Here is a 213,824-nt window from a genome sequence, read left to right as displayed (position 1 = left end):
TTTTATAGATGAGAAAACTGAGGCAAACAAGCAGGGTTAAGTAACTTGCCCACAGTTACACACCTAGTAAGTGTCTGAGGATGAATTTGAACTCAGATTGTCAGGACTCCAGGTCTGCAGTACCTAGCAACCCCAAAGTTGAATTAATTGTACTTAATTTTAGTTGTTTTTAGTGGTGTAAGGTAGAACTGATCATCATTTGAAAAAAGTTATTGACTAGGATATTCCCATATATTGAAGGCAACATATTTAGTGTGTGTGTGGTAATAAGAAGTTGGAAGAAAAGGGGCATTCGTGTCTTAATTTAAAAAAAGGGTTAAGAGGGCCTAAGAGGGCCAGATCTCAAAGTATTCAATAGCATAGTAATCATCATAATGATTTGGTACCAATTTAAAAAATAGATTAAACAGTAGAGCAAATTAGATACACAAAATCCAAAAACTGATGAACATAATAGTATAGTGATTGTTCAGTCATAGCTATGAATGCACGACCTGAAAAAAATTGGTAAGAAATCTCAAAAACTGTCTGGCAGAAATTAGGTACAGACCAGCATTTCATGCTGTATAACAAGATAAATTCAAAATAGAGAAGTGACTGTGAAGATTGGATTTAGCTCTCTCCTGATTGTAACAATGAAGGTACTTAGCTCTTCCTTGATTGTGAAGATTAAATTGTAATCCCCTGTCTATTTTTATATTTTAATCCCCAAAGTGTAACCACAGTACTTGAAGTTGAGTATGGAGATCTATCCATTTGGGATTTTAACCACAAAAAGGTGTGAATACCCATTTCATACATTGAGTAGGAAGTCTGTGACCCAGGTGTAAAAGAGTGGGCAGTTCTGGAGTGGAGCATCAGCTGTGATTGGTAGACATAAAATTTAGGGGAAGTGACACAAGAGAAAAAGGTCTTTAAAATTGGAAACAAACACAGAGAGAGAGACTTGAAGGGAGTGACTTGGAATGAAGACTCGGACTTGGAGTGAAGAGTCACTTGAAGTGAAGAGAGACTTGGAGTGAAGAAGGACACTTGGAGATGGAAAGAGACACACTTGGAGTGGAGCCTGCTGGAGTTGAGACTGATAAAAGAATCTGCTGATTGAACTGACAACATGGTGAGTGGAAGGAAGGAAGGCTGACTTCCTTCCTTTCCCTTTGTGGAGGCGTGAGCCTCCAGGAAAGGCCCATCATCTTGAGACTCTTTTCCCCTGGCTGGGGCCTTAGAATTTCTACATGGCTCAGAGGAAGCTGGAGTTCGCTCGCTCTCTCTCTCTCTCTCTCTCTCTTTCTCTCGCTCGCTCTCTCTCTCCCCTTTTCTCTCTTCCATAATATCTTCCCTCTATTGCAAAAATCAACTACCATAAATTCCATTTTACTTTAGTAATTCATTTTTAATATTTAGAAATTTAGAAATTAAATCCCTGGTGACCAATTTTAAATATTCAGGCCAACAATTAATTTAACATGACATATATAAAAATAGTATAGGAAGATGAAACAGTGTACATTTTGCAACTCAGGAAAGGGGAAAAGTTCATGATCAAAAAAATAGAGAGGGTCACAGAAGATAAAATAAACAATTTGTATTTCATAAAATTGCAACACTTTTCCACAAAGCCAGTACAATTAAAGCAGGGAAGATAAAACTAAATGTAGGCAGTCATGAGTAGGTGTGGCTACTACCATGTCTACTACATCTAAGGGAAAGAGCATAGAAACTGAAACCAAGTATGACTTCAGTTATTCCCTTGAGGATCCAATGAATTGGTAATTCTTAATCCAGATGATCGATTTCACCTTTCCAGTTGTTATTGTTCATATACTCATGACTTCTGATTAGACATGTTGTTTGAGTTCATGTTCCTAGTCAGGTCTGGGTGCTAAATAGTTACATTCTTCTTTATTTAGATTTTCTTGCAAGCATGTGTTCATCTTCTAAGATAATTAAATTAGTTCACTGCTGGGAGGGACTATGAAATTATATCTTTAACGCTTTCATTTTAAGAATGAGAAAATTCATGCGCATAATATAGCTTTATGTATCTGTGCAGTAATTAATTTTCCCTTGGTTATTTATAACTGTTTTATTGTGCTAGCTGCAGATCATTTATTCATTCAACAAAATTGGATATTTACTGCTTGCAGGATTTTGTGCCAGGAACAATGGGAATGGAAAAATGAATGACATCTCCCTACCCTCTAGAAGTTTTCCTGGGAAAAGAATGAGTTATAAGGCTATACTCTGACAGATGCCCTATTATAGCAGATAATAAAAGACCAAGAAAAATCGCCATTATCAAACTAGTCTGTTCTTTTATTCTTTTCCCAGAGTAAATTGAAAAGAATGAAACAAATGATGACAAGAAGAATGCCATGATGTATATACTCTCTGTCAGGGTTGTCCATGGCTTGAATGGAAATTTGGAATGGAAGAAACAAAAAGGCTTGTCAAGAGATGTGCTTGTATCTGTGCAAGAGGCTGATGAAGATAGTTGATAATAACCTGAAATGCTATTCCCTTTCTTGACCCTCCTCCCCCAAAAGCTCAAGTGTAGAACAAGAAAGAGAAGATTCTGATCTCCTAGATTAGAGCCAAAATATGGAAATGAAGCTAATTTTCAGAAAGTATGAACTGAATGTGGAAACTTGGTAGTTTTCAGATAGTGAGAGACTTTTTATTATTTATTATTTATTTGTCATTTAGCAAGTGTTGGGGGTAGGCTTAATGCCAGCACCATGATAGTTAGGTTAGGGAATGAGGGAAGAAATGAGGAACTCTCAAGGCATTGAACAAGTAATTAAAAAAGTGTACTTTGCCTTAACAAAGATGGGATATGCAATACAGGACATTTAGCTTCTATAAACACAACACATCTGCTCAGTGGTATAGGGTATAGTGGTTTGAGTGGTCTTCAGACATCTGCCAAATGGGAAAGGCACCAAACTCCAGATAGGGAGGACTGTTTCTGGTAAAATGGTGCCTGTCCCAAATCTGGGTTTCACCTCAAAGGCCTCCCACAACATTTGGGTGCCAGAAACCTGGGAGATGTGAGAAAGCTGCTGCCCTTCCCAGGATTCATGAGAGCATCTCTTCCCAGATAGGCCTGGGCCCTTCTTTTTAAGTGCCTGAAAGGCCCCCCTTTGGGTAGTATCTGCATTGGGCTCTCTCCCTCCTGTCTGGGAAAGCCTCAGAGGTTGGAATGGCTGCTGAGCCTGGGCTCAGACTCTGAGTCCTCAAGTGTCATTTCTCTAACACTCAGAAGTCGGTGTAACTTAGAGAAGCATCAATTTTCTCAATAGGGACTGGCCACCCCATCACAAATTCACCCACCATATATTCTCAGTGGGAAGACAGAGGGAAAAGTGTTTCACAGGCCCTCCCTTTGGGACGGGATCAGGCCTAGACAGCCTGAACAACATTTCGAATAGTTTTTTGGTTGTTTTTTTTTTATTCATATTGAATGGTCAAGTAACATCCTGGGGAAAAAAAAAGAAGAAAAGTGGCTTTTTAATTGCACCCTACATTCTAACACCATGTAGCAATTGCATGTATTTTTCAGGGAAGAGGCCACGTGGAACAAAAGTCATTACATGTTGGCTTTGATGCTCCTACGTCAGAACTGGGAGCTGGAGTACTTCGGTTGCAGCTGCCTCATGGAGACACCAACCTGTCTGTTCCCCTGCCTTCCCCCTACATTTCCAGCTCTCTAAATCCTATCCTTTGCCTGAGTCCAGGGCAGGGACTGGCCAAAGCCCAGACTAGAAATAGACAGAGAGTTTAGGAATCAAGCAAGGCAGGGAAGAATTAGGAAACAGGTTGATTGTCAGAGACTGAAAGAGATCATTCAAGACAAAGAGGAGCATCCAGTCCTCTTTATGAACTGTCTACTTAATAATAAATGAATAAATCATTTTTAAAATCCTGAGGAAATGTACCAATTTAGACCCAGGGAATGAACAAGGAATCACTGTTGTACATTTCCATTTTATTAGTCAGTCAAGCCCAGACACAAGGCTAAAACTGCAGAAACTAGATCTTAATCTCCAAACTCCCACTTTCCAATTAACCAGAGCTGCACCTATGGTCTTTTAGGCTAGGAACCTATGGAAAGGTGTATTCCTTTTTATCTCTATTTATTTTTCTCCATATATCTATCAGCTCTAATTTGTCTAACATTTCATTCACTTCCCTTATTTCTTTCTTATTTATTTTTCAGTTTGATTTATCTAATTCTGATAGAGGAAGGTTAAGGTCCCTCACTAGTATGGTTTGCTATCTATTTCCTCCTTAAACTTCTTTAGTTTTTTGAAAGGTGAATAAGGAGGTAGGCTCTTACCTGAGATAAGCTGCTTCCAGCCATCCTCACCTCCCAATCCCAAAGGTGGAAGCCCAATCAATGGCTCTTGTTCTACCTATGGAAGGAGTGGGCACTGGTGGAGAGAAGGTCATTTGAAGGAACAGCAGCCCCTCACTCTGCCTCACCTGTGGGCTACATGGGCATTGGAAACGCACTTGTCCCACGAGGACAAAGCTCCAGAACACAGAGTAATAGAAGTCCTGGAACTGCCCGTCCCAGCTTTATCTTTCATCATGGCGGCAGATAATTGGAGTTGGTGAGAAACCCCTTAGATCCACTGGAATTTTAAATAACTTACGATTTTAAGCCCTAAAACTTTTTATAATCTACTGACCTATTCTCAAACTAAGATAACAATATAGTGAAAGGGAATTAGTCATTTACCCTCTATTTTGGGGGAAACAGAGGCAGATAAGGCTCCCTTCCCTCTCTGCTGGCCAGAAGAAGGAAGTAATGGTTAAATCTATTAGATTTCTTTACTTGTATTTATTTCAGTCAGAACACAAATGCATGTGGGTTTGAAAGAGAACATCTGAATTTTTAAACTATGCTTGTTAGAATCAGTGAAATTGCCATCTGTATGAAAAAGTCATGATTCAGTATTTCAGAAAGGATTTTTTAAGCAGGGAGGCTGCATCTCATTCTGTTCTTATCTATCAGTATAAAGAATGTCTTCAACGTAGAGGTCTAAAGTGAATGAAACCCATTTAAACCATTTATGGGTTTAAGTGTTTAAATTTACCATGAATGGTTTTTATTAGTATATTAAAATTGAGAGTTGAAAGAAAAAAAGAAAATCTGTAAATTTAAATTAGAATATATTCTCCTAAATGCTTTATGAAAAATGTCTTTGTTATATGAATTGCTGCTAAAACATGTATTTTTAAGATAAGAATGATTTCATTATCTGAATGTAAACACATGTTTGATGTAACCTGCCTATACCATATATTTTGTTCAATCCTAAGTGGTTATCTCAGTTTACTAATTTGCACTATGGACTAAAATGAATAACCGACATGAATTGGATAAACAGCGTGCTAAGATATAGTGTTTAAATGGTACAATCCTTTTAAATCAAGATTCTTGTGGCTTATTGATTAGCAATTGAAGTGATATCAAATGGAATGAAGTTTATTTGAATTATAGGGATAAAAAGTAAAGTCTATGAAGGTGAGAAGAATATTGGGTTTGAATATGAAAGAAAAAGGAACTTTAGTCAAAGACCATTTGGAAGTTCAAGTATGGAGAATTGTAAAGAAAAAAGGAAAGTTGTATTCTGTTTTAAGCAGAGGGTTTAAAGGAAAAAGGAGTACACCAGGAGTATTTTCCTCATTTTCTAGCACTACAGAGAGCTGGGATATGAAGCTAGCATAAATCATAAGAAAGATAGACTTCAGATGATGCTATTAGAAGTTAAAACTGTCTACACAGTCATTAACCCTTTTTCTGGCTTAAGGAAAAGGAGACTGTGTATTACAGTTTTGATTTTAATATATGAGCATTGGGTCTTTTTTATTGTAAAATAAATGAATCTCCTATCAAAGTCTGAAATTGTTTTTTTAATTAGATTTCAAGAACTATCTCCTTTCCTCAGTACAAGAAGGAGAATTTTAGGAAGGAAAAGAATGCCCCAGGCCATGAACATTTGAGAAGTAGATGAACTGTAATAGTTTAAAATAAAATCTTTTCAGCTATTATCTATTGTACAGTAATGGGAGTCTGTGAGAATTTTTTTAAAATAGTGACAATGAAGAAATATAGAATTGATATTAACCGTAGAAAATTTTAAGAGAAAAGCATTTTATCTGTAAATTTAAGGCTTTAAGGAATCTTTAAAGTGGACAAGTAATCAGCCATGTAGAATGAAAGGCTTGTAATGGAATTAGGGCAGCAGCTGGGTGGATCAGCAAATTGAGAGCCAGGCCTAGAGACAGGAGGTCCTGGGTTCTGTGTAATTAGAATTTTGTGCCATAAAACTATGATTCTCAGCACCCCATTCTCCTCCTGTCATTATGTCCTGACATTGGCAGGATATAAATTCTGTGTAGTTCTGCCTCTCCCTTGTTTTTCTTCCTGTGGTGGCAGCTGGGTGGCTCAGTGGATGGAGAGCCAAACCTAGAGACAGGAGGTCCTCAGTTCAAATATGGTCTCAGACATTTCCTAGTTATGTGACCCTGGGCAAGTCACTTAACCTCCATTGCCTCACATATACAGGATTTGCAAATCAAATCATGAGAACTCCATGAATCTGGAGCTGCTGTACAAACGGGACGTATAGACTTCTCACTCCATGACTTGCATCCAGGTGACAAGGTGTACATAAAGAACTTCCAGCACACTGGAGCAACTCAGCCTGCCTGGGAAGGTCCATTTAAAGTTATGTTAACCACTCCAACAGCTATCAAAACTGGAGAAAAGGACTCTTGGATCCATTATTCACATGTACAGAGAGTACCTTCTATTCATATTGAGTGACTGTATTCTATGACGCTTATTTTATTTTCTAATTATTTGTTTTAAGATTAATTTTGTTTTTAAGTTTATATTTTAAGTAAATCTATAATATGTTTTACACTGTCACTTTCTATTACTGTGTTTTGGTTATTATATATACATTCTGTTGCATTGTCTTTATTTGTACCATCTTATGTTTGGACTGGAGAAAATACCATTATAAAAGTCCATAAACTAGTTGGACAAAACCTGCATAAGCAACCTTTGGAGAATTTGATATGCTTTTTGTGATTTTTAGGAATTTTGGCATTTCTTTGAATGTGCATTACCTGCTATACTACTGTTTTATAAAACTCTTACTTGGTGAAAATCATTTGCACTCACACTGTGGATTATGGCCAAGTTAGAAAGGAAATGGATTTCATTTTTGGGTGAGAAACCTTTGTATTGCACCTCTCCTTGGCTGACACATTGTGTCACTGATTGTGAACTATATATATATTTTTTAAATTATTATTGTGTTTCCTTGTATATGCAATAGAGTATTTGAATTTTCTTTGTTCTCTCATTTTTTGTACTCACAACATATGTTACCAGTATTAATAGTTTTTTGACTTTGCACTAACTTTAAAATGTCCATTAAGGGGGCAGCTGGGTAGCTAAGTGGATTGAGAGCCAGGCCTAGAGACAGGAGGTCCTAGGTTCAAATCTGACCTCAGCCACTTCCTAGCTATGTGACCCTGGGCAAGTCACTTGACCCCCATTGCCTAGTCCTTACCACTCTTCTGCCTTGGAGCCAATGCACAGTATTGACTCCAAGATGGAAGGTAAGGGTTAAAAAAAAAAAGTCCATTAGCCCTAATGTCAATGCATACACAAAAGCTTTAGACCATGAAAACCTGCCATTGATTGTTTAATATTATGGGACTTTTATTAATAATTGTGTCTGATTCAAGGAGAAGGGATCCCAAAAGAGCCACTACATAATGCCAAGGAGTATAAAGTTAACCTTCACAGTGCCAACGAACTGTTGGTTGAAGAGACCAAACAATCCTGGTGGAATTGATGAGATTCTGCGCCAAAACAAGAGGACTTGAACTTGTTTGAGGTTGTGGCGGATTGACATACATCAGACTCGGGTCTTCCCCATGCCACATTCTATTAAGCACTTCACTTTACCTACGATCCTGGTTCCCCTATCCCTGAGAGAAAAGGTAAAATCAGATCAGGGAATGCTATTTCCTGCCTGCTTCAAAAATATAGTCCCTTTTCTTTCTTTCATAGTGTGGTAATTTTCTGTAGTCCTGGCTGATGATTGGGTGAGTGCATAATTACTACTATTGGCTTATGTGACATAAATCACTTTAATTGAGGCCTGATTCAAGGACCTCTTATAGGTTTATTTTTTCCTTACTTAGAATATTTATACAGGAAACTTTGACATTGTATATTTCATACAGAAGTTATTTTTTCTCTATTACTTGGTTTTTTGATGTTTTTATTTCTTTAGACAACTCATTCATATGCCTCATAACTCAGCCATGTATCCCTGAGTGATCCATGTATTTCTCAACCACCCTCCTCTGGGGGCATTGTATTATTATTCTATAATGCAAAGTTTTAAATTCTTTTGAAAGTAATTTTAGGATAAGAAACTTGTTATCTCCCCGAATCCAGAAAGTGAACTGTTTGGAGAAGGCACCATAAAGATGCCTGCAGAAACCACACGCTGCACCAGAAGATCCAGAGTGAACTTTGGAATAAGGTGAATTGAACTGTGTGAATGCATTTGTTTTGAATGTACACTCTTATGCCAAAGGGGACTGCCCCCAAATTGTTTTTTTGTAAATATAGCAATCATTGGTTTTTGTTCTTTTTCTCTTCTGTTTCTCTTTTATCCCCAAATTATTGCATATACCTTAAGTTTAAAAAAATTTTAACGTTATAAGTTTATTATGTTTAAATGATCCCTTGGAGAGACTAGTCTCCCAAAGGATCACAGAGGGAATGTGTAAATAGAATTTTGTACCTTTGGACTTCATCTCCCAGAATTCCTTTCCCTTAGTCCCCATGTTATGTGCTTACATTTTATCGATAACTTTGTGTGCAATTCCTCTCTCTCTCTCTCTCTCTCTCTCTCTCTCTCTCTCTCTCTCTCTCTCTTTCTTTTCTCCCACATGTGTCTGGGAAACTCTTCTTTTGCTAAGGCTATCATTTTCCTCTACTTCAAGCTATTACTAATAAATCTTATAAAAATATAATGCTTGGAGTGTTGATATTAATTTTCAATCATACAAAGGTAATTATATAAATTTAAAAATATTATTATTATTATTGTTATTATTATTATTAGGCAGCTAGGTGGCTCAATGAATAGAGAGCAAGGCCTAGAGATGGGAGGTCCTGGGTTCAAATATGACCTCAGACACTTACCAGCTATTTCACACTGGGCAAGTCACTTAACTCCAAATTACCTACAACTTAATGCTCTCATGCCTTGGAACTGATGTCTTAAATTGACTCTAAGACAGAAGGTAAGGGTTCTTTTATTTTTTAAGTTTTTATATTCAAATTTGAATACATTCATTTTAGGTGTGTGAAATGTATGTATTTTAAATTGTGTAAAATTGAAAATTGGCTCTTAATTCTATTAGTTAAGAATCAAGCCAGCATTGATTTAATATTCTCCTTCCCAAGTGAGTCAGAATTCCTTACCTCTGCAAGCTTACTCAGGTAACCTCAAGTCACTCGGATTGCTTCCTGTGACTTGTACCTCAGATCTTGTAACTTCCCCCATGGCCTACATCCTGAAGAAGTGTACCTAAAGGTCAGTCTCCTCAATCCAAACTATTATTGCAACTCCCACTGCCTACAGACTAACCTGAGGACTGCCTCTGAGTAGTAAGGTAAGAACTGACTTCCTCTCCCAATGATGTAATGGGGAGACGCTGAAATGATACTTACCCCAACTCTTCCTTGAAACCTCTAGCCATTTAGGAGAAGAAATACCTCCATCACTTGCAATTTCGCTCTATCATCTTGTTAATCATTATAAAGTATCCCGCTGCTGCCTCTCGGGGTTTTGGCTACTAAAGAGCTATTGACCCCTTTTATTGTCAAATGGTGGCCTTGCTAATAAAAAGAACATGTTCAGGTTTTTATTGCTTCCCTTTGCCTTAATTTCTATCATGACAATTGACTTCAAAACACACACACACACACACACACACACACATATCATAAAAGTATTTGTTTTTCAGATAGCTGACTGCAACATACTAGCTAGAACATTTATCTAGTGTTCAGAATGCATGAAAAACAAAATCCTTAGAATTATTGTAGTGTCTGAAAAAGGTGTAAAGTACAATTTGGGCGATATAAAGTCTACTCGAAGGAAAAAAAATCAAAGGTGTGGAGGGTTATCCAAATGGACTACAGTTTGCAGTAATGTAAATAGACCTTTCTATATGTAATTTTTCAGTCTCAATGCCTTTCTTAATGCTTATCTTTATAATAATACCATTACACATGAGACATTAAGAAACAAAAAGAAAGAAGGAAAAAAATAGAATAAAATGTGAAATATTTTCTTGCAAAAACGATTGACCTTGGAAACTGGACAGAGAAAAGTAATTGAAGAATTAGTGAACTACCTGAAAGCCATGACTAACAAAAGAGCCTAGACATCATATTTCAGGAAATTATTTAGAAAAATTGCTCTAACATTTTTGAACCAAAGGATAAAATAGCCACAAGTTATCTCTTGAAAGAGATCCTGAAATGAAAATTCACAGGAATATTATAAACAAATCTAGAATTCCCAGATCAAGGAGAGTACAAGCAACCAGAAATAAACTATTCAAATATCATGGAAATCCAATGAGTATAACACAAGATTGAGCTGCTTCTACATTAAAGGAGTGAATAGTTTTAAATATGATATTCTGGAAGATCAAGGAGCTAGGATTACACCAAGAATCATCTCTCCAACAAAACTGACTATAACACTTTAGGGGAGAAAAATAGACATCTGTAGCCCTCAGTAGTGAGAATAGGCCCCAGTAAAATCTCAGCCATAGCCTAGGAATTGCAAAGCACGTAGTCTGCTCCCCAGCATGAGAGAAGCAAACTTTTCCCCTCCCCGAATACTAGATGCTCTTCCAAGAAAATTACTGATGCAGGAATTCTGAGAGAAGAACCTACAATATTTTAGAGAAAACTGGGTCGTGTTGAATTGACATGTTACCTGTGATTTATGATCCTATAGAAAACTCTGTTCAGAACTACAGAGGTAATCTAAACCCATTGTCTCCATCTTATAAATAATTACTAACTATTGGCCCTGCAAAAGGCTTACCTAATCCCTTAGCCTATGTGATATTCCCTATAAAATATATACCCCAAATCATTAAACTTTGTCACTGCCCAGCAAGAGGATGTCTGCATGTCTGATCTATCAGTCTGGTAGTTCGACCCTCCTATAATCCGAGAATCATTTTTCTCATCCCAGTTCATTGATCCATGAGTAATTCACGGAGCAGAACCCAACATATATTTAATGAAATAGAGGATGTTCAATCATTCCTGATGAAAAGACCAAAGCTCTGGGGGTAGTTTGGTGGCTCAGTGGATTGAGAGCCAGGCCTAGAGATGGGAGGTCCTAAGTTCAAATCTGGCCTCAGACACTTCCTAGTTGTGTGATCCTGGGCAAGTCACTTAATCCCCATTGCTTAGCCCTGACTGCTCTTCTACCTTGGAACCAGTACATAGTATTGATCCTAAGAGGGAAGGAAAGAGTTTAAAAAAAAAGAAAATTAAAAAACCAAAGCTGAACAGAAAATTAACATTTCAAGCTCAAGATTTGAGAGAGGTAAAAAAGAAAAGAGAAACCATAAGAGATAAGGACAAACTGTTTACATTTTTACATGTATACTTGTAAATCCTAAAAACTTTGTTATTAGTAGTAGAAAGAGGACAAAAGAATATTTACAAACCCATTTTAGAAAAAAATTAACAAACCAAAAATCCCAAAGGCCAGATGCATTCACAAAAATTTAAAGAACAATTGACTCCAATACTCTGTAAACTACATGGAAAAATAGGCAAGAGTTTTACCAAATTCCTTTTATGACATAAATATAGTGCTGATACCTAATCAGGTAATGGCAAAAAGAGAAAAAAGTATATATCAATTTTGCTAATAAATATTGATATGAAATTATAAAATGAAATACTAGGAGATAATATACCTCAATATATTACACACTAGGAATAATATATCATAAAGGTCATACATTATGACCAGGTGGGATTTATACCAAGAATTTAGGGATGGTTCAATATACAAAAAGTATCTCCATAATTGACTATATCAAAACAAACAGAAATCATATAATTATCTCAGGTACAGAAAGTCATTGACAAAGGGGATCTACCTATCAAGACAGGAAGTATGTGAACACAATTATAAAATACTTTTCATACAAAAATTGCCCATGAATAGACCAAACCAATAGGATGAAAATGACTATTCAACTTTAAATGGATTCACTTATTCAGTGCTATGACAAACTACCAAAGAATTACTTTATCAAGCTAGAAAAAATAACAACAAAGTTTATCTGGAAGAACAAAAGGTCAAGAATATCAAGAGTGTCAAAGGAAGAGATATGAAAGTGTGCCGGAATTCAAACTATTATACAAGGTATTCATCATCAAAGCGATCTAGTATTGGCTAAGAGATAGAGTGGGTGATAAGGGGAATAGATTTGGGTACACAAAACACAGTAGAGCACAACCATAGTAATCTCGTGTTTGATAAACCCAAGGATCCCAGCACTAAGGGCCAAGAACTCACTATTTAACAAAAAACTGTAGAACAAACTGGAAAACAGTAAGGCAGAAATTATGAAGAATCAACATCTCACACAATATACCAAGATAAGGTCAAAATAGGTTCATAATTTAGACACAAAGGATGATCCTGTAGGCAAATTAGGGGAGCATGGAATAGTTTATCTGCCACATCTATGGATAAGGGAAGACTTTGGGACCAAATAAGAGAAAGAGCACATTACAAGATATAAAATGGATAGTTTTCTTACATTACATTAAAAAGGTTTTGCACAAACAAAGCCAATGCAGCCAAGATAAAAAAGAAAGCAGGAAACTCAGAAAAAAAATTCACAGCAAGTTTCTCTGATAAAGACCTCCTTTCTCATATAGAGAACTGAGTAAAATATATAAGAAAATAAATATGAATGGACAGTTACAGGACAAAGAAATCATGTCACATGAAAACATGTTTGAAATGACCATTGATCCAAGAAACGCAAATTAAAGCAGCTCTGATGTACCACCTCACATCTATTAGATTGGGTGACAAAATGTGGAGGGTCTGGGGGAAAGTTGGGGCACTAAAGCACTATTAGTGGAGTTGTAAACTGATCCGACTGATTCAGGTAATGACAATCCACTTGAGGAGGAGGCTAAGCCCAAGCCCAGTGACTAGCACCAGGAGAGACCAGAAGAGTCACTGGGCTTGGGTTTAGCCTCCTCCTCAAGTGGATTGTCATTACCTCAGGTCCATTATTCAGTCTGAAACTGCTAGCCTGGGATTGCCCTCAAGGTGGATTCTCACAGGAACAGGGAACAAGGACAAGCTTTGGGGTCTCCGACTTACAAGCTAGTCCTAAAACTTGGGGTTCATCAGATCTCACTAGGCTACAAGTTTGGGGTTTCTAGATTCCGTGTTGACACATGGTAGTGGCAGAGGATGAGGTGCTGCTACCTTATATCCCGTTCACCTTGGTTTCCTGCTTCAACTCTCCTGTGTGGCCTGTTTTGTGCTCCTTTGGAGACTCTCCGTAATAAGGGATGGAGTGCTGGGTTGCTCTTTCTTCCTGCCTTTGTTTCTACTCATGCATGAACCCAATTAGGTCAACTTCTGCCAGAGTTCCTGGTTGCTTTTTTCTGCTTTGTGTTTACTTTCCTGAGGAGGTGCCTGAACATTGTTTATTATGTGGGCACGACCCAGCTTTGGAGACCTTAGAAGTTCCAGAAGGTTAGTGGCTCAAGGTTCACTGGTGGCATGGAATGGTCAAGTCAACTCTGAAGAGGAGGAGGAGCCCAAGTCCCTGGCTTGCTTGGCCAGAATACATAGACTTTAAGAAAAGTAGTTTAGCAACTGCTTGATCACATGGGTCGATGGGGATGTGGTTGGGAGTGTAGACTCTAAACGATCACCCTAGTGCAATTATCAACAATATGGAAATAGGTCTGATCAATGGCACACGTAAACCCAGTGGAATTGCACGTCAGCTACGGGAGGGGATGGAGAGAGGAGAGGGAAAGAGCATGAATCCTGTAGCCATGGAAAAATAGTCTAAATTAATCAAATAAAATTTTTGAAAAGTAAAAACAAGAAAAAAGAAAAGTAGTTTAGAGTTAAGTTGAATATGTGTAATGAATTTAGCCTAGTGCCTAGAACGTTCACAGGTCTGATCGTGTCATCCCCATATTCAAAGGAGAGGACTTATTTTTAGTACATGGAAATATTTCTAGTTCAGAGTTTTACATAAGGGCTCAGGTTCACCCCTCAATCTCTGCAACTCATTCCCAGGAGCTTTAGGAATTCCTCACCCAATGAAGTTTTTCTATTTTAGAATAAATAGGAAAGGGAGGTTATGGATAAGGTGGTGAGATCTGTCTTACTCAGCAAATAGCCTTGTGCTAGATGTACCTGCACCTATTCAAAGTGAGTCCCTCAATTTCCCACTGAGAAACCTTAGCAAAGGACACCCCTGAAAGCAGGACCAAGATTTCTCCCCCTGCATACATGACGGAGGATGTGGGGCCAAGTTTACAAGTGAACACCATCATCCAAGGGATAGGGAAGGATGGAGAGGTGTGAAGGACCACAGAGCCCTGGTTATTCACCAATTAGATATCCTGGATATCCAGGAGAGAACGGAGGGACGAGCTCCCAAACTGGACTTATGGCTCCATGTAGGAACTTGGGGGTCTTTTGGTTACCAAGAGAATCACTTCACCAAATTAATTTGTACTGACTGGCCAATTAAGAAATTAATTTAATACCCAGAACTCCTGCCTCTTGGCATTTTAATTCACCACACAATAAACCACTGGTTCCCAGTTACCTCCAGGATCAAATACAAAAATTTTATTTGGTATTCAAATACCTTCATAATCTAGCCAGTCCGCACTGGCCCTCTATCAGTCTTCTTTTTTTTTTTAAACCCTTACCTTTTGTCTTAGAATTAATATTAATTCTAAAGCAGAGGAGCAGTAAACACTTGGGGTTAAGTGACTTGCCCAGGGTCGTACAGCTAGGAAGTGTCTGAGGTCAAATTTGAATCCAGGACCTCTTATATTTTGTTCTGGCTCTCTCTCCATTGAGCCACCTCTCTGTGCCACTTCAGTCTTCTTATACCTTTTACCCCCTCAATGTACTCTTCACTCCAGTCATTGGCTTCCTTGTTGTTTCACAAACAAGACACTCCATCTCTCAGCCTTGGGAGTTTTTTCTGGCTCTGGCTCTGGTTTTCCTATTCCTGAAATGCTTTTTTATGATCCTCCAGGAAGCCTGCTGGCTTTCTTGGCCTCCTTCAATTGCCAACTTTAATCTCATTTTCTACAGGAAGCCTTTCCCAACCCTTCCTCATTCTGGAGCCTTTCCTGGGTTCATTCTCTCTGACTGATCTCATATGTAGACATAGATCATCTACACCTGCCAAGGGAGATACCTGTGGTACAGATGAATGAACACCAGAAAGGAGTCCTGCTGAGGCTCTGGGTAATAGATTAGCAGGTGAGAAGGCAAAAGGAGCCTCTTTAAACCCAACAAGAGAGCTCTTCGTCCCGATTCCCACCATCCCTACAGAACCTGGGCTCCCCAAACTGTTTGAGGGAGAAAGCGGGGAACTAGAACAATGAGGGGGATTCTGGATACTCCAGATACACGGGTCTTCCCTGATGGGAGGCAAATGGTGAACAAACAGGTCACGAGGGCAGTGCTGGCCGTTCTGCCCCCGTGTCCAGGCCACATGTGATACCACGGCCAAGCAAATTTGGGAGAGATCTGCCAAAAAGCCAACAAGAAGGTTTGGAGGAAGCAGGTGCAAAGAGGAAGAGAGCCCAGTCTCAGACCCTTCCAGAGCATTCGCATTGACCTCAAAGAGATGCCCCCTTTGGTAGACAGAAGTATATCCTAGTCATAGGTGAGCTTCTGAGGAGGTTTGATGGAAGCTTATGCTTTGGCTTTGACCACAGCATCACGGACCTACAGGATGATTTTATTTTTCTTAATTAAAAGACGTTTTTTCAAACCCTTACTTTCTTGGAATCAATACCATGTATTGGCTCCAAGGCAGAAGAGTGGTCAGGGCTAGGCAATGGGGGTTGAGTCTTGCCCAGGGTTACACAGTTAGGAAGTGTCTGAGGCCAGATTTGAACCCAGGACTTCCTGTCTTTCAATCCACTGAGCCACCCAGCTGCTCTCTCCAGGATCATTTTAAAACAAATAATCCCTCCCCTCCCCAAAATATGGCAGTATGACTGGGGCAAAGGTAGTCATTTTGCCTTATGAGATTTATAAGGATTAATGAGAGGATTAGGCATCTCCTGGGAGTTTCATGTTTCCTGGCGGTCACCTTCCTTCCTAGAGTGGAATGAATGAATGAGAATGTGAGGAAGCGGATTTCAAAATTGGTTTTAGAAATGAAGCTTCTCTAGACTAAGTGCCTATTCGTTGCCTTATTAAGAAAAAAAAAAAACTTCCTCAAGATGAGAAACAGGAATCTCTCCTTATGGAATGATTTGGGGTCTGTCCTTTCTGGGAGGGAGGAGAGACCTGCCATCTTTGGAATCTAACAACCTTTTTCTTAAAACGATATCCTGGCTCTGTCCTCAGACATTGGGTCTGTTGACTCAAACTTGTAAAAGTTAAATTTAGTCTCTACGGACAAAAATATTATATTTTATGAGGTTTATGAACGATTATTAGAAATCAAGGATACAAAATAATAAGCCACATGCCTAGGGCTGATTTAGCCCATTCCCAGCTTAATTTCTACATGTTGCAATGTTTCAGATTGAGGAAGAGAGAGGCTGAAGTAGGCATTGCAGCCAGTTTAAATACAATTTGTATTCTCGCCCAGGTGGGGACTCAGGTGAGATTATAGGGAATTCTGGGAGGTACCAAGGACTTCTGGGGATTGAAGTCTGGAGTTCAAATCTCCATTTTTACTTTCCCCCTTGTTATTGGGAAACCAGTTTCCCCAAATGGATCATGAAAACATAATCAACTTAAAGGTTACAATAATTTGAGGATAAGAGGGAAAAAGAACAAAACCAATAAATGCTGGACGCATTGACAAAAAACCAGTTAGGGGCAGTCGCCTTTGGCATGATAATTTCTGGATGAAAATATAGACTATCAAAGTCTTATGTGTAAAAATTCTAAGTAAAGGAAAAATAAATCTATAACAGGTCTTTGAATCAGGGCCCAATTAAAATGATCTAAGCAATGATGCATTTATCCAGTCAGTAGCCAGGACTACAGAAAGCTGTCACATTATGAAAGACAGAATAGGGATTAGATTATAGGAGCCAGGTAGGAGCCAAGTTTGAGATACTTGTCTGTAAATATTTTCAGAGTGTGGATACAAGAATGTTAAGCATCGCAACCTTGAGTCTTCATACTAGGTTCAAGTCCTTTGTATTGGTTTAGAAGTGCATCGATCCTTCCTGGATTGGTTTCTCTTTTTTTTTTTTTGACCTGTGTGCTCTCTTGGCACAATTCAGGTTTAGCTTTGTGCTTCTTTGGCCCTGTGCAATGGCTCTTTTTGTATTATCTTGTCCTGAAATCAGACAGAATCATTAAGCAAAGTCCCATCATTTTTTAAAAACAATTAGTGGCATCATTTTCATAGTCTCAAGCTTTTGGGGCATACATTGACATTATAGCAAATATATTTTAAACTTATATTCCTGCAAAATCAAAAAGTTTAAGAAAATGTTAATACTGGTAACATGTGCTTCAAATATAAAAAGGAGAGAAAAAATAAAAGACTGAAATAGTATATTGCACATGCAAGAAAAATGTAATAATAAAAGAGTTTTAAAATTCAAAATATAGCTTATAATCATTGACACACTGTGTCAGCTAAGAAAATATAGAATACAAGGTTTTCTCACCAAAAATGAGATCCATTTCCTCTTCATATTTGGCCATGATCCACTGTGAGTACAAGCAAATGAATTTCATAAGGTAACAGGTTTTTCTTTGTTTTGTTTTGTTTTGTTTTTTATAAAGAACAGTAGTACAAATATGTAGGTATCAATATCCCCAAATTTCTCAATAGCCCAATTAAATACAATAGCAAACAAACCCACTATCATATTTCACATAAGTTGTTGTATGGCATTTTTAAAAGCCTATGAACTGATGGATATTTGTCACACAATTTTTACAAATGAAGCAAATGTTTCAACCTTGGCAAACATATTTTTAAACAAAGTAAAGCTTATTTTGGGTTTAGAACATCATCAAGAAATCTAGATATCATTACAAAAATGTGGCAGAGGAATCTAGGAAAAACCCAAACCCCTGTACTGTTGATGTTGGGTAAAGTAAGCTGAAGAGTTATAAATGAGTGATGTTCCTCTTTTGGGAGTGCTCCAGGGGTACTAACTATATACCCTGGGATTAACTTCCCAGCTCCTTGCTATGAGACTATGATGTCCCATTCATTCACATTTTTATAAATGTGGGAGGTGGGGATTAAAATTGTATTTCACTTCAGCTACTAAAATGGACCTTACCTCCTGTTAGGGGCAGGCAAAATGACCAGAGATTGATAAAAAAAAAATTCTAAAAATAATGTCTAAAGACCCCTTAAAATCAATTTTAGATATTTAAATTAAATTTTCCAAAGGTTGTTATATAATTGTAACCAGGTTTTTATGAAGTCTATCCATCATTTAGGTGACAATTTACAAATTCAAAACAGGAAAAAAAACCCTGTTTTTATATATGAGCTTATTCAATAATATTTCTTCAGTATAGTTAGAGGGGAAAAGCAACAGAATGTAATAGTAGTTAAAACCCAGTACATAAAAATGATTCAGTGTAACAGAATAGTATTGAACACATTAATATATGAACTTAAAACCAACAAAATTAAATCATAAACAAAACAATCAGCAAAATGCAATAGAGATTTTTATAAAACATTGGAGTCTGAAATGCCTTGAAAATATAACCTCCAGTCTCTTTAAATTTCCTTGTTGTTGTTGTTTTTTTAATTATCCATTTAGATGCCTATTGTCAGAAGGCAGAAAATTGGTAAGGGGTAGGCAAAGGGGGTTAAATGATCTGCCCAGGGCCACACTGCCAGGAAGTATCTGAGTCCAGATTAGAAACCAGGGCCTCCCATCTCTGGGCCTGGTTCTCAATCCACTGAGCTGCTCCCCCATAGTGAGGGTGGGTTTTAGGAATCTCAAATTGGGCCTAAGAATTACAGGGAGTTGAAATTCTCTCCTGACTCTCCGAGAGAATTACAGGGAGTAAATTTAAAGATTCCTCAGGTACTTCCAATGATAAGGAACCATCTGGGGAGATAAATAAAAGGATGAGTGCACTCAAAAGATATCCTCTTAAAGCCATGCTTGTAAGTTCATGTTTGGAAAAGTCTCTTCCTTCTCTTCGTTCTCCTCCTCTGTGATCCCCTGATCCCCTGCCCCTAGTCCACATGGAGGCTAATTGTAGCCTAAAGAAAGAACACCCCCATTTTTACTAGCTGGTTTGTTATCCTGAAGAAATTGGGATAGCTACCAGCAAGGCCTGGGGAGATCTGGCTCGAGGCTGGAGATCAGCGGGGCTGAGTCCGGGTGGGTCAGGATCAGGAGAGCTATCTGGGTCCTGATCGCAGGAATGCAGAAGCAGGCAGCAGGAGCCAGGCCTGGCTGGGCCAGGCAGGCAGGGCTGGGACCAGGTGAGTGATATTGAATCAAAAAATTCTGAAGCGGATGGCTGCAGGCAGCTTGAGCTGATCAAGAGGCATTTCTGGAAAGCCTTGGAGAAACAAGGCTTAAAAGTAATTTATCTAGGCTATCATTTTTTTTTTAAATTTTTTAAATCCTTACCTTCTGTCTTGGAATCAATACTGTGTTTTGGCTCCAAGGCAGAACAGTGGTAAGGGCTAGGCAATGGGGGTCAAGTGACTTGCCCAGGGTCACTCAGCTGGGAAGTGTCTAAGGCCACATTTGAACCCAGGACCTTCTGTCTCTAGGCCTGGCTCTCAATCCACTGAGCTCAATCCACCAGCTGCCCCCTAGACTATCTTTTTTTTAAAAAAACCGAGTTTTTCTCTCATCCCTTCGTGGTCGCCAGAACTGTAAAAGTTAAATTTAGTCTCTGCTGATAAAAATATTATATTTTATGAGGTTTATTAATGATTATTAGAAATCAAGGATACAAAATAATAAGCCATGTGCCTAGGGCTGATTTAGCCCATTCACAGCTGAATTTCTACATGTTGCAATGTTTCAAGTGAGGAAGAGAGGCCGAAGAAGGCGTTGCAGCCAGTTTATATACAATTTGTGTTCTCGCCCAGGTGGGGACTCGGGTGAGATTATAGGGAATTCTGGGAAGTACCAAGGATTTCTGGGGATTGAAATCTGGGGTTCAAATCTCCATTTTTACAAACTCCTCCTCTTGAGTTTGTAGTCTACAGGCACCAACTGGGTGACTGAGTCCTAATTAAGTCACGGATGGACTCCAAACTCCAGCCTGCCTGGGAAGGACCACATCAAGTTCTGTTGATTGCCAAAACAGCAGTCTGGAGGGTGGGAAAAGATTGAACCCAATATGCCCCGCTTAAGGGACCAGAGAACCCACCCCAGGAATGGACAGCAGCCCTGACTTTGGATCCTCTTAAACTAAGACTAAGTAAGGGACTGAAAGGCTATAAGTGGAATGATTTTGGGGGAGGGGATAGTGGGATTAGTCCTCCTTCTCTTTCCCTTGTCATTTTCACTAGGCTAGAACAAAGGCCTTGACCTACCAGAGGCGTGGAGCAGGGTATCCAGGTAAACTTTGGATTGCCATCACAAAGAAACCTGAATATTATTAGATGCTGGACAAGTATTAGACTGTGGGAGCTCAGAGAACCAGCGGGCCCTGGGGAGTGAGAAGAAGTTGTGTGCCCTGAGGATGGATCCATCCAGGATGGAGTGATGTTGGGTGAACCACCTCATTCCAAGGGTATTCTTCACACTCTTAGAATAAACCCTTTACAGAAAAACTGACCATGTTCAAAGGGGAGTCAACCTATACCTGTGGAGACAGAAAAGATAACCCCATAATTTTAATGATCGAAGATGTGGGGAGTGACCTAACCAAATCTTTGGATCAGGGGTAGATATCTATATGGAAGAGACCCCATGGGAAGACTTAGGATAAGAGTAATAGAAGGACCAGAGGGGATTGGCCTGACCTGAATCTAAACATCAGCTCTGGGTTGGATAAGAAAGTCTTAGATGATTCCAAAGTAGTCAAAAGAGTTAAAATGAAAGGCCTGAGAGAGGCCGCCTTAGGAGTGAGGACAGGATATGGAGATTGCAATGCTTGGCTGTAATGGATTCAATACATGGTCGATAGCCTAATCACAAGCAACTGTAATGCTTGTGCCTTGGGCAGACCATTGCCCCAATTGCTCCCTTCCCTAATGGATTAACGAATGATCCTGCAGGGTTCCATTGTATAATAAAGGTATTCCAGAATGAGTTCTCCTGGACAAAGAACTGGAAGAAAGGGAATGAGAATAACTCTCTTTGTATCCATTGTATAGCTAATCAATTTAACATTCCTGTCCAGTATTTCTGGATGAAAATTTCTCTGACTCTTAATCATTTCTTAAAAAATGTTCATTTGAAAGATACTCCCTTCTGGAAGGTTTGAATGTGTCATTTAAATTGAGGATTGAATTTTCTTATAAAGAAGGGGAGTTTTCCCTTTAAATCTTGGGTCATTTGTCTCAGGCATAGCCACACATCTCTCTCTCTCTAAATCTAGAGAAATTGTCTCGGGTCCACGATGTGAGCCATTGATCCACATTTTCTCTCTCAGTAAAATATATTCCATTTGAAAGATGGGTTTCCCTGTCCCGCATTTTAAATAGTGGTTTAAAAGGGTACATCTTGTTATTTCAAGAGCCCCTTAGATTTCCACTCCACACAGCAGAAACATGCAGGGATACCCCAGTTGGGTATCCCTTTTAGTCTGGCATTTGAAAAGTCTGAGATTCCAAAGCCAAGAACCTGAAGGGAAGTCCTGCCAACCCCTTCCTGATCTTTTGACTCCTGAATAGATCTAGACGGGTTTCCTAAGAATCCCTGAGGAAGGGAAGGCCAGAAATCAAATAGAAGCAGGGTTTGAGTCCCCCTTTTGGTTTGACTATCCACAAGAAGGTAGATTGGATCAATGATATTACACCAACAGAAGTACTAGGGAATAGAACACTAGGGAGGCAGTAAAGGGGATTGGGAGCCAGCTGAATGCAACTGGAAAGATGGCCTGGGACAGACTGACCCTGGAGATGATACTAGCAGAAAACGTGGAGCCAATGTGTTCAGGAGACGGCGCTGCATTTTTATTTCCAATAACAGAGAGCCTGATGGACCCATCATCAAGGGCCACCAGGGGCTTGCCACCCATCACTCAGGGCCTCCAGGGGCTTGCCACCCATCACCAAGGGCCACCGGGGACTCACCACCCATCGCCCAGGGCCTCCAGTGTGAATCTTAAAAATTCTCAGACCCTACTTCAGAACACTTGGTTAAGACCATTCCCCATTTTAAACAATGAAGGGACTTAGATCAGAATGTGAGACCTCTACTCCATCCCTACTTAAGCATGCTTTAGGGGAAGAAACTCCTTGCTGAACAATGAAAAATACTTAAACCCATACTTATAGTAAGGCAAAAGCTCTTAAGCTGTGCCTATTTTTAGATCTAATACAAAAGGGTGCTAAGTATCTATAAAGGTCAGGCAACTTGTAAACTTGCAAGTGGCAAAGAGGTGAGAACTTACTCAAAGGTTTTTCCAGGTGTGAATTACTCAAAAGTTTAGTCTACTCAGGTGTGAATTCAGAATGGTCAGTCCTTTGGAAAATGTCTACTGTGGTTGGTAGATGTGAGAACTTAGAGGAGGTGACATAGGAGAAAATTCCCTCTAAAAGGAGATGAAAAGCTGACATAGGAGAAAATTCCCTCTAAAAGGAGATGAAAAGCTGAGAGAAGGGACTGTCTCAGAAGAACTCTCTCTGGAGGGATTCAGCTGGTGTCTCTCTGAACACTAGAATCTTGCTTGGACAAATCTTGTGGTGAGTGGATAAAAGACTGACTGATCTCTCTCTTAGGGTTTTCAGCCTAGGCTGGCTCATGCTGGCCTAGGCTGGTCTAGCCCTTTTTCTCATTATTTCCTTTTTCTCTCTCTCTTTCATTATTTCCTCATTTGTATGAATTAAAACCTTTATAAAACCCAGCTGACTTGGGTATATTTAATATTTGGGAATTTTCCCCTGGCGACCACCTTATATTTGATTTAAAACAAGACACTGTCTTGAAACCATATTTTCTGCAGTCACAATTTAAGCCAACTACTCTTTTATCTGCCTCAGTTTATGACTCCCACTATTTTAATCATTACACCGGGGGCTCTCCACCCATCGCTCAAGGCGTCCAGGGGCTTGCCACCCATTGCCCAGGGCCTCTGGGGGCTCGCCACCCATTGCCCAGGGCCTCTGGGGGCTTGCCACCTATTGTTCAGGGCCTCCAGATTTTCGCCACCCATCAGAGGAATTGGCTGCACATCCAGAGGTGGACATCTTGCGCCCTGGGCAGCTGGAGGGAAGCGTCCTCTCAGGCCTGACCTCTGATAACTAAAATGGGCATTCAAGTGGCCCCAGCTTGTGGCCCAGTTCCATGTCTGAGGGGATTGGTCCAAGACTGATTCAAACAGCTTGATGCAACTCATCAGACCACCATTTCCCTCCATCTGCTTGCTCCAAGGCTCCTGATGGAAGAGGAAGAATTGGGTAAATAATGTCAAAGGATGCTCTGGGCAGTAGAAGCTCTATGGAATGTTGTAGGTTATGAGGAAATGAAAGGGGAGGGACTGGGGAAATGGAGATTTCCGAGGGCAATGAGAGATGCAATGGGGGGGGGGGGGTGGCTTTCTCCCATAGACTGTAATCTCTGGAGGACTCCAATGAGGAAGCGGGAGGAAGGGGTCCTTCAGGCTCAGGAAATACATGCTGCTGTTTCTGGTCTGGGCTCTGTGGGCCCCCAGACGTGGCTGGGTATGGGCTCTTTAGGGACAGGAAGAGCGTGCAGGCAGCGTTTCTTACCCGCCTGCCTACCTGTGATCAAACTGGAAAGGGGACATATCTGCGGAAACTCCCCCTCCCAGGGCTAGCCACAGTCGGACATGAGCTTTGTTTTTTATTAGAGATTCTCAGTGTTCTCCGAACGTACTTCCATGACCAAAGATGTGCAAACATCTTCCCGTTTACACAAATCTTCCCGTTTACATGGACTGACAGGGACTCCGCGGCATGTGTGCTTATCAGGGCAGCAGGTTAAGGAGTCACTAGCCTATTCCCTGCACTCATTTTGCTTCACAGCCTCATTAGGGCACCAAGACGGCCCTCTGGAAGAACTCGCGCCGCGCTGGGTTGGTTTCCCCGGGACTCGGCCGGCTCCGTGAGCTTGCAGAGGCTCGTGGTCCGGCTGGCAGCAGGGGCCGAAGGCTTTGCCATTGCCTAGACGATAGAAGGGCTGCCAGAAGGAAGGGGGCGGGAGACACGCCATGAGATCACGGATCTGGGGAACACCGAGACCTCCACAGTAACGCTTCTCCGCAGGGCGGCCCAATGGGTCTGTTTACAAGTTCAGGCCACAGCACGGAGGCGGTTCTGCTGGAGAGGGGGCTAGAGAGTCCCAAATACCTTCTATGAGTGTCACTTTGGGAAGGCATGTACGGACTTCCAATCACTCCTATTTGGGTAATCATGTTTGTCTGAAAAAAGAAGCATCTGGACGAGAGAGGCGAAGTTTGCAGAGAACTGCCCTTGGAGGAGACCAAAACACAACCTCACTTCCGCACCACCCACAGAAGCAGGCTGCCTGCCTTCATCTGCATCGTCTTTATTTAGACTGCGAGCTACAATTGTTCTGGATCTGGAGGCAACATCAACGTTACTGCATAAACCGAGTAAAAAAAGGAGCCCTTTGATCTGCCTTTCTTAAGTCATTGAAGGAGATTTTTCACGCCAATCAGAAATAAATAAAACTAAACCGACAATCCCGTCCTACCCTTCCACGTTAAATCATATTCTGGCAACACAATAGCGCCAAATCAAGGGAACAGTCTAACAGTCCAGATTCTCCAGAAAATCACATTCCACACTTTCCTCCAGTTGTTTCAAGACCTTCGGGCCATCCGCCATAGAAGACTCTGCCAGGGAAGGCCTCGGAGCCTTAAAAGCGCAGCTCAGCGTCCGGAAGAACGGCATCAGCTGCACGATGCTGGAGATGGACCGCTGGTGCAAAAGGGGGAATTCGCGCTGGGGAGAAGCCGTCTCGTTCGGACTGGTGATCTCCTGCGGACAAATGCACGGAAGTTATTGGCTTCTCAGGATCTCCGTACCAAGATTCCAGGCCACACAGAAACGTTCGGGGGGACTTTCCATGGAAATGGAGTATCGACAGTAATGAGGTTTCAAATCTGAGTCTAGATGATGAGAAGCGCTCCCTCTCTAGTCCATTAACATGCCTAGCAATGGACGCGTGGATCTCCTGTTCCTATGAAAGAATCACGAACTCGGGGCTAGAAGGGACCTCAGAGGTCTATTAGAGTTGAAACTCGGCAAAAACATTTTTCTACATTATCCACAAAATGCTTTAAGATTTCGGGGGGGGGGCACTGCTAGTGACTCAGTGGATGGAGAGTCAGGACTAGAGTTGAGAGGTACCGAGTTCAAATCTGGCCTCAGACACTTCCCAGCTGGGTGACCCTGGGCAAGTCACTTAACCCCCCTTGCCTAGCCCTCACCCCTCTTCTGCCTTGGAGCCAAAACACAGTCATGATTCTAAGACGGAAGTGAAGGCTTAAAAAAATACCTTGTGACTGAGGATCTCTAATCATCGATAAAAAAAAGTCTGGCCTTGGGAGGAGCCAAGACCAATCCCCATTCGACACTGACATGAATGGGGAGCAGCTACAAATCCACATAACTACATTCTTTTCCAGCTAACGCTGTTCGGGTGATATCTGTGAGGATTTCAAGACGAGATGGAGGCTTCCTTCGGGGCAGCTAAGTGACCTCCCTGGCACAGGAGCTCGGACTGTACCCCACGTCAGAGGAGGGTGCACCAGCCCCGCTGCAGCTCAGAATTCCCAGCGGAGCCGAGGAGCCCACCTCTCGGCTGGCTCTTGACCTTCTCTTGTTCAGGGAGCCTCATCTCGTCAGCTGTCATGTGGCTCAGGAGGGGTTCAGGCCTGGGAAGGGGGTGCTAAAGGAGGTCCCTGGACTGCGCCAGTCAGGTTTGGCCCAGACCGTTATTCTTTGCCATTTCTATGCTGCAATTTAGACAGCGTCGGCAGAAGAGGCTTCAGTGTAAAGAGCAATTCTTGGCTTACCCCATATTTTAGGTGGAGAAGCTCCAGGATCCTAACCACATGCGGTTTACACTCTTGCTGATACTCCTCTCCATCCGAGGGAAAGGCAGAAGTCTTTGTATCCACTTCTGGGACGAAAGCCCATTTATACCTAGAAAAAGGAACAGACCTCGGATCGGTGGCCGCTTCTCCGGAGAAATCTGAAGGTTTCTTTTTGTGGGAGGAGGGAGAGAGGTGAAGAAAAGAAGTTCTAGTTCCTGCATTTAATAGGAGAATCATTGCAAGCTGTCTGAGACTCGGGGTCTGTGTCCAAGGGAAGTTGGGCTACCAGAAGTCTCCTCTGCCGTTAGTAACCAAGCTGTAGATGCCGAGCGGCGTCCGTGACAGAAGAGACTTCCCTAAAGAGCAGTGCACGGACCTGGCCCCCGGCAAGTACGCGGAACTTACATTTGAAATAAGGGCATCTTGTCTGGCGGGAAAGAGAGTGCGGTGTCCAGAAACTTGCAAGCCGATAAATACAGGAAGAGCTCATTCTGGGAAATCTCAGCCAGGGAGGGTCCACCGCCATCACTTCCTGAAGCTCTCAATCTGCTTACTTTGTTGTTGCTTCTGCGATTTACAACCAAGGACACGGGCATTAGAAATTCTGAAAGATCCTTTAAATGAGAAGATTATTTGAACGTTTCCATTTCTCCAGGAAGCTTTATCCTGTTCAAAGTTTGTATAATACCTCTAAGTGGGAAGACGGTAGAGCAGTCATCTGGTTTAACCTGACCTGAAATACGAATTCCCTCAATACTGCTCAAAAGTGGTTATCTAGGGACAGGTAAATGGAGAGCCAGGCCTAGAAGTCCTGGGTTCAAGGATGACCTCAGGCATTCCATAGTGGGGTAACCCTGGGTAAGTCACTTAACCACAATTGTTTAGTCTTTATCACTACTTTGTTTTGGAGTCAACACTTAGTATTGATTCTAAGGTGCAAAAAGCCTCAGTCATCCAAGCCCTCCTTGGTGTCCTGGACTCTCAGGAGATTTTTCTGATTCCTAATGTAGCACATTTCATTTCTGAATAGCTTTCATTTTTTGAAAGTTAAATTTTCATATATAGTAGGGAACGGAAAACGTTCTCTGCAACTTTTGCCAACTGCTCCAATGAAGCAAAGTAGAAAACATTTTAATTTTTCTTCCACAAACTACCCTTTAATCACTAATGAGATTATTATTTCCTTTGTTTTGAACAGTAGCTTTCTAATGTGGCCCAAGACTGCTTTAATATTTTTTGGCTATCAAGTCAACAAGCATTTTTAAAGCACTTGCACTGTGCTAAGCAAGGGGAAATTCCAAAGAAGGTAAAAAGGCAATCTCTGCTTTTGAGGAGCTCACAATCTAATTAAGGAGGCAACAGGCAAACCAGAGTACACTAGATATATATGAGATAAACTGGAGATAAACAGAGGGGAAGCACTAAGACTAAGGAAAACCTTAGAAAAGGATTCTTCTAGAGTGAGAGTAGCTGAGACTTCTAGAAAGCCAGGGAATCCAAGAGACAGATCAAGTACCTTGTGCAAAGAACCCCAAGGATACCAGTGCCATTGGAGACTAGTAAGGGGTAAGAAGGCTGGAAAAGCAGAAAGTGGCAACCTTGTTTTATGGAACCTCCACATTTACCTTTGTCCCTTAGGAACTTGTCTTTAGGGAATACCCAGACAGATCCGTATCCCGGGCTGAACAATGTGGCAGATTGGCTAGGTGAGTAAAACGCTTGACAAACAATGAACTCATGTATCTTGGAGATTGTTGAATGAGGGGCAATCACTGCCCCAGCAGGTCCACCATTTGTAACCAGGTAACTGTAGGTGTTCAGATTATAGGTATTTGGATAAGTGCCAAAAGTTGCCCAACTCCGACCCTAAGCATTTTTTCTGGACAAAATGAGGTTCAGTTTAGCCTGGTTGTGCAACTTCCAGCATGTGTTTGGTTGTACATAACTGAAGAAAGCAAAGTGACTGGGTGTCTCCCCATTCTTACTCTAAGGGAAATAGGAGAGGGAAGGTATGCTGTGGTACAGATACAGCAGTGCAAAAGAATCTGGATAGTTGGGTGAAAGCTTTGAATGGAAGCTAAATTGGAATGTTGGAACCTGGGTTATCTAATTCATCTAAGTTTTGGTAACTGTTTTGGACCAATTAAAATGGAGGAAAGTTCTTCATGGTATAAAATACTATAACATAAGATTTTTTTTTTTTGTAAAGGCTATGGCATTTTTTTAAAGCTCAAGAGAAGCTTGAGAACTGAAGTTCTGGATTTGTTCTGGGTTTTGTATTTCTAATGTAATTTATTAAATTAAGGTTTTTATAATAATAACCATAAAAGCTTATAATTTAAATGTTAGCCAATAATTGAAATTGTACTAACATGTAGGATAGCTAAGAATATAGAATTTGCTATCTGGTTATCAGAATCTCCAGCAGGAACCCCAAAGGAAAGTTTCAGGATTTTATAACTTTATATTTTATGGTTTTGACATAGTTAAAGTGGAAAATATTGCATATCAACAGCAGTTAATTTTTTAATAATACCAGTAATTAGATACATTTTTGTTCAAGGTATTAACTTTTGATTTGAATGCTGGGATTTCAAACTTTTTAAGCTATTACATAATGCTTTCTAAAGAACATACAGGTTTTCTAATGAACATGCATGTGTTCTGGAACATAAGAAAGTTAATTGGAATTTGGTAGGCTGTAGACCTGACTTATTGCAAATGAACAAGAAATATTTGGGAAAATACTTTGGGATTAAAGGTAAATGACCCTGAGTGTTTTAAATGAACAACCCAAGTTTCCTTAAAATAAAAGAGAGTCCTTTGGGGCACAGCTGATACAAATGCAATCTTTTCTTGGAGCCTCAGGTAAGAGTAGAATAAAAAGGCCCAAGGGACAGCCATTGTAATTTAAATACTCTTTTCTCATTTAAAGCTAATCTTAAACCTTTCCTGCATGAGACCTCAAACTGCTTCCCTTAGACTGTCAAGTAGTGAGTGCAAGGCTTATTCCCTTTTCCTTGGCTTTTCTGGAGGCACCAGCCTCCAAGGAGGCCCCTCATCTTGGAGGAAGGAGGCTTCCTGGCTGGAAGCCATGCTAGATTTAATCCTCTGCACATCCCCCCTCCTCCCTCCACCCCAGGGCCTCTGAACTCCTGCCTGTTATCTCTCTCCTTTTCCTCTCTTCTTCCTTAATATCTTCACTCTATTGTAAATTAATTTTCCATTAATTCCATTCTGACTAGAGTATTTCATTGGGATTTAGAATTTAAATCCTGGTGACCAACTAAAAAATATCTTCAGTCCAACCATAAGTTTTATCCCTAACAAACTAGACTAGGAAAGTGTGAACTCAGTTGTTTATTTTGTTATGAGGTTTAATATAATATTTGCTATTTTAGAAACTTATAACAAATTTGACCAGAGAGCTTTTCTAAGTTAGTGTAAATTATCATGTATTCATTACATAGACATCAAGAGAATTTAGGAACATCTGTGAAGTCTGATAGTTTTTATGATATAATTGTTAACAATAGGATATAGTTATATTTAATCCTAAAAATGATTGAAGAGAACAGTCACTTGAGGTTAAATTGTATGGGAATGTAATTGGAAGGAATAGCCATGTGTGAAAGGGAATTCTTTATTCTCTTTGCCTATTTTGAGTTAATTAATCAAGAAACCCCTACTTAACACTTTGTTAGCCATCAAGTAGGAGTATCCACAAGTCTCTTACTTAGAGAGCTCCACACTTTTAATTCAATCAGTCTGAAACTCCTGAATCCTTTGATAAGAGCTTATACCCTCAGAGGATGAGAGGTGGATCCCACAGACACTGGCCCCCTGGGCAGTGCTAGGCAATTTGGAAACTGTAATTGGCCCCTGTGGACAGAGGAAGGGACAGGAAGTGGGAAAAGGACTATTAAAAAGTCCTGAACTTCCTGTCCAGGGGTCTTTGGCTTGAGTTTTTGGATTGGATCGTTGGCTTAGAGCTTCAGCTGGTGACTTGTCTCCTAAAGGTGGCATTAGATTTGGACCTCAGTTTAGGACTGTTTCTTGGGTGAGTTAAGTAGCTGGCCTTTCCTTCCTGGCTTCTGGAGAGATTAGTTCTGGAGAAGTCGCCTTCTCCTGAAGGACGCTGTGTTGGTGGCACCTTTGTATAAGATACCACCAGGTCCTCTGGCTGAGGGCTAACGAGACCTGCTGGGGCTAAGCAGGACACCAGAGCAACATTTAGTGCGATAGGCTAGACATTTTCTCTACTCTCTTCTTACATTTTTCTACTTTCACTCTTTCTACCTCTCTGTAAATAAAAGCTACTAAAAGTCACTTGACTTGAGCTATAATATTTTTTAATCAGCAACCACAATATTACTTTAGAATTTTCACATTAGCATAAAAACCCAATTTTAAATTCTTACACATGGAAAAGAAATTGGTTGAGGATGAGGTAGTCCAATGGATTATCTTTTGGTCATGGCAGATATAGTTCTGTATCATGAGAAAGCTGAGAAGGTGCTCAGCAGGATTCCTTAGAAAGAAACTTCAGTTTTATACTATTATATTACATGGCTTTGCATCATTGTCAACTTATACCTGGCATTAGTACTCCAAATTAGAGTAGCCTTTTGCCCTTATTTATGTCCATCTTTAATCTTGCTATGGCAAATTTTCTATAATCATGAAAAGTAAAAGGTCCTACCTAGATAGGCTAATGCTGAATAGGAATTAAAGATGAAGGTATGTAGAATTTAAGCCATTCAAATAATCAAGTGGATAAATACTAAAAATTTTAGTTATCAGTAGGAAAGAATGACCTATGATCCATTGGATGTGGTATTTTACTTTGGTATTATCTATACCTATATAGAGAAAGCATATCCTGAAAGTGCACAAAATTTAAAGGAATCTGAAATACATTTTTTAAAATAGTGGCTAACATGAGTGAAATTTCTAATCCATTTGAGCATGGTTATGATTATTGAATAAGCAATGAAAGTGAATTAAAAAGCTCTTGTTTTCACATCCTCAGCATATCATTCTCCAAAAGGGGAAAAGGAGAATGTTGAATTTGTGTCTCATTCTCCAAAAGGGGAAGTGAGAAGTATAATTTTTAATTTTCAATTTACCTTCGAAATTATTTGAAATTGAAATAATAATGCAAGCATTTACATATTGTTTTGGGTCTATAATAGAAAACATGATTAGAAAGTTATTTTTCATTACTCTTCTAAGCACTAGTATCAAGTAATTTTTAAGAACTGACAGTACATTTCAGCCAGGCCAAAATTACTGAATGTCTGTTGTGACTGATACACATACCCCAAGAGTCAATTAGTTCCTATTGGAGTATTTGGTTATAGATTTCTAATGTTATTTTTCCCCCCTCTAGAAATCAAGCTATTCAGGAACCTGTCTATGGCAAAGGAACTTTCTACAAAGGAACAAAGGTCACTGAAACCTACCTCTGGACCCATAAGACTTGAAAAACATGACAGACTTTGGGAAACTGGGTAGTTTTTATTGTTAAGATTCTGCCAAAGGCATAGAGCCAGCCTTGTCAAGGAGTCACTGAAGACAGGGAGTGCCCCCTGAAGCAGATAAAGATCTACAGTTAGTCCTAGGGAGAAGGAATCAGGAAGTCTTAAAAGGCTTGAGCTTAATATGGCATATAGTATGTAAGGAGATACTTGAGCTTAATATGGTATGTGAAGAGATGACCCCAGTCTATGGTAATGGCTAATAGCACATCTACTTCTGTCAGACAAGGCTGGCTTGCTTCTGTCAAACCCAATAAGGAAATGTATGTATGAAAATGTTTGAGTCCACCTTCTTCTGCCTATCCGAACTCCTATAAAAGCTGCATGCAACTTCTGTTCAGGTGCTTCTCACTAGGAGAACGCCCTGGCCAGTAATAAATAAATAACTAAATAAAGGTTCCAATAACAAACTCCTGGGTATCTGGATGTTGTTGCTTGAAGGGCCCCACTTTACCCCCCCCCCACCATGCCAATTGTCCGTGTTTATGCCCTTTGTCTCCTTTCTACATTTAATTACAGAGGGAAACTTTGTCTTAGGAAACCTCCAAATTTACCTTTGTCCCTTGGGATCTTGCCTTTGAGGAACTCCCAGACTGAGCCTTGCCCCTAACTGAATAATAAGTCATCTGACACCCATTAAGCACCCTGAATAGGAGGGATAGAGACCCTAAGCCTGGCTCTGGGTGGTGGCCCTAGGAACTCTGTCTCCCTTGTCCTGATTAAAGTCTTGTTCTTTGTATCTGTTTTAGTGGTTCTGGGTTTTTCTAGGCTGACAGAAGAGCAAAGGTCTTTCATATATAGTATGGCATTTCTAAAAGTCAAACAGGGTTTTGTATTTGATCTTGGAGGCAACAGGGAACCATGGAGTTGATTGGCTGGAGGGAGGGTAGTGGTGGTGATGATAAGGTATGCCTAGTGTTTTAGGAAGATTACTTTTTTTTTTAACCCCTACCTTCCATCTTGGAGTCAATACTGTGTATTGGCTCCAAGGCAGAATGGTGGTAAGGGCTAGGCCATGGGGGTCAAGTGACTTGCCCAGGGTCACACAGCCGGGAAGTGTCAGAGGCCACATTTGAACCTAGGACCTCCCATCTCTAGGCCAGACTCTCAATCCACTGAGCTACCCAGCTGCCCTCTAGGAAGATTACTTAGACAGCTGGGTGGAGAATGGACAGGAAGAGGAACTAACCAGGTTCCTGAAACAGTGTGAGGTGATGAAGGGCTATACAAGGGTAGTAGATATTATCAGAATGGAGAAGGGAGTGTATATTAGAGAAAGGATAAGAAAGATTAGGTTTCAGAAAAGGCCATTCAATTTGGCAATGAAGAGAGCAATCTTTGGCAAGGGGATGGAGCACTTTTAGCTCATTAAAAAGGAAAGAGAGATGGGGAAAAAAGTGGAGAGAAAAATTATGGATGACTCAAGGAATATGGATCCCAAATGGAAGAGAGATATAGGACAACAGCTAGGCAGACACAGTATTTTTAGGATGGGAAACCATGCTAGGGTTGGAAGGTGGAAGGAAGCAACCAACAGAGGCTGAAGATGAGTGAGAAGGGAATCATTTGTGCAAATAGGGGGATAGCTTGGAACCCTTCCCTCAGGTGTAAAGGAAGAGGCGGTGGGAGAAAATGGGCTCCAGGTGATTAGTCTGAGTTTTCCCCAGAAATAAGAGGAAAGGTTCCCAAGGAGATGAGTCATAGAAATGGGTGGGTGGAAGTTAATCATTGAGGAATGCTTGGGGGACAGTGGGGGAGGGCCTGGCTATCCTTGTTTATCAGTATTTGGCCTTGGAGGTGGGGCTGTCTCAGGGTTTTCCGCAGCAGAGAAGGGGGCAGGCCAAAGAGGAAGTGGTCTCAGCTGGAGCAAGGCAGGGAGGGCCCAGGAGGATGCCTGCATCACAATAGGTTTGCCCAGTGGGAGCAGGGAAGCTTTCCTGGCCTGCTACAGGCCAGGCAGGCAGTGAATTTATGGGAAGCTGGAGAGTGCCTGGAGGGTGTCACACTAGCAAAGCTGGAGCTCCCTTAAGTATTCAGATGGATCTGTGATCTCCCTCCAGCCCATCCGGAGGGAGTCTGTCCCATTTTTCCTGATTCCTTGGCCACAGAACGCTCCTTGGCTTCCCTTGCTTTCCTGAGATGGTACAGCTGTCAAGTAACTAACTGGGCCCTTTTTTCTTTCACATTTTCCTTAGGACATTCTTTATTCCTCCTGCGCTGCAGCTTGCTCTTAGCCGCCACATCCTTGATTGCCAACTTGTTTCTTGTAATTATATTTTGATGTAATCTTGCAATTATTGCCCATTTATTTTCAGTTTCTCGGAGATTTAAAGGCCTCCTAAGAATATACCACCACCAGGGGAAGACTAGAACTACAAAGCTTGGCCTGGTTCTGGAAGGAGTCTGAAGTCATTGAAGAAGCCCAGCTTCCTCCTCCTCCGCCATGACAGAACCAGCTCCATCTCGGGGCACCGTGTGGATCCTTTTGCCTCTGTAACGCCCACTCTAGCTTCTGCTGCCTTGGATAAATGAACCCGTCAGCAGCTTGCCAGCTGCCTCCACTCTTTGGGAAAACAAGGAAAACCACGCTGACATTCTCTTCCTTCATCCCCTCATCACCCCTGGACCTCCCGAAACCAAGATAAGGACCCTCCTTACTTGTGCATTCGGGGCTCTCACAGTGATTGTCTATTCGGATTCCTACTTTAGCAGTGCCTGGCCCATTATGCCTAGTTAATACATGTTTTTCCATTCATTTGTCCCAATCAATTGCACGTCATGGTGTGAGAAACAGAGATTTGGCATTTTGCTTTTTCCATGGGGAAAACGATTTTTTAAATGGTTATACATTTTTTTTAACCCCTCACCTTCCATCTTGGAGTCAATCCTGTGTATTGGCTCCAAGGCAGAAGAGTGGTCAGGGCTGGGCCGTGGGGGTCAAGGGACTGGCCCAGGGTCACCCAGCTGGGACGTGTCCGAGACCACATTTGAACCCAGGACCTCCCGTCTCTAGGCCTGGCTCTCAGTCCACCGAGCTACCCAGCTGCCCGGGTCATACATTTTTTAGAAGATTTTTGCATCATTCCGAGCCTAATGGAATCACTATGGTGTCGCCTTCCCAAAGGAGCATCTACAGGACCTCAACCGACTCAAAGAATCCCTCTTCAAGGGACGAAGGGACTGACTGTGGAAAAGAGGCTCATCCACTAATTCTCATCATAAAGGCCAACTCAGGAGGGCTCTGGGTCTCTCCCCTGAGGACACGCTCTCAGCCGGCCTTTGGAGACTTCTCATTCTTATCCAAAAGATTGTGTGTGAACGCATAGATATCTTTTCCCGGTTTTCAGCTATATGTGACTAACCGCTGGTTTGAGCTCCCCAGTTGGTTGCTGAGTCTGCACGGTTTACTATACCAGGGCAGAAAAGGAAGTGGGTTCCAGGGGGCAGATCTTATGGAGGTAGCCATCAAAAGATAAGAGGTGACCAGGTTTGGGTGGAAGAAGGAAGAGACTGGGGTAGCCAGGTGGCTCAGTGGATACTGAACTAGGCCTGGAAGTCCTGGGTTCAAATCTGACCTCAAAGATTTCCTAGCTTTGTAACCCTGGGGAAATCACTTAACCCCGATTGCCTAGCCCTTACTGCTCTTCTGTCTTAGAAATGATACTGAGACAGAAGGTAGAGGGTTAAAAAAGTATGTTCATTAATATAATTAAAACATGATTCCTTCTCATACGCCCCAATTCCAGCCAAACTGGCTTATTTACTATTTCCCATACACAACATTCCCTCTTCGACTTCCATGCCTTTGCCCAGTCTGTCCCCTATTTCTGGAATGCTCTCCCTCTTTACCTTCATCCTAAGATTTTCTTTTGTTGTTCAATCACTTCAGTCTTGAGTCCTGTCCAATTCCTCATGACACTATTTGGGGTTTTCTTGGCAAAGACACTGGCCACTGCCTTCTCTGGCTCATTTTACCAATGAGGAAACGCAGGCAAATGGGGTTAAGTGACTTGTCTAGGGTCACACTGCTAGTATCTGAGGCCAGATTTGAAGCCAGGAAGACGTATTTTCCTGATTCCAGGGCTGGCCCTCTATCCATTACGCTCGGATGCCATATTCCTAGAGGGGACCATTTCTGAGCTTCCCAGCTCTTGGTATTCTTCCATTCCCTCCTATAATTATTTTGTATGTGTTTCATATATGCTTAGTCTTAGTACACACACACACATCTATATTTATATATATACTTGTTTGTTTTTTTCTCTCAGTAGAATATCTCAAGGATATTCCCCTGAAAGCAGGGAATATTTTATTTTGATCTTTGTCTCCAATGTTTATTAGCAGAGTGTCTGGCACTGGTAGACACAGTGTTTTTCAATTGAATTGAATTTTAAAATATTCTGCCAGTGGCGAGGGACCTCGTAGTGTAATGAGCAAAACCGCAGTATAGTTGCAAGGTTGCATGCTTGTAGACAAATGAACAAGAACTCCTTTCGACGGCACTTTTTGTCTTTATAGTTTGCAAAGGCTTATGAAGACCTCGAAGACCAGACGATTCCCCAAACATGCATAAGTACACAAATACAAAGACATTCGGAAATGCTTACTTTGATGATTCATTCCTCTGTTTTAGATCATCTTCAAATTGTATAAATGTCTGAATCTTGAAAAAAAATACAACTCTTAGTGACTTTTTAAAGTGTTTAAAAGCATAGTTATAGTTATCGCAGTCTTCACCAAATTTGGTGATTAACCAGAACAAAGTGTTCATCTGTTTAAATACCTGACTGTTTGGTTCTTTGGGAATCCTTATCAATTAATGATCAATGCATGTCCTTTTCTAATCTAATAACAATGAAAAGAACGTTTTATGAAAGTGAAACAAAGGCAACTTTGGAAAACCGTCACACCAAAGTCATTTTCCTGAGAAAGAAATCAGGAGAAAAGGGAAAGGCAGAGACGAACAGTGTGGTGCCAGCTTGACGGTCTCGTTCCTCTCAGATAAATAACTATCGAGACTTTTACCTCTTTTTCCCCCTTAAAGCCTCTTGCCTATGTTGGTAAAAAGCCTTCACACTTCTGCTCAGGGGCCTTCCCAATAGTCTGCCCGCCCAAGCTCTGCCCACTTCTTGGCTAGAGCTTGTATTTTTAAGACAAATGTTTTTGCTCACCAGTTCAGTGACCATTATTGGCCACAATGAAGTCAAATGTTGAGGAGATATTCTTAGCAGCAAAACTCTGAAAAAAAGGAACATCTGAGCAGCCACTAGGGATGTCTGTCCAACTCTCAGATTCTCTGTCAGTCGTTCTGGGGAAAGATGAATAATAAATATATCAGAAAAATATGAATACAAATAAATGCTTTTATTGGTGGAGCCTAAGGGATTGCTGTTAACTTGGCTAATAATATATTGAAGATAATAAATTAAGAATATGTGGTTAAATGTCTTCAGGTTAAAAAGAATCACTGAACCAGGTATAATGCCTATTAGATGACCTCAGGGAGCGGGAGAGGGGGGAAGGGAAGGGAAGAAGAGAAAATCTGAATCCTGAAATTTCAGAAAACAATAGCCAAAAATTTTCCATGTAACGGAGAAAAAAGAGGACCAACTTTTGCATTTTAGATGGTCCTGCATCTTGGGGAGGGGGAAGAGGATCTTTCCCAAAGGAGGAACTGAATCACCCAGAATGAATCACACTAGAAGAAGGAACCCAAGGAGGGAGAAGGCTATTTCAGAGAACACGTAGATAAGGAACTTGGAACCCTCAAAGAGGAAGCCAGACCCTATGAAATAATCAGAAAACCCAAGGAGCAAGACAGGAATTGGACAGACCGCTGAGTGAATGAGAAGGAAGCAAGGCAGCAATACAGAGGAGTCTCTGGCCCTGCCAAAGAACCCAATGCTAAACTTGAGTCTGTGCAAGTGTGATAAAGAGCTAAGATGGGAGCTGCAAAGGGCCTGCACTGAATGTTTTCAGACAGCCGAATAAAGTCATGTTGGTGTCACAAGATGGGGAAAGACAGGAAGGGCCAAAACCCAAAACAACGTTTGTTCTTGTTAGGCTTTTTGTGTAGTAACTTATTTTCCCTCTTGATGGGATAATCTGTAGGTAGAACTCCAAGAGGAAAACCCTGTCAGCAACAAAATCTGTGACTCTTCTCTAGAGAAAATAATCCAAGGCCATTTTTCTGGCACTTTCCAGATGCCTCTGAGGCAGAACTTTCAGGGGAAACGAAAGAGCAGAATTTAAGAAGGGCCTGAAGGGCCGAGCTGAGGGATACCCAGAGCAGCCAGCTCCTTCTCAATCATTATTCTGGAACCCCAGAAAGGAGGGAGAAGCTCAGACAAATCTCCAGCCCTCTCTCCTAGAGGAAGTTCGATGGAAATGCACACAAGTTCCCACTTGGCGATGGACTTAGCACCAAGTGAGCGAATTTTAATGAGTATGGAGGAGAACCAGGAAGCCTCTTTTCCAAACTCCCCCCTCCTCCCTGTGGTTTCATGCCTTGGGTGGCTCCAAACCAAAGTCCCTCTCAGGGAAAGGCAGCATTTCTTACCTTGAATCAATGGAAGGTAGAGATGATACTGATCAACATCTCCACTGAAGACAGCAAATGCTTGCCGCTTCAGCAGCATGGCTTTCTGCTCAAAACTCGAAAACAGTTTTAAAGAGCTGCTTTGCATGTCTAAAATGAACAAGACAAATAGCCAGTACTTAGTGAAGAAACTTGGGTTGGGGAGGGTGTTATCGATCATTGATAGTAATAGAATTATTATTTCCTTCAGAGAAAAATCATAACCCAATTAAAGAAAAGCATATGCGAACCATATATTTTGTATTTTATTTGTTACTTTACTTTCTGTCCTAACTAACTCTAAGCAAGGAGGGCAAGGGCTAGGCCGATGGGGATTAAATGACTTGTCCAGGGTCACATATAGCCAAGAAGCAACTGAGGCCACATTTGAACAGAGGTCCTCCTGACCTCAGGCCCGGTGCTCTAACTACTAACCTATCTAGTTGCCACATACTCCTCTGCCCCCAATATCTTTACTAAAAGTGAGGATATAAAGATTTATGAGGATATAAGGACAGTATCAAATTCTCAAATGTTTTGCTATTCCGAGAAAATCATTACTTAAAATTTCTTTTCAAGGTGAATATTGGGGATTTTTAAAAACTCATTTCGTGTGTGAGATAGGAAGAATGTCAAAGTTAAGGTGAACTGGGAAGACTCTCGAAAAAATACACTGTGTTTTTGAGTTTAGGTTTGGCTATGTGGAGATAAGATTTTGTCTCTAAAACATTCAAAAATTTAAATTACTAATAATCTTTGAACAATATACTTACTCATTAAATCTTTAAACATTGTTTTTTCATGTGTCAGAAGATGGTCAATAATGGACCTCCAACTAAAGATGGTAAAAATAATAAGATTAAATGTTAAACTGGGAATCGAATTAAAAGTATCAGAAAAATATTAATTTGAAGATTTCCCAAATAAAGTTGATGAAGAGAAAAAAAACAAAGAAAAAGAATACTTGTATTGTGGAAAGGAAACTAGACTAACAGTTGGTGGGGGAAGCGGCAACTGGGAGTGGCAGTTGGGTCTTGTGACTAGCACTTCCTTCCTGCTGGGTTTTTACTTCCTTCCTGGTGTTGGAGGAGGGAGGAGCTTGTTCAGCCCAGTCTTGTGTGGTGTGCCTCTTCTTGGTTGAGCCTGAAGATTCAGGCCCAATTAATTCTGAAGATCAGAACTGTTCTTGTTTGCTTTCTGTCTACTGTTAAGATTCTTAATTAGACAAAGCAAGGACTGATATAGAGTAGATGGGAGTGGGAGACCCTCTGCCAGCCTCTGGGGCCTAGCCTTAGCTCTGAAGCTGAGGAAAAAACTCCAATCCCAACTGGTTATTAAACTATATTATTTGAATTCACTGTCAGATAAGTGGACTATCTTTTCTGGGCATAGAGGGAACTGAACATCAGTTCAATCATTCAACGACAAAGAGTCCTTATTGGACCCCAGCTGTTTCCTCTCGGCAGGGGGCATCTCTCGCCTTTGCCTCACCAAGCAATATTCCTTCTCTCCCCTTAAACTCCTCCATACCATATAAACCTCCCTTTACCCCCATTTTTGCATATCCTCCCCTATCTCTCCAATAAATATTACAGTAGGTAAAAAAAAAATGCAAAGGCCACTTGTTCTTTAAGATTATCAAAGGGACAGACAAATCATTAATAAAACTAATGAAGAGAATATATGACTCGTAAATTTTCAGACTTTATTGTTAATTTTGACTTTTTCTAGACTTTCCACCAAATAAATTAGCTTCTTTATGATGCTTTTTGCTTATTTATCATAAAGCACTGTATTAATAGATAATTTGTACACTATTTCTCTTGCTGTAATTGATGTTCTCTGGCTTGTGACTAGAGAGAGCTGCTAGTATGGGACATTTGCTACAGAGATACTGGGAGATACAGAGAGATGTTGAGAGAGATACTGGTACAGGGGAATGCACTGGGGTTTGCCTACTGATTTCTATTGATGGCTAGTGGATCAAATCTATTTCCTAACCTCCTCCTCCCTTCACTCCCTTTTCCCTTCTCCAACCCTCTCCCTCCCAGTTTCTTCTTGAAGCCTTTGGCTTCTTCCCTCCCCCCTATAAAGATACTCTTTTCCTTTTCAAGTCAGGGGGTTTATTGGGAAATAGGATGGGAAACTGAGGTAAGAGGAATGAGGGTGTCCCTCATCTAAAATGAAGATTATGAGGGCTCGGGAAGTCACAACTATGACAGAGGGACAGTCAGAGATGGAGGACAACAGTTAAAATCTTTTCTTTACAAAGCCACCAATTTCAGAAGCCCCCCTCAAGGGTCCTTCAGCCTGGGTCAGAAACAAAATAGTATCAGTTTAGCTTCTTCCCCCTGGCCAGCTTCAACTCCCAGAGCCAGAGCCAGAGCCAGAGCCAGAGCCAAAAGTCCAAGATCCTGCTTCTTCTCCTCTCAGTGGCCAGACCTCCCAACTGCCTCTCCTGGGAACATTCTATTTGGAACCTTCTCCTTTATAGACAGGCAGGTCAAGTCCCTAGCTTGTTTCCTGAATCTTGGTTTACAAGTCCCCTCTCTCTCCACGCCTCTACCTCAGCACTGAAGTGGTGGTGGAGAAAATAAGGTCCATTTGCCAGTGGCCTCTAAAGATTTCTTCCAGCTATAACCAAGACTATTTTATAGAGTCCTGTTTTAAAGGGGTCATCAAGACCCAAAAAGGACATCACAGGAGAGTTTAAAAGGATCTTAGAGACTAAGATACCTCAAAATATCATCGTTTTTTCCTACCCATGGCATCAAGAGCTAGAAGGAAGCTTGAAGAATTCCCTCTTTCAAGATATTTTTAGTTTTGTTGTTGTCATGTCTAACTCTGTCAATTCTCATTTGGGGTATTCTTAGCAGAGATACTCAACTGGTTTGCCATTTCCATCTCCAGTTCATTTTACAAATGAGGAAACTGAGGCAAACAAGGTTAAATGATTTGGCCAAAGTCACACAGCTAGTGTCTGAAGCCAGATTTGAACTCAGGAATCGAGTCTTCCTGACAGTTGGGGCTCTAGTGTCACTTAGCTGCCCATTTTAGTTTATGGTGGATGTATTTGCTAGGAGTACTTCTCTTAGGACTAAATTCAACAATGTCGTGTTCCAGCTGTAGATGTCAGCTTTCTATCAGGCTCCCCGCCAGCCTGAGATAGACACACTTGAAGCTTGATAATGTCCCTTCTCTAGACACGGGATGCCTGGAAGGATTAGGACAGCCATCCGAAAGGAGAAGACAGAGTTGGGGAAAGAGGTGGGATCGTTTACACCATTAGAATCCACCCGCTCTAGGAATAACTGCAACATATAGTATGGACAGGAGACAAAGTGTCAGGGCCCAAATGAAAACGTTCTTCCCATTGGGATGAAGCACTTAGCGAGATGACCCACTTTCAGATAGCTGAATAACGTGCTAGGAAAAAACAAGTCCATTTGGTTAGTTATCAGCAATACATTACAATTGGGGGGTCTTTACTAGGGCTGGAGTTTTCTCTGACTGCCCCCATCGCCGGTGAGATGACTGGCTTTAAGTCAGGCTAAGTTACACTCAGAAGATCATTTCTTACTGCACACAAGAAGTATCCATCTGGAAGAAAGCCGGGTCCAAGTATAACTCGAGCACTTCTTTCTTCCAGGCTCGCTTAGTGTAGGCATAACTACTCAGGGAGCTGAGTAGCTGGGCAGCAGCTCGGAAGCTGGGAGTGTTGTAGGCACTACGGAAGGGGAGGCGGGAAAAGGAAGGAAAAGATCAGTTTAGAGGATGGCCAGAGAACATCCGGGGCTCTGTGGGTCCGCCCCTCGCACGCCTATCTTCTGGGGGCGGTGAAGAAGCGAGAGCGTTGCCTTACCTGTGATTCCGCAAATAGGGAAAGACGTAATAGAGCAAACGGGAAATCAAAGGCACAGCTTTCTCCTTCTCGTCGCTCCGATAAATCATGTCCAAGAGACAGGCTACAACCTTAGGACAAACCGCCAAAGGAATACAATTCTCAGTACCCGCCCCGGAAGCTCGGGTCTCAGACAGTCTCACTAGACTTTCCGGATCGTCCCTGCGGTGCAGTGAAAGGGTTTCCTGGACAAGCCACCTCCCCTGCGGGGACCTTTAACTGCCCGTCTGCAGGAGGACCGGCCTCGCCTATCTCTCCAAGGCCTCGTCTCCATTCCAGCACATGTTGCTAAAGCGGCATGGCCTTATGGGATGGATACACTAACACGAGGGCTTCCGGAACTTTGATGCTTTAGTACTAGAGTACAATGTATACTATATGTAACATATACACGTATATAATACATGTAATATATACTAGTCTATAATAGTATAATAGTACTATGAGAAAACGTCCATTGCGAGTAAGACTGGCCAGAAGCCAACCTAGCCTGGCACCAGCCCCAGCCCACAATTCCCATCCTGCACCGGGGCCAGAGCTCCTGTTAGGTGTTCCTTCCAGTCACAGGTGTACAGCCGGCAGGTTTTCCTTTGGACCACATACATCTGAGCGGCTCAAGCCTCTCATTGTACAGATGAGGAAACCGAGGCACGAGGAAGTGAAGTCATTTCCCCGACGTTACACAGAGGCTTGACTCAAAGTCTCTAACAGCAGAAAGCCCGCGCTCATGCCAGGCCCCGCCCCGCCCCGCCCCGCCCCCTCGACAGCCCCTAGTTTGAGGAGAGGCGGAGCCCGTGCTCAGATTGGAGATCTGCTCATTCTGTCATTCTCTTCACGAGGCCTCCGTGACGAAATGTCCTCCTTGGCCCTTACCCTGGCACGTTTCGAGGCCAGACAAGCATCTAAAGGTCCCACAGAGGATCCTGGCGCGCTCTACGCCCCAGGGGTTTGCACACTCTAACTTCAGACAATGGCGCTACCCCTCCCCCCCAGCGCAGAGCCATTCCCGAAGCCTTTACCTCCGCCAGGAGAGAGAGCGCGTGCACGCTGTACACGGAGGGGGCGGAGGCCGACACCATGGACGAGGGCGCAGCGGAGGCACCTGTGTGTAAGAACAATAACGGCACGTTAACTTACAGGCAGAGCGTGACTTTGCCGTCCAGAACACATCACGTGAGCTGAGTCACGTTATAATCTCTCCACATCCCCACGTGTTACATGTGTGCGGATCTATTGCTCGTCACTGACAACACACACACACACACAGAGGAACGAAGAGCCCGAGCGCCCTTTGACTGACCAAAGAAGCCGTCTGGGGTTCAAAGCTCACTTCCTCACGTTCCCCTAAAAGAGCCCGTAGGATGGCCCAGGCTGGATAAAAGCCCCGCCGAGGTCCTTTAAAATTTCCTGGGGCAGGGGGAGTGAACAGGAACTCCTGGGGCCGGGGTCCTGACACCCAGGTGCCAAAAGGGAAGACACATCAATTTTAGTCTTTGGTACCCAGATGTTTAACCTATGGTCATAAGAGATGGATATATGTGGGCTGCTGAGGTTGGAGGTACTGGGACACGGTGCTTGACACCCTCATTCACAGGTGGCTAGGGTATCAAAGTGCAACCATATTGCCATGTGGCAGGCATCTGGGCGGGTATATCCCTAAAATGCATAATCAGTACAAGGGAGAAAAAGGAAATTCCCCTTCATATCCAGACACAGTGATCTTTTATCTTGCTACAAAAGCACTGGCAACTTCTTGTAATCCTAACTGTGTGTGGGTGATAATCTAATGCACCCGTCCTATGTTCTATGGGACTACTACCTCAATAATTCAGGACAATCAGAGTGAAAACTATTTTCTCATTACTTTTGTCATTATTTTTAATCGTTTATGAAAATTTTCATCCTTCATTTTGATTGTTCAGTATTAAGAACACATTTTATCTTTGAAATAATCTTTATGAGCAAAGAGGAAGATTTTATTATTGTTGATCATCACAATTACTTTTTTCAGCCAAGGCTTTGGCAATATATGGTGAATATCTATTTTTAATCACTTGAAGCATCAATTGGTGATGCTACATGATTTTTATATTTTTGATCTTAGTCACATTTCTATATTAATCACCTTTAAAAAAAAAGGGGGGGGGATATGTAGCATCCCAAGCATATTCACATCTATGAAATATAAATGACTGTATGGCGACTGTGTCTCCAAGCATAAGGTTATACCAAGGAGGCTTGTGAATGTAACCTTGAACTGGCCATGCGGCCCTTGGCTAAGACAAACTCATTAACATGCTCGGACTCAATTCCCCGGGAAAGCCCGGTTTGCAATCTACACGCCCAAAGGTGTTCCCTCTACCTTGCCATCCAATCTTGATTGTCTATACTTTGTGATGTGGTTACTACGTGCTTGGGAGTACCGCCCAGGCAGGACAGGAATAAAATTCAGAGGCAATCCCATGAACTTCCTCTTGGCTCTTGGCCTTTCTCCCTTCCATGGAGCTCCACTGGGCTCCTCAATGACTCTGTCTCTCTCCTCTTGACCTTCTCCTTCCCCGAGGTTGTAACCATCTCGGTCTGCATTTCCTACCTTAATCTCCTCCTCCACCTCGTGTTCCTTTGTACTCATACTCTCCTATCAAAGGGAGTATCATAGGGGTTGCCTGCCCTATTCAACCACTGACTTGTCCGTGTCTTTCATTTCCACCCTGGTTCTCGGTTCCTACCTCTCCTCGGGTCCCATCACAAAGGTGAGCCCCTTCCCTTGTGGGACCCTGCTGGTCAGGGAAGTCCATTAAGGAAAACCCCACAGTCATGGTGACCTGGGTCAGGTCAGTGAGACCTGGGATAACATGTCCTTGCGAAACCACATAACTAAGGACACATCAACCTTCGTTCTTGGGACAAGGGGCCCGTGAGGGTACCATCCGGAGGGCAAGTTCCCACGATATCAGTCTGTTTCTTCATTGTATGTCTCACTATGGCGTTGGAGGATTTCCTTATTGTGTCTTTAGAGATCTTGTTTTCTGCTCAAGATGCTCGGCATGGATATCATGTTTTCTTCTAGTGTTCATGTCTTTTAGCTTCTGTTTTTCTAAATTGTCCTTAACTTCTATATATTGGCATTTCCAGTCATTGGTTATCTCCTTTCTTTCTTTTGTGAGACTCGCCATAGAGGAGGAGTTCTTCTATCCTGCCCATTCTTTTTGTGGCACAGGTTGTAAATTCTATTTTCACAAATTTATTTCTCTTTGAAAACATGCAGCACCATCCTGCTTTGGTTCAATTTTCTCTTAGAAATGCACAGCTTCCTCTAATTCAGCAGCAGTTGATTCATTTTCCTTTGTCTTACATCTATTATAGATGCCGTGACTTTTCTGGTGGATCTAAAGGCCTCTTCTGTTATTTCAACATCATTCCTGTTGGAATTTATTTTTATTTTTTCATAACCCTCACCTACTGTCTTAGACTCAATACTAAGCATTGATTCTAAGGCAGAAGAGTGATAAGGGCTAGGCGACAAGAGTTAAATGACTTACCCAGGGTCACACAGTTAAGACATGCTGGAGGTCACATTTGAAATCAGGACTTCCCATTTCTAGTCCCGGCTCTCCATCCACTGAGCCATCTAGCTGCAACTTGGTTTATGTTTTATAAAAGTCTTTAACTGAGATCTGCCCCCCCCCCCCAGCCCTCCTTATATATGTATTCCCTGTTCCATGTCTGATGGCAGTTTGCCTCACCTCGGCCTCCTCTTGTCCTGGGTCCCTCTCCTCTAGGATCAGTGGAGTCACACAGACACACACTCGAGTCCTAGACCAGCGCCCCGTGTTCCTCAGTTCTCTGGCGGGGACTGTGGCGGTCCAGACCCGCCTCGGCCACCACAAACGTCTGCCTTTTGGCTTTCCCAGGACTGAGAGGAAGGAGTGCCCAGGGGACGGGATGGGGAGGGGATGCAGAGAGGGCAAATGAGGGGTTAGGAATGAAACTTCTCTGCCGTGAATGCATTCAATCGTTACCTCATTAGGGTTCTTGGTGGCCTGGACCATGGAAACAGCTGAAATTCCTTTATTTCTTGGTTCTTATTCTGGAGAAATTGGAGATTATAAAAATATCTTGTGGTCCAGTTAGTTCGTCAGATCCACAGTCTTAGTGAATGTCCAGGATCTTTAAACATGCCAGTGAGACTCTTCTCGCACTGCGCTATGCATCAGCCAATAGCCACTTTCTCAGTGAGGCAGGGGAGCGCAGATTTGGAGCCGGAGCAGACCCAGAGATCTGCCACCCTCTCGGTGCGCGGAGGCCCAAGGTCAGAAGGGCTAAGCAGGCCTCCGACTTCAGAAGCCCCAAGACTTCAACCCTAAGCCTGAGCATAAAGATGGAGGAGCACAACGTAGTCGTGCAGCTCAATCCCCGCAACAAGATTGCAGCTAAGATCTTAGAGGAGAGCCAGACCATCAAAGGCCAAACCACAGTGGGCGCTCAGGTGTTTAGTTAGTTTGAGGGTGGAACGCCCAGGTTTCGACCTGCCACCTCCCCCTGAGGGAAGGTCCCCCTTCACCAGACAGCCTGGTAGTTTGGGTGGGAGCAGCTAATCCCATCAGAGCTTAAGTTTCTCTTTTGTCCCAATGGTTTCTTTTGTTCCTCTGGTTCATCTTGAGCAGTGGCACTCCCAGGGGTCAGGATCAGGGTGGCCAGAGTTCAATCCTCGAACTCTGTGCAATGGTGTGTGGCGAGCAGCTCTGTGTCGAGGCCTCCTAGCGCTGAACCCCTTTTGCCCTTGATTAAAGAGCGATTCTGACTATTTAATAGCTCTGCGTTTTTTCCAGTTAACAGGTTAAACTTTCCATCACAAGATCACAATCTGCAGGCAAGTGACTGGGGCTGGGAGGGCGAGGATCTTGGGCCATTAACCTATTGCTCTTAACCCAGAATGGAGCTTATGAGGCCAGACTTCAGGAGCAGAAAAGAGTCTGGGCAAGGCCTCCCTAAACAAAGAAAGAGGATCTAGAAGCCCAACTATGGGAGCGAATGAGGACCTGTGGCTTGGAGGCTCCTTAGGAGACTTCAGAGAGACAACCCAGGGGCAGAAGAGGACTGAGACACAGATTTCTTCTCTCCCAAAGAGCCCACCCCTTACAGAAAGTCCCAATTAGGAAGCAAGGCTGGAAGAATAAGTCACAGAAAAGATAAAGAACTACTATGTTCTATCTACATCTACAAAGACTAGTTGTGATCCCCAAGGCACAAACCCAGAAGAGAATAACTCCAGGCCAAAAAAGCCTCAAAACACCTGTGAAAGAGAGAAATATTGAAGTGAATGTGTTCTGTCCGATTCTGGTTCAGATTCCAAGGAGGAGACACACACGGTAATGCAATACACAAGAGGTGCTTTATTCAAGCTATAGCTTGGGCCTCCACAAGAAGCGGAAGACCCCTATAGCTTGGGAGTCCACGAGAAGCGGAAGACCCCTATAGCTTGGGAGTCCACGAGAAGCGGAAGACCCCTATAGCTTGGGAGTCCACGAGAAGCGGAAGACCCCTATAGCTTGGGGCTCCACGAGAAGCGGAAGACCCCTATAGCTTGGGACTCCACGAGAAGCGGAAGACCCCTATAGCCTGGGAGTCCACGAGAAGCGGAAGACCCCTATAGCTTGGGGCTCCACGAGAAGCGGAAGACCCCTATAGCTTGGGACTCCACGAGAAGCGGAAGACCCCTATAGCCTGGGACTCCACGAGAAGCAGAAGACCCCTATAGCTTGGGACTCCACGAGAAGCGGAAGACCCCTATAGCCTGGGACTCCACGAGAAGCAGAAGACCCCTATAGCTTGGGACTCCACGAGAAGCGGAAGACCCCTATAGCTTGGGAGTCCACGAGAAGCGGAAGACCCTGAGCATTACTTAGGTCTGGCTTATATAGAGGAGCTAGAGGTGGGGGTTGCCAAAAGTGAAGACACATCAATCTTAGTCCCAGATGTTTGCTTTTAACATATGGTCTAGCCAGTGACCTAGGTCAGGCCAGTGAAACCTGAAGTCTCGAGATAACATATCCTTATGGCAGTACATAAATAAGGACATGTCAGTTTTAGTTCTTGGGACAAGGGGCCCATTGGGGTATCATTGGGAGGGCAAGTTCCCATGATAACATTATGTTTCTTCGAATGTAAGGACTGGTTTTGCAAGGTTATCGCATGAAAAAATGAGATAGAACTCCGGATGCCAACTGGGATGGGAATGGAACATCCAGCTAAGAAAAAGTGGAGCAGTTAGAGATTTCTGGCTTTTCCCTTTTTGAACTGAGAAGGGAAGGAGCAAAATCCTGCCTGAGGCTACTTAACTTCAAATCTCTTGTTGAGCAGGAAAAGATCCAGAATAATCATCTGTATTACTGTGGTTGGATAGAGACTTTTTTCTCTTTGGGGAAGGCAATGGTCTATCCTCCAGAAGACTCAAAGCTATATCTCCGTACCAAGAAATACCATCAGCTTATACCTACAAAGATACTAAAATCGTCTGGGACTTATGGTCTGGCTTATATAGACTAGTCTTGAGCCTCAAAACCCTTGAAGAAACCCATAGGAGGAAGATGGTTTAGAGATTTCCTCTTTCCTCTTTCCTAATTTATTATACCCAACCCCTTATCTAATAAATAGATACATATTTTTTTAAACCCTCACCTTCTGTCTTGGAGTCAAAACTGTGTATTGGCTCCAAGGCAGAAGAGTGGTAAGGGCTAGGCAATGGGGGTCAAGTGACTTGCCCAGGGTCACACAGCTGGGAAGTGTCTGAGGCCACATTTGAACTTAGGACCTTCTGTCTCTAGGCTTGGCTCTCAATTCACTGAGCTACCCAGCTGCCTCCAATAAATAGATATTTTCACTTTAGTGAAGAACTCAGACATCTTAAATGTACTGGGGGGGGGGGGGGGTCATAAATAAATATAATCAACAAAAGAAGAAAGAGATTGAAGGGGATTTTCTCTAATCCTTCATCTCTGGTCAGATCTAATTCCATCATCCAGATAGCTCTGCCTGGAGGGGTGGGTGGGGTGGAGGGAGAATTGGCATTTCTCTTTATCTGTTCCCTCTTTCTATCTTACCTGTCAAAAACTTTGGTTCTTGATTCCCTGCTAGTACACCGCCCCCCCCCCCCCATATTGGCCACAAGAGCAGTAAGAACTCCTAGAAGAAATGATGCCAGAACTAAAAAGAGAGTTACATTATTATAAAATGAGATTACAAAAGAAATGAGGGAAGGAGGAGAAGGAAAGGGGGAGGGGGAGGAAGAGGAGAAGAATGCAACAGTCAAGATAAGATTTGGTATCTACTATTAAAAAGAGTATGGAGAGCATGGAAATTCAGAAAGGCAAAAGATATAGGCCTACCAGAATAATTTATCTGGAAAAACTAAGTATAATAAATCCTTCAGAGAAAAAAAATGGAACCTTCATTAAACAAAGGACTTCCAGACAAATGTAGACAAAAACCAAAGCTGAATAGAACCTTAGACTAGAATCAACAAAAACATAACAAAGCAGGGGCAGCTGGGTAGCTCAGTGGATTGAGAACCAGGCCTAGAGACGGGAGGTCCTAGGTTCAAATCTGGCCTCAGACACTGCCCAGATGTGTAACCCTGGGCAAGTCCCTTGACCCCCATGGCCCAGCCCTGACCACTCTTCTGCCTTGGAGCCAATACACAGTACTGACTCCAAGATGGAAGGTAAGGGTTTAAAAAAAACACAACATAACAAAGCCAATACAAGTAAACAAGAAGACAGGACTCTATGAAGATGAACATTCTAATGGGGGCCGGCGAGTAATGACAGAAGTATCCCATCCGAATCCTAAAATCAAAGGAGTAAAATAAGGATGAAGCAGAGATTTCGTTGATTGGCTGGTGCTAAAAGGAGGGAGGGAGGGGTTGGTAATTTATTATTCCTTATCACTGTCCTTTCCAAAGGCACAAATGTAAATACACTTAACCTTTCCAATTTTCTTTTCACTCCTATGTTTGCATTTCCAAGTGTCAAACTTTGGCCTTTTTATGGGGAACGCTAGGAAAGCTCCCACATTAACATCCATTCCTTCAGCAACCCGGACCTCCGTTTAGGGTTATACCACGTTTGCCAGTGAAATTGTTCCGGTTTGTCCATTTGTATTTTCTCCCTGTTGGACACTTCTGTGTCCCCTCTTTAGAATTGTAGACGCCAGGTCTGGTCTGATCCTTGGGGCAACTTGTACTCTTTCCAGCTACTTTCAGTATTGCCAACATGGACTGTAGGAACCCCAAACTGGTGGCCGAGCGGGATCTGGTGAACCCCAGGTTTCAGGAGACCCCAAAGATGTCCTGGTTCCCTGCTCCCACTACCCTGAAGGGAATCCCAGGCTGGCAGTTTCAGACTGAGTGGGGGATCCTCTGGGGAATGACAGTCCTAGTTGAGTGGGACTAAGCCTATGCTAAGGACCCTCTTTGTCTTAGGGGTCTCCCCTATTGTAGCAGACCCTTCCCCAAGAAGATCCCACCAGAGCTGGGACCATCCTTTAGGATCCCTTGTAAGCAGCCCCCTCCCTGACAGCCAGCCTCTAGCTAGGATTCCCTTCCCACGCCTGATGGGATGCTGTCTCCATGGTTTGAACACTCCCGTTTCCTTCGTAGCTAGTTCCCTGGCCCTGGACCCCCAGATGGTATGGAGGATCTCCAGATTCCCGAGTCCTCATCTAGGGCTGACAACATCTCCAGAGTCCAGGGTTTACCCTGAAAAAGGTGTGACTCTGAGTGACGAAGAAAGTACCGGACTTATCCCTGCCCTGGTTTTCTGGGATTCAATCGTGATATTTCCAAGTTAACAGGATACATATTTTTGGTGCCCACGTTTTGTCTATGCTATTCCGGAGACTTTTTCGTTGGGTGCTTCTTTCCAAAGAGGTCAGCAGTGGGTTCTTTCTGGTATCATTTCCGACAGTACAGAACTGCTTTTTTTTTAATGATCAGATTTTTCAGATAGTCTGATGATGTTTTTTACTCTGACAGTCCTTGGATTATCCTTACTTTGACTTGTTTTATCATATCAGTTGTTTTTTATGAGAAATACCTTCCTTTTTCTTCCTCTTTTTTTAGACTTTGATTTTCTTCTAGTATTTCTTCTTATAGAATGGAGTCATTCACTTCTATCTGTTCCAACCTAATTTCCAAGGAGCCTGTTACTTGATTAAGTTTTTGTAAGTTCTGCAATAACTTGTTCCTCTCTTCTCCTTTCTTTGCTCAGGAGCTCTCATTTCATTTTCAATTCATTAAAGAATTCTAGGGTAGCTTGGGGACAAGTCAGTGCTTTTGCTTATAGATTCTATTCATCTGCATAGCAAACTATAGCCGCGCGGATCCTTGATAAACTTACCATGTAAGTCTTCTTCAGCATCACATTCCTCTAAAGAGACCTGAGGCTGAGCCTTCACTTCCAAGTTTCTGCTCAGCCAGCTCGTTTGTTCCAGAGAAGAACCAGCTACATTTCCCACGGCTTCCAGAATTTTTTGGGTGATGTCCTGAAAAGGAATCAGTGGAGATAGGAAGGAAACATAACTTATTAGTAAAAACTTGAGCGACCGGAATAGCCAGGTTTATCCGAGTAGGCACTCTAGTACCCTGGCAACGGAGACTCATACGTGGAGATGTTAATCTTGTGGGGTACGCGGGCTCTTCTTTGGAGAATGTACTTTTGTACAGGAAGGAAAACGGAATAAATATGTAGATGGGAAGAAGCTACCATCTGTAATTATTTAACAATTTAATCATGTTTTCCAACAAAAATATAGCTTAGAAGAAAGTCATCGTTAGAAAACTGAGATGGCCAAGATGGAGCACAATATGTCAAGTATCACAAGTAATTAATAATACAATGATAAGATACTGTCAACGCGAATTTACAACCATGAAGCTATCAATACTGCTGGGTATGTTAATAGAATGATATAAAGTTAACATTTACATCGCTCAATTTAATATTTCAGCAAAATGTTGGGTAGAACATTTGAAGCTTAATGACTAAAAAGCCTCTTTTAGAGAAAGATTTGTCTCCTTTTTTGGTTAAGGCTAGCTTTCAGAGGTGAAAAACCTCTGGAATAGAAATAAAAACCTCTAGAAATAGAAATGAAAATGTTATCTGCAAATGTGTGGCCTATAATTTCTTGTCTTTCTGATCTGCTTAGAAGCATCTTAGGAGAGTGGAAAGCATCAAGAAGGTGTGAATTCAAATCTAGTCTTAGACATTTACTAGTTTTGTGACCCTGGACAAGTAATTTAACATCTGTCTGTCTCAGTTGAACTGTAAAGAGCTTGCAGAATTGTTGGGAAGATCAAATGAGATCATATCTGTAAAAAAGTACTTAACACAATGCTATATGAATGCTTACTCTCTTTCCCCTTTTTTACAATCTAAATGTATGCTGGAAGACAGAATTATCATTCCATCTAAAATATTTCGTAACAGGGGGCAACTGGGTGGCTCAGTGGATGGAGAGCCAGGCCTAGAGACGGGAGGTCCTGGGTTCCAATCTGGCCTCCGACACGTCCCAGCTGTGAGACCCTGGGCAAGTCACTTGACCCCCCTTTGGCTAGCCCTTACCACTCTTCTGCCTTGGAGCCAATACACAGTATTGACTCCAAGACGGAAGGTGAGGGTCTAAAAAAGAAAAAAAATATTTCATAATAGATGACTGACTCCAAATGAAACATTACAGCCCCGCCCCAATGACAAATGATTTTTGTAATAATCCACACTGTGGATTATATGGGCAGAAGAGTAACAAAACACTTTCCCATGAATCTATTTTCTGCCATAATCAAAAGCCACAGAAGAAGTTAAAATTCAGAGAAGATGTTTTTCAAGATCACTTTGTGCCCGTGACAACAACACTCTCTTTTATGAGATTCCAGGCAACCTGCCAGGGATCGCAAAGGTTAATAGTTGGCCGAGGTATTTCCTGCACATACCTGCAGGTCTTTCTGATCCTTCTTGCTTTCCAGATTCGGTGTTCTGGTCACAAAATCGTTGAGCATACTGGGGAAAAACAATTCATTCCAAGTCAAGCACACAAAAACACTTTTGCTGGCATGAAATGTCCCCCAGTGAAGAATCCCTCAATAGATAATTAAGATATCCGCGTTGGATACCTGAGTAGCAGGAAGTATCCAGGTGGGGCTAAATTCAACTGTACAGATTCCTTTAATACTCCTAACAATGAAGGGAAGTTTTCCTGTAGAACTGAGATAGGGAGCCTGTTTGAAACAAAAAATCAAGATGTAACAGAATCAAAGAATTTGAGAGTCAAAAGGGACCTCAGATACGTCAAGAGAATCTCCACTATTGGATAAATACCCTTCAATCTCTACTTAAAAACTACAGGGAAAGGGAAATACCACCAAGAATAAATCGGATTCTCTGCACCTTCTTTTCACTGCTCCTAGTACTCCTTCCGTGTAACAGCACTTTATTTTTTTATTATAAAGATTTTTTATTTTACCAATTACATGTAATAACAAATTTCCACGTAAGTTTTCTGAAGTTACATGGTCCAAACTGTCTCCGTCCCTTCCCTTCCCTCCCCCTTTCTGGGGTTGCCAAGAATTTCACTCTGGGCTATACATATATTTTCCTGCAAAACACATTTCCATATTCATCAGTTCTGTAAGAGGACAGGCATATAAAACCACAGCTCCAAAACAAAAACCCAAGTAAAGTACCATTTGCATGTTGTTGCTCTGCAGTCCTACTCCAAAGGTTTCTTCTCTGGAGCTTGTCCGCATGGAATCTAGGAAGCCCCAACTGGTGGCCTAGTGGGACTCTACCCTGAAGGGAATCCCAGGCTAGTGGCTTCAGACGGAGTGGGGATGACAGCCCTAGCTGGGTGAGATAAGTAAGGACCCTCTTGGTCTTTGGTGGTCTCCCCTATTGTATGGGACCCTTTCCCAAGAATCGCACCCATTTCATATTCATTGCAAGCAGCCTCTTCCCTTACACCCAGCCTCTAGCTAGGCTGGCTTGTGTCCTGTCAGTGTCGTTGGAACACTCCCATTTTCCTTGTAGATATATCGATGTCAGAATTGTCCTGGATCAAGTCCCTTGACCCCCACGGCCTAGCCTAGCCCTCACCACTCTTCTGCCTTGGAACCAATACACGGTATTGATTCTAAAGCAGTAGGTAAGGGTTAAAAAAAATGGGCTTTGGATAAATGACTAAAAAGCAGCTTTCAGCCACTGGAGCCTAGGTCCTTTTCACAAGAACACGACAAAGATCGCCATCTATCTCTAGAGGAGGAACTGCTGGAGCAGGAATGCAGATGGAAGCACACAATCTTTTACTTGTTTATTTGGGTTTATAGTTTGGGGTTTTGGTTTTATAAGATGAGTTACTTACAAAAATGACCAACGTGGAAATAGGTTTTGTGTGATAAAGCATGTATGACCCAGACTGAATTGCTCACTGAACAGCTCTGGGAGTGGGGAAGGAAGGCAGGAAGAAGGGAGATGATCTGGATCTTATAACTTTGGAAAACTAACGTGGAAATTTGTTATCACGTGTAATTGCTAATAAATTAATCTCAAAAAGAATACTACATTAGGCCGGGCCTTATAATACAGTTTGTCTGACTATGTGTTAGCATGTCACACAAATTGCAGCTTAATTCTCTAACGAGGGAAAGTAAAATTGTCTGCCTTGTCCATGCTTGGAGAAGCAATGGCAATATCATTTGAATAATCTCCAAGCCAAGACTATAAATTAAGGGGGATTATATTTACCACTGACTAGATGTTAGCGTAATAGAATTTGTGACTTGGGAATACTTGACCAAGGACCTTACCTTTGAAGGTAAGTGTAGCTGAAATGCAACACGGGGATATCCACTAGAGACGACTTCTGAAAATGAACACAAAACATTACTGTAATTCAGCAGAAAATAGAGAAGCAACTTCCAAATACAAGGAATAGGATATCCATATGTTTCATTAAATGATAAGAATCACACTTTATCATAACTGAATTCATATTCTATATGAATCTATATTAAGCATTGATGCCAGGGTTTCTGGAGGCAGCTTCCTTCCCCCCAGTAACCTGATTGGCTCCAGTTTCCTGGAGGCAGATCCTAGGCCTAGAGGTAGTGGGGCTTCCCAGAAGGGAAGTGCCCCACCTCCCCTTTTTAACCTTTACTTTGCATCTCAGACTCCATGCTAAATATTGGTTAGTGACTTGCCTGGGGGTGGTGGTTTGGAGGCCACCAGGCTGCCCCAGCCTTGTGTATCCCTGAAGCACATTCTTGCAGGATTAGGCAAAGGAAGCCTCCTCCTTGGGTAAACAGGGTGAGTACTTCATTTGGCCCCTCTCAAACCTAAACTCTGGAGTGCCTTGGCTTAGAGCCAACGACTCTGCAGGCCCAGGGCAGGCAGGAAAGGCCAACAAAATACTCCTCAGAGTCTAAAAAAGAGAATGGGTATCTCATCCAAATAATGTAAGGTGAGAGGGAGTGGGAGAGGATCTTAAAGACTGGCTGGCTGGGGCAGGCAGGGGAGAAATCGGGCAATGCTTCCCCAAGGAGGTGAGGGGGATGTGAGCTGAGAACTCAAGGAAGAGAAGGATTCCAAGAATTTAGGAGGGGGCAGTGAATGAGCCTGTTGATTAACACTGGCCATCTGCCTAAAGCTGCAATGAGACTATACCAAAAAAGGATGGAAAGGTATGTCAAGTCTAGACTGTGTTAACTGGGACAAAAAATAGTCAGAAAAACCACTCTTTAATTAAGGGAAAGAGTTTAGTGCTAAAATTGGGCCTCCTGGCAGAGCTGTGAGCTATCAACCCATGCAGAGTCCCCAGTCTGTGGCAGCTCCATCACCAAACTCCTGGGAGGGCCACCATGCTAGATGACAACTCCAAAGAGTCATTAAGTTGGGGAGCTTTAAATACCTTTCTAGGGGAACATGGGAACTGAGGATGAGAGGGACAGTTGATTGACTTTACAATGGTAACAAAGGAAAGGGAGGAGTCCCAGACAGGAATAATGCTTTACAATCCTTTCCTTTTTAAGCTTAAGTAAATTGGGGGTCCTTGAATCTTACTAGGCTACAAGTTTGGAGGCTTCTAGATTCCCCGTTGAGAACTGTGAAGAAGCTAAAGATTTTCCATTTTATCTTAGCAGCCACAGGGAAGCCGGAAAAACCCAGGGAGTGCTGGGCCAAGTAAGTCTCTAGGCAGCCCAGGCACTCTGGTTTTGCTCTCTCTACCCTATTTCATCATACAAAGATTGCATTGTTCTGCTAAGTGTTCCATCTGGCCAGAGGGAGGGAATTCTCCATAAAAAGGCAAAAGGTATCTGGCCAGCTCCCCAGAAGACCCCCCCAGGGCCAGGATCCTCCTTTTGGCACCCATTGTAATGTAGGCGCCCCAGGGGCTCCCATTCCTCTTCCCAGCTAGATGGTATCATTCCCATTTCCTGGTAGCTATGGTGATGTCAATGGATCCTATTTCCTGTCCCTCCCCAAATTCTTTTGTTCCTGGAGCTGTCAGTCAGGGGACTCTGCATGGGTTGATAGCTGAGTGGGGGGATGACAATCCACTTCAGGTGGGAGCTAAACCCCATCCAAAGTCTCTCCCAGGATCGGGATTGAACTCAGGACCTTCACCTTGGGAGACTGATGCGCTACCTACTGTCCCAGAGTCACTCAACTTCTGATTGGGCTCAGCTCCCACCTGACGTGGACTGTGGTTCCCTTCAGGGTAGTGGGAACAGGGAACCAGGACAACTTTGGGGTCTTCCTACAGACCATGTTGACACATGGAATTAGGGAAAAAAATAAAATGTTTGAATTATTCTTTGTAGCATTGAATGGCTTCAGAGACAAACTGAAGACAGCAGGTAAAGCAGCTTGGGATTGAGGATAAGTGTGAAAACTGAACAGATCTACAGGAACTAAGGGGGGAAGACAGTGCCGTATTGAATTATTATTATTTTTAGAAATGTTTTTAAACCCTTCCCTTCCATCTTGAAATCAATATCGTGTATTGGCTCCAAGACAGAAGAGTGGTAAGGGCTAGGCCATGGGGGTCAAGTGACTTGTCCAGGGTCACCCAGCTGGGAAGTGTCTGTGGACAAATTTGAACCTAGGACCTCCCATCTGGGGGCCTGGGGCTAGGAGCAGTGTGGAACAAGAGAAATGCAGACTGCTATTGTCTGACAGGAAGAAATGGTTGCCAGCTCTATAAAGTATGGCCAAGAATAAATTGTGCTTTCAGGAGTCAATCAAGTTTCAGTGAACAATGAAATTCCTTCAAGAACTGGCTGAGAGAGATTGTTTCAGAACTGAAACAGATTTAGGTTTTTGGGAAAATTCGTTTTTAATATGGCAGACAGCTCATGGACACCTAATTAGCCGTCCTGCATTGTGTTTTCACAATATCGACATACTTTGTTAGCACATTTTAGCTTAATGTAAAAGCCTTTAGGAAAAAAGTGTTAACAGACTTAAGGTCTGGTATGACGAGAGAATGAAAATTGTGTGTGCTCGTCACATTGACTGGAAGTGTGAAATCTATAAACAAAAGACAAATTTATCCAAGGAAAGAAACAGGCTGGGAGGAATACGTAAAAGGTACAATGATCCGCCATGAACTATTTGCACAGCACTGTAGCATAGAGGGATTGCAGCTCCCTGACTGAAAGTGTTCTTTGCATTAAATACCTTCCATACACAGTCCCCAAAAGACGTGCAATTCAGACAAGAGACCTTTCTAGTTTGAAGATGAAGAAAAATGCAGGAGAGGTGGAGAGCCAGGCCTGGGTTCAAATATGGCTTCAGACAGTTCCTAGCCAAGTGACCCTGGGCAAGTCACTTAACCCCAGCTGCCTGGCCCTTGTTGCTCTTTTGCCTTGGAACAGATACTTAAGGTTTTTTTTTTTTTAACCCTTCCCTTCTGTCTTAGAATCAATACTGTACTGATTCCAAGGCAGAAGAGTGGTAAGGGCTAGGCAAAAGGTTAAAGACTAGCCCAGCTCACACAGCTAGGAAGTATCTGAGATCACATTTGAACCCAGGACCACTGAGACTCCTGATCTGCCTTTCTATCTGCTGAGCCCCCTAGCTGTCCTCCAGATATTTAGCGCCAATTCTAAGACGGAAGGTAAAGGTTAAAAAAATGCAGAACAACTAACTGGTTCAAGTTTCACTGTAAAGGAAAGAGCTCCGTGCTAGGGACAAACACGTTTCCGGAATAATCAATACGTGAGTATCACATGCATGATCTACCTCTTCTCCTTTGATCTGTGGTGGTTTCTTGACCACTTCTTTCACCAGGTACAATATTGTGTCCGTTTTCAACGTACTGAGCGATGAAATCAAATCCACCAGAGTCAGCTGAGAGGGACTGGCCACCGGGACGATCTGTGACAAATACAAGCAGACCGAGAAGAAGGGTGAAAGGGGACCAGGAAAAGCTCCTCCTCCCCAGAGCACTGAAGACACTACGTTCAAAGTGAAACCCACGTCTCGCTCCCCAGACAAGGAAGGCGGGTCCCCCTCTGGCTCCCAGACTGTGACACAACAGCCACGTGTCCTTTCTGGGTCCCGATCGGCTTGCTGCGGGCGGCTAGTTTACGGCCGGTTTCTTCGAGGGTTCTTTCCCATGTCAGGGGCTTCCTTGGCAGTCTGTGAAACCTACAGCCCCATCCCAGAAAATGCTTCGAAATGCGTAAGAGGCCTAGAGCCAGAAAGGAAACGGATTCCATCATAAAATGTGGTTACCAAGGTTGCAGACTTCCCTGGAGGGTACTGAAGTGCCCGCTTAATCGGTCCCAAGGATGAAACAGTGACCAACGATGTCACTCACAGGAGGGAGGTTAGTAAACAGACTGCAGTTTGGGCTCCGCACTCTAACAATGGCTGGGCCCCGAGTCTGGGGCTTGAAGGCCCTTTTATACACTGGAGTGACCAGGAACTTTTGTGGCAGGAGGAGTACACAGCGATTCCTGGGGAGGGGGAGTGACCAGGAACTTTTGTGGCAGGGGGAGTGCACAGGAATTCCTGGGGAGGGGAGTGACCAGGAACTTTTGTGGCAGGAGGAGTGCACAGTGATTCCTGGGGAGGGGGAGTGAACAGGAACTTGACCGGAACTCCTGGGGCGGGGGTCTTACTGGCTCCTGGCATATGTCAGGAGGGGGAGCGACAGGAAATTCTGGGGTTGAGGCCCTTATTGGCTCCTGGCATAGGCCAGGATGTGATGGCTTGCCTGCAGGTTTCTATGGGTAGGGGGTCAGGGAAGGGACAAAATAGGTGGCAGGGCTGGTCCTTCCGGATGCTGTTCCTTGGTGGTCAGACCCATTATTCTGCATTCTAGCAGCGCTCTCCAAAGGGCCACAGCGGATTGCCTCCTCTCTTTCCAGGCTGAACCATTACAATTCAAAGCTGGTCTGCAGGCTGAAATGGCTTCCTGAAAGATCTGTGTCTTCCCGGTTCTGTCAGTGACTCTTCTCAAACCCTCATTTTCCAACCCCTCGACCGCCCTCCAGAGAATGGTTTCTCCGAGTCTCCTGACTCTCCTCTGGGAGGCTGGGTCCCACCTGCACACACTGTCTCCTGGGCCACGTCATCTGACTTACACGCAGATGGATACACCTTTTTTATTCTGAAGCTCACTTCTGGACTCTCGTTCCTGACCAGGGCTCCTGTCTAGGTCCAGGCTTTTACTTCAGAGCTCTCCCTCACCATTTCCAGAGCTTCCCCTACCGTTAACTGCATGATCAGCAGGAGAAGGGCAGGTATCCCAAGCTCTGTTGTACAGCACTTATCCGGGCAGATTTTGATATTCCTCTTTCATGAGTTGTTTAGCTTTACCTTACTATGATGCTTGACTTTCCTTCTGCTCCACACGGCTGCCACGGCTGCTGTCAGTTGGACCCCAAGCTGAGTTCCCAGAGGGTTCAAGAAATCTAAAACTTTTTGTCTTATGGTCTAGAAAAAAAGAACATTATTACATAGTGAGAATCATGCTCAACTATTATCCCGTGGAAACCTTTCAAATTTCTCTACCAGGGGGAGGTTTCGACTCGTAAATGATGGAGAAACCCAGCTCGGCCTCCTCTCGAGCTCTCCGTTCAGACCCTTGCAGATAAGTTGAAGTTGATTCTACTAGCCTGGGAATCAAGCCGAGGGGCAACGATGAGAGAGAAAAGATCAGTTCTTTTCCCTTGACCTCCTTCCTCTCAACAGGCGGACTTCCACTTTTCAAGGCACACCCAGGAAAACTAAGAAGAAATTGTGTGTGAGCCCAGCCGAGAGAGATCTGTGTGAACCCGTGCTTGGGAAGGCTTTCTGTAGGAGCGTGCATGGCACAACTTAGTTATGCTTTTGGGGATGACTTCCGCCTTATTTATCTCAAATTGAGTAACGTGCGGTATTATTGCAGCCGCATCTTTGACGTCCAGTATGGTGCAATGAGAATAATTTGGTCTACACTCCAGGAAATTCTAGAGTCTCTCGCAGTGTTGGTGACCTTTTTTGAGTTCACATGGCCAAAGGGCAACTCTGAGCTGCCTGTGTGCACCCCCTGCCCCCCTTTACCCCCAGGGAGGAAGGGCTCACTTGGGGTGCCCGGGCAGAGGGGGGAAGGGAGCAGCTCCCCCACCCCCTGCACAATACAGTCGTCCCTCACTCTATCAAGGTGCACTCATCCCTGCTACACTATTGCAGGTTTAAAGCAATACATCGATGTAATTCTGGGATGTGGAGTTTCTTCTATGTTGTGGGATTCTGCTCATGAATACTATACTGTACCCAAGGGAAATGCAGTCTGGCACACTATTGGCTGATGGAATGAGAGGCGACCAACCGCAGCCCTGTGTTCAGTAACCTGGCCGCTGATTGGCTCAGCGACTGACACGGATGCAAGTGCTCTCACCTAGGCGGGGGTCTCCGGCTAGGGAGGGATCCCAGCATTTCACCAATGCTGGCCTATGGGGTGCTGACCAACCATGGAGAGTATGATAAAAGGAATGCCAATGGACCGCTCCAAAGCAGCTCCGGGTACGAGGCGCCAGCACCGTGGCGGGGCTGCTCCCGAGCAGCTTTCGGGCTGGGTTTTCTCTGGAGGGTTTCTAAGGTTCTAATCACAAAAGGGCCAAAGATAAACCGCGCCGAGTCACGGGATGTCTGAATGCAGAGAGTGAGTTCTCCGGGCACAGTAAAAGGGCGAAACACGCGCTTTTAGGGGCGGGGAAGAAGGGAGAAGAGAGGAATGCTGTCCTAAGTCAAGAGCTGAGGAAAAGCAATGGCCGGAGGTGGGCTGGCTGAGCAGTGAGGCCTGGGCTGAGGAGAGAGGCCATTGGGGAGGGCTGACACCAAGGAGTCCAGCTGGCACTGAATAAGGCTGGAGTAGGGAGCAGGTTGTCCGGCCACTCGTGCGGTCACTTTACTATTCTCTCTCCCATCTCTGGAGAAGATGCGCTTCAGCGACCTCCTCCCAAGCACCTCCCTCCCTCCCGGCCTAATCACTACTATTGGTTCTGAGGCAGAAGGGTGGGAAGGGCTGGTGGTGGGGATTCAGTAATTTTGCAGGGTCCCGAGTCCATTTCTAGTAATACCTCTGGGCTGTTCGGGCACAGTCTGGGTCTGGAGCCGGGAAGACTCGTCTTTGTGAGTCTGAATTTGGCTTCAGACACTTACCAGGGTGTGACCCTTCGACAAGGCACTTGCCCCTGACTGCCTTGTCTCCTCGGCTGGAAGGAAGGAAATGGCGACCACTGAGAAAACTCCGAAAAGGACTACGAGGAGTTGAACGTGCCTGAACGAATGACCACCAACGTGCAGCCCAGCAAGGCCAGTGTTTCAATAATGTTTAAAAGAAAGCTGAGCAGACAGGTCTGTAGCCAGAAGGAAAGGTTTGTTTCAGGCTTTCCACAGAGAAGCTTGAGGGAGAAAAGGGCATCCAAAGTTCCACATGGTCTATAGGCCGGGGTTGGGTTTCCGCCTCACTCATTCGCATAGACTTGGCCCCGTTTGTTGACTGACTTCTCAAAGCAATAATGAGGTCAGGAACTGGTTTCTCTTTGGCTGATATTTCAGCCTGAATTGGGTTTTAAAGGTAAGAAGGGGGGTGGGAGGTGGGAGGAGTAATTGGGGAGCCTATCAATTCCTGTCCCATCTAACTGCTCTATTAGACTAACAAAGATTCACCACAAAAACCAGGAGTTTCTCAGTCACTGGCTACATTTTAATTCAGTGATTATTTCGATTATTATTTTTTTTAAAGGAAGGAGAGATGCAGAAAAGCAAGAGAGAGAAGAAAGAAGAGGAGCAACATTTGGAAATATTTCTTACTTTGGTGGCTTTAAAGTAAACGAGAGACGATCCTTTAGGAGATCCAAAGAAATCCGCTTGTCTTTTCTGGGTTTCTTCTTTTCTAATGACGCTCCATAGAAGTGACATGGTGTTAACCATTCGAGGCAACTCTTCCAAAATAGCGTTCTTGGCATTTCTCAGGTTGATGGGGTCGCTTACAGAAGTTGACTACAAGAAGCAAAAATCACGTGTGTGGACACGGACATCGAGTGACGCGTCCCCTCACAGCCTCGCTCCAGAGCTCCTTCCTAGCGGGTTAAGTGCCCCGAGTCGGGGAGAGTTTTGCCCACAGCCCTGTGCCGTCTGGCTGGGTTAGCCTCAGCCCCCAAGGCAGCCCATGAGCATGCCTGCTAAGGGTGAACTAGCCACAACCCCCCCTCCTTACTCACTGTGGCACAGTTCCAAGGAAGCCTCCCAGCTCCCTCATCCTCCCAACGGCCCACGCCACCATTGTGGCACCCCTTCAGCTGTCTGCCAGTGCCACAGCAGCTTTGCCTGGAGGCGCTAAGCTTGAGCCGCGGGTCGTTCTGGAGCCACACCACGAGGCTTCCCATGGGGCGAGGGAGCAAGAAGGCTTATGGACACCCGGGCTATTTCCTTCTTAAGTAGAAACAGAGCTTTGCTAGCCACTCTCCTCATGCGCTGCTACTGCTCTTTCCTTAAATCGTTCGATTCCCTTTTGCCTGACGTACATATTCGTTGACTAAACACACATTTGCAAAATTCACAAAATTACTGGCCGAGAGTTACCCCTTTTCTGTAAATGGCTGGCCTATACTTCTGCACGATAATGACACCATCACCCTAATGGAAGCTAGTGAACGCATTCAAGCAGGTGAAGCGCTACGGCTGGTCGTCTTTATTCTGGATTCAGGCCTGGGCAGCCTTCCTTCCCCTTTCCATTCTCTGAGAGAGATTAGCTTTTCCTACGTTGGTAGACGGTGATGAAATGATTCTGGGTCGGCGTCCCGGGGTTTACAAAGACTTTCTCTACCAACTTCTACTTCTGTGATTCGGGGCAAGTCACTCACCCAGACAAGTAAGCCGAGCTTCGGCTTTCCTATCTAGGAAGCGGAGGGGCCCAAGTGTAAGCGGAGGACCCCTTGCAGCCCTACATTTACGATTCCTATTGGGAGCAGGCATTAGAGTAGATGCGTGTACAAGAAAGGGCCTGGAGCATTTTAAACGCAGCCAATCTGGAGTCGGCAGGGATCCTGATGGAAGCACCAATGACCTGCAGTATTGACTGGTCAGCTGACTTGCCCAAGGTCTTCTGGGCTTCCAAGTCCATTCTCTTTCCACTCCATCACACTGCTCTCACTGAAGAACATACACTTAAAAATCAGTTACAGTTAAACGTCGGACTTTTTATTCTTGATTTCAGTCTTAGTGAAACAGAATTAGTCAAGGGCACGGAAACACCACATCTCAGAGCTAAAAACCTCTTCAGACGTCGTCTAATCTAAGTGAGATGAAATCCCACATCTTTGGGAGACAGAGGCAGCATGGCGCAGTGGAGAGAGAACTGGGCCTGGTAGCAAATCCCACCTCTAGAATTCACTAGCTGTGGGGCAACAGGGGAAAATCACCCAACATCTTTGATTCTCATTTTCGTCCTTCATAAAACGAGAATATGGACACTTGGCCTGCCTTATCTGATGCGATTGCTGGAAGGCTCGAATTTTGAAATATTAATAAATCTATACTATATAGTGTATGTAGGATAAAATCTAATCTATGATATTACTAGGTGGGTACATAGAGTAACAGTCAAATAGCTTCCATTTGGTCATCTCCAATGATACACAGGCAACTTCAACCATTACTACGTGCCTACTCTGGGTCAGGCGCGGCATTATAAAAGCATGAATGTAAATCACAGTTCTAACGAAAAAATGCCAACCCGACTGATTTCTGAAGCAAGACAACCCAACGAAGGAAAGATAAAGTATCACGAATTGCCTCTTGAAGTGAGAGAAAAGAATTACCATTTTGGTTTGGTTGGGTGGCTGTTCCAGGAGGCAGAAATGACTTATAGTTGTTAGTCCTTCCAAGAGCATGAGTGGGTAATCTGGTGAAACGTTCTCCCTCTTACAGGGCATGCTGGGGAGAAAAGGTGATAAATAGGCGTTATTTTTTAATATTTTATTTTTTTTCCTCAGTTAATAATAATAAAAGTATAAAAAAATAATAAAAAATAAAATAAAATAAATAATAATAATAAATCCAACCTTTTTAAAAGTTTGTACCAAATTCTACCCACCTCTGCTCCCTCCCCAAGGCAGTAAACAATCTAATATAGATTTACATGTGCAATAAGGCAAAACATTTTTATATATTAGTGATTTTGTAGAAGAGAATTCAAACAAACAAAAATCATGAAGAAAGAAAGTGAAATATAGTCTATCTCAGTCTGCAGTCAGACCTCATCAGTTCTTTCTCTGGAGATGGGGGGTATTTTTCATCATTAGTGCTTGGAGATTGCTTTAAGAATTTTTATACATAAAATCATAAAGGTTATGTGATTCCATTTATAAGCCTAAAAGACATTATATAATCCATTGCGAAATTTCTCAGTATCATTGAATATCATTGAATATGTCATTTATGTCTTTTGTTTCAAATTGATTTTTAAAAATCATAGGTGAGGGGGCAGCTAGGGGGCTCGAAAGCCAGGCCTAAAGACTGGAAGTCCCAGCAATTCATTTGATCCCCAATGGCTAGCCCAAGACAGTATTAATTCTAAGATGGAAGTCAAAAAAGAAGCACGTGCTGAAAATGGCATGCAGACAAAATGATACCATGAAGAAGATGAAGTAGAACCTGCTATTTACCTCAAAGCTTGTGGTATGCTATGGGTTCTTTCCTCTGTTATTTTGCCTCTCCCTGACTCATCCCCCATTTCCTTTCCTCTGACTTCAAAAGAGGTTGGGAGTTGGGGGGAGGGGAGTGGTCATGGCAGCAAGTTTTCTCTCTTTCTTTCTTTCTTTCTTTCTTTCTTTCTTTCTTTCTTTCTTTCTTTCTTTCTTTCTTTTTCTCTTTCTTTCTTAAATCCTTATTTTCTACTTTAGAATCAATACTGTGTATTGTCTCCAAGGCAGAAGAGCAGTAAGGGCTAAGCAATGGGTGTTAAGTGACTTGCCCAGGGTCACACAGCTAGGAAGTGGCTGAGGCCAGAATTGAACCCAAGACCTCCTGTCTCTAGGACTGGCTCTCCATCCACTGTGCTGCCCCGCTGTCCCTGGCAGCAAGATTTCTTGGTGGGCTCCACAGGCCATGGCAGGTCAAAGCTACTTGATTGGCGAGATTTAGAGTCAAGACGCTTGTCATCGGAAATGTCTGATCTTCCCGTCACATTTACCTGTGAGATCACAAGTAAGTCATTGTGGCCTTCAGAGATTCACTTTCATCCTTTCTAAAATCAGGGTAGCTAATATGTGTCCTCCCTATGGAGGATTGCAATGGCCGGCTGCTCTGCAGGCGTCGAGAGACAACTGCGACAAGAATCACTGCTTGGAATGTGTTCGTGTCACTTAAAATGCTTTCCTCTCACGAGCGCCCAGGACTGACGTGCTCAGTTCTCTTCCGGGCTCATGGATCAGCCGTCAGCAGTAACGGTCTGTCAGGGGTGAGGAGCTAGTCAATAACTCAAAGCCTGCCATTCCCAGGCTGGACAGCGACAAGACCCAAGGGATATTGGAGTGATGCTCCGCCTACATGGCCACTCCATAGTGTAGTCTATAAGGGAAGAGGGGCGAGGAGCCGGATATTGGAGTAAAGCTCCGCCTCCATGGCTCAGCGGGTCACTCTATAATGGAAGAGGGGCGAGGGCTGCGCGCCTTACCTGACAGGAATATTAGACTGATGTTCTGCCTACATCTGGCTCAGCGAGCCACTCTATAGTGCAGTCTATAATAGAAGGGGGCCAGGACGCGTGTCTTACACAGCCCAGATATTGGAGTGATGCTCCGCCTACATCTGGCTCAGCGGAAGAGGGGCGAGGACTCTGGATATTGGAGTAAAGCTCCGCCTCCTTGGCTCAGCAGGCCACTCTATAGTACAGTCTATGATGGAAGAGGGGCCAGGACAGGTGTCTTACCCAGCAAGGATATTGGAGTAAAGCTCCGCCTCCTTGGCTCAGCAGGCCACTCTATAGTACAGTCTATGATGGAAGAGCAAGGATATTGGAGTGATGCTCCGCCTACATCTGGCGCAGCGGAAGAGGGGAGAGGACTCCGGATATTGGAGTAAAGCTCCGCCTCCTTGGCTCAGCAGGCCACTCTATAGTACAGTCTATGATGGAAGAGAGGCCAGGACACGTGTCTTACCCAGCAAGGATATTGGAGTAAAGCTCCGCCTCCTTGGCTCAGCAGGCCACTCTATAGTACAGTCTATGATGGAAGAGAGGCCAGGACACGTGTCTTAGCCAGCAAGGATATTGGAGTAAAGCTCCGCCTACATCTGGCGCAGCGGAAGAGGGGAGAGGACTCCGGATATTGGAGTAAAGCTCCGCCTCCTTGGCTCAGCAGGCCACTCTATAGTACAGTCTATGATGGAAGAGAGGCCAGGACACGTGTCTTAGCCAGCAAGGATATTGGAGTAAAGCTCCGCCTCCTTGGCTCAGCAGGCCACTCTATAGTACAGTCTATGATGGAAGAGAGGCCAGGACACGTGTCTTAGCCAGCAAGGATATTGGAGTAAAGCTCCGCCTACATCTGGCGCAGCGGAAGAGGGGAGAGGACTCCGGATATTGGAGTAAAGCTCCGCCTCCTTGGCTCAGCAGGCCACTCTATAGTACAGTCTATGATGGAAGAGAGGCCAGGACACGTGTCTTAGCCAGCAAGGATATTGGAGTAAAGCTCCGCCTCCTTGGCTCAGCAGGCCACTCTATAGTACAGTCTATGATGGAAGAGAGGCCAGGACACGTGTCTTAGCCAGCAAGGATATTGGAGTGATGCTCCGCCTACATCTGGCGCAGCGGAAGAGGGGAGAGGACTCCGGATATTGGAGTAAAGCTCCGCCTCCTTGGCTCAGCAGGCCACTCTATAGTACAGTCTATGATGGAAGAGAGGCCAGGACACGTGTCTTAGCCAGCAAGGATATTGGAGTAAAGCTCCGCCTATATCTGGCTCAGCGGAAGAGGGGCGAGGACTCCGGATATTGGAGTAAAGCTCCGCCTCCTTGGCTCAGCAGGCCACTCTATAGTACAGTCTATGATGGAAGAGCAAGGATATTGGAGTGATGCTCCGCCTACATCCGGCTCAGCGGGCCACTCTATAGTGTAGTCTATAACGGAAGAGGGGCGAGGACACCGGAGGAGGCACGCCTTACCTGACAGACGGCTGCACGAGCTCATCTTCATACTGTCGGACCAGCTCGTCCAGATTCTTGCATATCTGCACCACAAACGGGGCGACAGTCCAGCCCAGGGATCTGCCGAAGTACGGTAGGGAGGCCGTGACCAGGGCCACCCAGGCTGGGTGCATGCCATAGCCGCCCTGGGGCTGCAAGCCCCTCACCACCGCGGAGATGAAGAGCCCCTGCGAGGTGATGGGGTGCGGTTGCACGTACTGCGCGGCGCCCACGGACTGCTGAAAGTTGAGGCTCTTCTGCCACTCCTTGGACAGATCGGAGGGGCTCTCCAGCTCTTCCTGGACCTTCCCCAGATGGTGCTCCAGGAGAATCAGCACCTGCAGCAGTTTGAGGAGCTCGATCTGCAGGGGGTTCCAGAGGGTGTCCTGACCAAAGGTGATTATCCCCTCCTCAAAGGGCACCTCTTCTGTGGAGGGCTTCGAGGGGGCCCCGGCCACAAGCTCAGCGTGCTTCTGGCTGCTCAGCATGGACACGGACAGGGAGAGGAGGACGAACTCCTGCACCCGGCAGCGCTCCAGCAAGCTCTGGATGAAGTCCACGCTCTTGCCCTTAAACGCCTTGGCCACAGCGGTCAGCTGGCTCATGATCCGGATCAGGACCTCAACGCTCTTGATCTGCACAGCCTGGTTGCCGAGCACGTCCCCACGGGAGACCTGCACGTAGCGGGGAAAGTAGGAGCGCAGGAAACTCAGGCAGAGATAAATAAGGAGCTCGATTAGAAGTGAGTGAGGGCAGGTGGTGGGCGACTGAGTCTGAAGCTTCCCGTAGAAACTTTGGCCGACCAGAGCTTCCTGGTGACGGGCCAGGAGGTTCTGAATGAGGTTCCAGTGGGCAGTGCAGCCGGTGTCCATGTTGGTCCTGGACAGCGCCTCGATGAACTCTTTGGGGTTGGACTTGAGGACTGTCTCCAGCACGGAAAAGGCGTAGAGGACACGAGTGCAGTCGTAGGGTTGGAGGTACAACAGCACGTGCTTAAACAGCGCCTCGGTCCTCTCCTGCTTCTCCTTCTTCTGTTGTAATAACTTGGACACCGTGAGCATTGGTGGCACGTCTGCTTCCTCCTCACTGGACAGGGACTCCGATGCTTGGGTCTTGTCTGAGTCAAAGCGCACCAGGCTCGGCTTGGCACCCATTCTAGAGCCCGGAGCCTGGGAGAGGGAGGCCGAGGGGGGAGGCTCGGGATGGCCCAGATCGTCTAGGGGGCTGCAGTTGTCTTCACTGCTCAGCTCGTGAGGGTCGAGGGAAGGCGTGGAGAAGGAGGACGTGTTCTCACTCTCTGTGCGTCCCAGGCTAGTGTCTGCCGACTCCGTGTGCTCGCTGTTATCCTGAAGCCCGCCTTCGGCCTCGGTGGCCCCACCAGGGACATCGTAGCCCTCCTCTGAGGCATTTCTCCGCAGAAGTGTCTCGGGGTCGTTCTCGACCTCAGCCCACATAGCCTCCCGGTCCACGGTGGTGAACTGATTGGAGGGCAGGTTTTCAGGGGAGCCCCCCCCTCCAGACACTCCGCACATGGCTTTGAAACAAGCTTTCTTCTTGCTGAACCAGCGATGCAAATCCTCTGCAAAGAAGAGCGAAGAGCTTGTTAGAGGGCTGAAATTGTGGGTAAAAAGGTCATGTGGCTAACAGTCCTAAAACACAGCTGTCACATTATTAATCGTGGGCAAGAGAAGTCACTGTGGATTGTTTTTAAAGTGCTCTACACAGGGAAGTAGACGCTATTGTTATCCTCATTCTTACAGATGAGGAAACCAAGGCACAGACGAGGAGTGACTGGATCAGGGTCACACATGGAGTGTCTGAAGCAGGAGTTGAACTCATACCTTCCTAACTGCAAGTCTTGTACTGTGTCATTTACTTGCCATACATACACACACACACACACACACACACACACACACACACACACACACACACGGGTTTCACATGTTTCTATGGGAATAGATTTTATATATACATGTATACACACATATATACACATCTATATAATAGAAAATATTCTATCTATCTTACTATCTGCTCTAAGGCAGAAGAGTGATTAAGGGTTGGACAACTGGGGCTACCTGCCGCCTCGGAGACCACACTTCTAGGAAGCGTCTGAGCCCACATTTGAACCCGGGACCTCCATCTCCAGACTCCAGAGCCATCTAGATGCTCTTTCACTCCTGACTGTGTCTAGGCCAATGATGTCACTGTTGTCGGTGACCCCTAATGAGGAGGAAAGCAGCACCTACAAGGAACCTACAAAGAGCCCTTTGAGGCACTAACGTGCCCAGGGCCACAGAAGAGGGCTGACATGTTCGGACTCTGAGCCAGGTCTCTCTCCACTGTGCCGGACAGCCTCCCTCTGAATGGCCTCCGACTTTCTCGTCCATAACCGTCAGGGGCAGAATTCTACAGATGGAGGGACTTATTTCACAAATAAGGAAACCGACGGGCTAAATATGGATAGAGACTATTTTAAACTTGATTCTCAATAGAAATTACACGCACACACGCACATGCGCGCGCGCACACACACACACACACACTCACACACACACACACACACGAGTGTTAAGAAGCTTTCTCCTAAAAATCCTGGAGGTAGGAGTGTGAAGTCCAATGAGCTGAATGGCACGCTGTTATGATCTCTCGGCTCTGCAAGCCTGGCAGAGCCCAGGGAATCGGCACTAAATAGAACGCCAAGATCCCGACATGCCTTTGGGACGCTTCTCAAGGAGCGGCGCCCTAACTACGAGGGGAGGCGTCTGCTGAGCGACAGCTCTCCTTGCCACTGATGGAGCAGCGGTGACCTCTTAGCAACACAGGACAGTAGACTCCGTCAAATGCTCTGCAGCTGCATTGAGTCTTCCCTTTGCTCTTTGGACACCGAAGAGCAAAGCACTTGAGCTCTCTAGGAATTAATGTCATCATATTACAGAATTAACGATCTAGAGCCAAAAGGAATCTTAGGAGAAAAAAATGATCCAGTCGCAATGTTTCCTTTTATAGACAAGGAAACCAAGTCCTAGGAAAGTTAAGGGACTTGATAGGCTCACAAATCAGTGAGTGTCAGAGGCTCTACGGCACCACGTTGCCTAGCAACCAGAAAAGAGAGCGCAAGCTCGGTGATGACTACGCTGTCTTCTGGTCGGGAATCTATGATCATTTGGTTAGGCTCAACTAACTAATTTATTCTGTTTCAAGGTAGGCTTTTGCTGTCTAATGTAAGCTCAATCTCTCTCTCTCTCTCTCTCACACACACACACACATGTGCGCGCACACACACACACACACACACACACACACACACAGCTTTTGCTGTATGGATAGAAGTTCATTACTGCTGGCCTTTCCCCCTGTATCATTTCAACCATTTGCACCAGAGAAGAAGAAAGCTATTATTTGGTCATGTGAAATCCTTCTTTGTTTATCGGCATTTCTCAGGACTAATTAGTGCAAGTCTCTCCCTGTCACCTCGACCATTCAGGGAGGAGGACATGGCTTCCACAGGTCAGGACGTGCTCTCGTTTGCCCGCTCCAGGGGGGTTACCTGCTGAGCTTTTCCGCTTGATGCAGTGAATGGATATTCTCTGTGTCTTTGGGTGAAGCAGAAACAAGAGAACAGGTTCCAGGATGCGGGACACATCATTGAGGGAAAGAGCTCGCACCAACCAGCCTTGTGCTGCGGCACCAATGGCTTCATCAGAACAAGTCAGGCTGTCCAGTACAACAAACAAGGACCTGCAAACAAATCCTAGGAATTCATGGGCTGTGACAAAAAACAGGAATGCTCTTGTTTGAGCATCCCAAAGTAACATACTTCATGCTTTCGAATTTGAGATATTTCAACCCTTTAAGTCTTTTTCCTAGATGATCTTCCCCCAAATCACAAAAACTAAGGACCAATCCCCCCAACATTCAACTCTTCCCCCTTTTAAAGAAGAAAAAATGTAAGTGAAACCATCAAACTCATGCCTGATCATGTCTGATATCATGATGCCATTTTCTGTCTCTTCCCTCTCTGAGAAGAAAGGAACGTTTCATCCTCTGTCTACTTTTCAAAAGCCCCCTTCTGAGAAATATCAAATGTCCAGTGAAATCTTCAAGTTACCAACCTACCTATCAAAGGAACGACTGTGGGATGTCACCCGGTTGCTCTGAATCTCTCTTGTTAGGTGCCAGATTATGGAGAATCTAAATATCGCTTCCAATCTTGTTCCCTTGAATGCAAGATAAATGAAAATGAACATTTCATTGGTTTAGTAGAAGAATGCACTATTTTTTATGACGAGTTCTAAATAAGAAATAAATAAGGGCAGGAAAACTGTCCTTCCATCAGAAGAAAATTAAACACTCTATCTTCTTTTTTCCACTACTCATTACAACAGACTAGTTACATACAAATTCATATTTAGCATACCAGAGATTCACTACCATCAAAGCTAATGCCTTGATCTCTATCTGGGTAACCACAGTCCCTGCCACCCCAAAGCAATCTTTGAATTCTATCATTTGGAATTTCATTTTCTACATTCAGAAGATCTGAGCAGTTCCAGGGAGAGAGACGGTAGAGTAGAGAAAGCAGACGGACCCTCCCAATATTTCCCTCTAACCATCTTTAAAATAATGCCTCCAGTAAAATTCTAGAGCGGGAAAGCCAACCAAAGGTCAGGATCGGACCATCAGAGGCAGCCCTAAGAAGAGACCACAGCAGGAGCAGGAGCTTCAGGACTTCTCAAGACAGACAGTAAAGAGGATCTGGCAACGGGTGAGTAAGAGATTACAGGGGATCCCTGTGCTAGCATTGGACATAGAACATGCACTGTTTGCAACTCTACTGCCTGAATCCACTTCCAGGGCACAGAGAAGAACACCTGTAATCAAAAAGGGGCAGGGCCCTGAGGACCAATATCATCGGTGGCTCCAAAGGATCAGGGGCCCTTCTTGAGTAAGGACAAGAGTGCAGACCAGAAAAGTAGTGACTGCAACTCTCCCCAGAACACATCACACTGAAAATACCCAAAACTTACAAATACTGAGAGCTAGTCCTGAAAACAGTAGAGCAAGAGAAAGCCTGAAGTTTGGAATGGTCTCTGCCTCACTCCACCCCTGGCAACAGAACCAAACTTTAAAAAAAAAATAGGAATTGGATTCAAGTTCAACAAGAATTCCTAGAAGACCTAAAAAATGGTTTGTTTGTTTTTTCAAATCAAATAAGAGTGATGGAGGAAAAATTGAGAAATGAAACAAGAATAGAAGAAAATTATGAAAAGGCAATTAACAGCTTGGTAAGAGAGGCACAAAAACACTGAAAAAAACAGTATCTTTAGACCCAGAAAAGGCCAATAAAAAAAGAGGCACATGATTTTACTCATTAAAAAAAAAAAAACCCTTTATAAAACAGAATTGGCCAAATAGAAAGAGGCATAAAAATTCACCAAAGAAAATAATTTCTTAAAAATTAAATCATGCAAATGAAAGCTAATGACTTCATGAGACATCAAGGGACAATAAAATAAAGTCAAAAGAATGAAAAAAAGGGAAGAAAACATGAAATATCTCAACAGAAAAAATAACAGATCTGGAAAATAAATTGAGGAGACATAGTTTAAGAATTACTGGATTGCCTAAAAGCCTTGTTAAAAGAAAGCTTAAACATCATCTTTCAAGAAATTTAAAGGAAAACTTCCTTGATATCCTAGAACCAGATTGTAAAATAGAGACTGTAAATCACCTCCTGAAATAGATCCCCAATATAACTCTCAGAAATATTGTAGCCAAATTCCAGAGAAAGAGAAATGAAAAATATGTCAAGCAGCCAAAAAGAAATCATTCAAATATGAAGTTACAGTAATATCATACAATATTTAGCCAATACCATGCTAAAAGGGTGGAGGGCTTGGAGTATAATGGAAAGAACTAGGATTACCATAAAAAACTCAACTCAGCAAAACTATATAATTTTTTTTAAACCCTTTGGCTCCAAGGCAGAGGAATGGTAAGGGCTAGGCCATGGGGGTCAAGTGACTTGCCCAGGGTCACCCAGTGGGGAAGTGTCTGAGGCCAGATTTGAACCTAGGACTTCCTGTCTCTAGGCCTAGCTCTCAATCCACTGAGCTACCCAGCTGCCCCCCAAACTATAACTGAATAATAAGGGAAAATGGATATTTAATAAAATAGAGGATGTTCAAACATTCTTGATGAAAAGACCAGAGAGGAACAGACCATCTGACTTCTAAATCCAAGATTCCAGACAAGCCAGAGAAAGGTAAACATGGAAGAGAAATCCCAAGGGACTCGACAAGGTTGAACGGTTTCCATGGGAAGATGGTGTTTGTCAAGTGGAATCTGAGTCTACACCTGCTCCTCTAAAATCTAAATGGACTCCTCCGCTCAGCTGAAGCCCCTCGGGAGCCCAGGAAGCCAAAGAACACAGAGAAGGACGGGGAAGTCGACAATGTAGAGCCTTACCTTGTCGGGCTCCACTAAGGAATGGCAGATGATGTCTTCGCAGATGTTGGCTGATGGAGCCAAGCAGTGGAGCTTGTAGAAGAGTTCCACACAAGCGATGTGGTGTTCCTGGGTGTCTTGGCTCAGCTGATTCCAGAGCACCTGGGCGACTCTCTGCGATGAAAGGACAATTACTGACATCCTGATGATCTCTTGTGGAGAAAAGTTTTAAGATCAAAACGTTCGCTTTTACAAGTTCTCATGAGCCACAGACCCAGAAGCTCTTAGGACAGAAGAACAATATGAGAAGCAGGCAGCGACATCACCACTTTTAGGCATAAAGTCGAAGATTTCTGGGTGTCTATAATCCTAGTGCCTTATGTTTGTTTTTAAAGGCCATGGGGGTCAGGTGACTTGCCCAGGGTCACCCAGCTGGGACAGGTCTGAGGCCAGATTGGAACCCAGGACCTCCCGTCTCTAGGCCTGGCTCTCCATCCACAGTGACCCCCAGCTTCCTCTTGCTTAATACTTTTAAAGGTCAAAGACGGTCTTGTTCAAGACTCATGAACCATGCACATGGACAAAGGAAAAGAGAAAATAATGACAGGATTTCTGCCCAGCTACAGGCGGGCGTGCCCCATCAAGATGGGTTCGCCTGTAAGCCGCCCCGCTCCCTCTGAACTTTTAAAGCCAGGCACTAGGCTATTCCCCAGGAAGTCTAGGACGAGGTTCCGGTTGTCTCCTGAAGTGGGCAGGGACGAGCCCGGTGGGGAGAGCGTGCGCACAGCGCGCCTCTCTGCCGGCTCCCTTCCATCGTCCCTGTCCTGGGCTCTCGCTCATCCCCGAGGCGCTCCGTCCATTCGGTGGCAGCCTGACTTCAGCTACTGGTTGTTGGGGCTCCTGACAGGGCGCCCCGAGATGGAACCAGGCGGGCGCGGCACACTGGCCAGGGTCTGCAGGGAGGCCAAGACGGAGAGGCCAGCACTGCTCTGGCCTGGCAGCGGCTCCGGAGATCAGCCTTTCTGTTTTGTTTGCAGAGGTCATTTCAGTGAGTTCCAAATACGGAGCCCCTCCCCTACTATAGAATCAATTTATTTATTAATTATGTGACAGGGACTATGCTAAGCAATGGGATAGAATAGGGGACACAACATGTGAATCGGAAAAAAGATAACTGCAGAGAGGAGGACAAATCACCTTAAGAAAAAATGCCACTGGTTTCAGCCCTCTCTGAAACAGATACATCTAACCAAAGTAAATAAGTAGCTAAACTGGTTATGAGAGACCTCTGGAGAAAACTGAATGGACATAGAAAGGAACACACCTTGTTCTCAGTAGTACATGGCACCTTCACAAAAACTGACCACCTAAGAAGGCAGAAAACCCTCATACTCAAATGTAAAGTAGCAGAAATATTAAATGCCTCTTCAGTCTCTCATGCAATAAAAATTACACTCAACAAAGGGTAGCAAAAACACTAAAAATTAATTAGAAATGAGATCATCTGATCCTAAAGAACAATTAAGTGAAAGAACAAATCACAGAAACAATTTCATTTAAGAATATAACAACGAGGAGATAACATGAAAATTTATGGGATGCAGCCAAAGCAGTATTTATGGGGAAATTTACATCTGCAAATGCTTATATCAATTAAATAGAGAAAGAACAGATCAATGAATTGGACATGTAACTAAAAAACGTAGAAAAAGAACAAATTAGAAATGCTCGCTTACACCTATTGAAAATGCTGAAAATCAAGGGAGAGATTAATAAAACTGAAAGTAAGAAAACTATTGAACTAATAAATAAGACAAAAAATAAATAAAATAGATAAACCACTGATTAATGATTAAAAAAGAGAGAAAATCAAATCCGTATCAAAAATAAAAAAGATAAAATGACTACCAATGGAGAATAAATTTAAGCAATTATTGGGAGTTATTTTGTCCAATTATTTGCCAATAAATCTGACAAGAGAAATAGATAAATACTTAAAAAATATAAACTGTCTAGATTAGCAAAAGAGGGAATAGAATACATAAAGAAATACTCACAGAACAAGAAATTGAACAAACCATCAAGGAACTACCTTAGATAAAGGCCGCAGGGCCAGATGGATTCACAAGTGAATTCTATAAAACATTCAAAAACCAACCAACTCCAATACTATATAAACTATTTTTTTTAAAAATAGGGGAAGAGGGAATCCTCATAAACTCTTTTTATGCCACAAATGAGGAGTTGACACCTAAAACGAGGAAGAGCTAAATCAGAGAAAGAAAACCATAGACTAATCTCCCTGATAAATACTGATGCAAAAATTTTATTTTATTTTATTTAAATAAAATACTAGCAAGGAGATCATAACATATCACTAGAATCATACCCCATGATCAGGCAGGTTTTATACCAGGGATGGTTCAATATTAGAAAAACCATCAGCATTAATTGACCATCTTGAAACCAACAGAAACCAGGTAATTATTTCAATAGATGGAGAAAAAGCATTTTAGGAAATACAACATCCATTCCTTATAAAAACATTAGAAAACACTGGAATCCATTGAACCTTCTAGAAAGTGATAAATGGCATCTATTGCTATCCATAATAGGGACAAACCAAAACCTTCCCCAATGAGGTCAGGTCTAAAGTAATCGGGTATGAAGCCCATCATCATCACTCTTATTGAATATTGTACTAGAAATGGCTGAGCCATTAATAGTGAAAATGACAATCCTACCTAAATTGACTTACCTATTCAGTTCTATACCAAACCATTCCCCAATTATTTATACAACTAGAAGAATTAACAAGGTTTATCTGAAAGAACCAAAGGCCAAGAGTATTAAGGGAATTAATGGGGGGAAAATGAAGGAAGGAGGCCTGGCTGTACCAGATATCAAACTATACTATAAAGCAGTAAACATTAAAACAATGTAGCTAAGCAATAGAAGGGTGGATTAATGGAACAGATTAGGAAATCCACACATGGCCATTAGTGCTGTAGCAATTTAGTGTTCGAGAGAAGAAATGAATAAGAGAGCTAGCTGAAAAGATATGAGAAACTGCCTTGTGCTTTCAATGATGCCCAAATTCATCGATTTAATGTCAACATTTTTTGGTGATGCTGTATGCCTATGAATCAAGAGCACTGCAATTCCAAAGAAACACTATCACAGGGGATTAAAACTGAGAGGTATTCAAAGGGCAATAAGGAAACACAGGGTAGACATAAATCTATCCATGAAAATTTGCATTCAATTTTATCCACCTCTGGCTCCCAGAATTCAGATCAAATTTAGGTACCTATCGTGTGTTTTTTACATGAAAATGTTCTCAATGAACAAAAATCTATTTGCTCTCTCCTCCCATTAAATTAGAAAATAAAAAATCTCTTGTAACAAATATGTATTCACATATATATCTGAACAAAGGTAAGTATCATTGAAAAATGCAAGTTGCATTTTTTGTCGAATAAAAGGGGGGATTGTGGAAGAGACTTGGAGAGAGAGGACTTGCAGGACAAGCCAGGCAGGCAGAGCAAGGTGAAGGACTTGATCTGTCTGTCAATCAAGACAAAGATTCCCAACGGAATGTTCCCAGAGGAGGCAGTTGGAGCTGGCCAGGGGAGGAACGGATTCTCTCTCTCTGAGGGTGACTGACCAAGAAAGGAGAGAGAAACCTCTTCTCTGGGTTTTTTTTCTGACCAGGGGAGGCCAGCCTGGCTGGAAGGGGAAGAAGCTGAACTATTAGCTTCTGTCCCAGGCTCAAGGACCCTGGGTGTGTGTGTGGGGGGGGGGGGGGGGGTGGTTCTGGAGTTAGGCTGAGAGACCATGGGGCTTTGTGAATTGAAAGAAGAAAAGATTTAACAGTTGTCCTCCATCTCTCTGACTGTCCCCCTGCCACAGCTGTGACTTCCCAAACCCTCATAATCCTCATTTTAGATTAGGGAAACCCTCATCGCTCTCACTTCAGTTTCCTTGTCCTATTATCCCAATAAACCCCTTACCTGAGAAAAGAAAAGGAAGAAGTTTTTCCTCATAAATATAGTCCACTCAGGGGGGGAGGGGCAAAGCCACAAGCTTCAGAAGAAACTGGGAGGGAGAGGATGGAAGAAGGGAGGGAGTGAAGGGAGGAGGAGGTTAGGAAACAGATCGATCTACTAGTCATCAGTAGAGATCAGTTGGCAAAGCCCAGAGCACTCCCCTGTAGCAGCACCTCTCTATCTCTCAGTATCTCTCAAAGTATATCTATCCCCATTGTAAGTAGGAAGCCCCCAGGTGTCCCCATACCAGCAGCTCTCTAGCCTGCCAGAGTCCTAGTCGTCACAACCAGTGAGAGTCACACAGATTATCCTTTTCTATTGCAGGACCTTTTCATTTTCTTCCTCTATCATCTGTTCTCTATGTAGTTCAAGTTCTCTAAACCATAGTTATGGGTAAAATTTCTTTATGTGAAGCAGCTTTCTGTAAATCAGGTCATCTTGTTTGCCTGTGAAATTTAGTTCCCCCTCTAGCTTGGCTTTAGGATAAGGACTTCCCTATTTGTTTAGGGAATATTTGGGGAATTTGCATTTTTCTGATGTACTTTCAATATCATTTTTCCTACTGAAAATTCCCTTTGTACTCGGAGGTTTAACATCTCTACTCTATCCTAAGAGATTCTTACCCAATCCTAAAATGTACAAGCATGAAGTGGAGTAAAAGATATCATTGAGGTAATTTATGATAAAAAAAAAAAGGGAGGAGGGATCACCGATGGAGAGATCAGATATCACACATTTCATAAGGCCCTTCGAAGCAATATAGTCTGTATCTTCTCCTCTATACCTCATTTTGGCTTTTGGAAGAATTATTTAAAACAGATGAAACTTTAGTTAAAAAAAACAACTTTAAAAGAAAGGGATCTCATAATCTTGATGATTTTGACAATGTAAAATACTCCTGGGTATTTTAAATGTTCACTTTTTTAAATGAATTATTTTTAAGATGAAACTAAATTATTTAATGGTGTAGCTCAAAGTTTCTCTTATTCATTCCTCACTAAAAAAGAACAGAGAAAGAGTTATCTTTTGTGAATAATAAATTTAAAATAGGACAACTAATAAGCCTCAGATTATCTTCCAAGGTAAGTAATTTGAGTTTTTTAACTTTTTTTAAAGATTACACATCATTTGATCAATTTCTTAAAAAGATGTTTCATGAATTCATTTTGGTTTTCTATTGCAGTCATTCCCAGGTATATTTTCTCCCAATACCAAATAAGTCCTCCCTTGCAAAAAAGAAAAGTAGTTAAACAAAACCAACAAGCTATGACTTGGATAGTTTTTACCCCCGGCTTTCATCTTTCTACCGAAATCTCAATTTTTAAAAAATCTTCAGTTGTAAAATTCTGAATGCAGTTTAAATTCACAGCAAGGACCCCTCTAGGAATGAGGAGCCCAGGAAAAGGACCTGCTCCCGTTCCCCCCAGATAGACACACATTGAAAGGTACCTGATAGAAGTCCGTTTTCTTTGCAATGACTTTTAATACTCCTGGAACAATGGGAGGAACCGTGACCATCTGTAACTTTCCAAACACTGGGCTATGGCCAGAGATTTTACTCCGTTTCATCCTGTCTTCACACACAAGGGCCAGTGACTGAGAATGGCTAATCATCTCGAGCAGCGTAAAGATGGAGACGTTCTGAATCTGGCAGTCATTCACGCAGCAGCAGATGGTCATGAGAGATTTAAGCCACATGGGGAAGCTGGATTCGCATTCTCCACACGAGGAAGACACAAAAGCAAAGAGATTCAGATACTCAATTTTTCGGTTTTCATGGCAGCTTAGAACTCATTATCAGCAAACACTTAAAGCAAAGAGGCTACTCTGGACGCTTGTTGTCCTAGACTTAGTGCCATTAGAGGGATGACGATCTACGTGCTACACATAATGGCAGAGTAGATTGAAAGTTGGCTTTAGGGGATCAAGAAAGTAGAGGTCAGATTGTGACCATTCAGAGGACCTCCATGATTCTAAGCTAGAGGAGGACAGGACCGTGGAACTGCCCTGATGGAAGGAACTTCCTCCTCTGGGGGCTCCCTGCAGCAGTGAAACCACAGGCCATAAACAAAAACAAAGCCTGCCACAGCACACAAAATTTGGAAACTGTGACTCTAGGACTAAGAGAAGCAACATGTTGTCCGGAAATTGGAGTCCAAAGATAGGACTTCCTATGTTCTTAGTTACTTGGATGGTAGGCTTTGTTTACTTTTGAAATTATTTTAATATATATGTTTACTCAATTACACGTAATAACAAATGTCCACATAAGTTTACCAAAGTTCTATGATCCGAAATGTCTTCCTTCTTCACTCCCCCCCTCCTGGAGGTGGCAAGCAATTTGACCGGGACCATACGTGGATTGTTTCCTGAATAACCATATTCGTGCTGTTTGCTTTTCAGCATTGTTACGAGGGATTAATTACTTCAATTACTTTGAAAATCATAACAATTTTATACAGATGGGCTATTTTATCATACAATTATAGTTAATTGCCTTTTCCCTAACTTATCACAGTTTGAGAAAACCTAATACTAAATATGATTCTTCTTTACAATTAGATTCACATTTGTCTTTTTTGGCGATGGAGGGTCAGAACTAGCAGTGGAATCCACACAAAAAATCTGTGTCACTGCAAATCATTTACTCTTTCTGGTCTTTGATTCTTTATCTGTAAAATGAAAAGGGTAGACTAGATGCTTCCAGCTCTAATCACTACAAAAATCACTCCAAAATATTTCTATCTGCCTTTCCTGCAACAGACACAAGGGGGGAAAAGCATGATAAGAGCAGAAGAAAAGATCAAACTTCAAAATGAGGAAGGTCTTGATTTAAACCCTGCTTAAGCTGCTCTCACCACCCATACACATGGTCTTCCTACCATGCCCTCGGGAATTCCTCTTTCATAGGCATCAAACTTCCCTTCACCTTAAGTCTTTTCCTCCCCCATTTTTTCCATCCTTTAGCTTATCCAGGAAACCTGGCTCCCCTGTGACAACACAGCCTCCCTGGCCACACTTTCATGCAGTAGCTGAATCTTCATTCACCAGAATTGGAACACTCCTTGTTCCTCATTGCTGTTGCCAAGTTCTCCTATCTTTGTCCCTTAGGATCTGTCTTCCATGGAGGTTTACACTATTCATCTCTATCACTCAATACAAATCCCTGCTGCAGTTGTTCACAAACTTTCAGGAAACTTCCTTTATTTCCTCAATGAGGACTTGGCGTGAAGATGGGATTAACTCTCCCCCATTTATTCTTTAGATTTTAGCCTCCAGAAATGTATCCTTAAATGGGATGGGGGGAGGAGGTCTATGACCCATGTGTGCTAGTCAGAGACAAAAAGAGCTGACTGTCCCCAGCTGTGTGACCCTGGGCAAGTCACTTGACCCCCATTGCCTAGCCCTTACCTCTCTTCTGCCTTGGAGCCAATACACAGTATTAACTCCAAGACAGAAGGTAAGGGTTTAAAAAAAAAAAAGAGCTGACTTCTCTGGGCAGCCCGAAGCAAAGTTAAAGCTACCATTGATCCATATAAAAGTGGAAGGAAGACACAGGAAGTGATGCAAAGAACTACCTTTAAAAATGGTGGTAACTTCCTGTGACCAGGTTTTTGCCCTTTGAACTTGGTCTTGGAGCAAGTTGGGCTTGAGACATCAGACTGCTTCCCTTTGGACTGCCACTTGGGTGAGTGAAACGGCTGACTCTCTTTCCTAATTTTTTTGGAAGGACTAGCCTCTGGACTCATCTTAGGGAAGGCCTCATGGCTAGAATCTTTGTTTAATTTCCTCGGAAATCCCTGCCTGGTTCAGAGTGGACTGGAGTAATTATTTATTCCTCTCTCCCTCTCTCTCTCTCTTCCTCTCTCTCTGTCTCTCCCTCCCTCCCTCTCTCTCTCTCTCTCTCCATCTTTCTCTCTCTCTCTTCATCTCTCTCTTTCTTCATCTCTCTCCCTCTCTCCCTCCCCCTCTCTTCATCTCTCTCTCTTTCTTCATCTCTCTCTCTCTCCCTCCCTCTCTCTCTTTTTTCATCTCTCTCCCTCCCTCCCCCGCTCTCCCTCTCTCTTTCTTCATCTCTCTCTTTCTCTCTCTCTTCCCTCTCTCCCTCCCCCTCTTTCTTCATCTCTCTTTCTCTCTCTCCTCCCTCTCTCCCTCTCTCTGTCTCTCTCTTCCTCTCTCTCTCTCTCCCTCTCCTCTCTGTCTCTCTCTCTGTCTCTCTCTCCCTATGCCCCTCCCTTTCTGCCTCTCTGTCTCTGTCTCTGTCTCTGTCTCTGTCTCTGTCTCTCCTTGCTTTTACTTTCTATTTGTAAATAAACTACCAAAAAGTCATTCTAACTTGAGTCATTAATTCTGGCGACCACACTCTTATACATTCACTCCAACCATAATTTTATTCTTTACATTGGTATAGATCTCCCCCCCCCCCCCCAAGCCCTTGACCATCTCTCCTTCACTCGACACATTCTCCTCTTTTCCCCTTCTTGACTCCTTGGTGAACTAATTAATTCTACACTTTCCTGCTGAGCCCCTCACCCTCTTATCACTTTACCAATTGTGCCCTGTGGAAACTTGGCTTTAAATCATTCCCCAATCTGCCACCCTCACTCCTCCATGAACAAAGGTTGAGAGACATCACGCTACAAAGGTCTTGACGTTGCCCTCCTTGCTGCCAGGCAATCCCATGATCACCCTCCTCACCCCACTCTCCACAATCCTTCTTCTCAACCTTTATGCCCTCTCCCTCCCTCCCTCCCTTCTCAGCTAAGAACCTCATCCCCCATTTTACAGAAAAAATTGTGGCCATCCACCAGATCTTCAACCCGTATCTCGTATCCCAGTGCCTTCTGCCACTGGCTCCTTCACCCGCCTCCCATGAAGGTCTTGGCCCTTTCTCAGGCCAAGCCTCGCCCTCATCCATCTCCTCCCTGCAGGTTCCCCCTCCGGGTGCTCCCCTTCTATCGCTTCTCCGCCATCTTTCCTGTCGCCTGGCTCCTTCCCTGAAGCCCCCGAGGGTGTCTACGTCTCCCTCCTCTTCAACAAGCCCCTCTCAGCCCCTCCACCTCGGCTCACTGGCATCTTCTCTGTGTCCTGCTCTTTGGGGCTGAATTCCTTGGAAAGACGGTCTAGGAGGGGGCCTTCCACTGTCTCTCACTCTTCCTTCAAGCACCTCACAGTTTGCCTTGTGGTCTCAATAGGCCCCCTGAAGGGCCCTCTGCAAAGTCAGAAATAATCCCTGAAGACATCACTCCCTCCTGGTTCTCCTCCGACTTACCGGGCTGCTCAGACACCTGGCTAGATTCTCATCCAGATCTCACCCTCCAGCCCTCAACTCAACCTATCCCAAACTCAACTCATTACCTTTTCCCCTAAAGCCTCTGCCCGCTCTAGTTTCCCTGTTTAAACCACACACACATGCACACGAACGTGTGCACACACGCACACACACATGCACGCACACGCACGTGCACACACGCACACACACACCCTTTACTTTGACTTAGAATTGAGACCAAATATCAGTTCTAAAGCAGAAGAGTGATCAAGGCTAGGCCATTGGGCCGAAGGGACCTGCCTAGGGTCACCCCAATAGGAAGTGTGTCCCCAAGCCTGGCTCCGGAGCCACCTTGCTGTCCCTATACCATAGAGGGCAGCGGCCTCTTCCCAGGCCTTCAGCTCAAAGCCTGGGGTCAAGCTCGGCTCCCCAAGGGGGTCTTTTATCCCGTCACGTGTCCCCTCCTCCGCCATTTTGTTGCTGGCACTCACACCCTGCTCGGGCCCGACCTCCCCCCAACCTCTCTCCGCTCCACCCTGTGCTAGAGCTCAGACCAGCCTCTCGGGACTCCCTCTCGTGTCCAGGACGAAGCCCAAGGCGGCAGCCTCCGCGGGGGCGAGAAGGGCGCTCCAGCTCTGGCGCTGGGCCCAGAGAAGGCTTAGGGGACGCTCCCTCCTCGGGCTCCTGCCATTCCCGCTAAAGCCTATCTGGGGCGGAAAGCCTCTCCCCAGGCCGCCTACTTGGGGCTAGTCTGGGAGCTGCGGGTCCAGCTTTGGGCCCTTCGCACTTAGCGCGCCTACAGCTGCGCGGCCCGTATCTCTGTTGTCCCCTCCTTGTTTTGTGATGTTTCATTTATTCATTTTATTAATTACTTCTTATATCATCGAGCTCCCTCCGTGAGCGCCTTACAGCCGCGGCTGTCTGCGGACCCCGGACTGAGAAGCTCCTTAGTCTTTAGTCGACCCGGCCCTGCAAGGTTGGGGAGGGCGTCACATGAGCTGATGTAGGTAAACATTTGTAACTTACTTTTATGGTCCCGCCTCCTGACCTGGAATCGACATGGAGTCAATTTCAGGCAGAAGGGGGGGAGGGCTCGGCCACCGGAGCTATAAAGTTGGAGGTGTCTGAGGTCACTCTGGAATCCAGGACCCCGTCACCAGCAGGGCTCTCTATCCGCCCAGGGGCCCCGTGGCCCCAACAACTTATTTCTATAAATATTTAAAGCTTACTTCCTTCTTACCGGGCGCCTGGAACAGAGATGTGTAGAGCTGCTCCGTTTCCTCCTGAGAAAGGTACACAGGGAAGGTGGAGCACTCCAGCAGAAAACGACAAGCACTAGCAAAGGCTTCCTGGCAGTCCTTGCTCAAGTCCCCCAAGTCGATAACCACCTTGTAAATGTACCGTTCCTCGTCCTCTTTTTCCTTTTTCTGGCCCAGGTTGTGGGTGGAGGAAAAGGACGGCCTTTTTGGCTTCGTTGGAGACCCTCGGACTGTGAATAAGTCTGAAAGCATCTGTTTAAACTGGGGCACCGTGATCGCCTTTGTTTCCAGCAAGCTTCTCCGCTTTCCAGAGTTTTCAATAATTGTGATGTTGGCTTCGTCTTTGTCCTTTGGGCTTATGGTTACCATTGGCTGGTTTTCCTCTGCACGCTCTGGTAGCTGCACCCCAAAAATGTGCTTTTTGCTAAAGGTAGTAACTAGTTCTTGAAGGTAGTGCAATGTTTTTTGCATGCTCCCATTTCTTTTCCAGACATCATCCTTCTCTAAAGAAATCTTGGGGATTCCTAAGTGCCGAGAAAGCTCTGGGGATGAAGCACTTAGGCCAATACCGCTGTCTTCAGATTTAAGTGGAGGAAATGAAGCATCATCATCATCATCAGGCATCGTAGGCTTTGTTTCTACGTTTTCTACAGTTTTTCCATCACTTTTATCTATTTTGGGATTCTGTCATGAAATAAAAATATTGTGAAGACTCAGAAAGAAGAGATTCAGATTTAGTTAATTTCTATGTAATGTTTAGAAAGTACACACAAATCAAAAACTCCTTTTGTCTTTCAGAACTGTAACTCTAGACCAGGATTAGAATTTTTATTTAATGCACTTACTGACTCAACAAACAACTATTAAGAATTGCTTTCAAAGCCTGTGGGAAGAATAAAGTAAAGATAAGGCAGAAAAATAAGATAAGGCAGAATCTCTGCCCTACTGTTGGGGAAACGGTGAACTGATCCAACCATTTTGGAGAACAACCTGGAATTATGCTCAAAGAGTTATAGAATTCTGTATAAACGTTGACCCAGCAACACCACTATTAGGTTTGTTTCCTAAAATGATTAGAGAATAAAGAAAAGAACCTATATACTCCAAAATATTTGTACAGCTCACCTTATTGTGGCAAAGAACTGGCAACTCTGGGATGCCCATCAACTGGAGAAATAGCTAAACAAGTTGTGGCATGTGACTGTGATGGAATGCAGACTAATTAAAAAAAAACCCAAACACGGAAAGATGTACATGAAATTATGAATAGTGAAATGAGCAGAACCAAGAGAATATATAACAACAGAAATGTTGTTTGAAGAATAACTTGTGTAAGTTCACCTCCAAAGGAAGAACTGATAAACAGAAACAAGCAAGACACACATATTTTTTTGGGGGGGCAAATGATGCCTTCTTTAGTACAGGGAAGGGGGGAAAGGAAGGAGATATCTAAGAACTTTGATTTAATAAGTAAGCTAATTAAAAAAGAAATTGATACTACAAAAAGGAATCTCTACCCTCCTTGAGCTTATATTCTAGAGGAAAATACACAGATAACTACTTTACATAACATTATATAAATGCATGAAAAGTTCAAGAATAATATATCAATAATATGAATAGAGATTATATCAATCTGCTTACTCAGAGGATGTTGGTCTTTTGGAATCAATTGTTTTTCTTACATATACTATTATTCAGCTGATCTTCCTCAAAGTTTGAAATAGTCAGCATACTCTATCTCTCTAGGAAACAAAATAATTTATTTTTTTCTAATTGCTTTTATTTGTAGTTTTTGATTCACCATAAGATTTGATTTTTTAAAAAATTTTAAACATTATTTTATTTGGTCATTTCCATACATTATTCACTGGAAACAAAGATCATTTTCTTTTCCTCCCTTCCCCCCCTCCCACCACCTTTCCCTCTCCCATAGCCGACGCACGATTCCACTGGTTCATAAGATTGATATTGTCTGTTAAATTTTCGTGGTATTTGACAAGAAGTTTGGGGAAAACTGGGAAGCAATATGGCAAAAATTGCTTTAGATCATCATCTTGCATGATGCATCCCATGACAGAGTTTCAAGTGGATGGATACTCAGCTATATTAAGAAATGTGAAGATTAAAATTAACTCTCCCCTGATTATAACAATGAAAATACATAACTCTCCCCTGACTGTGAAGATTAAATTGTAACTCCTGTCTATTTTTAGAACATGGTACTTAAAATTGAGTATGAAGATCTGCCCATTTTAGATTTAATCACCAAAGGTGTAAACATCCCATTCACACTTGAGTGGGGGAGGTCTGTGACCCTTGTGTGCGATAGGGGGTGATGAATTAGAATCAGTTGACTGCCTTCTGGGCAGTCCTAAAACAAAGCATCAACTGTGACTGGTAGCCTTAAAATTAGGGGAAGACACAGGAAGTGATGCAAAAGAAGCATCTTTAAAAGGAGCTGTTACTTCTTGTGTTACTTCATGCTTTCAAGTTGAGGCTGGTGAAGAGGGGCAGAAGGATCTCATGATTGGACCTGAGACCCTGTTTTCCTGGTGAGGCTAATAAAGAATCTGCTGACTGGACTGACATGTGGTGAGTGAAAGGCTGACTCTTAACTGCTGGATTTTTCTGAAAAAACAAAAAAAACAACCCAGCCGAAACTAATTCTTCCTGCCCAGAGGGGCCAGGAGTAAATTACTTGGAGTTCAGGCTAGATATCTTACCTTATCCTCTCTCTGATTTCTTGCTTCACTATTTCTACATTTTGTAAATAAATTGTAAATAAAATCTCTTTGGAATTAGTTAAATTACTGGTGACCACACTCTTAAATAATCGAGTCCAACCCTTTTAAAAATTAATCCCATTGATGGAATACTATTGTGCTCAAAGGAATAATGAACTGAAGGAATTCCATGGGAACTGGAATGACTTCCAGGAAGTGATGCAGAGTGAGAGGAGCAGAACAAGGAGAACATTGTACACAGAGACTGATACACTGTGGTACAATCAAATGTAATGGACTTCTCCATTAGTGGCAATGCAGTGATCGTGAACAACTTGGAGGAATGGAGAAAAAACATTATCCACATTCAGAGGAAAAAGTGTGGGAGTAGAAATACAGAAAAAAAACAGCTGCTTGAATACATGGGTCGAGGGGGTATGGTTGGGGATGTAGACTCTAAATGAACATCCTAATGTAAACATCAACAACATGGAAACAGATTCTGATCAAGGACATATGTAATTCCCAATGAAATTGCATGCCAGCTGCAGGAAGTGACACTAGCAGACCCGAGGACCCAACTCTATCTCATACCAAAACTTCCTTTCTTCCCATTTCCTTTGAAGCTATAGAGATGTCAATCATCTTTCCCTGCCCCTGGACTCCCCAAATGGTATAGAGGATCCCCAAGTTCTTTTGTTCCATGGAGTCCTCATCTAGCATGGTGGCCCTCCCAGGGATAACATCCCCAGAGTCCAGGGTTTATGCCCTATAAAAGTTGTGGTGCCAAACTCTGAGTAATGAATTAAATACTAGACTTATCCCTATTTGGATTAAAGACTTGGTTTTCCTGACTATTTAATAGTTCTGTGTTATTTCCAAGTGAACACCTCCGAGCTAAATAAAACTGGTGTGAAGATTGGATTTAGCTATTTCCTGTTTGTAACAATGAAGATACTTAGTTTAACAAAATCAGGACTGTCTTTCTTGGGAGCTCTAAATTACTCCACCCTACTTAGGCCATATTTTAGGGGAAGATAAAGTTGTAATCTCCTGATTGAACAATGAAGGTACTTATTTCTCACCTTATGGTGAAGCTAGGACTTTAAGCTAAGTCTATTTTTAGATCTTAATACAAAAAGGTGTTAAGTAACTATAAAGGCTAAATTAATCACAAAAAAGTCAAGTAACTTACAAAAGGTGAACTTAACAAAGAAGTGTTAAGTAACTGTAAAGATATAATCAAATCAAAGAAGATGAGAACTAAAAGTATGGGCAGTCCGGGAGAAAAGCCTTTGATATGATTGGTAGATGTGAAAATTTAGAGGGGGAGACACTAGAGTAAAAGGCCATGCAGGCAGGTGCAAGTGCTTGGTCCTTGGTGCATCCTGCTGCCTTGGGAGAGATCCAAGAGGCAAATGTCTAGTCCACTGTCTTGTCACTTCCTGCATCATCCAGGAGTTGTCACCAATGACTTCGTAAAGAGGGATGACTATTCTTTTCCTGTTGAATAACTTCTCTGGAATCCCGTATCATTGAAGACTTCTTTGTCTAACAACGTTTTATTCCTATCTGCTCATTTAAAAAAATGGTTACATTCTGCTCTGATTCTTCCAATTTATTTTCTTCATCAATTCATCTTCAATTTTATATTTTTATATATAGTCAATATTTATACTACTCTGCTTGCTAATGATGTTACTTTGTATTTTAAATTCTTTTGCCCATTTTTTTTGCTATATTATTAGGTTAAAAACATGTATGAACAGGTTCTCACTCCACATAAAAAAAAAAGAAGTCCAAGGAAAGAAGACAACCTTTAGCAAAGCTACTGTTTGCTCACAAAGGGTTGGCCCTCTGTTTGCTGGTAAGCCTTCTTTACAGAGGGCCTAATGCTCTTTGGCCTCCTTCCTACATTTTACATTCAAGGAGCAATGTTTGAGTTTCCCTAAAAAATAGGCGTACTTCCTTGGAACCATGCTTTTGTATCAGCCCCTTCCTCTATTCAGGGCATCTCAAATCTCTTAACAATAGGGTTAAAAAGGGTTAAAAACCCTCACCTTCTGTCTTGGAGTCAATATTGTGTATTGGTTCTAGGGCAGAAGAGCAGTAAGGGTTAGGCCATGGGGGTCAAGTGACTTGCCCAGGGTCACACAGATAGGAAGTGTCTGAGGCCAGATTTGAACCCAGGACCTCCTTTCTCTAGGTCTGGCTCTCCATCCACTGAGCTACTCAGCTGCCCCCTCTTAACAATATTAGTGAGAGGAAACATTAACATAGAAGGATAAAGGAAAATAGCTTTTAAATTTCTTTAATGCGTTATATTATCATCTGTATTTCTTACAAAAGAAGCTACATAATGGCTAGTAGGCTTCAAAGCGAGGAAGATCTGGGCTCAGTGTTTCATGTGTGAGGTTCTTTGGACAAATCATTTAACTTCTCACCCTTCTGGCTACGTCTATCTGCACAGGCAGAGAATTGTTCTCACCTGCAAACTGCCATATCAGTGAACTCACAGGGCCTGTGGCTTTGTGAGAACTCTGGGATCTTCCTGTCCAGCCCGAGTGTCTTCACTGACTTTTAACCAGCTCAAACTGGACGCTCCAGAGATAGCGTAGACGCAGCATGTCTAAAACAGAACTCGTCGTCTTTCTCCCAAGCTTTTCCTTCCTTCTACGTTCCCGTCACTATCTTTCCGATCCCCGAGGCGGGAAAGCCGCATCCTGCCCTCAGCTCTCTCCTTGCTCTCATCCCTTATTTCCATTTGGTTGTCAAGTCCTGCTCCTCGTCCCATCCGTTACACAGACTTCCTTCTTTCTCGGACAGCACAGTCGTCCAGCTGTAGACCCTCATTGTCTCATGCCTGGAATACTGAAACAGTCCTAGGTTGTTCTCCTGTCCCAAGTGTCTGTCCATTCCAATTCATCCTTTCATTGGCGGTCAAATGGATCCTACTATATGGACCATTCAGTAAGCGCCAGAGCAGGAACAAAGGGTTTTTGGTTGCCTTTTCCTACCTTTCTATTCTTCCAAAACCTTCTCTCCCCCCGACCCCCAAACACTCTGCAATCCAACGACACTGGCCGCCTTGCTGCTCCTCACGCCCAACACTCCGTCTCCCTTTTCTGAGCACTTTCACTGTCATCCTCGTTGCCTCTACCTAGTTTCCTTCAGGTATCAGCCAAGGTCCCACCTTCTGCATGAAGCCTTTCCAAATCCTCCTTAATCACAGAGTCTTCTGGGGCAGTTGGGCAGCACAGTGGAGAGAATGCCAGGCCTCAAGGCAGAAGGACTTGGATTCAAATCTGGCCTCAGACATGTTGTCCCCTCCACTGGACAGTGGGGGTTCTTGGATTATAATTAAGGGGATGCTTATTATTCTGCCATCTTATACTAGCAATAGCCAATGGGGGGTTGTAAAAGACTTGAATAATCACTTCTAAAAAGTGACTTAGGTATAATTAAAATAAAGTCCCCTTTAGATTATTCAAGAAAGCTGTGGCATTTTGCAGGTTAAGAACTAAAGCTGAAAACTGAATTTTAAATTTTCTCACAAATTGTTCACTTTGAAGATTTAAATGTACTAATGATAACTGGTAATTTGGACCTGCTGTTATCACAGTAACTGAGCCCTCTTCTGCATCAGAGTCACAATCTTGTTTTGTAACATTATCACATTATCTTCTTGACGGGAAGGATATAAAATAAAAAGTGTTTGACCTTTAAACATTCTACAAGCTTTCTGAAGGGGAGAGGTACAATAATTCAGAATGTAAATAGATTTAAATTGACATTGACCTTAACAATAGAGAGCCTGTTCCCTATTACTTTTGAGATAAAATATGACCTGTTAGGAAGTCTAACAATGCATAAAACACACACACTTGGTTAGTTGATAGAGCAGAAGAAAAGTATTACTGTGGGAACCATGATTCATGTTTGAAGCATTTGAGTGGTTTCTAACATCATTACTACTCCAAAATAGCTTTGAATAGTATTGCTCTTTGTACATTAATTCAACTTTCAAAAGAAAAGGAAATTTAAATGAAAATGACCAATTCTAGTAATCAGATGATAAGTCCTCCCAAAATACAGTTAACTGAAACTGATGCACATTATATGTGAACAAAAAATAATAGGTACTATGAATTTTATATTTACTCCACCCTGCTTAGTCTTTAGAATTTTAGCAACCAGGAATGTATACACCCCCACTTAAGGATTAAGTGTGGGGGAGGATGGTCTGTGACCTGCATGTGCTAGCAAGTGACAAATCCAAAACAACTGACTGATGCCCTGGGCTATCCTAAACCAAGTTTAAGCCACCATTGGTACCTGTGAGACACAGGAAGTGATGTGAAGAACTGCCTTTATATTTCATGTCACCTCCTGTGAGATGGGCTTTTGCGGACTTTGGCAGTGGAACTTGACTTGGTGGAGTGTGAGTCCTCAGCCTGCTTCCCTGAATGACCATGTGGTGAGTGATAACGCCGACTCCCCTGTCCCTTGATCTTTCTGAAGGCACCAGCCTCCAAGGAGGCCCCTCATCTTGGAGGAGGTCTCGTGGCTGGAAGCTGAGCTAGATTTAATCTGGGAAGGCCCCTTGGCTGAGGCCTCTGAACTGCCCCTGCCTTAAGCCAGGCCAGTGCAGAGATCTTCCCCTTTCTCTCTCTCTCTTCCTCATTTTTAATTTCTTCCTTCTATTGTAAATAAACCACCCTAACATTCCATTCTGACAGTATTTCATTGGGATTTAGAATTTAATCCCTGGCGACCACTAAATAATATATTCAGTCTCAACCCTAAAATTTACCCTTAACAGTCCTCTCATTTGAAGAATTATTTTTCTACATAATTACCTGTAGTTTACATTGCTTTCTCTCCATTTATTGATATCCCTGTTTCTTATTTGATTCTCTTAATGATTGACTAGTTTAAGACTATCAACCATTTAACAGCTGTTCAATGTGTGTTTAAAATTTATTTCATCCAATATAATGGGTGAAGTGGCATGAGATAATGAAAATGGTATTATCCTAGAAGTCTAAAAGCCTGTGTTCTAGCCCTGGCTCTGCCACCTTTAAAAAGATGTTTGTTGACTTTGGATAAATAATTTCACCTTTTTTGACCCTTAATTATCTCACCCATATAATAGAATATCACTTTCCCTAAGGGAGAAGAGAGAACAAAATGATCTCTTTCTTTTTTATTAAATCCTTACTTTCTGTCTTAGAATTGATACTAAGTATTGATTCCAAGGCAGAAAAGTGATAAGGGCGAAGCAAAAAGGGCCTTGCCTGGGTTCACACAGTTAGGAAGTGTCTGAGATCAAATCTGTACCCAGAATCTCTCATCTCTAGTCCTGGCTCTCTAGTCACTTTACAACTAGATACCCACCAGATGATCTCTTAAAGTCCTTTCCAAATCATACAATCTAAGAGAAAAAAATCATATTGCATGATTTTTTAAAGGTTTACTTGGTCTCCTTTTTGATAACTGTACTTGAACAAATATAAAATATATGTTTATAATACTAATCGAATACAATTAAAAAAACATTTAATAAGCATGTATTGTGGGTAAGAGAATATTGGGTGCTAACAATATGAAGACAAAATGAAAAACAGCTCCTACCCTCAAAGATCAGTTTTAGAACTAAAAAGAAACTTAGAAATCATTTAAGGTCAACCCTCTTATTTTAGAGATAAAGAAACTGAGGATCAGAAAGATTAAGCAGCTTGTCTATAGCTATACAGGTAGGACATGCCAGAACAGATATTCAAACTCAGGGTATCTGACTCCAAAGTCAGAGACATTCATCACAACATCACCACTGAGTACAATTTGACCTCAGCTCCAGCAACTCATAAATTTTATTTGATAGATTTTTGAAGTATCTAAAAATATATTAAATCAAATTAGAGAAGGAATTTCATTTTATAACAGCACATGTTCTGAGACAGCATGGCATCTGGAAGAGCAAGCCCTAAAATCAGCCTTCCTTGTGTGCACTGGGCATGTCACTAAGTTTATCAAATACCCCAGGTCACTCTAAGTCCATGCTAAGCTGCTAAAGAGTTGTCACTCTGTATCGGTTACTGTCTTATAGTAACAATAAAATCATAGTCTAGAGTAGTGATGGTGAACTTTTTAAAGATTGAGGGTCACTATCACCCCCAGACTAAGTGCCATGATGTGTCCAACCCCCACTCTGGAGACAGAGGAAGGAGGAAGAGCTCCCATTGGGCTTCTGGGCAGAGGGGTGGGTGATGAGAGGTGTATGTGGAGAGGGGTAGGGGAGTGGCCCAAGTCCTCTGCTCCCCTCCAGCTCTGCCGCTGTGATATGCATACCTGCTATGCCCTTTATTATAGTTAATTAAGAGTTGTAGGGATATCAGGGACACCCTTTGAAGTTAAGAAGCTACCACCCAGGATGGTTTCCCTGGGCCCATTGAGTGTGGAACATTCATTTTTATTAATGCCCAATTCCTCAATGAATCTTGTGGGGAGGGACTTGTGTAAATTGCGGGCAACAATTGTGTATACCCCGGTGGGTGATATATCTCTATAGAGTTATCAGAGGAGTCATTAGATTTATTCCCAGTATTGTTTTTAGAAAGTCCAGATACAGATACAGAAAAGACTCATATAAATGAATCGCTGCAGACATACCTGAGGCATTATGGGTAACATCATCAACAGATGTGGGGTTACGAAAATCAGCAGTGTCAGTAAAGATTACTACTAAGGGAGGACCACCCCCATCAATCCCACAGAACTCACAATCTAAAGAAGCCACTGAAAGAATAACACCAGTGATAGAATCCCTCCTAAGATAATAGATTATAGTACCTTGCAAATCAGAGTACAATACCCCAATATTGTCAGTAAAAAAGCCTGTTAGATGTAATAAGGAAAGTTGTGTATCATTTTGCACAAGATCTCAGAGCAATTAATAACCCTGTAGTAAAAAGACATCCTGTTGTTCCAAGTCCTGCAACAATAATTTCAGCAATTCCCAGCCATGCAAAATATTTCACAGTGGTAGATTTATGTTCTGCATTCTTTTCCATTCCTATTCATAAAGACTCTCAAAAAATATTTGCATTTATGTGGAAAGGTACACATACACCTGGTGTTGTCTTCCACAAGGGTATGTGGAAAGTCCAATGTTGTTCTCCCAAATTTTAACAGACCTTGCCAACATTCACTTTAGGGAGAGCAGACTTAAACACTTTGTATAGATGACCTGCTTTTAGTGTTGTTAGGACTGAGTGGGGTGGAAATTGTATTTTCCAAGACCTGGTTCTGCCATTCTAAGTATCTCTATTGTATCAATTCTAAAATCAATCATGACTCAAAGAACTTCCTGTTCTATGCTTAAGCATAGGTCAAAGCCCTTTCCATTGTTTAGCAAAAGGTTTCTGTCCTAAAGTAATCTTAAGAAGGGAGGAGGAGGAACCTCCCATGCCAATGGGGTTCACATTCCAATAGAGTTCCCACTATCAATAGGACACTGTGACAAGGAAATCACTTTAAAAGACTGATATATATTAATTTAAGGTCACCAAGGAACTCAGCTATGTAATTCCTAAATGAAAACTCAAGTCAGCAGTCAACCAATAGCTAAAGCTTGTCAGAGACAGTAAACACCTTCTGCTTGAGTTGTTTAAATGTGGACACAAGATCTCAAAGTCCAAGGTTCAATGTTGTCTACCTAGGGTGGAATATCTAGGATTTGTGTTATCAGGAGGGTCCAGATACATTTCACAGAAAAGAATTGCAGACACACAGAAACTAATTGCCCCAAAGACAAAGAAACAGCTCAGAGCACTATTGGGAACCATAGGGTTCTGCAGACAGTGAATACCAGGCTATGGGAAAACAACAAAATCACTAACAAAATTAATAAGAGACATTGTTACAGAGTCACTTAAGTTAACAACAGAACACTTGCAAGTAATCACTAATTAAATTAAAAGAAGCAATCCTGGCAGCACCTGCTTTGGGAATTCCAAAATACAAAAAACATTTGTCCTCCATGTTCATGAAAGGAGAGATATAGATTCTGCTGTGCTCAGTCAGGCTTTGGGTCCACTGCAAAGACCTATTCAATAATACTCTGCATAACTTGATCCAATAGCTTGTAAACCTTAAAATTTCTTAGACTTATAAATGTTGGAAATTTCACCATTGGGAAATTTCATACTTGAAAAATTTCCTATTGATAGTGGAACTCTATTGGAATGTGAACCCCATTGGCATGGGAGGTTCCTCCTCCTCCCTTCTTAAGATTACTTTAGGACAGAAACCTTTTGCTGAACAATGGAAAGGGTTTTGAGCTATGCTTAAGCATAGAACAGGAATTTCTTTGAGTCATGATTGATTTTAGAATTGATACAATAGAGATACTTGGAATGACAGAACCAGGTCTTGGAAAATACAATTTCCACCCCACTCAGTCCTAACAGGATTTAGGAAGGGCTGCAGCAAAGGATCAAGATTTAATTATTTGAGAATATGACCTTCAACAGACATGTGCAAAGCCACAGACCTCTGGGCGGTCCTGGGTTAAGCTAGAGCCACCATTGGCACAGGGAAGACATGGACAGTGATTGGTAGATGTGAGAACTGAGGGGAGGGAACTTGGATGGTTTCCTTAAAGATAGAGGGGTCTGAGGACTGAGGGGGTGGTTGGAGAGGTTTTTGGTCTGAGAGGTGGTGCTTTGAGAGTTGGCTCTGAAGGAAGCTGGAGGTGGAGGCCCCTGAGACTGTTTCTCCATTTTGGTCACATGAGTAATAGGGACTGATCTCCTTTATTTGCCTCAGCTATCTAAGGGATTGGGCCTTTTGGCCCAGCCTAAACAGAAGGGGTATTTAAGCCCTATTCCCTTCTCTCCCCTTTCTCTCTCCCTCTCTCTCTATCTCTAATTCCTTTCTTCCTCCTGTTTGTAATTACACTCTATAAAAGGTTGACTGCTGACTTGAGTTTTCATTTAGGAATTACATAGCTGAATTCCTTGGCGACCTTAAATTAATATATATCAGTCTTTTAAAGTGATTTCCTTGTCACAAGCTGCAGGGCTTCTCCCCCACCCCTTCCCCAATGTCTTCAAGGTGTGGCTGCCACTGCCCTGTTAGTGACAAAAGCAGTAGATCTTGTGTTAGGATGCCCTTTGATGATAATGTGTCCTCATGAAGTGGAAGCATTGATGCTGAGACACAGAACCCAGCTTTCTCAGATCAGTGACTAACAAGACATAAGATCACCTTGCTAAGGAATGACATCACATTAAAAAGATGCAACAACTTGAATCCTGCAACTTTATTACCAGACTTTCTGACTCATGGGGAACCATTGCATGACTGTGAGAAAGTGGTTCAACTAGCAGAAAGACCTCAGGAACATCTCTCTGATATACTTTTAAACAATCCTAATCTAATTCTCTTCACTGATGGGTCATCCTTCATGAGGGATGGTATAAAGGTACACTGGTGCTGTTGTGGTAACATAATTTGAGACTCTTTGGTTTGCCTCACTACCTAGCAATTTAAGTGTCCAAGCTACATAACTCATTATATTAAAACAAGCTTGTATAATATCAAGAGAGAGAGTTGCAACAATCTACACAGACTCAAAATATGCATTTGGTATATGCCACGCAGCGGGATCTTCGTGGTTACAGTGCGGATTCTTAACATCTGGGAGAACAACAGGGTATGCAAAAATAATCACTGGACTTTTAGCAGCTCTATAGTTACCAAAACAACTGGTTGTAGTCAATTGCAAAATACATACTTGCAATGATGACTTTGTAGCAAAGGGAAACCACAGAGCAAAAAGGTCCTAAAGTATATTAAACCTGTCCATCATAAGCAAAACAGATTTAACAAAAAACATAGACTGAAAAAGAAGTACAGAAGTGGAGACAAAATTTTAAAGCCTAACAAAAGAACGGGCATGGATAGTCTCAGTGGGAAAATCTACTCTCACAAGAACATTCTATAGTCAAATCTATCAGGTAATATACAGGAAGGGTCATTTTGGCACACAAGGCATAATGGATACAGTAAAGAAAACGTGGGTAGCACTTGTTATTACCAATATAGCTTTAAAGATTTGTTCATTTTGTCAAGTTTGCCAACAGTATATGTATTCAGGCAAAAAGCTTTTTTGGAGGACGGCCACTAGCATTTACACCTTTTGAACACTTACTAATAGATTATATTAACATGCCAAAGGTAGGGAAGTACAAATATTGCTTAGTGATTGTAGATGAGCTGACAAGATGGCCAGAGGTCTTTCCATCCAATAAGAATACAGTCAACTTTGTAGTAAAGGTATTGTTGAGGGAAATCATACCTAGATTTGGAATACCAGCAAGGATGGACTTGGACAGAAGGACACATTTTACAAACACAGTATTAAAACAAATATATGAAAATCTGGGAATAACACCCAAGTTCCACAGGATGAGGACAATAGCATGAGGACGACTACACAACAATAATGACACATGGACAACAACAACAATGGCACAAGGACAATGACACTGACAACATAATAAGAATACACAACGAGAAAAGAGAACAAAGAAATGGTTATGGATGCTCTTTTAATAGAACAATGGACTAATTTAAAAAGTACACTAAACACACATTGCTACAATCACCCTATCACTTATAGAACAGGGAAATTAAGAATATGATTGGAAAACTTTGCATAGAAACTCATTTAAAATGGTCTGATGTGTTGCAAGTAGCTTTATTCTATTTAAAAACCAGATCCAGAGGTGACCCACACATTTCACCATATGAAATGTTGTTTGGACACTCACCTATGCAAACAAAAACATTGCTCCTGTATACATAGCCATGTTGGCAGGTGACACAAGCATAGCTGAATATATATGGAAATTGCAAAATAGAATCAAAGAGCAACAAGAATTGAGGGTAATAGTGTGAATAGGACTTATAGCTTTCATATTGCACAATATAAATCCTGGTGATGTCATAAACATAAAGAACTTTAGTAGAGCCGAGCCCACAGAGCCAGCCTTGGAAGGTCCCTACCAAGTATTATTAGCAACACCCACTGCTATCAAAGATGCAGAGAAACCTTCTTGAATTTACTGTTCACATGTGAAGAAAGTAAACAACAGATGAAGAATATGACAACAGTTGAAAAGGCTGTAGGAGAAGAGGGTAATCAAGAAAGAGGAGATAAAGATCAACAGAACAACTGGATGAAAACAATAGCATGAGGACAACTACACAACGATAATGATACAAGGACGACAATGACAATAGTACAAGGACAATGACACAGACAACATAATAACTGATACACAATGACAAGAAAAGAGAACAAAGTAATGGTTATGGAGACTATTTTAAAAGAACACACTAATTTAAAAAATACACACTAAAGAAACATATATTGCTACAATCAACAATGAATACTGACAACAAAGAATTTTGACAGAAGAAGACTGGCTAATCTCTAGCTAGAGAAAGAAAAAGGAGACAGTGGGTTTCTAATACGTTTTAAGAAGATAATTAATAAGAATAGTTTAGTAAGATTAGATATTAAATATTTAGAGAGTTAAGGAGTTTAAGTCAGGCTTGAGAATTCAAGCATGAAGAAGTCTCTTGTGAGACAGATTTGGGTACTAGGATATAGTTGAGTATTCTTACATTAGGGAATTTATCTCAATCCTATATTTAACCTTTCCTTTCCTTTCCCTGCTCCTTTCAACAATATAATAAATAAGTTTTTTTGTTATAAGCTGTCTCTGGACAGTTTCCATCTACCAAACCTTCAACTAGGCCCTAACTGCTATAATGGAATTCCAACCAATACCAGCTGATAGGCAACTGTCTACTCAAGATCAATAATAATTGGTCCAATAGTTATAGTATCAATTTACATCATTACACCTCCCATTGGGCTACTGGGCAGAGGGGCAGGGGATGGGAAAAAATGTCGTCAGGTACAGTGGAGAGGGAGAGAGCAGCTCCACTGATCCCTTTGCCTTTCTAGTAATGGCCTGGAAGGGGGAAAGAGTGGTCAAATGCCCACAGAGAGTGCTCTGTGTGCCATCTTTGACACCCATGCCATAGGTTTGCCATTACTGGTCTAGAGTCTATTTTTCCCTAACCCCCTTCAAAATACAAGTACATACAAAGTGGAAAGATGAAATTGAAAGTGTTGACAATTTATGGAAAATCTATTAATGCATACAGGATTAGGAAATTTCAATTCTAAAGTTCCTGATTATGTGCAAAGGGTTTTAAAAGACTGCCTTCCCTTTGACCCAGCCATACCACTGCTGGCTTTATACCCCAAAGAGACAATAGAGAAAAATATGTGTATAAAAATATTTATAGCCATGCTCTTTGTGGTGGCAAAAAATTGGAAAATGAGGGGGTGTCTGTCCATCGATTAAGGAATGGCTAAACAAATTGTGGTATCTGATGGTGATTGAATATTATTATGCTGAAGGGAATAATGAATTGGAGGAATTCCATGTGAACTGGAACAACTTCCAGGAATTGATGCAGAGGAAAAGGGGCAAAACCAGGATAACATTGTATACAGAGTCTAATACACTATGGCCCAATTGACTGCAATGGACTTCCCTTCTAGCAGCGATGCAATGACCCAGAACAGTCCAGAGGAACTTATGAGAAAGAACACTATCCATATTCAGAGAAAGAACTGTGTGAGCAGAAACGCAGAAGAAAAACATGATTGATCACATGGTTTGATGGGGCTATGATTGGGGATGCTGACTTTGAATGATCATTCTATTGAGAATAATAATATGGAAATAGGTTTTGAACAATGATACATGTAAAATCCAGTGGAACTGCTCATTGACTATGGGAGGGGGGAGGGAAAGAACATGAATCATGTAACTATGGAAAACTATTCTAAATTAATAAAAAAATTTAAAAAGGTCTAAATAGAGCTCAATATCAACTGAGCAATGCATAATTCTCTCAAGCTAATTAAGAATTTATTTCTACACTTAAACTATTAAAAAAAATTCAAGTTTCTGGAAGGAATTACCTGGATCATAGGTCCAATTCCCAACCTCACTTTGCTCACACTCATTCACATATTCTTTAACTGACAATTTTCTTTCTTTTGCATAATGTATAATTGAAAATCTGTTACCCTAAAAAAGAACTACATTTCCCGGGAGCCCATTGACTTCCTGTCCTAACATACTTCCAATAGGCAGTGGATATTAGGCGGGGATGTGGAGGGTCCCTCTCTCTTTTTGGCCCTGTTGGCAAGCATAAAGGTGGTGAGTTGGGATTTTGAAATGGCTAATCAGTCATGGGCACGTAGTCTTATTTTGTATCCTCTATTCCTTGATTTCTAATGACCATTAATAAATCTCTTAAAATATAACATTTTAATATTTGAGATCTAATTTTAATTTTTATAACAATTTAGTTAACAAACCTCCAAATAGGACCTGAATTATTGTCTGAATTATCAGTAGTGTGAAATTTAGATTTACTCCACCCTGCTTAGTCTTTAGAATTTTAGCAACCAGGAATGTATACACCTCCACTTAAGGATTAAGCGTGGGAGAGGAAGGTCTATGACCCTCGTGTGCTAGCAAGTGACAAATCAGAAACAACTGACCTCCTGGGCTGTCTAAAGCCAAGTTTAAGCCGCCATTGGTACATTCACGATACAGGAAGTGATGTAAAGAACTGCCTTTATATTTCACATCATTTCTTGTGAGAAGGATCTGGGCAATGGAACTTGATTGTGGAGGAGCATGAGTGTGAGACCTCTTAGACTGCTTCCCTTAGGCTGTCATATGGTGAGTTCAAGACTTACTCCCCTTTCCTTGGCTTTTTTTTTTAAACCCATACCTTCCATCTTGGAATCAATACTGTGTATTGGTTCCAAGGCAGAAGAGTGGTAAGGGCTAGGCCATTGGGGGTTAAATGACTTGCCCAGGGTCACACAGCTAGGAGGTGTCTGAGGCCAGATTTGAACCTAGGACCTCCCGTCTCTAGGCCTGGCTCTCAATACACTGAGCTACCCAGCTGCCCCCGAGAAGGTTATATTCTAATGGGAAATAGTCATATTAAAAGTTTGAAGTGCAGCCTGGCAAGGAATGAGACCTGGCTATCTATATATATATTTTTAAACCCTTACCTTCCATCTTGGAGTCAATACTGTGCATTGGCTCCAAGGCAGAAGAGTGGTAAGGGCTAGGTAGTGGGGGTCAAGTGACTTGCCCAGGGTCACACAGCTGGGAAGTGTCTGAGGCCAGATTTGAACCTAGGACCTCTTGTCTCTAGGCCTGGCTCTCATATCCACTGAGCTACCTAGCTTCCCCATTCCTTGGCTTTTCTGGAGGCAATAGCCTTTGGAAAGGTCCCTTGGCTGAGGTCTCTGAACTCCTGCCAGGTTCAGACCAGATCTATCCTTCCTTTTTCCTCTATCTCTCATTCTTAATTTCTTCCTTCTATTATAAATAAACCACCATAAAATTCCATTCTGACTTGAGTATTTCATTGGGATTTAGAATTTAAGTCCCTGGCCACCAACTAAAAATATATATTCAGTCCTATCATAAATTTACTCCAACAGTCGAAAGATATTTCAATCTTGTGCCCCAGGATAAAACTTATCAAAATTCACCATAGCTTGTTCTCAAAGGACAACAAACACAACAATATATATATATATATATATATATATATATATACATATATATATACATATATATGTATTGTGAACCTTAAAAATTCCCAGACCCTACTTCATAAGACTGGATTAAGACCATTCCCCATTTGGGCAGTGAACTCTACTTAGATCAGGAATGTGAGAATTCTACTTCACCTTCTTAAGTCTGCCCTAGGGGAAGATAAAGTTGCAAACTCTTTTCTGAACAATGAAAAGCACTTAAACCCATACTTTTCTTAAGCTAAGTACCTATAAAGGTCAAGCAACTTGTGAATTTACAAGGAACAAAGAGCTGAGAAACTTACTCAGAGCTTTCCTGGTGTGAATTACTCAAAAATTTACACCTTCTTAGGTGTGGACTAAGAATGGTCTGTCCTTTGAAAAATGTCTACTGTGATTGGTAGATGGAAGAACTTAGGGGAGGTGACATAGGAGAAAATTCCCTATATAAGGAAAAGAAACAGTCTCTTGAGAACAGTCTCTAAGGAGGATGTTGGGAGAGAGCTCTGGAAACAGGCTCTTGGGACAGTCTCTGGCTGGAACTCCCTCTAAGGAGACTCTGCCTCTCCAGGGTCTCTCTCGGGACAGTCAGCTGAGAAGTCTGAATTGCAGCTGGTGCCTCTCTGATCACTAGAATCCTTGCTTGGACAGATCTTGTGGTGAGTGATTAAGAACTGACTGATCTCTCTCTTAAGACTCAGGTCTAGGCCATGTTGGCTAAGGCCCTTCATACTTATTCCTCTTTTATTCTCTCTCTCCTTCTTTAATCCCTCATTTGTATTAATTAAAATCTCTATAAAACCCAGCTGGGTATATTTGAATAATTGGGAATATTTCCCTGGCAACCACCTTATATTTGATTTTAAAACAAGACACTGTAGTGAAAACATATTTTCTGTGGTCACAGTTTACTCATCCACTCTTTTATCTATCACAATTTATATCATCCACTATTTTAACTCACTACAGTTTAAGGCCTAAACCATTTTAACTATTACAGTTTACGCTTTTAAATCTTACAGTATATATACAAATACACATACTATTATATGTTATATATGTTACATATATTTCTAATATATTCTATTAAAAGCATAACAAAGCTTCGGTATGATTGTCATTTTTTTTGTTTGTTTTTGACGTGATTATATGAATTGTCTTGGTGCCTAAAACAAAATTCAAGGTCAGAGTATGCTACATTTTGCTAAGAAAAATCTGCATTTTGACCAATTGGTCTAAAGGTAAAAAAAAGCATTTATAAGAAAGGATGCCAAAGTGCCCTAGAACGTATTTTGAAAGAAATTCACATTAAAGGAAAACAAAGTCATGCATCATCCTTTAAAAAGGTGAAGTGAAATTTGTTAAAGATTAAATTTAAATTAAAAAAATTCTTGCAAAATTTTTTGTACTAATTACCTGAAACTAGGGAATGCTGTGCTATACTGTTTGATGCCAACCCCCTTTCCCTCGTCTGAATGGAAAACTATAAATCTAAAACTAAATGCCCGGGGGATATTCTTTTCTTACTTTCCTAGTCTAGGAGCGGAGGAGCATTACAACCTTTTCAGGTACCCGAGTGGCTTGGTCCATAGTTGCGGGTGTGTGCATATATAGAGGTATATATCTGTGTGCATCTACAATGCACATAAACAAATACATGTGTCTGTGCATACATATAGATGTGTATATATTATACATGCATCATATGTAATACAGACACAAATACATAAGGGAGCATTGCACGAGGAATCATAGGATCAGAGATTTCCGTTAAAGAGCCCCTATTAAAACCAGAGAAGGAAGCTGAGGTCTGGAGGGCTTAGGGTCTGGAGATGCAGGATCACAGAGAGAACACCTGATAGGGCCAGGCTCCTAGCCCAAGGCGTTTCACTTCAAATTCAGCCTTTTTGTGCTGCGCCACGCTGCCTCTCTGAAAGAATTGGACTCTGGCCATTAGCTGTGTGAGCCTGTCATTGAGGAAATCCTCGGGCAGGTAGAAGTTGGATGGCTGCTGAGAACTTCCAACTTTTAGACCCTCTGAAGTCACAACGTAGCTTCAGTTTCCTTATGAAGTAAAGAATAATAACTATACCTTCTCCCATTAAATTTTTTTTAAACTTTTTTTTTAACCCTTACCTTCTGTTTTCATATCAGTTCTAAGACAGGGGAGCGGCAAGGGCTAGGCGATCAGGGGTAAGGGACTTGCCCAGGGTCACCCTAGAAAGTGTCTGAGGCCAGATTTGAACCCTGTACCTCCCAACTCTAGACCTGGTGCCCTATCTATTGTGCTACCAGCTGTCCCAAACCACATGTTCTTAAGCTGAGAACTTATTTGATCACTACATTTCAATATAATTGGATTCTTTTGTAATCTTTTTTTATTTTATGCATTTAAAAATAAATTATTCTGAGAAAGGGTCTCTGACTTTCACCTGATTGCCAAGATGTCCACAACATAAGCCCTCCTCATCTACACACAGAATCATAGCAACAGTGTAAGTCTTAAACGTTTCTTTTTCTTACTTTTTCTTGTATTTTACCAATCACACGCAGTAACGGCTTCCCACATAAGATTTCTGAGGTTATATGATCCAAATTGTCTCTCGCTCTCCTTCCCTCCCCCTCCTGGAGCTGGCAGGCCATTCAGTCTGGGTTATGCATTATGATTATGCAAACATATTTCCATATTGTTCATTTTTGTGACTGACCTTATAAGACCCAAAGCCCCAAACGTAAACTCAAATAAGTCCCAAATCAATCATCTGCTTTCCTCTGCCTTCTTCCTCCAGCAGCTCTTTCTGTGGAGGAGGAGAGCATTCTTCGTCCTAAGACCTCATAAACATTCCTACTTGATGCCAAACTAATGGCAACCTTTCACAAGTTATACTTTGCTTCCCAGGAAAAATGTAGGCACTGAGGAAACAGTTCCTGGTTTTTCTCGGAGTTCCTCATCGCACATGCAGAGCAGAGAACACCTTTACTAAGGAACAGCCTGTGGAGCGGCTCTGATTGATGTCAGTACCTACCACGTTTTCGTGCGCTGCCTCAATGTCCAAGTACGATGGAGGCATTTGAACTTTGCTCAGCACTTTGAAGCACGTCTTTAAGGCGTGGGTGAGCTCGGGCAAGGTTAAGAACTCCAGCTCCTCGTAGAGGCACTGCACCATGTAACTGAGCATCTGTGGGAGATACTGAGTTTGCACCTCAGAATAGAGTTCCTAGGTTAAAAAAGAGGAGCAGGGTTCAGAATATCATCCCCTATACGCCGATCTGAGTGAGGTTCTCGTTCATTTGAGATTTAGGAAGCACAATGAAAGAGACACACTGCTTTGGTCATTCTTTAGTCTTTCCCAACAGAGAAAAGAACACGTGACAATTTTCAGCTGAGAACAATTATACAATGATAATGTTTTCATTAGTAAATGTATCTGTTTGTTCTCTTTACTCATGTAGTAGGACTTGGCAAATACGGTATTCTTGGGATGATGTTCAATTTGGTTCCAATTCACGGAAGCACATTTAAAGTTAATAAGCAAAAGGATTTATACGGCAAGTTTCCTGTCTAACTTCCAAATACAAAGAAGGTGGTGAGCCCGTGAATTTGTGGAATGAACACGATTATTTTCCAGATAAACGGTACCATCACTCTCCAGAGAAATGCAAAGACCAGAGCAAGCCCGGAATAATCTCTTTACAAACTAGATTCTCTTACCAATGGAATGACATCAAGGAGGAACACAAGCAATACACAAAGTTCTGAAACGGTGGGAGAAGTGCTGTTTTTGGCAATGGGATAGTTTACTTCCATGGATCTGCTTCTGTCACAAAAGAAGGGGAGGTTACACTTTTCAGATATGATCTTGACTCTATTAATACTTCCAAACACTTAATTCTCTTCGTATTGGCCTCAAGTGTAGTCACCGTTTCTGAGGTTCTAACAACAGATCCTCAAGAATTGCAAACCATTCACAGAGCTAGCTTTCGCAACAAGGCAAACCGAGAACTTCAACTTGCTACGTTCAGATCTCAGCAACACTTTCTCTCAAATTCTGTACCGAGAGCAGATCAACATTTTAACTTAGTAAATTGTGACCTACAATCTTTCAGTTTCAATAGCGAAGTTTAATTAAGCTCCTACAAGGAAATTCAATACTCTTCTGAAAATAAAGCCTTAAAATGTCCTCTTGGCTCACAAAATATTGGAGGGAGAAGGGACCTTTGGAGCCCATTTAACCCAATCCCCTCAGTGTTACGGAGGAGAAACCAGAGGAGGCCTATCGAGAAATGACTTAAAGTAACATTTAATTATTGGTAGAGTTATGCCTGAAACTTGACATTTGGATTCCCAAATTTAGTGCTCTTTTTTAAGGCTGACGAACCACTTTGATGAACCATTAGGCTCATCTGACTTGTCTGAGAGCCAGAAGCTATGTTGATAATTTTCTGACATCCAGAATCCTGAAATATTTAGTTCCAATTTATGAATTTATCTTGGAAAGATGACTGAAATTTTGATACAGAAACACAAGAAAGTGGTGTCCTAACCTGACACTGAGAGATTAAAACTTTGATTCTACTGAGTTTTTTGGTATGGAATTATTAGATGCGTATCTATTTGAGATTAATATACTTTAATCTTAATTAGTATACTTTAACATGGAGAACACTTCTATATTTTCTGCTTTGAATTCAACTTTGTTGTCTTTTTCTACTTTTGTTAATCCTTGTATTTTAGCCAATTTGGTTGTTCCAAAGCAGCTTAAATGACATTATCACTTATTCTTCTTAGTTGATTAAAACATTTTTGGTAATTTTTTGTTTTTTTAGGCATTTCTATTTTTTTTAGTTATTGTTTTTTTTGGGGGGTGGGGTGGGGAGTAGGCTTGCCTTTTTGATTCTTTCCCTCTACCAACTTGATTGAGTTTCACGATTTAAAGTTTAAAAGAGGAAAACCCATTCTGGAACTAAGACCCATCTTCTCTAAGAAGACAAAATCCCAAAGAGCCCTGTCAACATACAAGTTCAGCAGCGTGATGGAGCCGGAAAATACACAGCATATTTTCTCCAAATTCTACTTTTAGGATACAAAGAAACATTAGCATTACAAAGTCAAGAACATATCATCCTCCTTTTTCTGTTTAATTAGTCTTTGAATCTGGAGAGCAAATGGTGCTATTTTTGCACAAAATGCTTGATATTTAAGCGGCTCATTTTCTCTCCAACTTCATTTCTTGGGGACAAACCCTAACCCATTTTTTTTCCCTTCTGCAGCAGTCAGGGGACGAAAACTCAGCATATGTCATAGTCAAAGTCTGAACCACTTCTATCTTAATTGCCCAAGAAAGCTCTTCTATATTTTATTTCTCTTAAATATCCTTTAAGACCAAATTGTATCATTACCTAAAGCAGTCTTCAAAACATCGGGTCATATAATCCCAGATGAAATCTGCACTTAGGGAAGTAATTAGAAAATTCACAGTTTTAACAATCTCCGAGGCATATTTGTTTTCTTTGATTGCACTGCGAAGAAAAAAAAGGGATATATCTGTGAAAAAATGTTCATTTGTTTTCTTTTCAGAATATTATTTGTTATATTGGATGCCTCTGTCAGAAGGTTCATGAAAAGAAACGGGTGACAGGAGGCATGTGCTGGTGTGAAAAACAAAATATGTCAGTAAAAACGTCTTTTAAATAGGCTAAATGCAGAGAACGTCCTAGACCTGAAACAACGTTATTCTACGACTCCTCTTAGTTGATTATTTCTCTAACTCTTTTTTCCTAAAGACCCAAGAAGGTGATTGTGTAGGAAACTTGTCAAAGTTCTTATGGAAGAAAGTTTTCAAAAAGGGGCATTTTATCTCTTTTTTCCCTTGTCTTTTTATGATCGTGCAAAACACACTCACATATCAGTCCTTGTGGTAAGAACACACTCACACGTAATCAGGCCCCCCCCCCCCATCAAGCCCCAAATACACTGCCGTGAAAGAGCATTTTTGCACTCCGTCCATCTGACCACACAGGGCTTTCTCTGGAGGTGACGGAATTCCCCAAAAGGGAAGGTTTTCAGCACGTATCATGTAGGAAGAAACTATCTTCTCCCACCTTTGGGGATTGGCACGAGGGCCGAGTAAAGCATTACTTCAGTGGCTGAAGGCGGCTCTCAGCAAACCAAGTGCCCAGCATATTGCTAATGAGAAAAGCCTCCCAGAGGCAGGGAAGTCGGTGTCCACACACGGAAGGGAAGGTCATCACAGGTTAAAGACGGAACGCTGAATCGGGCTTTTTCTCCCCTTTAAAAAGCTGGCCAGAAAACTGTGTGCCTTCATCAACGCGCCTCATTTCCCTCTCCAAGAGGCACTTTCTCTTTTCAGGCCTCTCGTCACCCAGACGACCCTCCTAAACGGTCACTGCCGTACGCTTAGCTCTGACCCTTTCGGGCTCAGACTTCATACTAAGCATCTCTTCCAAGGCAGAAAGGTGGCAAGGATGGGGGCTGAGGGGAAGGGATGTGCCCAGGGTGGCTCAACCAGGAAGTGTCTGAGGTCCCATCTGAACCCAGGACGTCCATCCCCCGGCCTGACTCTCTCCACTAAGACATCCAACCATCCCCATTCTCGGACCCTTTCAGACTTTGGATTCGTCGCTCCCAGGGCCTTGTCCATGGAAGGCACTTCGGTATGGATTCTGATGGAAAGACAAGGGCCCTCTCTTCTTGAGACTGTCAGCATGTAGCTCCATTGTTAGGACCCTGACAAAGTCCCTTAACCAAACTGTGCCTCAGTCTCCCCATTTGTAAAATGGGGATAATGCCGCTCATGGAGGATAAGACGAGATCCTATCGGTAGGGCGCTTTGTGAACCTTAAACGACAAAGACTGGCTACTCCTCCCCTAAGCCAAGGCTCTTCCTCATACAAGGCTCGGTAGGGCGCTTTGTGAACCTTAAATGACAAAGACTGGCTACTCCTCCCCTAAGCCAAGGCTCTTCCTCATACAAGGCTCAGCACTGGGCCTTGGGGAAACAAAGACTAAACCCAGAAGATGTGGCCCTTGGGAAGAGCCTGCCGCTACGGAGGAGAAACGAGACCCAAACACAAATAGACACAGTTCCTTCAGGAGGGGAGACACCAGCAGAGCAGGGAGGACTGAGCAGCTCGAGCTCAGGGAAGGGCGGGCACAGAACAGGCTTCATCTGCTGAGCCCTGAATGGAGGCTGGAGGCTCCAAGAGGGAAGGCTGAGAACAGATCCAGGCAGTCCCAGGCAGGGGAGGCTCAGAGAGCAGCGGGTGGGGGTTTGGCGGAAAGAGAGCCCCGAACGAATGGCGAATGACAGGGAATCCACTGGGGAAGTGAAGCAGGACACGCGTGGGAAGGCCTGAAGCTAACAAGCATTTATTTAGGAGTCATTGGGCCGGAAGCATTCGCTTTCCTAGGCAGATTTCCCACTCAAACGTGGGGCCTGGAAGCATCATTGGGCAGGTGGGCGGCTCCTGATCTCTGTGCACGTCCTCACTTCCGGGGCTGTCCTGAGGTTGGCTTCCTACACTCTAACTGAATCACGTGGGAGGCCCTCTAAGCCCTCTTGGCCTGTAAGATCCTCCCGCAGCCAGGATGCAGTAGATGCTGATGATCAGGATAGCCCACATCTCTGTCTGAGCCAATGGCACTTCATGGCGGGGAAAGAGAGAGGACCAACATCTCTGTCTGAGCCAATGGCGCTTCATGGCAGGGAAGGAGAGAGGACCAACATCTCTGTCTGAGCTAATGGCGCTTCATGGCGGGGAAAGAGAGAGGACCAACATCTCTGTCTGAGCCAATGGCGCTTCATGGCGGGGAAAGAGAGAGGACCAACATCTCTGTCTGAGCCAATGGCACTTCATGGCGGGGAAGGAGAGAGGACCAACGTCTCTGTCTGAGCCAATGGCACTTCATGGCGGGGAAAGAGAGAGGACCAACGTCTCTGTCTGAGCCAATGGCACTTCATGGTAGGGAAGGAGAGAGGACCAACGTCTCTGTCTGAGCCAATGGCACTTCATGGTAGGGAAAGAGAGAGGACCAACGTCTCTGTCTGAGCCAATGGCACTTCATGGTAGGGAAGGAGAGAGGACCAACATCTCTGTCTGAGCCAATGGCACTTCATGGCGGGGAAAGAGAGAGGACCAACGTCTCTGTCTGAGCCAATGGCACTTCATGGTAGGGAAGGAGAGAGGACAGAGTCGTTGGTGCCCAGTATTGTCTGACCACAGTGCCAGTAAGTGTGAGGCCACATAGGAACTCGGGTCTTCTGGACTGCTGTATCCATTCATCCGCCGAGCCAGCGTGCAAATGGGGAAATGAAAGAAAACCCTGTGCAACCGCGGAAAAGAGGCTTTCCTCGAGAAGGAAGGAGCGGGGAGAAGCCGGGCATCTGGAATCAAAGGATGTGCGCGCATGTCCCCGTGGGACCCCAAACACTCATTCCTCCTGCGTTTCCCAAACCGAACAACGAGGGGGTCGAACGCGAAGCCTCCGAGGGCTCTCCTCGGCTTGGAAAGGCTAATGAAAGGGAAATCCCGCCTCCATACCTTGTAAGTAAATTTCCACTCTGCGTGTAGCTCAGTTGAAGATCAATGGCCAGGGCGTCTCTGCAGTAAGAGTACAAGGCTCGGACCACTTCGAGAAACAGATCCCCGACAACCGGAGGCCCTGCGGGGGAAAAGGCGCTCCAGTTACCCCCCTCACCAAAGCTCGCTCCACTTCTTACCCAGAAGTAAGTTCACAAAAAGCAATCAGTACTCATGTAAAGAGAGTCGTTCTATGACACGGACACCTTTTTTGTTTTGAAATCTTTAAAGCCAGCTTAGGGAGAAAAAAACGGACTTGAGATGTTCTTAAATGAATTGTCTGCATTACTTCACGGGAATACAAATTTATGAGGCAATTTCCTATTCTGGATGACCTTAATCAAATGACGTCTGGAGAAAACTGTCCAGCACACAGAGAGAAAGTGAAAGTCCCCAGAGAGGCTACTTATAGAAATAATAAAAGCACAGAGATGAAAAAGGGCCTCCTCCCTTTCCTGTCCAGGACAGCGATGCGTCTCACAAACGCAAAGTCCCCCTTTCAGTTACATGCTGAGTGATGGAGTGGGGCCGCTGCCTCCTGACTGTTCCCGAGAACGGCTGAAACCATGATTTATAACAAGCTGTCCCAGGTTGGGATGATTGGGCCAGTCATTGCCTAGAAAGGTTTACCAGTGGTGGCGTGCTACCAGGAACAGTATTTTCTTCACATTATCCTCCTTTTCCAGACTAAACCACGATGACTCATCAGAATTATGGGCCACATAAAGCAAAGACAAATCTGCTCTGACCATCCGAGATCAACACTGGGAATGGGAAAAGAGCTTTGAATATCCAGGGCTTTAGCTCCATCTTCTTTTTGGTTAACACTGACTCTGTATATACTTTGGCATCTTCCAATAAAGTTTACTTTGGCAAATATCTAATTTCAGCTTAGACGTCGTTAAGATTTGTTGCTAAGTTTTGGAAAACTGATAAGTGAGTGGAAAATCTTTTTTTTTTTTTAAAGAAAACAAATCCAGTTTTCCTGGGAATTTCAATATTCACACGACGCTAACACGTCAATTTTTAAAGTCTTGGGCTATGTCTGTCTGGGGGAATTCATTCCTCAAGCTAAGAACACAGTTTTCTTCTGTTTTCAGATTCAATGAATATAAGTCGGTGAGTGACGTACCTTTCTTTTCCCACCCATGACCAGTTGAATTGGTTTGGGAAGATGATTCTCCAGAGTACATTTTCAAGCTATTGTTTTAAGTTACTCAAAAACCAAAGCCTAAACTTTGTGCTATGTTGGCAATGGAAATGTGCCCCTTTTTCCAGATTATTATAAATGAAAATGGTTGTGTTAAGAGATTTTCAAATGCAGCTCCCTTCCACATTTCTCTGGCTTTAAGCTTAGGCTTAGGTAGTTAATAAATTCGTTTCTGATACATTTGTGCCAATCGAGTAGCATTCCAGATTGCAAAAAAATGTACTGGGCAAATGAGGCTCACGTGTTATTCTCGTGAAAATTAAATTATTGGACTTTAATTACCGAAGAGAGATTCTTCAGATGCAAAAACAAAACATCATGCAATATGGATGGCTTGTAAATGAAGTTAAACATTTCATTCCTTTCTATACATTTCAGTAAATGAAATTTATGTGGCAATATATTATAAATTCAGAAGATGAAAATCATAAGGTAAAAGTCATTACTGATGATAAATGATCCTTCAGAAAGGGAAGATCCTGAGATGCCTCGGAATCAAAGAGATATTAAATTATTTTCAACATAATTTTCACATTAAAATAGTTTTACTGTATTACCTATTTCAGGTTTGTCAAGGAGGCTAACAAGAATACGGAAAGGTTTCAGGTAAGCGTGCTGACTTTCTTCAAATTCAGAGCCTGTGAACTTCTGATGCAAAATTTCAATCAATGCCTAATTTAAAAAATAATATGTTAGAATACTTCATATCAACAGTGTGAACGTTTACAAGATTTTTTCCCTTTTTTGAGGAAGCTTTGTGGCACAAGGGGCCTAGAATCAGGAAGAACTCAGTTCCTATCTGGCCTCAGACACTCATTAAGCTGTGAGCTCCTGGGTAAGTCACTTTGCTCTGTTAGCTTCAGTTTCCTCAATTGTAAGATGGGGATACAAATAGCATCTACCTTGCAGGGTTGCTGTGATGCTCGAATGAGATAACAGTTGTTAAAAGTACTTAGAGTACTTGGCACAGAGGAGGTGCTCTACAAACGCTCATCCCCTTCCCCTCCTCTCATTAGTTGGGTCATCTCATGGAATCAGAGATGATATTGTCTTGCAGGATGAAACCAACAAATTGAGGTCTATAAGTATGGACATCAAGGTGTGCCTATACAATGCCAGTATCAATCAATCAATTAATCAATCAATCAATCAACAAATGTTTATCAGACATCTCCTCTATGGCAGGCACTGTGCCAATCGTTTCAGATACAAGAATAAAGCAGGAAATAATCCCTACTTGCAATGAGTTTACATTCTACTTAGGCACATATGTAAAAATTCACAGAGCAAAAATGGCCTGAATAAATGTGTGTGTGTGTGTGTGCACTTATATGTAAAAAACACAAAGTAATGAAATTCACAGTAGTTCAGATGCTTCAGGAAAGGCCGGACACACTGACAGAACACATTGGTTTTGCCAAGGCTCAGCCAAGTGAGCCAATTGACATTTCAGAACACAGAGCGCCGGGAAATCTGAAAATCGTGGGGCAGCACGATGGCCTTACCTCAACTAAGAGCTCCTTGGAGTATTTCTCAAAGAAATAGACGGACTGGTCTTCGTAGGATGCTGAGACACTGGATGGAGGCACAAGAGAATTTCCTTTGATGTCGGACCCTACACATGAAATGGAAACACTCATCAGAAAGGAGTTTACCAACGGATCAAGTAAACAAGATAATATCGTCGAATACGGGGCGAGCTTTTACGAGCTTGTCCTGCACTTTCTCCCACAAAGCCAGAGACTGAGGACGGAGCCATCGTAGAGCCTCACAGGATTCTTTCCCTGACTGAACACTGATGGCGTGACCGCCCTTGGCTCAGGGAGAACACTGTCTTCCTTGACCTCGACGGGGACCGCCTTCTCTCCTCTGTCTTCCCACATTGCTCCCTTGGTCAGCCCTGCTCTTCCACTGGTTTTCCATCTCTCCCCCTCTACTGGCTCTTTGCCCAAGTCTAGAAAAGCCCCTCACGACTCTTCCCTCCTTGCTCTCACTTCCCGCTTCTCTCCTGCCCTGGTACCTGCTGTCATCTGGGGGTCTCCGCTTCTCCTGCTCTCCCTCTTTCCTCAGCTCTTCACACTCTGGCTTCGGCCTTATGCTTGTCCTGTCCGAAGCGACCAGGGATTTCTCCTTCGCCCAAGCCAGTGCCTTCCTCCCTCCTCCTCCTCCGAGAACTCCCCGCAGTCTGTGACTGCCTCTGCCTCCCCCAGGTCACGTGCTCTCAGCCTCGGTGCCCCTCCGGGTTCCTTCTCGGGCCTTCTCTCATCTCCCTCCATAGATCCCAGCTTAGCCTGTTGGCAGGTCTGTCTGCCTCGCATCTCCCTCCACTCAGCACACTCTCCATTCAACCCCTAGAATGATCTTCCTCAGACACAGGTCCGATGACGCGCCCCTCCTCAATAAGCTGCTTCTTGTTGTCTCCAACGTTCCATGCGGCATTCAAGGCCTCTCCCTGGGCTCCCCCCACTTCATCCATTACACACTGCAGCTCCCAGGCAGGGCCTCTCTTTAGGCTCAGCATAGCACCTGGCCCGTCATAAGCGTTTCCTAATTAACTCGACTGATCTCATGCCAGTCCTCTGAGGGGCGCCAAGAGAAAGCTCCGGCTTCAGAAGTCCGTCCCGTCACTATAATGCCGTCTTCTCCAGGGGGTGCTCAGAAGCTGGAGGACTGACGAAGACAGGCTGAGGCCCGAGCCCAGACCTGTCTGACAGCGCGTGGACCCAGATCAGAGGAGAGCCTATCGGGAGGCCCGTTTTCTCAGGGTAATTAAAGCGCCGAGAAGAGGAAGGCCAAGATCCCATGGGATCCTCTAAGGCGCATGAAGAGGGTCACCGGGCAGAAATGAATGCATCGGCCCCAGTTAAAGGGGTCACATACTGCATAGCCGCCCCTCAGAGAACCGGCTCCCCAACAAAGCATTCCTCCATGAATCTTGAGCCAGGGCAAAAAGCTCTTCTTGATCTCCTTTCACTTTCGAGCAGCCTCCGATTTACTGAGCCTCCGGAGGAACGAGTATAAATAAATTCATCTGCTCTCTGAGGATGTGTGAGGAGCGCCATGCCTCAGGGCATCCCCAGTGCCTGAATGAATAGATGCCCAAGTTCAGTCCTGCATTTCTCTCCCATAAGTCAAGTCAAGACGTCTTGGTTAGGCACTTACTTTGTAAGAGGCAAACACTAAGTGGTGGGAATACAAGGAGGGCAAACACAGTGCCTGTCTTCAAAGGGCTCATAATCTGATGATCCAAATCATGAAGTCCACAGAAGCTACTGACAGGTGAAACTGGAAGAGATCTCTGAGAAAATCGTGGAGGGGGATGGAAAGGGGACGCTTGCAGAAGGCGGGATTGGGTTGGATTTTGGAAACAATCCGGGGAAGCCAAAAGGAGGAAAAGCTTTGTAGGCATGGACCACAGCCGGGAACACCCAGAGCGGAGAGAGGGAGATTCGGAATAGCAAGGAGGCTGGAGTCCTTGAATAACAGAGTTCTGAAGACTGCAAAGGCAGAAAGTAAGCGGGCTCTGGAGGGTTTCCAAAGCCAAGCAGGACTTAGGCTTGATGACGGAAATTGTAGAGAATAGCTTGAGTTTATTGAAACGGTATTTAGGAAGACGAAATCGGCAGTCCACTGGACTAGGAAGAAGACTTGAGTCTGGGAGAGAAACAAGCAGGCTAATGCAAGGCGAATCCAGGAGTGAAGGGATGAGGTTCTATACCTGGGTGACAGTTGTATCAGAGGACAAAAAGGATGTAAACAAGAGACCTAGGATGGAACAAGCATCAGGATTTAGCCAAGAAGGGATACGGGGTGGGTGAGAGTGAGGAGTCAAGGACGACTCCCATGATGCAAGGTTGTACAGCTGGAAGGATAGAAATGTCCTCAAAAGCAATAAGGAAGTTAGAAAAGGAGAGAGATTTGGGTGAAAGATAGAGTCCCCTTTTGGACATGATGAGTTTAAGATGTTTATCGGATATACAGTTTAAGTTTAGTTAGTTAAGTTTGGTTAAATTAGATATACAATTAAGTTACAATAAGCAATTGGAGATATGAGATTAGAAGTCAGGACAGAAATTAGGGATGGAAAATAGATCTGAAAATCATCTGCACAGAGATGATAGTTTAAATCCATAGGAAACAATGAGATCATGCAGGGAAACATAGAGGGAGAAGAGAAGGTCCAAGGCAAAGTCTTAGAAGATCCATCAAAGGAACCTGAAGCAATGAGATGAAAATGTATGGAGAAGAGAATATCAAGAAGAGAGTAATTAACAGGTCAAAGACTGCAGTGAAGTAAAAAAGGAAGAGGATTGGGGGACTCACCAAATAATTGAAATGACCAATAACTAAGCTAGGTGGCTCAATGGATAAAGAACCGGGCTGGAGGATGGAGCTCCTGGGTTCAACTATGGCCTCAGGCACTTCCTAGCTGTGTGACTAGACCTCTTTTCTGCCTTGGAACCAACCAATTCTAAGACAGAAGGTAAGGTTTAAAATAATTTTTTTAAGGGATAAAGATTGAAAAGAGGCCATTCTATTTAGCAACTAAATAATCATTGGCATCTTTGGGAAGAGAGAGAAGAGAAGAAGTGGAGTCCTGTACTGAAGGTGCCTTCCTCAAGGAGTCTAATCACAAAAGGCAGGACAGATTTAGAATGATAGCTAGTGGAGATGAATGAATACAGGGATCACTTTTTAAGGATGGGGGTAGGGGAGGACTTAAGACATGTCGGTAGACAGCAGCCAGCAGACTGGGAGGGATTGAAAGTCAGTGAAAGAGGGGGGATGAGAGTGGGGAGCCATCTGCTAGAGAAACAAAATGGAACTGGATTACTTGTGTGTTAAAGAGGTTTGCCCATGCGAGATGGGGGAAGGAGACAGTGGGAGAACGTCTGAGTGATATGAGAGGCGGATGAGGGGAAAAGAGGGAGCTCTTTTTTGTGTACATTTTAAAATTTAAGTACGAGGTAAGATTCTCAGCTGAGAATGTGGAGTGAGGGAGGCCCAGGAGAGGTTTGAGGGATGCCAAGGTTTGGAAAAGTCACTGGGGTATGCTGGTGGGTACGGATTAGTGACAGAAAAGAGTATTTCCTTGTTGCACGTGGTGGCCTGGTTGAAATTATGCAACACAAATGTATAGTGGATCCGATCAGCAGTTCTGTGGGGTCCTCCAGCTTTGTTGGGCGACACGTGAAGAGCAAAGGAAGCAGACAGTGGGAGTCCTTTGGATGGAGGCTTGACAAAGTAGGGTGGGCGAAGGGACAGGGCACGAGGGATCCAAAAGGACACTGCAGAGCTGGACTCATTCCCTCACGATTCGTGCTGGGGAAGGGAGGGCAGGACAGCCAACCCAGTGATGGTCCCCAACAGAACTGGGGGGTCCCAGGATTCGAGATTATGGCGAGGATGAAAAGCAAGACTGGGGGCTGCAAAGCGGAGGCTGAGCTGGAAGGACAAGTTTTGGTCAGAGAAGAGACTCTCAGAGTGCCTCAGCATGGAAGTGACTGTACGTGAGGGCAAGATCAAGGGGGTGCTGAGCTCTCTGTGCAGCTGAAGTGGGGGAGGAGCAGGTGGAGGAGCTGGTCGTTACGGGTTTGAGGGACGATCAGTGCATCTTCTGGGTCTCTGACAAGGAGAGTAGAGGAAGAACGATGCAGAACCAGCCCTGGACTCACCGAGGAAGGAAACAGTCTGCTGAAGCCCTAAACCCTGCTGGAAAATAGCTACCGAAATCTGGATCGGTGGTAGATGCAGACAGAGTAACGCAGAGTAACGAGGCGGACGTCCACAGCAATCGGCCCAACTGCCCAAGTTCCCAGGAGCTTGTTCAGCAGGTCTTCTCCTTTTCCATCGGCGACAGTGGGCCGTGATAGGCGCTCATGGAAGAGACATGGCGCGCTTCTCTGCCCTGTCTGAGCCCGCGCCACTTACTCTTCGCTCCAGAGCACGGCCCGGCCAGCTCTAAGAGTTTCTGCGTCGCCCTTCCCTGGCTAAGCGCCCGCACATACGGGCCTGCCAACCCGTCACGGAGGAGCTTCGCCCGGGAGGGGCTCGCCTCGGCTCTGCTCTGGTTGAGGGGCCCCTTCCTTCAGCGGCTTCAGGAATCCCCCCTGAAGCCGCCGAGAGCCTCTCGAAGCCCCTTCCTAGGTCGGAAGGCTGCCTCTGCCCAAGCCGGACCTTCCCCTCCGCCCAGAACTAGGCGGGAGGGACCCCCAGAGAGGCGGAGGCGGCACGAGGCACAAGAGCGCGCAGGTGACCTTTCCAGACACCCCGGCGTGGAGGGAAGGGACGGCCCGCAGAGCACGCCTGTCACCCTCCTTCGCCAGCCCCTCCGTTCCGTGGCATCAAGCTCTGTCCTAGCTTGGCACCACGTTGGGGTGACTTCGCTGTGCTTCAGGCCGGGGTTCTAGTGGCGACGGGCTGGTGTTTGGGGGCGCCGAGGGTGAGATAAGAGCGGGCGGCAGAACCGAGTGACCCGACGCGCTCCAGCGGGCCACGCCGGTATGTCCTGAAACGAGCTCCCCAATAGACCATGTGGAGTCTAGGGAGGAGAGCAGGCCTTGCGGCGTCCTGAGCTAGACACGGGCCGCGGTGTTTGGGCGAGAAGGGGCGCGCCGTACCTAGCAGCCAGGCGTAAAATCTCCGGTTGAGAGACATGTCTCTCCGCAGCAGCGTCTGGACGGCGGCTGAAAGCACTCGAATGACGTCCGATCGGAGCAGCGGGATGGCGCTTTGATCGGGGTCCTGATGGAAAAAGAACACTTTGTAGGTCATCGACGAAGCAGACTCACCAGCAAAGGGCCAGAAACGCCGTCTACACAGGCCCCGCTCGTGCTTTAATCAGGCCTGGGGGGACCTCGAGGGCCCCACAGCTCAGGCTCTTCCAGATGGGGAAACCTGCTCCACTCCATCTGAGGCGCCACCAAACGGCACGATGGGAAGGAAGGATGAGAGCTGCTCAGCACGCTGCCGCGGTCGGATGATCTACTACGTATGAGCGGCTGTTAGTCAATAGGGGCAGAAAGACAAGAATGACGTCATGCCTGCCTGGGGAAACGCGACAGACCCGACCCACAACACGCAGGAAGCGCCAGAGGAAGAACCTCTCCCAACGGCACCCACGGGGGAAGCTTCGCGGAGGAACTGGCGCCGAGCCCTTGACCGACAGAAGCCACAGCCTCGGCGTGAACTCTAGCTGTTGTCGTTCTACGCTCCGATCCCGGGACAAGACCGCACGGCTCACAGAACATAGAGAACAACTTGTGAGCCGGAACACGAGGGGAAGTTGGCCCCGCATCCCAAAGACCTGAAATGCCGGCTTAAGAAGCTCCCATTTCATCGTGTAGGCAACAGGGACCCGTGCAGGGATTGTTGTTAGGAAAACGACGAGCCCGAGCTACGCCTAGAACAACTCCTTCGGGAACTGCGTGAAGGACGGATTACAAAGGAAGAAGGCAGGTAGAGAACAACCAGGAGGCCGTCACTAAGGGGTGGCCCAAAGGGAACGAGGGTCCGAAGTCGGGCGGGCGATGTCCCTGGGGAAAGACAATGAGGAGAAGAGCTGAGAGAGCGTCGGAGCTCACTCGCTGTGGATGGGGAGGAAGACGGCAGACGAGGCAGGCCGCGAGAGCACCAGGGCCAATTAGAGGGGTCTTCGGTGGAAACGGAAACCTGGGAGGGGGGTTAGAGAAGAGAACAAAGACCGTGTGAGCAGGCTGGACTTGAGGGGCCTGAGACGCCGAGGGAAAAGGGCAAGCCAGCAGTGGGGGAAGCAGAGCTAAAGAGGACATCAGGGCTAGACGTGAAGCTTGGGAGCCATTTGGATAGAAGTCAGGAGCAAATGAGGTGCGCAAAGTCTTGGTGGATTCTTCAAGGGGAATGAAAGACTGGCTAGATGGGTAGATGAATGGAAGAGTCGTGTCTTCAGAAATGGAGGCTGGCATGCTCAAGAGAGTGGGACGAACACATACACATTCACACATGCACACACGTGCACCCACCCTCACATACATGCACACGTGCACATACTCACTCACACATGCACACACTCACACACGTGCACACACTCACACATGTACACACTTACACACGTGCACACACTCACATGTACACACTCACCTGCACACACTCACATGTACACACTCACCTGCACACACTCACATGTACACACTCACCTGCACACGCATGTGCACACACTCACATTCATGTATACTCACACACTCACTTTCACACTCACATTCACACAGCACACACTCATACTCACACATTCACTCACACACATGTGCACACACACTCGCATACATGCACTCACTCACTCACACTCACACATGTACACACTCACACTCAGTCACATGCACACATGTGCACACACTCTCACATTCATGCACACTCACTCTCACACACTCACTTTCACACTCACACTCACACATTCACTCTCACACACACGTGCACACACACATGTACACTCACACACATACACACACTCACATGCATGCACACACGCACTCTCACACACTCACATTCACATACTCATACACACACTCACACATACACATACTCACATACTCACACATGTACACACTCACACATACACACGCACATACATGCACACTCACACACTCACTCTCACACACATTCACTTTCACACTCACACATGCACACACTCACACACACACTCACACACTCAGGTTAAGAGCAGAGTGGTTCTTCACAGGTCTGATCTGAAAAGGACAATGACTTACTTTCCTTCTGATCTAGACAACCTAGTGCCACCCTTCCCTTCTGCCCCCACTGTAAGTTCACCCTATTCGTGTTGTACTTAGTGCAGACACCTAATCAGCTGAGCCCGATGCAGCGTAGAACGTCTAGGCTCAAGGGACACACTGACCTCACCCTCTCTGGCGGCAGAGATTATGCTGCTTTAGCAAGCTCTATCACAGCCAGCAAGAAGGGTTAGAAGTCATACTGGAAGGACTGAGAAGTAATTGGATGGTGAGTAAGCAAGGGCTTACTCTTTCTAAGAATTTAGCAGCAAAAAGGTAGATAATAAAACTTTGAGGGGATGACTGGGTCAAGTAAAGTTGTTTTAAGAATGAGAGAGAGGGGGCAGCTGGATGGCTCAGTGGATGGAGAGCCAGGCCCAGAGACGGGAGGTCCTGGGTTCAAATCTGGCCTCAGACACTTCCCAGCTGTGTGACCCTGGGCAAGTCACTTGGCCCCCATTGCCTGGCCTTATTGTTCTTCTGCCCTGGAGCCAATAGCATTGACTAAGACAAAAGGTAAGGGTTTAAAATAAGAAGAGAGACCTGAGTGTGGTCTGAGAGAGAGGTGAACTGGTGCCCCTGGGTAGAGAGAGAAGAAAGAGGCCAGAAAGAGGGAACACTTGGTATGACCAGCTGCCAGGAGAGAGGTCAAAGGACACCAGTGAGGAAGTCAGTTTTGGGGTGGAGAAGCAGGGTTCTGAGACAGGAAATGGAGGAGATGGTGGAGTTCACGATGGATGTCCTCCATTTCCCCAGCCAAGAGGGAGGCGGAAGAGGGAAGATGGTCCTGAGAGGAGAGAAGGTTCGGAGCGTCACTACAGAAAGCGTGACGACAGAATGGGGAACAACAGGAAGAATTGGTGTTGGGCAGCAGTCAGAACCGCGTGAGAAGTGACGACCTAAGTGTGGACGAGAAGATGAACAGCTCAGGAGCAGGAAGAGAAAAACCAGCCAGAGTGAGCAGATGTCAAACAGGGCCGAGGACTGGTAGGCTGCAGTGATCGCGTCCAGAGATCACAGTCTTAACATCTTGAGCCTGGGAACGAACCCAAAGGGACAGACTAGGACGGGCGTCCTAGGCTGGGAGACTAAGGAAGAGGATGCCCAAAGGACAGGCCGCGCGGCCCTCTGCTCTCCTTCAGCGTCCCCATCACACTGGCCTTTGAGCACGTGGGGTGCTCATTTCTAAGGTGAATTCATCTGGATCTTACCCTGGGCACGAGTGGGCAGCTCCAAACACCCAACACACTCTCCCATGTTATATTCTTCTCTAGGAAACAGAAGTTTAGTCTCATCTGCTTCAGACTAAGTAGGAAATATGCATTTCTCCTTCACCTCGCCCTGATGAAAGGTTCAGGCACTCTTGAAATATGTTTCTTGGGAAATGCCTCAGAACAAGACAAATAACTTACCAGGCACGTGTAAAACGGGAAAAAGAAAAGGACGATTTCCAGGTTGTTTCTCTGCACCAGAACATTAGAGTCCAGTAGCGAAGCGCACAAAGATCTGATCTGCGGAGGACAAAAGACCATAATACGTTTCTGTCCCAAAGACATTTCAGTGCTATTCATGAGCTGTTGAGTGTCACTGTGTGTGTGAGTGACCGTCGCCCTGACATCCGCGTCCTTTCACGCTCTTGGCACTCTGCCAAGAAGTAAGCGCGCTTCCGTTGCCCCAAGGAGCGCTCCGTCCCTCGCTAAGTGGTGGGAATGTCTAGTGGGAGCCCCTTCTGCGTCTGCCCAGCAGGCATGACGGAGGAGAGCTCAGCCCTGCTGCTTCCCCTAACAGAGACAGGGAACAGGACCTGGTTTTCTCTGGGGTTGAGGAGGCCTGGTCAAACACCCTCCATAAACAGGTCAGCACCTGGCCTAACAGTGGCTTGTGGGCAATGAGAAATCCAGCGACTGGTCCGGGTCACACAGAGAAAACAGACTTCCGCTGCCTGCTCTAGAGGGCTGTAAGGAAATGCAAGCGGTACACACACACACACACACACACACACACACACACCTATTTGGTGGGATCTGTGATTCCACTGGTAGGAAGAACTCTTAAGGGTCAAAACCCCTTCTGTGAAGGCCATTGACAATTACCCCATAATCTGGGATCTTAAAGGTACGGCCGGGGGAACAGAGGTTAAGTGACTTCTCCAGGGTCACAATGACAATAGGCAGAACTTTAGCCCAGATCTTCTGGACTCAAAGGCCAGTCCTTTACCCACTCTATTACACTGCCTCTCTCTCTAAAGCACCATATAAAAATGAGTTATTAATAATTTTGGATACATTTTAAAGCCTTTAAAAAACCTTAAAGCCACAAGACTAATTTTTAAAAGAGATAATAGGAACTAATGCAACGATATTTTTTTGTGGAAAATGAAAATGAAAATAAATGGAAGTTTCTTTGGAATTGCTTTCTGAAAGTAGTTCTTAAGTCACAAGAGAAATGGTCTCATGACTTTGTTATGATGCACTCCTGATAACACCGAAAGGGGTATTACCCAGCTTCGTCACATACTTTATTCATCAAATCTTGATCTTTGAGCTACTTCTAAAGGAGATTTGCCACCCCTAAGAATAGACAAATGGGGCAGCTGGGTGGCTCAGTGGATAGAGAGTCAGAACTGGAGACAGGAAGTTTTGGGTTCAAATCTGGCCTCAGACACTGCCTAGCTGTGTGACCCTGGGCAAGTCCCTTCACCCCTATTGCCTAGCCCATATTACTCTTCTGCTTTAGAACCAATACACGGTATTAGTTTAAAAAAATAAAAAGAACTGAGATATATAGACATAATGATATAAATGTCAACAAACATGCCTACATATGCATATGCACACATATGTAAATCACATACACATGTATCCTGGGACACTTTGGAGCAAAGAATTCCAAAATATGTCTTGAAGCATGTTGACATCATCGGATTACACATGGAGTCTCTTCAGGTAATTATTTCACATCAGACCACATCCCTTTGATGCCGGGTTCTATGTCACAGGATCGTGTGTCTCCCTCATGCCCTGGACCACTAGGACCATTTCCCCTGATGCTTCCTTCTCGACTGTCCATTTTCCAGAGCTGGCGAGGGAGGAAGCAGAAGTCAGATCGCTCCCCCCCACCAATTCTTCCTGAGAAGGATGAACCTACCGTGAGCTGGTGATCAGTCCCCAGCATGTATGTCTGCTCTTGGCCGGGCACCTCTCTCTGGATGTGGCTGACGATGAAGAGGGATGCGGGGAGCCTGATGGAAGGGCTCACCCCAACGGCTCCCCACAGGGCGGCATAGAAGACGTCTTTGCCGACAGCCAGGGACAGCCGGAGAAGCAGGGCATCTGTCCTGTTACGACGTCATAAAGCAAGTTATTCACTAGTCCAGGCCCTGTGCCTTAGACATTCCCCACCTAGTCTAGCCGTAGCACCTTCCGAGACGCCCCCCGACGTGCGCTCTTACACTCGGCTTGCTGCTCTCTGAGCATCACATGTGGGCTCGCCTTCCTCTGCAGCCCCCCTCCATGGGCACGTCCCAGCCCTCATCTGTCCACAGTAATCTGCATGGGGTCACCACATCGGAGGGAAAGCGCTCTGTGCGCACAGACCACACCTTCCCTCTTCTCGTGTCTCCAAGGCTTAGCCTGGGTCAGGCACCCAGCCAGCACTCAATACATGCTTACGGATGGAACGCCTCATTGCACTGCTAACGCTCTAAGCCACCCATCCTCGCCGCGGCTTCTCCTTTAATGAGTCAGTCGCCACAATCTAACACACAAGCCGGCCCAAATTCCCTGCAGAGACACGGCGTTGACAGGAAGAGCGAGCTCACACGTGAGAGGGCAGAGGCAGCAAGGAGGCCCGGGTGTAGACCCACTTCTGGGACTGCTGAGCCTCGAGGCTTTTCCCTCTTATTAGAGTCCTCAGAGAACTCTGTCCAGTCCTTCCTGAGTACAGCCTGGGGGCACTTTGCTCAGTTAGGTTCCACGATCTGCTCTTCTAAGCTCAATTCTCAACTGCCAACAGTTACAGAAACTCAGTTCTCTCGTTAAAAATGGATTCAATAGCAAAGGCTTGATAAAAGTATAAAAGGTCATCCGTGTGTCGGAAATAAAATGAGGCGACAGTTTCTAGTGTTAGATAATTATAAAGACACTTTCTTTTAGACGCTGAATAAAAGGATATTGGCTAAAACATGGAAAGTGGACTTTGGAAGCAGTGGGAAGCTATTGGCGTTGTCTTTATAATTAGAATAAATCTAGAAATGTCTGAGGTCAAATCTGAACTCAAGACCTCTTGTCTCTAGACCGGTCTCTTTATCTGAGCCACCTCATTGCCCCAACGGTCATATTTTTTAAAAAAGAACAATGTTTCTGAGTGTGTGATTAATGACACGGATTGGTCTTCCATTAAGGCTGGTTTAAAAAATACAATTATTGCTCTGCTGTGAAAAAAATTAAGCTAACTTTACAGTTTAATGAATATTTTTCTGGTTCAAAAATGATTCCCAGATAGTAGGCACTTAATGAATATTAGATGAATTTTCAGCAATTCAACATACCAGCTTAAGTCCTAGGATAGGAGAACACCACTGTTCTTCAAGAATACAAATCCTACCCGAGTAAAGTTTCTGCTAGTTTTGGGAAAGATAGCAGATTTGGCAAAGACACTGGGGTATTTGCCACTTCCTTTTCCATCACATTTTACAGTTGAGGAAAATAAATAAGGTTAATTGACTTGCCCAGGGTAACACAGTCAGGGAGGGTCTGAGGTCAGATTTGAACTCGGGAAGAAGAGTTTTCTTGATTCCAACCTCAGCACTCTGTCTACTATGCTACATCACATAGCTGCCCACTCTTGCCTCAACTGACCAATTACTAAGCAAATACGCACACTTCATTGAATTCTCTTTAGCCACCCGAGTCATTGGTTCCCAAACATTTTGTGATCATGCCTCCTTCTGCCACCTGATCATCTTTCATTCACCTAATTACAATTTTTATAACCTAAGTTAATTTCCTTCCTCATACTCCTCCTTATTTACTTTTCCATTATAATAAAACTTATTTACTTTAGAACAAAGGAAAGATTTAGGGAAAGGAAGAAGATAATGCTGTCCAAATGAAAATTATTCTTTGGTTTAGCCTCTATATTAAAATAAATCCAGTATTAAAATCTGCAAGTTCTTTACATAATAAAACATAAAAAAATGATATCATAAAATCTTATTTGTATATTTGCTCTGTGAAAAATGGAAAACAAAAAAAATGAAGAAAACATATAATTCACAATGGACCTTTATTATATAACCTATCGGGCAAAGCAACTAATCCTAAGGCACTAATTTCATATTTTTTAATGGAGAGGCGGCTATGCTGCCAAATCACTCAGATTTCGATGTCAGTAAGCCTGAATCAATCTGCTTTGCCATATCTAATATAGTTCTTAGGATATCCTTGCGTTTTGATTCCTCCCATCCAACAATGTTTGTGAACGCCTTCCTTCACCTCGCTCTGCTCACTCTAGTTCTTTCTTCCTGCCTTTCCTTTCTTATCTTTTGCTAGCATAGGTGAGGTCTTGTGAACAAACCACTGGAGAATTTCCATAGGCCACTCGATTCCCTGACGGCCGTTTGCTAGCATGTCTTCCCTCACTCCAAATCTTTCCTCTCGACCCTTTTGACAGCTCTAGAGGGAAAGAGCCCTGGACTCCAGCCCTCGGCTCAGGCACTGTTCCTTCACAGAGCCAGGTCGTCACCTGTCGTAAATCTCGGAGCCCTCCTCGAGGCCAGGGAGCAGTCCGATAACAAACGCCTGGAGGCTCGGCAGAAGCAGCTTCTTCAGAGGAAGGAAGTATTTCTCATAGAGCCCGAGAAGGACGGGCCTCACTGAGACGGCTCCGTTTGTCAGAAGGGGAAACAAGCCACAGCTGAAAGGAAAAAGCAAGGATCAAGACCGCGCCTGGACCGGAAAATGAAAGATGCTTCCTGATAACAAAAGAGAGCGTCAAAGGCGAACCTACCTGTACAGGAACAAATCTTTGGCAAGCCACTTTGTGCCTATGATTTTAAATATGATTTCGTAGGTCTCTAAGGCTTTCAAATGGACTCCACTAGGCAAAGCCGGATGCAAACACTGAGCTAACCTCTTACTGATAATGAGACGTCTTGGCAAGAGCGAGTATGTCAGGTTGCTTTGAAGAGCCTGTAAAATAGGAAATACACCAAGGAAGATGACTGAGAGTTCAGCGTCAATCTCGCCCTTAGCTAGAGGGTTACGTGAGAAAGGAACAACCCAAGCACGTGTCTCGGCCTCCAATGTACCAGCAAGATGAAAATAACAGCAATGTAGAGAACTGGAGGGGGGGCGCCATGCAACAGGAGTGCAGCAAGGGGGAATTTTAGGGTTATTTCTGATGAATGTAAATCTTTCTAATTCCAGAAACAATTTATCTCTGTGCCTCTGAGTTTTTGCAACTGTATTAAAAAGTATGACTAGAAAAGAGCCAAGATGGAGGCAGACAGGCCCAGATCCCACTGAAATCTGCCAGCATCCCCTGCCAAACAAATTTAAAATAATGCTTCAAATCAAATTCTGGAGTGGCAGAGCCAAGAGAAGGCCAGAGGCAGCCATTTCCCAGTCTGAGACAACTTGGGCCGTCTCCAGGGATGGTCTGTCCCCTCAGGGTTCCTGGAGGCCCGGAGCACCAGCGGAGGTCTTGGAGGTGGCTGCCAAACAGCAGCAGCCACAGAAACAGCAACAGACCTGGGAGCTCTCAGCCCAGGGATGATGGACGACTGGTCACAGAGAGGCTACAGGACACCTCTGCAGGCACCCGGCGCATCTGCCACTGACTGGCACCTCGACGGCCCATAAGCTGCTCTGGATTGCGGATCCAGGGAGATGGACAGGCAGAGGCCCCGGTCCCAATCCCAGCACCAAGGGGAGTGCCTGTGGCTGCAGGAAAGAAGGGGGCCTTCCTGGGTACAGATGGAGGGGCAGCCAAGAGGGCAGTGACCACACCTTTCCAAGGAAAATGCCTTAGAAGCGCTGAAACCTTGCACACTCCCAGGTCTAGCTCTGAAAGCCTGAAGTTTGGGACAATGCCTCCTCACGCCCAGGAGCAGGGTGTAACTCTCAAACAAAATTTAAAATAAAGAAATGGGGCGTTGGGGCACGAAGGAGCGATGAGCAAACAACAACAAAAACCATGATTATCAAAAGGCGACTAAGAGGACAGGGAAGACCAAGACATAAACTGAGCAGAAAACAATGTGGAAATAGATACAAGCAAAGGCTCAAAGAAAAAAATGCTAATTGGACCCAAGACTAGCAGGAATTCCTGGAAAAGCTAAAGAAAGAGATAGAGTGATATGGGGGAGGTGGGAGAGCAGGTAATCAGGGACAGAATGAAAATGATGCAAGAAAATTATAAAAAAAGAATTAATAGCTTGGTAAAAGAGGCACAAGAAAGGATTACTGAAGAGAACTTATAAAACAGAATAGGCCTAATGGCAAAAGAGACAAGAATTTCTTAAAAAGCAAAAAAGGCCAAATAGAAAAGGAAACACAAAAAATTCACTAAAGAAAAGAACTTCTTGAAAGGTAGGATGGGTCAAATAGAAAAGGAAGTACAAAAGTTCACCAGAAAAAAATTCCTCAAAAATTAAAATTGGGAAATAGAAGCTAATGACTCAATGAGACTTCAAGAAGCAATAACACAAAGGCAAAAGAATAAAAAATAGAAGAATATGTGAAATATCTTATTGGAAAAACAATCTACCAGGAAAATAAATTGAGATGAGATAATTGAAGAATTATTGGGCTATCTGAAAGTTCTGATCAAAAAAGAGCCTAGATATCATATTTCAAAAAATTATTAAGGAAAACTTCCCTTATATCTTAGATCCAGAGGGTCAAATAGAAAATTAAAGACTCCACTGACCACTTTCTGAAAGAGATCCCAAAATGAAGACTCCCAAGAATAGCTAAATTTTCAGCGTTCCCAGGCCAAAGAGAAAATACTGCAAGCAGCCATAAACAATTCAAATATCATGGAGCCATAATCAGGATCACACAAGATTTAGCAGCTTCCACATTAAAAGAACAGAGGGTTTGGAATATGGTATTCTAGAGGGCAAAGGAATTAGGATCAAAATCAAGAATAACCTTCCCAGAAAAAGTGAGTATAATCATTCAGGGCAAAATGCATTTTTATTATAAGATATTAATTACAAGATATTTAATGAAATAGAGAATTTCTGAGATTTCCTGATGAAAAGACTAGAGCTGAATATAAAATTTGACATTCAGATAGAAGACCTAAGAAAAGCAGAAAACAGTAAACATCAAAGAATAATCATAATGGACTCAATAGAGTTGAACTGTTTATATTATTAAATGGGAAGAAGATACATGTAACTCCTAAAAATTTACCATTATTAGGGCAGTTAGAAGGAGTCTGCATAGACAGAGGGCACACATATAAGTTGATTATGTTGAGATGATCTCCAAAAAAATAGTGGTGAGAAAGAAGGATGCACTAGGAGAAGAGGGGGAAGAAGAATTGGAATGGGACAAATCTTCTCACATAAAGGAGGTATGCCAAGAAGAGATTTTATAGTAGAGGGGGAAATGGCAGAGTAGGGAGTAATCCTTAAGTCTTACTTTCAAAAAGGGAAGAATGTATGTATGTATACACACACACACACACACACACACACACACACACACACACACACACACACATTCCAGTTGGGTATAGAAATCTACCTTACCCTACAGAGAGAAAGGAGAAAAAGGGAATAAAAGATTTGGGGCAGGACATTATAAAGGGAAGGCTACATGAGGAAGGTAATGGTTAGAAGCAAGACAGACTTTTGAAGACAGACAGGAAAAAAAGAGAAAAGAATAAAGAGAAGAAAATTTTACTGTGAATGATATAAGCTAATTCATAAAGTGAAAATGGAGAGCAAAATGGATTGGAAAACAGAATCCACCTAGATCCTGTATTCAAGAGACATACTTAGAATGGAAAGACACACACAGAGTTGAAATGAAGGGATGGAACAGTTTATTATGCTTTAGCTGAAGTAAAGAGGGCAGGGGTGGCCATTATGATTTCATACAAAGTAATAGCAAAAATAGAATAATTGAAAGAGATAATCACAGAGAAATTACATTTTGCTAAAAGGTACCATAGACAATGAAGTAGCATAAAATATTTTATAGCAATTTTTTCTGATAAAGGTCTCATTTCCCAATAAGAGCCATTTCCTACTTGATAAATGGTCAAAGGATAAGAATGGGCAGCTTCAGAAGACAGCAGAGCTATCTACTGATAAGGGACAAGAGATCCACAGATGACAGGTGACAGGTGTTTGTGAGGGACACGCCATCAGGGGCTAAACCCACCATGACAGCCGCAGAGAGGCAGCTTACTAAGAGGCCAGCCAGCTCCTCAGGCTAGCAAGTGAAAGTGAGGGAGAGAGAAAAAATAGAGATAGAAAGAGAGGAAACCTGAGAGACAGATCACCCAGAGACGGTGGCCAGGTAGAACATAGAGCTTCCGCATTACACCATTCTTAGGGGTGTAACTTTCTCACAAAAATTGTTGTGAAAAGACTTTAATCAAATCATTTCTATAAACTGAAGCAACGGAGGAATACTGACGATAATTTGAAGATTTACAGGAATTCAGGAGAGAAGAGAATCTGGGTCATTGAGTCATGACACTAAAGAAGCTTCTTTGGTCACCAAAATAATGGACGACTGAAGGATGTAAGGAAGGCAGCTTTCCAAGATACGTCTGTGTTCTGGTTATAGCTAGACGGTACTTTCTGAGCTGCTGTTTTGAGACTCCGGTCCTGCCATGGAATCCCAAGTGGACTCATAAGTATGTCTTATGGCTGCTTTTCCTCAGTGGCTCTAATTTGTCCTTTGGCTTCCTTCAGAGAGCCTCACAATCTACAGTCACATGGAAAAATGCTTGTGGTGACTGGATTAGAGAAATGCAAGTGAAAACAAGCCTGGGCGCCACCTTCCATCGACCAGAAATGGCGTGCTGGCATGCGCCCACCCGGTCAATCCCGACAGAGAGAGAACTGTGCGATAAGAAATGGCAGGAGTTCAGGCAAGGCCGTGCGGGGCCCGAGGAGCTGATGCAGCAGGACGGGAGAAGGATGGGGAAGTCACTGGGCACAGGAACAGCTCAGCGGTAACGAGGACCAACGGCGAAGGACGACCCTGAACAACACGGCGACCCAAGACACTTCCAGGCACTCATGACGAAAAATGGCTGCCCGCCCGGAGAGACCTGATGGACTCTGAGTACGAACGGAAGCACCATTTTCCTGCTTTACTTTGTGCTTTTTTCCTGTCAGACGGCTAATCCGAAAATGTTTCATATCACTTCACACGTATAACGGATGTCCTCCGACGATCGAGGGGTCGAGGGAAGAAGACAGTCTGGAACTCGAACGTTTAAAGGAAACGTGTTCAAAATAAACCATTTTAAAGTATTCCTGTGTATCCCGTAAGAACCAGGGTGCAACAGTAGGGTTGGACTTGGAATCACGAACATCAGCCTCTAAACCCTGCCTCAACACGTGCCAGCTAAGTACCCACCACACGGGGCTGTTGTGAGAAACAAGTGAGACAGAACATGTGACGTTCTTTGGAAACCTTCAAACACTCTACAAGGGAAACTCGATGGCACAGTGGATGGAGAGCCAGGCCTGGAGACGGAGGTCCTGGGTTCCAATCTGGCCTCAGACCCTTCCCAGCCGTGTGACCCTGGCCAAGTCCCTTCACCCCTACTGCCTGGCCCTTAGGGCTCTTCTGCTTTGGAGCGAATAACTCGTCTAGATTCTAGGACAGAAGGTGAGCGTTTAGAAGATGGCGCTATACGATGCCGGCCATAATAACGGTCATCACGATCAGGACCAGAGCTCAGGGCTCAGTCAGTCACCACCACAGGCCTAGCCAGAACGGGGCAGTGTCTGCCTCTGGCAGTGTCTTCTGACGCTAACAAAAGCGAGGCTGATCTCTTCCTCCATGGAAGGGCCCCTGGGCTGCAGGAAGCCGATAAGGAGGTCCTCTTCAGGCCTTTCCCCTCCAGCCTGTCCGCACATCCGCGATGCTGTCATCGCTCTCCTCCTCCTCCAGCCGTCCTCCGGAGGCGTCTTTGGAACTGGCTTGGCTACAGGGGAGTAAAAGGGGTGCTGGGTGTGTGGGGGCGAGCGTTGCTCTGCCAAAGGAGCCAGAGAACAGGTGCGAGCCTAGCTTCTAAAGCTGCATCAGCGCGGGAACTCTGGCAGGAAGTGCCTCGAGGATGGGCTCCGTGGAGAGCCCGAGGGGCCAACAGCACCCAGAAGAACTTGGAAGCTTTAGTCCCGGAAGGCCGGTCACAGCACGACGAATTATTGTCATCTTCATAATGCAGAAAAGCTACCCACAAAAGCCCGAAGGCTTGTTTTGTGCTTTTGTGAAACTCCAACTTCCATCTTTACACCAAGACCACACGTGGGTTGTACGGCAGAAGAGCGCCGAGGACTTGGCAATGGGTACGAAAGAACCTGCCCGGGCACAGGCGACATTTGAATCCAGGACCTCCCATCGCTAGACCTGGCTCTCAAGGCCCTGAGCAGCCACCCAGGTGCTCTCTACAACAACTTTGTAAGGGGTCTTTATAAAGAGTTGATGTGATGTGGAAGGACATCGCCAGGAGGGCCAGACGCTGGGCTTAGACCGTCTACAAATAAACGGCCTGAACTTATAAACACAACGAGTTCATGATCTCCAGTTGGCCATTTCCACCCATCACGCTCCTCAGCTTCCCTCTCTATTCAGCGTGCCTCTACTCTGATAGTCACCAGGCTTAGAGAGTTCTCCTCGACTTCTCCTCCTTCTGAATCCCCGTGTCCAATGGGAGGCCGCACCACGGCCAATCTCTGCATCGCCTGCCAGGCCTCCACTCACACAATAGGCACAACATCAACCTCCTTAACCCTCTCCCTCGCGGCTCGTCCTCCCAAGGGTCTACTCTGTCCTCAACTCGGGCCACACGGGGACGGCTGAGACAGGCCAGATCCTCTTGTTCTCGTGCTCATGGAGCTCTGGTAGTGCTGGGCCGTCTCCAAGAGGAACTACACCTCTCAGTCTGGCTTCTAAGCTCCCCACATTCAGTTCCCCCTTGCTTTTCCTCTCCGTTACTCCTCTCCGTCACATAGTCCTCTTGTAATCAGTAGTTCCTGGGCTGTTTCCAAGAGGAACTACACCTCTCAGTCTGGCTTCTAAGCCCCCCACATACAGTTCCTCCTTGCTTTTCTTCTCCGTCACATAGTTCCCTTGTAATCAGTAGTTCCTGGGCTGTCTCCAAGAGGAACTACACCTCTCGGTCTGGCTTCTAAGTCCCCCACATTCAGTTCCCCCTTGCTTTTCCTCTCCGTCACATAGTTCCCTTGTAATCAGTAGTTCCTGGGCTGTCTCCAAGAGGAACTACACCTCTCGGTCTGGCTTCTAAGCCCCTCACATCCAGTTCCCCCTTGCTTTTCCTCTCCGTCACATAGTTCCCTTGTAATCAGTAGTTCCTGGACTGTCTCCAAGAGGAACTACACCTTTCAGTCTGGCTTCTAAGCCCCCCACATTCAGTTCCCCCTTGCTTTTCTTCTCCGTCACATAGTTCCCTTGTAATCAGTAGTTCCTGGGCTATCTCCAAGAGGAACTACACGTCTCAGTCTGGCTTCTAAGCCCCCCACATTCAGTTGCCCCTTGCTTTTCCTCTCTGTCACATAGTCCTCTTGTAATCAGTAGTTCCTGGGCTGTCTCCAAGAGGAACTACACCTCTCGGTCTGGCTTCTAAGCCCCTCACGTCCAGTTGCCCCTTGCTTTTCCTCTCCGTCACATAGTCTCCTCGTAATCGTCTGATCTTCCTCTCCTTCTCTGCTGCAGTTCCCTAGGCATGATGCCTAACTCCTCACTGCTATCCCTTGTACAGCCTGCTCGTCATGGCTTCCTCTTCACAGCTCTCCCGTGGAATCTGGCTCCTTTCAAAGTTCTACTCAAGGAAATCAGTCGAGCAGGCTTGCAAGTCTAGGAAGGGTGACTGGTAAATACAGTGTCAGGAGGTCAGAGGAGAGACTAGGATTCAGTTCTTTTGAACAAGCAAGTTTCTACTATTTGGGAGTGACTTTTTATCTTTAGTACAAGATCTCGGTACCTGTGTTTGGACTGTGCAGAGAAAGAAAAAGAAAAGGATCTGTAGGCCAGAGGGAAAATGGGATCACATGTTTCAAGCAAAACAAGCTGCTGGTATCTACCTGGCCTTTTTTTTTTTTAAGGAAACTCAGCAGGATGTAGTGGAGTATACAATAATTACAGCCTTGACGGATGACAGAAGCCCACCAGTAAAACAGAAGTCATTTGCAGAATGGAACATAGGTTTGCTATTTTTAAGGAACACGCTTCAAACAGCCACAAAATGAGAGGCTCGTAGAATATGAGCCCTGCTTCAGCCAAACCCTAAACAAGAGCTGCCCTCAGTATTTTAGGAAGGCGATAGCATGCAGCGCCGAGCACGGAGCTCACACTGGAGCTCATGGGCCACCCTATGGAAGGGAGAGCAGACTGAGACCCGTGCTTTAGCCCATCAATAAAGCGTCATGGCTCTGGACCTTTGGACTTTAAAAGGAGACATAAGTAAACCGTCTTGCCTCTCCTTAAAGGGAAGGATCCCTTCTCCACCCTGGGCACGTCCCACCTCCATCCCCAAGTAGCTCTGACAGCTGTTCAAACATGGCAACAAGATCATGTTCTTATCCAGACGACCTAAGAATGTACCTCAGACTCCTAACTGCCTCTGCTGCCTTTGATCACGACAACTTAAGAATTTTTTAAAGTCATTCTCTTGTAGGGATGGAAATAAATGGACATCCTGTGGCTAAACCCCTTTGCACCTTGAGTACTTTGAGAGTGCCTTTCTGGGTTCTCTCGCATGAACCAAGGGCAGGGAGGAAACACATCCCTTCCAGGTTTCAAAGGATTTGTACAGGTATGTACAAAAGAGATAGGAAGTCATATTTTTTTCACGGAAGACACCAGCAGTGAGAGATTTAGGAAGGGCTTCCTGGAGAATAAAGCCTCTGAAGAAATTAGGTTTATCAACATCTCACACCCTATACCAGGGGTCCCCAAACTCTTTACACAGGGGCCAGTTCAGTGTCCCTCAGACTGCTGGAGGGCCAGACTATAAAAAACTATGAACAAATCTGTATAGCACTGTCTGGGATAGCGGAGGCTGCAGGCTGGCTGGGATGGGCATGTCCCACCTTGTACAGACCCATCACCGCCACCACTATACCAGGCAGCCGTATACACGGTGCGGAATCCCCTCCCCCAGATCCCCGCTCATCTTCCATGGTGCAGCCACATAATCCTTTGTGTGGCACCTCGTTCTCCTTCAGCTACTCTCAGAACAAGGCGCCACGCCAAGGATGATGTCACCGGAAGTAGTGCTGAATGTGAGTGATGTCATGTATAGTCCTCCAGTACTCTCACTGATCACCAATGGAAGAGGGGCCCCTTCCAGAAGTGTGGTGGGGGCCGGATAAATGGCCTCAGGGGGCTGCATGTGGCCCATAGGCCATAGTTTGGGGACCCCTGCCCTATACCAAGATAAATTCAAAATGGGTAAACAACTTAAATATAATGAGGGAAATTATAAGTAAATTAGGTGAACGTAGAATAGTATACCTGTCAGATCTATGGGAAATGAAAGAATTTAAGACCGAGAAAGAGAACACTACTAAAATGAATAATGTTGATTATGCTAAATTAAAAAGGTTTTGAACAAATAAAACCAATGCAACCAAAATTAGAAGGGAAACAACAAAATGGGAAAGATTTTTTATAACAAAAATCTCTGACAAAGGTCTAATTTCTCAAATTTATAAGGAACTACCTCAAATGTACAAGAAATCAAGTCATTTCTCAATTGACAAATGGTCAAGGCACATGAATAGACAATTCTCAGATGAATAAATCAAAACAATCAATAATCATATGAAAAAGTGTTCTAAATCTCTCCTGATTAGTCATGCAAATCAAAACAACTCTGAGGTATCACCTCACACCTAGCAGATTGGCCAATATGACAAAGGAATACAATAAATGTTAGAGGAGTTGTGGTAAAATTGGGACACATGTATTGCTGGTGGAATTGTGAATGGATCCAACCATTCTGGAAAGAAATTTAAAATTATGCACAAAGGACTTTATTTTAATTGCAGTAATTTATTTATTTTTTATTTTTTTGCATTTTAAAAAATTTTAATTTTAAAATATTTTTCCATGTTTACATGATTCATTTTCTTTTTCTTCCCCTTCCCAGAGCTAACAAGCAATTCCACTGGGTTGTACAAATGTTATTACTTGATACCTATTTCCATATTATTCATTTCTGCTATAGAGTAATTTTTTTAAAGCCTAAACCCCAAATCACATACCCACATAAACATGTGATAAGTGATGTCATAGGTTTTGCTTTTGCATTTCTACTCCAATAGTTCTTTCTGTCACTGTGGATAGCCTTCTTCCCCATAAGTCCTTCAAGAGTGTCCTGGCTTATTGCATTGCTACTAGTAGCAAAGTTCATTACACTGGATTCCAAAGGACTTTAAAAGACTGTCTGCCCTTTGATCCAGCCATAGCACTGCTGGGTTTGTACCCCAAAGAAATAATAAAGAAAAGACTTGCACAAGAACATTCATAGCTGAGCTCTTTGTGGTGGCCAAAAATTGGAAAATGAGGGGCTGCCCTTCAATTGGGGAATGGCTGAACAAATTGTGGTACATGTTGGTGAGGGAATACTATTATGCTCAAAGGAATAATGAACTGGAGGGACTCCATGTGAACTGGGACGACCTCCAGGAAGTGATGCAGAGCGAGAGGAGCAGAACCAGGAGAACATTGTACACCGAAAGTGAAACACTGTGAACGACCAATGTCCGCTAATAGCAATGCAATGATCCAGGACAACCCTGAGGACTTAGGAGAAAGAACGCCATCCACATGGAGAAAGAACTGGGGGAGTAAAAATGCAGAAGAAAAACACATGATTAATCACTTGTTTGTATGGGGGTAGGGTTTGGGGTTTTCGTTTTAAAAGAGATGACTGTATTACAAAAATGAATAATATAGAAATAGTTATTGAGTGATAATATTTATATAACTCAGTAGAGTTGCTTGTCAGGTCTGGGAGAGGGAGAGGAAAGAGGGGAGGGAGAGAAAATAATCATGGAGGCATGAAAAAATATTTAAACATTTAAAAAATGGAATAAAAATAATAATAATTTTTAAAAAGAGAGAATATAGCCTCTGAGCCAAATCTTGCAGGAGACAAGGAATTCTCAAGAGGCGGGGGTGAGGAGAGAGCATCTTCCAGGTAGAAGGGACAGATCGCCCAAGAAGGGGAATCTGAATTCACATGGATCAGGTTTAGTCTGACTCCAAAGAGAAGGGTTCAGCTCTTTTCTAAATCTCTGGCTCCTTCGACCCCAGGGAGAGGCAAACACTTCAAATGAAACTGTTGTTCGTTTTCCTTCCTAGGTAGGGTTTCCTGAAGGGGATTTACAAGGTCCTTCATAAAAGGTAGTGAACGCACACAAAGCAGGACGGATAAAGGGCAGCTACTTATTTCCTCTACCATAAAAAGAAATGTTTCAAACACACAAGGTACATCAACATTCACTTGAGACGCACCTAATATATGAAGTGTAATCCTGCCCTTCCTACTTTGTTCTCCCCAGAGACTTACACTTAAAAGAATAAAACACGGAACACTTTTAGGGCAGCGAGGGAGAGACAGAGCTCGGATCTGACGCCAGGAAGACCTACGTTCACATCAAACTGCGTGGCTCTGCGCAAGTTACTTAAGAGCTGTTCGCCGCAGTTTCCTATTCTGTAAAATAGGGACAATAATGATATCTTCTTCCCAGGGTTGTTGGGAGGATCGAATTGCAACATGCTTGGCCTAGTGCCTGGCACAGGTAAGTGGAACACAATCGTGAAAGCAGCCTAACACGTTACAGGGAGTGTGCACCAGGGACGTGAGGTGATAGCCATAATGACTGCTATTAACATACGACTGACGAACAGCTATTTCATCTTCACCTGAGCTTTGCTCAGTCCAAGGAGTTCACAGAAATTCCCTATTTCTTGGCACTACAGAATGTGGCTGGGGGTCATTTTAGGCTGCCGTCATCGTCCTTACCAGAAAGCCTGAGAGTGGCTGCTGGGAATGCGGCCCAGGACAAGCTGGCAGGAGCCTGGGCTTGGGAACTTGGGCAGGAGCCACAGGCTCCCTCACCCATCGGGTCAACAGCACTCTGAAAGTGCTCAGAAAAAGAAATGCAAAGCAGAAAAAGCCACTGGGCTGTGGACATCCTTAAGTACATGCTCTTCCTACCATCTGCTGGTAGCCATCCTAGGGATGTGAATTTCAAAACCACTCCACCCTATTCAGACCATTCTTTAGAAGACTGGATTTAGCTATTTCCTGATCAATAACAATAGAAATACTTGGAATAACAGGTCTTGGAAACTACATTCTCCACCCTACTCAGTGTAACAAGATTAGGAAGGGCTGCAGCAAACTCAAGATTTAATTATTTGAGAAAATGGCCTTCAACAGACATGTGCAAAAAAAGGACAGACCTCTGGGCGGTCCTAGGTCAAGCTAGAGCCACCATTGGCACATGTGAGACACAGGAAGTGTGGTAGAGAACAGCCTCTGGAGTTCTTGGGAATTCCTGGGAGGAGGGCTAGAAGGAGTTCAAGGCTAGTGTTTGAGATTGGAGGAGCCCCGCAGACTGCTTTCCTTCAGATTGGTCATGTGAGTGATAAGGACTGATCCCTTTCCCTGCCTTTGCTATCTAAGGCCTTAACTCCCACTTTGGCTCAGCCTGAGTTAGAGTGGTTCTGAGTTAAACTTCTTTCCTTCTCTCCCTTTTCCTTCTCTCTCTCTCTCTCTCTCTCTCTCTCTCTCTCTCTCTCTCTCTCTCTCTCTCTCTCTCTCTCTCTCTCTCCCTCTCTCCCTCATATTTTCTTCCTCCTGTTGAAATTAAAACACCATAAAAATTTGGCAGATGACTTGAGTGTTTCATTTAGGAATTACATAAGTGAATTCCTTGGCGATCTTAAATTAATATATATCAGTCTTTTAAAATGATTTAAATATCACAGGGAAATGAATGCCATCCCCATCTCACGTAAAGGCCCAAATCCCACGGGAAAGAAAAGGACGGATGTTACTTCTTTTAAAGTTCATCAAATAAAACGACGCAGGAAGGGGAGCCCTGTCATAATTTTAAAGGCACAAAGGAAAAGGAAAGGCAGTGCATTCGAAAGCACAGATAAGCAGTTAAAAAACAACACATAGGATACAGTTTTACTTTTTTTTTTCTATTTACCAAAACAAGCAGTTTAAAAGGAGAGTCACAGTTTTATATTGAATCTTCTTTCTACAGTCTGTTATGCGTATGGAAATTCTCTTTTTTTTTAGGTGTTTGAGCCCAGAAATAGATACATCTATAATATAAATTACATATTTTCCCTTTCAAAATGTATTTATTTATAGAAGATATTTTTCCATGGTTACATTATAAGTTATATATTTAAGGAAATAAACTAAAAGCCATAAAAACTTGGCAGCTGGGACAAGTGACGCCCAAGACTGCACAGCTAAGAAGGGTCTGAGGACCCTCCATCTCCAGGCCCTTCTCTCAATCTAGTGAACCAGCAGCTGCCCCTCTCCCAGTGTCTTTTGAAGGATAAAATAGGTGGGCTGTCACCAGCCTATACTAAAAGCTTTTCAAGTTTGTTAGCGCTTGCTTAAGTTGCATCTCTTTTGTATTGGAGAAAAACAATTAGCCAAAAGAACGAATGCTGTTCCAAGTTAAGAAGACTAGAGAGAATATGAATATTAGTTGTGGGCTTTTAGAAAATATTTATATATATATGTATATTTCATTCCCTGTCCTCCCTCCCCTCCCCTCCCATAATTGAATTAAATATACTCTTCAAATACCTTATTGAGTCTACCAAGGGAAGAGATTAGATCTGCCCATTCACTTGATGATTCAAAACTTCTTAAAGCTTTTTCAATCACGGAAGAATAATTTCTGTATCTGTAATCACCAAACAGCTCTTGCTCTTCTGGATCCATTTTACATTCTTACAGCAGAGAAGGCACCTGAAGCCAACATAAAAGAACAAAACAAAAGCAAATATGCACATATTACAAATCTGATGAAACAAATAAACTAGAAAACATCATCCTCTATAGAACGTGTCAGCCTATAAAAAGTATATCCATAAACACTATTTTGCAGAACGTTTTGCTTAGCCTTAAAATTCTTTTATTAACAGTCATTCATTTTGGGAAGCTTGGCAATGCTACCAAAAGGGCATTATGACACACTAGCAATGCAAAACGAACACGTCTATCTTTTTCCTTCAAAAAGCAAGCACAAAGCCAGATGAAATTAGGTTTCCCTGCTGTTGACCTTATATTTAGCCATTTAAATTTTTATAACTGTAAATAATTCTCCTTAAGGTTTAGTTAATAAGCTGCAGAGGAGTTTCAACTTAAGCAGAGGGATAAAAATCACAGATTTTTGACATATTGATGTAATTAGACAATCAGAACAATATTTAATGCTCAATTTCTTTTTCTGAGAAAAAAGGAACTTTAAAACTTTTCAGCAAAAAAACCCCAACTTTTCAGCAAAAAAGTTTTAAAGCAAAAAGGCATTAAAAAGCTTTTTTTAAAAAAATGACAAAAGTAAAAGAAAGGCTTAACTACATACTATTCATTGAATCAATTTTTTTTTTCCAAGAGGCCAATGACTCAACTATAAATTTCTCATTTTTAACTTATCTAGGATCTAGGTACTTTGGTGTGCTATTCTTTCTTTGTTCTGTGTCTTTAAAATTACTTCCCATACACCCTTTCTTTGGTGAGTTTCTATATAATCTTTTTAGAGCCTCCAAAATAAGTGGAGTCATATATAATGAAAGCCACAACTCTATTGGGGTCTGATCTTAATGCTACTAATAAGTGAAATACTATTATTCTTTTTCCCAGATTGTCAATAGGTAATTTTTGATAACTTAAATTTATGTTGCACTGATATTATTCTTTAACAATAATCCCTTTTTATGTACTTTACATGGGAATGCACATTCATTTCTAGCCTAGTTTCTTTGATTTAAAGGAAAAGTCTTTTCAAATACCAAACTATTCCTAAAAAATGTTTCTGGTCCTTAATAAATATTTAGTTCCTTCAAACCTATAGAATTTTCTTAAGCACTTAAAGAAATCTAACTGCTTAGTTACTTTCAAAAAAAAAACAAAAAAACACCTTCACCTTAAGCCAATCATTTCCTACAGATAAAATACTATGTAAAGCAATGTGCAGTATTTCCTGTCTATAACAGAGTAGCCAAAATAAAACAAGATGGATAATTTTTTAAAATTTTATAATATTTTATTTGATCATTTCCAAATATTATTCATTAAAGACAAATATCATTTTCTTTTCCTCCCCCCTACCCCCCGTAGCCGACGCGTGATTCCACTGGGTATCATATGTGTCCTTGATTCGAACCCATTGCTTTGTTGCTAATATTTGCATTAGGGTTTCCTTTAGAGTCTCTCCTCTGTCATGTCCCCTCAACCGCTGTAGTCAGGCAGTTGCTTTTCCTCGATGTTTCTACTCCCACAGTTTATCCTCTGCTTATGAATAGTGTTTTTTCTGCTGGATCCCTGCAGATTGTTCAGGGACATTACACCGCCACTAATGGAGAAGTCCATTTTGTTTGATTATACCACAGTGTGTCAGTCTCTGTGTACAATGTTCTCCTGGTTCTGTGCCTCTTGCTCTGCATCACTTCCTGGAGGTTGTTCCAGTCTCCATGGAACTCCTCCACTTTATTATTCCTTTTAGCACAATAGTATTCCATCACCAACAGATACCACAATTTGCTCAGCCATTCCCCAATTGAAGGGCATCCCCTCATTTTCTAGTTTTTGGCCACCAAGGATGGATAATTTAAAAAAAAATTTTTTTAAATTTTATTTTTAGAAAAATTTATTTAATCAATGTAAAACATTATTCTTTGGTTACAAGATATTCTTTCCCTCCCTCCGCTCCCCCCCACCCCTTCTTGCAGCAGATGTGCAATTCCACTGGGTTTTACAGGTGTCCTTGACCAGAACCTATTTCCATGTTGTTGATGTTTGCACTACGATGATTATTTAGAGTCTACATTCCCAGCCATATCCCTTGGACCCATGTGACCAAGCAGTTGTTTTTCTTCTGTGTTTCTAATCCCACAGTTTGTCCTCTGAATGTGGATGGTGTTTTTTCTCATAGATCCCTCCAGGTTGTTCAGTAACACTGCATTGCCACTAATGGAGAAGTCCATTACATTCGATTGTACCATAGTGTATCAGTCTCTGTGTACAATGTTCTCCTGGTTCTGCTCCTCTCACTCTGCATCACTTCCTGGAGGTTGTTCCAGTTCCCATGGAATTCCTCCAGTTCATTATTCCTTTGAGCACAATAGTATTCCATCACCAACATATACCACAATTTGTTCAGCCATTCCCCAATTGAAGGGCATCCCCTCATTTTCCAATTTTTGTATTATCTCTTTGGGGTACAAACCCAACAGTGGGTTTGTCACTTTGGGGTACAAACCCAACTGTGGGTTTGTACTTTGTTGGGTTTGTACTTTGGGATACAAACCCACAGTGGGCTGGGTCAAAGGGCAGACAGTTTTTTAGCACCCTTTGGGCATAGTTCCAAATTGCCCTCCAGAATGGCTGGATCAATTTATAACTCCACCAGCAATGAATTAATGTCCCCACTTTGCCATATTCCCTTCAGCATTCATTACTTTCCTTTGCTGTCATGTTAGCCAATCTGCTAGGTGTGAGGTAATACCTCAGAGTTGTTTTGATTTGCATTTCTCTGATTATAAGAGATTTAGAACACTTTTTCGTGGGCTTATTAATAGTTTTGATTTCTTTATCTGAAAACTGCCTATTCATGTCCCTTGCCCATTTATCAATTGGAGAATGACTTAATTTTTTGTACAATTGATTTAACTCTTTATGAATTTGAGTAATTAGTTCTTTGTCAGAGGTTTTTGTTATGAAGATTTTTTCCCAACTTGTTGCTTCCCTTCTAATTTGGTTGCATTGGTTTTGTTTCTACAAAAACTTTTTAATTTAATGTTATCAAAATTATTGATTTTGCATTTTGTGATTTTTTTTTAACTCTTGCTTGGTCTTATAATCTTTTCTTTCCCAAAGATCTGACATGTATACTATTCTGTGTTCACCTAATTTACTTACAGTTTCCTTTTATATATTCAAGTCATTCACCTATTCTGAGTTTATCTTGGTGTAAGATGTGAGATGTTGATCCAAACCTAATCTCTCCCATACTGTCTTCCAATTTTCCCAGCAGATTTTTATCAAATAGTGGTTTTTGGTCCCAAAAGCTGGAATCTTTGGGCTTATCGTAGATTATCTTGCTGAGGTCACTTACCCCAAGCCTATTCCACTGATCCTCCTTTCTGTCTCTTAGCCAGTACCATATTATTTTGAAGACCACTGCTTTATATTATTGTATGAGATCTGGTAATGCAAGGCCACCTTCCTTTGCATTTTTTTTTCATGATTTCCCTGGATATCATTGATCTTTTGTTCTTCCAAATGAACTTTGTTATGCTTTATCTAATTCAGTAAAAAAGGTTTTTGGTAGTTCAATGGGTATGGCACTAAATAAGTAAATTAATTTGGGTAGGATGCTCATTTTTATTATGCTAGCTCATCCTACCCATGAACAATCAATGTTTTTCCAATTGTTTAGACCTAGTTTTAATTGTGTGGAGAGTGTTTTGTAGTTGTGTTCATATAGTTCCTGTGTTTGTCTCAGGAGATACATTCCTAAGTATTTTATATTGTCTAGGGTGATTTTAAATGGAATTTCTCTTTCTAATTCTTGCTGCTGAACTGGGTTGGAGATATATAGAAAAGCTGATGATTTATGTGGGTTTATTTTGTATCCTGCAACTTTGCTAAAGTTGTTGATTATTCCCACTATTATTTCTACTAGATTTTTAGTTGATTCTCTAGGATTCTTTAAATAAACCATCATATCATCTGCAAAGAGTGATAGTTTGGTCTCCTCATTGCCAATTTTAATACCTTCAATTTATTTTTCTTCTCTAATTGCTACTGCTAGTGTTTCTAGTACAATGTTAAATAACAAAGATGATAATGGGCATCCTTGTTTCACTCCTGATCTTACTGGGAAGGCTTCTAGTTTGTCCCCATTGCAGATGATGTTTGCTGATGGTTTTAGATATACACTGTTTATTATTTTTAGGAAAGACCCTTCCATTCCTATGCTTTCTTGTGTTTTCAATAGGAATGAGTGTTGTATTTTGTCAAAGGCTTTTTCTCCCTCTATTGAAATAATCATGTGATTTTTGTCAGTTTGCTTGTTAATGTAGTCAATTATGTGGATGGTTTTCCTAATATTGAACTATCCTTGCATTCCTGGTATGAATCATACCTGGTCATAGTGAATAACCCTTGTGATGACTTGCTGGAGTCTTTTTTGCTAGTATTCTATTTAAGATTTTTGTATCTATGTTCATTAAGGAGATTGGTCTGTAGTTTTCTTTTCTCTGTTTTTGACCTGCCTTGCTTTGGAATCAGTACCATATTTGTGTCATAAAAGGAATTTGGTAGAACTCCTTCTTTGCTTATTCTGTCAAATAGTTTTGGGATTAGTCTTTCTTTGAATATTTGATAGAATTCATTTGTGAATCCATGTGGTCCTGGGGATTTTTTTCTTAAGGAGATCTTTGATGGCTTGTTCAATTTCTTTTTCTTATATGGTGTTGTTTAGGTATTCCATTTCTTCTGTATTTTTGTAAATATTCATCCATATCACCTAGATTGCCATATTTATTGCCATATAATTAGGCATAATAGTTTTAATGGTTGCCTTAATTTCTTCTTCATTAGAGGTGAGGTCTCCTTTTTCATCTCTGATACTGTTGATTTGGTTTTATTCTTTCCTTTTTTAAATTAGATTGACCAATACTTTGTCTCTTTTATTTGTCTATTTGTTTTTTCAAAGTACTAGCTTCTAGTCTTATTTATTAAATCAATAGTTCTTTAACTTTCAATTTTATTAATTTCTCCTTTGATTTTTAGGATCTCTAATTAGGTTTCAACTGAGGATTTAAAATTTGTTTGCTTTCAAGTTTTTTGATTTGCATATCCAAATCATTGCCCTCTGCCCTCCCTAATTTGTTAATATATGGACTCAAGGATATAAATTTCCCCCTGAGTACTGCTTTGACTGCATCCCATAGATTTTGAAAGATGTCTCATCATTGTCATTTTCTTCAATGAAATTATTAATTGTTTCTATGATTTGTTCTTCAACTGATTTTGGAGAATCATATTATTTAATTTCCAATTAATTTTTGATTTGTCTTTCCATGTACCCTTACTAATTATTATTTTTATTGTATTGCAATCTGAAGTTTCATTTATTATTTCTGCTCTTTTGCACTTGTTTGCAATGTTTTTATGCTCTAATACATGGTCAACCTTTGTGAATGCAAGATGGATAATTAATATACTCCAGAAGTCAGCCTGATGGAAGTGGCTTCCATAGTAGATGCTAGGCAAGAACTGATAAGAGAGCAACAGTTCATCCTGTAGGTTGTAACAAAACATTTACTGGCATTAAAAGGGTCTAATCAAGAGTCAAAGACCAGACAGCTAGAGTTGTCAGAAGTAATAAAATGACCAGTGAAGCCACAATAGTCCAGAGTACTCTAATTTCAATAGTGACCAAGGTGAATTGGAAAAACTAGGAAGGGAACAAAGTCAGCAGAAATTAATTTGTATGGTGAGGATAAAATTATGCTTGTGGAAAGTGTAGACAATAGCGATAGAGAAAGCTATGGTTTTGAAGTAACTCAATTGGCTATCTAGTTGTAATTTTTTTAAAAGTATTTTTTGGCATGACAAACTCAAAGCAGGAAAGGTGACAGGTGGGGATGAGCACAGCATGTCAACAGTAATTTCAGAAACAGGTCAAGTCAGTTAGGATTGTCTTTGGCATGGATAATTGAAAGATAAATACTAAAAGAAATAACTCAGCTTGTCATGTCATCAAAGCAGTCCTATAGCTTTCTATATTCATTGAAAACTACATATTATCATGTATGTACTAATGGTTAATTGTCACTTCTAATAAAATTAGCAAAGAAAACCTCTGCAAACACATTTCCTGAAAAACATCTCCTCAGTTCTGATTCTTACATTAAAACTGAAATCACTTCATGACTGATAGTCTTTGGAACAAATAATAGAGGTTTAAGAAATGTCTGTTTATCAATTGACTAAATAATACATAAGGGTGTGTGTATTCTGAGCTTGGGTCCTTTAAAGAGGCAACAAAACTAGTTGAATTAAAATTTTTTTAATAAGCAGCCACAATTAAATGGCTTGAGGTGGAGGGAAATTTTTCATTATCTTAGATAAGATACTCCAAAAGTTGTTTGTTTGTTTTTAAAAGAGATTCATTTTTTATTACACTAGTTAGTTAAGATAGCACAGTGGATAGAGGGCTGGGTTTAGTGTCAGGTAGACGTCTTTCTGAGCAAAAATTAAAGTCAAGGAGCATGCTTTAGGGACAGAACCTTATAGAACTCATTGTTCTGGGTTAATCTCTTGATCTTCTTTGGGCAAAGGGTTTCTTTTTCAAAGGATTGTTCTCATGAATGAACACACACATAAAGCCACTCCACTCAATCGATCTCCTCCTCTACTTGCCAAGTAGCAAATCAACATTTATAAAGAGCCTACTGTGTGCCAGGCACCAGGCGCTCATCTTTATCATTCCTAGAGAGCATCAAGTGTCAGCTGGATTAAAGCGACTGTGGATTTATCGATTAGGCCCAAATTAGCAATAGCTGATCTACCTTACAGTTAAAATACTTTCCAGGCACACTCTTTCTTCCGCTATTTAAATAAAGTGGGAAGCCGGGAGGGGAGGCTTTCCCCCTCCCGGCTTCCTCTTGCAAAAACGGACGCTGTGGTGGGACAAGAACCCCAGAAATATCCTACTACCTCGGGCACCTGGATCCTGCCAGGAGCCCCGGGGAGGAGAAGGGTGGATCCCGGGCAGCGCCCCCACCCTCATCCCGGAGGCTATGCAGGGTAGTCCCTAACGAGGCGGGGGTACAAAGCCCGCTACTGCACTGCAGCAAACAAGAGGAGGGCTGCCTACCTCAGCCACGGTCCCAGCAGGAGGGCGAGGGCCTGGAGAGGGTGGAACAACCTTCACAAGCCGCAGCTTCTCCGGTGGCGGCTACCAAAACGTATGTCAACAGCAGTCTAGGGGAAGGGAAACCGCCCAGCCTCTCATCCAATTTCCTCGCTCTCCGAGGCTCCGCCGCCCGGCTCCCGCAGATCCCCGGCGATCCAATGGGGACCGTCCTCCGGACGCAGGGGCGGGCCCGCAGCGAGGGCCGCTCGCCAATGCTGCTAATGTCAAAGAAGGAGAACTGACCAATTAGCGTCTCCCAGTCCTCGCTTCCTTCCAGGTGAGACTGCAGCTGAAGGCGGTGCTTACTTCGGGTGCCCCAGCGAGAGGCGGAGTCAGCCCACGCGGTGGCTTCCTGTAGGAGCTGACGAGGTGGAATAGGTGTGGGCAGGGCAGAGAAGACGCTCCTTTTTAATCCTCGGGTGAGCCGCTATCCTTGGCTTCCAGGGGGAGAGAGCAAAAAGCCGGAGCTTCACACAAAGGAAGTCACCGGAAGAGCCCATTCCATCTCTTCCCCACCCCCACCCCGCCAGCGCGCTTACTTGTGATCGGCTCCTCCTCCTCCTTCAGGAGAAGCTTAACGCTGCTCTCGCCTGGACCTCCGCCACCGCCACGGAGGGAAGGTAGAAGCGAAAAGGCACCGAAGTGTGAAATTGTTTCCGGTAATAAAGCCTCTCTTTGTTTAGGCAAACGTCAGAGTAATTCGCAAAATGATTAGCCACAACGGGCGAATCTTGGTCCTGGACGTCCCTGCCTCGCACACGTCGTGCCATCATTTAGCCCAACATCGCCAAAAGATGAATGTCCAAACCAGCCCCGCCCGCTTAGGGCTGGATTCCCAGAGGACTCATTCTTACTCTGAGCCGGGTCTAGGAGCAACTGTGCTCGGCTGCCCGGACACGAAGCATCCAGGCGCTTCCCATTGGACCTTCCAGTAAGCTTCAATTAAAGCAAAGGGATTTACTAGGCTGACAGGAAAAAAGAAAGCGCTACTGTGGTCCGTGTGGTAGTGATTGTAATGGAACACTATTGTGCTAGGAGAAAGAGCCGGATGATCACAAAAACCCTGGAAGGACGTCAATGAAGAAGGAACCAGGAGACTGTGGTACTCAGACACAGTCAACAATGATCCACAAGGCAAAGATCCAGGACAACTCCCAGGGGCTCAGGAGGAAAAGAATCCCTCACCCGAGGAGAAGGCATAGAGGGACTCCAAATGCAAATGGAAGCTCACCCTTTTCCACTTGCATTTCCTACGTGACTTTTTCTCTCCTGTAAACAGTGTCATTGCACGACATGCCAAGCATGGGAATATGTATCCTATGGTAATGGAGCACCACTTGGATCATTACCTGCCCATTGGGGAGAGGGGAAGCGTAGGAGAAGGGGAAAAAGAATGAGAGATTTTTAGACAGCTGATATGACAATTTGTTTCTCTTGGATAAGTATAACTATAAATCTGTTTCTGATGAATCATGTATTATTAATGCATTGCATATTGCATTGTTATATTAAAAAATTACCTATTGTTATAGCTAAAGAAAAAAAAACAAACAAACCAGTAGCCACAATCTGTGAGTCTTGGTTTATAGGGAAGAGCAGACTCAAACTCAGAGCACTGGTAGAGGCACACTTGGAGGATAGATAAGGGGCAAATATAAGAGCAACTCCTGGTACTACTGCAGGGTGTGGAAAACCTCTTTTGTAGAGAAATCACATCTTTTGGGTGCAGCATCTCTCCTGGTTAAAGAGGTTCACAGGATCTGCTCCTCTCTATTCTCTTTCTTGAATCTTTTGGTGGAGTTGTAAATGGGGCCAAACATTCTGGATAGCAATTCAGAACTATGCCAGAAGTGTCAGTAAACTATAATTACTCTTACCTAAGAAAGGTGGCAAAGGCTGGAGTGTCAAAATATAGCAGCACTCTTTGAAGTAGTAAAAAAATAGAAGCAAAATGGATATCCATCAATTAGGGAATCGCTGAATAATTTGAACATATATGGATCTAATGGAATGGTTTCAATAATCCATTATAACACAATCCACTACATCACAAACACAATAAATATAAGGAAGTCAGAGAAACTTTGGAAGACTTGTATGAACCGATGGAGAGAGAAGTGTAGAACCAAGGAAACAATATACCCAATGACGACAATAATGGAAAAGGAAGGGAAAAGCATTGAAAGTCATCAGAAATTCCGTCAATAGAGTGATCAACATTGACTTCAGAGAATGGCATACATTGCTATACATGGCCAGTGTGTTGGTTTTGTTATGACAATCTCTGATTATTGCTTTCGATTCATTTTATTATTTGGGGGTAGTTTCAAATTAGGAGGTTATTGAGCTGGCTGCAACTTGTTCCATGGGGTGTGAAAATTTACATAAGTCTTCAAACAGTCCTCAGATAAGAAGTCAGAGAAAGGATCCCAATTATCCTTGACTCCTTGGTCATCTTAGTGACGCATCAATCCCTTCTCTCAATTAGCCCATTATGAATCTTCTAAATGTAGTTTAATTATAATCTGGCTTAATTTACTGATAGAATCTGTTCAACTAGGTTTGTTTCCCTTAGGGGATGCACGAAATTTTGTGATTCTGGTTAACTAAGTTTGTTCAACTTTTATGACATTAAAGGAAGCATGGGATTATAAATCTGGCTTTAAAAAAACAATCCTAAAAGAATGTACAAGATCACAGTATGTAAAAGAATTGTTTCTTCTATCACTCTGATGTAATTTTGTCTATAGAATCTCAATTTTGTTGAAATTTATTTTTCTTTTTTGAGGCCTGATTCAGAGTAAAGCCTAGGTTTTTATATCTATAGTTTCTCCTTTGTAGAATATATATTTCCACAGTTATCTGTCAGATAAACTCAAAAAGATATATCTAACATAACAATTTGGTTTGCCTGATTATACTTCAGTGCTATTGGCAGAGAGGAAGAGTCATTGTAAAGTGGAAGTTGTATAAAAAGAAACCATTAAGAATTTATTTAGAAAAACAGTAAGGTATATTCTATAAGAGCCATATTTAAGTCATAGCATATCTCACTGAGATTTAATGATATGTATGAGGTCAAATTTGTTTCCTTTTGTTAAGTTCTTATGCTTGTCCAAAAAATTTGTGTATTTGTAGGGCCAAATTTTTTATTTTTCACTTCTCTATGTTTTGTCTCCTGTGATTTCTCAGCCTCTCTACTGTTATCCTATCTATGATATAATTTCTTCCCTACTCTTTCTTTTTTTTTTTAAACCCTCACCTTCCGTCTTGGAGTCAATACTGTGTATTGGCTCCAAGGCAGAAGAGTGGTAAGGGCTAGGCAATGGGGGTCAAGTGACTTGCCCAGGGTCACACAGCTAGGAAGTGTCTGAGGCCAGATTTGAACCTAGGACCTCCCGTTTCTAGGACTGGCTCTTAATCCACTGAGCTACCCAGCTGCCCCTTCCCTACTCTTTCTAATTTAGTTTAAAACCTTTTTGATTAGCTTTGCAAAAAAAAAAGGCACATAAATCATTATTGGCTTATTAGGTGTACTCTATGAGCAAAGGAGCCCATCATTTCTATAGTTTTAGCAGAAATCCAGATCTAATTCTTAAGTGGTTTACTTCCTAAATGTGTCTTTCTCTTCTAAAGTCTTTGATAAACAGCAATGATGAAATGAATGTTCTTAAAATCTTCAATTTCATGCCCCCAACTTCCTAACAGTCAGCATGGCTTTCTGGATTCCTTTAGCCATTGTCATTTGCATCTGTGATTCATCAGAAGTGGTTGTTGCAATCTGGTTTTACAAGTTTCTGTCATGAGCTAGAAGCCAACAAACCCTTTTATTATTATCAGATTGACAAATAGTCGTCTGATATCTCCCAGCAAACAATCGCCAACCATCATTCCTCTATTTTTCCTACGATGTATTATGATCTCTTACCTGACAGCACTTGTACATCCACAGCAGCACTCATGTGAGAACAAGCCAGGCTGCTTCTTCCTTAGATCCAGCTCTTTCCTCTTTAGGAAAAGATGTATATATGTTAATTATATGGCCCTAGTAGTTTTATTACCAGGTGACTCAGGATGCCGGAAGCATCTGCTTGTGGAAGACAAGGCATTACCGAGACGTCTGTTTCCGTGGAATTTGACTTTGAGATGCCCAGACAATGCCAGTCACTTGGAAGAATAGAGAAGAATAGGGGGCCAGAGTGAGACGGGAGAATGAGCATTGCTCAGAAGATCCAGTTTGGCTGCTCTCCACGTTTGCCAGAAAATCCTGCTTGGTAGAGTATGTGGGATGGGAGGAGCAGAGGACACCAAAGATAAAGCTAGACGAGACCTGAAATACCAAAGAGGCACGAGCAAAAACAGGGCAGACCAGAGCTGGTGAGCAGATATGGGTGACAAGAAAAGGAAGAACTGGAAGACCATTGGGTTTGATGAGAGGCACAATCTAGCCCCCAATACCGACCTGCCTTTCCTGCTTTATTCCTGGAGAAGGGACACTTCTGTATTTCTGTGTTTAACCACTCCATCCCTGGTTCCCCTCTTTGGAGGAGGAGTGTGGTACTTGGAGGTGGTTAAAACAGTCATCTCAGCATATTTCATTCCCACTCCTGCTCTCTTTCTGGCTGCCCTAATAATGATGACGTTTTTAGAAGTTGCCGAAATAATCTCCCCACATAGGAATATGAACAGCTAACCCTTATGATTTCTCCCTTCTGTCTCTTTTTATGCTCTTCTTGAGTTTTGTGTTTGAACATCAAGTTTGCTATTCAATTCTGGTCTTTTTTTTTTTTAATCAGGAATGATTTTAAGTCCTTTATTTCATTAAATATCCATTCTTCTCCATGCCCAGGTTTTTCTGGATAGGATACTCTTGTTTGTAATCCTAGCACCTTCTTCTAGAATATCACATTCTAGCCCTCTGCTCCTTTAATGTGGTAGCTGCTAACTTTTATTTTTATTTTTTTTAATTTACTATATTTAATAAAACTTAAGTTTAGGAAAATGTGTACTTCCACTGATTTATTGCATATTCCCAAGTCTCTGCAAGAACAGGATATTGTCCACAGAATCAATGGATATTAGAGTTGGAAGTGATCTCAGTGGCCATCTATGTTTAATTATGTATCTAAAGGAATCCATAGCTGCTAAATTTTAATGTGAACCTGACTATGGCTCCAAGTTATGTTAATGATTTCTTTCTGGCTGCTTGTATAATCCCTCTGTGGCCTGGGAGCTCTGGAATCTAGCTATAATATTCCTAGGAGCTTTTATTTTGGGATCCTATTCAGGAAAGGATCAGGGGATTCTTTCAATGTTTATTTTGCCAGTTCTAAGTTATCAGGACATTTTTTTCATTATAATTTATTGAAAGATGATTTTTTAAAATTGTAGTAGTCAGTAATCCAATAATCCTTAAATTATCTCTTCAATTTATTTTACATGCCAGTTTTCTCTTTTTTTAAACCCTTACCTTCCATCTTGGAATCAATCAACCATATTGGTTCCAAGGCAGAAGAGTGGTAAGAGCTAGGCAATAGGAGTTAAGTGACTTGCCCAGAGTCACACAGCTGGGAAGTGTCTGAGGTCAGGTTTAAACCTACAACCTCCTGTCTCTAGACCTGGCTCTCAATCCACTGAGCTATCCAGCTGCCCACCTCCAGTTGTTTTTGAAATGAGATAGTTCACATTTTTTCTATTTTTTTCATTCTTTTGACTTTGTTTCTTTTTTTTTTTTAAACCCTTATCTTCTGTCTTGGAGTCAATACTGTGTATTGGCTTCAAGGCAGAAGAGTGGTAAGGGTTAGGCAATGGGGGTCAAGTGACTTGCCCAGGGTCACACAGCTAGGAAGTGTCTGAGGCCAGATTTGAACCTATGACCTCCCGTCTCCAGGCCTGGCTCTCAATCCACTGAGCTACCCAGCTGCCCCCTTGACTTTGTTTCTTGATGTCTTAAGAAATCATTCATTGGCTTCCACTTGACTATTTCTAATTTTCAAGGAATTCTTTTCCTCAGAGATTTTGTCTTTTTTCCCAATTGACCAATTCTATTTTTAAAGTTATTTTCTTCAGTATTATTTTGTGCTTTTACCAATCTGTTATTTTTATAACTTTTGATTGCTCTAGTTTCTATTCCCAATTTTTCTGTATCACTCATTGTTTTTAAAATATGTTTTGAAAAAAAAAAGAAAAGAAAAAAATTTAGAAAATAACATAATTTTTTGCTTTAAAAAAAACTTATTTCATTCTTCTAGGGATTCTTGTTGGGCATGTGTCTACAGTTCTCTGAGGATTTACTTGTAGATGTTTTTATGGCATTTTCTTCTGTTTGTTTTGAATATCCTTGATATTGGAGAATTTTTTAATGGTTAATTTTTTGTTGTTGTTTGCTCATTTCCCCAATCTATGTCTTGACTTTGGACTTCATGCTAGAGTTGGGCTGTTTACCTGGGATGAATATATCCATCGTCCCAAGCTTCAGGCTGCTTCCTGCTATTTTCATATCTAGTTCGGGTGGGGTGGGGTTGTATTTGGACATTTTTGGTCCTTTCAGGGTAGCGGAGGAGAGCAGAGATTATGGCCCTCTAGGGAATAGGGGAGGGGGACAGGTAGGATGGCCAGCCTGGCCTTCTGTAGCTCTATTGGGGGGGTTTTCAGTGCTCTGGAGAGGTCTGGTCATTGCCTTCCACCCTGGAATTACAAGCCAGAATCCTGCAGCCCTGGAAGCTCTTTCTGAGCAGGTATCAGTGGCTGTCCTGTCCCTAGTGTTCGCACTGCTGCTGTTACTGCTGCTCCCCCCCAGCGTCCGCAGCCTTGTACCAGGAGAGGCCACCATCCATGGGCCTTTCTGTCTCTCAGAGTTTCTCTACTGCTTTAGGAAGCAGCCTTGAGAAGTTCAGGGCACACGAGCTTCCTCTTGTCTGTGCTTCTGTCCTGTGCCAGATTTTAGGTCCTGGAGCTTTGCTAGTGGAAGGAATTACATGGCCAGGGGTGTGTGGCTTTGAGTTCTATGGTGGTTCATCGATCTCTATGTATCTAGAAACGTATAAAATGATGGATCACGCTGAGGGCAGCTCAGTAGCTCCCAGAGATGGGCAGTCCTGGGTTTAAATCTGGCCTCAAGCACTGCCTAGTTGTGTGACTGGGCAAGTCACTTGATCCTCCATTGCTTAACCCCTATGCCTTGGAGCCAATACCCAGCATCCATCCCAAGACGAAGGGAAGGAAGGGCATTTAAAAAAAAAAAGAGTATTGATAATAAGAGCAGAGGATTTGTTCTTATTTTCATCTCAGGGCCCCCTGTATTGAAAGGAGGACAGACAGATTTCTGCTCTATTTAGCTGGTCACTGTAGACCCCCTGAAGTTAATCAATAGATCTGGACCACAAACAACTCAAATTAAAAACCACTTTAACAAAACCAAAAAAGCGTGAAGAGTCTGAGCCTGCTTCCTTCTCTCCTCTCTCTTCCTTACTCCTCTCATCATTGCATCGCTGTTGCTACACTTACCACTGCCAGTTTTAGACTCACTTCCTCACAGGGAAGAAAGATGGCGCGTTTGGAAGCGCAATTCCCAGAGTTCATGAAGCTTTTCGAATCTCTTCTTCTGAGATGGAGAAAAACCCCAACTGCCTCTTAAGCTACACAGATCAGAGCCTCAGGCTTCGTTCTCAGAGGGGCGCTTGGGATAGTTCCTGGGGTGAGCAGGGACTTGGAGGTACAACTGAAGCTCCAGCTTTGAAAATGTAAACCCAAAGGTATTGTGTAATCCATTCCTGACATTTTTTAAACTTTTGTTTTTGACAAGAAAGATTTAAAAAGCAATTTATTCACTGCCCATAAAATCTATTACAGCGGTACCTTGACACACGAGTTTACTTAGTTCCATGGCCAAGCCTGTCACTCAATTTGCTTGTGTGTCAAATCAAATTTCCCCATTTAAATGAATGGAAATGCAATTAATCTTCTCTGGTCCCCCCAAACCATATGAATTTTGTTTTATATGCTTTTAAATAGAAAAATGTGCTTCCTAAATCAAAATAAATATATTCATAGATAATAAGAATAGAAAGAAATAAACTTGCTTATGAAATGTTATTTACCTTCAAGCTCAGGGGAAGATGCTGCCAGATTCCTACACTATGACTTAATATAATTTACCCTCTACACAAGTAATGCTACATTCAAATGCAAAATTGACCTCACACATGACTTAGGATATGTAACTTTATTGCTAAATTTAATTGCTATTTTTTTCACTTTCCTTGATTATCATCCTTTTCTTCATTGAATTTTGGCTATTTTGCCACACTTTCCTTAATGTCACTTAGAGGCTGTTTCAACAAAACCTTTCCATGGAAGTTTGTTTCTTCCTCTCTTTCAGAACGTTTTGATAATGTGTGAAACAAGTGTCTTTACACAGCTCCAACACACGAACTGTTGCAACTTTTTCTGGGTGTGTCTTTCCTATAAACTGTTTAATTTTCCCAGATCCTCAACATTTCCTTAATCTTGCTTGTACTGAAGACCTTATCCACCTGGGGCTCCTCCCATGGGCAGAAGCTTGTGATTCAAATATCTTGCTCCTGACTTAAAACAAAAAATCCTGATGCTGACTACACGTATAAAGGTATCACTTATGGTAAAAAATCAAATAAGTAGTTAAAGGCACGTGGAACTACTTTACCAAGAAAGAATATGGGCAGAGGACTTCATAATCCATGAAGTGGAATTAACCAAGAGTTCTCTTTCTTATGGTCACTGATTTTAGATGAATACAGTCCAATATTTCCTGTTTTTGAAGCTCCTAGAAAGTTTCCCTTTTCTTCTAATGGTAGGGAGGAGGACTCCTATTTACCCATCTCCCACAGATCATCCAAGAAATTCATGTGTCCCCAAGGAAACAATCTATCAGGAATACACACACTAAACGTGTATTCCAGTTGTAGCCTTCCAATCTTTGGAACAGCTGTTGAGACACTTCCTCTTGCAAGTCATGAAATCTAAAGAGAACTTAGAAAATAGCAGAATCTTCCGGAGGGACTTGAATGAAGTTGCTTGTTCTAGCTCTGACATTCTACGTTCTGTTGGCTTATGATTCTTTTCTTCCAAATTCCCACAGGGAGTGACTGTATTAATTTAATTTCATCTAAGGCCTTCACTGCATCCAAATAAAGGACTTTTCTGCTCTTAGTTTAAATGGATTTATTTGATTTATTAGGTGTTGTTACTGATATAGTTATCAGTTGTGTATTGGATAACTACCTATACACATACTTTCTGCATTTTCCTTCTTATTCTATAACTATTGATTTTACTTGTACAAAAGCAAGTGGTTTTGTTATTGTAATTGTCTTTTAGAACTTCCTCTATCTCATTTGGCTGAAAATTCTCCGCAATAACCGTGCAAAGCATTTTCATTCTCTTCTATTAAAGAATGATCCAACCTTTTATATTTCGGTTCAGTACACATTTTGAGCTTAGTATGGGACAGGATGTAAAATGTCCATCTCAATTTTATTTCTGGGAAACTGTTTTGCAGTTTTACCAACCATTCTGGGCAACAAGCAAATCCTCCCCTCTCAGTAACTGATATTCTTGGGATTGTTCAACACCGGCCCGCTGTTTTCAATTGCTTCCATTTCTTATAATCATCTCTTCCAGGTTAAATACTTTAAAACAAACAAAACCCTAGTACGCAGCCATTTTCACCCACTGCTTTGTATTTTGGTGTCTAGAAAGCCCCAAATTTTATGAGGAATGTTAAAGTATCTCATGTATTTTCTGAATTTATGGAGACGATCCCATTTGTTTCTGTTGGAAAAAGTCATCGCAACGTACCTAATGTCACATTCCTGCTTCAATAATGGATTTTCCTCTCCAATCTCAGCAGTGGTCACTTGATGCTAGTTTTGGCTCTCCTTCTTCTGTGATTCACTCGTTGAACGTTATTTGCCATACATACATACACGTGATCTGGGCAGAGGCCACGTTTCTCAGGAACAGCTCCAGACGTCCCAGGATCCAAGGCAAGTTTCCCTGAGCTGGACTCCAGGCTCACCGCCTTCTGAAAGGCTTCTCTTATTCTAGGCTTTCCCCTATATTTCAGGGTAAAGTCTTAAGGTGACGACACCCTCCGGCCTAAGGTATAGCTTTCACTGATTCAACAACACTGCAGAAATGGGTCTGAATCCCGCTTCTTTTTTCCTTCTACACTTGCAGGGAGGGAACACTAGTGACGCAAGCCGGTTCTACCATAAAAAAGGTCTCTTTTTGGATTTGTTTGAATGTCGTCATTTGGAAACACATTTCACACAAGTCAAATGACACTTCCAAGAAAGTATTTGTCTCCGTTAAAGAATGTATAGTGGAATTGGTCCAAGATGGCTGGGGAGAGCGGACGTTAACTTTTTGGTGAAAGCATTTAGATCTCGGAAATCTAATGCTAAAATGCTAGTATTGGGCCTCAATGGACTTTTTGTTGATTATGTGCCTTAACTGGAGGAAATGGGAACAAGGCAGATAAAACCTAAATTGTGTTATTATGAAACATTTAGAGAAGGTATGGCAGCTATAGCCAGGAAGACCTCCATTCAAATCTGGCCTCAGATCCTGGGGAAGTCACTTAATGGCTGCCTGCCTCAGTTTCCTTATCTGTAAAATGGGGGAAAGAACACCCACCCTGATGGGTTCTTGTGAAAATCAAAAGGAAATGATACATTTAAGAAGCTTTTAGCCCAGTGCCTAATGGAGCAGGTGCTGTATAAATGCTGATACTCCCTCTCCTCCCTATCTACTGGCACCCCCGATTCTGCATTGCTGCCTTATTTAAACTGCTCAGGCGCTTTGCTGTGTTAAGAGGAAGACTATGAAGGGAGAGCCAGGCTGGCTTCGTGCTGCTATCAGGATAAGGAGCCGATACTCTACTTGGAGCTTCCAGGCACGATTCCCGGAGCTGGAAGGTTAAACAACCTACAGGATCAAGGCGGGGAGGAAGCAGGTCAGCTCTGGTCAGCTGGAGGGGCGCCCTGTGTCTTCCCGGTGTGCCCACCCGCCTTTTCTTCCTGCCTTCTGTGGAGTTTCCTGTTTAGTAGCTTGGTTAGTCATGTTCTCTGTAAGGTTACTAAGCTGGCTGCTAAGTTTCAGCATAGCCTGTGCTACAAGGGCAGTTCACGCTCCCTGCATTGTTGACTTGGTGAGTGCAGCAGTGAGCAGTGGCCGGAACTGAAGATCGCTTTTCCCTCCAGCCTTTGGACTCATCCAATGGCGCCTCTTCTTTCTCTCTAGAGGACTTTTTCTGAAGTCATGACTAACACGAGATGGGCCAGCGAGGAGGCCGGTTGCTTCTCAGCCTTCAGTTCATGTGAATAACAAGCACTTATCTACATATTTCAAATAAAACTCGTGCCCGGTGTTCTTTTATTCAATTTATTTATGTAACACTGTATAAAGCAATTGATTCATAAGCCATGATTCTGTACAATCATCTTGCAGAAATTTTTGGGCAAATCCTCGTCATTTGAGAACATCAGGCGATTCCCCTCCGATCCCGACCCCGTAAGAAAGTGCTCAAAATCGCCGGAGAGGATGGTTTGTCTTTCTTTTACGAGCCAATGCAATATGGGGGCACGTCTTAGGAAAGGAGAACGCGGACTTCAGCGTCTAAAATGTGCACATAAAACAGGCACAAAGAAACAGGTATTCTCGTGAATTCTAGATCACTAAGGGAGGGAGGCAACCATCTGTACAACGAAACGCAACTACGGGAGAGAAGAGACACTCGTGTGGGATAGGTAAAAAAGTAGAGTTTTGCTTTCAATGCATAGTGATCAGGACCCGCGAATCAAAGCAGCTAACGTCCACAGAAATAAGAAGCCCCCCATTCTCAAAGCGTATTCTTTAGGGTTTAATAGTTTGTCACAAAGCACAAGAATAATATGCGGCTGGCTACAGAGCTACGAATAAATAATTGGTAGAGAAGCTACTCATGCATTAGGGAAGTACAGCTAAAATCGTGGAAGCACACAAAGCCATTCATTAATCGTGGAGTGTAAAGAAAGAACGGGACGGGTTGGCATCAGTTCCTATTCAGGCATCTCATTAGGTCACAGCGCAGCTGTCGGAGATGAGGGTGAGTAAATGATAAACCGGGAGCGAGTTTCCTTTCCTCAATAGTCCATGAATGAACACTGACGGGCAGAGAAGCGATCACGTGGCTGTGCAACACAAGAGCCGCCTAATTCTGCATCTGTTCGAAGAACTTGTAGGTCGGATTTTCATAGCCGTTTTGTTGCATCTTGGAAAGGTGGCGCTCCTCGGGGGTGATGGCGGCATCGATCTGAAACGGCATCAAGGCAAAGGATCTCAGTGAGGCCCTTGTCTACAGAGGAGCCTGTCGGCCACACGGCCACCAGGGGGTGCTCAACACCACGGCTGCTGCCTGCCTAAACCAGAGGTGACTGGCAAGAGGGCCACAGATCATTGGAAAGCAGCCCCTCCCGCCATTCTGATTAGTCAGACACCAACTGCCATCATCACTGTGTTAGAGGAATCCCAGCCAACGGGGAGAGCCAGGCCCATCGGCAAACACGGCTTGGGCCGCCGCTTCTGACCCTAGTCGTGAGGCATTTCTGCCATGGCAGTGATCCCATTAGTCAGGGGAAGAGAACTGTGTAAGCAGGTTGTGGGCCTCGAGGCTTCCTGCCTGATCCCGTCTCTGGAGAGAGTTCCAGAGGGAGACGCTGCCTCACTTCCTGTTCCTGTCCTCGGCTTCCTTCTAACAAGAGACTGCAGCAAATTAAGGACACAAAATAGGCCGTAAGGTGGCCCGTGAAGAGAGTGCACCCGTAACTATGGCTAGTATGGGATGGAGCTAAAAAAATACTGCAGAAAAATCTATATACAGAATTACAAACATTTCTCTTAACTTTCTATGAGGGCTTGTCATTCTATAGCTGTAGCCCAAAGGTTGGCATATGACATTATGCCTTCAGAAGGTGGGCATTGTAAAAAAGGGTGGTGCTACAAACACTTGCTCTGCTTCCTCAGCCTTTCTAGCCATAGTTTTAGTCAAAAGCATTTCCCTATTACTTGATCAAATGATGAAGTGTATATCTGACAAGTGGGCAGAACGAAGTCTTAAAATTCTCCCTACTATCCTTTCTTATTAAAGCGTGACCTGCCTTATTTCCTCGGAATAAAATGGTCTACTATAATACAACTTAATTTGTCTTATGAGGCAATAGTACAGTCTGCTCTAAATATAATTTTGCATAAGGGAATAATTTAGTCACAAATCTTTCCCCATCCTCTCCACTTACTTTTGATCTCCTTTGAAGTCAACAAATGAGGTCACCACACTTTAATTGGCATTTGGGCAATTAGCAACAACTTGATAGTTAAAAATGCCATCATCAAAGACTGGAGATTTAATATACATTCACATTACTGAATCTAATCTGTCTTTCTGGAAGAAACCATCTGAACAAGCTCTTTTAATATGTTCTGAAACACCTTATTAGTGCTATATTACAGATGGAGGACTATTTTGAATTTTTATTATTTTTCTTGCTAGGGTAATATAGAAAATACTATTTCCAAAATTTTGAATGGAGGAATAGTAGTATCTTGCTGATAGAATATTACATTTTTATCTCTTCTGGAAAGCACATGAATATCAACAGTCACCAATAATAACCTATTCATTAAAGGTGAGACAACATTTAGGCATTTCACAGATCATCTTTTCAATGTCTAAAGTCAACTTCTTAAGACTGTTTTTGTATAAAATGAGACCCCCACAGGTTAATAATGTTTAATTAAGCTAGTCTCAGGTAGCCTTCAGTGTTATTTTCTCCAGACTCCTTATTCCTACATCCTCTTGTAATATTGCTACCAGTACCATAGAGGGGCAGAATTTTCTCTCGAGATCATAAAATACCTGATGGAAGTCGCCACCTTTACAAACACCTTCCATTTATTCTCCCCCCCCCCCCAATGAACCATGAATTCAATAATTTTAACAATGATTTAGATTTTGTTCCATTTGGAAATATCCTTTTATATATTGTGAATTTTAGTTTTACTTAATCCAGCTTAGTCTTTAGAAATTCTAGCAACCAGGAATGTATACACCCCTACTTAAGGATTAAGTGTTGAGGAGGATGGCCTATGATTGACATGTGCTAGCAAGTAACAAATAACAACTGACAGACCCCCTGGACTGGCCCAAGTCAAGCTTAAGCTACCATTGGTACATGTGAGATGCAGGAAGTGATATAAAGAACGGTCTATATATTTTGCATATCTCTCCCCCCCCCCCCCCAGTATTTTCAGGGAACAGAGTTAGTGTTTTACTGAGATGTACAACAAACTAGATTTGGTATACCCTAAGATATATACATTTCAAGTCAGAAAATTCTGTTTATTTCTTGGACTAGAAAACACTGGAGGATAGATGACAAATCTAAAAAGATAAAGAGTTAAAACTACTGCAAAAAAGTAAGATATTTCTATTTTTAGTCATAATTATTTCTTGTTTATTTAATGTTTAATTATTAAGAGACTACTCACATTCCTTGTTTTTGTCTACTTGCTCATTATGTTTCATTTCTCATTAACCTAATCAATCTGGGTGATAGATTTGGATAGTCAATAAAAAGTTTGGTTGAGGAGAAGATTTTAAGCATTGAATAAAATGTTACTCAAGGATTATCTGTGAGATTATTCACAATCATTTCTGTTCAAGAGTTAGTAGCATCAAATTTCCCAAGGGTTTAGTGAGAAGTTTAACTGGCTAGTAGCATGGGGCTAGGAGCCAGGACCTGATAGAGATTCTAGGCACAGATCTGTTTTTGTTTTGGTATGTGAAGTTAGGGCCACAATTTCTTTCTGTGAAAAATGAAAATGTTGGATGGGATAATGTGGAATCCTTTCGAGATCTAAGAATTTTATTCAAGATCTGGGAAACAGAAATGGTGTGTTGTTACATACAAAAGAGTGGTTGCCTAAAACGGTGACCGCAAAAATATGGTTTCAAGACTTTGAATTGCCAAAACGGTAAAGATAATTTTTTGTCTTGATTTTATATTAAAAATAAAGTGGTATTTGGGAAAAATTCCCAAATATTAAATACCCAAGTCAGCTGGGTTTTTATGGAGATTTTAATTAATACAAATAAGCAATTAAGGAAAAGGAGAGAGAATAAGAGAAATGAAGGGCCTAGAGCCTTAAGAGAGAGACCAGTCTTTAATCCACTCACCACAAAATTTTTCCAAACAAAACTAGTGTTCAGAGAGACCCTCCAGTTCAGCTTCCAAGGCTGAATCTTTTCAGCCACTGAGAGAGAGAGAGCAGCCTCCAATTCACCTCCAAAGCTGAATTCCGTTCAGAGGCCTTCTGACTGCCTTTTAAAGCAAATTTTCTCCTATGTCACCTCCCCTAAGTTTTCACATCTACCAATCAGAGTAGACGTTTTCACAGGACTGACCATTCTTAATTCACATCTTCTTTAGTTCTCAACTTCTCTGGGTAGACTAAAACTTCACACCTCTTTTGTTCAGCTTGTCCCTTGCAGGTTTGCAAGTTGCCTGACCTTTCAGTGATTAATTGGACCTTTACTTAGCACCCTTTTGTATTAGATCTAAAAATAGACCTAGCTTAAGGGATTTAGCTTTACTTTAAGTAAAGTACCTTTCCATTGTTCAATAAGGAGTTCACAACTTTATCTTCCCCTAAAGTATGCCTAAGTATGGGTGGAGTGATGTAAAGTTCTCACATACATTCCTGACTAAGTACCTCCATTGTTTAAAATGGGGAATGGTCTTAACAAAATGTTCTAAGGTAGAGTCTGAGAATTTTTAACATTCACAAGTCTGAGAAATTTTAAGATTCACAGTGCCAATTCATTTTTTGTAAATTATTTAAAATGTACTAAGCAATTTTAAGAAATCCTTAGAATCTATTTTATCTAATTATTTTCATTATTTCATTAGCTACTTCTTTGATTACTGACTTAGCAAAACAGAATTTTAATCTAAAAGAATATACTATATACTATATACATATACCTGGCCTTCATAATTATTTTCACCATCTTTTTGTTTACCAAAGAATATGGTCATGAGCTGGTAATGAGGACACAAGTTCTTTAGATCCTTAATTATGCTGTGGCAGTATTTACTACTTACTTAAAAATGCAGGATTCAGAAGGATCATTGGAGGGGAAAACAGGAGGATAAACAATAATATTCAAAGTTGCTAAACAAGACCCCTAATAACATTATTATTCCATATTATTTTTCCAAGCACAGCTGTTGAGCATATATATATATATATATATGGTAATTTCAATAAAACCTATGATTTTAAACTCTGCCATGTGGCTAGGTTTGACAAAAGCCAACAAAACAAATCACATTCCAGAGCTTACTTCTTAGAAAAGAAATAAAATGGTGATTGTGTTTGTAATAACATTAAAAATTGGAGGAAAGTTGATACTGGTGATGGCAACACGTTTCTCTCTCTTCATTCATTTCTAACACTTCTATTCAGGCTTTACCTTCTTTTCCCAAATAGCTAATACGCTCAGGCCCTCAGTGGTTTGTATCTACATTCTTACTATAACTTTCTACACTTAGTGTTCGTTCCTGTGTTCTACTATTCACTGGTGCAATCTAACCTCCATACAGTGGCCCAATACAACCTTCCTGAGGCACAGTCTTCATTATTTCATTCTCTTGTTTGAAAACCTTCCGGAGCTCCTCACCATTTCTAGGACAAAACCCAAATTCCTTAGCATGCTATTTAAGGTCTTTGAGAATCTGGCTCCAACTTGAAAGTTATTACCCGAATTCAACCTTCCGTCTTTCCCCTCTCTATGGAAGCACACAAGCTCTCTCTTTCCTACCTGTCACAATCCGCATTTTCTTTTAAGGCTAAGCTCAAATTCTGTCTTCTCAATGAAGCCTTTTGTGCTCCTCTCAGTTTCAGGGGGAACCCTTGAAAATATAGTGAGCTTATTGTATACATGTTGCGATGCCTCATAGGCTTCTTTAAGAACAGCTTGATGAATTAAATGTTGATTATGTGATTAAGGCTTCTACATACTTTTTATTTCTGAGCCACGATTTATGTGGGTAGGATCTGACTAGAGACTGTGGTAGGTAGAAGGGGAAGACGTCACAGATCTATCACAGATCTAAAGCTGGAAGGGACGCTGGATTCAATGAATACATTTTTGAAATGAGAAAATGATGGACATCCTTGTGAGTCTGTATTTCACATGTGACTTTATACTTAACAGATCCTTGATAAACATCTGTTGACTAAAAGGCCAAAGACAGGTACTGAAGTTCTTTTTATTAACAAATGCAAATTCTTGTTAAAAATGCTTAAGAACCATTTATTGATGAATACGGAACTGACCCAAATTGAGGTTCTGATGAGTTTCGCTTTGAGGTGGTAACTTTTGGACGACACAATTTCAGTTTCTTTTGCACATACTCCTCAATGACCACTTGGCACACTGATTTTACCTACCTCCACTACACCATGGTGGATAGATGTGTACTGTTTCTTCTTCAGCATCACCAAGGTGAAGACAATAACTGTTGCTATGACAATGCCACCCACCATGAGTCCAATGATCGCACCCTTGTTTGAATTCATATCTTCAGCAAAGAATACCTTCAAAACAAACAGAGACTTAATTGCTACTGAACGCACTTTTACATACGTAACCAAAAATTCCATTTCATAGTTGTCTGTCTAAATGAAATGTTCACCTCTTACACATTTCTTGGTTACTTCAAGGTCTAGTTATTACTAAAGGAGCCTATTTTTTTTTTTGCCAAGAGTGATAATTGCAGTCTATGCTAACGTTTGCTGCTTCCTTGGGGATTCTTGTAAATCTATTTGGTATTTATAGCAGCACTTATTATAGAAGCAAAACATTGGAAACAAAGTAGATAAAAATCAATCGGCGAATGACTAAACAAATTGTGGTGCACGAATGTAATGAAATATTACTTTGCGATAAGAAATGATGACTATGAAGAATACTAAGAATCACGGAGATTCGCAAAACAAACATAACAATGTAGGAGAAAAGAATAACTATCACAAGACGATAAAAAAATTAAAGTGGCAAAGTGATCAAGAACAAGCTTGGATCTAAAGAAGAAATATGACAGGACATTTCCCCCTACTCCTCTGAAAAGACAAAAGGTGTGTGAGTACAGAGCACTGCACATGGTGTCAGTTTTGTAGGTTTTTTTCTCTCTTTTTCTTTAAGGAAAAAAAAAGTATGTGGGATATTTGTTAGTGGAAAAGAAAGAAAATTGAGTAAGAAATTTAGTAATACAAAAACAAAAGGTATTGATAAAAACTCATTTTTCAAAAATCTAAAAAACCAATTTGGGAGCTTCTGGCTGTCTCCTTTACGCTCCTCTCACAAAAACTTGTCACGTAAACCAGGCCAAAAATGACTGAAGTCCAATGAGAGACTATGATGACAAAAAGTCATGCAGAAACCTGGTTGAAAGGACAAGGAGGAATAGCCAGCAAAACCAGGGCCAAAGCAGGAAAACCAGTAGACAGCTTCTCAATATGACAAGAATTAGCCGAGAGGCAGGCTGCAAGGTAACAGGTCTGGATGCGGTAAGACACAGGGCAGCCCCCAGAAAGAGCCAGGGAAACGAGAAAGCCTCAGGGCGAGTGTGGTGGAATCCTCGAGAGAGGCAGGGCTCAGTGGGGGGACAGTGCTTACACAGGGCAAATGTAGCTCTGAAAATAGCATAAGGTCATGAGAATGGGTTCCTTTACTTAGTTCTTCTCGCACTACAGAATCCAAGTTTTCTCTACCCATTTAGAGCATCTCCTCATGATTCTAAGATGAGCTAAAGCCAGCTTTTGGTGTATAAATTGGGAAATAAAATCAAGGGGCCCCTGAAAGGCAGATAAAAGGAGTACATGCTGTCATAGAATGACATTTTGAGCAAAAGGGATTAAAACAAAAGGTTAATTATTGTACTTGCCAGTTTTTGATGATGCACTTCATATCCTGAATCATGTCGGAACTCTGCATCCATCTTTACTTCTGATATCTCCTCGGTTTTAATGTTTGTCAGTCCAGAACCTGCAATGGATCATAATTAAATGACACACTGAAACTGTTACCGTTGAGGGGTGCATTATTGAACTCACTGTAGGCCTTTCCATGCTTTCTCTTTGGTAAAAGATGGAGGATTATTTCACCGAAGAAGGAAACAGTCAACCGTTTGAGAAAGCCGTGGAGAGACCGTCCGCGCGGTCATGAAGAGCTGGACACGACACGACTGAACAACTGCCCAACGACAATGACTGAACAACCATTTGGGGGGTTTGTGCCTATCATATAGTCCACTCATGTTCACTGAGTTAGACACACGCGCAGGATATTTTCCTGAGTGCAAACAGTCAAGAGTAGCCTTTCCAAGAAGGCTGCTAGTCAGCGAACAGAACTTCTAAGTTAACAACTTTCCTGACCTGCACAAGCCCTTTTCTGATGCTTCATCACAGCACAATGGCGACGAGGAAGTCTTTGAAGGCGAGGCCAGAGGAACATGAGCTCAGTCACCAGGTATTTATTAAAGAACTAGCTAAGCAGAGAAAGGCACAAACCCAACAGGCAGTCACTTGGTGACTCATTTTTTTTTGGCCATGAAAACGAAGGAAAGAAAGGCAATAGAGTCCTGAGTCCTCTATGAGAAGATCTGTTTCTGCAATGACATCAGAAGAACAGTGAACAAGAGAGAAGAATGGTAGGAATGACACAATTTTTATTGAGCTGTCAGTATTCTAAAAGGAGGATTTTTGTCCACTGACAGACTATAGGAATTGGATGATATCAATCTTGACATTATTATAAAGGAAAACAAAAGGAGTTTGTCGTGAAATAGAAAGATGGTTCTTTCAGGAAAGAAAACAACATTGATATAGCACCAACTATATACCAGGCACTCTGCTGAAAGATTTACAAATAGCATCTCATTTTAATCCTCACAATGCAGAAGAAAACAAACACTGTTTTGTGAGCTACTTGATTATTTTATTTTGCAGGATGTGAGGAAAGGGCTTTGCAAAGAAAATACCATGAAGATATTTGCACTTACGAGCTAACTTTTGTAGAAGAGAAATTCTATAAAGAACTAGTTCATCCTATGGTCTTCCAGATACTTGCAGACTGCAACCAAGCCCCAGCATATTTCAGAGCATTTCACTGAGATGTACATTCACTCAAAAGGATATTTATTAATTTATTCTCAAGAGTATGATATGGAGTTGAATGACCAGAAGAGAACATCTATTTTGGACAAAAATTGCAAAGGGATAATAGCTGGGCCCAGAATTGAACAGGAGGAAGAAAGTAGACTAGATTGCTTTTTTGATTGATTTTAGATTTCACCATGAAATAAAGGCCTATCTTTTAATTTTTTAAGGCATGAATCACAATACCCATTATACCTATAAAATAATGCAAAACACATTTCTGTCATATTCCAAAAAAGTAAGAAAGAGAAAAGAAAGTATGCTTAGGTCTTTAATCTGAGGCCAACAATTCTCTATCTGGAGGTGGACACTATTTTTCTTTCTTTTCTTTTCTCCCCCCCCCCCGACCCCCCCCCAAGTACCTCGGCCCTTCATCCCTACTTTCCCCATACCACAGAAACCATCGTCTGGCAAACAGATGTGTATATATAAATTATGTCTTTTGTGTTTCCAGTTTTTCAATTCATTCTCTTGAAGGAACATTCACAAATTATTTCTCAAATATTAAATCTGTAGCTGGATATAATGTTATCTTGGTTCTGCTTGCTTCACTTTTCATTTTCGGATGTAGTTCTTTTCAAGTGAAAAAAAAATTAATTTGTGCAAAAATATTCCAGATTGCACCTTTCATGATGAGTCCATTGAACATTGCTATTACTATGTGAACTGTTCTAGTGCTTCTAATTACTTTTCCTTGCATCATTTCATAAAAATCTTTCCAGTTTATTTCTGAGTCATTACTATCATCATTTCTTCCAGCACAATAGTATTCCATCACATTAATATACCATTACAAGGTCAGTGATTTCCCAATTGATAGACCTCTTCCCAGTTTCTAATTCTTTACTACCAGAAAAAGAAGTATTTAGCAGAAAATATATTTCTAATACCAAATTATTTTTAATGATCATAGTTTTTAAGGTATAATTTGAGATAAAAAATCCCAAGATCCCTTTCCTTTATTTTTTCTTTGACTCCCTCAATATTTATGATCTTTTGATGAATTGATTATTTTTTCTAGCCTTTTGAAATATCATATTCCAAATCTGTGATCATAACTCTATCTATGGTAATATAACCTCATTTATGGTAATTGATTTCTTTCTTTCTGGCTGCTTTAAGTATTTTCTCCTTGACTGGAAGCTATGGATTTTGGCTAAAAAAATTTCTGAGTTTTCCTTTTGTGATCTCTTTTAGGAGATAACTGGTGGATTCTTTAAATATCTTAGAACCAGAGGGCAAAAGTAGACATCTGTGAGTTTTTCCTTTATAGTTTCTTGAGATTATGATGCCTAGGTTCTTTTTTTATTTTTTTTGATTATGACTTTCACATAGGCCAATGATTCTTAAATGATCTCCCCTTAGTCTGTTTTCCTATTTTACATGTTTTCTCTAGTCATTTGGCTTTGTATAATTGTTTCTTGATGTCTTATGGAATTGTTAGCTTCTACTTGACCAATATTAATTTTTAAGAAGTTATTTTCTTTGGCAAGATTTTCTAAGCATATTTTTAACCATTTAGCTAATTTTGAAGTTTAAGGTTTTTTTGTTTTTTTTGTTTTGGATTTTTTGTGCCTCTTTTACTAGGCTGTTAAATAATTGTATTCAAAAAATTTTCTTATGTAGCTCTCATTTCTTTTTCTAATTTTTCGTCTACTATTCTTAGTTAAAAAAATTTTTTTTTTGTTCTTTAAAAAAGTCTCTTTCTTTAGCACTTTTAATGATTCTTATTGGTCTCAAAATTAAGAAGGCCTAATAATGAGCCAACACAGAAAACAGGGGTGTTCATAAAATTATGTATGTGCTATTTCAACCACATTTAAAAGTAATCAATGTGGGTATCAATTCCCTCCAATGTTACAGATTGCAACCTGTCCATATTTGTTTATCCTATTCTTATCCATGTTTCCTCCTAAGTTTGCAATAGGACAAAAATGTTAATTCCCAAAGACTAGAAAATAGAATTACTTTTGTCAAGATACCTATAGTTCCTGAGATTTTGAGATCCTATCTCAGTAACTTAAAGACCTAATCTAGATACCTCGAAAGGGTGAAAATATGAGATGTTTAAAGTAGTGATTGAGTCACTACTATATGGAATCAATCTATATCTATACTATATGAATACATATACAATATATCTATACCATACTAAACGAATATATCTACCTATCTATACTATACTACTTTCACAAAGAGTTGCTGTAGTTTGTTTCAAAGGGCATCCTTAGGCCTTTAAAAATATTGCTTAATTATTAGTTCAGGAAAGTCATGACATGTAGAAGAAAAGCTGATTAGACAAAGATTTTATTAATTTTGACCTTGAGAATAGAAAAAGGCTTCCATGGCATTGTTATTTGAACAGCGCTCTCACCTTCTTTACAGTAGATATTGCTTTCTCTATAAAGGTCTCTTCAGACCTAGCAAATCACAGAGCATGCTCAGAGAAGTTTAATCAGCTAAGCAAGTTAAATACCTGGTCGAGTTGTCAGTCCTCGGTCAGCAGCAGGGCGGGCATCAACAGGCTCAACTAGGCATAGGAAGCAAGACACATCAGAAAACAAACAAAAGAAAACACCGAGAAAAGAAGGTAAGTCAATTGCCCTGCAGAGTAAAAGAAGGAAAGCATGAACCAAAAACAAATTGGAAAGAGCAACAGTTGAAAAGATTTATATCAAATTAATTCTAAAAATAAAGGAAAGGAAAAACCTTCACTTCATAAAGCTTCAATTTTATTGCTAAGTTCATCTACCCCAGCAACTTTCTAATCAGAGTGATAACCAGAATGAAGAACAGAGACAAGATTTTCTTCTCTGCTTATTCAAATAATTTCTTAGATTTTAATTAAAAAAAAAAAAAGATGCCCAGCCCAACTTAAAATCTCAGTGACAGCTGTTCTTACCACTACATTTAGAGAATCGTCTAGGAAAGTGATCACTTTGGGGAAAATAGGAATAAAAAGTCTTCATGGAAGCAACCTGCACTTCTTCATCTAGTTTTTGGTTTGTGTAGTGAAAAAAGTTAAGGATGTGCTTTATTTTTCAATCTGATTATAATGTCTACCGAAATTGTTAATGGTTTCATCACTAAGAAGTCATTGGAATCTTTCGAGTCCTGGCACCCGCTTACCGCCCTACTTATGTCCCATAAAAATGTTTCTATTGGTTCTCTTCTTTGGTGAACTTTTCCTTGTGCTTTTTCCTTCTCTACACCGTAGTCTTTTCTTTCTTTCCGGTCTGGGAGGCCCACACAACAGCTCGCCAGCTCTGACTACTGACAGGGCAGCTTCCTCACGAAGCCCACTTCAAAGGCCTCTTTCATGCAATTTCTTCCTGCCTCCTCGGAGTGTAGCCGAGGCGTCCAACGCAGAGCCTGGCCAGCCTCCCTGAGGGCTGATGGGAACACGGTTAAGAAGGTATCAGGAAATAGTGAAGGAAAACATCAATGAAACCAACGAGGTGTGCGCGCGCACATTGAGCAGGAGGGTCTCTGCTGGCGGGAAGGTTCTCTCTACATTGGGGGGCCAGTTTTTAAGTGGACGTTACTCTTCGGGACCAGAGCTGCATTTGCGCTTGTGTGCAGCACCCATAAAACACAATGCTGCTCCCGGCTCCCCCTCTGCACGCATTCGGGGATATTTAGGACTCCTGGAGTTACACACCGGCTCCAATGTGACTCTTAAGGCGGCCCGCTGGAATCCCTCGTGTCTGGAAAGCTACTGTGAGGAACACAGAACACAGAACCCTCTAAGGGGCTCCTCTCTCGCTTTTCTAAGAGGCGGAGCTAACCCTGCGGGCTGTACGGGGGAGGGGCTGATGGAAGGAAGCCTGGCCCCTCCCACGCCCCGCCTGGGGCGGGGTCACGAGGGTCCAGAGGACTTTCCGCCAGGTCAGCTCCTGGGAAAACCAACGTCAATGCTGCCGTGTTGGGCGCCCTGGACCCTCTCTAAGTGAGACGCTGGGAGGCTTCGCCTCTGCTCATGCTGTCCATTTTCCAGGGGACGGTCGCACAGCCGGAAGCGTCAGGCCAGACAGAGTCCGGCCTGCAAGAACAAAGAGTCTTTGAGGGCCCGAAAGCACGACCGAGCCTCTTCCCTTCAGGACAGCGGTACAGAGAGGGGAGGAGGGGCAGCGCGACAGGCAGCTCCGCGGCATCGGGTCGGGCTCTCTGTGGAGTCTTCTGAGACGAGGCCGACTGCGGGCACAAAGCACAGGCCAGGACGGCTCCCTCCGGCACCGACACCACTTGTTCGCCATAACTAAGCCCGCCCTGAACCTGCTCCGTGTCCCTGGGATCCAGCCCCGAGGCCCCCCCAGAGCAGGGCCTCCCTCCATCTTCAGTTAGAGCTCGTCTTCCAGGATCCTGAGACACTGCCCCCGCTTCAACTCCTTCATGGCACTGGAAAGCAAAGCACCTCCTTCTGACCCAATACTGGGATGGGCTCCAAGGCAGAAGAGGGGTCAGGGCTAGGCAAGGGGGTCAAGTGACTTGCCCAGGGCCACTCAGCGGGTACCTCACCCCCCTGAGTCCCGTCAGGCAGCTCCGTTATACTCATCCTTCTAGATTTCTTTTTTGATGCTGGAATCTGTGTTTCAAAGTTTGGGTTCAGCTTTGGTCTTGATCATCGAGAAGTTCAGGAATTCTCTGGTTAAGGGAAGCATTTTTTCCCCCACTAGATTACATTTAGCCTTGCAGCATAAGTTATTCTGGCTTTTGTCTTTTGAGACAAGAATTTCTCTTTTTAAAAGTAGTTACAGGGGAAGTAAGGTGGCTCAGTAGAGAGCCAGGCCTGGAGATGGGAGGTCCTGGGTTCAAATGTGACCTCAGAAGCTTCTCAGCTGTGTGACCCTGGGCAAGTCCCTTCACCCCCATGGCCTAGCCCTGACCTCTCTTCTGCCTTGGAACGGATACTTCCAAGTTTAAAGAAAAAAAAAACCTCGTTATAACATACTTTTGTGTAATACTGACTGAGGTTCCTTGGAACTTGAACTCTTTCTGGCTACTTGAAGGCTGTGTTTTTCTTTGAATTAGATGCTCTGGATTTTCACTCCATTACGGGATATTTTCAAGTCGGAGTTTCACTTAGTAGATTCTCTGTTTCACTCTGCTCACGGTTTCCCACTGATTCACTTTCTTTGATGATTTCTTGTATCTGGAGTTTTGGTCAGGATAGGTAGGGGGTCACATGACTCTTCAATGATTGCTTCTGGATGTTTTTGAAGGTAGATACCTCACCGGCTCTATCAGTTCTCGAGTCTTCCGACATTGCTTATTTTTTGGGCTTCTTGTACCTCCTAGTACTTCTACACTGTATCTCAGTTGTTTGTTTCCTTATGTCTGCACAACCCTTCCTGGATCAAAATCAAGATTTGACAGACCCTGTCGACCCTTGAGTCGGTTCCTCTCTACATCATCTCCTCAGAATAACGTCCAATTGGGGAGAAAAGGGGCCCCCTAGAGAAAGGAGCCTCTAGAACCTCCGTGTCCCCGTCGGCCCTTGAGACACCTCCTCTCTACATCATCTCCTCAGAATAATGTCCGATTGGGGAGAAAAGGGGCCCCCTAGAGAAAGGAGCCTCTAGAACCTCCGTGTCCCCGTCGGCCCTTGAGACACCTCCTCTCTACATCATCTCCTCAGAATAATGTCCGATTGGGGAGAAAAGGGGCCCCCTAGAGAAAGGAGCCTCTAGAACCTCCGTGTCCCCGTCAGCCCTTGAGACACCTCCTCTCTACATCATCTCCTCAGAATAATGTCCAATTGGGGAGAAAAGGGGCCCCCTAGAGAAAGGAGCCTCTAGAACCTCCGTGTCCCTGTTGGCCCTTGAGTCGGATCCTCTCCACGTCGTCTCCTCAGAATAGTGTCCGACTGGGAAGAGCGCGGGTGGATTAGGGCAAGACTATTTATCTTCATTCTTACAGGCAATAGTATTGTTAAGGGATCATTGAACAGTATCCATCCAGTACTCAAATGCCAAATATAAAATTCTGTGGTGCACTTTGAGCCCTGCACACCATATATGAAATAGAGAGGCTGGTAGCTAGGTGGGACAGTGGACAGAATGTAGGGCCTGGAACCAGGAAGACTCATCGTTGTGAGTTCAAATCTGGCGCCAGACATTTACTAGCTAGAGGACACGGGGAATCACTTAATCTTATCTGCCTTAATTGCTCATCTGTAAAATGAATTGGAGAAGGAAATAGCAAACCACCTCAGTACCTTTGTCACGAAAACTCTAAGCTCGGCAATGGAGAGTCCAGCATGACTGAAAGGGCTATACAATGACTACAGCAATGACATAGAGAACTGGCCTCAACATCAGAAGGTCTTGGTTTCAAATCTCACCTTGACATGTGACCTTGGCCAAGTCACTTCACTTTTCAGGGTCCTGGACAACTCTTAAGTCTAACAGAAGGTCCAGGTCTAATCTGTACTTACAGGAAACTCCCTCTACTGAAATCATAAATCCAGTTTAAGAAAAATTAAATTACTTTTGTTTCTTTGACTTCTTTTTTTGTTAAATAAATAACAACACCAATTTCTGCTTTTGGTGTTTGCAGCATTATCAATAAGATGATTGTAAAAATGTGAGATTTGTCCCACTTTACTAAAATCATCAAATGAAAGCTATTTTTAAATGGAATTATTTCACATTTATGTTTTTGTACATGTGTAATTTAAGTATTTATTTTGTATCTATTTACATCTATGAGATCTGTATTAAAATGTAAACTCCTTGTGATCAGGGATTATGGCATTTCTCTCTCCAGAGTTTGGCAAGAAATAAGCATTTAATATGTGCTTGCTGAATGAATAGAAGCCAAGTGGACATTTGTTTGTAGGACAGGAAGATGTATTTTGCAAGCTTAGAACACTAGTAAATGTCGCTATCATGCTCAAAAGCAGAGGAAATGCTTTGCCAGAAAAGATGAAGAGAAAGTCCTATGTCATTAAATGAGAAAATCCGTGCGTCCAAAGGTCTACGTATGAAGATAGAAATATGAATTAAATTCTCATCTTCATAAAGCTTTAGAGAAACAACTTCCAAAAACAAATGCTCCCCAATAGTTAAGCGATTTGGGGAAATGGGCCCTTCTAGAAACTAAAACCAGCCAAGGCTCTTCTAATATCCCTTCTCGATGGCAATGGCTGCATGACAAAGGCCATCAAAGAGTCAGCATCTTCCGTCACGAAGCAGAAAGCTCATGATAATTAGCACAAAGACAAGGCGTCTTCCTAGGCCGAAGGAAGGCAACATCAGAGCCAGTATGGACTGTGTGGGTCCTGCAGGGCCCTCAAAGCTACAAGTGTGGTACGCAGATGGCCTAAAAGGTTTTGTCCGCTTTTTTTATCTTCCACTTCCCAGATCTCGCCGATTCCTTAGAATCTTTCCCAACACTCTTCTTCAAATGGCACCTTAGAGCAGTCGAACCTTTACACCACCCTGTAGTTCTGGTGCTTTGATTTTAGAAGACGCAGAAACAACTCAATCAGAAGCTCATTTTTCCTATCAATATGACAAATTAAAGAGCATAAAAATATAAGTTCGCCCTTTGTGTATGTTTTTCTGGAAATCTTACCTTCGTTTTCCGTATTGGCCGGCACCGAGTCAACACCAAAAGGATGCCACGGCTGCAGGTCGTCGAGGCTAAACTCTCCATCCACGGGGAGCAGTTCCACAGTGGTCTTGGTTTCTGTCAGCGACGGCATGAGGGCGTCGTTTCCGTAGCTGATCCGGGGCTCGCTGATCATGTTGGCCAACACGTCATCAGAGTAGTTTTGCTCTTTCTGAAGCAGCTCATCTGCACAATCAGAACAACGGCCAAGGATTAGTCATGAGTCATTTCCTGTTTGGTGCACACTCTGGGTGGTCCTCTCAATAAATACGGCTGCATGCTTATGGGTGATGGCGCAAGTGTGGACGAAAGAGATATGCAGAACACTAGGGGGAGGGAACAGGCATTTATTAAGCCCTCAGCTTAGTGATTTGCAAATATTCTTCCCTTTGTTACTCACAACAATCCTGTGAGGGAGCTACGACTATTGGTATAGCTACGACTATTCCTTCTTACAGTTGAGGAAACTGAGGCAGAGATGAAGTGTCTTGTGCAGGTCAGAGCTCATGTCTGAAACTGGGTTTAAATTCAAGTCTTTCTGGATTCATGCCTAGAACTCTATGCACTGCGCCAGCTAGCTGCTTAGCAACACTTCACAAGACAACCCCCAAGCCCGAAAGAGCCATTGAGTTAGTTAATAGTGAAGACTTGATGTCAACACTTGGCTCTACTTCGAGCTGAACTGGGCATTAAGTCATGTAACCTCGTCACACTTTGTTTTCTTTATCTTAAAAAATGGAAGTAACACGCCAGTTACTTCATCAAGTCGTTCTGAAATAACAAATACACGGCGGTGTGAAGCCTTTTGTAAGTGCCAAGTGGGACAGAAGCTGGAACCATCCTTTAGTCACGTAAATTCAGGGGCTCCCAAAAATGAGGACCAATCGGCGAAAGGACTTTCCAATAAGAGGAGGTTTGCTAGTGCTCTTCCTGTCCACACTTCCGGGGAACACCTGCCCCCCCTCCCCCGCCTTGCGTTAGACAGTGAAACAAAATAAACTCGTCTGAGAATGCATTTCCCATTCTGCATCCACAGTCTCCCGCCTTTCTTCAAAGGGAAGACACACTGGTGGTACGAGACTGATTTTCCCATATTACATTCATTCCTAAAGGGAGGCTGTGGATTAGGAAGGCCCCAACCAGTTCCTCTACTTCCCGTGTATCTGCCATCTGCCGCGTCTTTGTCCACAGTAATGCCAAAGAATGGAATGTGGCGAATAAGTGAAGAGGACAAAGAGTGGGGAGGACCGACAGCTGGGTGGACCAGCTCATTAGCTATCGACCCATGAGAGAGGGCTGGAGATGCTCAAGGCAGGGGCCAAATAACGAAGGAGCTTCCCTGTCTGGGTAGCCAGAGAGCTGCTTCATGGGGTAGGAGGCTGGCTTGGCCAAGGAGCTGGACCACAAACAAATCTCCTCCAGACAACGTCCATCATGCACGGTCCCTTTAAGAGGATGCCAACGTTTCGGTCCCCCCCAGCCCAGGAGGCACACTTGCTTTGGAATCCCCTGACCTTGCGCACGGCCACACAGAACACGGTTCCGAGGTGCTGGCAGGAGAGTCATCCCAGCCACCCGCTACTGTACTGTCCTTGATGGGTCCGAGATCTTGAGCGTCGTCACTGTCCTCCATGACACGCTTTCAGACTCCGGACTAAACGAAGGGCTCATCCCTGCATTCCACGCAGTCGCACTAAGCCACAGAACGCCACCTTGGGATGAGCTCTCTCGACCTTGCTGAACGAGACTCACCTGCTGCTTCTCGTCACTCTAGACCCACCTTGACCAAAAGTTGTCCTAATTCTCCCCAACGCCTAGTGCCTCCCCCATGCCCCGCAAGGGCATGCCTCCTGTGCAGGGCTCCTCCCACAGAGGGATGCTCAGCCCCTGCCAGATAAGGACAGAAAGGCTCGAGGCGGGCCTGATTCTGGTCATTCACGCCAGAGGGGGCCAGTGCTCTGCTGCTGCCCACAAGGACGGACACAGGGCCGGCAACTCTCAATTGGCTGTGCGGCGTGAATCTGGGCATAGACTGGCAGGTGAATTTCTCTCCTCTGGGCCTTGCTCCCAACCACGGGCAGAGCTGTGCCTTCTGGCATTCGTGCCTCACATCGGTCACTTGTTCCTGTTCTCTTCCTTGTCGAGCCTTGTCATGTCTGCTTTGACAGCCTTTGTCCATCCTCACTGCCCCTCGTGGCACAAGCCCTCACTTCCACACGATGGTAACAGACGTAGAATCGGTCTCCCTGCTTTAATCCATTCTCTACTCAGCAGCCAACGTGATCTTTCTAGAGTACAAACAGCAAACTGTCTCACTTGGTCATCCAGTGTGGCTCTCTGCTGGCTGCCTCACAAAAATCAAATTAAAGAAATCCTCAGTCATTTAAGGGCCTCCCTCATCTGGCCTCCTCTTGCCTTCTTCTGTACCAGTGATGGTGAAGCCCAGGCACCTGGGGAGAAGGGAGGGGAGCAGCCCAGCCCCCGATGCCACTCTGGCACGTGCGCCACAGGCTCGCCATCATGACTCTCTACTTGACTCCTCCTCTCATACTGCATGAGGCTATGCTGGCTCACTGGCTAGTCTTCCCACAGCACACTCCTGTTGTTCAGGTAATGAGCCCCGGCTCTCTCCCAGGCCTGAAATGGCCTTCCTCACCCCACTTCCTTCAAGATTCTGTTTGAATCTCTTTTTCTATAGGAAGTTCTTACTGGTCTCTTCTGGTACTAGTTCTTTTCCTCTAAAAGACTGGTTCTTCACACGAGATCCATGAACTCCAGGGCCCAGCACATAGCAGGTGCTTAACAAGGATGGATGAACTTTTAAAAAATCCTGTTAACAACATTTTAATGTAATCACTTGGTTTGTGACCTATTTGGACATATTAATTTAAGACATTATTTTGAGAAGGGGTCAGTAGGGTTCAGTAGACCCCTAAGGGGGCCCACGATATCAAAAGAGTTAAGAATGTTGCTATGAGAATGTATTTATCTCCTAGGGACCTAGTTCTCTGCATTGGTACCAAGGAAAGGAAGGTGACTAGTAACGTGTAACGGTGCAGAGAAGGAGGAGGACCAAGAAGAGGTCAGTCGATGGGGCAGTTAAGAGACGTGTCGACATTTTGGAGAGAAGACTTTAGTGGAATAATGAAACCTGGAGCCAGTCTGCAGAGCTGAAAGGGGAGAGGAGAGGACAGGCAGGCACCTACTGCAGGCAGCCTTCTTCAGGAGTCTCGCCTCACAGGGGAGAGAGATGGGAAGATGGCTCTCCGGGGCAGAGGAATCCAGGGAGGGCTTCTTTGAGGATGAGCAACACATTGGAGAAGCAGTGAAGAGGGAATGCAGATAAATGAGAGTAGGGAAGCGTAGGGAGGCCGTGTGCTGGAGAAGATGGGGTGGAAGTGTAAACCTTAAAATTTCTTAGACTTATAAATGTTAGAAATTTCACCATTGGGAAATTTCATACTTTTGTATGAAATACTCTTGTATTTTTCTCTCCAACCAAGCTTGGTTATTATGAGGCAGTCAACTATTCTTTCCCTACAATTACATGCTGACAAAACTAAACAGTTTGACTCATGGGAATTCAATGTGAAATAGAGATTTTAAACAACCTGAGAACGGGAAATAGTCAATAAATAAATGGTGAAGGCATGGTCAAGGATGAGGGGACTCTGGTCTACAATGTGTAAAATGTTTTAAAAGGACCGAAATGGGCCGGTAGGTTTGGTCACGTGTCCATCATATCGGAGATGATACTGAGTGATGCTGCTAAAGGGGAGAGAATGGAGGTGGTGTTGGGACGCAAGGAATATTCTAATTCTCCTGACACAACCAGTTAGGGCAGATGGAAGGCGTCTTCCAGAGTTAAAATCTTGTTTCAGGCCCTTCCGAGTGGTGGGATCCCGGACAAGCCACCTCTGCCTCAGTTTCCAACGTGCTGGAGAAGGACATGGCGAAGCAGCCCAGTATCTTTGTCAAGAAAGCCCCCAAATGGGACAAAGAGCTGGACACACCTGAAATGACTGAACAACAACAGAAGTGATCAAAACCATCTGGTGCTGGTTAAAAAGAGCCAGAGCCAGAGAACAGACCCGGCGAGTGGTCAAAGAGACAGAGCTGAGCCGTCCGGCGTTGGAACAACTAGAACTCATCTTCGCTAGGAAAGAATTCCTCCTTGATAAAAGCACGCGGGAAACCTGGACAGCAACATGGCAGAAGCTGAGCTTAGACCCAACACCACGTTCACGACACGTTTCAGTCTATAACATTCAACATACTATTAAAGATTGGTAAGGAAGTAGATCGTGCGTCTCTCAGAGCCACGGGCAGGAGACGGATCTATTTTTGGGCAGGAAAACACTTGATTTTTATTTCCTATTAAACAGCAGTTTCATGGGCGTCCGTCGTCTTACTACTGAGGAGAGAACACTCAGGCTCCAGCAGGGCGTGCCTTTGCCAGCTGCTCACTGACCACCTACCATCTTCATGGGGACAAAAGGAATGACCTGGAGCAAGAATGACAGCGCAGGTACATCAGGACCCTTTCGGCGGGGAAGGAGATCTCCACGAGTCACCATCGCGGTTATAGCTCAGACCTCAGAGAGCTTCACGTCTATGAGACTCTGCTATGAACGATCTCACTTAACCTCCACAAGCCTGTGAGGAGATGGAGGCACGGAAGGGCACCGTCCAAGGCCTTCTGTCTGCAGAACAAGAGCTGCAGACGCCAAAGCTTCTGCTCTGCCTCAGCTCCTGCACAGTCTATCCCTAAAGCTACCAAATGTCCTCAGCCTATCAGCAGTTGTTCTCCAAGACGCCGCGTGCCTCTCCCTTGAAAGCAAGGGGACAGGACGGGGATGCTTCCTGCTTCTGTGCCTCGGGACTTCCTAAAGGAGAGCCAGAGCCCAGGACAGGGGAGATGACTTGGAATGCATGAACTTTGAATGCCCCTGGGGGAAGAGAGGAGCAGCTGAATGGCAGAAGTCTTTGTATGCAGTTTCTCTGATAATGGTTTGTTATCCAGAGGGCACCCAAAGCACTAAGAGCACTTTTACTTCATGCTCTCCACTGGCAAACGTGACCAAAAATGGCAACAGTCCACGCTGGGGGCATTGTTGAATGGTGCACTCATACCCGGTTGGTGGAGCTGTTTGGAAATAGGCAAATCCTTTTAAAATGGGAACTAGAAAATCAAGGGACTCCAATGCCCACATTCTTTAGGCATCCACAACTCCATCATAGGGTTATACCCCAAGGAAGTCCCCCACATGCACCAAAGGATCAACAGCAGCCTAGTTTTGTGACAGCAAAGAATGGAAACAAAGCAGAGGCCCGTCCAACGGGAAATGGCTAAATTAAAATGTGGACCGTGAATGTGATGGACTGACTGACTGTGCTGTAAGCAATGATGTCTGCGATGGAGATATAGGGAAGGACCGACATGAACTGGCATAAAGGAAGCAGAGCCAAGAAACAATATACAGGCCGACTCCAGCGACAGCAATGGAGAGAATAAGCACACATCAGAAACCTAAGGGAACGCCCTGAAAGGATAGAGAGAGAGGAGAGACCATCCCCAAGCCATCCCTTCGAAGCGGCCGGACTGGCACGGCCGGTGCGCGCGGCACGCGGCTTTTACTCTCCGATGTTTTCATCAGTTGTGCCGATTTCTTCTTCTTGTCTTAACCAGCTCAGCTCTGGAGCCAGGAGGACATGGGCTCCGATCTGGCTTCAGACTCCTCCTAGCTGTAGGACCCCAGCAAGCCACTTAGTCCTGATGGCCCCTCCCCGGCTACTCTTCTGTCTACTAAGAATTTTTAAAAAAAGAAATGAGGAAACCGACGATGCTAAGAAGACGTCATTCATAAAAACGTATTAAAATGACGAGGAGAATCCCATCATCACGTGCATTTGTATTTGCCCCAGTGCACGATATCCGCTCCTACTAGAACTGTGAAGAGACGGCACCGTGTTTCCCTCCAGAAACGTATGCATTTCCTCTTGGTACATACATAGGAGGAAGAAGGGAGAGTTGACAAAGCAAAAGGGCAAAAAGCTGCAAGTTGTTAGCTTACCAACTTCGTCCTGAATCTCCTCGGCGACGGCTGGCACGTTGTAGAGCAGGGAGAGAGACTGGTTCATCCTTTCATAAATCACACGCAGGTGTGTCATGACCTACACCAAGATGGAAGCTCAAGATGAACCCAAAGTAGTTTCTTCCTCTTACTAGTCATTACGAGTTAAAACAATTTCAAAGACATGGAACTGATCACACATGGAACTTTTCCCTATCTTTATTTCTCATCTTTTTTTTGGTACCCTGCTGTATTGCTCTGCTTCAAGACATTCTGTTTCCTAGTATACCACAAACTTGTTAAAACACAGCAAGTTAGAAAGAGCCTTTCTCTCCTAAAATTCTACAGTTTGGGGACTAGAAAAATAGTGAAGCCAAGCATCTGTTTTCCAGATTTTAAAATACAATGGATTATATTTTGTTTTTACAAGTTGCCTAAAATTAGATAGTTAAAGATTCTTTCATTCTAGAAAAGCTAAAATACACGTTAAATTCCAAGAACCTGGTGTGTTTAAAATATACATTTATTAGGATTTAATAGCTTTTTAAAATGGAATGAATTAAAAATAAACTAAAGTATAAGTTATAATTGTATGACAATTTTATTTACACTATTTTAGAGGCTACGGTTACTTAGAAATATTTTTTATCTGTTTCTCATCATTTTATAAAAGATGACAAGAATCAGTCACGGTAAATTTATGATGTCTCTTCATTGCTTCTATAAGCTAGAATATGTAAAAAGTCCTGAAAGGGGATTTCAGAAACATAGGAGTGGTACATGTTGGGGATGGAATATTATTGTGCTAAAAGGAATAATAAAGTGGAGGGATTCCATGTGAACTGGAACAACCTCCAGGAAGTGATGCAGAGCGAGAGGAGCAGAACCAGAAGAACATTGTACACAGAGACTGATACATTGTGGTACAATCCAATGTAATGGACTTCTCCATTAGTGGCAATGCAGTGATCCTGAACAATGTGCAGGGATCCAGGAGAAAAAACACTATCCACAAGCAGAGGAAGAACTGTGGGAGTAAAAACACCGAGGAAAAGCAACTGCCTGACTACAGGGGCTGAGAGGAAATGACTGAGGAGAGACTCTGAATGAACACTCTGGTGCAAACACCAACATGGCAATGGGTTCAAATCAAGAACACATGTGATACCCAGTGGAATCGCGCGTCAGCTATGGGATGGGGAGGGGGGGAAGAAAATGATCGTTGTCTCCAATGAATAATGTTCGGAAATGACCAAATAAAATAATGTTAAAAAAAAGGAAACATAGGAGATATAAAAAGTCTGGGTCAAATTTTCAAGAGAATAACTGTGAATGTCAAAGGGAAATTTTCAGGTTCTGAAACTTAATATGCCATTAAATGCATGAAACCAACTCTTTTGCTATTTATTTAAAAGTGATGTTTTCTCAACGTATACACATCAGTAAGACAAATACTATATAGTATCTCCTTTATTATTTACCTGAGATCTGATCTGGGCAGCTTTCTTTGGATCCACCATACGAACATGTTCAAAATGCTTCAAGGTATGTTGTCTGTCTTTCTGTTCAGCACGTACATATTTCTTCAGCATGTTGAATACATGACGTGGCTATAGAATGAAAATGGAAAATATCTTTTCAATCTATAAGAAAGATCTTTGTGTGTGTCTGTGATAAATGAGTGCTTCTGTTGCTATGGGAGCATCTAAATCTTTTTCAATAGTGGACCATGTAATCAGAACTCCGTATGTATGAACTTGTAATTATTTACTGACTGATGTTTGAAAGCATGATAATAATGAACAGGTTATAAGACCTATTAATTAATCCAGGTCCTGATTTATTAGGTCTATAAGTTTATATGTTGCTAATTAATTTTTCTACAAATTTCAGGCGTGTTTTCTGAGTAATCATGTAGGTTTTGTCAGCTTCTAGTACATTCTATGAAATCTAAGAACTTGATTTAGTCCCACTTTTTCTAAGGCCCAATTACTCCTCTTTTCTAGTGCCAACACTGTACTGAAAGTATTCTCTTAAAGGTTACCAGTGTAAAGGTAGGATTGAGACCATTCTCTTTAGCTGGATGAAAACACTTTTTGATGGAATCGATTGAGTGGAAGTAGGTATGAACAGGACCTGTAGATCTCTTTGAACCAAAGAACACATCACAATCCTTGTGCAAGACTCCAGAACAATTTTGTGGAACAAGAATCGATGTCTTAGACTCCTGAAGGAAGTATCTGGATTGAAGAAGTTGCAGAAAACGTGAACAAGGGAGAAGGGAGCTGTAGCCAAGACAGGAGGTATGGAAGAGAGTCCTTGGCTCTCCTGGCATCACAGAGGAGACTGGGACTGAGGAACGTCCCAAGAAAAGATGTTACTGTCATAAGGAAGGAAAAAGATCGTTGTCTGACGAGACTAACACCAGTCCCGTGAAATCATCAATGAATCTAGAGTTTAAAAAGATGTGTTCCCAAGGGAGACAGATCACACGTCCACAAGTAGTCTCCGGATGTGAAAGCCCAAAGGGTGCTGAGGGCTGGTGAGGGAAGCGGGCACTAGACTGGAGGAGAGGAGGGAGAGCTAAAAGGCAGAGGAAGCCCGGGGGGGGGGGGGGGGGGGGGGCAGCGTCAAGGAGATGAGCAGGAGAGAGACAGCCATCAAAGACTGCCCTGCTGCCATTGCTCCTTCTTGCATGGAGCATGGAGGTCAGCTGAGTCCAGAAGCAGCCTGGTAGAGGCTTCAGGGAAGTGATAGCAGATATAGACAAGGGTCAGACAACAAATTTCTGGAAGTGAGGGGGTCAAAGCCAGAAGCAAATTTGCAACTAACAGAGAAGGAAAACGAGGGAATTTTTTCTAACCTTTTAAAAACATTAGATATTACTTAAAATGTGTGACACTATTCATGGCCAATAGTACACTTTGCTTACGCTTTTTAAATATGGTTGTTTCCTACCAGAAAACAAAGACCTGTTTCTTAGAGACTACGTGGATGGCAGAAACAGTCTTTGAAACGATCTATTTTTACTGGCCTACAAAATAAAAAATCCACAGATTTTCTTTTCCTTCTTAGAAGGAACCATGAATGTTCTGGCATGAATAGGATTTATGGTGAATGTATAGAAGATACAATATTGAATTATGGAAAACCTTCCATATTCCTTTAAATGTAGTCATTGTGGAAGAGAAAATATTACATTCTCTTGAAAGTGTATAACCACATCTTTAATCTGTGGACCAAATCCAGTGAATCATGTGATCATGTGAAGTAACAGATCACGAAACTGTCTTTGGTTGGGGTAAACCAGTTTCGGGAAACCAAAGAATTTGCAAACTTTCTCCATAAGCTACTTACTTGGATCTAAATGTAGAGTCCAGATGTAGAGATGGCTAAAAATGGATAGGAATGTTCTCTTTTTCTGAAGAGGCAAAGGTAACATTCCCTTCTGTCCCAGATGAATGTGGCAAATTGGACAATGTAGGTAAGTATGGTGGAAACTCGAATATGCTCTTTTCAGATTTTAAAACTGGCAGAGAAAAAAGTAAATGACCAGCAGGCTGGCAACTAACATTGTCCAATGGCCCCCGTATATAAAACCGTTATTCTAGAAACTATGTACTGGTTAGTTTGTTCAAAAGAGGTATTTTCCTCCCATTTTAATTGAAGGAATGACATTTACTGGGGCAAATGAAAGACTTTCTCCATTCTGAAGAAAAGAATCATAAAAAAAAATTCTACATTCCTAGACAAGTAGCTTCTGTCAGTGAAACATGCCGTAACACTGACCTTGTCATTTGAGGCAAAATTGAGCAAAAAAAAATTTGTGAATAAAATGGGTGTATTCCACATATATAAAATATTATTACCTACAGGTGTGTACAAAAACAAACTCTATGAGAGTAGACATCTCATTGAGATCCTGAGGTGCTTTGAGGCTCTCAAAGCCTATTCCAGTAGAGTACAAGATCTGGAAGCATCTACCCAGTGGAAATCAGTTTCAGGAAAAATTCATTTAATTACAGGTGTTACACTGGCCACTCGAGTAATTCGGACTATGGCCAACGGCACACAATGGGACTCCGCCTCTTCGAATTCTAGACGGAAGAGGGCAACCTGGTGAAAAAAAGGAGGGGGAAGGAAGCACGGCAAAGTCTCTCGACGACCAGCTTCTAGACACGAGTTTGTGCTTCTCCGGGGCATAAATGCGAGAATCTGGCCCAATGACCAATGGACAGAAGTGAGTTGCGGCGACATGGAAAGATGGCTCTACAAGCCTCCTCGAGAAGCAATTAAAGATCAGGCTGCGCTAGCGTCCAGAGGAGACACCACTGACAGGATAACCACAGCTACAGCACATGGAGAAGCCTAGAGAGCACGTGGTAGTCGTCCCCAGAGGAAATCGGGATCCACTTTGGATCCTCAGGACATTCCGTTCAGAAGCCCTATCGTGGCCCGCTGACACCACGAACTCTCGGCTAAGAGGTGCAGCGGAAGGTCTTTATGTGGAGAGCTCGGAGGAAACGGATAGTGTGACAAACGGGAAATGGCTCATGGGGGGACCATTCTTCAATCAGAGGAACTGGAAAGTTTACACTAATTATTGAAACAAAAGCAGAAGAGTAAAAACGAAAATGGTTTGAACCTGAACTAGGAGGATGATCCTCACTTCAAACAACATGTTAACTGCTATCCACCCGTCATCATAACGAGTCGTCAGAAAACACGTCAATTCTTTGCTAAGTAGAAAGATGTCAACCAAAGTTTACATCGACTAAAGCCCGTGTTTCTCGTACACTTCAGAGCACACTCTTAGATGGGCTCATAAGAGAGCACAAAAGGCACTCAAGAGAACAAAGGGAAGTGGCCACATCCGGGGACCAGAGCAAGCACAACAGATGGGTGTGCAGGAGTTGATAGGCATTTAACGGTGTGGGGAGGTCAGTTCTTCAGTCACCTGAAGACAAAATGCCAAAAACACAAAAAGGAAGCCCACGTTTCATTGTCAAAAGGTGAAACTACCAAACTAGGTGCCAACTTTGCTATCTAAAAAACACTCTTAATAAAATGAGAATAACCATCCCAAAGACTAATGACGAAGACCATCACCCTCTGGAGAAAGAACTGAAGGGAGGCTGAACCCAAAACACAGGACGTTATAGTTCACTTTTTCTTCTGTTTTGCTTGCTTTGAGATATCCTTCACAACATGTCTCAGAGAATTGTACCTGAAGAGCTGCACATGTAAAATCTGTATCAGATTGCATAGCATTTCAGAGATGGAGGGAGGAGAGGGGGAGAATTCGGACCTCAAAATTTAAAAAATGCTCATGGCTTTTACAGAAAATTGGGAAAATATAACATGATGAGAATAATATAAATATGCATTAAGGATATCCTGACAAGGTATTTTCAGGGGACATGAAGGCTTCTGAATCTTGATCTACCCTAACTTAATAATAGCTTTATGATTTATATAGTCCCTAAAGGTTTGCGAGACACTCGACATAGGATCAAAGATAATATGATGATTCTATGCTTACTCTTGTTGACGGTTTCAAAAATTGGATTTTGCAGAGCAAAATATTGCCTTAAAGGATTCTTCTCCAAAAGGAGTCTGATGCATATAGTAGAAATGAGAATCTGGGTGGGGGGAGATGCCCCCCCCCCCCCCCCCGGGCTGGAGAGCACGTGGAGTTGGAGGATTCTGGCTGATCCCCACCACAGAGAGTGATGGGAAAGAGGCCGGACAGGGGACTTTTCCCTCGTGCCCTCCTCCTACAATGAAGAGGCTCAGGGAAGCTTGAGAGGAAGGAGGGCCGCGGAAAGCCTCTGAAAGCAGGAGGCGGCAATGGGATGCCCCAGAGATCTGCCCTGGGTCCTCTTCCTTTGGGAATGAAAAGCGAAAGGAGGAATCTCGTAGCCATACCCGTGGAGGAACTGCCTGCAGGGCTGTGATGTAGTTCTCCAGAGCCATACGACGGCGGTCGTTAAGCATAGCCTCAACCCTGGCCATGTGGGTCTCGACCAATTGTTGCCTCTCATTCGCAGCCTCCTGTTCCAAGGATTCCACTTTCTCCTGGAAATGCTTGCAGAGGGAACAGACGTAGACAACCGTCAATGACAGAGACAGGAAGTAAGCAGAGGTGCAATCAGTCATCCCTGAAGTCCCTTTCTTCACGCAATCACAACGTTCCCAAAGGACCCCGTGAGTGATTAATAACTTTGACATTCGTCTGAACATCCCCTATCGATATTTTATGGATTTATCCAAGACTATTAGGCTTCGCTGATTCTCTTTAACCTGGGAAATAGCTTAAATTTGAGTTGAAACCGTTCTTTAAAAAAATCAAATGGCGTTAAATAGAAACATGCTTTGAAAGCATCTCATCTTGACTCTGTCAACAGAAGTTAACTTAACGGCCATTGATATATGGGTGAAAAACGGATCATATAATTCATATAAGGATGGGCCAGAGCGTGTGTTTCCAATGTGTCTACATTACAGAAAGGAAATCGGAGGGGCAAAACGATGAATTATGCAAGCAAATGGGATGGTCGCAATGCTGACAACGGATGGCAAAATAAAAAATTAAGGTTATAAATAATTTCAATGACAATTTGTCAAAATTGTCAAAAATAGCCCCAAAGAATCAACTTTTGAACAACAACTAAGCTAGTACCACTGATGATAATGATTTACTTTTTGTTCTGATATTTTATTTCATGGGTCATTTATATAGCGTTACCTGGATAACTGCTTTCTTATCAGCTTTGGGCAGGTCCTTTGCTCGATGTTCTGCCTCTTCCCATTCCCTCATGACCTGCATATTTTAAAAAATGGTTTCTGAATTGAGAATAATTTGTTTCCCCACAAAAGTAGTTAGTAACACCAATTCCCATATTTCCCGTATATTTTGGATTGTCCTTCTAGAAAGTACTATACTTAAATAAAAAATGCCAGTACATGAATATAAGGGAATTCTACTTTGTCCTAGTCTTGAGTTATTTTTAACTTCTTTTTAGTTTTAGTGTAGGTGACTTGCTAATCATGCAGTAACTATGGATGTTTATAGTGAAAGGAACACTTTAGGAGTTCAGCGTACCCTATGGGAAAGCATGCGGATCTTCTCCAATAAATGTTTTAAACTACAGTGGAAATAATTTAATGTTGATGCCAAAATTCTCAATTGAAGCTGAACCAACTGATCCATTAAAAAAAGCACTTATAAGCACATATTATCCAGCAGGCCCTGTGCTGAGAGACAGGGTACCAAAACACACTGACAAGGAAGGCCTATTTCAGTGGGGTAGGCACCACGTAAATAGAGAACGTATCCTTTACGAGGGGATTCTTTGACTTGGCTCACTCCCAGAATGAATGGCAACCAATTTCAGGAGGTCCCTCACGAGTGCCTGGCAATCCCTCCACTGACCTCGGCCTAGCTCCCCCCTGAACAGGATTACTTCAGACTCCTTCCTCTGAACCCCCATCCCCTCTCACTACCACCATCAGCCTCTTCTTCCTTCTCTATTGTCTCAGAGAAAAGGGCCCTGATGGATGCCTCTTAGTCCATCGCGTCTCTTCCTGCCTTTGTACTCCACTTCTGTCCTCAGCCTTCTCCCTCCGTTGCCACTTAACCAGGGCCACAGTTTCTTCATTCATAAAGCGGAGTCAGTGTCTGATCCTCACAGTAATGGATGCCATTTTGTGTGGTGATACACACGCATTCTTGTTGGAACCTCACTCAGTTCTACATGATTTGGGGAAAGGAAGCCTTTATTAGAGAAACACAGTTTTCTGCTTCCCTTCTGATCTTGGCTACGCTGGTTTTGCTTGTGTAAACCCTTTTTAATTTAATGTAATACAAACGATCCATTTTATTTCCCACAAGACTCCATCCCTTGTTTGGTTCAAGCAGGGGGCTCTCAGCTTTTCGTGTCATGGACTCCTTTGGCAGTCTGGCAATGAGTACAGAGCCCTTCTTGGAATGCTTTTAAATACTCACAATAAAATGCAAAGGATTACGAAGGAAAACAATTATTAAAATAATCCCTGATCTAAACTAGGGCAGTTAGGTGGCTCGGCGGATAGAGCAAGACCTGGAGATAGGAAGTCCTGGGTGGTTCCAATCTGTCCTCAGACACTTCCTAGCTGTGTGACCCTATACAAGTCACCTGACCTCCACTGCCACCCCTCATGACGCTTCTGCCTTGGAACCAATATCTAAAGCAGGAAGTAAGGGTTTTTTCCCTAAAGTGATCACTTTTGCAACAATAATTCTGATAATAATTTCAAAAGTCTTATGTCACCCACTGAACTCATCCTTAACGCTTCAGTTTTGCGTCCGAGTTCAACATTATAATGGAAAGAAAACTGGGATTGGAGTCAGCTGCTTCCCAGCTCGTCGCACAGGGCTTAGCGTAAAGCAGGCACTTAATTCTAGGTGGAATTCTAGGCTTTTCCTAAGGTTGGGGCTTCCCTATTTCCCTCCTTGAATTCCAGGTCTCTGACAGGGGCCTCTTTGATCTAGGATTCAAGTCTAGGATGGAAATGAAGAGGCTAAAATGGGATTATGGGCAGATAACATAATCATGGAACTAGAGAAATCTAATTAGCTCAAAAAATGAAAGGAGACCAAAACAAATTCTTCAAGCTTGTAGACTGCAGGATCCAGGAAGCATTTCGCTTGAAATGCAGGATGGAGAAAACCACAACCCAGGACTGAAAGACGGGAAGCCTGAAATACAGGAAGGAAAGCGCCAGGGCACAGCCACGGCCGAGATAACGCTCTAAGATTAACTCACACGGAAGTGTGCACACATAATAGTGAACATTGACACAGTTTGCTAAGGTTGGCAAAGCGATCGACAGACACGACTTCATTTTATCCTCACGACCAGCTTGGGAAATAGGGCTATTAGCAGCTCCACTTTACAGCTGAGGAAACTGAGGCAGGACAGAGGCGACAACTAGATCGGAATCTTCTTTGTTCTGGGCCCAGAAGCCTAATCGCAGCGTCCTCATGTGGGGTGTGTGTGTGCGTGCGTGTGTGTGTGTGTGTGTGTGTGTGTGTGTGTGTGTGCGCGCTAGTTAAACTCCCCCCAGCGGTGCAGGCCGGGGTGTCCTCTGCAGCTCACATGCACACATGCATGGATCACTTTTATACAGAAACGGCACTTTAATAGAGAACACAAATCATGTGACACGCATGAACGTCTCCACACAGAAATACATAAAACACGTCCACGCGTGTCTGGGCAGGGAGTCACCTTGTCTGCACCACGCAGAGCACTGAGAGAGGACGCTATTCGTCACGGCGACAAGACCTGTAGGTGTCACAGGCTCAGGGCTCTATGGGGCACGAGCATCACGGTGTCTCTGTGCACGGCACAGAAGACACGCGCACACACGCGTGTGCATCCCCTCTGACCAAGGCGCAGCACTTCACAGGAATACTCAGCAAGCTCCGGCAGTATCCCAGGGGGTGGCGTTGGGAAGAACAAGGATACAACGCAGCACTTATGAAGCACGCCATCCGCCCCCAAACGCGGGAGGGAGGAGTCCAGCGGGCTTACCTGGGACATCCTCTCTCGGTGCTTCGCCTCCAGCCTCTCCTTGGCCTTCTGGAAGTGGGCGTGCTCGTTCTCGTCCCCGGGCGTCTCCAGGTACTTGTCCACGGCGTCGGGCGTGCTGGCGGCCGTGGTGGGCACTGCAGGGAGAGGGAAGGAGCCAGGTCAGCGAGGAGCGCCCTAGAGCTGCTTGGGGACATGTGGGGGCAGCGGAGGGGCTCAGGGGATGGAGGCCTGCCCAGGCCCTTCCCCCCACGGCCCGCCCGGGGGGCCCGAGATACCTCGCCGCTGGGTGACCCTGCCCCAGGCCCTTCCCCCCACGACCTGCCCGGGGGGCCCCAGACACCGCCCCGCTGGGTGACCCTGCCCCAGGCCCGGGGCCTCAGACACCGCCCTTCCCCCCACGGCCCGCCCGGGGGGCCCCAAACACCTCCCCGCTGGGTGACCCTGCCCCAGGCCCTTCCCCCAGACACGAGGCGAGGGTTAGGCAGGTTTGCACAGCAGCTTCTTCAGCCCGTCACCATACGTCACCCCTTGCTCGTGTGCAGATCGAGAATGTCTCTGAAACGACTGGACTGACACGCCTACCACAGTAACATGTAAACTAACTGGAATACTTGCTGCTGGTCGTGGAACCCGCACAGCTCGGGACTCTCCAGAGTCACATGATCTATTGGGCCCCCTGGCCGGGGTTCGAGACATTTTAGAGATTGCTGACGTGCAAAGAGGGGAGATTCTATGCTGTCTGAGAGCAGCCCCCGGCACCAGACGCGGCAGGCCACGGGGCTGATCAGGAGCTGCAAAGGCCCGTGGAGGCCCGTGCTGACACGAGGTCCCTGCAGTAGACCGAGGGGGCCCGTCTCATCCTCCTGACACAGGGACAGGCAAAGCAGCTCGTGCCTGCCTCTGTCTGGGCGCTTCTGTGCCCGGAGACCCAGGGGACGGACGTCCTCCCAGGAAGGCAGGTCATCAACGAGAACATCCCAGCAGGATTCATTGTATTTGCTTTTTGTGCCTGAATATCAATGTCACACTGTATAGACTTGTGGACACTCCCGAGCCTCAAATGCTGCAAGATGTCAGATGGCAATTTTAGACTGAATTTCTTTTAACGATGGTATTCATAAGGAGAAGAAAAATGATTCAGAAAAGTCATTAAACACATTTTTGTAAAAATAAAAGTGGTGAAATTTAAGAGATCATCAGCCTACATTTTTAAATGGATGAAGAAGTGAAAGGAATTCACATCCCCAATGCAAGTGCTTCCCAAGCCTGGGATGTACGTGCTGTCATTGTCCTCATTTTAGAGCTGAGGAAACGGAGGTGGACAGTGGGTAAGTGACTTTTTCAGGGTCACACCACCCATGCTATGGACAGATTTGAATTCCAGGCCCCAGGCGGGGACCCACTGTGCTTCTAGCTGCCTTTTCTATATCACATTCAAGTCGAGCATTCACTGTACATAATGTGTAGAATTGACTCCAACCATGGAAAGGAAAGGAAGAAAGTTTAGGGAGAAAGGAGCAGATTAACAAGAGGCCTGTGAGGAAGGAAACTTGAAACCCAATGGAGACCAGACCCAAAACTCAGAGGTTACTTAGTAAAGGAACCCAGACTAGAGAAATGTTTATCAGATAAGCATAATACGGGATAGCATATAGGTCTCGAGGGAGTGACTGATGAGGAACAAAAGGAAAAGGCCCAAACACCAAAATCATTGAGAGAAAAGCTTCAATAAGAACCTAGAGATCAAGAGATAAACCAAAGAAAGTATTCTGAAAATGAAAAAAAGTCAAAGAGAAAGCAAAATATAATTGGAAAATATTATAATATTTAGAAAAATAAGGTGAAACACTAGTATTTAATGAAAGGCAGTATATCCTGTGAACCCCTCAGAGATCACAATTATAAGAAACTTCAGAATGGTTCAAAGTAGAAATAAAACTCACAAAACAGAAATCAGAAATAAATTGAAAGTAGAAACTAGATTTTTCAAAGCAGAAAAGAAAGCTCAAGCCAAAATTATAGCTGCCCCTTGGAATTATATTTTTTGAAAAGCAATGAGATGGTGGCAGCTAGGTGATGTATGATTGAAAATCCATTACCCTAAAAAAAAGAACTACATTTCCCAAGAGCCCACTGACTTCCTGGAGGCAGAGGATAAAGGGCGTGGGCTTTGGAGGCTCCTCCTCTGGGATGTAGAATTGGTATTGATGATGGTGAGTAGGGTTGACTAAAAAATGGCTAACCAGCCATGGACACGTAGTCTTTATTTTGTATCTTCTTTTTTCCTTGATTTCTAATGGTCATTAATAAAATATTATTATTGAGATCTAATTTAAACTTTTACATTGATTTTTTTTGCATGGTAACTTTTACAGTGGCCCAATGGATTGAGAGCCAGGCCCATAGACACAAGGTTCTGGGTACAAATCTGGCCTGGGTAAGTCACTTAACCTCCATTTCCTAGCCCTCACCACTCTTTTGTTTTAGAACCAATACATTGTATTAATTCTAAGGTGAGGGTTTAAAAAAAAAGGGGAGGAGGTAAGAGTCTTTGGTGAGGGATGAGGAACTTGTGGTGGTTTTATTCTGGGAAAAGTTTGTGATATGGGAGGTTGCCTTTTCCGAGAGATGCCTCTGTGTCATTGGAGTAGTTTTCTATTCAGAAGAAGGAACATGAAAGTTCCTTTCCTAGAGCTGCCAGGACTTAGGTGGTGGGGAGCGTCTAAAAGTAAAGGAGGAATGGTATGAGACGAATCGCAGAAAGGGCAGGGACAGAGGTTGGCCCACTGAGCTTACCAGGAGGCATTGGTAGAGGCACTCATGTTTCTGGGCATGAATGATGTGGAGGACAGAACATAAAAGATCAGCAAAGCTGGTATGAAAGATGGACAAGAAGAGAGACCTTAGAGGCAAGTTTGAAGGATATTAGTGTAATTCTGGCAAGAGGTTGTGGTGCTCTGAATATAAGTACGGGAGTGGAAATGGAAAGGAGAGAATAGATGCAAAAGATAAGTACAGAGATGGAACTGGACATAGAAGTAAGAGAGAAGAAGACCCGATGGCTCTCAACCCAGGGACGAGAAAGATGACGACACCATCCAAAGAAATGGGAAATTTAGGGGCAAAGACCAGTTTGGGGCTCTCAGGCAGAGGCTTGATGACGATTTGTTGAGCATACTGGAGTAGGGCTCCTTTTCAAGCATGGGGTGGTCTGGGTAACTGATCAAGTCCTTTCCCTCTTCAACATTTTATGTTATCACTTTTACAATTTTGTTGTTGGGTTTTATTTTAATTGAAATGTCCTCACTTGAGCTTTACCGGTGAAGTTGAGAAAATACACAAAAGCATCTCGATGATGTTTTGGTGAAATGATCAAGCTCTTTTGGTTCCTAACAGTACAATAAGGAAAGGTTTGGCAATCTGAAGAATGTGGGCATCCTCTTTCTTTGGTAATATTTTTAAATGAAACTTCAACACACACTTATGAGCATTAATGGAACATTAAAGATAAGCAGGAGAGAACAAAGGGAAGTTCCTAAGGGAACCAGACACGCATGCAAATACTGCAGCGACCACCTTAACTTTAAATATCCTTTACGTGATTCCTAGGCGACGTGACCAAAGAAAATAGCGTCCTAGACACATGATCTCATTAGCACAACCCCTCAGTCCTCTCCAGTATAAAATATGTGGCACAAATAAAGCAACATCCGCTGTCTTCATGCCTAGGAGACCCAGAATACAAAAGCTTTAGGACAAGCCCAGGAGTTGACCCCTCACCTGGCAGGCCACCGATCGGGAAGCAGAAGGAACGGACTCAAGGTTCGCACACAAGGCTTGCCACAAAACAGAACGCCATACGCCAGCCCTCCCCCAACATGCCCTCCCCCCCCCCCCTTAAGGGATGCGAAAATCTGCTCTTCAAGCTGGGAAGGTTGCTGGGCTGAGACAATGGAATGAAATGAAAAACAGCGATCGGTTGGCTGAGAAAACAAGATGCCTAAATCTATGGCTTACAAAAAAGATTTTAAAAGTGAGCCAGAATAAAACGGAGGAGGCAGACCACGAATTCGCCGTGCATCCAGGGACTCCAAGGGCAGGAGCTGCAAACCAGGACATCGGAAAGAAGCAAAAATGGCCCGTCACAAATAAAGGAGGATAAATAAGGAAATTAGAGATACTGAAAGCAGCCACAGACACCAAAGCAATATCAGCATTAAACACGTCTTCCAAGGGACTAAGCATCCACATTCATAAAGAAAACGAACAGAGCCACGAGAATGCATAAACAGCCACACAACAGGATCAGGAAACTTCAATCGACTTGAAATAACGCCCCGGATCAAATTCTAGAGTGGCAGAGCCGACCGGAGATCAGGGGGAGATACTTCTCCAGCGTAAGACAGCCTGGAGGCTGCCAGCCGAGAACACCCCCACGTGGGGGCCCCAACAGTGGCAGCAGCAGCTTTGGGAGCTCTCAGCCCACAGATCATAAGAGCCTCTAGGAGACCCTTGGCTGGCATGAGGCCTTGCTTTGGCAGATCAGTGGCCCACCATGCAGAACGGGGTCACAGTTCCAGGGGGGAGAGGAGAGCTGGTGCCTGAAGTTTCAGGAGAAGCAGGATCCTGGTCACCGTTCCAGGGACAAAAGGAGCACGACGAGCACTTGTGGCCTCCAGGGAAGAGGCTGGAGTGTAGATCAGAAGGGCCGTGACTTCTCCCTCTATCACCCCACCTGGGAAGCACCAAAAACGTGCATAACACAGGACAGGCTCTGAAAACAGGAGCACGAAAAAGCCTAACGCTTGGGATGGCCTCATCTCATGCAGGTAAAAGACTCCAACTTGAATACGGAACGCAAAGTCAAGAAAAAGGCCGGAAAAACGAGCAAACAAAAAAGAACTTCGCCCCAAAAGGCTACAAAGGTGGCCGTGAAGACCAAGGCAAACTCAGAAGACAACCATGTGAAAACATCTGCAGTTTCAAGAAAAATACTAACTACTTGGGAATACTGAAATAAAGATAAGAGTGATAGAGGAAAATTCAGAAAAGAAATGAGAACAATGCAAGAAAAGTATGAAAGAGAGTTAACAGTTTGGCAAGAGGCACAAAAAAATACTGAAGAAAATAACATTAAAAAAAAAAAGAATTGGCCAAATGGTAAAAGATACACAAAAAGTCAGCGAAGAAGAGAGAACAACTAAGACATGTTCATGATGATGATTTGTGAAAGGGAAGAACACGGGTACGGCTTCCATACTACAGGGAAAAGGATGCAGGGAGTGAAATAGATAACAAAAATCAGAACATGTGTTATATACTTCAACTTTTCTTTCAGTCAATGAAAGGTCATTGTCTCATCTTTGCAATCTTATATTAATGACGGATGCCAATGTTTTCCCTTTTTATCACTTTACATATACCTCTATGATTGATTACTGACTTTCACTTAAAAATGAGACCCAACTCCTAGGTTTATAATTATTTTCCCAAATGTCCTAATTTTCATCTATCCTGAACTTTGCTTATAACCAATTATCTGTCCTCAATCTTTGGATGTAAAAACCCAGCAACATTCATTACACGACTGATTCCTGCACCTTACAAGAATCTTCTACAAAAAATTATAATAAAATACTCAGAGTTCCAAAGGACCCATTTTACTACTTTGTAAGTGGTTTGGGGTCTCGCTTAATTTGGGTTGAATGGAATGGAGAAATGTGGGGAAAAAAAGAATGAAAGAAAATGCTCCATGCATCCAATTTTTAATACTTAGGATCAAATGAAAAGGAACTCAAACCCAGACACAGAAAACGTTTATCTTGCAATGAACAAATAATACAATTTTTATGAAAACAAATTATTTTTAATTCAGTTTAATTTAATTTAAATTAATATTTACTTTTGTAAATAGAAAAATTTATTGGGATGGTTAAAAAACTAGTTATGATCAACAGTAAAATTTTTGTTCTAGATACAGCAAGCAACCAAATCGGTCATTGTGCTTTGTATCATCCTCTTTAGCCCAATTAATTCCATTGTTTGAAAGGGAAGGAACTTGAAGTGGAAATGACCAAATTAGAGAACTATAGAACAGAACCATAAGCAATTGTCTAGTTCATTGATCATTTTCCAAATGAGCCTATTCCGAGGTATCCGTCGTATCACTCACGAAAAGGGACTCAATGCTGTGATATCACCATCTTTATGAATGAAAAATTTAAAACACACTTTCTCAGCGTCTTCCTTCCTTTTACAAAGAAGGATAATGACAGAGGTCTGCGGATACACCAATAAGAACGCGGCTCCGAAGAATGAAGAGCAAATTGTGTCTGACCTTTGGTAAAGAACGTTGGAGAAGGGATTGTGGTCCGAGTGGATTGGACCCCACGGCTTTCGAGGTCTCGTCTAATGCTGAGATTCTTTAATGCCTCAAAAGCGAGATCCAACTAGTCGGTCTAAAATACCCCCCTCGGAATTTGATTATTAGTAGACACAAAGAACAGAAAGCAGATGCGACTCATATAAAGCCGTTCCACATAAAGCGTGCATCGTTAGTCAAGCAACAGGCATTTATTAAGTTTCTACCAGGACGTTTCTAGATCGTGGGGTAGAAATACGAGGAAGGAAACCGTCTGTGGTCTTGAGAAGCTCAGAGGTAATTAGACACGCATGTGCGCGCGCACACACACACACACACGCACGCACACACGCGCACGCACACACGTGCACACAAGATAACAAGAGCACTAGCAGGAACATTTTCTCTAGGAGTCTGGCCAAGAACGAAAGGAGAGATACAGGACGGAAGCCTGGAGGGTTAGTATCGCGGTCTCAGGATATTCCCTTCGGGCGCACAGATGCCCGTGTGCAGCCGCTTGTAAGGGGCACGTCTATGCGCCGTCGTGTTAGACTCGAGATGCGCGCGGACGGGGCCAGCACGGAGGTTGGTCGGTGCACGGGTTAGTGGTGGCGACAGACCCGTCTCAGGAAGCAGAACGGCAAGCCTGTTGCACAGAGCAGAGTCAGTGGCCAGAGAGACGGCCGCAGGCCCGAGGGAGGGTGCACTTACTGACGCTGCCACAGACGGCCATGCAGTACTCCTCGGTGCCAAAGTTGTTCCGGTTGCCGCCACATCCGCCGTAAAAGAACGGTGCGCACCTCCTCTCGGCCGCGTCAAAGTGCCAGCGGGGGATCATCGCTCGACAAGGGCCCGTCTCGGCTTGCGCAGAGCACACCTCTGGGCAGACAGGTGGAGGAACCGCATTGAGCATGAACATGGCCATCTCACCAGTCACTCCACACACTCATCTTCACTGCACGCTCCATGCACACGCTCACTCCTCACTCCTCGGCTTTCAAGCCGTGTCTGATCTGATTTAATGCAGGACTCCGGGGGATGCAATACTATGTGTTGCATCTGTAAAGACAAGCCTCGAATTAGAATAGCACCGTCAGTTCTGACTGTGAGAAGATCCCCTTGGAGGAGAGCCCTTCGCTCACACACCGACTATGTTCTGTGCATCTCTCATGCGTCACACGGACGCATCGCATGTGGCAGAGGCACGGGGCAAGAGGTTTGCAGACAGGGAAACTGAGGCTCACGAAGGCTTAGGGACGTGTTCACAGTCAGCACACCCGAACCGAATGGTATCCCATTTGGTCCGCCCATGGCCAAGGCAGACCCTACACGGACGTCGTCCAGGATGCGTTTTTGTAAATATGACTCTTTACCAGAAATGTTCCAAACAGGAAACACACATGAACATGGAAAGTGCCACAACTGACGGAACACCACGAAGCGCTCGTCTTGGAGCAGGACAGCGGCTAGAGAAGGAAGAAATGCTAGCAGGCCGGACACGGGGCGCCGAGCCCTTCCACACAGGATCTCGTCTGATCCTCCCAACTCCCTCGGCAGGCCGCCCAGCACTCTACACTGGGCCGCAAGGCGGAAATAGGCCTAAATGCAAAGCTAATCCCAGACGATGGCTCAGGGTTCAGGCAGCTTTCTAAGCCTATCTCATCTCATCTAATGTACGGAATACAGACTGGACGAAAAGTTTCTTTGAAGAATGGCCAGAATCGGTGACATGAAGGCCACATCCCCACCTTTGGAATCTGGGTCTGGGCAAGGTGAAGAGGGAAGCCATCCCCTCCCGTGGTCCGGGCGTACCGATGTCCTGTGCCTACCGGTAAGCGGCTCTAGGGCGCACGACGCCGCGGACAGCGCCCCACAGGGAAGCTCGCTAGCAGGGCCCAGACAGAGCGGCTGCGGTGCCATGAGACACACCTGGTCACGGGGCCGGAGGAAAAGCTACACTAAGAAGAGAGCACCAGATCGAGAAACAGGGCCAGCCAAACGGTGGGGCTGGAAGGGTCCAAACACCAGGAAAATGGTATGTGGAAACAGAGACTGCGGGGTGAGGACGCCTGTCTGTAGCCGGACCTTCCACCCGAGAAACATCCTCCTCCCTTCGTCCTCCAGTGATCTCCCCTCATTTCCTGATCTCCTGGCTACCCCCTCCGTAGGGGCCGGCAAGTTAAAGCAGAACAGACGCTAACGATCCTCAAGACGTTAAGGCCAGGCCTTACCCAACAACTGGCTCTGCCTCCTCCCCTCCTTCATGTAATGGAGGGCGGCTATCCATTCATCTTGTCCCAAGATCTTGCCTTTCTCCCAGAGGTAAGAATGCTTTTATTATGGTGGGCTTGTGACTTCTGACAAAACTGGACTCTTCTGAGGTTGTGCGACTGCAAGGAGCAGCGAGCTACTTGAATCACAATCAGCACCACCACCGCTGCCACCACCGCTGCAACCGCCACCTCCACCGCCGCCACTGCCACCACTGCCACCACCGCCGCCACCACCACCTACACCTCCACCTCCACCACCGCTGCAACCGCCACCTCCACCGCCGCCACTGCCACCACTGCCACCACCGCCGCCACCACCACCTACACCTCCACCACCGCTGCAACCGCCACCTCCACTGCCGCCACTGCCACCACCACCTCCACCTCCACCACCGCCGCCACCGCCACCGCCACCGCCACCACCAATCTCCTTTCTTCCTTTTATCTGGCATTAAGCAAAGACTAATCTAGGAACCACCAACTTAAGTAAGCTGGTGACGATGAAGGGTAAAAAGAATATAAACAATCTTGCTTTCAAGAAACACTTAGGACATAAAGATTCAAAAAGGAACTGAAGCAAAATGTATCTTTTTAGATGCTATGCAATTTGGGTCAGGATTGATATGAGTTCATTTTCTTGGCAAAATGTACTTTTCCTGATTATCTTTTTAAAATTAGATCCATTTTTGCTTTTGATTTGTCTGCGATCATGATTGCTACTCTTGACACATTTTTTGCTTCAGATGAAGATCTTTCTCCAGCCTTTTTTGTTAACTCTGCGTTTTTCTGTTTCAAGTGTATCTCTTGTAAACAGCATATTGTTGGATTCTGATTTCTAATCCATTCTGCTATCTGCTTCTAGTTAATGGATGAGTTCATCCCATTCCCATTCAGAGTAAAGATGGCAAACTTTGCATTTCCTTCCATCCTCTTCTCTTTTATTATCCTTCTTTCTCTCTGCCCTTTTTCCCTTTTTAGACATCTGTTTTGCTCTTGACTATTGCTTCTCTTACCCAATCTTGTACCAAAATCAGTTGTGAATGGGAAGCTCAAGCATTGTCCTCATTCCCATTGTCTCTTCTATTTCAAAAACTCTGCATACCTTTTATGTCAGATACTTCCCCCATTCTTCCTCTGTCTCTTACCCCTTCTCCCATCCCCTTCTCATTTTTCTTTTAAGATCAATTCAACATAGTAGATTAACAACCATGTCTAATTAGACTCCTTCCAAATCCCATATTGATGTTCTTAAACTATTCATCTTGGCACCACTCCTTGAAAATTTATTACACTTTAGATGAATAAAAAAAAAAACACAGACAACAATTTTGATTGTAAATAAGGGACTAGTAAATACAGAAATAATAAAAAGATAATGAGGGAAATTTACATTTTGCTTAAAGCCACCAGAAATGACCAATCGATTCTTACTACATATGGACCAAATATCAAAGAACCTGAATATAAAGGAAAAGTTAATTGAAGGGAGAAATAACCGGGAAAACAAAAATAGTAGAGCCCTTCAAGCCTAGGCAAATATAACAAAAAGACAAACAAGAAAGAATTGAAGGCTACAAATAAAACTTTAGAATTATACATGACAAATCGTTTGTTATTACTAAGAAGAAATAGAAAAGAATTCACCTATTTGACAGTCTGGAGCGTATTTATAAAGACGTAATGTGGACAAAATACTTAGACGAGCAGAAACACTGAGCACATAACTTACTGATGACAACACAATAAAATCCTAAGCAAAAATTGAAGAAAATGTCCTTGAAGAAAAATTTAAAAGTAGTTGGTGAGGAGTATAGAAAGAGAGCCACGATGAGTAGTATGACAAGCTCCACTCAAAACTCCACTAAGGAGATCTAGAACATGTGCCAAACCAAATCCTGATGGAGAAGGCCAAGAAAAGAGAGTCATTTGAATCATTTCCCCAGATTCAGGGAGCTTTAGCAAAACAGACAGGGGGATGGCAATTGCCTGGAGAAGTGAGGCATATGGGTCATGTGCCCAGAAAAAGGCTGTGTATCAGGGCAAGAAAGAGTTGAGGCATATACCAGGGCACAAAGACAGAAAACGATGCCAACTGGCAGCTACTCAGTTTTGGGTCACTGATCCAGTTTGGAATGAGGAAGTCAAGCTATTTCAGAGGCAGTGTTCTGGGATAGGGAGTTGCTGCAGTCTCCAGGGTAATTAAAGAGGAGTAAATTCAGAAGCAAGCCACTGGGAGGGAGAGTCAAGATGGCAGAATGAAAGGAAGCAGGAGAGCCTCGCTACCTACTGTCCTTTCTCAACAATGTATTGGACAGAGTTCTGACAGGGAAATTCAAGAACACTTTCTAGTGAGTCCTTTTTTTCAGCTCAGGGAGGGGCTTGGGGAGAGGTCTGCACCCTGGGGTTGGAGTCTTGTTGGTAGTGGACAAAGTGCACAGCGTTTTTGGCACCCAGAGTCTGAAGGAGGGCTAGGAAAGGGCATCAGGGCAGACGGAGATTGTAGGGAATCCCCGAGTTACTGCTGGCTGCAGCAACGAGGGCTGTCTGGCTCTGTACCCTATTACCTCGTTCTGTTACAGATCCAGAATGGAGGGGCTCAGAGAGATCACGAACCTGGGGCTTAGCCTTAGGGAAGAATAAGTTCTAGAAACAGGGACGGATGACAAAGCTGGAGCTCGAGACGTTCAGCTAGCATGTAAGCCTGCAGTGGAAGAGTCAGGCCAGGAGCCCAAGCCAAAGGAGAGCAGGTGGTTTAGTCGTTCTGAATCTGCAGAGCCTCCTTAGGGCTAATTGTAACTGAGTCCAGCAGCACTCTACTGAGACTGCTAGGCAAGGACGAGTGAAGAAACCCAAACCTATAACAGGAAGTGGAAGAGTTCTGAGAAGGACAGGGAAGATCAAGCCACTTTGGAGCCCTGAAACTTGCAGACTCACCGTCCTATCTGTGAAAGCAACAGAAGGATGTATGAGAGCTGAAGCTCAGGATAGACGTGCCTTCTAGAAATGTGCAGAGCCCAGCCCTAACAAAGAAGAAAACTCAAGAAGTAGTTTGGAAGAATGCACCAACACAAAAAGAATACTATCATTTAGAACTAATATATTAAACAACTCAAGACATAAAAACGGAAGAAAATTCCTCAAAAGAAAAGTGAAAGAAAAAAAAAAGCAAAGCCCTACAGAAAAATGCAGCTTGGAGACTAGTCCAAAAAGAATATCTAGGAGAATTAAAGGATGAGTTAAATATCAAATGAGAGGATTAGATCAAAAATTATATTGATGGGGGCAGCTGAGTAGCTCAGTGGAATGAGAGCCAGGCCTAGAAATGGGAGACCCTAGATTTAAATCTTGCCTCTGATACCTCCCAGCTGTGTGACCCTGGGCAAGTCACTTGACCCCCATTGCCTAGCCTTTACCACTCTTCTGCCTTGGAAGCAATACACAGTATTGATTCCAAGACGGAAGTTAAGGGTTTAAAAAAAAACTACACTTAGCCAAATAGAAGCTAATAACTCCATAAGACATCAAAAAATAATAAAGCCCCTCTAAAGTAGAAAATTTGACATATCTAATGGGAATAACAACTGAACTAGAAAACAAATCAAGGAGAGATAATTTAAGAATTACTCTATTACTTGAAAGTCATGAGTAAAAATATATATTCCTAGGAATACATAGTCAAAGTATGGAGATACTAGGTAACGGGGAAAAAATACTGCAAGAACAAGAAAGAATGAACTGAGAAATCATAGTCAGGATCATACAAGATTAAGCAGTCACTATCATAAAGGAATGCAGGGTTTAGGGTATGGTACCATAGAAGGCAAAGGATCTGAACTTATAAACAAGAATAGCATATCCAGAAAAATTGACGATTTTCCTACAGAGTGAAAAGGTAGCCTTTGATGAACTGGAGAACTTCTAAGCCTTCCAACCAAGAGCTAAGTGGAACTCTGACAAACAAGTCAAGAGAAACATAAAAATTTGCCAATAAAATTGACAAAAAGAGAAATTGAATAAGCTATAAATGAATTCTACTCTCCACTTAACAAACAAACAAAAACAACAAAGAAGTCCAGAACCATCTGGATTTACTACTGAATTCTACTAAAACAAGTATGTGTTGTTCAGTTGTATCCAAATTTTAATGACCCATGGAACATAAACACACCAATACAATTTGTGGAGTTTTCATGCCTCAGATGCTATAGTGGTTTGCCATTTCCATCTCTAGTGGATTATGGCAAAGGGGTTATAAGAGTCACATAGATAATCTCAGGATGGCTTTGAACTCAGATCTTCCTGACTTCCTGATTCTGGGCCCAGTGCTCTAGCCTCTGAGCCACGAGCCACCTAACTAGTAGTGTTTATCTAAAACCAGCTCGATGTCTTTTTAGTAAGAATTAGTAGTGAAGCAGTTATATCCACTATCACTATTAATATTTGCTACTGTACTAGCATTTCTAAATATAGTGATAAGGCCAAAAAAGAAAGAAAAAGAAAAAGAGAATAAACATGTATGAGGAACATAAGTATCACTTTTTGCAGATATGATAATTTAAATTTAATCTAACAAACTCTGGAGTCAACTAAAAACCTAATTGAAACAATTAACTTCAGCAAGTTGCAGGATATAAAATAATCCTATTCAAATGATCAACATTTCTCTATATCACAAGACAATCCAGCAGGAAGAGAAGGAAAGTGAAATTCCCATTATAATAACTCCAGAGTATAAAAATACTTAGGATTATACTTGAAAGAGGAAGGAAGAAATACTAAAAATTCAAAATATTAGTTTTGCAAGAAAAAAATAAAGCATCTAAGACTTCTATAAAGACAAACTACAGAGATAAGAAAACAAGAACATTTCTCACACATGTCACTCAGCACACTTATGAATCCATTGGTTATCCAATAATCATTGTGCTTTGTCTGCAAAGTAAACTGTCCTACTGGATTTTACATTTCATTAAAATATTTAGCACTTGTTTTTTTCAAACAAATTACTGATCCAAAAAAGCCTGAAGATTTTTTCCCTAGACTATGTTCTAAAAATATCTACATGTGTATCTGCACATACACGCATTTGTATCCAAATATGAAGATCATAAAATACACTAAACCAAAACACACATGCACATGGATACACAGATATAGACACACATATACATACATGTGCAAACATAAAAGCACATACACACAAGCAAGATTTAAACTAAGGAACTTTTCTGCTTAAACGCTCTTTCAATTTTAAAAGCACTGCATGTTAAACCAACTTAAACAATGTAGACTCTTTTGCTGTTTGGAACATTTAAAAAATAGTAAAGGTCATATTTTTCTTAACAACTGAAAGACATCCCCAATGAGATTACCTCTAACAACTTCTTCTACTGATTCTGTAGTGGTGGTGGTGGTGGTAGTACTGGCAATGCTGGTAGTTCTTTCTGTGGCCTCTTCATATTGCTCCTCAGCTTCTTCCTCTACTTCATCACCATCACCATCATCATCATTGTTATCTTCATCTTCTATATCAACAACTTCCTCTTCTTCAGCAACTTCTACTACTTTATCATCACTGTAACGAGAAACACATCATTTTACTCACTGTGCAAATTGTCAGAAACAAAGACCCATGTCTGTGCTAAGTCAGGAAGGCCATGATAGGAACACTTCAATCTATCTATTGTTAGAGTTGATGAAGTTCTCTTTATTGCACAATCATGCATGTCATGTGATACAGACCTATGACAGAAAAGTAAGGCTTTGGACTTGTGCTTCATCCAAGAGAACATAAGATTACAGATCTAAAATGAGAAAGGCCCTTGGGCGCGATCTAGACCCCCACCCCCTCATGTGATATGCCCATGGGGCCAAGTGACATGCTCAAAGTCATCAAAGTAGTGGCAGTACTTCTAACTCCAGAACAAACAGGTTGGATTAGACAAAGTTCAAGTATCAATAAATCAAGTATTTAATAGTATTTCGGTAGGTGTTGATATAAAGAAAAAAGCCAAATCGTTTTTGGCCTCAAGAATCCTACATTTGATTGGAAGAAACAACACATCCATATGGAGTAGATATACGATATATAAAAAGCAGGTATATGGTAAAGGAAGGGTTGGTCCTAGGAGCTAGAGGGATCAGCAAAGCCCCCAGGAAAAAACAGTGGAGTTTGAGGAAAACTTTCTGGAACCAGTGTAATATTTATAGGGGAAGATGGTGGATTGAAAGAACAGGGGATAAGGAAGGTTTGTAGCAGAGAATGGAGGAGATGAAGGGAGAGAGGGAATATGGCTGCTGATGAGGCAATGGTGAGAGATGCCCCCTGCTAAGAGGCTATTTTTGACCAAAATGGGGTGTCCACAAAATGAGCCACTTATGATAGTTTGAGGGGATGTCTTCTCTCTGGATTGCTGCCAAAATTGCCCCAGAGCAGGTTAAACACGGACCCTCCTGAGGGACAAGCCTTTCCCCCAACTTTGGTCAGCAGTTGTTGAATGACTGAGCTGATGTTCAGCTCCCTCTATGCCCAGAAAAGATAGTCCACTTATCTGACTGAGATATTCACATAAGATAAACTTTAATAACCAGTTCAGATTGAAGAGGAATGCTCCTAAATAAGGTTGGAGTCTTTCTCAGCTTTGGAGCTAAGGCCAGGCCTCCCAGGCTGGTGGAGGGTTTCTCCCACTCCAGTTTATGCTATATCTGTGCTAGCTTTGTCAATTTCAAAATATTAGCAGTAGACAGTAAGCAACAAGAACAGTTCTGACTTTCATAGCTGATTGGGCCCGTCTCTTCCGGCTGAAGCAAGTAGAGGTATCTCAGTCCAGAGACTTGGAACCAAAAGCCAAGCCCCTCCCAGTAAGGAATTGCTCCTAGTCACAAGACCAACTGCCACTCCCAGTTGCCCCTTCCCCTACCAACTGTCAGGCTTGACAATTTCTTCTCTATGGATATTCCCACTGTTGCTTGTTCCAACACAGTGGCAGAAAGTTCAGAACTCATTAGTTTCCTTGCCACACCAGGAATTCTACAAGGTGGAGGTAGGATAGAAGTTCATTCCAGGTATGCAGGAGACAGGACATTCAGTGTTGTGTGTCAAGAACAGAAATGGCTGAAGTCAAGTTAACAAGCTGTGTTGTAGGTGCTGTACTAGGCACTAAGAGTACAAATAAAGAGGGAAATGGCTCCTACCCTCAAAAAGCTCACATTCTAACAAGAGAGAAGACATACAAATACATGAGAAAAACACAAGACAAACTGGAGAGAATCTCCGAGTGAATGCTGATCATTTCAGCGCACCAGGAGAAGGCTCGTACAGGAAGTGAGATTTGAATTGAGTCTTGAAGGAAGAACAGAAATGGGTGGCACAGATGTGATAGATAACTCAGCCGTGGGAGTGGATGAAATCACCCAGTAAAATGGTATAGTGAGAAAAGAGAAGAAGTTAGAGGACGCTTATAGGGACAGGATGAGCAGCCAGCAAAGGAGACTGAGAAGTGGTCAAGTCAGGAGGAGGAGAAATATGTTAGAGCAAGGTTATAAAAGAATAGAAATAAGAGAGTATCAATGAGAAGAGGGAGATCAACTGTATTAAAGGCTGTGGACAGGTCAAGAACAAAGAAGACTGCAATTTGGAAATCAAGGAATAATGTGAAGAGGGCAGTTCCAGTTGAATGATAAAGTGGTAAGCCGGAGGCGGAGTCAGGAGACTGAGAGAAGCTGGGGTATCCATACGCCTCCTCGAGGAGTTTGGACATGAACAAGAGGCAAGCTAGAGGGTGACAGCCAGCAGACATGGACATTCATGTGGAGGGGCCAGCCTTGGCTAGAAGAGCCACCTCTTTATGGGGGAAGACATCTTGTGGAAAAAGGAGCTCTTAGCAAATTCCTTAATTTTTTCCCAGTGAAACAGCAGGCAAAGTTCTTAGCGGAGAGGGTAGCAGGGCTGGGGAAATTGAGTGTGGAGGGGAATACGTGTAAGAGGTTTGGAAAGGCAAGCGAGGGACAGATTGTGAAGTACCATAAAAATCAAACAGGATTTGGCATTCACTCTCCCAAGTGTTATGGAGCCATTGGGATTTACTGAGTAGGGAGTGCAACCATAAGGAATGTGCTGTAAGCAAATCACTTTGGGGGCCCTGTGCTGGTGTGCCAAGCATCTGCAATTATCCCCTTGGATTCTCACAACAACCCAGGAAGGGAGGTACTATGATTCCCCTCCTTTTTGAGTAGAGGAAACAGACAGGCAGAGGTTAAATCTTCCTGATTCCAGGCCTATCTAGCTGCCTCTAACGAGGCTACACAACTTAAACTGAGCAACCCATTTACAGCCTAGGTCCCACCATGTATGGGTTATATATGGGATCACAGAAGTTAATCTTTCTACCCTTGCATTCAATTGGACAGCGTAGGCCATATGGCTGCTAAACTCCAAGTTCTTGATTTATTTTCATCTTGGGCTAAGGCAAAAATCCTCTCCCCCAGCTATTTCTCCGCAAAAATGTTAATTTCTGTATTTTGTTTTGGTCCTCATAAATATTTATAGCCAACTATCACTCTATGAGAGATCTCTTGTAACAAAACAAATAAAATAAAACTAGGAATGCACTGGCCTCAACTGAAAGTGCAGAGAACACTTCACATCTGTAGTAATGTCCCATATCATTAAAAAAACCCAACCCTTTATCTTCTGTCCAAATCTATGGCTATAGGCTCCTAAGATGAAGAACGGCAAGGGCTAGGCAACTGGGGTTAAGTGACTTGCCCAGAGTCACACATCTAGGACACATTTCAACCTAAGACCTCTTGTTTCCAGGTCTGGCTCTCTCTCCACTGAGCCACTTAGCTGCCCCCCCCCCCCTTTTAATTTCTTTAAAAATTAACAAATTTATTTTCTCTTCCTACCACTGTACTGGGGAAAAAAGAAAATAAAACAAATATGCATAATAAAACAACCAAATGTGCCCTAAATCCAATACCCCTGTGGAATGATGGTATGTTTTCTGATTAGTCCTCTGGAATCAAGAATGGTCACTATTGATCATGATTCTTAGAGGTTTCCAAGTTGTTTTGTTTTACAGGTTGTTATTGTTAAAAATTGTTGTTCTGGTTCTGCGAATTTCATTCTCTACTTGAATGTTATAATTTTTTTTTACTCCTGCTTACTGTCCTCTGCATCATTTTATAGAAATATTTCCATGTCTTTTTGGAATCAGCTACTAGAAGTGCCATTATAAATATGTTTGTATATAAACCCTTTTCCTCTTTCTTTGCTCTCTTTGGGGTATGGGCCTAGTAGGTCAAAGGGCACTCAGTAACTTTTGGTATATATTTCCAAATAGGCTTCCAGAATAGTTATACTAATAGGGCATCAATGTGTCTGCTTTCCCACAGTTCCTCCAACAGCTGTTTCCTTTTTAATTAAAAAAAAAATTTTTTTTTGCCACTGACAGTTTGAAATGGAATTTCAGAATTGCTTTATTTTGAATTTCTATAATTAGCAGTGATTTGAAGCATTTTTTAAAAGACAGCTCGGGCTTCTTCTCTTGAGAGCTTCCTGTTTATATCCTTAGACCAACTATCAATGGCTCTTTTTCTTATAAATTTGAATCAGTTCCTCCAAGAAACGTGTTTCAAAGATTTTTCCTCCACTTGTTTCTCATTTAATCTTACCTTTAGCATATTTATTAAACAACAACAACAACAAATCTTTTGATTTTATGTAATCAGTGTTTTTTTTTCCCCGTGATTTTCTGTGTTCCTTGTTTGGTTATGAACTTTTCTTCTACCCAAGGATGTGATGCTGCCCACCCCCAGCACCCACCCCATGCTTCTTTCTCTAAATGTGTTTAAGATGTGATCTGTTCTATGTAGGTTATGTGCCCATTTGGAGTTTATCTTTGAATAAGGTATGAGATAATTGGTCTAACTGCATTCTTCCATACTGCTGTCCGATTTCCCCAACATTTCTTGTCAAATAGTGAATTTTTGCCCTAGTTCTCATATTTGAGATACCACAGTGGTAGACACGTTTACTTCTGAATATCTACGTGGACTTAATCTGTACCTCTGATTAATCTATTTTTTCACCAGCACCAAAGTTTGAACAATTACCATCGCTAGATGCTCTTATTTTCCATTTCTTTTCATTCTTTTCTTTTATATTCTTGACTTTTTTCCCTCCATGTGAATTTCATGATTGTTTTTTCTAGTTCTACAAGTAATTCTTTGGCAGTTTGGTTGAGTATTGAATAAGTACATGAATTTAGGTAGGGTTGTTACTGTCTTTATATTTGGGCATTCTACCTTTGAGCAATGAAAAAATTACTGTTTATTTCTGTAAATACTTTTTAAACTGTATTTAAACAGTTCTTGTGTATATTGGGAAAAGCAGACTTCTCAAATTTCCTATCTATTCTATAGGAATTTAAAATGGAAGTTCCTAGTGAATCCCTTTTCTGTTGGATTTACTTGTAATTATATAGACGTGTTGATCGCTTCTGTGGATTGATTTTATATCATGCAACGTCTGCCAAGTTCCTAATGATTCTTTTAAAAATTGGGTTCCTTAAAGACTTTTAGATACACGTCAACTGCAAAAACTGGCCATTTTGTTTCTTTTTTACCTACAGCTATTCCCTTAATTTGTTTTTCTTCTAGTACTGCTGTAGACAACATTTCTATTGTTTTTCATTGAAACGTGTCATGTTTAATCCAAAGGAAAACATTTAAAATCACACAATCATCTCATTAGCTACAGAATAGGTATAGGGGGACTTCAGACAAACAAACAAACAAACAAACACCTCACCTTCCATCTTAGAATCAATATTCTGCATTGGTTCCAAGGCAGAACAGTAAAGGCTGGGCAATTAGGGTTCAGTTACTTGTCCAGGGTCACACAGCTGGAAAATGTTTGAAGCCATATTTGAACCCTTCTAGTTCTCTAGACCTGACTATTCATTGAACCACCTACCTCTCCTGGGACCTTTTTTTCATATCATAAAAGCACTTATCTAAACCACAAGCAAGCAGAGGGGATACACTAGAACGTATTCACTTTTCAGTAAATAAGAGCATCAAAATTCTGCTTCATTGACTGCACAAAAACCTTTGATTATGTGGATCAGAAAATATGGCAAATTCTTTAAAAAAAAAAATGGAAGTGCCAAGTCATCTTAGACCTTCTTAGCAACCTGTATGAGGATCAAAGAAACAAGTTAGAAACGAACACGGAATAACTGATTGGTTTAAGATCGGAAAAGGAGTGGGACAAGGATCCATACCTATGCACTCTCCTACTCTAACTTATATGCACAGTCCATCGTGTGAAATGCCAGACAAAGTCAATGAAAATCCAGAATTAAGGTTCTAGGAGAAAAAGGGAAGAATGGAGAAGCCTCTTGATGAGGGTGAAAGAGGAGAATTTACAGCTGATTAAAAGCTTAACATAAAACAAACAAACAAAAGTACTAAAATCTTGGCAAGGGGTCCCATCCCTTTCTGGCCAATAGAGGGAGAAGAAGTTGAAGCAGACTCAGAGATCACTACAGTGACTACGGCCATGAAATTACATGATGGCTCCTTAGAAGGAAAGCGATTCTGAAAAGCAGAGACACCATCTTGCTGAGAAAGGGCTGCTTAGTTTTTCCAGAAGCAACATATGGCTGTGAGAGCTGAACTATATAAGAAAAGGGAGGGGGCCACAGAATCGACACTTTGGAATTGTGGTGCTAGAGAAGCCTTGGACCGTAAGAAGATCGTTTCTTTTTAAATTTTATTTAATTAGAGGATTTAGAATACTTTTCCATGGTTACAAGACTCACGTTCCTTCCCTCTCCTCCTCCCTCCCATATATGACGCACACAATTCCGCTGGGTTTAACATGTGCCACCAATCCACACCCATTTCCTTATTATTAGCATTTGCACTAGGATGTTCATTCAGTCTCCATCCCCAATCGTAGCTCCACCGACCCATGTGATCAAGCACTTGTTTTTCTTCTGGGTTTCTACTCCCACAGTTCTTCCTCTGGATGCGGATAGCATCTTTCTCACATGTCCCTCCGAATAGTTGAGGAGATCATTCCTTAAAGGGATTGTCAGACTATTCGCTGGAAGGTCAATACTCGAGCTTGAATACTTGGACCACATAGAGGGAAGGCAGTACTCACTGGCAAAGACCCTGATTGTTGGGAAAGACTAAAGGCACAAGGAGGAGGGGATGGCAGAAGCCGAGATGGGCAGAAGGCCATGGCATACACTATAGTGCGTGGGATGACGAAGGCTCAGACATGCACAATCATTACCACCGTTACAACGCCTCTTGTATGTGCCCCTCTCTCTCCTCTAACCCGGCTGCCATCCTCATTCCTGGCCGAATGCAAAGCATGTGGCTGTTCTAGCCTGCCTCAAGTTTCTCTTCCCTCCAGTCCATCTTCAATTGAGCTACCAAACTGATATTCCTGAAGCTCAGGCCTTGCCATGTCAGATCCCCATTTAAAAACAGGGTCTAAACGGCTTTCTATTACCTTCAGAATCAAATATGAAATTCTCTCGTCAGCATTCACACCCTTCACAGGCTGGTCTCTTCCAACCCCTTTTTAGTATGTATCTGTGTGTGGGGGTATAATTTTTTTCCCTCTGTGTGTGTATAATTTAAAAAGTCCATTTTATGAGTTTTTCTGCCTTAATTTTTTTCTACTGTCAAACACGCACTCCTGAATTCATCTGCGTTAGGGTCTCATAAAATGAGGTCCTTTCCCGAGTCCAGTATTCTACTTACAAGCCTGTAAGGAAGGTGTTTGGTAAATCTTGAAGGACCAGGGAAATGGGCGTTACTGCTGTGACGTGAAAGAAATGAGGTCAATTTTCAAATATGGCTTGGTTAGGTACTTATTAGTTATATCCCACAAATCCTACCTCCCCTTTGAACCCAGCCGAATGATAAGCCTATTCAGTATTAGGTTCTTGGGGATTCCTTATGACGTCATTTAAAAAGCTGTCCCCTTGGCATGATATCTTTTTTCTTCAAAATTTACATTTACAAAAGCTTGTGAGCAGATATCGAATCCTCCTATACTGCTTTCTCTACGAGTTTAGTCCAACAAATACTGGCCCTGAAAATGGGATTCCAGAATTTGTGTGTTGGCTGGCAAACCAGGTGACCTTGGATCAATCATGTAGATTCTCTGGATCTGGCTTCAGCCTCTTTAAATAGGGATGAGCATACATGACCTACTTTGTAGGGCTCTTTGAAAGATCAAAGGAAATCGTTATATTGTGGGTTCTGTGAATCTAAGTCCTGCGTGCAAGTGTTAATTTTTTTTTAATTTTCAGAGATTAAAGCAGTTTAACTAGTTCTAGAATTTCAATTGATCTGACTGGCAAGCTGATGGTCTTCCTTTCCCAGCCTTGCTGTTTGCTATCGATCCTATCCTTTTCAGAAGGAAAATTGAGTTTTATGCTATGATTTCACCAGCTTTTGCAGGTGGGTCTAGCCTGTCTTCCACACTGCCCCCAATGACATGTAAAGAGTTTCCAAAATATAAAAAAAGAATTTGGAATTTCAGGTTCATTTCCTCCCCTTCACATGTCCTGAGATGGTAATTGGTCTCATAGGTTTTACGTGTGCAATCATGTAACGTTCTCCCATATTAATCCTTTTGTGGAAGGAAACTCAATAAAACAATTAGGAAAGTAAGTTTGCTTTGGTCTGCTTTCAGACTCCGCCAGCTGCTTTTCTGGGAGCAGATGGCATTTTTTTATCATGAACCTTTTGGGGTTGCTTTGGATCATTGTATTGCTGAGAACAGCTCAGTCATTCACAGTTGG

At 43.1% G+C, this 213,824-nt stretch overlaps 2 protein-coding genes and 1 long non-coding RNA gene across 7 annotated transcripts in view; 1 reads left to right on the top strand and 2 right to left on the bottom strand.

The window, feature by feature from the left end:
- Window positions 1-22,469: 22,469 nt before the first annotated feature.
- On the bottom strand, window positions 22,470-152,781 carry DOP1B (DOP1 leucine zipper like protein B). Of its 2 annotated transcripts, none has more exons than XM_007493149.3 (37): window positions 147,747-152,781; window positions 140,441-140,605; window positions 127,379-127,560; window positions 127,115-127,285; window positions 124,517-124,706; window positions 122,782-122,880; window positions 119,228-119,351; window positions 114,113-114,222; window positions 113,165-113,279; window positions 111,359-111,479; window positions 108,197-108,316; window positions 106,509-106,614; window positions 105,823-106,014; window positions 85,330-86,032; window positions 80,267-80,535; window positions 74,790-74,942; window positions 72,438-72,538; window positions 71,869-72,059; window positions 68,295-69,894; window positions 64,952-65,066; window positions 62,943-63,131; window positions 60,462-60,578; window positions 58,878-59,012; window positions 55,442-55,497; window positions 53,753-53,857; window positions 53,573-53,639; window positions 51,981-52,125; window positions 43,602-43,684; window positions 42,544-42,653; window positions 42,262-42,408; window positions 39,455-39,516; window positions 38,664-38,792; window positions 37,276-37,412; window positions 36,712-36,767; window positions 26,970-27,131; window positions 26,544-26,673; window positions 22,470-25,503 (listed from the first exon to the last, which is right to left on the bottom strand). In XM_007493149.3, exons 2-37 carry the CDS (start codon window positions 140,576-140,578, stop codon window positions 25,273-25,275), a joined length of 6,861 nt encoding a protein of 2,286 aa, XP_007493211.2. In that variant the 5' UTR covers window positions 140,579-140,605; window positions 147,747-152,781; the 3' UTR covers window positions 22,470-25,272. The 2 variants fall into 2 exon arrangements, with proteins under 2 accessions (XP_007493211.2, XP_007493212.2); XM_007493150.3 differs by having other exon boundaries at window positions 106,509-106,611.
- LOC103095617 (uncharacterized) lies at window positions 34,038-34,899 on the top strand. Its single transcript, XR_466905.3, has 2 exons — window positions 34,038-34,259; window positions 34,420-34,899. It is a non-coding gene; the product is annotated as an uncharacterized LOC103095617 (long non-coding RNA).
- A 6,417-nt stretch (window positions 152,782-159,198) lies between the features above and the next one.
- The window catches only part of APP (amyloid beta precursor protein), a 137,187-nt gene continuing 82,561 nt past the window's right edge, over window positions 159,199-213,824 (bottom strand). Inside the window, exons 6-17 of one of the 4 annotated variants that reach the window (XM_056825988.1) lie at window positions 205,362-205,564; window positions 198,428-198,595; window positions 191,356-191,489; window positions 188,526-188,600; window positions 187,706-187,864; window positions 183,259-183,387; window positions 181,778-181,877; window positions 175,668-175,889; window positions 170,566-170,619; window positions 166,817-166,917; window positions 165,321-165,467; window positions 159,199-160,119 (exon numbers count right to left, since the gene is read on the bottom strand). In XM_056825988.1, the coding sequence (XP_056681966.1) occupies window positions 160,018-160,119; window positions 165,321-165,467; window positions 166,817-166,917; window positions 170,566-170,619; window positions 175,668-175,889; window positions 181,778-181,877; window positions 183,259-183,387; window positions 187,706-187,864; window positions 188,526-188,600; window positions 191,356-191,489; window positions 198,428-198,595; window positions 205,362-205,564 (1,594 nt within the window). In that variant the 3' untranslated portion in view covers window positions 159,199-160,017. The remainder of the gene's footprint in view (window positions 160,120-165,320; window positions 165,468-166,816; window positions 166,918-170,565; window positions 170,620-175,667; window positions 175,890-181,777; window positions 181,878-183,258; window positions 183,388-187,705; window positions 187,865-188,525; window positions 188,601-191,355; window positions 191,490-198,427; window positions 198,596-205,361; window positions 205,565-213,824) is intronic. The other 3 variants (XM_056825990.1, XM_056825989.1, XM_056825991.1) reach the window with 3 other exon arrangements.

Source organism: Monodelphis domestica, chromosome 4, assembly GCF_027887165.1.
Source record: "Monodelphis domestica isolate mMonDom1 chromosome 4, mMonDom1.pri, whole genome shotgun sequence".
Classification (NCBI taxonomy): Eukaryota; Metazoa; Chordata; class Mammalia; order Didelphimorphia; family Didelphidae; genus Monodelphis; species Monodelphis domestica.
This window is presented reverse-complemented; position numbering and strand designations above follow the sequence as displayed.

What these genes read in the sequence shown, in the direction of transcription:
- DOP1B (XM_007493149.3), bottom strand. Translation starts at nt 140,578, where the DNA reads ATGGATCCAGAAGAGCAAGAGCTGTTTGGTGATTACAGATACAGAAAT. An exon ending in TCCTTGATGTCATTCCATTG is followed by an intron (nt 106,015 to 106,508) that starts GTAAGAGAATCT and finishes TTTTTAACCTAG; the next exon opens with GAACTCTATTCTGAGGTGCA. An exon ending in CAATAATGGTCACTGAACTG is followed by an intron (nt 36,768 to 37,275) that starts GTGAGCAAAAAC and finishes TTTTTTTTCAAG; the next exon opens with ATTCAGACATTTATACAATT.